Raw genomic sequence first — 249,673 nt, 5'->3', positions numbered from 1 at the left:
GTCTAAATTAGCTGTTACCATGCAATAAAGAGATCTTGGAATCATTGTGGATAGTTCTCTGAAATCATTCACTCAATGTGCAGCGGAAGTCAAAAAAGTGAACAGAATGCTGTGAATAATTAAGAAAGGGATAGATAATAGGACAGAAAATATCATGTTGCCGCTATATAAATCCATGGTATGCCCACATCTTGAATACTGTGTGCAGATGTGGTCGCCCCATCTCAAAAAAGATATGTTGGAATTGGAAAAGGTTCAGAAAAGGGCAACAAAAATGATCTGGGGTATGGAATGGCTACCGTATAAGGAGCGATTAATAAGACTGGGACTTTTCAGCTTAGAAAAGAGATGGCAAGGGGGAGATATGATTGAGGTCTATAAAATCATGACTGGTGTAGAGAAAGTAGATAAGAAAGTGTTGTTTACTACTTCTCATAACACCAGAACTAGGGGTCACCAAATGAAATTAATAGACAGCAGGTTTAAAACAAATAAAAGGAAGTATTTCTTCACACAACGCACAGTCAACTTGTGGAACTCCTTGCCAGAGGATGTTGTGAAAGCCAAGACCATAACAGGGTTAAAAAAAAAAAAACTAGTTAAAAACTTTTTTAACAGGGTTAAAAAAAAAATCATGGAGGACAGGTCTATAAATGGTTACTAGCTAGGATGGGCAGGGATGGTGTCCCTAGCCTCTGTTTGCCAGAAGCTGGGAATGAGTGACAGGTGATGGATCACTTGATGATTATCTGTTCTGTTCATTCCCTCTGGGTTACCTGGCACTGGCCACTGTCGGAAGACAGGATACTGGGCGAGATGGACTCTTGGTCTGACCCAGTAGGGCCATTCTTAAGATAATCAGGAATCAGCTCCATGCTCTGCGTGTTCCTAAACCATCCTCTCACTGCCAGATGCTGGGAGTGGACAATGGGATGGTTCACTCAGTGATTGCCTGTTCTGTTCATTCCCTGAGAAGCACCTGGCACTGGCCACTGTCAGAAGACAGGATACTGGACTAGACGGACTATTTGTCTGACCCACTCCGGCAGTTCTAAAGTTCAGCAAAAATTACAATAGATTTTTGCCTATGAGGAAGATGTTATAGGAGATAGTATACTGCCTTTATTGAATATTTGAGAATCAAGTGGTACACACAAGCAATAGCATGCGGAAAAACACTCTGGGCTGGATTGAGAGGCAAAATAACAGTTGCAAAAATGCAATCCCCATTGGTGGACTGAATGAAAACAAAGTTTTGACACTAGGCTGGAAATTCAGTCAGAGTGGAAGTCAGATGATCCAACAGAATTAACATCTACTTTAAAAATAAGAAGAAAAAAATAGAACTAAAAATTCAGGGAATTCAGGTTATCCCAGCAGCAGATAAGACAACTTGGGAAACTGCTAGGAGACTTTTTGCAATCAGATACAGTGATAAGGGATTCTTTGTTTCTGAGGGATATATGTAAAATGTTTCACTGAATTTGGGGCTTGGCTACACGTGCGAGCTAGAGCACATTAAAGTTGCCCCGGGCGCACTAGCTCACTACCTGTCCACACTGTCAAGGCACGTAGAGTGTCCTGACTCCGCGGTTAGAGTGTTTCTGGTACTCCACCTCGGCAAGTGGAATAACATTTTGTGTGTCCCTGCTGGAGCTCCGCAGCACCAGTGTGGGCGCCCTGGTCTGTTAGCGCGCTCTGATTGGCCTCCAGAAGTGTCCCACAATGCCTGTTCTATCCACTCTGGTCATCACTTTGAACTCTGCTGCCCTGCCCTCAGGTGACCACCCGTCAGACCCGCCCTTTAAATTCTCTGGGAATTTTGAAAATCGCCTTCCTGTTTGCTGAGCCAGGCATGGAGTGCTCTCAGCGCATCTTCCCAGGTGACCATGCCTCCATGCGCCAGGTGACCCCCAGTATGGAGCAATGGTGAGGTGCTGGACCTCATCATTGTTTGCGGGGAGGAAGCTGTCCAATCCCAGCTGCACTCCAGCCGCAGGAATTATGATATCTTTGGGCAGATATCAAGGGACATGATGGAAAGGGGCTATGACCGGGATGCACGGCAGTGCAGGGTTAAAGTGAAGGAGCTGCGGAATGACTACTGCAAAGCCCACGAGGCAAACTGCCGCTCCAGTGCTGCCCCCGCAACCTGGCATTTCTACAAAGAACAGGGCGTGATACTTGGGGGCAACCCCACCTCCACTCCAAGTACCAACATGGACCCTTCAGAGCTCAGTTCAATGAGGCAGGATGGGGAGGAGGAGGAGGAGGAGGAGGAAAGCAGGAGCGAGGGTGCTGAGGTGGAGGAAGACACCCCGGAATCCCTAGATGCATGCAACCAGGAGCTGTTCTCAAGCCAGGAGGAAGGTAGCCAGTCATGGCAGCAGGTGCATGGGGAAGGACAAACACCAGAGGAGGTTCCCAGTAAGCAGCTTTTATTTTGGGAAGGAAGTTATTCGGTGCAGGCTCTTGGGGTGAGGAGGGTTAGGGGTGCATGCATGCTGTGACAGGGTCGGGCCAGATGGCTATAGGAGAGTAATAGAAGGCAGATATATTAGCCTCAGGTTAAGTAGGTCCCTTTTCCCTGGGTAAGGTAACAGGGAAGGTTCCAAAACAATCAGGAACCTTCTGGAGACAATTAAGACAGACAGGCTGATTAAAACATCTGCAACCAATCAAGAAGCTGCTAGAATCAATTAAGGCAAGCTAATCAGGGCACCTGGGTTTAAAAAGGAGCTCACCTCAGTTTGTGGTGTGCGTGTGAGGAGCTGGGAGCAAGAGGCACTAGGAGCTGAGAGTGAGAATACAGACTATTGGAGGACTGAGGAGTATAAGCATTATCAGACACCAGGAGGAAGGTCCTATGGTGAGGATGAAGAAGGTGTTGGGAGGAGGCCATGGGGAAGTAGCCCAGGGAGTTGTAGCTATCGCACAGCTGTTCCAGGAGGCACTCTAGACAGCTGCATTCCACAGGGCCCTGGGCTGGAACCCGGAGTAGAGGATCTCTCCCAACTCCTGGTCAGACACAGGAGCAGTTGACCTGGACTGTGGGTTCATGAAAACGGCCAAACTGAGGGCTGCTGTGAAGCTCCAAGGCAAGCAAATCCGCCAATAAGCACAAGACCCACCAAAGTAGAGGAGGAACTTTGTCACAATGCCTAGATGCGGAATAGGGCATTGATGTGCTCTCTCATATCGCGGTAATCGGCCTCAGTGATCTCTTCAAAGGTCTCATCCAGAACTGTGCCATGATGGGCGGGGGGGACCATTGCTGCATACAGGTAAGCTGCATATGGGCCAGGGCAGAAGCTGCATTGCAGTAGAAGACCCTCCTTTGCTTCGCAGGTCACCCTCAGCAGTGAGATATCTTCCAGGACAAACTCCTGTGGAAAATGTGGGGGCAGTGTTCAGTATAGGGGCCCCCTGCTGCTGTTGGCTCTCCCCAAGGCACAGAAACCCAGAGGACAGTACAGCCATGAAACAATCAGTCACACTTGACCCTGTGCTTACTCACCATTTTGGGGCTCCCGTGGGTTATGTGCGCTCGCTTTGGGACGGGCAAATTATGCTATTGTGTAGACTATGCTTGCCCTTAAGTACTAGGGAACAATTTCTCTGTCTGGTGTGAACAATGCTGCCTCTGTTAAGTGTTGAATTTTGCCTTTACAGATGCAACTTTGAGATCTCCGCCATCTGTGCTATCACTGGCTGAGAGACTCCAAAGAATCAGAAAGAGGCCATGTAGACGCAAGGAAGACATATTGCATGAAGTAATGCAGCATTCAAGGAATGAAAATCAAAAAGTGCAGGAGTGGTGGGACAGTGAAAGGAGGATCTGCCAGCAGAATGAGGAGCGCTGGCACAAAAGCTTGGTGCTCTGGCAGCAAAGCATGGATCGGCTGATAAGCATAATGGAGCGCCAAGCGGACTCTATCCAGGTGCTCGTAGCCATGTAGGCAGAGCACTACTGCGCCCGCCACCTCCCTGCAGCCCTTGTCCCAAAACTCTTTCCCTTGTGCCCCCATGTCACCTCCAATGCACTTTCCCCAACAGCCGAGTTCTTACTGCCACCCACTGCCTTCAACACCTGTAGCTTCACCACCCAGCCCTGAAAACTATGACCCTTACCCACTGCACTCAACCCCCATCAGCATGCAGTATAGCCATTCTGAAGTACAGCACTCATTGCACAGCACTCCAGGCAGGAAGGCTGAGTATGATAACAGGACATATGCAGATCTGTGATTGTACTGTTCCCCACTCCCTTGCCCTTTCTGTTTCCCAAGCAGTTGTTTCTTTTCAATAAATGGATTTTTTGGCTTTAAAAACATTCTTTATTATTGCATAAAGTAAAAGATACCTTAGCCCAGGAAAGAAACAAGTACTGCAAGTCAGCGTAGCAAACACAGATTCCTACTAACATTGGAACCATTGCACTTCACTCCCGTGCAGGACAGCAGACATTATTGGTAGCTTTCAGCCTCAAATTGCTCCCTCAAGGCATCCCTAATCCTTGCAGCTCCGTGCTGGGCCCCTTTAATGGCCTTGGTCTCTGGCTGTTCAAATTCAGCCTCCAGGTGTTGAACCTCCGAGTTCCATGCTTAAGTGAATTGTTCACCCTTCCCTTCACAAATATTATGGAAGGTACAGCATGTGGCTATAACCATGGGGATGCTATCATCGGCCAGGTCCAGCTTCCCATACAGAGCGCCAGCGGCCCTTTAAAGGGCCAAAAGTGCCTGTGTAGTGTTTCATGAGCCACAGCATTAAAGGGAAGCGGGATCTCCAAGGGTCACAATGGGCATTTCGACTTCCCCTATGGTGATCTTCTGGTCTAGGAAAAAAGTCCTGGCTTGCAGCTTCCTGAACAGGCCAGTGTTCCAAAAGATGTGTGTGTCATGCACCTTTCTGGGCCAGCCTGTGTTAATGTCAATGAAATGCCCACAGTGATCCACAAGTGCCTAGAGAACCATAGAGAAATACCCCTCCGATTAACGTACTCGGAGGCTAGGTGGGCTGGTGCCAGAATTGGAATGTGTGTGCCATCTATCACCCCTCCGCTGTTAGGGAAACCCATTTGTGCAAAGCCATCCACAATGTCATGCATGTTACACTGAGTCATGGTTCTTCTGAGCAGGATGCGATTAATGACCCGGCAAACTTGAATCAACATGATTCCAGTGGTCAACTTTCCCACTCCAAACTGGTTAGCTACCGATTGGTAGCTGTCTGGAGTTGCCAGCTTCCAGATTGCAACTTCTCCACCGTCAGGGCAGCTCTCAATCTCATGTCCTTGCACCGCAGGGTGGGGCCGAGCTCCTCACACAAGCCCATGAAAGTGGCTTTTCTCATCTGAAAGTTCCGCAGCCACTGCTCGTTATCCCAGGCTTGCATGACGATGTAATCCCACCACTCGGTGCTTGTTTCCCGAGCCCAAAAGTGGCATTCATGGTGGTGAGCATGTCTGTGAATGCCACAAGCAAACTCATGTCATATGCGTTACTCGAGTTGATATCATCGCCAGAACCCTCAAATGCATCCGATGAAGTGAGCTGTAGCTCACGAAAGCTTATGCTCTAATAAATTTGTTAGTCTCTAAGGTGCCACAAGTACTCCTTTTCTTTTTGCGAATACAGACTAACACGGCTGCTACTCCAGAACCCTCACTGTCACTTTGGATCATAAGGAATAACTTGACTGCCAAATGTGTCGAGATGGCGAGACTCATCAGCATACTCCTCAGCAGTTCGGGTTCCATTCCCGCAGACTGAAAGGGAAGACAGAGTGCGCAGTACAAAAAAGACTCCAAAGATGGTGCCAAATGTGGACGGAAGCACAGGGATGCTGGGATGCGAACCGATGCATCACTGGGCGTTGGGACAGGACCCAGAATTCCCCACCCCTCCCTGCCCCCTTCCCACAAGCCACAGTGCCAGAATGGGAAGAGGTGCTCTGTGGGATAGCTGTCCATAATGCACTGCTCCCAGTGCCGCTGCAAGTGCCGCAAATGGGGCCACGCCAGTGCGCTTGCAGCTGTCAGTGTGGACAGACTGCAGCACTTTTCCTACTGCACTCTCCGAAGGCGGGTTTAACTCAAAGCGCTCTACATCTGCAAGTGTAGCATTGCCCTAAATCTCAGGGATTATTTACACTGGCAAGTTAAAGTGCTCTAATTTGCTGGCTCAGGGGGGTGAAAACCACCCCTCCCCCTCAGCACAACAAGTTTGAGCACTTTAAAGGACTAATATGGACAGGCTCGGCTTCCAGCGCTCGCACGTCGAGGTGGATTACCAGGAGTACTGGCTCCCGCCACAGCGCTTTGAACTTTGTAGTGTAGACATAGCCTCAATAGGTTAGATCGGACAAAGAAAAGGAGTACCCGTGGCACCTTAGAGACTAACAAATTTATTAGAGCATAAGTTTTCGTGAGCTACAGCTCACTAAAGAGGAGCTGCATTGATTAGGCATTGGGATGTCTGTGCCTTTAAGAACCCAGCCCTGAGAAGCCCATATTGATTGGTGCTGTCTGTGAGTGGGGAAATAAAAAAGCCCCTTTGCCCCCCCACCATTTTTGCAAACACCGGTGTTTCAGTCCCACTGGGGTAACTGTTACCCCCTCTGTCCCTGCCTGGACCGGGTTTTGCCCTCTGCCCCCCTCTGCCAGCACCTCACTCCTGGGCTTAACTCCTGCTCCCCCCCCTCCCTGATTTTGCCCTTTAGCCCCTCTCCTAATCCTGCCTCCAGCTGCTTGACCCCCTGACCAGTCAATTTCCGCCCCCTGCTGAGACCCTGGCCACCCCCCTTGCTCCGATTTGCCCACTTTGCCCCTTTTAAGCCCCTGTCAAAAGCAGTCCGCAGAACTTTACCGCTGACAAGGGCAGGGTGAAGGGCAGCGGCTTCAGCAGATGTAGCTGAGCATGCTCACCCCGCCTAGGTGGCGCATTCCGACGGGGGAGCAATTTAATACCCTGCAGGGGCGGGGTCCCCGGCGCTGCCCACGCGGGGCGGTGGAATAAAGCCCCGGCTCTGGAGCGACCCCCGGCGGCCGAGGCAGCACCCGAGCTCCGCGCCGCTCGGGGCCCGGCCCTGCTCGCGGCTCCCCGAGACCCCGCCGCTGCCAGGGGGTCGCTCCTGGCCCGTCCGGCCCCGTAGGAAGCTCCGCCCAGCGCGGCTCAGCCCCGCCCCCCCGTGAGCCGCCGCCACCCCCCTCCAGTCCGGGGGCGGGGCCGGGCACTGAGCGCCTCCCAGGCCACGCCCTAATTCGGAAGGGGCGGGGTCTCATGCCGGCCGTGACGTGGCGATGGCGGAACTCTACGTGAAACCGGGTGAGGGGCCGGGCCGGGCCGTTCCGCGACCCTGGCCTGGGGGAGGGGAAGTCCTGGGCCCTCTTGTCTGAGGCGGGGGAGCCCTGGCTCCTCCTCTTGTCATGGGGCCTGGGGGAAGCCCCGCCCCCCCTTCCTGTCCTGGGGCTCTGAGGGGGAGCCCCGGCCCCCCCTTCTGTTTTGGGGCTCGGGGGAGGAGGGGGAGCCCCGGCCCCCCCTTCTGTTTTGGGGCTCGGGGGAGGAGGGGGAGCCCCGGCCCCCCCTTCCTGTCCTGGGGCTCGGGGGAGGAGGGGGAGCCCCGGCCCCCCCTTCCTGTCCTGGGGCTCGGGGGAGGAGGGGGAGCCCCGGCCCCCCCCTTCCTGTCCTGGGGCTCTGAGGAGGAGGGGGAGCCCCGGCCCCCCCCTTCCTGTCCTGGGGCTCTGAGGAGGAGGGGGAGCCCCGGCCCCCCCTTCTGTCCTGGGGCTCTGAGGAGGAGGGGGAGCCCCGGCCCCCCCCTTCTGTCCTGGGGCTCTGAGGAGGAGGGGGAGCCCCGGCCCCCCCTTCCTGTCCTGGGGCTCTGAGGAGGAGGGGGAGCCCCGGCCCCCCCCTTCTGTCCTGGGGCTCTGAGGAGGAGGGGGAGCCCCGGCCCCCCCCTTCTGTCCTGGGGCTCTGAGGAGGAGGGGGAGCCCCGGCCCCCCCTTCTGTCCTGGGGCTCGGGGGAGGAGGGGGAGCCCCGGCCCCCCCCTTCTGTCCTGGGGCTTGGGGGATGCCCCAGGGCTCGCCATTGTGTAGTGCCAGTAATTGGTGCCATGTATGTCTCCCCAGGAAACAAGGAGCGCGGCTGGAACGATCCCCCTCAGTTTTCCTATGGGCTGCAGATCCAGTGTGGTGGCCCGAAGCGCCCCCCCCTCGCACGCAGGGTCCCGGGCCTGGCCCATGGAGCCCCCCAAGGTTAGAATTGCCCCATACGTTGCCCTGCAGCCGGTGGGCCCATGCTGGGGGTGGCAAAGCCCACCAAGGATGCTGAATTAAGCCTAGTCTGTAGCTCAAAGTCCCCTTCAGAGGGCTCTCTGCAGAGGAGGATTTCCCCCTTCTGTGCCCCCTAAGCACCGGTGTGGGGAATCAGTGCTAGCCTGCCCCTCTCCTCTGAGGCCTCAGGCTAAGGCTCTTGGGGCTGGTCACTGTCTCATGCTTTGCTGTAGCTCCTGTGGGACCTGCCTGTCCAGGGTCATGCAGATGACAGACTCCGGTCACCAGCGGGTACGATCGAACTGGGGAGCTCTGGAGCTTAGTGCATGAGCCTCTACAGCAGGGGTGGGCAAACTTTTTGGTCCAAGGGCCACATCTGGGTATGGAAATTGTATGGTGCTCTTGCAATACAATCCGGGTGGGGGTTCAGGCTCTGGGGTGGGGCTGAGGATGAGGTATTTGTGGTCCAGGACGGTGCTTTGGGCTGGGATTGAGGGGTTTGGAGGGCGATCAGAGCAGGGGGTTGGGGCCTGGTAGGGGGGCAGGCTCTGGGCGGCGCTTACCTCAAGCAGCTCCTGGAAGCAGTGGCATGTACCCCCTCCAGCTCCTACATGGAGGCGTGACCAGGTGGCTCTAGTCTGTGTGCTGCCCTGTCTTTAGGCACCGTTCCTGCAGCTCCCACTGGCCGCATTTCCTGGCCAATGGGAGCTGCAGGGGCGGTGCTTGAGGCGGGGGCAGTGCACGGAACCCCTGGCTGCCCCTAAATTTAGGAGCCAGAGGTGGGACATACCGCTGCTTCCGGGACCTGTGGCATGTGCGCCCAGAGCAGCTCCCAACCCCGCTCCCCGGCTGGAGCGCAGGAGCAGGGAAAGCCTCAGACCCTGCTCCTGACCAGGAGTTCAAGGGCCGGATTAAATTGGCTGGCGGGCCGGATGTGGCCCATGGGCTGTAGTTTGCCCACCCCTGCTCTACAGCATGAGCTAAAATCCAACTGGCTGTTAGCTCAGGCTGTAGAGCAGGCTCATTTTATCTCTCTTTAAGTGGTCTCGGTGCCACTAGATGGGACAGAGCACCACTCCCAGAAGGTGTGTGGTGGGTACACAGAGACCAACCAGCACCTGAGGGAGGCTTTGGGGAAAACAAACAATCCTTTGCACCCTGGATTTTGTTTCAACCCAGCTGTCAGTCACATTATCTTCTGTATGAGACAGCATGAGCCAGTGCTTATGGCTCGAGTCCCAGTCCTGTGCCTTAGGGTGTAGCCTGGTCTTACTTATGTGTGGTGTGACCACTTCCCCCAGCCTCTACAGCAGGGATGGGAAGACTTTTTGGTCCTAGGGCCACATCTGGGTATGGAAATTGTATGGTGGGTCACAAATGCTCATGAAATTGGGGTTGGGGTGCAGGAGGGGGTGATGGCTCTGGGGTGAGAAATGAGGAGTTCATGGTACGGGAGGGGGCTCCAGGCTGGGACAGGAGGTCGGGGTGTTCCAGCTGAGGGTTCAGACTCTGGGGCTGGGGATGAGGGCTTCCTTCCTATCCACTGGGGATAATGAGAGGAGGCTGCAGCGTAACTCATTTGCTTTGAGAGCTGCAGACAGTGCTACTGATGTGGGTGGGTAATTCCTCCTCCTAGGAAGGAATGCCTCATAGATTTCGCTGCCCAAATCCAGCAGGAGGCCCAACCCCAGCCTGGGTGCACATTACCTCCTTTATCCTCTGGCTAACAGGCAACCCCCTAGCTTTGCTGGGTGACTTAGCATTTACAGGCATTTCCCTGAGGTCAGTTCTGCTCATGCCCTCCCAGGGAGGGACAGATTCACTCTGCACCCAGCACGCTTTCCTCTGCACCCCAAGGACAAGGTTGGGGAAGCAGGCACTTTACGCTGCCCTGCCCTCCCCTCATCTGCAGAGAAGTGACATGCTCACTGTGATGTGATCACCTGCTTCTCAGGAGTTGGGCTGAGACCCCAACCCATGCCATGTAGGGCACCAGAGCAGCTATCATGTGGGAATGCCTGCTAGTCCCTGCTGACCTGGCCAGATCTCAGCTGGGGCCCTCAAGCTGGCAGGTCCATTCCCAGTGCCCTGAGACACCCAGCCCGCAGGTATGGCCAATAGTACAAACAATGGAAGGGGTTCTTCTGAACTGCAGCTCTGGGAATGTCTGCACTGTAGGGAAAAACCCATGGCACTGAGTCTGAGCCCAGGTCAACTGACTCAGGCTCGTAGTGTGAGAGGCTAATAACAGACATTTCCACTTGGGCTGGAGCCTCTATGCTGTTATTAGCCCCACACTGACACGGGCTCTGAGACTGGCTGCTGTGGGGTTTTCTTTGCAGTGTAGACGTATCATCTGCTAACTAGGCTAGCTTGGCTTGTTGTGCTGGGCACAGCGAGTCCAGTGTTCTGCTCTGAATGCTTTCCACCTCAGGACGCCAGAGCTTGGAGCACAGCACTTTCACATGGTGGGCTGAGCAGGTGGGACTTTGAGTGGGTTGGACTGGACTATTACAGTGGCTGTTGACTGCATAATGTTTGTGTTTTCAGCCCCTACTCCAGCGAATTCTGCTTCTCCAGTGCTGCCAGTAGCCTTACCCTCAAAACCTGTGGGGCCGCCCCCTCTTGCTGTGGTCAGCCCTGCTCTGAGGCCAGATGCTGTGAAGCAGGTTGGGAGCCTGGCTAAGGAGGAGTGCGAGGTGAACGTAGAGGATGTTCTAGCCGCTCTGAATGAGACTCTGAGCATGTGCAGGAATGCTGTGCAGGTGAGGATTGCTGCTGTGCCCAGTGGCATTGCCAGTGACTCTTTCCACAAAAACAACAAGGAGTCCGGTGGCACCTTAAAGACTAACAGATTTATTTGGGCATAAGCTTTCGTGGGTAAAAAACCCACTTCTTCAGATGCATGGAATGAAAATTACAGATGCAGGGCATAAATATATATTGGCACATGAAGAGAAGGGAGTTACCTTACAAGTGGAGAACCAATGCTGAAGGCCAATTCAGTGAGGGTGGATGTGGTCCACCCTCAATGATTGATGAGGAGGTGTCAATACCAAGAGAGGGAAAATTGCTTTTGTAATGAGCCAGCCACTCCCTGTCCCTTTTCAAGCCCAAATTGATGGTGTTAAGTTTGCAAATGAATTGTAGACCTGCAGTTTCCTCTTTCCACAGACACTGATGTCGAGCCCTGTACCCTGCTCTCTCTGCTGCTGATCGTCCCCCTCACGGTGCAGCAGGGAAGGACCCATTGAATGGGGGTGTTTGTTCTCTGTGGCATTACAGGGGCCCACCATAGCCAAGCCTTTCCCAAGTTGTCCCTCTGCACCCTGCTGCCTAAGAGGAGGATGTGAAGGCTCAGCTCACTGGGTGCGGGTGGCTCTGACAGGGGTCCCCTTCCCAGAGCTGTTCCCTACTTTAGCGCTAGCAGGGGGTGTGTGCTGGGGGCTCTGGCTCCAGCCTTTATGGTGGCAGCTCTTCACTAAGGCTCCTCTCTGGACTTCCAGAAGCAGGTTTGTGATGACATCAGCAGACGCCTCGCTGTGTTTCGGGAGCTGTGGCTCCAGGGAAAGCTGTCTGCCCCTGTGAGGAAGAGGATGAATATCCTGGTGCAGGGTGAGAGGGGCAAAGGGGTGCCAGGGAGCTGTGACCCACTCTAGGGAGGGGGCCAACTTTGCATCTCCCAGGGGTTCTGCATTGTGGTCTACATGCATTCCTTTCCTAGCTCCCCATCTCCTCTCAGCACTCAAGAGGCGCTGCTTCCATGTCCCTCACCTGTCAGCATGAGGCCCATTTCTGCCCTGTCAAGTCCCCCTCTGTCCGACTGTAGTGCTCCCATCCCTGTGGTATCTAGGCGTGACTCTTCTCCCAGCTGGAATCCCAGTGGGTCCAGCAGCTGTGGATGGAGCTCATGCTCAGCTCAGAGCCTTTTTTACTCCGCCCATCCACCTGAGAGGCTCATGGGCCACTAACGGGGGCTGCTCTCTCCTTGTCTCCTAGAGCTCCAGCGGCGGCACTGGGATGTGGCTGATGAAATCCATCGCTCGCTCATGGTGGACCATGTCAATGAAGTCAGTCAATGGCTGGTGGGAATCAAACGGTTAATTGCTGAGGCAAGGAACTTACCTCCTGGAGACTTGGTTGCAAATGATGAGCAGGGAGCTGGAGCTCAGCCAGCCAAAGAGGCCCTGTGAGCCATGGCAAAGCTGGGGGGACCTGAACTGCCCCCAGACCCCACTGTGTCCCCCAAAGGTGATGGAGCTCTTGGCCACTACGAGCATTTCTCTTGCTGTTTTCCCGCTACAGCAATGACTCCTCCATCCCTGAGGAGTTTCTGGCTTCTCCCATGTTTCCCTGTCCTGCCTCTGAGTGTCCGATTCAGGATTGGCTCCGCACCAAGGAGACACTTTTTTTTTACCACCAATCGATCTTGGGGCAACTTGCTGCATATAATGATACTGAATTAAAATTACTAATCTTCCACTGTCCCAAGCCTGTGTGCAAGCCCAGTGCCAGCCCTCATCTGGAACCTGCTGTGAGCAGGCTCCAGGGCAGAACAAGACAGGGGAGAGAGCTGCAGTTGGTGTGAACGTGTGGTAGACGGTGCTATTCTTTCCCAGGCCCATCAAGAGTGGGGATGGTGGAGCCCTGGGCTGTAATGACAGGTCAGTCAGATGCTGGGCCTGGAGATCAGTGCTCAGCCCTTCCCATGCCCAGAAGAGGAGCTGGATGATGTTTTTTGGCCTAAGATTGATCAAAAATGCAGTTTTTGTCAACCCAAACAAAAGATTCCCTCCCCCCCCAGCCCAGTAGTTATGGCATCAGCTGGGATGTGGGAGACCCAAGTTCAAATCCCTGCTCTGGAAAAGACCCAAAACAGCCATTTTCAATTCACAGTAAGTGTCAGTATTGGTTCAACCCAAACCTGATGTTTTCGAACCAGCAGTGCACTGGCAATTCTGTTACTTGCCCAGCCCTGGTTGCAGTACACTTCCCCTGGCACCAGTCACCTTAGTGCCCAGGGGAGTTGTAGAAAATTTGGGGGCAGGCCTGGCCCTATTTCCCCTTTAGAACATAAGAACAGCCACAGTGGGTCAACCAATAGTTCAGTATCCTGTCTTCTGACAGTAGCCAATGCCAGGTGCTTCAAGGAGAATGAACAGAACAGGGCAGTTATCAAGTGATCCATCCCCTGTTGTCTACTCCCAGGATCTGGCAGTCAGAGGTTTATGGACTCTCAGACAGGGGTTGCATCCCTAATCATCCTGGCTAATAGCTATTGATGGCCCTGTCCTCCAGGAACGTAGCTAATTCTTTTTGAACCCCGTTATGTTTGGCCTTCACAGCATTCCCTGGCAACAAGTGCCACAAGTTGACTGGGTGTTGTGCAAAGTGAAGGGGTAAACAACACTTACTTATTTACTTTCTCCATACCAGTCATGATTTTATAGACATCTATCATATCCACCGTCGTATCTTTTTAAGATGAAATGTCCCAATCTTACTAATCTCGCCTCATACAAAAACTGTTCCATACCCCTAATCATTTTGTTGCCCTTCTCTGTATGTTTTCCAATTCTAATATAGCCTTTTTAACATGGGACAACCAGATCTGCACGCACTATTCAAGATGTGGGCATAATATGGATTTATACAGGGGCATTATATTTTCTGTCTTATTATCTATCCCATTTCTAATAGCTCCTAACATTGTTTGCTTTTTTGACTGCCACTGCATATGGAGTGGATGTTTTCAGCGAACTAGCCACAATGGCTCCCAAGATCTCTTTCTTGAATGGAAATAGCTAATCTATACCAGGGGTTTTCAAACTGAGGGTTGTGACCCAGGTCAGCACTACCAACCAGGCCGTTAAAAGTCCCATCGGTGGTGCTGCCCAGCTAAGGCAGGCTAGTCCCTACCTGTTCTGACACCACGCTGCTCCCGGGAAGCAGTCACCAGCAGGTCTGACTCCTAGGTTGGGGGGGGGGGGGGCATGGGGCTCCACACTCCCATTGACTGGGAACAGACCAATGGGAGCTGGGGGGGGCAGGGAGAAGGCAGTTCCTGTTGGGGAGAGCCACCCCCAGCCCCGAGCCCCCTCTCACACTCTGAACCCCTCATTCCCAGCCCCACCCTGCACTCCAACCCTCTGTCCCAGCCCCAAATCCCTCGTCACCAGCACCGTTGGATCATGGGCATCAACAGTTTTCTTTAACTGGGTTGCCAGAAAAAAAAGTTGGAAAACCACTGATCTAGACCCCACTGTTTTATATGTATAGTTGGGATTATGTTTACCAATGTGCATTACTTTGCATTTATCAACATTGAATTTCATCTGCCATTTTGTTGCCCTGTCACCCAGTTTTGTGAGATCCCTTTGTAGCTCTTCACAGTCTCCCTGGGACTTAATGATCTTTAGAAGTAAGGTGCGTCTCCATGCATTGCAATTGCAGCACATTCTCCAGCATTCCCTTCTGCCAGCCCCACACTCTGCAGGACTAGTCCTTCCCTAGACAGTCAACATGTCTTTCCTAGAAACCCACCCCTCACTGACCGGCTCATGCTTTTACCACCTGGGGTTCAAAACCAGCATTTGCCCCAATCACTATCAACCACCTGCCACCTTTCCTCACTGTAGTTCTCCCTCCTCTTGTACCCGAATCTGCAGTTGGGCTCAATTGCTGCTGCCCGAAATTGGCATGGCAGGGGCAAGTGTGTGTGTGTGTGTGTGTGTGTGTATAAAAAAATCAAAGCACCATGCTTGGATCCTGTCACAGCAGCAGGAAAACGTATCTGGCTCTGCAGGGGCCGGATGGCTGCTTGCCCTACGGGTGCAGTAGGGTGAGCAGCACGATGAGCTGGCCTGGCTGCCCTCAGCATCACCCCAGTGCCTGCCATTAGCTGGCCCTTCCCTCCCACCCCACGAGAGGTCTAGGCCAGGCCCTGCCTCAGTTACCAACCAGCTCTGAGTTTGGGAAGGCAGCTTTGCTGTTTCAGCTGGCAAACTGCAGCTCCCCGACATGGTCAGTCCCCACCAGGAGGTGACCTAGCACTGCCCTCTTGTGGACATTAAGGGACATGCATCGGCAAGGCTGCCACATTGACAGCAACCAGCACTAAGGAATCCAGCTGGATTCTCTGAGCACAGAGACAATCTCACTCGACACCTGCTCAATCCCACCCTGTCCCGGCCCAGGCTGTGGGGCAGGAATTGCCCCCCGAGCCTCCCTGTAACGCAGTCACTGCAGCTCAGCATGGGCACGAGGGGAGAGAGAGTAACAACTCCCTTGCACTCTAAAGGGGACAGTGAGACAATGGAACGGGCTGGCCAGAGGCATCAAAACTCCCTCGCAGCCAGGAGCAGTGCTGGCTTGGGCATGAAGCCTGGGCATTCGGTCCTTGGCCCCTCTCTCCTGGAATCTAGGCGGCCAGACAGATCTGTAGCTGGCATCATTCAGGAGTATGCTGTGACTCCCAGCACTGCAAGTTTCGCAGGAGAGATCTTCCAGCAGCTGAAGGCAGGTGCAGAGGGATAATGGGAGATTTGGGTTGGGCTGACAGTCTGTAGAATGATATGGCTACAGGCTGTTCCCTCTCACGCAGGACCGAGTACCATGGATACAGGCAGGGTTTGCTGGCAGTTCCTGGAACTCATTGAGTCCTGGAGCACTTGCTCCCACACTGGATTCTGGCACCAGCCCGGGCTCATGACGAGTAGCTCACAGCTGGTGGGCCAGTGCAGGTTTGTAATTGCTGCTGCAGCTGTTAGAGGAGACAGTGGAGAAAGCCTCTTCTCCCTGTCCTACTCTAAGCTAGCACTGGGGTCTCTGGGCATACAGCTCATGGAGCTCAGATTGCACCCTCCCAGGGCAGCTGTCCTGACAGCCAGCGTCTCCCGCCCAGCCCCAGCACTGCAACCACTCCTGGAGAGGCTGAGAGCCATGAGACACAATTGGGGCTGCTTGGCCCATCACCCCTCCACTCTGGGGAGCACACAACTCACCCTGTCCTGGGGGGTTCTCCAACAGTTGATTACGCTGAAGAGCTTGGTTCTGTGCTAAGCTACAAATAAGCAGGAGCCTGGAATCAGTCTCCTCCTGACTGGACTCCAGCCAAGGAAAGCTCCCCCCTGCCCCAGGCACCATCCAGTTTGCACCGCAGCTTTTGACCAAGTCGGATAGGCTCCCCTGACTGCTGGGGACACAGGCCCCCTTTCCCCGGTACCCTTTGGCCAGTTCTAACCAAAGTCTCAGATCACCTGCATCTCTCACTCCTCTGGAGGTGAGGGAGGGCCAGCGACACCTGAACACTAGCTCCCCCCAGCTCCAGCTACAAGGGAAAAGGGCTTCGGGGCAGAGGCTTTACCCATGGACTTGGCAGGCTCTTGCCTCTCTCCAGCTGTGGGTTGGGAGCACAGAGGACATGCAGGGCGGAAGGAGATACAGGTTGTTTATTGCACAGCCTCAGAGCAAGCCCGTGGCGTAGCCACTAGACACACTCAGTGCAGCGAGCCCAGCCAGGCACCACAGGGTTAGGGGACAGAGCAGCTGCTCATGCCAGCCCCCCCCCACAGCCCCCAAACCTGGGCTTCATTTCAGTAAAAAGAACCGAGAACAAACGCAACTGCAGAGAAACAGTGTTAAAACAGCGCCACATCCACAGGCGGCAGCCGCGCCAGGGCCTCGCTCCACTCTGGGTCTTCAGAAAGGGAAGGGAGGCAGGAGCCCCAGGAAAGCAGCTTGCCGCCAGCTGGCTGCATCGCTGGGAGCTCAGATATCCATGGCAAACTGATCGTCATCTGGGTAGGGGAAAGAAACAAGGTCTGCGTTAGAAGGACGGCACGGGGCGAGGGGGGCTCTGCAGGGATCACTGTCGGGACATGATGCTGTTATCCAGGAGATCAGCTACTGCCAGTAGCAGCAGGAAGGACGGGTGGATCAGAGCGAGGATCTGTCTTCCCCCAGCTGCGTTCCTGGGTCACGGCTCTGCACAGCTGACCTGCATTGGCCTCCAGATGCGGCTTCCCATCTCCCCTCCCCTCAGCCTGTTCCGGCTGCCAGCAATGGAGGAGTTCCAGGGCTGCCATTGCTGCAGTCTGAATTGACAGTGTGTGGGGCCCATGTGATGGGGTGGCTCAAGGGGAGCTGAGCAGAGCCCCAGGGAGAGCAGAAGCAACTCCCTGGGGAAGAAGGGGAGGGGGCAGAGACAGCAATTTGCAGTTCCTCTCCCATCCACAAGGGAGATGGTCACCCACCCAATAGGAGCAGAGTTCCCGAGCGGAGTAAACTATGTTTCCAGCCCTGCCATGCAGCCGCAGGAGGCAGCTGTGGTCCTGGCACTGATGCCTGCTGAGCCCAGTGGCAGCCCAAAGAGGGAGGGGCCAGTGGCTCCACACACCCAGGACTGGTCTCCATCCCCTGGCATGGGGAACGAGCAGAGGACGGCAGGCGAGAGCTTGGCCGCCTCACTGCCCCCTGGACAGGACATGGACCAGCAAGGAGAGGCAGATGGAACCAGACAAGCTCTCCCCATCCCAGTGCTGGAAGGGGATGCTGCTCCCCCAGGGTGGGAGCTGCATTACCCCCCACTCCCTCCACTTCAAGTCCTGCTTCAGGTGCCTTGAAACAGGCAGGACAAAGTCACTTCTGATGCACCAGGGGAGCCCCAAAAGGGGCAGCCTTTCTGCTCTGGGCTCTCAGGCTCCACGCGCTGCAGCAGGAGCGAAGGTGACGGGCGGTGTTCAGGGACTAGGGGTTGGGCACATGCGTCTTACCTGGGACCTCTTCCTCGGTCTCATTTTGTTCCTTAAGATCCTCCAGCTTGGAGTGCGCCGCGTGGGGGGGAGAGGTGATGCCGGGGATGTGAGGGAGGTAGCAGGGGGGGGTCCTGGCAACTGGCGAGTTCTTACACTCCAGCAGGAACTTACGGTCATAGATTATCCTGGTACCTGTCAAACCCAGCAGGAAAATCAGTCCCCGGCACTCAGGTGCCCTCTTCCAAGAGACCTGCCCACCACAGTCTGCCCCGTAGGGAGCTTGGAAGTCTCTGCCAACCCCTCTCCAAGCCCGGAGTAGGCAAGATCAAGCCCAGACTTGTGCCAGCATCTCCTGTGTTGCTGAGCTATGTGACACCATGGCTGTCAGCCCAGGCAGAGCTGCTACTAGTAATTAACGTTAATTAGAACATAAGAGCAGCGATAGTGGGCCAGATCATGGTCCACCTTGCCCAGTATCCTGCCTCTGACAGTGGCCCATCCCAGAGCTTCAGAAGGAGTGTACAGAACAGGGCAATTATGGAGCAATCCACCCCAGCTTCTGGCAGTCAAAGGTTTAGGGTCACCTCGAGCACGGGTTTAGGGTCACTCTCTGACCAGCTTGGTAATAGCAATTGATGGAGCCATCCTCTAGGAACTAATCTAGTTCTGTTTTGAACCTAGTTAGTTTTGGCCTTCACAACATCCCCTGGCAATGAGTTCCACAGGTTAGTTGTGCCTTCTATGAAGAAGTACTGCTCTTTTTTGCATTAAACCTGCTGCCTATTAATTTCGTTGTTTAATCCCTACTTTCTGTCTTGTGTGAAGAGGTAAATAACACATTCCCATTCACTTCTTCCACCAATCCTGTTTTATAGAGCTCTATCATATCCCCCTTAATTGTCTCTTTTCTAAGTCAAACAGCCCTAATCTTCTTAGGTTTCAGAGTAGCAGCTGTGTTAGTCTGTATCAGCAAAAAGAAAAGGAGGACATGTGGCACCTTAGAGACTAACAGATTTATCTGAGCATAAGCTTTCGTGAGCTACAGCTCACTTCATCGGATGCATTCAGTGGAAAATACAGTGGGGAGATGTATATACACAGAGAACATAAAACAATGGGTGTTACCATACACACTGTAAGGAGAGTGATCAGGTAAGGTGAGCTATTACCAGCAGGAGAGCGGGGCGTTCCATCTGGACCCATGGAAAAGAAGCCCTTGAGAAATTCCACCATGATTTCAACAATTTCCAACCCACCATCAACCTCAGCCTGGACCAGTCCACACAAGAGATCCACTTCCTGGACACTACGGTGCTAATAAGCGATGGTCACATAAACACCATCCTATACCGGAAACCTACTGACCGCTATTCCTACCTACATGCCTCCGGCTTTCATCCAGATCACACCACATGATCCATTGTCTACAGCCAAGCTCTACGATACAACTGCATTTGCTCCAACTCCTCAGAGACAAATACCTACAAGATCTCTTATCAAGCATTCTTACAACTATAATACCCACCTGCTGAAGTGAAGAAACAGATTGTCAGAGCCAGAAGAGTACCCAGAAGTTACCTACTACAGAATAGGCCCAACAAAGGAAACAACAGAACGCCACTAGCCATCACCTTCAGCCCCCAACTAAAACCTCTCCAATGCTTCATCAAGAATCTACAACTATCCTGAAGGACGACCCATCACTCCCACAGATCTTGGGAGACAGGCCAGTCCTTGCTTACAGACAGCCCCCCAACCTGAAGCAAATACTCACCAGCATCCACACACCACACAACAGAACCTCTAACACAGGAACCTGTCCTTGTAACAAAGCCTGTTGCCAACTGTGTCCACATATCTATTCAGGAGACACCATCATAGGGCCTAATCACATCAGCCACGCTATCAGAGGCTTGTTCACCTGCACATCTACCAATGTGATATATGCCATCATGTGCCAGCAATGCCCCTCTGCCATGTACATTGGCCAAACTGGACAGTCTCTACGTAAAAGAATAAATGGACACAAATCAGCTGTCAAGAATTATAACATTCAAAAACCAGTCAGAGAACACTTCAATCTCTTTGGTCACTCGATTACAGACCTAAAAGTGGCAATTCTTCAACAAAAAAAACTTCAAAAACAGACTCCGACTGCTGAATTGGAATTAATTTGCAAACTGAATACTATTAACTTAGTTTTACTTTGTGTAATGACCCATCCACTCCCAGTCTTTATTCAAGCCTATTTCCCCAAGTTTATCCCCCACCCCCCAGCTGTTCCTCAGATGTTCTTGTCAACTGCTGGAAATGGCCCACCTTGATTATCACTACAAAAAAGGTTTCCTCCTCTCCCCCCCCCCCCCGCCCCGCTGGTAATAGCTCACTTTACCTGATCACTCTGGTTACAGTGTGTATGGTAACACCCATTGTTTCATGTTCTCTGTGTATATAAATCTCCCCACTGTATTTTCCACTGAATGCATCCGATGAAGTGAACCGTAGCTCTTGAAAGCTTATGCTCAAATAAATTTGTTAGTCTCTAAGGTGCCACAAGTCCTCCTTTTCTAATCTTCTTAGTTGCTCCTTGTATTGAAGTCATTCCATACCCGTGATCATCTTTTTTGCCCTTCTCTAACCTTTTCCAGTTCCACTCTATTCTTTTTGAGTTGGGGCAACCAGATCTGGATGCAGCGTTCAAGTGTGGGCAGACGATCAGTTTATATAGTGGAATTATGAAAGTTCCTAACATTCTGTTAGGCTTTTTGGCCCCTGCTATGCACTGAGCAGAAGTTTTCAGAAAATGATCTATGGTGACTCCAGATCTTTTTCTTGGGTGGTAACAACTAATTCAAACCCCTTTGTTGTGTATGTGTCTCATTGGGATTATGTAACATTTGGCTCCTTTCAACGTGAAGGACCCCAGAGCATTCCAGATACAGGGATCACTGTAGCAAGCACTGAAATACAGCTGTCTCTGGGATGTGTCACAGCAGCTGGTTAAGACCACCCAGCAATATTACACAACAGTTTAGGGCTACAAGGATCCCAATGGAAATTGCAGTGGGAAATTAGGGAGGCAGAATGGGGCTGGGTCAAGCTACCATTCCACAGAGGGCTTTTCTGTCGCAGCCTTTTTTCTACTCTCACCCCCAACCTTTCCCATTGGTGCTACTCCTGGGTCAGTTCTGCCAGAAGGTGTTACTGGCCAGCGGCGTTGTCACTGCCACCTGGTGCTGCTCTGAGCGTGGTTAGATAACCTGGTGGTTAAATGGCAGTGGCTGGTCTGTGCTAGCACCAGTGGAGCTGGGCCAGCAGTAGCAGGCTGGGGTAGACACAGCCCTTGAGCACCAGGGGATCTGTAGTCACCGTATGCAGACAGAACGCAGGTTTTACATCTCCTGCAAGGGATGGGGCCTTCAGCAGCACAGCGCCCCCTAGCATCAGCCTGGGGAGCCAATGGTCCAGGACAGAGTGGAAGTGCTGTCAGCTGTTCCCCAAAACCACTGCTAGCACCACTCCCGATTTCCCAGATGTTTCCCATCCCCACCCTGACCCTGCTGAGACCAGCCCCAGGCAGCCTGTCTGCATGCAGCAGCTGTGTTTATGGGACCTACCCATGTGTCACACAGCTTCACCTGCCAGCCCCCTCCAGCACGGGAGGGGATCCGGGTGAGCTCTGGGAGGGCACAAGAGATTCTGCTTGAATAGGGCAGTGCTGCCAGGGATCCCTTCCTCCCAGCTGGTAACATGAGCTCACCCAGCCACGTGACCCTTCAGCCACCAACTGCTGACACCCAGCCACTCCCCCTGTTCCCCCTAGTAATCCAGCCTAGCAACAGGTGGCAGGGAGAATGCTCCAGGTAACACAGGCTCTGCAAAGGGGAGGGAACAGCAGAGCAGTGGCTGGCAGGGCGAGCCCAGAAATCCCTGCACTGCTGAGCACAGACTGCAGCCTTTGGAGCAAAGCAAACATATCACATAACCCAGTGCAGGAAGCTCAGAGCAGCTGACCTTGACCTCGATGCCAGCACCTGCTGCAGCTCTCACCCCTCCTGAGATAAAACTTATCATGAGCCAGCGCTGGCAGGATGGACTCGTGCAGTTTAACTGAAAGGCACCCTGCATGTGGATAAAGGCATGCAGTCCAGTGGGCCAAGGGAAGCGCCAGACACAAGGTCAAGTGTGGATGGCTTTCTAAAAATAGAGACATGCTGGTGAGGCCAGTAGGGTCACTTTCACCAGAGTCCCAGAGAGCCGCGAGGCAGGAGTCTGCCTTGCCCACAGACATATCTGCCAGAGCACCCCTCCCAGCGGGCAGTCCAGCTCCTACCCACACCCCTCCCAGATCTCATCTGAGGATTTTGTCCTGCTGCTCATCAGGCAGGTACCTAAGAATCTCCCACAACAGAGCAGCAACAGCAAAAACCCCACTTGGCTCCCAGGAGCTTCTGGCTCTTCTCCCTTTTCAGGGTCTGAGCAGTGCTGCTCAGGGGAAGGATTTCAGAGGCGAGGTATGGGGCTGTGAGGATCCCTGTGTTTAGGTGGCAAAGCTCCATCACATCGGAAGGTTTTGCAGAGGATGCTCACGCTGTGGCAGCTCCCCAATGACAGAATCAGGGACCCACTCATCGACTCAGAGGTCACTCTGCGATAGCAACTATCAAACGGGAGCCAACAGTCCCCCAGCACCAATGGGTGACATGTGGCCATTCATTTACATTACTGAGGCTGCCTGCAGCTCCCCTCTGCTGCAGCTTGCTCTGAAGGAAACACCTTCGGCTAAGAGCGCAGCAGCAAACGAATCTCAGACCCTCTGCTCCCAGAGCTTGTGTCTACACATGGAGCCACTGGGCTAAGCCTGACAGGAACGAAACCCTCTTACTCCAACACCCGCACAGGGAGGTACTCAGGTTACTAGATCCATGTGTGGACAAACCCTGGGAGAAAGGGGAAAACCTGGAGGCAAAGATGCTCTGGCCTGTTTGAGGAGCTAGGCCATGCAGAGTGCAGCAGGGACTGCACCCGCTGAATATCCTAGATCAGTGCTTCTCAACCTATTTACCATTGTGTCCCCACACGTATGGCCCTGAGGAGGTCAGATGGGCTGCAGCTGCGTGCTGACTGGGCCACAGGTTGCTCTAGATCATCTCTGTCCAAACTCACGCTTCCAACTTTGAATTTAAATCCCTTCTGCTGCCTCTACCCCAAGCTTTTCCTTAAACTCTCCCCTGGGTCCTAGCCCCATTGGCAGGGCTAGTGGGGACAGGACACTGGTGTTTTAACCACCGCATCAGCTAAACCTGCTCAGAGCAGGGTTTGATAACAGTTATAAAGTTGCTGGCAGCCGCCCAGGCCCTGCCTGCCTTAAAACTCCCACTGCTACAACAACAGAGGGTGCAGCAGGAAGAAGTCTGGCAGGACACAGCCCTAGCACCTGAGTAGTGCAAGTAACAGACCCTGCTTTGGAAATGTGTCCACCGTAATGCTACAAATCTAACAACCTAGGAGGCAACAAGGGAACCCTTCTGGTTCTCAGGGCCTGGGCTCCCCGGGGCCTGCACAGCTGCAGGGGTGTGGCCCCGACAGAGTTTTCACCAAGCCTTTGTTTGGGGTCTCTCCTCACAGGCTCCTGTGCACTCACGTGGCATCGGTGCAGGGTTTGCAACTCCCAAGCGGGGTCTGCAGAGCTCAGCCCGCGACCCAGCCCAGCGCTTCCACAGTGCTTGTTATTATGACCCGTATTGTGGAAGCCACACAGCCCCCCTGGGCCATGGCCACTCCATGCAGGTGGTCAAGGAATCGGGCAATTTTGGATTAAACACCGTGCAGAGCCTGGTGCCTCTTATGCTAACTCCCCTGCACATCCCCGAGGGCGCCTCTTTCTCTCTGACATGAGCCATATGGGGCAGGGGGGAAGGAAGAAATCCTTTGGGTCTCAGGGGAAAACCGAGATCCCGTCCAGGCGAAGGCGAAACCCGCCCAAACGCTCCTGGGGCCCAGCCAGCCAAGGGCAGTCCCAGCTCGAAGAGGCTTTTCGGACACGGGGGACGTGTGAAGGGGCTTGAGTCGCCCCGATCCGCTCCGTATGCGCAGCGCCGGGCGCCCCAGTGAGCTCAGCGCCGTCCCGAGCCCGGCCCAGGTGCGGCCGGGCGGGTCCCCACGCCGGTACAGAAGCGGATCTGAGTCGCTAGACTGCGCCCCCCCCGCCCCCAAACCGGAGAGGCTCGGGGCAGGAGATCGGGGCCGCCCCATTCGCCCTCCCGCGGGAAGGGAAGCACCGGACCGCTGCCCGGGAGTCCGGCGGGACACGGGAGGCCGCTCCCCGGGGATCCAGGAAGGCCCGGGCCGTCTCCGCACGGGGGAGCCGGGGTTGCAGCCGCAACAGGGGGCACTGGGCGGAGGTTCACCCTGGACCGGCTGCAAGCAGAGAGTGGGGCCCGGCCTTACCTCCAGGGGTGGTGGAGTAGAGAGTCCCGCCGGGGGTGCAGCTGTAGCCGTCCGGGGAGCCCTGGTCTCGGCCGCCCGGAATGGGGCAGGAGCTCGTGGTGCTCGCGGCGGCCATGGAGCCCGATCGGTATCCGCGGGGCCCAGCGACACGTGCAGACCCGGGGCGGGGCCAGGCGGGGCGGGCTCCTTCCCTCCCCGAGGCAGGCAGGTCCGTGCCCGGCCAGCGCACAGGCTCCTGCCCAGCCTGGGAACGGGACGGCGGCGGGGCGCTGGATCTAGCCTGGCTCCGAGCCGGGGTCCCCGCTGCTTACGTGGAGCGAACAGGCGGCCCCGCGTTAGAAAGGAGCCGAACCCTGAGAGCTGCCCAGGAATCACCCCAGGAGGCGGGACTCAAACGCCAGCCGCCCCCTCTCCTACCTGCTGGGCTCCCCGCAGGAAGCGATAAGGTCCATCCCCTCCCCCAAACCGCAGAAACTGGCTGGTGCTTACTGGACCGGAACCAGGGAAACCCATTTGAACACGTTTCTGCAAAGCAGCCGAGGGCATGAGGCTGCCCCCACCTCCTGCCGGGGTGGGCAGGGCCCCAGAGAGCCTTGGTGTCAGGACAGGACCTCACCGTTGCTGTTGGCAAACGTCTCTCCAGAGGAATCAAGAAGCTAGGGATCGATTAAACTTAAGGAAATATTTCTACCTAGACCCTGGATCCCAGTGAGCCCCAGTAAAAAGCCATCCGCTCCGTGGTGCAGGGCTCCATCTTAGCTCAGCAAGCTACAGGGGAACCGGTTTGCCAAATTCTCCTCCACAAAACCGCTTTAAGCTCCTTCCAGGGGCAAATAAAGACCTCCAGACACAGTCAGTGACAGATCAACCACGCAAGGGCTAGCGGTCCGCTTTGGGGGCGGAAGACCAATGATTCAGAAATTGAGAGTTCCCAGGGGAAGCAGGCAGTGGTAGGGGAATAAAAAGGTAGCGTCTCCTAGGGACAGCAAAGCTTTGACTCAGGGGGGTCCAGTTCAGGTTTAATCCATCCTGGCCCACACACAAATATGTCAAATACATGTATTGAAATCTTGAAAAATTGCAAGGGCGTCATTTCTCTTTGCAGTCTAGGGTTTGCAGGGCCCCGTACAAAGTGCCAGCATGCAGACCCTCAGGCAGCCTTACGCAATCTCCACAGCAGAGAGAGGGTGTGCCTGGGAAATTGGCAGCCAAGCAGGCTGGGATGAGCGTTTTTGAGTTTTGGCAGTTCAGAGTGCTTGTTCCTCCCTACTTGTGTGTGTTTTGTGGCAAAAGTTGGGCAGCTCAGGCTAGGCACTTCTAGGGCTGGTGTTTTCCCATGGCCAAACAGCATTCCATTACTCCCAGTTCAGAAATAATTCTCAAGCTCCACTGAAGTGAATGGAAATTTTGGCATAGACTTGAATGGAGAGCTGGTATTTCACCATCAGAAGGCAGATATTTCTGATCCATCTTCCTCTCCCTGTGCTCTACCATCAGGGATGGATTTTCCACCTATGGGAATGACTAGTCTGTCTCCTGGGTCTGGGGGAGGGGGTCTTGGGCAAAGAAAAGTGGTAGGCCTCAGTTCCCAATCCCTGTGCATTGTACCATGCTGCTCACTTGGGTGGTGTTATATTGAACTATTACTGCTGCTGTCCCATAGCACTTTTTTTTGGGGGGGTCCCCCCAAGAGCAATCAGATTTCACACCTTGGATCTTTTTATAGATTTCCCCCATTATTAAACATTGTCCCACTGCCTTGAGTTTATATAAAAATAGCAAAGGGAGTTTAGCTATTAAACTTGTTCTATATACCACCACATGTTCATGGGACACCAGGTTTTTGGTATCTTTTCCATTGTGGGCCCGATGCAGGCTTCAAGAGCATTAGAATGACCACAGACTGAGACACCATGAAAGATCTCTACTTCAGGGCAACTCCATGACCATCACATTTTATTGACTTCCACTGTGTACCAATCAGAACATAATTTGCTTCCCAATGTTTTGTTGGAGATGTTAATAGTTACATTTGCTAAGAATTTCCAAAGTACAGGTAACTGTACCAATCTGAGTTTTGTTTCACACATTCCTCACTGAATAACTCCATAATCCTGGTTTTGTAGTTTGTCACACCTTTCCCCCCCAAGTTTATGCAGCATCCAACTTCAAACAATAAGCTCTTCAGAGCAAAGTTTCTTTACTTGTTTCTGGGAAGCATCTAGAGTGCTTTTGGAAGCTCCAGTATTCAGGAAGTATTAATACAACATTAATACAAATTTTTACCCTGTGCAAAAAATTCTGGAACTCGATATATCATATTTTAATTGGGTTAATATGCTCTTGTAAACAGAACATCTGCTCTGCTGTAAAGGGGGTAAATTGTTAGGGAAAGAAATAGCATCTACAATGAAATGTGTTCTCATGTAGGGACATTTATGATCCATTCTTAAATATTAGTAGAATACCTCAGTATGTTCAAAAGGTTACTGAGATTTGATCGCCTACTAGTTCTTGGATACTATTTCTGCACTTTGTTTTCAAAAACATTTAAAAAAAGTAACCAGGCAAAATATATGCCACCACATGGTTTGGAAGGAGTGAACTCTTGGCAAATCATCACTGAATCTTTTCTTCTGGTTGCTGCTTCCTCAGGCTTTTCCTGGAAAAACTGTATTGCTGCATATAGGGAATTGGCAGGAGGGGTTGAAAGATGGGGCAAGTCGGTCTATATTCAGACTTTTGCCTTTCAGACTGTAAAAAAGTGGTCCATGACACTGGGTATCCATTTGTGTAGTGTAGTTACTGGCTTGATAAGTGGATCAGCTCTTCACATTATAATTAGTGTCTCATTACTGAGCAAGAGTAAAGTATGATTTTAAGACAAAAGTGAGACATTTCCAACCTGGGGGAAATGCACCATTTGCATGCAGAGTGAATGTAGGTTTTAATATGGTACTCAAAGGAGCTTGCAAAACCTGTTCCGACTCTCAGAAATGTGATGATAAACTCTGATCACATTTCAAGCGACAAATAATTTAAGATCAAATATCGGCTGACGTTATGACTGATAGTGAAATATTCTCTGTTTTCCAGATATCTGTTTTCAGAAATCTACCTGTCACCAAGATATGTATTAGATCAGTGGTTTTCAATCTGTGGTCCATGGACCCCTGGAGGTCCACAGATTATGTTTAAGGGGTCCATGAAAGGTTGTTGTTACCATAGTACAGTTTTCAGAGTAGCAGCTGTGTTAGTCTGTATTCGCAAAAAAGAAAAGGAGTACTTGTGGCACCTTAGAGACTAACCAATTTATTTGAGCATAAGCTTTCGTGAGCTACAGCTTACTTCATCGGATGCAGAGTACAGTGGTTTTCAACCTGTGGTCTGCAGATCCCTGGGGGTCCACAGACTATGTCTAAGATGTTTGAAGAGGTCTGCACCTCCATTTGAAATTTTTTAGGGGTCTGCAAATGAAAACACGCTATTAGATGAAGAGACCCTTTGGTATGTAAGAGCTACCCAGTGTTTTATGTTCTCCTGCTGTCGTCTTTGGCTATTAGGATGTCAAGTTAAAGCATATTCCCAGACCCAGAGCTGTAACTGATATAGTTGACACACCAGTAAAAAAATCCAAACAATTAAAACAGGATAGCCACACTGGCTTGCATGTATTAGAGGGATAGCTGTGTTAGTCTATATTCACAAAAACGAGGAGTCTGGTGGCACCTTAAAGACTAAAATTAATTTGGCAATAAGCTTACATGGGTAAAAATCCCACTCTTCAGATCAAGAAGTGGGTTTTTTACCCACATAAGCTTATGGCCAAATAAATTTGTTAGTCTTTAAGGTGCCACCGGACTCCTCGTTTTTACTGGCTTGCATGATATTAAAAATGCAACAATATGAATGTTCACCAACCAGAAAAAGACAAAGCTAAGAGGAAGCAAAAGTATTTTCAAAGTTTTGAAAGGCTGTTACAAATGACAGTGATCCTCCCCCCACCATCCTGTTTGAGTAGCTGACTGCATCACTAAAGCAGTTCACAAAGTGACTAGCCATGCTGATAGCAAGATTTGGCCCTCCACCAAAATCCAGACCACAACCTATAAATACTGTTCGTCTTTTTATTGAATATTCAGGTAAATATTTCACATTAATACAGGCTACATAAAGTGGAGCCACTATACGACATGAAATTTACTCAACTTTTTTCCTTTTAAGTATGTAAACAATTATACATGTATTTACCACCGTAAAAGGTTGAAATCATGTAATCATCTAGTTCTCTGCTGCATACAAGTAGCATTCAGTAGTGTTTAGCCAAAAGCACTAGGTTCATCTGATTTTAAGTTCAAAATGGCTAAACTAACTGGAGAACAGAATCAGTTGAATAGGTAAATCAATTTGTTCTTACACAATGGGCAATCAAATTTTCATTGTTACAGCCCACAGAGAAAAAAATTGCTTAGTTAGGCACATTAAAAAAATCCCCAGGTTTCTTCCAAGGTCATAGGTTTCCCAACAAGGCTAAAAAGGATAGACCCTCTTAAATTAGTTGACGTATTTGAGATGCATATTTCCAATGTGAGGTGCCCAGGTGCCAGGCCAAATCTGCAGTGGGGAGAAAAAAATAATTAAGAAATATAGAATATTAAGAATATGCCCAAGTGCAAAATTCTATAAGAGATACAGTTCAAAACTCAGACTTATTGTGGCCCAATTTTTTAAACCTGGTGTCTAAAGTTGGACTCCAACATAGGAGTGGTCAGATTTTCAGAGGGGATATAGCTGTCTTCAGTGATGACCAGGTTTTTTGCATGAGTAGTAACTGGAAACATAGAACCCGTCAGTGTGTATTATTCGTTTATCTTGTTCATAGCAAAGTGCTGAGCACTGCTGAGAATCAGGCCACTTACTTAGGACCCTAACTTCAGGTAATCAGGTTTGAAAGTTTTGGCCTATAAACTGATCTTTAAAGCCCAGTCTCAAAAAAAAATTATGTAAACAGGCTCTCAGAATTTAAATATATATGACAGCTGTTAAAATCTTTTGTTTTTCTATTAAGCACAAAAATATCAATTCAGAAACATGATAGAAAGTATCATTTTAAACATGTGAGAAAGATACAAACTAATTTACCTGCTGAGCATCAGTACATTCTGTTGAATTTTGGACAACCTTTATCATAGGATTCCAAGCTGGATCTGGAGTATGAAGTCCATTAAAGAGAGGCCCTCCTGGGCCATCAGCTAGCTGAGGATGAGAAGGTATTAGAGCGCCTCCGTACATGGAAATCGGTAGACCCTAAAATAGCAGAAAGGACAATCACTGTACAGTGTAGTGGTTACAGACAATAATACCGGTACATCACATACAGAGTAGTATCTGTCATCTCAAAGAATCCCAGAGAGTTTTATGGAATTTATGGGCAGAGATCACTTCATCCATCATTGAAATTAGAAAGAGGGGCCACTGCATCAGCAGTGCTACAAAGCAGTGTTGTAAGGAGAGATGAGAATACCATACCCAATTCCAGGGATAATTTAGAGTAAAGCAGAAGTCAATTGATTTTACTAGTGCTGGAATTTTGCAAGGCTCCCCATTCCAATGTACTGCAAAGTATGGATGAAAAATGTGTTATCCAAAATGTTCAAACTTCATTTAAATCCTTATGCAACAGCAAAGTTACACTTACAATCATCTTGGCATTCTGTGAAAAAAAAATGGGAACATGGTGCTCTAAGCATCTAGTTTGGAATGCTCAGACTCCTTGGAACAGAGGTTCAAATCCCAGCAGAACTAATTCAGCCCTTCATTTTCCTGAGATACCCATATTAAGTACCATCATAGTTTGAGAGTGGTTCTTTTAGATGAGTCTGCAAAGCCAGACACTGTGTCTGTTCTACATGGATTTCATGTCACAATGTACTTGGGAAGTGTTCTCCTCTCCCATCAATATACCACTCATCATCCTAACTGAGCTGCAGAGACACTGTGTATAGTTTGAAAGCACAATGGAATCCTTTAAGATGGAAGGTACTATACAATATTTTAATGGCCTACTGGAATAATGATCCTTGAGTTCATAAAAGGCATAGTGGCTTTCTTTTTAAGGCCTCACTTCCTTGGCCTCCACCATGTGACACAGACAGTTTTCATAAACATCTCCCTACACAGGACAGAAGGGGATACAGAGCTCTTTCCATACCCGCCCCCCAACTGTTTGTTGTCTCATTGCATAAGATATGAAAAATCTTCGTCTTCGATTAAAATTACCATAGCTCACGAAAAATAAAGACTGCAACAAAGTACCTTCTCTAGATGTAACTGTAGCAATGTTCTGAGAAGACTCCAGACTACACACATGATTCTAGATATTCAAATGCTTAAACTGAATTATGACAGGGTTGTATTGTTTTTGCCTTGTGGTAGTTTCTGATAATGCCCTTTTACACACACAATTCAATATTCTCCTGACCTCCTGCCACATGTTATGAAGAAAATTACATGATATTCACATGCCTAATTTACATCTGTAACTTGTGCTAGAAGCATTAAATATTAACCAGCCTGAAGAGGCGACCTAGTTCCATGACAGGAAGGGAGGCAGGAAGGAATCCAACACAGCAGGGGAGAATGGAAAAGTGGAGGGTGTCACTAAGCAAGTCTATGTACAGGCCTGGGGTATTAGCAACTAGAAATAATTTTTAGTTTCAGTTATAATGTGTCCTCAGTTTGACTAGTGTGTCTTATATGCCCAAAAGCGTTTCTTGGGTGAAGGGGAGGCTATATGAATCCTCATATTTGCTAGAGCAGAAGTTCTCAAACTGTGGTCTGCGAGCTCCATTTAGGTGGTCTGCAGATAGTTCCCTATAAAGTACACGCCTGGGCAGCTGCACATGAGAGAATGAAGGGCCACCCACCTAATTAACAGAGCCATGTAGGCATGGCTCAACTAATTAGATGCCTGGACCCTGAAGAAGACACACATATAAGGTAAGGTGGTGGCCTTGGGGGGAATAAGGGATAGGTGGGAGGGAGCAGTGCGGTGAGAAGAGAGGGTGGGGGGAATTTGGGATGTGCAGGGCTGCGGCAGCCAGAGAAAGAAGCGACTTTTCCCAGCCCCAGCTCGGGGGCTGCCATGGCAGGGGAGAGAGGGCACACCTATTGCATTAGAAAGCTAAGACTACTGATATTAAAATGTATGAGTTGTGTGCTTTTATTTGTAGAACAAAAAAACATTAAGATTTTTTAATATAGCAGTTTTATCTAAACTGCTTTACAATAGTTAGCATATGGTACAAACAACATTTGGAAAGATCAACAAGTGGTCCGCCGAGATCCTCAGCAATTTTCAAGTGGTCCGTGAAAATGGAAGTTGGAGAAGCACTGTGCTAGAGCAAGGGTGTCCGACCTATGGCCCACCAGAGCATTTCATAAAGCCTGCAGCCTGCTTTAACGCAATATACTAACGGCCGATTCATTAGAATTTTGCCATAATGTTTACATCATTTTAGTTTGCACAAGTGCGTAAACAGACAATGCTGTACACAGAAACAACCTATCTAAATACATATGAAACAAGCTGAACTTAAAACAAAAATCAATACATGTGACTTTACATCTCATTAAAAGATGTACAATCTGTTTCGTGCACACAAGGTTGTGCTTAGGTTTATGTGGCCCTCCTGTATAATAAGGTTGGGCACTACTGCACTACAGAACATTCAGGGTTAAACAAATCTGAATGGACCAATGGCTTTGGCGAAGTTGCCCCAACTTGTTCCAGAGAAAGGGCTTTAATGAAGTCTCTCTTGACAGATCACTTCTGGACATGCACTGTCAGACAAGTCATCTGCAGCCAGGCAAAACAACCCAGCTCCTTTTAACAAATTCAACTTTCAAATATAACTTACTTTAGAAAAATCCACAAAGCTATTTGGCATAGGTTGGTGGAAAATGTTTGAGGGAGCCACGATTCCAGAATCATCTCTCTCCATTGGTTGATGCTGGGAAAATGTGCCCGGGTCTGATAATTGTTGATGCATTGGATGATTCCCCATTATAGGCTGGGACCAACCTGACAAGCCTTCTGGAAAGGAAGAGATTAAAAGTAGATGGTTATAATCAAATTGAGAACACTCTGGAATAAATCGATCAGCTATACAAACCATCTCCGCACATGTTAAGATTCTCAGAAATAAGCATAACAATGACGCAAAACAAACTGGGGCATTGCTCTGAACAAATCACTTTTCAGACCTCCCCAAAACTCACTTGATTTCTACCCTCAGACCCCAATGACCTGTTAATAACAAAATATGCACACGTGTCCTATCCTCAGCTTCATGGCTCTGCTTATATGGCCCTCTCACAAAGACAGGCTGCATAAAGTACTGCCCATGTGAGGCCCTGCTGCTTGCAGACATTTTCTTTCCCTCCCATCACACATGGAGTTAGGCACATAAGCACATTCCATATCAATGGTAATGCAGGGTGGGAGGCTCCACAGAGTCACGCTTAGGGCAGGAGCTGGTATGAGGTGAAAGGCAGAGAACTTTCTGAAGACTGAAGTGGAGAAAATGGTGAAATCTGGAGACGTGGGACTGGGCCTGATATAAGTTTTCTTTCATTCTCCTATATTCCTGCACCAAATACCAAACCAATATTTCAGATGTCCCCAACACTGAGCTAAGCTTTAATAGAACTATGATCTATGAATATTGCCAATTTGTATGACAAGTTTATAAACTTAGCCTGAAAAACAGCCATGATGAGACACCAAGGCTAATGGGATAATGTCAGACCAAATTTGGACCAAAATAAAAAAAATCTTAGCTTTACAAAATTTAAGACCATTAAAATTGTCATTTTATTTTGCTACATACACAATCTCTTAAAATTCCTAATGAAAACAATCTGCAGTTCAAACACTGCGCTTTGTGATTATCCATAAGAACTTGAAAATGGAACTACCAAAAAATGAATATAAACCTTCAGCTATTTAGAAGTGTGTGGTGGGTTGTGGTTTATTTATTTATTTATTAAGAAATTGCTGTTGCCTGGAACAGAACTTATTTCACATTATTCAAGAAGAGTTATGGAGTAGAAAAGTGTAAAAATTAAGGACCAATAACAGCACTCAATCTGAATGCCCCAGTTTTTATTTGCTTGTCATAACTGTAACCTCATTTTTAAAAACAGTTTGAATGACAAGCTACTAATTAATGAAATGCAACCACAGCTTTCAGACCGAGTTTTAAATTTGGAGACCAAATTTTGAAGAAAAGGTAAAATATTATTTGTTCTCATTCTAAAGTTACATTTCCAGATTTAACAGTATAGAAGATTTCAATCACTCTTTCAGAGATTACATATTTACTGTGTACCTTTGCAACATCTAAGTCAAGTGAAGAATTCTATATTATGAGAGAAAATTGCAATGGTTCTAGCAAAACAGATTTGGCCTGAAGAAAATCAGAGTCAGTCATTACCCAATGAGGAACATTTTGGCAAAGCCCACCCTATCTGTATCAAGAAATTCTTTAGAATCTTGTGGGTGGGTTACAAATTATTTCAGGATCAATCATGAAAAACTTGGTCTGTCAGCTATAACATCAGAGGTATTTATCTCTGAAAATCCTGCAGAGTAGCTGAGTAAATGAACAGAAAAGCAATTATAAAACAAAACCTAAAGAAATACCTCTGTTCTTCCGAGACTTGATCCCATCCCAGGTGGGATATTGAGGCTGTATTAACAGCCCATCTGTAAAGAAGAGTACGTTTCTGGATTTGTACTCACATAAAGTGTTGCAAATCAATCACTTCTTTTGCCCTAACCTTTCTTTCTAATTGTGGTCCTTATGAGTCAGTTCCTCAGTGAATGAAGAACTTAAAAGACTTCCCCAATATATTCCCTTAAAGGATCAGAATATGCACATTTCTGAACTCTTCTCTCTATCCCTGCCAGCTCTCTGTTCGTGACATCCCCTTGATGTTCCTTTTAGTTTCTGCCTTTAAAGTAATCTTACATGCAGTTAGAAAAGGAGTACTTGTGGCACCTTAGAGACTAACAAGCTTATTTGAGCATAAGCTTTCGTGAGCTACAGCTCACTTCATCGGCTGCTACTCTGAAACCTTACATGCAGTTGATAAATTATATTTTGTTCTCTGGTTTAGAAGGGAAGATTTTTACATACGACTACCATGTATTACTTTATTATTTCAAATGTGATCCTCGAAAAGCACAAGTTTGGCATTTTGTTTTCCCCCCCGATTCTGAGAACTGATGTAGTGACACCCTAAAATCTGAGTTGTTTTTTTTTTTTTTTTTTTTAAACAGAAAGCTTAATTATATATGAGACTGACTTACCTGATACACTGTTAACTCCAAATGACCAGATACCACTATGTCCAACAGGAGCCGTAAAGTTAGTTCCTAAGGGGGTAGGAGTGACAGAACCTCCCTGTCGAATTCTAGCAAGCCTTTCCGTCCCAATAGGAGGTGGTACCTTTCGATCTTGATTTGTGCTACCTGCTTTTGGCTGGCCCAAGTTAGAAGGTGCAGAAGCAGCTGAAAGGGGTGAAGATGATCCTGATGAAACTGATGGAATAGGAGATTCACCTGGTGACAAAATATTTCTCTTGCTTTATTATACATGGAACACTAAAGTAATGTTAAATACCACAATTTCCCCTCTAAACTGCCAATCCGTATTCTGTAATGAAGATTATGAAAGGTGTAAAAGTTTATTGATTTATAATCTCTTGGAGCTAGTGAGAGAATTGAGTTACTTATGGCAGAATAGTCATTGTACTGATTTCTGTTGTTTGGCCCACTGGAAAGATCCTTCACCAGTGATTGTGTATCTTAAATTAGTTGCATCAATGGTTTACAACCACAGAATAGTCTCACATTTTCTAGATCTTCTTGTAAATATTTTAGCTTTACTAGACAAGGACAAAAAACTGGAAGACTTTATGACGAGATCTGTAAATCTTGGCCCAAATTTTCCAGGCACTCAACTGGCCTTATTTTCAGAGGTGCGGAGCATGCCCAACTCCCTGTGGGATATAGACTCAGGGTGCGATTTTCCAAAAAAGCTCAAATCACTTAGAAGCATAAGTTCCATTGACTTTCAGTGGGACCTGTCACAGGTGTTTTTGAAAACCCCACCCTTAGTTTTGGCACCCAAGTTTATTTTAGCCTTTGTACTCGGAATTGCCATCACGAAGATTCTGAATTGCAAAGACCCAAACTTCTCATGTGGCCACTCTCCCCCAGATTTGCTCCATAAAAGGAGAACTTCTCACTGTCGTTTCAGACAATTTAAAAATGTCAGTGAATTTTAACATAGACCTCTACCTCTATATAATGTGGTCCGCGGGAGGCAAAAAATCTTATGTGAAACTGTGTTATATCAAACTTGCTTTGGCCCCCCTGCTCCTTGTCACCTGACCACCCCCCCTCCAGAGACCTCCCCAATCCCTAATCACCCCCAGAACCCCACCCCCACCTAACCCCCCTGCTCCCTGACTGCCCCGACCCCTATCCACACCCCTGCCCCCAGACAGGCACTCACCAGCAGCAGCAGGAGGCGGAGCAACATGGCCCCAGCCCACTCCACTCCGCCAGCTCCCAGCTGCAGCGCTCTGCTTCCCACTGCCAGTGAGTGCGGGGAGGTTGGGGAAAGGATGCCCCCCCGCACTCACCGGCGACAGAAAGCGGAGCGCCGTGGGCTGGGGCCCAGCTGCTCTGCTTCCGCCGCTGCCGGTGAGTGCGGGTGGGGATCCCTTCCCCTAAGCAACACAGCTGGGGCCGGGGTGAGGGAAGTGGAGCGGGCTGCTCTTGGCCCCTCACTAATCCCCTGGGCCACTCTGGGCCTGCAGGGCCCCCAAAAGTGCCCCCCACAGCTCCTGCCTCCCAGACCCTGGGGGGGGTGAGGGAGGGAAGAGAGAGGCCTGCTTTATGGCATTGTATTCAAACCCATGTTATATCTGGTTGCGTTATATCGGGTAGAGGTGTATATAAAATATTAATTGTAGAAGTGTCATTTTTAAAACCTTTAAAATAAAGCATAATTCAATCTGAGAAAGTCACGCCAATTTCATCTGATGCAGTTTTACACTATAAGAAAGCTCCCCGTGTTATGAGGACACACAAATTAAGCTTCTCTTCACAGAGTTTAAGAGTACATCTTCACTGCAAAAAAAACAAAACAAAAACAAAACAAAACAAAAAAACCCCAAAAAACTCCTGCAGCAGTGAGCCTCAGAGCCTGTGTCAACTGAATTGGGCTGGTGGGGCTTGGGTTACGGGCCTAAAAATTGCAGCTTAGAAGTTCTTGCTCACGTTGGGGCAAGAATGTCTAGCCCCACTCTTCCCTTGCTACTTTTCAGAGACGAGATCCAGGCCGAGCCGGAATGTCTATATTGTTACTTTCAGCCCCATGGCGCAAGCTGGAATCAGTTCACCTGGGCTCTGAAACTTGCTGCCGCTTGTCTTTTGATGCAGTGTAGACATACCCCTAAGCCTCCTGAAGCTGTGTCAAGACAGGTAATACTAATGGAATCTATGGCATTTCACATAAGAAATCCATAACATTTTTTGTGATGCCATTTCACACATTTCCAATCTTTACTGAGGCTAAAAGCAAAGTTAATAGTTTCTAAATCCACTGGTTGCTTTCCCTTCAAAGTTACAAGTCAACTGGTAGCTAAAGACAAAACTAAAACACTAAAAATGTATAGATAATTAAGACAGACCCATGAAGTTCCTACATGAATTTGTAGCGCTCGTCCAAGGATGTGGTGAAAAATGCTGTCTGTTAAAGCTGGGAGTCCCAACAGGTGCTGGCCCTTGAAGATAAACCCGTTGTATGTTTGCTGAAAAACCGGTCAGAGGAGCTGAAGAGGCAGCTGAAGAGCCGTTGGATGGATCTAGAGAAGGTAAGCCTGAAATAAATGTAAAACTTATGAAATATACCTATTTGGAAAAATACTTCATGGCACCATGAAGATTCACTGCTCCAAATACAATTTAAACTTAGTGTCCAGTCACCCTTTTCATGGATATTTACATGTGTAATGAGTTTTTGCAGAAAATGGAATGGAGAGGCTGAAGGGCTGCTATATTTTAATCAGCCTGAAACTTCTGAAGTGCACAAGTCCAGCACTGTCAGTTTCAGATAGGCTAACATGATAAAAGATGCCACCTTTATTAATACATTGCCCTTGCAATAGTAGAGGAAAGAAGCAACGTCTGATATCAATAAGGGCTGCTGTAGGCAACACACTAAGCAACATGTGAACTGGTTTAGGTCACCAACTTCCCACTTGTGTATTTTGCCTGATTACTGCATCATACTGTGGAGGAATAGTAACATGCTTAAATTAGTGTCAACTTATGCCATTTCAAATGTGTTTCTCTGGCTGATTAGACAAGTTTGCATAATGAGGATCAGTAGCATGAGACTGTGTCCTGATGCTACATGAAAATTATGCTCAAAGTCCAGTTTCTCAAGGCTCCAAGATACTTCTGAGAGATTCTGTTTACCAACTGCAAGGGTAACTTAACCTGGATCATTGCTACTCCAGATCTTACGGAAGACCCTCAAAATCAGATTCACACTGTGAGGGCGTCTGCTGTGTATGGTTTCAAGGCATTGTGACGGTGTTACAGCTCAAGGTATGCCAGCTTACTGTAATGCATTTTAATCTAGTAAACACAGACTGAGTCCTCTAAAATGTAGAGGAAGCATAACAAGTGATTGAAATGGATTCCTTCTGGTTTTGTCTGGAGCCTTCTAAAAGGAGCATGCAAGTCTGTCCCCAATTCTGTAAACTACTTGGACCAGCAGACATGAAAAGTGAAGGCAGGACAAAAAGACAGTTGTCCTGAATGGACCCAGAGCCACCATAAACCATGTCAGGGAATCACAAGTATCTGGAAAGAAAGTGAGCAAATTGGGAATCTCTATTTTCAATCTTAATTTTCGGTATCAGTGGACGGGGAGAAGAGTATTCAAATTCTGCTTACGACATGAAGGTGCTTGTCAAAACTCCTACTTTTAGACTCAAGCAAGTGAGGAACTTAACTGGGCTTTCTGCTGCAATCCAACTTACAAAAGTGAACTCCAAGAGACTAAGTTTGCGGAAATCCAAGTATACTTAACTGTTCCCCAAACGGACAAAAGAACTCTAGTGAAGAAGAAACTTGGAGAACAAACCATTGCGGAGTGTTACAGGTGCAATGTCATATCTAGCAGCCATTTTGATAGATTTCACCTTACTGGTGCAACATATAAAGATACTGTATACTGGCCCACCAACAAGGACTGCCAGACTGCCTAAAGCCCAGGGCTGTTGCACTCCACAGCACAGTAGTGTAAGTCAGTAACAAATGGGATTTTTTGACTTCACAGAACTATGAGAAACCTGTAATTCAACTATATATCATCAGCCAAACAAGCTCCAATTTCAATAGACAGAACACCACTCTTTCCTGTGTGGCTAACCTATCACTTCAGCCTGAGGTAAGCACCTAAGTAGTACATCCCACTTCATCTCAGGATAGATAAAAATGGATTTAAAACTGGATTTTTAAATTAAACACAGGTTTGTTATTAAAAATAAGCCTATTTAAAATTTGAAATTATGACAACCTATGCCAAGGCCTAAATTTACTGTAATCCACTAAAATAATTTAAATTAAATAAAAAAGTTAAGCAGTATCTATTTACTGCCAACATTTTAAAGAAAGTCAAACCACTGAACTGGTAAGCACCACTGGAATAAGACAGGTTTCAGAGTAGCAGCCGTGTTAGTCTGTATTTGCAAAAAGAAAAGGAGTACTTGTGGCACTGATGAAGTGAGCTGTAGCTCACAAAAGCTTATGCTCAAATAAATTTGTTAGTTTCTAAGGTGCCACAAGTACTCCTTTTCTTACTGGAATAAGAGTTCGCTTAAGTGCTAAACCAGTTTCTGTCAGCACTCGCCTCTTCCACAGGTGCAGAGAAAATATTGTCTTCACTTCAGTTCAATGATTAGTTCACTCAAAATTAAAAACCAATAGAAGATTTAAAAAAAAAAAAAGAGTAGGAAAGCTTGTTTTCCAGTTTATGAATAAAAACTAGGTATAAGAATAACATCCTTTTAAAATCCTGAAGGACATAATGCAAGAAACTATCAGTTCAATTAACTGCAGATACTTCCTTTGTTTAATAAATCTGTTACATTTAAAACTAAAACATGTTTTGATAAAACTTTTGATAAAAAAAGAGTTATTTTTGCATTTAGTTGAATTTGAGTTCCTAACCAAACAGAACTTAACACAAATCACAAATTAAAAAAAACACTAGTAAACAAGAAATGCATTATTCACCATTTTCTAATATAGTAAAGATTAAGAATCTGAATAAATGCAAATTAAGCCATACAACTGTTTAAATAAACATATACAGACGTGTATCCTGGTTTGCAAAAAGCATTATTAGTGTAAAGGCTATATTTAGTTGCAACTGAAAATGTCTTAGGGCTCGTCTTCACGTACTTTAATTAAGACACTACTACACCAATAGGAGAGCTTCTCCCGTCAGCATAGTTAATTCATCTCCTCGAGAGGTGGTAGCTGTGCAACACAGCGCTGTTGACATGGGTGGCTAGGTTGGTATAATTATGTTGTTCAGGGGTGTGCATTTTTCACACCCTGGAGCAACGCAGTTATACCAATACAGATCTGTAGCGTATACTTGGCCTTAATGGTTATCACCAATGAGAATCAACCTTTCTTTAGGAAAATAAAAAAATACAAATGCAAAACACGATTAAAATTGATGGATTTAAATCAAGATTTCCTGCTTGCTAATTTAATCACGATGTAAATCAATCCACCCTGCTTTATCCCATCTAAAAGGCTGATTGCAAGGTCTGACTATGAACAGAACCGGACAAGTAGGGTGACATCTATGGAAGTAAATGAAACTGATTGTGCTAGTTGCTCTTCTATACACACACATCTGTAAGGGGATGACACTGGAGCAGGCCAAAGACCACTGACACTTTCTAGATACCAAGACCTGGACAATCTGAATAGCTCTGAAAAACTATTGTTCTTGTTACCCAACATCAACTTAAATCCTTTTCCCTAAGAAGAGACAAGTGAATACAATCTGAAGAGCTTCAGATTCCAGGCAGGGTGGCAGATCATGTAATTGACTAAAGCCCAGAAAACTTTTACTTTGGCCTTCTGGTTCTGTGGTTAGAGGATGTAACAGACCTCTACGTATGGGACTGTCAACTATAGGACTGGGGAGAAGAGGTGGCACAACTTTGTTTTTTAAAAGCAGATAATCAATTTTTAAGTGCCCCAGTCAAATTCCAACTTGGATAATTTACAGTCTGTCAAAATCCCCTTGTTTCAATTGAAAAAATATTCCTCACTTTTCTTCCAGAAGACACTTGTGTAAGGTGTGTTGGAGCATAATTCTTACCATTTCTAACCCAGTGGTTTATGTAGAGCCTAAAGCACCCTAATATACTTGGAGTAAAATGTGTGAGGGATTTAAAGTGCTGTAGCCTTGTTAGTCCCAGAATATGACAACGACGAAGTGGGTGAGGTACTATGCTTTATTGGACCAACTTCAGTTGGTGAAAGAGACCAATTCTGTGTAAACTCGAAAGAAAGCTGATCTCTTTCACCAACTGAAGTTGGTCCAATAAAACATCTTGCCTCATGCACCGTCTCTCTCTCTCTCTCTCTCTCAGATTTTAAGTTATTTTACAGTTCTATTTTGTAGCATTTTGTATGAAAAATGGGTAACTTTAGAATTTTAATATTTACCTGCTGTGAAGGAGTTTCATTTTCCTTTACAAGCATAATTGCCTTCAGAGCCATTCTATGTACATAATCCATGGGATTTGAGTGATTTGACAGACTGTATTTACCACATCTTCCTGAACAATGGGTGGATGTCAACTTTGGCTATACATGAGAAATAGAGGAGCTGCTAAAAAGGCAGAGTTTATGGAGTCTATTGGAGCAGGACTTGACAATTCTACTACAGTAACTCCTCACTTAAAGTCGTCCTGGTTAACATTGTTTCATTGTTACATTGCTGATCAATTAGGGAACATGCTCGTTTAAAGTTGTGCAATGCCGCCTGCTTTGTCCACTGCTTGCAGGAAGAGCAGCCCGTTGCAGCTGGCTAGTGGGGGCTTGGAACCAGCGTGGAACAGCAGCCCCCTTATCAGCTCCCCTAAGTTCCCTGTGCAGCCACTGCCCAGCAGCCTATCAATTGCCTGAAGTTCGGCTGTCCCTGCCATGAGCTGCTCCCCAAGCCGCCTGCTTGTGGGGGGGGGGGGGGGAAGAGAAGAGGAGGGCTAATGTCAGGGTGTCCCACTCCCCCTTGCTCCTGCACCCTGCTTACCCCATCTCCATAGAGCAGGGGGACTCAGGACAGAGGGAGATTCCTGGCAGCAGCTGTGGTCTCAGCTTAACTTAACAAGGCAGTGTACTTAAGAGTGGGTCAGAGTACTTAAAGGGGAAATGTGCATCTCTCTCTCTCACACCCCCCCACATGGTGCGTGTGTCTGTCTGCCATGCTGTCTCCCCTCCCTCCATTCCTGCTGCCTTGTAGAGTGTGAGGCTACATTAACAATGAGTTAACCCCCTGAGGGCTCAGCCAATTGCTAGTTCATCATTTAGCATTAAGGCATTCCCTGGGAAATATCCCCTCTTCTGACTTCACCACCTCAACCAAGCTTCACAATCATCATTGCTGGGTACAGTATTAAATTGTTTGTTTAAAACTCGTGTGTGTGAGAGTAAGAAAGTTTCCCTGGAACCCAATTCCTCCCATATTTACATTAATTCTTATGGGGAAATTGGATTCGCTTAATGTCGCATTTTTCAGGAACATAACTACAATGTTACGTGAGGAGTTACTGTATTAGAGGACTGGACGAATGAGGTGAGACTATTCCAGCAATCTCAGTTCTAGATGAATTTGGTTCTATTTTTTGTACTGGGAGCATAGAGATCATAGGCAGTCTAACTGCTTGTGCTCTTCAGAGTTCAGCTACCTAGTTTAAATTTAAAATATTTTAAAAACAGACACCCTGGCAAACATTTTCTGACTTTTGATGTTAGACCCTGTTTCAGAAGTGCTGAGCACCCATAGCCATTTGAACTCAATGGGAACGTATCACTTGTGAAACTCTATTCACTTATTTAGGTGCCTAACTTCAGTATCCAAGTTTGGAAATATTGACCCAAAGTTTTAAAAGGGTTTGTGGGATGGTGTTGGGTGAAAGACTTGAAGCAAATTAACTTAGGAAAGCTTGGAAGTGAGGTGCTCTAGACACCTGTCTTCAAAATACAGTCTAATTTTCTGAAATATGAACAAATCTGGAGAGCAATGAGGTAAGGGTAACATACTTTGTGTGTCTACTAGATAAATGTCAGGGAAAAGACAGCAGCATTGTCAAGCGTTCAGTCCCTTACTAAGTCCCATATGCCGAGAATGTTAAGTGAGCAAGTTTGAAACACCAAAAGGAAAGGGATCCACCAAGATCCCCATCTTCTACTACCCTTGGCCTACCACCATGACAATCCATCCTTCCTCCAGATGGAATCAATATTAGACACCTGTCGGTGGAGTTTCGACAAGTACCACAAGGCCCTTACTTCCTTAAAGGGTCAATAGTGGTTGCTTCTGCAGCATTACCAGTACCTGACAGGTGAGAGATGGGAAAGAGAACTGGATGTGTATAATTTTAAATAAATAGTTTTTGAAATTAAACTTGGCAAGTTCAGCTCTCAGTTTGGAGTTCTATGCATATTACATTGTAAAGTATTTCTAGAGCAATTTGAGAATAGGGTCAAAGACTAATGGCAGGATAGTCTCTTTATACCAGTGTAGAAACTTTGTGGACTTACCTACAGGGCTGGTAGAAACTCTCTGGGAAGGTGGCCTGAATCCAGGAGCCTTGGAGTTATCAGGATGCACATTTTCTATGTGTCCAAGCACAGAGTTACTTAGAAAAGTAGACTGAACAGTGAAAGATGGGTCTGCTGCTGCTCGTGTGGAGAGTGGACAGTCTCCCCATCCTTGGTTGGCTGGCACCTGGCTGTTATCAAAAAGACTACTAAAGTGATTGAAAAGCGTTGCTGGCCCAAATGTAGGAGGCAATGATTTGTTTGCTGGGTTAATGTGCATCTGAGAACCGTTCATAACGTTCATGGCTGACGAAAGCTGCACTGCAGCAGGTGGACCTTGAGATGGCGTTAAAGGAACTGGATTTGTAACAAAAATAGACTGATGATCTTGATGTAGGTTTGCATTTGGTACCACTGAATAGAAAGAACCTCTAGGCTGCATTCTGTGAGAAACTCTAGGTGCTGGTACAGCTAACTGAGGTAAATTACTGTTGTCCTGATTATCTGCAGCAATTGATCTGGGTGAAGCTAAGCTTAATGGAGTGGGTTCTGAGCTAGATGAAAAAGGCATCGACACAGAAGAACTTATATCTGACATGCTGGTTGGCAGTATCTCATCTTGGACATTATTTAGAGGTGCAGGGCTGCTAGACGGGCGAGTTTCTAGGACTCCTGGATTGCTGCTAGTGGATATATTGCAACTACTTGCAACCGAAGATGGTGCACATGTGTTTCCAGTAGGTTGGTCTGGTGTTGACACCTTCTCTTTGGGTGCTGAGAAAGAGTCCGTTTTAAGTGCAGACTGCTGTGTTTGTGGAACATTAGAGGGCAGAAATGCTGTGGGAACTTGCCCGTTGTTTGCAGGTGCAGAAGAAGCAGAAGGCAGAGTGCTACAGGTGCTTGTCACAGTTGAAATTGCTGTTGCCACCGCACTTGTTTTCGGAACACAGGTGAACAACTGTTTTCTGACTGATGAGGGAGTCCGACTACTTGTTGCACACAGCGGTTGGGTGGAAGCAACTACAGAAGAGACTGTAATAGGACAACTAGCAGTAGCTAATCCAGTAGACTCTGTCTGTAAAATATTCCCATTCTGGTTACCTACACGACTTGAACTATTATGCTTTGGAGAGCTGTTTGTGCTGCTAGGGTTAACTGGTCTCACTGGGAATGGTCCCCAAGTGTTCGGCGAAGGTGAAAAAGTACCTCCAAACTGCGCCATAGGTAAGCGAGGGTGCCGAATCTGTTGCATAGTTTGGGCAGCCAGCAAGGCAAAATGAGGGTGGGAATAAGCTAAGGGCAGAGACACTGGAAAAGAAGAACGCACATTTGCTGGAACATTCTTGTTTAATTTGTTAGAGGGCTGGAAAGTAGAAAGTGTCGATGACTGTGACGTGATAAGAGGTGGTGCTCCGAGCGGGAAGGAGTTTTTGTTGGAAGCAACTGCGGTACTGACTCCAGATGAAAAGTTTGCATGAATTGATTTGGTGTTTGGAGCAGGTGTTCTTATATGAGTTTTAGGAATTAAGTCTTCCAGTTCCTTGGCAGGATCTTGAATAAGAGCACTGATGAGTTGCACTGCATACCTTGTTGATTCAGTACCACCCCTGAAATTAAAAAAAAAAACAAGTATTAATCTTCTCTCTGGAATAGAATTCTCACTTTGTTGCACCACTTCTTGAACTAAACAATTTCTTTTTGCTATATTAGTACAGTACTTGAATGGAACAGTCAAGAAGTTTTATTTCTTGATATTTGATTATTTTATGGTTTAACTTTGTGTATCAGATTTTCAGCTTGTCCAGTTGTCAGCAATTTATGCACTACACACTAGTGCCAAAGAGCCAATATGTCCAACCTTAAAGATAAGCAGACTTTGTAAGAAAAAACTTGTACCAACTCAATTTACAATTATTTTGTTTCCATGTACCGTACCTTATTGTGATCATTCTCTCTCCATTCTTATCTTTTTGTTTGTCCACATCAATATGAGCACCAGTGACATCTTGAATTGCTGTGATGTTGCACCCACCTCTTCCCATTATTCTAGATACGACAGAAGCTGGGACAGATAATTTCTTAGACCTATATCACAAAGATTGCAAATTTGTGAAATAATTTTAGAGAAATTTAAAAAGTGCCAAAATCTGTTTTGTTTGGCAACTGAACATCCCTATATTTTTACATTTCAGGTCAGTAAGTGGTTTTCTGCTGGTATTGAATTCACTCTTTGGGGCCTCTCTAAAATTTCCCCACTGACATTACTTGTTATCCTGAGCACTTCTGAAGTTTCTTCAGAACACTTATTCAGCCAAGTATATCACATCATATAGATGTACATTATACAATATACATGCTGTTTTGGACATATAGTTCTTCATCTTTTGTCCTAAGCTGTACATTTTTAAAATGTAAGTGATATGAAATCCTAAGTGACTTTCCTACTTCACATTTTAATTAGTATCAAGCATCTTTGGATCACAGGGATTAGCCACTGGATACAAATTGCTTCTACTGGTATATAGCCAGAGGGAAACTTTTCCAACATATTCACACTGATAATCTTTGAAATACCACCTGCTTGAGCAAGACTTAAAAGTCAGGGTCTTGATCCAACATCCTGGGAGAATTAATGTCTCCTAGTCCTCAAGTGAGAAACCACAAATGCACTGGAAGATTGCCAGTGACCCTACACAATGATTTATAGCAAGCAGGCCAACTGTGCAATTCAAGGGTCCAAAGGGATGCTGGAAGCCACTATGAAGACAGCACAGATTTTCGAAGTACATTTATTTTTAGGCATGACACTGCAACCCAAACATTCAATAGACTTATTAAATGAACGGCTAGGATTTTCAAATTCATATGGCATTGGTGGATCAGTGCAGGCATATGGCAATGGGAAGCCTTAGAACACCAGCTATGCTTGCATTCCAGAACCTAGCCAAGGTCCCTTTAGGCCACCCTTGCTCCCAGACTTCAAAGGCTGGACCTCTCAAGCCCATACACTACTTTCAAGCTTAACAGTGGAATATTGCAATTTGTGAACTGTACAGTTAGAGGGAATTCCAAGGGGTTTCAGGAAGCACTGTGATGAAGGTTCAAGAATCTGAACTGAATATAGACTGTACATCTCTAGGTTGCTGCCAGCTTCACCTACATTTTAAATTTAGTCATATTTAACATTTTAGATTATATTAGCAGCAAGAAATCTGGCAGGAAATGTTAACAAACATGTGCAATGTAAAATGGATAGTTTTTACACTTACCATCTGAAAATATTAGTATTCTAATAAGTCTCGTCTTTTTAAGTTAACGGTCTCCTGCCATCCACAAAATTCACACTATCATCCCAGTCTCCACAAACAATGCTCTTAGAATACACACTATGCCCTCATCCCCAGCATTTCTCATGTTCCAATCCCCTCCCCTTTGGATCTGCATTAGTATAAAGACTTCTCTCTATTGGAGCTACAATCTTCCCCTCTCCATGACTAAGCTCCCTTCCTCATGTAGCTTCCAAGAGCTTTCCATATGATTCACAGGGACCCTAGTTGCATTCCAGTCTCCCTTACCCTCTTCAATCCACTCCCCGAAGTGAACCCCTAGCCACCCACTCAGACACCTCCTTACCACTGAGGAATTCATTCTTCAGACAAGCTCTAAATAGCACCCAGAACCAGACTCCTCACCCACCCTCTAATGCCTCCCTCCCTCCCCACCCACCAAGCTCATTGTTTTTTAATTTGAAAAAAATGCCCAAAACAGTACCTTTTTGCTCCTGAACAGCAGCGCCCTCCTCTCTGCAGCTGAAATTGATCAATTGGTGTTGGCTGCAGAGAGTTGCTAGGAGCAGGGTCTTTCAAAACTCTGCCTACTTGCCTGTCAAGGGTAGAAGAGATGTTTTCATTGGTTATTTCTTTGATAGACATCCCTTCTATCCAATTGGGTGCTTTGAGAGAGTGGGAGTTAGAATAGTTCTTGGTCTTGGAATTCATAGATATTAAGGTCAGAAGGGACCCTTATGATCATCTAGTCTGACCTCCTGCACAATGCAGACCACAGAATCTCACCCACACACTTCTGCGATAAACCTCTCACCTATGTCTGAGCTATTGAAGTCCTCAAATCATGGTTTAAAGACTTCAAGGAGCAGAGAATCCTCCAGCAAGTGACTCGTGCCCCATGCTACAGAGGAAGGCGAAAAACCTCCAGGGCTTCTTCCAATCTGCCCTGGAGAAAAATTCCTTCCCGACCCCAAATATGGCGATCATCTGAACCCTGAGCATGTGGGCAAGATTCAGCAGCCAGATTGTGGGATAGGCTTTAGGAGGTAATAAACATGTGCAACACCTAGTTACTTTGAAAAGGACACGTGGGTTGTTAAAAGGCTCTTAGACTATATGCATGCTCTGCTACTGAGGGCAGGGCACAGCAAATTCTGGCCCAGGGTAGACATTTTGTGAGCACATTCCTTATTAAACAAATCTTGAGTTCTTAGGGTTATCAAAATCCACCATTTTAGGAAGAAATTTCTAGAACCCAGCAGCTCCTACAGAAACATCATACCAAACACAGTAAAAGTAAAGCAAATGACTAAACTAGGAGACTTAAGAGACCTATCTGGAGAGGTGTAGCAGCTTCAGGATCAATAGTGGGGTCTGTGCAGTGATAGCTACCAAAATCTTAACAACCGGTTCCCTATAAAATGTTCCGATTTAAGGGATGTGCCAAGAAGTGGACGGGGCGGGGGTGTAGTGGCAGGGAACAGATTGCACAGAGGCAAAAGGGGCTCGTTGCAGGGAGGGAGTAGCACAAGGGAGAAGTGGGCAGGCGGGGGTTGTTGCAAGGGGCTGGCAGGCAGGGGTGTGTATGCGCCAGGGGGTTGTTGCAGGGGGGTGAAGGTGGCAGGGAGGGGTTTGCGGCAGGGAGGAATGGACAGGAGGGAGACGGCAGGTGGGTGGGTGGGGTCCCGAGGTTGATGCAGGGGTGAAGGTGACCATGGCTGGCAGGAGGGGTTGCCGAGTGGAGGTTGCCCAGAGGCAAAAGTGGGTTGTTGGGGCAGGGGTTAGCCCTGGCTGGGGGAGGGGTGCCTGGGTTGCTCCCACATACACCATTCCCCAGGCCAGGGACTGGACCTGCCCATCCCCCCCGGTGCTCTGTGGGCCTGTCCGCTCGGGTAGGTACTTTGCAGGCGAAGTAGACACCCAGCTTCTCTGCCTGAAGAGCAGAGGGCAGCTGCGCCTTCTTCCCCGCACCGCGGGCTAAGCTGGGCTCCCTGCCACCCCTAGGGCTCTCAATGGCGGCACAGGCAGCCAGTCCCCCCACGCTGCGGGCTGAGCTGGGCTCCCCGCTAGCCCCGGGGCTCATAGCAGTAGCTGCCACTGAGAGCCCCAGGGGCAACCCGACTTGGCCTGCAGCACAGGGAAGGCAGCACAGCGGCTAGCGCTAGATCCTCCCCTTCCCTGCTCAGCCACCAGCTGCTCCCCTGGGGGGAGGGACTGGCTGCACCACCAACAGCCCCTCTGGAGCTGGGAGGCAAGGAGCAGTGGCAGCCTTGTGCTCCACTGTTTAAAAAAATTTGGGGGGCACCACTTTTTGGCACCCCCAACCACTTGGTGCCCTAGGCAGCTGACTAGTCTGCCTAGTGGTTGCACCGGCCCTGCCCAACAGACCCTCCCTCCCCCCCGGAACTCCCACACTTCCCAACCCCCCCTCATTCCCTGACCGCCCCACTAGAATCTCTGCCCCCTCCAACTACTCCCTGCCCCTTATCCAACCCTTCCTCCCAGCCCCGGCCCCCTTACCATGCTGCTCAGGGCAGCATGTACGGATGCTGCGCAGCCCGCTGGAGCTCGCAGCCCTACCCCCTTACTATGCCGCTCAAAGCGGCAGGAGCTGCAGAGCTGCCCAGGAGTGGTCCAGAGCGCTGGTGCCGGCAGTGCAGTATGCTGAGGCTCTGCGAGAGGGGGGAAGTGCTGGGGGAACCTCCCTGGCCGGAAGCTCAGGGAGCCGTAACAATTTTTACCAACCAGTTCTAAAACTGGTTCAAAATTTAACAGGTTTGTGCGAACCGGTGCGAACTGGCTCCAGCTCACCACTGGGTCCGTGTGCAGCCCTGGTAAAGGCAGCTATCTGCTTTTTAACAGTTTCATGCCTTCACAACTCAACAAATTTGGGAGGGGAAGGAAAAATCTATGACTATCATACACATCTCATAAAAGGGAACAATATTTATGAACATACACAATCACCAAAGTAGGGGAAAATCGCACATTTTAATTGGTGTGAACTGATGAGGTAAGAATTTATCTTAGATATTAATTGCATAGATTTTTCATTTGCTAAAAAAAGACAGTTTCCCCATAACTCAAACTTCAAGTCCTCTCTAAAACAGTGTTCCATGTACACAAGGTAAAAGATGCTCTAAAAAGGACATTGAGTCAAAATCCTTCATTTCAGAATGTGAGACGCTAAGTCAGGGCTAAATGCAAAAATTTAGGATTTACGTTTTCATGTTTATCTCACTTCAACAAAGTGAGTAAAAAAAAGGTAGAAAATTTAAACAATTTCCAGCTACATATAGACAGAACGAATGACTAAAATAAGGCCACAAGCCACCCAATGTAACAAAATTATGTACATTTTCGAGGAAGAGGAGGAAGATGCCATTTCAGAAACCAAAGCTCTTGAACTATATAACCAAGCTCCTAAGTCTATTTTAGGATCATGAATGAGCTGGAGCAGAATCAGCAGTCAGAATGTGGGTCAACATAATAAGCACCATGTCTCAGTCCGTTGTCCACCTCCCTGTGGATCTGCATCGACACCCACTAACCTTTGAGGGATCCCATGTGAAACTGAAGTGTGACAGAGCTTTTGCTGCTGAATTCCTTTATTACCAATGGAGCGTTGGCTTATTCCTCGCCACTTAAAGAAGAGCTAGAACAAACTCCCCCTGCCCCCAGGTGTTTCCTTCTGATTAGTATCAGGCACTGGGAAGGATCCCACTCCTACTGTAAAATACTGATTCCATGTTTGGCTTTTCGAATTGTAATTACCACCCATAATGATTGTCATTTGTTTGCAAAGCACTGCGAGCACAAAGGAAGAAGGGCTTTTATAAATCATTACAGTCAGGCTAACACTGCTGAATGTTCTGTGTAAGTACACAGTTTATAAATCAAAAAGTCTATACATAATTTGAATACACGGAATTAAAACCCATTACCTTCTAACCACTTCTTTCCAGCCTTCTTCTCTTTTCTGACCTCTTTTTGGACTAGTGAGGTTCAGCTTTATGTTTGGAGAGTTCAGAGGCAGGGACACAGATTTATAACTTGCTGATAATGAATTGGGATTAGCTTCACCTTCAAGTCTGGGAACAGAGATGTATTGATTACAGACTATAAAATAGAAGTAGTTAAAGTAGTTGCAGAGCATAAATAAGAGGTTAGACAAAACTATCAGTTAAAACAGTTCTCAATGCCCCTATTTAGACCACAGCTTCTGCAATATGAGTTTCAGAGTAGCAGCCGTGTTAGTCTGTATTCGCAAAAAGAAAAGGAGTACTTGTGGCACCTTAGAGACTAACAAATTTATTAGAGCATAAGCTTTCGTGAGCTACAGCTCACTTCATCGGATGCATCCGATGAAGTGAGCTGTAGCTCACGAAAGCTTATGCTCTAATAAATTTGTTAGTCTCTAAGGTGCCACAAGTACTCCTTGCAATATGAGTGCCAGTCAATGCCAATTAGTGTATTTTGTGTGGTTAACATGTTCACAAGAACTGGACTGAGCCTCCAACTTATTTTACACAGGCTACTGAGGAGCAATTGGATTGTTTTGACTTTCAGTCAAGTCCAACTGGTCCAGAATCAAAACTAAACAAAGCAGAATTACTGGATCCCAGCACCACAAGGTGAGGAGATTGTCCAGATTCTATAAAATCTAAGCAGCAGTAAACAGATTCACAATGGCATAGACCAAGCAGCAGTCATGAGAGGGTAGGGTAGAGAAACTGAAGACTCACCTTGTTTGTATTTTTGAAGCTGAGGTGCTTGTCTTTTCTTCCTGAGAAGGGAGCAGTAATGAGGCATATCCCCTATCACCAGAAGGGTTTGTATCCATAGTGAAGTTCAACTCCTGGCTTTTACCTCCACTGCTACTCTCGCTATTGCAATCTGTGCTATCCAGGTTATCAGAATCGCTATTCCCACCTGCACCACCACCTCTTGGCTCTCCGTTTATCTTGTTTTTATCTGCTTTTTGCTGTGCTAGAGATATATGCTGATCTGGCAAAATTATCTGCACATGTTGAGGAGTGTCCTTCGTTTTGTTCTTTTTATTTTTTCTATTCGTGCTAGGGGTTGTTACCACATTGGCTCTCTTTTTCCCGAAGACATTTGTGAAAGTAGCTGATGTTGCAGAGATTCCAATTGTAGTTGTAGTGGTTGCGCTCGGAGGCTCTATAGGAACTTCTTGCTCCACTGGGGGAAAAAAGTCAATATACAACATAAAACATTTAATATAAAAAGTCTTACTTGTTAAGAAAATTACAACCAAAGTTACATTTGTGTTAGCTGTCACTAGAGTAAGGAATTCAGCCATTCTAGTGATTTAAAAAATCCTAGATTTGAATGTGGTTGTGGGGATACGATGGTAACAACAGAACTAGTTTCACTGAGAATGATCAGAGTTGCATAGGAAACTAATGCAGAGTAGGAGCTCTGAAACACTGTAGTCACATAAAAGGCCAGACAATTAAACTCAGGAAGAGCTTTCATTTCTTCAAGGATGAAATATTTCACTCTCCCTGAGGGGAAATTAGATATTTTAAAAATCTAAGTCAAGTCACATTTTAAAAAGATCATTCCTGCTCAAATCTTTCATGATTAGCACAGAACAAGCACCAAAATCTGCACTAAAATCCCAAAATAAGTTATTTAGGGTACAAAACAATGCCTAAAAAGCCTAAAATTTTAAAAGCTATACTTCCATGATTTTTGCTTTGTACACCAACACTATTCCTGCCATAGTGAGCATTGTAGACAGAACCAATTGATATAGTCAGCCTGCCATTAAGACTTCCTCAAAAATATAAAATTTGAGACATGTACACACACTACACATACAAAAATCTCCATTCTATCATTAGTACAGATGTGCATTTTCATAGTGGAAAGCGTTTAACAATGGCAGAATATACTTTACTCTTGAGGGAATTCTGTGTAAAAAAAATTCTGTGCACAATATTGTAAAATTCTACAAATTTTATTTGTCAGTAACTAAACGTGGAGGCTCTGGCATGGCAGTGGGGAAGCACATGCCACTAGCTGCATGGAGATCGGAGATCACCCTGTAGCCACCCACCTGGGGACACAGACTTGGTGGTGAGGTTGCTCCTGATGCTGACACAGCACAAGGGCTGGGCCTGCCCCAGAAACACCCTGCGGCCCTGTCCCTCTGTGCCAGGTGCATGAGGTGTGGGCAAGTAGGCTCAGCCCAGCAGGATCCAAGTGTGGAATGGCTTAGCGTGTGGGGGATTCAGGTGTGGGGGTAAGAGGATTCTGTATGGGGCAACGTGGGTGCAAGTGGCTCAAGGCAGGAGTCTATGCGGGGGGATCTGGATGCACAGGGGCTTGTTGTGGGGTTCAGGTGAAGGTGGTTGGGGCTCGGTGGGGGGGTCTGGGTGAAGGCATTGGGGTTCTGGATGCAGAGGTTGAGGCTCAGCGGGATGGGAGTTTCTGGGTGTGTGTGAGGGTCTGGGGATGGGGGCTCGTTGGGGTGGGGGGGTCTGGGTGCTGGGGAAGTGGGGCTCGTTGGGGGTGGTCCAGGTATAGAGGGGTGGGGCTGGTCAGGGTGGGAGTCTGGGTGCAGCTAGTTGGGGTTCAGTGGGTAGGTGTCTAGGTGAAGGGGGCTCATCGGGGCGTCACCTCTGGATGCAGACGGTGAAACTTGGGGGGGGGGGGTTGAATGCACAGAGGAGAGCTGCCCACACAGTGAGCCCTGTGGCTGAGGAGTGATAGGGGCAGGACGGGTGGGGGGGGGGTCACACATGCAGAACTTCCTGCAGCTGGAGGTGGTTTCTGGAGGTGGTTTTGACTCTGCCATAAGCCTGGCCCTGGCCACTTCTTGCAGAGGAAGAGCAAGTCCCATCCTCTCCAGCCCAGCCAGGATTAACAGCGGAATCCAGCACAGATTAGGAGCCACCAGGGCATTCCCAGCCCCTGCTGGATGCTCCTAGTGCCTGAAACAATGTGCCTGCACTGCTGTGGAGGAGCACATGATCGCTCTTGGCCTTCCCTTTACTTTCCTGTCAGAAAGTCATTTTTCTGCAGGGAAGCAAAGAAATCTGCAGGGGACATAAATTCTGCACATTTGCAGTAGCGCAGAATTCCCCCAAGAATAATACTTTCTTAAACATTTTAAATGTTTATTTTCTACATTGAGTTCTTGCAGATATGTAGGAAGAATATTCAGAGTGAATAAACCTATTGACTAACTGCTCCTCCTTTCCAGTATGAAGAAAACAATGGCACCTAAAATAGCTTTTCACCAAGAAGGATTTAGAAACTTTTATACAATCCAACAAGTGCTTTCCCGCCACAGAATAGTAAAAAAATTAGATATTCTTCACCTTCATCATCATTCTCCTCTTCATCATCATCTTCTTGCAGCTCTAAAGTTTCCTTAGGTTTGTTTTCCTCATCTTCCTCTTGTTTTCTTTTTTGCTCCTCTTTCTTCTTCTTTCTCTTTTCCTTTCTCTTTTCTCTCTTAGCTGCAAGAGCCTGTTTTCTGCTCTCTTCTCTTGACTATGGGAAAAGCATGAATATGTAGTTCTACCATGCATTAATACCAAAGATTAATATTCTCTTATGTTTACAAATTCAGGGCTTCAATGGAAAAAATGTCTGAGGGGTAGATAATCAAGAAAAATTCTGTTATGACCTGAATCATTATGCAGAAAGCCATGATGATAGCAGAATGAACAGAAATTAAATAGAAGTAGCGGACTAGATGGAACTGCAGTTTTCAAAATAAGGCTTATCAAGGAAAAAAGTAAAAAAATCAGTCACCAAGCTGCATGCAACCAGAATGATAGAGGTGTGTTAAAACAAATTTAGTATATATTTTAATGTGATGTCATTGTAATCTTGCATTATCTCAGACTAAATTGCAAAAAATTGCTGAAAAACCTGAGCTAGTGAAAGAATTTCAGCAGCAACCGTAACATCTTTCACTCAGAAGGCTCACAAAGTACTTTATGTGCTACATATAGCTATCATGTTATCAGCTGCTGAAACGCAGTTACTTCTTGGGTACAATGAGGCAGTTAGTACCAACAACACTAAACTGTAAGTTAGCAGATGAAGTGAAAAATAACTAACAAATTTAATTGGTCAAAATTATCTGACAGCTCAAAGGTCTGCTTTAAGATAAGTCACAGAACAAGCTGATACTGTTTTATATATATTAACTGAAGACACTTTCCTCATGCTTTCACATTCTGCATCCAACTAAAGTACAGAGTAATGCAAAATGCTGGCAAACAGCTTAATTAACCAAAAAAGTAACAAGCCTAAAATTTCCTAAAAGGAACTAGTGGGGGTAATAATGGACACAAACGAGTTCCAACTTGTTGCCTATGGAGGTCAGAAGGGCTGGATGGTGGGTGGGGCTGTACAGCATTGGATATTCTGAAGTAGGAGTGCAAGAACATCCAGGTTGCACACTGCAGCCCCAAGAGAGACACTACTATTCAAACAGAGCTGAGCTTGTGCACTTGGGGCACATGCACCTTCTATAATGGAGATTCACACAGGCAATGAATGAAAAATGGAATATTTCATCATTGTAGTATACTCTAGCTGCAGCCAGGCAGAGATGCCAAATCCACTGAATTGTGACATGTAAATAAGACACTTTAATTTGGTTTTTACTTTTTTTTGTTAATTTAATGGGAATTTATCGGTGTATAGTCAACATTTTTTTAGAAATGGTAATAATCGTAAAAACAAGAAACAAAGGGCAACAGTGGCTTGGTGGGTGTCTGGTCCTCACAGCATGCAGAGGAACTCACTACATAGCAGCTGAAGAAGCCTTCCAGCTCCCTGCCCTTCTTACTCCCCACTGTGCAGAGGAAGCGGATGAGCCAATTGAAGGGCTGGAGGGGAGTGGGGGGTCAGGAGGAGAGTGGAAGTTCTGCACCTGTGAATACTGACCTCCCCCTGCTGGCCACAGCCCCTCCTGAGCTCAGTCCTGGAGCAGTGCTGAAGGGCAGGGATAAGGAGGGGGGCCAGCATTCAGGGTGTGCATCCTTCTGCTCCCTGCAGGCCTGCTGCCATAGAGGTCAGGTGGTCTTGGCTGCCAGGCCCCCTGGTCCCTGCCTGAAAAATTCTCGGGGCCCAAAAAAGCCAAAGTTGGGTGAAAAAAAAAAATCAGTACAACCAAAGGGGTTTCTATAAACCACCTTTTGGGTTAATTACCTATTTACTGACATATTCCCCAATCCTCCTCTTATATTTAAAAAGATCATTAATTTATATTTTGTAGCAGTTACAAATTTGAAGTAGGGAAAACCTGTAAGCTTACACACATCTGAAAGAAAAAGTTGCCATATGCAGATGCAGTGGCCAAGAACTAACCCAAGATGACAGATTTCGCCACTCACCTTCTCCAGGTCAAGCTCCTTCAGCAGGATACTTGCGTTCTTATTTGCTTCTGCAGCTTGCTGGTCTTTAGCCTTCACAATTGTCTCCACACACTGGTGACACTTCTTCAGTAGTTCCTGAAGAATAAGAGTTATTTTATTAAAACAATCCTGAAAATCTGAAGTTAATTATTGCAGCTTGCTCTTAAAGGGTATGATTAGAAGTACCAGTGAGCCAAACATACAACTAACTTGCCAGCAAGTTAAAGTAGTATGGGCTGAATGAATGGACTATAAGGAGGATAGAAAGCTGGCTAGATATTCAGGCTCAACGGGTAGCGATCAACGGCTGCATGTCTAGTTGGCAGCTGGTATCAAGCGGAGTGCCCCAACGCTCAGTCCTGGGGCCAGTTTTGTTCAATATCTTCATTAACGATCTGGAGGATGGCATGGATTGCACTCTCAGCAAGTTTGCAAATGCACTAAACTGAGAGGAGTGGTAGATATGCTGGAGGGTAGGGATAGGATACAGAGGGACCTAGACACATTAGAGGATTGGGCCAAGAGAAATCTGATGAGGTTCAACAAAGACAAGTGCAGAGTCCTGCACTTAGGACTGAAGAATCCCATCCCCAAGAATCCCTTTGCTACAGACTAGGGACCGAATGGTTAGGTAGCAGTTCTGCAGAAAAGGATCTAGGGGTTACAGTGGACGAGAAGCTGGATATGAGTCAACAGTGTGCCCTTGTTGCCAAGAAGGCTAACAGCATTTTGAGCTGTATAAGTAGGGGCATTGCCAGCAGATCGAGGGACGTGATCGTTCCCCTCTATTCGACTTTGGTGAGGCCTCATCTGGAGTACTGTGTCCAGTTTTGGGCCCCACACTACAAGAAGGATGTGGAAAAATTGGAAAGTGTCCAGCGGAGGGCAACAAAAATGATTAGGGGATTGGAACACACGACTTATGAGGAGTTTCAGAGTAGCAGCCGTGTTGGTCTGTATTCGCAAAAAGAAAAGGAGTACTTGTGGCACCTTAGAGACTAAAATTTATTAGAGCATAAGCTTTCGTGAGCTACAAGTGAGCTGTAGCTCACGAAAGCTTATGCTCTAATAAATTTGTTAGTCTCTAAGGTGCCACAAGTACTCCTTTTCTTTTTGCGACATATGAGGAGAGGCTGAGGGAACTGGGATTGTTTAGTCTGCGGAAGAGAAGAATGAGGGGGGATTTGATAGGTTCTTTCAACTATCTGAAAGGGGATTCCAAAGAGGATGGATCTAGACTGTTCTCAGTGGTACCAGATGACAGAACAAGGAGTAATGGTCTCAAGTTGCAGTGGGGGAGGTTTAGGTTGGATATTAGGAAAAACTTTTTCACTAGGAGGGTGGTGAAGCACTGGATTGCGTTACCTAGGGAGGTGGTTGAATCTCCTTCCTTTGAGGTTTTTAAGGTCAGGCTTGACAAAGCCCTGGCTGAGATGATTTAGTTGGAGATTGATCCTGCTTTGAGCAGAGGGTTGGACTAGATGATCTCCTGAGGTCCCTTCCAACCCTGATATTCTATGATTCTATGATACTCCAATATGCTAAGATACAGAGTGCTAACATTTGTAAAGTAGCTTTTTTTAAAAAGATAGTTTTGCAATAAAGGAAGCACGTTACCCAAACTGGGAGGAATAAAGTTTCATGAACATCTGAAAAGTTCCTCTAATAGGTATGAAGTGTTTTTAAAATTAGGAATAAATTCATGTTAATTTGGTCCCTGTTCCTTCATTACTTTAGTATTTAAAAAACTGTCCTAAAAACCAAGAATAAAATTGAATTAAAGAAGTTTTGCTATTGGCCTTTCCCCTTAATTCTCTACTGTTCTGAAGTAGAAGGAAGAATAACTAAGTTACATATGACTCACTTTGATACAGAATGACAGAATAGTTGGCTGTAACCTGACTTTTGAAAGTTTTTCATTTTTCTATAACTAGATTTGTTAACATTTTTTTTTTTAAATCAGATTAAAATAGTGATGAACCCATGATGGAAAGATAAGTTGCTGTATAAAAACTGAAATAATTTTGTATTTTATTCTTGTTACATTTATACATGAATTTTAAGATTCCATAAAGATATTTTTTAGCTCCAGAATTTAAAAATAGGCATTTTACATATGCTCAGAAAGAAGCAGCTGGTGGTGCTCTGGGTAAGACAAAGGCCACATAACGAATAGTGGAAAGAGAAAGTTTCACATGGTAGTAATAAAGCTCAATTATCCATTCAGTCTTTAAATGGCCTTGGATCTACCATTTGGGCACCAAACTTTTAATCTGAAACAACGTTATTAACATTCAAAACGTGTGATTTCAATTTTATATAAACTTGTTAAGACCTGGGTATGGTCACCTACATATTTTTAAATATCCTTAAAGCACTAAGTCAACTCTCAAAAAGTCAGTTAAACTCACCTTGTCAGTTATGGTTGCTATATATCGCATGCACTCGATGTCTGAAGGAAACTGGTTAACTTCTTTCACAAGGTATTGAACTACTTTCACATGACCCTGTAAAATAAAATAAAATAAAATTATAGTGTCCTATAAATACGAAAGTGAGCGGATGGCAATTTTAACTGCATGACAGTTATAAAGCTAACATCTGAAATGGTAATTTAAAATAAAATGTTGTGAAGTACCAAAACATCTATTAGTATTTGTAAAGTACTGACAATGAATGAGGTTAGTGGTGTACAAAACAGAAGCAAAGATAGTCCCTTCCCCAAATAGCTTCCAGTCTAAAAGATAAAGGACAAGACACGTTGGGAGAGATTTTTTTTTTTTTTAAATTTAATAAGCTCAATTTTTGAGAGCATGGGGGATGCGTCTGTGTCAAACTATGTATTCTGTTTTGCATCGGGGCTCTACTTTGTGTTGAAGCCTCCTTTGTGGATTAATAAATAAGAATATCACTTAACTCTTATAACACACTTCTCATTAGAAGATCTCAAAACAATTTACAAAGGAGGCAGGCACTCTTAGCCCCATTTTATGGATGGGGAAACTGCAGCACTCCATTGAAATGACTTGTCCAGGTCGATGCCTGAGTGAAAATAGAACTGGAGGTCTCCTGAGTCCCAGTTCAGTGTTCTGTCCAGAGTCACACTGCCTCCAATTTGTAAAAGGGGCTTAATACCTAGAGGAAAGATTATGCTTGAGAAGCTATGACAGAGCAATCTAGGGCCAGCAGCATTGAATGACTCTCCCATACTACAACAATGGGTTTCCCACTAACAGGGCCATTGACTTTGAATTTGTCTCTACACAGAAGCTGAAGGGGAGGGGGCTGGAGCCTGGAACTCCCGTCTGAAGCAAATGGGGAAAAAGAGGGACATAGGTGGTGACTTCGTGGGTACTCCGGAGCTGGAGTACTCATGGGGGAAAAATGGTGGGTGCTGAGCACCCACTGGTAGCCCCCCCAGCAGCTTCCCTCCATGCCCTCCCACCCCCACCCGCCGGCAGGCCCTGTGGATCAGCATCTCCCCGCACCTCCCACCTGCCGCAATCAGCTGTTTTGCGGCACGCAGAGGCTGGGCGGGGGGAGAAGTGAGGACATGGCACTCTGGGCAGAGGGTGGAACTGGGTAGGAAGAAGCTGGGCACGGGTGGAGTAGGGGCAGGAAGAGGCGGGGGTGGGGCCTTGGGGGAAGGGGTGAAGTGGAGCTGGGGCCTCGGGCAGAGTCGGGGGTTGAGCACTTTGGAAAGTTAGCGCCTGGGCACACATGGCTGACGTATAGAAAAAGGAGTGTTTCTCTGAGTCAAAGGGGTGACCACCACCACATCCAAGACCACCTGGCTAAGGAGGAGGAAAGGTATGCCTAGCCTATGGATGCTTACCAAATCCAGGACTATCAGACAGGGTGAGATCAGCCCGAGGGCAACTGCATTCAAGTTTGAGTGTTAGTTGTGAAAGACTTGCAACTCTCTACTGTGAAGTGTTAGGAGTAAATTACCTGTGCTTAAGCAATTCTTTTGCTAAGCTTGTGTTCCTCCTTGCTTTCCTGCCATGTTTTTCTGGAAGAGTTTAACAAGAAACCAGAGCTCCCATAGCCAGGTGAACTCTGGGGTAACATGTCTAAGCTACTAGGCACTTGGGAGGGCTGTGGTACTGGTACCAGGGTCTAAGGCATCTGGAATGCAGGGTCCCACTGCTCAAGAAGCATGCTGGCCACTGAGTCTGCATTGGGGAGTGTGCTCTGATGAATACACAAAACTGAAGCAGGTCACCCCTCAAAAGGCAGGTGTGTTGAGCCATATTTTAGCCCTTTATTGAAACAGCGATTTAAACTCTTCAGCATATACTTACCTTAAAAATGTGTTTTATTCCTGACACTTTCAAGACTACCCATTTCAATTTAAAATGGTTTCTGAAACTATTCAGTGCTGAAACATGAGATCAAAGTTTGCCTTATTAACTTACCTTACGAAATGCTGACATAAGAGGTGTAATTTTCCGGTTATCTGCCGCATCCACATCAGCTCCTGCCTGCACAAGTAATTGCACTACATCAAAGTGACCACCATTAGCTGCCAACCAGAGTGGTGTGTTTCCTTTCTTGTTACGAACATCAATATGTGCTCCCCTAAAAAGACAAATGTAGGTCACAGGGCACACGTCTGACTTATAGAAAAGGTTACTAAAAAAAAATATAGTGAGCTGTAGCTCACGAAAGCTTATGCTCTAATAAATTTGTTAGTCTCTAAGGTGCCACAAGTACTCCTTTTCTTTTTGCGAATACAGACTAACACGGCTGCTACTATGAAACCTAAAAAAATATGGATGTTCAAACTGCACTTAAGTTTGTATTTTCCATCACTGACAAACCTTCAGTGGCGAGCTGAAAAACTAAAAACTTATGCTGGGAAATCCTTTGCTATTTAAGTTTTAGCATAAACTAAAAAGACACTTAAATGCATAGAGTAAAACAGAGCTTTGGACTTATCTCTCCCATCTATGTTAATCTCTAAATCTGAGTCAAGCAATTATTTAAACACAGAATTTAAGCTCTATTCTTCATCTTTGAGATTCTATCCACAGAGGGACTCTATGACGGAACAAGTGCGTTACTGATGAAATAAGAAATAACCCACCGATTAATCAGGAGCTCACAGAACTTGTAATGGCCTTTGTCTGCTGCAATTGTTAAAGCTGTATCTCTTGAGGAAGGCACAGGTGGAGCATTGACATCTGCTCCTTTATCAAGGAGAACTCTTCCAACCTCTGCATACCCTCCAGAAGCAGCTTCCATCAAAGGGGTCAGACCAGTCTGTTTGAAAAAAAAAACAAACCCAAGTTATAAAATATGCAATTGATGCAAAATATAGTCTGGGTGTGCCTTCAAAGGTTTCAGCACTTAAAAAAACAGGCCTCTTATTTATGGATTTAGGAGTCTGACTCCAGGCAAACTTTTTTTAATAACTTGGCTTTAGGCTTTACAGTGGACCAGACAAATGGATGACAAAACCCCATCAGATATTAATCCTAACAGCAAAAGCTCGCAATTAACAAAAGTATCCCTTAAAATGGAGGGAAATATAGGTCCAAATGCAAACAGGGAGCATTCAGCACAGAAGGGGGTCAAACAAGTGGCTCCATGCCACCTTTGGATTCCCTTTGGCACTGGGGCTGTCCTGGTACCAGTAGAGTTCCGAGCTCAGGATGTTCTAATTTAGACCAGTTGCCAACATCCCCAAGTGGTTATTGCAGAAGCTTGGCACAAGAGAACGCTGGCGACACCCCCTTTTCCCAATCACATTTCCAGCACAAGCAGCTAGGAAAGGGGGCACAGAAGGTACTAAAGCTGCAGCTCTAGGGTTTACCAAAAATTCCCCTGTGCTGGTGAAATCCAAGTGTCAGCCTACGTTGCCTTTTGGACTGCTTTGTGACAGGAACGAGGCACAAAACTGTTCCAGTGTACCGAAGAATGGGGCCCACAGAATGTCCTAGAAACAGGAACTCTCAGTATTTAAACCATTGGTTCTATATTAAGACCACAGTTTTCACCTACAAGAGATGAAAGGCTTAATCTAAACCATTTTTGTAGAGTGCATATAATAGCAAGCTGTATCTGTGCATCATTGTCAAAATATAAAAAAATATTACATTCCTTTTCTGCTTTACGGACTATTCCCATGTGTTCAGTTAATGAACATTAGTCATGTTAACCTTGACATTTATAATCTCATGATCTTTAAAGACCAAAAGTAGTCAGGACCTATTTTGCTTCCCATTCAGAAAGTATACATTAACTGTTTTGGAAAAAGTAGATGAATGCCATTAGTAAGGAATCAAATTTGTTTTTCACATGTAATGAGTATTTCACAGTTTATGAAAAAAAGTTTGATACTCTGACAGAAGCTGGAACATAGACTGGGTATTATCTTTAGCACACTAGCTTTTTTTTATAAATGTTTTGAATGTGCTGATTTCCAGGCTAAGAATAATGAGGTCTTGGTAAAGTGTTATGCTTTTCAGTTCCTTGTGAGCAGTAGAGATTTCTTAAAGAACATTTTGAGATGCTTTGAACAAGATTGATCAAATACATTGCCATCAATTCTATGGGATTGCTTTTAAATCAGTGAAGTAGACATCAGCAAATGAGCTCAAAGATTTATATTAACAGAGAAACTTCAAGGAAGCTGACAAATCAAAGAGATCCACTTGCCCGAAATAAATCTGAAGAGAAAGCTAGTCTGTTTGCTTACCTTAGCCCTATGTTCAACATTGGCTTTCCTATCCAATAGGAGACTGACCACCTCTGCTCGGCCCTGAAAACAGGCCAGGGTGAGGGCTGTATTTCTATTGGTCTCAATTTGCGCGTTAATATCAGAACCCATATCAAGCAAGAGTTTCACTGCAGGTACATGGCCATTCATAGCAGCCAACATCAGAGGAGAAATGCCTAGCTTACTCCCAGTCCTAAAGAGAGAGAAAATAATTAACTACAGATCACAGAACTAGATGAATCCTCTTGGAACGCAAGTACATCAACATTTTACAGTAAAGTATATACATACTGAGCTAAAATATTAGTAATTCAAAACAGATTATTGAAAACCAGCAGGATATGGGAAATTTGCAGTTTAAAACCTACTAAGAGAACGTGTTCTCTTTTAGAAGAAATAGGTTTTGCTAAAGTATATATTTATACAAATTCTAAGCCATTTAAATAATAAAAAGTTAACAGGGTCTGCATCTAAATCAGAAAGAAACTACACAAGTCCACATTTCAACCTATTTTGATGATACAAAATGGGTTAACTTTCCTACAATACGTGAACACAGGTTGCTTAACAGACAACAAATCTGTGTATTTTAAGTTCTTCCTTTTATGGGCCTCAGAGCCCCTGAAATATAAAAGCTTCAAAAGAACATGTGCTCCACTGTGAGCTTTGGTTGGTTCCCTTATTTACTTCAACTGGAAACAAAGTGCTAGATCCCAATATGGAGAAAAGGAGTATGTACACAGGGTCATATGTCACACTAATGCAGGCACAAGAGCAACCTAAACACTTAGGGCTTTTTTTTTTTTTTTTTTTGGTGGCAGGAGATCACCAATAGCAGCTTCCCTAAAGGTATCCATTCAGAAAAAGCATAATATTTCAACAGTGCAAACTTAACAGGGAGATTTGAAAGCACTCCAAGCTCCAATTTATGCCTTGATAGAAAACCAATGGTGGAACATCTGTCCAACACTGCAGTTTGTCTACAACATGGAGAGTATGTTACCTTGAATTAATTTCTGCTCCAGCATTAAGCAGGATCTTAATGATGTTGACATATCCCCCAGATGCAGCAAGGCTTAGCGGTGTATAGTCAGACACGTTCCTATGCTCTTTATTTGCTCCCCGGGCCAGCAGCAAGTCAACTACCTGAAATGTACAGCATGAAAGAAGTGTGAAAGGCACACTGGGCCTTAACCATTTTCTGCTACTTTCTGGATAATGGCTAACACACGTTCAAAACTTTAAGTGTATTAACAGTTTCCATGGGCAGCAGGGAGGCTAGAGAGTGACGAGGTTACCCTGTAGGATCTTTAACTTTACTTCACTGTTTAGAGCCAGCAGTTAATCCTATTCATAAAACAGTTTGTGTGGGTTGTGTCAATGCAGCACTTTTCCTCCAAAAGGATTACTTTACTTAACTGAAGTTAAAAGCCGTTAAGGGAATCTATTTCTCTGAATGGAGGTCTGAGATTTAGGACATATCCTGTTCTTAGGAAGTCTGATATAGTTGAAGTTTGTGAAGGTTTCCCTTGTGGCGCCTCCCACAGCTTGAATGAAAAAGTGAATCCTAAACCAATTTTGATTATGTTTGTGTTGCACAATCTTTCCAACAAAAAATATAAGTATGCCCAAATCATGATGAAAGTTAAAGGAAGGTGAGGTAATGGCAGAGGAAGGGCATTTCTCCCACTCATGCCTCCCCTTTACAAGTCTCCTCATTTTCTTGCCAATAACTACATTTATCATCTCCTGCAATCATGGCATTTTTCATGTGCGCATTTGTGCTACTATAGTTTCCCATATTTTCTTCCAAATTTCTCTGCCTTTTACATCATAAGCAGGTAAGACTAAATATCTTAGAAGCAAAAGTGAAAAACTCAATTGTCTTAAAAAGTAGTTCTACCTTCTGTGCGTCAGCTCTACATTGAATCTACTTACATGTCAAAATGGAAATTACTGCTAGTCTAGTGTTAGTGTTCTGGAAGACTGTGTATGTGTAAGACAAGTTTAATTACTGGTCCTGATCTCACTCTGAGTTGGAGTACCGCAAAGAATGCCTCTTCGCTTACTATGGGAGGGGGGAAGCTGCAAGATAGGACTGACACGGTACCCTGACTTACTTAATAGCCTTCTTCCTCCCCCATCCAGTTGAGGATTTTCACAGACTATATTACAAGGGAAATTGGATAGAAGCATGGCTCCAATCTGTAGTGAAGGGCTGCAATGGTGGGGCTGTATAAACAAGGCAAAGTTAATTCCCTTGTCTTCTCCTGGGACAAGAGAGGGTCGAAAATCAGCTACCAATTCCTGAAGTTTAAAGACTCTTCTTAAGAAATGAAAATGTTAATTTAAGGGTAAAGAACAAGAAATGATTGCAGTAATTTACACATCAACTCAAAACCCATAGAAGAAATAGTAAGCAAGATATTTGTACCTCTTGGCGTCCACCAGAGCATGCCAGTGAAAGTGGAGTGTCCTTTGTGCGCTCGGACTGTGCTTCTATATCTCCACCTTTGTCTAAAAGAATTTCCACTACACCAACATGTCCAGCAGTTGCAGCCAGAATAAGTGGTGTAAAACCTAATCCAAAAAGAATCACAATTAGAACCATCTCTGAAAAACTCAAAATATAATTAATAGCAAGCAGGAAAGTATGTATGAATGAATTAATTCAACAAATACCTGGCTCAAATATCAGAATAATCATACATAGATGGGGCCCTACCAAATTCACGGCCATGAAAAACGTGTCTCAGACTGAAGTTGGTCTTTTGTGTGCTCTTCCCTTATACTATAGAGATTTCACAAGGGGGAGACAAGTTCTCAAATTGGGTGTCCTGACCCAAAAGGGAGTTGCGGGGGGGGTCGCAAGGTTATTTTAGGGGGTCACGGTATTGTCACCCTTACTTCTGTGCAGCCGCCTTCAGAGCTGGGCGGCTGGAGAGTGGTCGCTACTGGGTGAGGGCCCAGCTCTACAAGCAGCAACACAGAAGTAAGAGTGCCAATACCATACCATGCCATCCATACTTCTGTGCTGATGCTGGCTGCAGCTCTGCCTTTAGAGCTGGACTCCTGGCCAGCAGCCGCACTCTTCAGCTGCCTAGCACCACCGCCAGCAGCAGCGCAGAAGGGTAGCAATACTGCAACCCCTCCACAATCCTTTTTGGGTCAGGAACCCTACAATTACAACACTGTGAAATTTCAGATTTAAATAGCTGAAATAACGAAATTTACAATTTTTTAAATCCTATGACCATGACATGGACCAAAATGGACCATGAATTTGGTAGGGCCCTATCCACAGACAAGATGATGAATTCCAAATATATCCCAATAGAGTCTTAGGGTACTATATTATAGCACATTGCCAACGCTGCTATTATTGAGGTTGAGAAGAGCTTTGTTTGAAGGCTGACTCTTCTAAGAGCTCTAAAGTCCACATTCTTACTCAGTTTCTTATAACTTGCTGTGCCCCATGGGGATGGGTGGGCACTGCTAGTGGCCCAAATTTGGGGTCATTTAAACAAGGAGTTCCTCAGATACAGCCCCCAAGACAAAACATTTCAGTCAACATTCTTATACCTTTAGTGCATGAAACTCACTGCTGCTTTTGGGGGAGCAATACTGAAAAATGTTAAAGGAAGAGTTTGGCTCCCTATAACAGTATATGCTAAAAACATTCATGAGACAAATAAAATTGAAATGCACACATGCAGCAAGCTTCAACAAGAGGTTTTGCAGCCAGCACACTGTCACGGAAATTTGTTGGTTCAAAGAGACGTGCTGTAATCACAATCTTAGCTACCCTCATGTACTGTGAATGCAAATCCTTCCCTTGGTTGAAAGCTGAGAATGATCTGTGGCACACTGCTACTAGCCATCCCTGTTAAGAGATTGGTTTTTGTTTTTTTATTTTTGGGAAATGTGCACCTATTAATTTGTACAGCTAATTTAGAAGGAGCTTTAACTATTTTCTGAGAGATAATACATTACACACGCTCTGTGCAGATACCCATAATGGCAGCTGGGCATGTTGCTACTTTTCCACACTGGATAGCTGTGAACCAGCACTGATCAATCAATTAGCATTGATTAACCAGAGGGAAGATGAAAGACAGTTAGGATTATATAATCATGTTTCCTGAACAAGGGACCTGTGTGTGCTTATAATCAAGGCACATGTTCCCGATAAACAGCTTACTAACATGAGGCGCTCATAATATTGTTAGATTTTTGTAACTTTTTTTGGTGCACAGCTAGGGAAATATGGAACAATGGGGTCAGAGCAGTGAAGGAGAATGGGTTTGTGGGAGCAATGCTGGTGTTGTGGGGGCTGGGAGAATGAAGGAAGGGGCATAAATTAGGATAGGTTGTAAGGGAAGGGAGAAGATTTGTAGCAGAGAAAGGGGGCCTGTCAATCCTATATGCTCCTCTCTTGCACGTGTGCACAAGAATCTGGGGGCCCCAATACTTCTCAGAGGGTTTGAATGGCTCTGCAAGATCCCCACATGAAAGCTGGGATCTGAAGACTCTGAGCTGCTCTCCCAACTACTCTATGTGCATGCACCAGGATGTGAGGATGCTCTGCCCTTTGGGGAGGATAGGGCCTGAGCCCTGTTTCCGCACACACCTGTGTGTGAGCTGGCATCTAGAGAAGCCCTGCCCCTCTGGATGGGGAACACAGTAGGCATGCTCGAAGCACGGAGTACTGGGACCAGAGTGAGGAGCTGAGAATGGGCATGCTTCATGCACAGCACAGGCTCACAAGCACAGATGTGGAGGTTGGAGGGAGGAAATGAACACCCATTGAGATGAATGGAGTACTCAACCCCATTTTAATATGAACTTTGAGCTCAAATTGTATGGTTTTTTTTTGTAGCTTACCCTTCTTGTCTCTGTGTTCAATATTGGCACCTCGTGCTATCAATACAGACACAAGCTCTTCATGACCTCCTGCACATGCAAGGGTCAGTGCAGTGTCGTGATTACTCTCCGTCTTCATGGTGGGGAGAAAAAGAAGTTGACATTTGTAAATGGGAAGTGTTTTTAGCACAGAACACGGTCAACTTTTTAAAAACACATTACTGCTAGACTGACATTTTATTTTAAATTTTAAAACAAGTCAGTGTAAAGCAGATAAATCTGAAGCTGAATTACTTACATGTGCATCAATATCAACCGAAGGATACATGGGGAGCACAGACTGAGAGCCAACATTGCTTGGTGTCTGTGTACAGGGCTCGGGTGTAGGGGATTCCGTAGTGTGTGAGGAACTAGTGGAGCCAGTGGGCACTCTGCTATTCACCGCTGAAAAACATCATTAACACTGTTATTTCACTCTTGAGAATTGAGCACTTTACATGGAAAACAAATACTGTATTATAGAATCTTAATACTATAAGAATGCATTTTCTAAAAAATGTTTAGCTTTAAATGTCTCTGAAAAAACTATGCCACTTAATGTAATGTAGTTTGTAGAACATAATGCAAGTGTCACATTCAAACTGTTTGGGTGAAAAAGCTTATTTTAATAGATTAGTCTGCAAATGATTTCTCTGCATACAACAATGAAGATAATAAATTATCTAATATTGTAACCTCAGCAGTGACAGTTCAAGGTTCAAACAATAGTAAAGGATTTATGATAAAAGCATAATCTAAAAGTTAGGAAACAAGGAATAAATCAGAACTATTTCATATAAAGTTCAGTAAGCACTTGCATTAATTTTCTAGGTAAGACAACTAAAGCATGAAGAGTAAAAATGAGTTCCAAAAATAATTCTGGCTACAACAAATTAACAACAGAGGGAAAAATAGGAAGATGGCATTCTGGGCACATAGACGAGTTAAGTATTTCCTTTCCCTAAAATTGTGTGTGCTGTCACCCAGATTTTCACGACAGGGCTGCAAGATTCCATCTCCACTTAAAGACTGTTAAACACATACAAATAGTGAGATTTTATTTTCTTAATTTTTCACAATTTGAATTGAGGTTCGTAACTAAGAATTATCTATATTTACATAGAGAGCTAAAATTAAAAAGACTAGGAACAACAAGCAGAAAGGCTAGAAACACCATTATGAGTATTTTCTAGGGTCAGAGCTCAGCCTTAGCCTCACAGCACACTGATGGATCATCAGTGCATGGTATTTTTGAAGGAAAGATCCAAACAAATTAGAAGGGGTCTGACATAAATCAGATGGACAGGAAGGCTCCCTAATGGCCTTGTTTCTAGATTAAAAATTTCGATACCCTTTATTATAATATCTGTAATACAAGATCTAGAGAATAAAAAACTGGTATGAAAACCACATCTGGACATCAGTACAGAAATTTTGTACGCTAATTGCTCTGGCCAGTTAGAGTAACAATTGATTTGTTCTAACCAGTAAGAGTGCAAAATTAACCCAAAGCATGTAATGTTGCTCCAGAAATACTATGAAAGCAATTATAATGACAAAGGTTCATGATGAATTCAGGTGGGGAATAAGCAGAAGGAATATTTTTTTTTTCAGTGCCATATTCTCTGCAGTAATGGAAGAAAAACAAAAATATGATAAGAATGGTTTCTAAACTGAAACTTCAGTAGTTTTATCATGAACAGTTTTTCACTAATGGAAAGGATTTAAAATTAAGCCACTGAATGAAAATAGAGAGTATCAATTAATGATACAGAATAAAAGTTAAATTAGTGGAAAGATCTTAGTAAGATCAGAAACAAATAGGACACACCCATCATTTAGTCAGAATACATTCTGATATTTGGTTATAGGTATATGAAATACAAATGATATGTTCATAAGTGTAGCAGATTTTAGAAGAACCCAAACTGAGTTCTTAAAGCCAGGATAATTTGTTTAAAAAAAAAAAAAAATCAAGCCTTTGAGATGGAAGTTTTCAGTTACAGTCCCAAAGGCATTCAGTTTAGTGTTAGGACTTACATTCCAGTGCACACGTCAAAGGGGAGCAATGAAGTTTAGTTACAGTGTAAAAACAGCAGTGTATTCATACCTGGTCTCAAATGGAGTTCACTTTGCCTCAAAAGCTAAGCACCTTGTGAACAAACCAGGTTTGTATTATGAGTTTCCAGATACAAAGATCTTATGCTTCATCCACGTAATATGCATCAATACAGTCGTTCTCAAACTTTTGTACTGGTGACCCCTTTCACATAGCAAGCCTCCGAGTGCAACCCCGCTTATAAATTAAAAACACTTTTAAATGTATTTAACACTATTATAAATGCTGGAGGCAAAGTGGGCTTTGGGGTGGAGGCTGACAGCTCGTGACCTCCCCATGTAATAATCTCGTCACCCCCTTCAGGGGTCCCAACCCTCAGTTTGAGAACCCCTGCATTAATACTTACCTACCTCAGCAGGGTGCTGAGGATTCATTAATGTAATATACTGCTTTACATGTTCAAAGCACTATGAAGTGCTAAAGTTAAGTGGATTTAAAAAGATTCATATTTTGGAAAAAAACAGTAAGACACTAAATCATCCAGCTAAGGACTGATTTTTCCCTAATATAAGCTAATAGCATCCTTCTGAAGAGGTATTTTACAACCTTTTTTTTTTCTGGGGGGGGGGGGGGGTTGGGGGAAGGAATAAAACGAAAGCACAGAGGAATGTACTTCGGACATTTCATTTGTTTTTAAGACTCCTTAGTAATAGATTCCGTTTCACCTTAATGGAGATCCACCAAAATCTAAAATCAAATGACCAGGACTGAATCTCTTCACAGGACAAAAGCTGTTAAACTCTGTGCATTAATGGAAAAATCTGTATACTGGTTCCAAGTCAACTCTAACCACCAAGATTATTACAATATCGGATATAATTGATTTCCTCCCCAATAACTTGCTAAAAGGCAATTACTATTTGCAAAATTTTAGATTCCTATAACCTTTTGGATGCCTTTCGTGATGCCCCAATTGTTGGCTGGTTGCCTAACCTGATAGTGGACCAATGAGAACTGTTAATGTAATCTGCACTCTCAAGAATAATCTCTCTATGAAGATGGTATCCTGAAGATAATGTAGTTCACTGAATAGTAAACATATGTTAATAGGAATCAGTAGGATTGTTAAGGCCAAATTTTATATTCAGTTAGATGTTTTAAAGAAGGATCACCACACCACAAGTATTTCTCAACACATTTTAACAAAATATTTTGTATGGAACCAGATTTAACTACACTAGTACGGATATTACACCCAGAGTCAAATATGTTCAGTGTTGTAAACATTACCAAGGAAAGGAGGTCAGCTATTGGTCTCACTTGCAAAGCATGGAAACTCATTCTCAAAGACTGGCCATACCATGCTTCCAATCAGGATTTTACAGGAATAAGAGTAGTTCACCATTTTGTGTTTAAAGTCCAAAATCAACTGAACTAAAAGGAACACTTGCTTAAGGAGTCATTTATGTCCCTTATTAGGTTTCCCAAGAAATCTCTTAGCAATTTGCTACAGAAAGTTCAGGGCAATTTTCAAATGACTAAATCCTAGTGTGGTTCTAACCTATGGTATTAGGTAAACTACAGTGTTCCAGAAGAACAGCAATATGAACATGTAGCATTATATCCATTTTGGCTATCACTTGTGGCACAGCTTTTCAGTAATGGTATTTAGATCACGTGTAAAAGAACAGCACACCGTATAAAAATTTAAAAGATGGTGTGAATCTTAAACTACATTGCTATGGCAAAAGAACGGAATTGGAGGCAAAAGATCAAGTGGAATTCTGCAAAACAGATGCTCAGATGGGATAAATCAGATTTAGTGGCATTTTTTTAAAAACACATGCAGCTATAAGCAAAGGGAAATCTTTGCTACACTGTGGAACAAGAGCAGGAGGAAAAATTATTCTCTTCTTGGTGGCATTTCATAAGCAAAAAAGGTCACTTTTCTGGATCACTTCTAACCCAGTTTATAATCTCACAAAAATTTATATTTTTAACTTACTCTTGAAGGATGCAAAAGCACTTCAACTACACAGCACCACAGAAGTACATCAACTTCCAAGATGGAAGGGCAGCAAATTCAGTGGAGCACAGAATATTGAACAATGTGGGGAAGGGAGATTTTGTTCAAGGACACTGGGACAAACTCCTAGCATTACAAAAAGTAGCCCTGGTATCTTTAGTCCCTGATGAACGGAACAGGAAACTTGAAAGAGCTCTACATTGATGCACTTTAGTAAACTTGTGTGGTACTGAACCATGAGAATGAGGGTCCCTCACAAAAAAATCTGTTTTTAACAGATCTTTAACAGGCCTCTGAGAAAATATGCATGATTCAGTTGGAGTAGATATTATGTTCCATTCATGACATGGAAAGTTACAGGGTGCAGGGCAATAGCACAAACACACAAAAACTCAGTGACATGGAAGCCAAGTTTGCTACTTTACTTCCAAAACACAGACATGTAGGCACACAATTTATTTTAGAGGATTAGATACACTGTCATTTCATTAGAAAGTATATAGATTGATATAGTTATCAATATATATATATATAATTAAAAGAGTTTCACCAAATGCAATTTAGGCTCTATATAATACTTTTGTGATTGCACTGATTTTAGTGCTTCCCTACAAAACACACTGATAAGACTTTTATAGAATACAGGTTGAACCTTCCTAGTCTGGTACCCTTGGGACCTGACTGGTGCCAAACCAGAGAATTTGCCAAACCACAGGAGGTCAATATTGTAGTGAGCGGGTCTCTATTTTTATCTCACCGAGATGAAAAAATGGAACAACGCTTATGATGCCCTTAGCCAAGGGTTACTGGCTCTCTTCATAAAGTGTTAGTGTTGTTACACAATTTTACTGTATTGGCACAAGGAAATAAGTAGATAAAGCATAAAAAACAAAATAAAATCATGCTGGAGCACAGATGTTGCCGGACCAGAGTGTGCCAGACTAGAGAGGTTCAACCTGTACTGTTATTCACAACATATTCAATAAGCTTGTTGCCTGAATAAGTCTGAAGTTTATATTACTTTTCTGATTTTAGGGCTTCATATAGATCTTCGTAAGTTTATGAAGGCCCTAAATTTTTTAAAAATGCATTTTCTTTAATCTTCACTAATAAACTAACAAACAATCCTACAAGGAATTAAAGATGATATTACTGGTATTTTTTAATATGGGAAAACCGATTACAGGGAATCAGAGTAGGAACCAACTGATGTGATAACCTGGCATTTTGTTGAAGGTCCATACCAAGTTTTAAGCATTAAAACATTAAAAGGAGCTAAGGCAAATAGAGAGATTGTGGTTGATCTGACAGTTGTAGTATGAAGGTAAAATTAGACTCCAACTGCTATATTTATGAACTACTAAATATACCTCATATTACTGTAATAAAGACAGTTGGCAATAAGATTGGTATCTAAAGACAACATGACTAATAACAGGTTCATTTGCTTTGTTTTTTTCCCCAATGTAAATGTAATGTAAATTTGTGGTATTTCACTATTGTCTAGTCTCTTTTATAAGAGCTTTCTCTGGAATTAAAAAAACCCACTATTTTAAAATCCTGTTCTAGCAATCAACCACCACATTGTCATCTATTAATCTTTTAAAACTAACGACAAGCTGTCTGCTAGGTTCAGACTGAACAACATTTAACCAGTGTTATTTTAAATAGGAGTGTGTTTGTATATAATTGTTACTTTTCACATTATGCTTCAACATTTCCCATTTTGGATTACACCTGTGACCAGCATTATTCCAAATGGTTATGTATTTCATAATGTAGTAACCCAGAAGTCATCTTTAACAACAACGATTCCAGAAATAAAAATTAACACAATTTTGTGGAATCATTCACGAGCATGGATTTCAGAGCCAAAAAATTTTTTGCAGAATTACTGCACAAGCATTCAGTAAACTGAAAGTTTACATTTATAAATTCAGATTCAGTCCACCAACCAACTCTCTCTAGGGAAAGAATTCCAGACAGAAGCAAGGTGCAAAGAAGTCTGTATTTTGAATGAAAAGGGTGACTGACCAGCACAAACTGACAAGAGCAATATTAGTAAATTGGATAATATACAGAAATTCTGGCAAAAGGATACATCATTGTCCCAAGGAAATCACCAAAAAGCTTTGAATTTAATCTGGCTAATTGAGAAAGCTATCCATGTATGCATACAATATGAACTACAAAAACCTCTTGTATACCAAATTTGTACTGCAGTGGAATAATGTACAATGAAGTCTGAAATGTGTGTCCACCCATGTTCACCTATCAAGTCTCAGAAGATGCAATAAACACTAATTCAAATAGTCTACACTGAAGAACTGTAAGAATTTCATTCACCTTCATAAAATCCAATTAAACCCTACAACTAATATAGCACAACTTCAGTAAAAGGATTCAGAATTAGATGGGCGCTTTCTATAGAGCTATTAAAGAAATTCAATTTATACCTTATGATTAAGGATAATTCAGTGGCATTCACTCTGACTTTATGAGTTCATCTTAACTTTCCAAATTCTGCTTAATTACTACAGCACAGATGGTAAGCAAGATCACAGAATTCCTTAAGGTGAATACACAGAGTGGGTAGCTTTAATGATTAAATTTGTAATCAGGGAAATTTAGACCTCCAACTCCACATTACAACTCAAAACCTCCCCTAACACCAACTGCCCTATGAATCACAGTAGGGCCTCCCTTTAGTTGAGGCACTAAACGACTAGGCTGGCCAATAATGATAAGAGTTACAATGATATTTAATCTCTAAATTGCTCAATGAAGACATTCCTTGGAGAGAGAGATTCAAGGAAGTTCATGCTACAATACTTAGGCCTTGTCTAAATGGGACCTTTGAGAAGTTTGCCACTGTTTCATTACCACTGTTGACAGTAGAAACATTAGTGTAATCAGGGCACCAGTTACTGCCAGTATTTTTACCCCTGTGTCAATTAGACCTGCTTTGAGTTGGGTTACCATACAGAGCGGTAAAAATGCTGAAGCCCTTTCTACACTAATGCTCCCACAGTTGCTATCATTGATGCAGTTCTACCAGGTGTAGTGTAATCATGGCTTTTTTTTTTTTTTTTTTTTTTTTAAAAAGAGGCTTTCAAGAAACAGAACTTGGTAGCAATTGCCATTACACATAAACATCGGTTAATGTGATTTATGTATACAAGACTTCTTGATTTCCATATTTTCTACTGCAAAACCACTTCCATATAAAACAGCACGATAATCCGATCTGCAAACTTGCCATTGTGCAGTGTTCAAGAGCACCTTGAATATGGATAAAATGTGAAATTAGGGTGACCACATGTTAAGATGCTTTGCAGAGTTTTAAATAAATGTATGTAACTTCATGATGAGATGTGAGCCCATGACTTTGAGGGTTTAATCTACTAAAAGATGTGTCACAATGTTGATTCTTGACAACTAGAGCAAAGTAACTAAAATCTCTCCTGACCATCTTCAAGAAGTATAACTTACATTTATGAAAAATCAGGAGAGAATACACATTTGTGGAGCAACAATAATTTCGGATACTACCAGTAGCAACAACATATGTAGCTGGGATTTCTAAAGTCCACTCATGGTTGTATTATTGGAAATGTATTAATTATTAAGATACAGTACATACTCGTGGCACTTTACTAAATTTAACTGGCACTAAGAATATCTAAAGAAATACAAGTAAAAACTTCAATTACAGAAAAATTAATTTTCATTAAGAAAAAATCTTAATTGGTTAGACTCTGGTAAATCAGTTTTATGATATTAATGGATAATAAGTAGGATATTCATGGTCACTTCGTTAAATACTGCACATTCTGAACATGACAGGGTTTTCAGTTGGACATAAAATATCCATTAGGTCTTTGTCATAAATAAATTGAGGTTTTTAAATAGTAAACGTTCTGTACGTTTCAAATTTCACTTTCAAGCTAACTAAATTTAGGAAATATAAGGACAACATAACTCACTGTTAAAAGATTAAGCTATTTATGGTATAGGTTTTGAAAATTTAGTTACATTTTATGTACGATTCACAAAGTTAGTATAACATTAGTATAAAAACCAGCTAGATTTCATTCGGTTACTGATTTGATCACTGCAAGTTACATTCTATATAAATGAAAACCATATAGCTAGTGATTTAAAATTTGACTACTAGCTATTTAAATGTACGTTGTATGATCCATTTAGAGATTTGTGATAGACATACATACAGAACATGTTATAGCAATAATATCCAACCCCAAAATTCAGCTCTTGTAAATCACTGATTAAACACGATTTTCTTCACTGTACTCTGAAATTCCAAATTAAATTTTCAGTAAGAACATTTAAGAATAATGCAGGTTTTCTCCTGTTAAAAAGTACATTAACTCCTTTAATGCTCTACAGAAACATGACTTGGGGTGACAAGGGACGACAAAAATGTCAGAAAGCAGGACCTATATTTCTCTCTCCCTCACATACTAGAGAGTTTCTTTGAATGAAGTTATACATCACCATCTGGAGGAAGTTGATCTGGTAACACTTATCACAACTATCCCACAATATCCAATAGGGCTTGAGGGAAGACTGCAAAATTGCGGTGCATCCCGATACATGTACTCAGCTTCGGCAAGTTACTAGTTTGGAGGTTCCTGTGAGACTTAGCAAAAAGTCTTATTCAACATTTCTGAAAAGCTTGAGATGAAATTAAGAGGACAGGGCAGTGACTAACTGAAGAGAGAAAGACAGGAGAATAAAGACTAAAGGACAGACGAAAGGAGTTGAGAAGAGGTGAGAGAGATGCTGGATAAAAAACAAAACAAACAAAAACTAAAAGCAGGACAGTGAGGACTGACCTGCCTATGAATATAATTGTGGCTACATATTTAGATCTTTCACACCTCCACCAAAAAATAGAAATCTCGGCTAGATACCTGAAGCAAGCTCCACAAAGATGATACCTCTTTCCAGAATGTGGCTAGCAAGTGTAACCTTATGGGGGGGGGGGGGAACCTTGATTCATCTCTAGTTGTATCTTCATACACTTATTGGCAAGGCCAGGAATGTTTTGATTTTTGCTTTTCATCCAGACAGCCAATGTAGCATATTGATCCTGTGGGTCCACCACCATTTGATCCCTTATAGCGTGCCACATTTTAAATATTGTAAAACAGTAATCATATTACTTTAACAACTGATGTTTAGAATTTAATCTGAAAACATGAGTCAATTTTATAAATAAGCACTAAAGGGACAGATGGTCTTGCATCTGTATTTAGAGTCTAGATTGTATTAAAACTGTTTCAATGCTTCCAGCAGAAAGGATAGTGGTACATTTGTCAGTACAAGTGACAAAAAATGTTTTCATATTTCATTGGAGACAACTGCCATACTAAGTAAATCCACGTAGGGTTATATGCAAAATTCTATAGAAGACTTAAAACAAAACTAGTCATTTTCAGGTTTCCTAATGGCAACTTCTAATTGCTCACAACAAGATTTTCTTAAAAGTATCATAAAAAAAGATGAGGTCACAGGGGCTGCTATAATAGGTCTCCAATAAAAGGAAGTTTAGCACTTTGTCTTCAGCAATTTGGCAAAACAGATAGGGAAAAAAATCGCATGTTAGAATTTGGAAGTGTCTAAAGATTAATAGCACTAATAAGAAATTAAATATTCTTAAGCAAGTATTCCCAAATTGGAAAACCGCAAGATGTCTTTTTGGAGGGGAGGAGAGAAAGGGAAACTGAGCACACAAGTTAATTCAAAAATATGTATATTTCTTAACCCACCTGCTATTAGGTCATCAAGAGTGTCGGTAAGCGTCTGTGCTGGAGTGGCAACCATTAATCCGTCTGGTTCTTGAACTAACAGCCCCTGCCCATGTCCAGCAATTTGCTGCTGCTGTCCTACATTTTGCTGATTACCTAATACTTTCTGAAGGTCAAGAGAATCTGTCCCATTATAACCTAAGTTACTGGAAAAATTACATTGTGGTGTTGACAATGCTTGGATAGGGACAAATTCTATTTGTTCAGCAGGTGGTGAAGACTGTTGTTGTTCGTCATCTTTAGACAAGATTGTGTCAACCTGAGGTAACTCTGAAAAGTTTTCCTCTGGTAGACCCTCATCCCCTTCCAATTCTGGGAAGACACCTGTGTGTGGGCACTGCTGCTCCAGGGGAAGTGGTGTGTCTGTCTGACCTTTGGTCTCCAAATATTCTTTGGTAAACTGCTGCTGTGTTTTCATCTGCAACTGTCTTTCCACCTTCTGCAGTTCCTTCAATATTTTCTTCTTCTTCTGTACTTGTTCTTCTCTGTTCTTTTTAAGTTCTTCAATCTTATCCTTATTCAAAGGTTCACCTTGAATTAATTCCAATGATTTAAGTTGTGCTTTTTCAATAGCACTAATTCTTTGTCCAAGTTCATTCAGCTTGCCTTCAGTCTCTTCCACTATGCATTCCAAAGGCTGGTATGGGTGAAAAGGTGGCAGTAGGTCCTGATCTGCTACCTGCAGGGAACTTGACTTCTGCTTGGATGTACCTAAGCACATGAAAAATGTTTGAAAAATTGCCATGCTGAAGTTATCCCACACCTCCCCTCTCTCCCGACCCAAAACTTTGCAACTAAAACTGCACATCTGTCAAACCATATTAAGATGAACTAGATTATTAAAGCCTACACTCCTTATTAGGTAGATGGCACAAGACAAATATAACTGGAATTTTAAATGCTGATCCTAATTGTCCCTTGTATTACTGCTATTTTAAGCTTAAAATGCCCTCTCACACTCATGACAATGGATATCCGGGAAGTCAAATCAGAGGACACAGCACATGGCTGTTTTAGTAATTTACTGACTGAGTGGTTTGAGTAAATTTGCTCTAAGAAGAAAAAAGTTAGCAAAATAAACCCAGCAACAGGAAAACCCTTTTACACAGACCTAACTTCCAAAAGCGAAGTTAAAAATAAGGCTGTCCAAACTGAAAGGAAACTAACTTTACAATGCATTGGTATTTCATTTCTAGATCACATGTCCCAAAATGCTATAGTATTCCTCCCTTTGGTTCAGATATCAGAATCCTGGCAATGTAAACGTAAAAAAACAAAACCAAATCACCTGCACTTATTTTTAATCAAGTATGGACATTTATTTGCAAGAGTACGGAAAGAAGAAAAATTAACCTATTTCTTGCTTTATCTTCTCCCAGGAAAGAACACCACAGGTGCAGCTCTGGTCAACATTAAGAATTTAAACATCCCTCTTCAAAACCACTCTAGCAAGAAATAAATACCCCCTTCCCCTCATCCACACCTCCATGGTATGCTTACAAGCAATCACAGCCCTCAAGAAGGCAAGCCTCAGTTTGAGAAACAGCAAAAACTGCACACTGCTGCGTGATAGTTCCAACTGACCAGGCGCACAAGAATAAATCTAAGTGTTTAGATACCAAATGTAATGTTAATATGAAAAAATTAAAAGGGGAGAAAAGCTTTTAGCTTACTTTATTAGACACCAATTTTCACAGTAATAGTCATTTAATATATTGAAAAAATAAAACGTTTTAATTAAAGAGCTAAAACTTGAAAAATTACATACAGGCTAACCCAATTCTCCATCAAAAGTTGGAATTTAAAAAAAAATACAAATTATAGTTTTAGCCATGACTATTTAAGAATCAAATTACCTTGATCAGAATATAGTTGAAGAAAAACTCAGCTTCACTATACAAATCATAGCTGCATAAAGATATCGAATCATTTTAAGAAAACTAGCTAAATTGCTCAGTCATGATGAACACATGTATTTAACATCAATTGTTTTAAGCAAGGCACTTCAGCAAATCCAAGGAGAAGTTTTACTGGACATTAAAGCAGAAAGCTAGATATTAAAGTGAAAATCAAAAGCAAGCAAAATTCAGAATTAATAATGCTGATCCATGCAGAAGTGTATTAAAAGGTTGCACAAAAGAAAACACATTCAGCACTCTTTTCTGTATTTCTCTTGCTTCTGGGAGCATCAGGCTGAATCCTCACCTGCCACCTTTTAGCTTCCCCTGATCCTTGGCTGTAACTGCCCCAGATGTAACTTAGAGCAGCCTAAGGATTTCTCCATATTGCTCTGGCTGCTACTGTCCTATTAGGCAGCACCATATGGGCCAAATCGTATATAGTGCCCTTGTGCTGTACCCCCACCTCTCCTCCTAGAGTGTGGATGAGGGAGGGGAGAACAGAGCAGGATACCCTGCTTTAGCCAATCAAGGGTTTCCCTAAATCAGGAAGAACCCTCAGCAATTCAAAGTGGCTGGACCAGGGCTAAGGATTGAGACCTCTATGTTTAATAGCTAACTTCTCCTTCACTTAGCTTCCACTTCATATTGTGAGAACAGTGATGTTCAGCCCCTTTTTGACCACTAGCCCAGCTCTTTCTGCTCACTTCAGTTGCAAAGGGTTTTTACTTAAGATTTGTACACTCTGTCTTGCTTCAGAGCAGGGATTCTGGGGAAGTGTTAGGTAACTTGGACAGGCCATTTTCAAGTTATGGTACTTAGGAACCACTGACTTTTTTGGTTTCCCAAATTTTGTGTGCGCGCATCACAATGCAAAAAATGGCTTGAGCTACTGAGGTTTCACCAAGTTTTACCTATTTATCCCACTGCTATAAGGTCTTCCAAAAAACAAGACAAAAACAAAACACAAACAACCCAGAGTCATAACACATAGGGTAAATTTACTATGCAGAAGTGACGCTGCAAGTCTGGGCTGCTTCTTAGCAGAACTTCACAGTACCTACATGCTTTTCCCAGTGGTTCATCTTTGACTGCCCGTAGGATTTGGCTTCTCAAACAGTATAGCTGTTTAGTTATACTTTTAAAAAAAAAAAAGTTTGCCTATACAATAAATTTTACAATGATATCAAAAGGGATTCAAATAATTAATATATCTATGGGGTATATGCAGGTTTTTTCTTTATTCTTCTTTGAAGAACTTATTGAGGAAAACAAGTAGACATTTTTATTTTTCAACAAAGAAGATTCCTAATCAAAGCAGAATTACAGGTCAAATGAAGGGCAAAAATTAAAAGTGTTCAAACACCTGGACTACACAAGGTCAACCCATGTAAAAAATCAACACTCCTGGGCAATGTAGGTAAGCCAACTGAATCCCCCAGTGCAGACAGTGATAGGTCGATGGAAGAATTCTTCCATAAACGAAGCTACTGCCTCTTGGAGGTGGATTACCTATGCCAACTGGAGAACCTCTCTCATTGGCAGTTAGTGTCTACACTAAAGTGTTACAGCAGCACATCTGTAGAGTTTGAAGTATAAACAAACCCAAACTTTGTGTGCTCAATGCCTCCACTAGTCTGTGTTTCTAGTGCTGAATGTGTGTTTCTTTGGGAATGGAAATAAATTTTACCCAATTTGAAAAATAAAATGTTTCCTCATTTGAAATCCTTAATGCTTCCTGACTTCTTGGATATACCACACCATGCATCATTCTCAGACAGTACAACCACTAGTGAGCCTCCTACTATCTGCGATGTTCCACTCATCCTAGGGTTTTGTACCATTACCATCATATTTGTGTGCTTTCCAAATAAAATTGACAGCAATAGCAAATTCCTAGCCCAATGTTCTATTCTGTTATCTTCACTGAATCAGAAGTACCAAGAGAAATTCTAAGAAGTAGAAAAATCTTATAAAGAGTTAGAGAAAACTTAATTTGAGCTAGTTAGTGGAGACACTTGGCACAGAAATGTGTTTAACTCAATTTTTGGTTTTGCATTGCAGTATACCTTTAAGGTTGTATAGAAGGATCAATTAATTTTAAAATCTTTTTAAACTTTGGTACCTTTAAGTTTTATAGATATACTAATCCAGAAGTTATATTTATGGTCACTGCAGATATATTTAAAGTTATTTCTTGTATTGTGATAAAATACATACAGGAATAAGGAAAGTATCAAATTTGTTGTCAGTAGTCAATTTACTCTGTCAAATTAAGATGTTACCCTGACAAAGGTTTAATAAAGCTAGCCCCAGAAGAATATTTTTCCTTGAAGTCTCTTGCTGAAAAACTAAGGGCATTAGATGCTGAGCTGCCCTCATCATTCCCAAGGTTATCTGATTGTCCTCTCTGGATTTTGCTAGAAAGGGGGCTCAGACAGCCTCTCCTTGATAGCTAATGCTATCCCCTCAGGAAAGTGAAGTTGCAGTTTGACAAAACCAAATCCTAACTAACTGTTTCCAGATTTTAACATCAATATTAACTTTATCTGCCTACTTGTGGAGAAAACAAGCCTCACATGAAAAGCTTCTAATTCTCCCTTCTAAGGATACATGGATTCCAACAGCAGTAGTATGATCTTGTACAAAGACCTGACCCTTGCGGTTTATATCAGGTATAGGAGGCTCTTAGGACCATCCTGCAATGGTGTATAGAGTTCTTTAAGTCTGTGCAAGGGGAATACAGGAAAAACTGATCTGTGGCCTGAATCCAGAGCATCCAGTCTCTAACCATTACAAGGAAGATGAATCCAGCTCACAGTATGCTGTTGGACAGATCTGAGTATTGTATTGTGAATATGTGAAGGATAATGAGATGCATGTTTTCCACCAGCAATTATGAGAGCATGGAGGTGTTTAGTCATCGGCCTCTAATTAGTGGGTAGGTTCAGTTTTCAGGACATTACAAAACTTTCTCCAGGACAGTGAAGATGTGTGCCTGTAATCTCGTCGATGATAGGAGGGGGTAAGAGGGAAGAATGAAAATTAGTGTTTGAACCTTAAGTGTGTTTATCAAAACTGAAATTTACATTGTAAATCAAAATAGTGTTCTTGTTAGTAACTACAATCTTCAAATATTTAAAAATTAATATCTAAAATTTGTTTTTCTGGGATAATTAAAATTCACTTCACACTTTAAGAGGCCTAACTGCAAAGATCTACAAACTGTATCAGTTGAGCATAGCCATATGTGTTTGCTCCTAACAGTAGAGCCAAAATGGTCAAATTTATGATGGATTTCATGGTTCCCAGAATGAAGTTCTATAGGAGGCTACATTCAGTTATACTTGTGACAAGGCCATTATTTAAGACAGATATCAAACGTAACAAACACTTAACTACAGCATCAAATGAAAGGAAAAGACGGACTGAGGGAGGAAGTCTTCATTCAAAGAAATCACATTTGAAATAAGCAGATTTTCAGATATCCTTGGTATAACACTATCCTTAACACCCACTGCACCTATACATATAGTAGATGCCTAAAATCAAGGCAATGGTACATACTTTGACTCTTGAAATACAGATTCAACAGGGCTTAAAGCTCAAACGCTAGGCAATCTAGAATTAAGTCAAGCATTTAAAATGTTCTTTTCCTTTTTAAGATTAATTTTTAACAGACATCAGTGGACATCCGACAGCTTGGTACAAAGAGTAATAAAAATTCAACTGGTTAACGTCAATTTATTTGGAAAGCTTTAACATGCAGATTCATATGATGTGTTGCTGAACAAGAGTGGTTACAATTTTGAACACACACTATGTATGCTAATTCACGGCTGTAAAAACAAAACCCAAATCATAACTGTGCAATAGTTTATTCATATCACAAAAAATAAAGAACCACTTTAAGTACTCAAAGTGCCTTATTTAAGTTGCATTAATGTGCTGTATTGTTTAATTATATGAATAAAATCATTAGAATTTTAAAGGTTAGTTAGCACAGTTACTATAAGTAGGATAATTTGTTTGCATGATCCTTGACTTGTAAGTTTTATTCCCATATTATAAAAACTTGTTTATATTATATTATATTTTTCAATTTTACAATATCAGTTAAGTTATTTTAAAAATATGCATACTAAGAACACTTGTGCATCTGAAACCTGACTTTACAATCAGGCTATAATGCCATATAGATAGTAACACAAGACTGACTTTAGTACTACCAATATAATTTGTAAAGCCAGCACTGCCACATCTACTGCAAAGAGAAAGTTGGGAAAATTTAAAAAAATCTCATCTCCATAGCAACTGTTTTTGGTTGCGCTTTACAAGACTTGTTTAGCATGCAACTAAGGTTCAGGGCCACTGAAATCCCAGTTGTTGCTGGACAAAAATGTGAATGATTACTGGGTAATCTCAAGTCACATGGGAGAAAGTTGCTAAATCTACATGCTCAGAGAGTAGAAAGTGGAAGTAAGAAAAGCAACAGAAGAATAAATATTTAACAGGATGCATAACCATTTGCTAGTTTCTTCATTTGCAACTGGTAACATCATTTGCTCTACACTGCTTAGACCTCTCCCCACTATGGTTTTCTCCAGGACCCACATCCCACTCTTGACAATATTTTTTGAGAATTGAACTTTGACTACCACTTGTATGCAGAGGATACCAAAAGCCTTTACTTCAATCCTTGCTTTACCTTTTATCTGCTTCAAATACTGGATCTTATGTTATTTCCCCCAAACTCAATATATCCCAAACTGGAATTCAAACTGACAGAGTACTCCTTACCAACTCTTTGTTCCCTTTATTGAAATCTTATTCACTCATATAGGTAACCTGTTTGGTTTTACCCCCAGATCTTCCAGGTATATAAATCTGCCTTACAAGTCCAAAGCATTCAACACAATACCTTGACTGTTTTGAAACTCATTTATATCCCTCTCCTCTCATTTAGCCTAATTCTTTTACAGTCTTCCTACATCTCAACACTCCAAACAAACTGGTGCAAAACATGGCTGTTTTCTTCACAGACTTGATTTCCGTCAAGAAATTCAGGACAATCTTTCATCCCTATTGTTTGATGCCTGACTGTAATGGCAAATTCCTGGAATTCTGACTTCTGATCCGTATGCCATTCCCTACACTGAGCCCTAGTCTACACTACAAACTTATCCTTGAGTGACAGTTATACTGACCTAATTTCCATTGTAGACAGCGCTATGTGGACAGGAGAGCTTCTTTCATTGATATAGTTACCACCTCTCAGGAGGTGGAGTACCTATGCTGTCAGGAGAAGCTCTCCTGTCAATGTAGGTAGCATCTTCAATAAGCGCTACAGCAGCGTTGTGAGCTGTAAGAGTAGACAAGCCCAGAGAAACCAATTTGTCTCCTTTTACAATGGATGACAGATCTTTCCCTATACCGCTGTTTCAAAATCCAAGCTCTAGAACCATCTCAATTTTTTTGAGAAATATTTTTAGAATATTAATGACATCTCTAAGAATTGTATTTTTCTGCTTACCTAAACAGCAGCCTACTGTTTTACAGCAGTAGTAGACTCTGCAGGGACTTGGTAACATCTGCAAATTTGATCACGGTAATATTTATCCAAAAGAAACATCGGGCACAGTAAGTTTGGAAACAGCTATATAGAAAACAGCTTGCTTTTTAAAATTTTAGTTGGTCAAAAAAATGCTTTGGAGTGTAATGCTTTACTCTTCACCATTGCGTCACAAACATCTTTGAACCAGATACCCAGTTTAAAAACCACTGCTCTAGAACAAGAATTTTTGGCTTAGTGCTAAAAGGCTGGGTTCCTATTATCTGTTTAGTTTTATAAAGATCGGTCATTTTAGAGGGATAGACTGGGGTTGAAATGTAATTTCTAGCTAATCTGATCATATTCCAGCTCAGCTCTCAATTTGGCAGCCTTGTGCAACATCACTTTGCACTTAAGTGTCAGAAGTTAGAAGACCAACTGCTGAGTTTCAAAAGATTCTGGGATTTTTGTTTCTACCCATTCAATTAATAGCAGTTAAATACAGATTTCCAAAAACTCTAGCTAGTTTTCTACTGACTTACTGAAATCATTGCAAACGTCAGACCTCAACCCAGCATGAATGACAGAAGACACCCTCTAAGAAATATTTCCTCACTGGATCAGATACCTACGGACAATGTTTGCATTTATACACGGTCAATCCCTGTACCATCTAGACACTCAATATTAACTAGAACATAAGTACAAAAGGATAAAGAGTCAGATTCAGTCCATTTCTCAGCATGACCAGACTTCAGAGGGCATAAAATCATAGTTCTTTATTTTAAAAATTGATTTAATGGCTTCTTCACAAAATAGTCTCTGATATCCTTCCTCTGATTTTGCGAGATTTAAAAATCTAGTCTGATTCAAAGTCTCCAAGGTTTAGGGTTGGATTTTCAAATTCACTCAGCACTTGCCTGACTCTGTGCCCATTGACTTCAGTGATAAAATTCTCACCGACTTCAAAGGAAACAGAGCTAGGTCAAAACTGACCACTCATGAAAATCCCACATAATGCTGAGATTCAGTTTATTAAGGAACTCAGCTCAAAGTCATGGTGATAATGGAATTGGACCAATTACACTGGTGTCAAAATATACAGTACAGATTACTCAGCTACATGGACACCTTTGTTTTTCTGAAAATTTGCCAGTGAACAGAAAAATGGTTAAGAGTACACAATTTTTCCACATATAGCTAATTAATACACTACTCTCACCTATATCCTTGATCCCTTACCACCAAGGGAGACAAAACTGTCAAAAATTTTATCCTACTCGAGTATTTTGGTGGGTTTATCTTTCACTCTTAGTTGCTACTCCAGTGAACTCCCACAGAATGCATACTAGTAATTTACCCATTGCACAGATGTAATAGAATTGACTACAGAATTTAAATTACAATGTAGTTTTGCTTATAAATCTATTAAAAAAAACTTGTGTCAATCTCCTCCTTTGTTTCTTTACTCTGATTATTCTCCTAAATTAATTATTTTAATTATAAACCAGGAATCTATAAACTATAGGTTCTATTCTGTACATTAGTAACAAGTACGTGTGTTTACTTTTGGCAACCACAGATTAGCTGGGCACAAAAAATAGATATTTTTCTAACTCACTTTTAAAGTGTTAAAGCTGAATAATTCTGAACATGCATTTAAAGCCTAATGAAAGGTCCTTTAAGGTAGCAGTCATACCGTATTTTGCCTACCAAATATATTACTTCTCCAGATGCCTATGTGAACTAAACAGGCTAGACCCCTGCCAGCTTGTTTTAATATGTGAGGTACTCTGGATCTATGACCAGTATGCATAGAGTGGATGGGATTAGAGTAAATATCTAGTTTATATGTGGTTGGTGGGGTCTCAAACAAAAAGGCAACTGAGGTAAGAAGAGCAGTATTTCTAGCTCTAAGGAGTGTAAATAAAAGTGCAAGTTGTTGCCTATGTTGGTATTGAGAATTGGGTGAATGATTATGGAATATATGTAAAGTGTAAGTTGTCAAAATGGTGGTCTCGACTACACTGGGATTGTGGGATGGACTGGACAGATCTCTGTGCAATGTAAAAGAGGAGATACTAGTGTAACTCTACTGCAATGGGAGAATAAATCAGAGGAGATTCTGGCTGGGAAGGCCTGCATACAGGGTTGGATGGTTAGCACAATATGAGGATAAGAGGCTTATAAAGAACTCTTGATTTACAGTGTGTGGATGTAAAGATGTCTCCGGGGAAGGACAGCAGATAGTGGTCAAAGTATAGATATTTATGTAGTCAATTTCCTGACTTTCAAAAAAACTGCATCTGCTAGTGGCATGTAGCTTCAGGAAGAGAGAATATACAGTGGTATAACTCTTTGTAGCATTCCTCTAATTTAATACAGAAACATTGGTGGAAGACTACTTGTCTTAAACAGCATTCTGCTGTCCCCCTTCTGTACTCACTGATCAAGAGTATATGAGAACCCAGTGAAAGTTGCTAAACCATTTCCCATCTCGAAAAACAATAGAAGGATAGTGATAAAACATTAAGTTATAAGTCTGGATATTCTCAGTTAAGTTTGTCAGTATTAATATTAGTTCATTTGTAATGCAATAATTCCAAACTACATATTATGAAGTGGAACTTTTACTTAGCAAAATCTTACATAGTTGCCCATTTAAATTCAAAAACAATTTAATTTCAAATTTGTTCATAACTTCTTAAACATTATTTAGTACTAGAGAGAACTGAAATATTTTGATTTTTTTAAAGCTAAGAAATTTGCTTTTCCAAGGACTACCTACACATTTTTGGTGTATCATTTTAAAAAATTCATAGCTGACATTTTTAAATTAAATTTTGAAAACATATAAAGGGTAAGATCATAACATTCACTGACTATATTCCATGGAAAATTAACTTAGTATATTTTTGTTCTATGAATAATATTTAGAGTGCAGAAGAGAATTTAAAGTTCCCTTTCTTAAACATTGGTTGCATTTACAAATTAACAGAATAATAATCAAATTCACAGCTTTATATCTTTTTCTAAACTTTGCTATGATTTTTTGAACTATAGCATCCTCTAACAGCTTTTTATAAAGTGGCAATAATTTAACATTAAATTAACTTTTTTGCAAGTGGGAAGAGAGGAAATTGCCTTTGTTTTAAAAAAATCTACATCTAAGTGTGCACTCAAAATAACAGAAGGAGGGTTAGGTGCATACATTATAAGGTTGAGAATTACATCTGCTGGGGACTGACAGCTGCTGCAGCCTATACGATAGTACAAGTATAATGAGACTAATAGGTTACATTTGCAGGGGAATGAATGGAAAGTTCTCTGGGCTAAAACAAAGTCTAGTAGATTAATCCTGACAGCATGTCAGGAAAACAGTTGTTTATTAAAAGGTACTAAATAAATTACTGTTAAAGACTATTAAAAGATCCCCCACTATGTCAGCCTGGCCAAATTTTATCTGCCTCCTTCCTGCAGGACAGTATTTTTTGATGAGTGAAGAAACTAATTTTTTCTTCCATCAAGATCGGAATTAGAACTGATTATTTATCTGGCTGATAAACTTTCATGACAATTCTGCAAGACTATTCCAGAGAGCAGCGTATCAAGTCACTACAATTCTGCATCACCACCACACACATAGCCTGCCATTCATTGTGTAAATGATCCATGACCACCTAGGATTTCACAGTCATCACTGCACCATACACCATAGCCAGTGAGGACTTAACCTGATGCACAGATAGAGTGTGGGTCCTTCAACTCCAGATGTACAGTCCCCACCACTGTAGCTAAAGGCAAACCTTCTCTGGTTGTGTCTGGCAGACCAATGTACTAGAGCTCACAAAAACTCTTGTACTTCAACTTTTGAAACGGCTCCTTTGCACCAGGAATTAAAAACTGCAGTTTAAGTTTTGTGGGTAAATTAGATGAGTAATAGACACCCTAAGATACTAAAAGTGGTAATATGTAATTTCTCCCAAATACTTTGATTTCTAATGCTTTCTTCAAACTAAGTACAAATGATTGTCTTTCAGCCCACCACCTATAAAAATTCAGTCCAAAATATTTCCTCGTCAAAACTTAAACAAGATGAAATTAGGGCTTATAACTCATTTGTGATTGACCTTAATTCGTTTTCTCAAAAAATTGATCTAAATATTTCTAATGCACCTATCACCATATCTGTTAAAAGCTATAGTACGTACTCCTCTGAAAATTGTGGACCCTTCCTTTTTACTCCACTTGATTATTCTTTACGTTCTTGCTGATCAGGTTTCTACCCTGACAAAGCATACTTACCTGAACATTTTCCATTTCCTTTTTGCCAGTTCTCACTTTTTTCACCTGTGTTAATTTTCTCCTAAATATTGTTGTTAAAATTTGATATTTGTAATAATTTAATTATACAATGGTGATTACAAGTTAAACCTTACTTTTCTCCTACATCTCTAACCTGGTAATTTGCCATTGATACCTAAATCAAACTGCTTTTTAAAGTCCTAGTAAGAGTCTAAGCCTAAAAGACAGTGAATAATTTGATTTCACTAGTCCAAAATTTAATTTGCTAACTCCTCATTATGAAAAGTGTTATATTTTCCGCAAAAGTTTAATACATTGATTATAAAAAATGGGTAGAGCTGGAGTTAGTGGATATACAAATGAGAAAAACCACACCCCTCTCATTTTGAAGTAGCTGGTTTAGAGTTTGTGTAAACCTCGTTAGAGACCTGGTCAAAGCTTTTTGGATATAAAAGTCTATTTTCCTATTGCAAGTGAATGTTGTGACCTAAAAGCTTGACCAAGTCACTAAATTTTTCTTCACAGGAATAATGAATGCGCCTCTCATTGTACCCTCTACTACAAATGAACTGCCTGCACCCCAGCAAAAGAATCCACACAAAATTTTTAATACAACATTAACGTTACATAAATTTGTCAAAAGTTAGGGAGTGAAAATGTTACAGATTAATACACAACTCTTACTCCACCCCATGCTATACAAGAGCTAAATACTGTATATATGCAGGATAGAATATTTATATGACCACACTCTACTTATTTAACACAAAATTAATTTTTTCTACAACCTTAGATACACTTAAGAGGTTACACACACTACGTTCATTTTAAAGTATATTTTTTCCTCAAAGATATTATGTACTTTAGTTTCATCAGAACCTATGAAGAATTTCTCTAAAAATTGCATGTTTTCTTTTGGGGACCAATACACTTCTGAACAACAATACCAGCAACATGCTGCTGCTCACAGAAATACTTGAGATGTATTGACAATATGCTTCTCTCCCCCCTGCCCCATGTTTTGTACAAGCATAACTAATTTTTATTTTCTCATGTGATCTATTCTTAAATTGCATCCAAATTTTAAAATTTCCTTTAAAAATGTTGTGCAGAGAACTAAAGCCCAAATAGTATTGCTCTGAATCAGTATATCAAAGTATCTAATTTCTCAGATAATTGAAATGAAAACCAAACTCTCCATCAGATGCAAAAATGTGTTTCCATATGCCAATTAAGAGGATTGGTGATGTTTTTAGAGAAATATTTATCACTGAAGCACTACTGATCATTAATACTTTATTTAGCTGTAAGTTTATCTATGCCAGTATATACTTATACTTAGACATCGTAAATAGTAAACAATGCCTCCTAGCTCTTTTCATCATCCAATCTCAAAGTGCTTTATAAAGGAGGTCCCTATTTTACAGATGATGAAACTGAGTCACAGAGAGGGGACACAACTTGCCCAAAGTCACCTAGCAGACCAATGGCAAAGCTGGGAAGAAAGCCCAGGTCTCCTGAGTCCCAGTCTGGTCTCAATCCACTAGGCCAGATCTGCTATACATATTCTAAAGTAGTAGGGGAAAAAAAAACTACAATAAGTCGTATTTGAGAAATAATGTTATGTAAAGATAATCAATACATATCACATTTGCACAGAATGGAGAATTAGGGTTGCATATTTAATCTTAGTTTTTCAAATTTTTATTCTCGTCAGTTTCCTGTGTTGTGTCTGTCATTGAGGTACTGAGCTCCTTCCTGCCCTCAAAAATTAAGCAAGACTAATACCTAGTCAATATGGTTCCCATCTACTGCAACCTTAACACTCCTATTTTGATATATTAAAATTCTTTCCTAATCCCCCCCAAAATAACTCTAGAGCTATTAGGCCTGAATGGCCTCCATGTGGAGTTCTCCACAAGAGATGCTTTTCTCTCACTGAACTAGCTTAAACAGAAAAAAAGATTTCAATGCGGAATCCATTTCCAAAAGGATGACCCATGACATTTGCCATTTAACTATTGAAAACAATACCATTTTCTTTGTGAAAATGAGTTTAGCCTTGTTTAGAATGAAAACCCTGACATAACCATAACAAACCGGGCACAATCAGGAATCTCCTACAAGTAGCTTTGCAGTTAATTGTTTTGGCAATACGTAACTCATGTCACTAATTTAAGCAGAAAATGGGCTGATGCAATGAGTATATGGAGAAGAATTACAACCATTTTAGAATGATCAGTGTACAGTACTTAGTCTTTGTTAAGTTGCACCCACACTAATACACTGTTCAAATAGAAATTCAATAATTGATTTTCTTCAAGTAATTTTTTCAATAAGCATGATCCGTAACCAACGTTAATATTCTATACTACACAATGAAATAATAAATATGAATTACACATTACAGAGAACATTGTACTCCTGTTAGAACTACACCTGTATTACAAGTGTTTAAGGATTGATAAGCGAGGACTGACCTATACATTAGTTTCAGAAGTACTATAATAAAGCTTCCCCCAATCCTGCTAAAACAAGATACTTTCAAATGGCCACATACTGACCTTTCTGTATTCCCAAGAGTGGAGGAGAATTCTCTTGAGGAGCTCTATCAGGTTCCTGGGGAGGTACAACCATGGCAAGTGCATGCATTGGTACACGTGGAACCTAAAAAATCAACTCAGAAAGAACTTGTCTCAGTTTTAATTTTCAATGGATCAGTGTAATAACTTAATCCAGAAGCACATTTGTTCGCACACATTCCCTTCCACTCAGCCTCCAACTGTGTGCTGCATGTTATCCCTTAACATACCAACTTCCAAAAGTAACGTTTCATACTAACTGCAAAGTTAACCATACTCTTTCCCCTCTTCTACCTCCAAAGTGGTTAAGTCACTGCATTTACTGGTTCTTGTACTATCCAATATTCCATACCCAGAAAGATGGGAAATAAACTGCCTCCTGAGTTAGGGAGTCCCAAGGATTTGAGGAATATATAGGTCCCAGTAGCCACAAAATAAGTTAGTAAATTAGGCACACAGGTAACTTGGTATCTGGTACAAGACCACAGATCAGAATTCCATTAGTTACCTCCTTTTCAAATCATATGCAGGAAAGAGGGTATGTGAAAAACAGTAATGAACTGCTACACAATACTTTCTATTGGAGTTATAATTCTTCACTTGTTGATCTAAAGTAGTACTTTACTGGCTTATTAGATCCTGCCATCCAAACACTTTTGGGAAAGTGTGTTTTTTTGTTTGTTTTTGTTTTCAAATAGAAGCTATCAAATTTTAAAAAGTGACCACCTCCACTTAATATTAGAGTCATTACTGAGGGCAGACATTGCTCAGTGAAACCTCATCATACACTGTACTTGTATATGTAGTAACTAGTGCAGTCACAGCACTTGTGTGGTTTTCTTTAAATAAAAACTCTTGCCTTTTAAACTAGTTTATGTTAAACTTGCCAGTATTTGAAAGTACTTAGAACACAGTATTAGCCTAGACATTATATACGTAGCTTTTGAAACCCTGAATATTACTGCATTATATGCTTAAGCTCAAATAAATGTGTTAGTTTCTAAGGTTCCACAAGTACTCCTTTTCTTTTTGCATTTTACTGGTGTCTTTTCTTCTCTTAACTGTATTCTCTCTATCAACTAATGCTTGGTTCTCTTTGTAGGCTGGGGTTTTCCTAGAATTCTTAGGGAGTTTGGTGGCCAACTCCCACTGAATATCTAGTTCCTTTGGGCCACTTTGAAAATCCCAGGTACATGCAATAAGCTGCCTTTCACTTTACGCAAGATACCAATACTTAAGGAAAACAAGCATCAGTGTTTCCACTGCATTACCACATGGCTTTAGGAGTGCTGAGGCTAGAGGGTAAAGGCTGAGTAACTTCAATCAAGTGCAACAGTCGCCTAGAAATGCTGTATCTGGACTGGCTCATTAGGGAATAGAAATTATTAAAAGTAAGATGGATGATATATATGTGTATTTTTCAGGAACTCCTAGGTAAACAAAGCTTCATTCATGCCCCCTTTTGATAAGAGTTTCTAAATATGTAACTTATAAAAATCAATGTCACTGATCTTTTACTTCCACTAAACTTTGTTTGCATAAAAAGACAAGTTTACTAGAAAGGTGTATTTTCTGTTGTGGAAATGTATGTTTAATTACACTTTTCTTTATGTCTTACCTGAGACTGATCCTGAGAAGGTGGTGTGAGCTGAGACATGTCTGCAGTAGGAACTGACAGAACATTGTTTGGGTAATCCAGTAAATAAGAAACAACATTTGTATGTCCACCCTTTGCAGCTTCAATAAGCATTGTTGAGCCATCCTGGGGTGAAAGTTTGGAGAAAAAAATGCAACAGTAAGGTGAATCTTCTATCCTCTGTGCTATATAAAAATGGAGATTTTTCTATGAAATTAAGTTTAAAGTTGCCCAGTCTTGCCTTTTAATCAAAGTCAACTCTGCAGTACTTGAGTTTCAAATAATGTATATGGATAAGCAATTATGGAAGGTGAGTATATTAAAATCACGAGTAATTTAAATTGAATACCTTAAGTCGATGAGTAGGGTCTGCACCATGAGCCAGGAGGAGCTCAACAACCGCAAGGTGGCCCCCGGCACATGCCAACGACACCACTGTGTGGTCATTATTAGCAGTAGCCCTATTAACATTGGCACCTATGAAGAAAACAGCTCATGCAGAATTAGCAGGCATTTCTTTATGTTTAAATTCTAAACAAACCTGGTGTATTTTCTGATTTTAAGTGTGTATTGTAGAATTTCAGATCTAGGATGCAAGTTAATTACAATAAAAAAATCAGAATGAGAACAACATAATGGCAGACATTTCAGAAGTGAAAATAGGATGATTTCTTAGATAAACTGAGTTTGCAGCTAGATTCCTAATCCTTTCGTAAAAAGATGTACAGAGATGTACATTACGAAGATGTAATCCTTTCGTAAAAAGATGTAATACTGCAGTGCAAGTGAACAAAGGGAGGGTATTCATACACTTAAAATAACTGTTAGAAGATTTATTTTTACATTCCAAGGAAGAATCACAAGCCTTTCATAATAAGGGGCTATACTTATTTTTTAAACCAGGAGTACTCCCAGGCAACAGTTGACTGCAAAACATTTTTAGAATAAAATGCTAAGAAATACTATCTAACCATGTACTGACTGACATTTTTGCTTTACTAACCTGAACAATTAGTTGGAAAGTATTTTCAGTAACAAAGTATTTCTGTATTCAAAAGTGAGCAATCACCTGCATAATGTGAGTTAACTGAAATAAAAATCATCCCACCACAAATGAGCATTTACCACATACCCCCATAAACCTAATACATGACATAAGGAAAAACTCTATTCTAGTAGATATTAAAGCTATAAACACAAAAGTTTAACAGAACTGTTCAGTGTCTGAAATGTCACTTAAGTTGGTAATATTTTACCTTTGCTAATAAGAAACTGTACAGTGCATAAATGACCAGCTCTTGCAGCCTTCATTAGCGGAGTTCTTCCACCTTCAGATTCATGCTCCTGTTATAAAAAGGATATTAAAAAAAGTGTTATACATACTGGCAAAACATATCAACCAAGAGTTTTAATGGCTGAAATTTTCATCTTCGGGATTCAGACTGCTCTATTAATTTTAATGAATACTCTATATAAATCCCCACCAGTGTATTTTCAGTTAATTTCTCAAAAAGGTCCCAATGAATCTACTTGGTTAGAGAATTACATTGGAAAAGGTCACTAAGACCACACCGCCACCCTCACAATTTCATAGATCTCACTGGAAAGTTTCCTGATTTCTGGCTTCGTTCAGTTGCATTACCTCCAAACAAATCATTTGCACCAAATTTTCTCCAATACACACTGTTCAAAAAGGCTGCCATTTCTCAGAAAGGTTTCAGAGTAGCAGCCGTGTTAGTCTGTATTCGCAAAAAGAAAAAGGAGTACCTGTGGCACCTTAGAGACTAACAAATTTATTTGAGCATAAGCTTTCATGAGCTACAGCTCACTTCATCGGATGCATCCGATGAAGTGAGCTGTAGCTCACGAATGCTTATGCTCAAATAAATTTGTTAGTCTCTAAGGTGCTACAAGTACTCCTTTTCTTTTCTCAGAAAATGTTGAGAACACAATCATATGGTGATACAAGAATGGAGAAATCTCTTAGCTAAACCACCATGTGGTGAATAGCCAATATCTGAATCTTCTGAATTGTAACTTGTTGAAATGGGATTCTTATCACTCACAAATCAGACAAAAATCAATTATATGCAATAAATATTAAATCAAATAGCCTTATGAGCCATAATGAGAGGATAACTGGTCTCTGAAAAGAAGAATTAGTGAACATGGAGTTGAAAAGACAATAGAAGAACAATCTGAATGTCAATGGTAAGACATTCTCCTCAGGGCCATCACACACTGTCTCCAAAAACTGAAGTTTAACATGAGCATCCCAAGTTAAAGCATGAGTGACATGAAAGATTTTGGAAAAGAGACACTGTAGATACTCAGAAAACTGACAAGAGAGGTGAATGTGGAAGTCAGTAATCAACCCCTTCTATCCTTGAGATAATACAAGCCATGTGGGAAAAGAACCAGCCAGTTACACAGGAATGACTGACACCACATAAAGAGTGCTGGCAAGTGAAGGGGACCCACCCCACCCCACAAAGGGATTAAGTGTCCTGTCCATGATAGTGTGTACATGTGCCCTTCAAAATAAAACTCAGTAATGTGTTAGGGACTTTATTTAAATAGTTTATAGGGAAATCTTGAATTCACTGTTTAACTTCATGATTTTTTGACCATCCGATAGCAGAGATGATTAAAAACAATAGGAGTACCTTCCCATTCTTGTTCTATTTACTGAGATTGAGAAGGTTTAATGCTGGATTTATGACAGTTGAATCCAACCCTGCCTATCTCCTTCAATTGGCCAAAAATCCTGCACATCCCAATTGCTAGGTTGCAGGTGTCTACTGAAAGTTAACCATTTGGTTATGCATTTGAGAAGTGGAATCTTTAGTGATGGCAAATCCAAACCTGTTGAGAAGTTTAGTGGTCCAAATCAATCCTATGCTATTATGAAAAGTCTAAACCGAGCGTGTCTCCTCTCACCACTTGAAAAATGGCATAAGCAGTCTGGCACAGATTTTTCTTATGAGACAATAGTTTATTGTGCATTGTTTTAAGATGCATGTTTGTTCTGTGCGCTGCATCTTGATCCTCTAACTTATTTTGCATGACACTATTGCTACATACATAGAATCCATGTGCATGTGCAATACTATGCAGCAAGAGAGGAAGCCGTAGAGATTTGATCCTCAAGTCAGAAAACACTTGAACTCCCTCCAATTACCAGAGTCAATTTATAAACAGAATTACTCAGTCCTTTATTATTCAGACAGAGACACTGAGTTCCACAGAGTTTATTGTGGAAGGCTCTCTTCCATGAAACCTTAACAATCAAGGTAATACATGCTCTGCATGCATATGCAAGGACCAATAGTATACTCTAAGATTTAGGGCTTGCCCTTGCCTCAATTTTTCCCTCCTGCAACTGTTATGCTATTAGCAGCTGCCCCTCCATTCCACATACAGAACTCATTTGATTTGTACTGTGTGAAAAGATTTTAAAATGCACTTTGGGATGCAGTGCACTATGTATTAAAATACACAGAACCTGAATATATGAGCAGAAACTGTGTTGTTCAAACTCAATTCCTGATGCAAGGTCTCAAAATTCCATTACTACGAGAATCAAAGAACTCAGAAATAAATAAGTTGTTAGAAAAACCCAGTTAACTCCAAGACAGTGCAAGTTTGTGTCCTGTAGTATATTCAAGTGTTTTGTTTAGTTTTAGATGGCTAGCAATAGGACTATTAATACTTTGCTTGGGAGTCTAAGATCTCACTGCTGGGGAAACTTCTTGATGTCCATTCTAAGTTTTCCTTTACTTAAATTTCATGCAATTATTCTATATATACACAATGGTTTGATTAATCTCCACTTCCTCAAGCAATCAAATCCTGAACCTCCTTGGTGTTTACAAAATTCAAATACTTGTAGCACTGAACAAACAGATACCTTTCATCTGGCCAAACTACTTGTTTTATCTCTTGTATTTCTTCAATAGTCTCTCCTTACTCATTTCGGTCGCTCTTCCCATTTGACTCCACTTGAACATCTTTTCTATCAGAAAACCCAACACTGCATGCACTATTTTATTTTTTAACATAATGAAGTTATAAGATGCCAGCCATCTGTAGAGACTGCAGTCTTCTATTTTGCCATAGCAAAGGTATAGCAGCAGCAGAAGCGTTGCCCACGTGGTCCCCAACATATGGGTCAAGACAAAAGAGAATGGTCACTTCCAGAGGAAAGAAGGCAATCTACATTCTATGCCCATTCAGTCCCTAGTCTTACTTCTGAGACTGCCAAATGTGTGTGTCTGATTGCTGTGTTTTGTGATAGACACCCATCCAGAAATGGAAGAGCTCTGTGTACTTGGAACCCTCACCAACAGAAGTTGGTCCAATAAAAGATATTACCGCATGCACAATGATTTACTAATATCCTGGCACCAACATGGCTACAACGCTGCATTCTATTTGGAGTAAGACATGGGCTATCAGGGAGCTTACATAAACTATAACAGTTTCAGTAACAAAAGCCTGTTTATTTTGATACAAGGCTTCAAATATTGAAGTAACTGCCTAAAGAATGCCAAAGTAACTGCCTAAAGAATGAATCCTAACTTCAAAGGGAGGTGAATTTGTATAGGCTACAAATAACTATCAGATAACAGCTCCAATATGTAATTACTCCCACTGGACAAATCCATACTTTGGAGAGAAAAGAGAAAGAGGGATGCAATCAGAAGTGTCTTATTTGAACCTTAAGTAACATACAATAAAGTAAAACAAATGGGTAAAATCACATAAATATCCTACTGGAAAGGCAAAACAGGTATTTTTTAAATGAGAAAAGTAACAAGAATTCAAACAGAACAAAATAGCATGACAAGATACAGAGCATGAGGCGGCTAGGGTTCTCATATATGCTAGAAATAACAGACCTACATTAGTTTTATCCCACAAAACTAGCTCAAAGGATGTAAAAAAGTCCTCATGAAATTGATTATAACACACAGCATTTACAATAGCTTTTCCATCTTGAGGTGTCCCAGTGATGAATGCAAGACAAAGTAACGCCAAAGATGACACTCCTTAAGAGAATCTTCTCAGAAAAGTGTTGCAGAATTGTGAATGCAGCATCTAGAGTGGGCCAAAGCTTAAGAGTTGGCACACACTGATGCTTGGTAAATCTGCAGTGAGACCCCTGTAGCTGGATTTATAGATTTAAAACCGCAACACTGACTTTCATTACCAATGTCTATTAACAGAGTAGGTTTTAGCATGACCACACAAAAATAAAGAGAAATTATGAGTTATTTTTCTGTAGATTCTCAACCTACTTTTGTCAGGAAAAGTTATACAACTGAATTAGTCAGAAAATCCATCTTGTATAATTCATTTTAATATTTATGGAGCAACAAGCCATGGGGATAGACATGAAGGTAGGTAAAAATATTAACCAAGATAGAAGCCGGATAGCACCTCTGGAAGGAATTTTGGGTGCACATTCAAAAATCACCTCATTTCTTTATAATCTGTTGTAGAAAGGATCAGTAAAGAGCAGCCGAAACACACAGCTTCTACAACAAAGCTACTGCCACAAACAAGACAGTCTCTGAAAAATGCAAGGTCCTAAGAATCAATTTAGAACAGGGTAGGGATGTGGGGTTTTTTGATTATTATTTCAGCACATTGCTCCGCTATGGTCTGGGATGTGAAGTATTATCAAACCACTTCACTGGTGACTGAGCTGTCACTTCGTACTTTAGAAAAGCCAACACAGCATTTTGTGTGAACTCTACAGGAAGTTATCTACTGGCCAATAAAACCTTGTCTATACCAGATATGTTAGAGTTATCTAGATATAGGTTGAAAAACTGTGGTGTATTAGCAGTAAACTCCAAGGACTTTGAAACAATAAGCATTATTGTTGCTGATATCACCCGTATCCTTGATACTTCATCCTCAATTTCTTAGGCTCTTATGAGAGAGGTTTTATATCAGGTGTCTAAAAGGGCCAATATAAATTCGAACCAAGACTTTGCGATTTCAATAATTTGGTAAAATAATTTTGTTAGCCTTCTGAAAAAGATATCCTTGACTAGCCAATCATTAAATTAACAAAACATATCCACATTTAGACTTTAGCTATGTTATAACAGACTACACCACAAGAAGGGACCAATGTGATAAACTAGTCTGATCTCCCATGTAATAAAGGTGGTGACTTCCTTGAATTAATTCCGTTTTGAACTAGAACATTTATTTTAGAAAAACATCTAATCTTAATTCAAAAATTGCCTGATAAATTACCCTCACTTAAAAATTTGCACACTGATTTAACTTCCAGCCACTGGATCTTATTATATCTTTGCTAGACTGAAAAGGTCATTATCAAATTTTTGTTCCCCATGTAGGTACTTCTAGTCTAATTAAGTCACCCTTTCACCTTCTCTTTATTAAGCTAAATAGACCATTGTCTTACAGTGAGACTCTCTCTTGGCTCTTACTTGAGCTCTCTACAATTTAATTATTCCTGGATAAATATGAAAAATATTCTCTCAAGAGCTCAAATGGACTGCTGTGTTCAAACTTCAAAGAGATATACTATTCATCATTAGACATAATATGTTTGCTACAAGATTTGGATTTTATTCTGGGTCTGTTAAGGAATGTAACCAGATTTCTCTTGAATTCTTTTGTAACAAGACCCTTTGATTTCTGACAGTTCTAATTCCCCTGAAAATGCTAAAAACTCAAGTCCTCTGAGTGCAAATATTTCACTGCACTGTTCTGAAGAATTTCTAAGTAAAGCTATTTTGAATATTTTCTTTCCCTTCCCACCCCCTTCTGAAAATTTGGATTGAGTTTTTTTATCAAATTTTATTCCCTTTTATAATATTCTCAAGACTAAACTCTGATCACAAGACTCAAAGTTATAAAAAAGTCAGTAACATGTCCTTTACAGACAAATTTCATGAGGTGGATAGAAACAGATTAAAACCCAAATGGATTTCTGGTTAAGAGAACTGAAGACTATGAGACCCTATAGAGATATGGTGATCCTATTTGTAAAGAATTTATTTTGGCCACTATTTGTGAAAAGCTGCTTTAATAAGATGACCCTTTCCTATACAGGGCGGGAGTAGGTCAGTAATTAAGAAAGAAAGGGATTAGAAATCAATTCAAAGGACTTCAGAGAAAGAAACCAAAAAAAGTAGAGCAATGATGGAGATTCAATATGCTACATAGCAAGTCTTTGCACCTGTAATGAAATCTAGATGCCATAAGCCATGCTTGCTGTGAGCATCTATTTTTGAGGTTTTAGCTTACAAGCATCAAAGGCCAACCTCACCTGATGCTTGGCCGTCTCTATGCCCTCCAAAATAGTCTTCTTTAAGTCCTCCTGCTTGTCCTGCGGAAGGAAAAAGAAGAACTCACGGATCTTATTCTACAAATAAAATTAATACTTGGCCGTGAAGACCTGGTGATTACAATTTCAGTTGGTCAGCATCACCAGCTGAATTAGCCTGAGGAGGACAAAACTAGTCTTTAAACCAAGTAATGCAATTCTTCACCATCATAGCCTCAACCTAAGCCAACAGACTCATGTGGATAGGGGAAGTTATACACAATATCCACTGGTGCAAAATACAGATGTTTTCTTGGTCACACCCAGTGAGGAAAAGGGGGATTTCACCACATATTCCACACCATTTGAATAAGGACAGACTGACCTAGCACAACCAAAAAAATATGACTGCAATTATTCAGTTTCAGTGTTTTGGGCGCAATCTTGTAGTTCTTTTGTTAAAGAGAGACAACATGAACATTCTTACTAATAAACCTGGATCTTCTATCATCTTCCCCAGATAGTCTAGAACCAGCACCAAGAAAACACGATTACTTTTACAGTCTCACACTGAGAGCAACATATTAATCTCCCTCACAATATAACACAAAGCCTTACTTACAACCTACACAACGTTAGCAAGAATTCAGGTTGACATATATACAAAGGTTAAGTGTGCTGTGTGATGTATCTAAGGAAAACAAGATTTATATTAAGGATTTGCTTTATGGTGTGAGGGAAATTAATGTGTAGTATGTTCTCTTATCAATTCGAAGCAAAAAGAATTTCCCGGTGATGGTGCAGAATCTATCAGTGAAAACTTGTGTAAGCACTAGGGTATGATTAAGAGGTGTCCCTTAGCTTGGCATTTCCTTACCCTTTAGGGTTTGAGTTGAGTGGCTAACAGTTAACCAACTCTACTCCCTTTTAAACATGGTGTTTATAGAATTTTCTAAGTTTTTAAATTAAAAGTACCATGGTTTGGAGGAAGTGTGGGTGTTTGAGATGAAAAGGATGGATGGATGTTATGCTACTGTATATGTGGGGGACCCTTGCAGGTCTCTCTTTACCCTCCTGAACTCCAGCACAAAGTGTCCACATTCCTGGGGATCCTCCCTAGTGCTGCACCTGGTTCCCCAGGGCCAGCTGCAGCTCTTCAGAACAGTGTAGTCTCTACTGAAGGCGCAGAACTATATAGGCTACAGAGACCACAGCAATGCAGCTTGTATCTTCTCCTCCCCAGAAATCTTGGCTGCTGCTCCCTAACTCTCCTTACTAAACCATAAAGTACATTGGCCAGCATCTTCTCTGAGGGCAACCTATGACTTCAGTCCCATTAGAAATGAGAGTCAAGTTGGTGTTGGTCCTGCTTTGAGCAGGGAATTGGACTAGATGACTTCCTGAGGTCTCTTCCAACCCTAATATTCTATGAGTCAAGAGGCTGGCTCTCAAGTGTACTGCATTTCAGCTAAATCAAGCTCTGAGTTTAGGAGAAGAAGAGAGCTCAAACAAAATGCACTTTTAGCTTAGAGGAAGGTAAACTGAGTTAGGAGCCAGGAGATAAAAATCTCATTTGCCACTCACTACTGTGTGTATTTCTGCTATTTTTAGTCCTTAATTTTGAACCAGCAGGTCTCACACCCACCTCTCAGGAAATACACAATCAAGCTGTGACACTGAGTAGCTTTCCCAGACTTGAAGGAGCAGTTTTGCCTCTCTGACCAACAAATAGGTACAATAAAAGATTATCTCACCCATCCTGGAACCAACATGGCTGTAACACTGCAAGCAACAATGGAGGATATTCAATTCTGCCATTTGAAATGGAAACTTTACAACATGAAGAAAAAGGACGTAAAACTTAACAGTGACGTCTACTTCCCGAGCAAATGCAAGAAACAAAACATCTCCAGAGGACTCACCATCTATAACCCTCTAACCACGACATACAACTCCAAATATGCTGAATAGCTCTGTAGAAGGGCTCCAAAAAAACTAAGGAACCATCTCCTGCAACTCACATACTCCATAAGAGACCACCTCAAAGAAGAAATCACACACACAGATGGGGGAGGAGGAGCGAAATCAGGAAACCTACCTGTAGATCGTTCAAGAAACCAAAAACAGCTATTACAAAAATCTGATGACAGCCATCTAACACAAAAGCAAAGTGGAACCAATTGCAACAACTTCTCAAACCACAGACCACCACCTCTGGGAGAAACCACGGCACCAGGACCCATCACATGGACATCCCAACATCAATTTATTAAGACTACCTGTAACCGGAGCCGAATTATCTGTACTCTCCAAGGGTCTGAACTTCTACCCCAGCACAGAAGCTAATATCATACTAACATGTGGAGAACTAGAATTTTCACTGATTTCAGCTCAAAGAATTCTTTCACAACAATATCACCCAGAACTACCACCTCCCCATCAACAGTCATAAGAAAAAAAGAATAATCTGACACCACCCCACCACAGACAAAACCACAAAAATCCTTGATCATTACACTGATCGACTAAAATCCCCCATCACCACATCCACTATAGACTCCCACCACCACTGCCGAGAGGACAGCTATATGGTCCCTGAAATCCAACCACCAGACAGCAATTAAATTAGACAATGGGGATGCCATCACTGTCCTCAACTGTGATAACTATGCTAACAAAGCTGACAACTCTTTGACACCACCTACTATAAACAACTCGGACAACCCAGGAATCTAAGGCTATCAAATCCTTCCCTGCTCAACTCCAAGAGAAACTCTTAACAATCTTGTCCCCCACAAACTTTCTATATGCTTTCCAAGATACACAAACCAAGGGAATCCAGGAGACCCATCATATCTAGCCATGGCACTCTTAATGAAGCATTATCAGGACTCATAAGAAACCATCCTCAAGCTACTGACCACATAAAGGGTCAGCTTCCTCCAGCACACAACCAGCTTCCTCCAGAAACTCTTCAACATTAACAACCTCCCTCAGAACACCATCCTTGCTACCATGGATGTCACCACCCTATATGCTAACATCTCTTACAGTGATGGCACTGCTGCCTGGCTTGAATATCTACAAGACAATGGACAATATCCATCTCAAACACATTGCCAAAACTCATCCATTTCATCGTCACCTATAACAATTTTACATTCAACCAACATCTTGTCCAAACAACAACAACAGCCATGGATACCATAATGGCTCCCCAGCATGGCAGCCTTTCTTCATGGGCCACCTTGAGAAAAAATTCCTGGACAAATGCACCACAAAACCAATGCTATACCTGAAATACATCAATGATGCTTTTATCTTCTGGACAGATGAGCTAAACTTCCTGACACATTTTTACCACAACTCCAACCACCACTACCCATCCATTCATTCAGTTCTCTTGAAAGCACTCCCATATCAGCATCAAACTTCCTGGAAACCATGATCAGCTTCAACAATGGAACCTTAGAGAGACAGCTATTTACAGGAAACCCTCAGATCACCACACTTTACTTTCACAGATCCAGTAGCGACCCCAACACACCAATAAATTGGTTATCTACAGCCATGCACTCTGATACCACAGAATATGCACCAAGGAGCAAGTCCAGGATACACAGCTTATCACACTTAAAACACCCTCCAACAAAAAAAGGATATTCCACCAGAGTAGATTGCAGTATAGAACAGGCCATTCAAATACCTCAGAGCACCTGCTTCAATATGGAAAAAGCCCTCCAACCACAGCCCCCTAGTTGTCACCTACCACCCCATACTGGAACCCATATGGTGCATCATTAAGCAATTACAGCCCATATTCGATGCGGACCACATCTCTCTGAAGGCCAGAAGAGGTGACTTGAAACAGCCCCCCCCAACTTCTCCAGCTCCATCAGAAGCAGCAGCAAGCTCCCCAAAAACCAGGCCATACCAACTCAAAGCAGCACCAAATCCTATTGTAACAGAAGCAAAATTTGCCGACATCTCTCCTGTTACGACAACCAATATTGTGCCACAACACAGCTTTCAAGATCCATAGGTCCTACACATATCTATCACAACATGTGGTGTACCTCACCCAGTGCACTAAAAGTACATATCTATGCTGGAATAAAAGACCCGTGGCAAGGCCACAGCTGGCCTGGGTGAGCTCTCTCAGGCACGTGGGGCTAAAAACTGCTGTGCAGACATTTGGGCTTGGCCTAGAGCCCATGCTCTGGAGCCCTCCCTGCTTGTGGAGTCCCAGAGCCTGGTCGCCTACACAGCAATTTTACAGCTCAGTAAGCCCAAGTCAGCTGACATGGGCCAGCCATGGGTGTTTACTTGCTATGTAGATGTACTCTCAATTCCCCAATAATAATTATGTGGGTGAAACAGGACAATCACCATGAATTCACACTGAAAAATTATAGAAGACAATTACATCATATTACTTGTGGGTGAATATTTTCCACAAAACAATCACTCCATATCTGACTTCTCAATCCTCAGCCTCAAAGTAAATCTGCACACCTTCAAAACACTAGCCTGGGAGCTTGCTAGACACTAAAAAATCATGGACTTAAAGACACTAGATTTGTGGCTTATTCCAATAATCTGTAACCCACTAACCCCACTTTTTGTCCTGTGACTGCAGAGGTTTCAACTGGCCGCTTCACCTCGAATGGTCTCTTCCAAAATGGGTTAACTACTTATCCTAAATAGTCTGTTCCACCTTATATTTTGCTGACACTGACTACCTTTCCCAGATCTGAAGAGCTGTGTGTAAGCTTGAAAGCTAGTCTTTCACCAACAGAAGTTGGTCCAATAAAAAAATATTACCTCACACACTTGTTTCTCAAGTATCACAGGTAATTTTACAGATAAGGTAACAGAGGTTGCTAAAGGTCACTTTTAGCAGCATCAGGCACAGAACCCAATCTCATCCATAGAATTTTTCATGTGTCACATTTTGATGGCTTGTGTCACATATTTGAAGAATAAAAGAATCTTGAGGGCATGCAGACACACTGCTGCTCAGAATAAAAGCTGCCAAATCTAAGTGCTTAGCTAGGCCATCTATAACCACTACTTTAACCATTAGATCTCACTCCTCTCCTAGAGGTGGAAATAAAATCCAGGAGTCTATTTCCAGCATTCTATTACTTCTGAGCTAATAACTGTATCGTTCCCTCTCCAGTGGCTGGTACAAAGAAAACAACTACTACGGTAGCTCAAGTGGTAGAGGTCTCAACTAGTGATCTGGAAGTCCAGAGCTCAAACTCTGCTGATGATACATATGGGTTGGTTGCAAGTGACAAAATACAAGAATTAAGTTTTCTTTTAAAAAAATATTGACTCCTCAGCAAGAAAATATCTTTACAGGTGGCGTAACACTCAGCAAACAACAGGTATTACATTTTGGTCATTTGTCACATTGTGTTTGCTTATCACAAACTGGCAAGTGTGTGGTCCTGTCACTTTAGTGAAACATCTGTGGCTTCAGAAATGTAAACAGTCCCTATCTTTATTAGGGTCATCTTTCCTCCCTCCCACCATGAAGTAGTGACCTTTTTTTATTGAGGGCATAAGGAAGCTTCAACATTGGATAATTTCAGATTCACTGTAAACGATGCAAAATGTCAGCTTTTTTAGTAAGAGAAAACTGAATGCACTGGAATGATAAGCCAATTTATTATTTTTTTCCCCCTAATTACAGCCTAATCTCTTCAAAGTTACATTCAAAGTAGTGGTAATGAGTTAACTACATGGAAAACTTAAGGATAAATGGAGGTTACTTTCTTGTACCTGGAGGTTCTTTGAGATGTGTGGTCTATCTTTATTCCACATGTGGGTAGAGCATGTGTAGAGCCCTGCAAGTCTACAGCTATCTGCTTTATATCTGCAGATATTGGTGGACCATGTCTGCAGATAACAGATGGATGCAGATACAAGTTTTATATCTAGAGCCTTGCAAATCTGCAGCTATCTGCTTGATGTCTGTGGACTATAGATTCATAGGATTGGAAGGGACCTTGAGAGGTAATCTAGTCCAGTCCCCTGCATTTATGGCAGGACTAAGTATTATCTTCTAGACCATCCCTGACAGGGGTTTGTCTAACCTGCACTTAAAAATCTCTGATGGAGATTCCACAACCTCCCTAGGCAATTTACTCCAGTGCTTAACCACTCTGACAGTTAGGAAGTTTTTCCTAATGTTCAGCCTAAACCTCCCTTGCTGCAATTTAAGCCCTTTGTTTTTTGTCCTATCCTCAGAGGTTAAGAACCATTCTTCTCCCTCCTACGCGTAAACCTATTATGTAATTGAAAACTGCTATGTCCCCTCTCAGTCTTCTCTTTTCCAGAAGAGACCCAATTTTTTTCAATTTTCCCTCACAGGTCATGTTTTCTAGACCTTTAATCATTTCTGTTGCTCTTCTCTGGACTTTCTCCACATCTTTCCTGAAATGTGGCGCCCAGAACTGGACACAATACTCCCTTGAGACCTAATCAGCGCAGAGCAGAGCAGAATTACTTCTTGTATCTTGCTTACAACACTCCTGCTAATACATCCCAAAATCAGGTTTGCTTTTTCCCCCCAGTTACACTCTTGACTCATATTTAGCTTGTGGTCCACTATGACCCCCAGATCCCTTTCCGATGTACTCATTCCTAGGCAGTCACTTCCCATTTTGCATGTGTGCAACTGACTGTTCCTTCCTAAGTAGAGTACTTTGCATTTGTCCTTATTTAATTTAATCCTATTTACTTCAGACCATTTCTCCAGTTTGTCCAAATCATTTTGAATTTTAATGCTATCCGCCAAAGCACTTGCAATCCCTTCAGCTTGGTGGTATCCTCAAACTTTATAAATGTATTCTCTAGGCCATTTGCTAAATCATTAATGAAGATATTGAACGGAACTGGACCCAGACTGATCCCTGCAGGACCCTGCTCATTCTGCCCTTCCAGCATGACTGTGAACCACTGATAACTACTCTCTGGGAATGGTTTTCCAAGTACCTTACAGTAGCTCCATCTACATTGCATTTCCCTTGTTTGTTTATGAGGAGGTTATGTGAGACAGTATCAAAAGCTTTACTAAGGTCAAGATATACCACGTCTAACATTTTCCCCCTATCCACAAGGCTTGTTAGCCTGTCAAAGTAAGCTATCAGGTTGGTTTGACAGAATTTCTTAACAAATCCATGGTGACTTACTTATCACATTAACTTCTAGATGTTTGCAAATTGATTGCTTAATTATTTGCTCCATTATCCTCCCTGATACTGAAGTTAAGTTGACTGGTCTGTAATTTCCCTAGTTTTCTTTTTATATATAATTTTATAGATTGGCACTATATTTGCCCTTTTCCAATCTTCTGGAATCTCTCCCACCTTCCATGATTTTTCAAAGATAATCGCTAATGGCTCAGATATCTTCTCAGTCAGCTCCTTGAGTATTCTAGCATGCATTTTATCGGGCTCTGGTGACTTGAAAACTTCTAACTTGTCTAAGTAATTTTTAACTTGTTCTTTCCCTATTTTAGCCTCTCATCCTACCTCATTTTCACTGGCATTCACTATGTTAGACATCAAATCACCACCAACCTTCTTGGTGAAAAATGAAAGAAGTCACACTGCCATTTCCACATTTTCTGCTATTGTCGCCCCCTACCCCACATATTGAGTAACAGGCCTACCCTGTCTTTGGTCTTCCTTTTGCTTCTAATGTATTTGTAGAATGTTTTCTTGTTACCCTTTGTCTCTAGCTAATTTGATCTCATTTTGTGCCTTCGCCTTTCTAATTTTGTCCTTACATACTTGTTATTTGTTTATATTCATCCTTTGTAATTTGACCTAGTTTCCATTTTTTGTAGGACTTTTTTTAGTTTTAGATCACTGAAGATCTCTTGTTAAGCCAGGTGATCTCTTGCCAGACTTCCCATTTTTCCTACGTAATGGGATAGTTTGCTCTTGTGCCCTTAATAACGTCTCTGAAAAACTGCCTACTGTCTTCAATTGTTTTTCCCTTTAGACTTGCTTCTCATGGAATCTTACCTACCAACTCCCTGAGTTTGCTAAAATATGCCTTCTTAAAATCTATTCTCTTTATTTTGCTGTTCTCCCTCCTACCATTCCTTAAAATCATGAACTCTACCATTTCATGATCACTTTCACCCAAGCTGCCTTCCACTTTCAAATTCTCAACCAGTTGCTCCCTATCTGTCAAAAATCAAATCTAGAACAGCCTCTCCCCTTGTAGCTTTCTCCACCTTCTGACATAAAAAAATGTTTAATACTTTGCAAGAACTTGTTGGATAATCTGTGCTTTGCTGTGTTATTTTCCCCAACAGATGTTTGAGTAGCTGAAGTCCCCCATCACCACCAAATCCTACGTTTTGGATGATTTTGTTAGTTGTTTAAAGAAAGCCTCATCCACCTCTTCTTCCTGGTTAGGTGGCCTGCAGTAGACCCCTATCATGACATCACCCTTTTTTTTTTTTTTTACCCCTTTTAACCTTACCCAGATACTTTCAACAAGTCTGTCTCCTATTTCCATCTCAACTTCAATCCAAATCTATACGTTTTTAATATACAGAGGCAACACCTCCTCCCTTTTTTCCCCACCTGTCCTTCCTGAGCAAGCTGTACTCTTCTATACCAATATTTCAGTCATGTGTATTATCCCTCCAAGTCTGTGATGCCAACTATGTCATAGCTGTATTTACTAACATTTTGAGTTCTTCCTGCTTATTCACCATACTTCTTGCATTAGTATACAGACATCAGACATGGATTTGATTCCCCCCCAGTTCGGTCTTCTCTCCTTCATCCCTACTATAAGAGCACATGCTCTCCCCAAATTCCCACCATGTTTGTGGATTGGATGTGGATACAAATTTTGTATCTGCACAGGGCTCTAAAATGCAGGCCACGCGCCTGAGACCAGAGATTTGTAGCAAGTAGTGTACACTGGTCTGTGCATGCGTTGTTGCTCTCCTTGTGCTCCAAAATGAGGACATAAAGGGCAGTATGGACCAGTGCCTCTCCAGTTTTCTTACCGTGAATCAAATAGGATCCAAACCAGAGGGGAAGGAGAGTGGATAGTGGAATACAAATAAGAACCACCCATCTCAAAGAACCTCAAGTTATGGGTAAGCAACCTCCATTTTTTCCGTGCTGGTCCTTATGTGGGCTCCACATATGGGTGATTGGTAAGCAGTATTCAATTAAGAGCAGGGTGCAAAATGCAATTGGTATGGAAGTCTACAACACTGCTGTCCCAACATCTGTATATACTGAGGAAGACTGGACAAGGGTGTAATGCCTCAGCCACTTTACAAATGTCTGGTATTGGAACTTCTCAAAGAGATGCCGTTGAGATTGCTTTTGCTCTTGTCAATTGGGCCTTCACCCTGTCTGGGGAGAAATACGTGGCAAATAAGAGTGATGCAGAGATTCCACTTAGTCTCTCTGGGCCGATAACACTTGCCCTCATAATAGCTCTACTATCACTGACAAAAAGACTTAGAGTTTTCCTAATTGGCTTTGTTCTCTGCAGATAAAAGGCCAGGGCCTGTCTGACACTGAGTGAATGCAGCCTCGTTTCCTCATTGAATACGAGAGGCTTTGGGAAGAATACGGTGAATGAATAGGTTGGTTTGTGTGAAACTGAATTATCTTGGAGATGAATTTTGGATGGAGATTAAGGGAGACCTTTTTTCTAATAAATACGGAGTATGTTGGGTCTGCCATGAGTGCTCCCAGTTAGCTCACCTCTCTGGCTGATGTGATGGCAACTAAAACCTTCATGGAACATGTGGCTATTGGTTCGAAACATGGTCTGGTAACAACTGGGAGTACAAAGCAAGGTCCCATTGTGGCATGGGTTTCATCATTGGTGGGAAAGTTCTAATGAGGCCCTTCAAGAATTGAATTGTGGTAGGGTAAGTAAGTGTGGCAGGATGAGAGGATGCAAGGCACTGACTGCCGCTAGATGGAGTTTCAACAAGCTAACAGAAAGCCCTGACAGTTTGAGGCACAGAAGATACTCTAAAATGACAGGGACATTTGCTGATAACTGATTACTTTGTGACCAGGTAGAGAAATGCCTCCATTTAGCTAAATAGCATTTCTAGTGGAAATTTTTCTGCTGTAATAAAAGGATCATTCAGATGGCCTTCCAACATAAAAATTCCAGAACTGATGCCCATCCAAATACCAGGTCATGAGATGAAAAGGGTCTTGCCTGGGATGTCTGGTCCTGCACTTGCCCTGAGTGAACAGATATGGAAAAGGTTGAATATAGATGGAAGGATGGGCTGATATTTGTAGAAGGTCTGGAAACCAAAACTGTCTGGGCCAATCGGATGCAATGAGACTAACCCTGGTCCTGTCATTGTGAATTCTGCGGAGAACCTGAGGCAGAAGGGGATGGGAGTACCTCAGACAGTCCATCCAGGATAACAGAAGGCCATCGTCCCTGGAGTCTTGCCCTAATGTTCTGGAACAGCAGAGACTGAATTTCTTGTTTGGGAGGCAAATAGGTCCAAAGATGGTGCTCCCCACTGGGTGAAGATTTTGGTCAAGACAGAATTATGTATTTCCCATTTGTGGTCTATGGAGAAGTGCCTGCTGAGATAGTTCGCCAGAGTATTTTGCACACCTGGTAGGTATGTCACCGAGAGTGGTTCTTCATGAACCAGTTCCATAAGTTCACTGTCTCCATACGTACATGAAGAGATCTCGCTCCACCCTTTTAGTTTATATAAAAAAAAAAATATACTGTCATGTTGTCTGACAGAACTGCAGGAGGGTGAGGAATGTGTTGCAGGCTACGGGAACTGCCCTCAATTCCAGGAGATCAATACACGTTCTGGCCTCCCATGGGGACCATGTGCCTTGTGCAGTGATTGTCCATATGTGCTCCCCATCCTATGCATCTGTAATTATGGTTGTGTCGGAGGCGGATGGAAGAAAGAGGACTTGCACTTGGATCCAATTTCATCCACCATACCAGAGAGGCTCTGGCTTGTGGTGGAATCATTACCTATGTACTCACATTGTCCTTGTCCAGTGAGTAAACAAACTGAAGCCAGGCCTGCAGACAATGAATGTGGGGTCCGGTGAACAGCATTATGTATGTACATGGAGCTAAGTGGCCTAGCAGGGAGGTGCAAGGTCTGAGGGTGACTTGGTTTATCAGGCTGTTCATAGCTGGAAAATTATCTGTAGGGAGGTAGGCTTTTCCTGATCACTAGTCTAGGGTTGATCCTATGAAATCTATAGTCCTCATGGGAGTCCAAGTGCTCTTTGTTCAAACAGAATCTCATTGGATGCCAGAATGTGGAGTAAGATAATAGGGTTGCCAACAGGACCTCTTGGCTTGATCTGCCCATTAGTAGCAAGATACAGAAAGATGGTGTAGCCACTGTGTCTTATCTAGGCCGCCAGAGAAAAGACTAATAAGACCCTGGGTGACTCCGCCAGCCTAAATCAAAGTACTCTGAATTGGACGTGCTCTTGTCCTACAACAAATTTAAGAACTCTTCTGTGGGAATGCTGAGTATCCACATGAAAATGGTATCTTTCAAGTCGACGGCCACAAACCACGTATTAAGAATGTAAGAATGGCCATACTGGGTCAGACCAAAAGGTCCATCTAGATCAGTATCCTGTCTTCCAACAGTGGCCAGTGCTGGGTGCTTCAGAGGGAATGAACAGAACAGGTAATCAAGTGATCTATCCTGTCACCTATTCCCAGTTTCTGGCAAACAGAGGCTAGGGACACCTCCCATTCTCTTCCAGGGATGGAATTACTACAATGCAAAATTCTGATTTGCTAATAAAAATGTTTAGTTGGTGTAGATTAAGAATTAGTCTCCCTCTTTTTTTTTTAAAAACTATGAAGTATGTGAAGGGGAACCCTATCCCTTGGTGTTAGGGTGGCACTGCTCTACAACCCTTTTCTGAAAGAGTTCACTTCTTGATGAAGGATCCCCTTGTGAGAGTAGAGCCTTAGAAGGGTCCAGAAAAAAGGGTTTGTGGTGTGGAGGTGAGAAACTCAACTGTGTAACTGGAGTGGATGATGTCTAATAACCACTTGTCTGTTATTGCCCTCCAGTCGTGTGTGGAATGGGTAAGGCAGCCCCCCAATATTTCGGGGGGAAAATATGGCATGGCATCAATAGCTGTATGCAATCCTTGAACGTCTCATTAAAGAAATCCTTGGACAGAGAGAGGGGCTGGGTAGTGGTCGTAGAGGCGGAGGAAGCCAAAACCTGCGGCTTTGAACGCTCTGACGCTTGCATGGTGGTTTGTAAGGGAACTAGTGACAGAATGACCTGGGGGGAGGTCTGGGCCTCTGGGTCTGCTTGTGGTGCTTTTTTTGGGGGTTGGGGTGTAAACACCTAGAGAGCAGAGAGTTGTGTATAATGTGACTGTCTTCTCACTGAAGACATTAGACTCAAAGGGCAAAATTGTTGATGGTATTCTGGACCTCTTGGGGAACCCTGAAGACAACAGCCATGATTCATGTCTCATGGACTATAGCTGTGGCGATTGCTCTAGATGCAATGTCAGCGCATCCACTGCCACCTGAAGTCATGTCTTAGCCACCATACTGCCTTTATCGATGAGGGCTTGCAACTGAGCCCTGTCTTCCTAAGGAAGTTTGTCTCTGAATTTCAGCAATTTGGAGTAATTTAGGAAGTCATAATTTGCTAACTATACCTGGTAGTTAGCAACACTGAATTGGAGACTAGCTGATGAAAACACTTTCCTCCCCTAGAAAAGTCAAGGCATTAGCGTTCGTCTGTTGCGGTGGACTTGTGTTGCTGTAACCTGGACCTCTTTGCAGCCACCTGCACCACTAAGGAGTTGGGCACTGGGTGGGTAAATAAAAACTCTGGACCCCTTTAGTTGGCACAAAATATTGTTTAAGGATAGGGCTACAGGATGCAATAAACCCTATATTATTCATCCATAACTAAAGCAACCACACAAAAAAAAATTCAAATCCCTGAAAAAGGCCACAAAAACTCAGTCAGTCTCCCTGTGCCTCGGTTCACCATCTGTAAAATGGAGATATTTTATTTCCCTATCTCACATGGATTTTGAGAAAATACATACATTACAAGGTTACAATGTTCTCAGATACTACAGTAAGGAGGCGATATATGTAACTAAAATAGATAGCCTTTGTATTGGGTTTGAATTGATGTCAATACATTAGGATAAGCTACTAAAGATGAGTCAGTTTATTCACAAGCATATGTTATGTCCTCTGCTGGATAGAGGACACCAAGCATAGTGGCGTCCCAATTCTCATAAGAGAGTTGGGAGGGAGCAGCCTCCCCCTGCTGCTGAGAGAAAAAGCCTGGGCCTGCCTATGAAAACTGAGGTGGTCTAAAACTAAATTTTCTTTCTAAAAGAACAGTGCTTTTGTAATTCACTAGTGCAGCATCACAGCCACGACTTTAAGTTTACCTTTTTTAAACAAATGTAGTTTAAAAACTGCTGTTTCAAGTATGGGTTTCAATAAACATCTAAGTGATTGTTTAAGCAGTTTAATAAGGACACTGGTAGATTCAAGTTATTGCAATATATTCTTTACATACCTTTTAATACTGTTTTTCTACAAATAAGTCATTGTAAGTAGCTCCCACAATCAGTGTGGCTGTGTTGTGGTGAGAGACAATTTAAGAAATTCAAGTTCAAAGTTTCAACAGATTACTATAAATAAAGTTCAGAAACTGAGTGAAGTTCAGGCTTCCAATTCCCTGAGCTATTTGTAAGTTAGTGAAAGAGCTATAGCAGTGGGAGCAGTAGAAAGCTAACATCTTAAACCTATTGAAGAAATGCAAGGAAAGTAATAAGCAGTGCTTATGGACTCCAAAGACAGCTCCAGCCTAGAAGGATGTAGACTGAAAAAGGTTCAAGGGTGGAGGATCCACAAGAATGCTGTAGTGCTCCTCAGAAGGACTATTAAAAGCATAACAATTACGTTTTGAACACAATTTTAAATAATTAATAGTGAGATACCTGTAGCTGGCAAGTACATTGAAGTAGCAATTTTAAGCCCTCAGCTGACTAACAGCAGCAATCAATAAACCCAAAACAGCAACCTAACTTACTGTTTAATGGATATACTATGCAGAACACAACAAACAGAACCTGGGAGCAACATGGGAAAACCATGGAAGTGGCCTAGAAGGCAATCAGACATATACTAGGATGTGGAAGCAGGGATGTGGTATACAATTCCAATATACTCTGGCCTTTGGGAAGGCATTTGTTGCACATGTAATCTAAATTTTGAAAGCTGTGCTATAGAAAGAACACCAAAATGATAGAAAAAGTGTCCAAAGATCAATAAGATAAAAAACCCAATATAAATGCCCGTGAAGTTTAAAACAGAGAGTAGTCCCAAAAATTTCTAATCCAGTACTGGAAACTCAGGATTCTGGGACATGGATGAAGAAGAAGACTGGTAGAACTAAAAGAATAGACAAAAACTATATCTTGCAGAGTACTGAGTCCCGTGGTGCATTCTGCCAAGGGCAAGAGAGTGAACTATTACAAAATCCAAGAATTAGCTAAGTATTTAACTAATGGATGCATCAATATTTAGTGCTATTCCTCTTAAACTGGGACAGATGTTGCAGGCTTTCAATCCTCCTTTTGACTAGTACCACCAATGTAAACGTATGTTTACACTTGCAAAGCTTTCTTCTTGCTTTATATTAAGCATTTAACTTTTTTTCTGTAAGAAAGGTAAAAGTAAATGCTAAGTTTACAGTTAAAATATTTTCATGCACAAGATACACATGAAAAAAGTCTTACTAAATCAGCACCAGCTTGAAGCAATACGTCTGCAACGTCAGTATGTCCATTTTCACAAGCATAGGTCAAAGCTGTGTCTCCTGTTGCTGTTGTAGCATGGACATTCGCTCCTATAAAAGCAACATACGTTTTACTGGTTACTGTAGATGTCCTCTCACCCAAATATTTTATCTGAATGATCCCACTACTAACAGTTAAACCAAAAAGAAAAAAAAGCAACAGATCTTCCTTCCATGGCAACTGAAGCCATGTTTTACTTACTGCCAACAGCCCTGGGCCTAACAGGGAAAGAGACCTGAGACACAGAAGTAGAGTCAGGAATTTGTGGCAAAGGAACATTATGGCACACTTGACAGCAGTTAAAGTGGTGAACAAAACTGTTCAACTCACTCACTGCAGTACTGATTGGCAGCAGCATTTCCCCCCCACAATGCTGAAGATTTCAGTTCCTAAAGCCATGTCTGAATTCATGCTTTGTTTCTTTTCTGAAATCTGGTTCAACAACCTAGAGTAGGGGTGAGCAAACTAAGGCCCAGGGGCCGCATCTGGCCCTGTACTCGTTTTAATCCGGCCCTCAAGTTCCTGCTGGGGAGTGTGTTTGAGGGCTTGCCCCATTCCGTGCGTGCCATGACTCCATGCGGTTCCCAGAAGCAGCGGCATGTCCCCCCTATGCATAGGGGCAGCCAGGGAGCTCTGCATGCTGCCCCCGCTCCAAGCGCCATCCCCCGCAGCTTCCATTGGCTGGGAACTGCTGCTTCTGGGAGCTGCAGGTGCAGCGCCTGCAGACAGGGCAGCACGCAGAGCCGCCTGGCTGCACCTCTGCGTAGGAGCCAGAGGAGGGACATGCCACTGCTTCCAGGAGCTGCTTGAGGTAAGTGACACTCTGAGCCTGCACCCCAACCCCCTCCTGCACCCCAACCCTGATCCCCCTCCTGCACTGAACCCCTCGGTCCCAGCCCGGAGCACCCTCTTGCATCCCAAACCGCTTGTCTCCAGCCCCACCCCAGAGTCCACACCCCTAGCCGGAGCCCCTGCCTGAGCCTAGAGCGCCCTCCCGTACCCTGAACACCTCATTTCTGGCCCACTGCAGAGCCCGCATCCCCAAGCTGGAGCCCTCACACACCCCAACCCCCAATTTTGTGAGCATTCATGGCCCACCATACAATTTCCATACCTAAAGTTTGCCCATCCCGACCTAGAGTCTATTAACCTATGCACATTATCCCAAAACCCAGTTACTACAACACTTTCCTGCAGTGTGGGAGACCCATGTTCAAATCCTTTCGCCACATCAGACAGAGGGAAGAATTCAACCACAGTTTCCCGCATCCCAAGAGAATACCCTAACTAGTGGACTAAAGGTTATAAGAGGTCCTCCTCCTCCCCGCAGCCTTTTTATTTATTTTTTTAATTTACTTGTTTGTTTCTGTCAAAATGCTCAAAATAAAAACAGGTTGTTTTTTGTTTTATTTTTTTTTTTTTTTTTTTAAGAGTGGTCAAACTGAAATGTTTTGATTTTGTCAGTTTGGTCAAAAGCTATTCAGCAAACACCACAAATTCATAAATAGTTTCAGGTTGAACAAAACAACATTTTATAGAATAACTTATTTGCCCCAAAACACTCAGCAGTGTACAAAAGCAGAAGTAGTCACTGTTAATGTTGTATGTTAGAGTACACACTTAATGAAGACTGAGTACATATTTAATTTTTGGCCTCATTCATGGTTGGACTGCACAGCTGATACTGTTCAATTTAGGCAATATAAATATGAAAAAGAATGCAGAATGTCTTTTCTCTTAAGTTGTTTCCATTCTTTTAAGGTTTTGGGAAGATGGAGTGTGCCCTGCTGCAACTTTAATTGCCAGTAAGTGTAGTTATTTCCTAGTTTATACTTTTTTTAATTAAAAAAAGGCTAGCATTTTTAAGCTAAATCTCCTGTAAGTCAATCTATCATTTATATCAACATACCTGCTGCCAATAAATATTTCACCAATTCAAGGTGTCCCTCCTGAGCAGCTTCCATTAAAGGTGTAGAGCAACCAAGTTCTATATCAGCTCCTGCCTTAATAAGGAAATCAGCTACTTCAGAAAATCCTCCACAGCATGCCAGAGTAAGAGCTGTTTCTTGCGTTTCTTCTGTCTGTGCATTTATATTTGCTCCTACAGAACAAATTATCTGTTAATCTGTCTGGCCAGACAGACAAATCATATAGGCACTCATCTTCCCACTTTGCCCCTACTCCATAGCCCTTAGCAAGAGATTAGTGTAGGATAGTTCTACGTTATTCCTATACAGTAACTGTAAAGTCACAACCACGTGCTAAATCCTGAGCCATTACACACGAACTAGCAGGGTCAGTACTTAATCATTCAGAATAAAAGACTATAAAAGATTATGTAATTTAAACTACTAAAAAGATGTAATTTATAGTACAGTAATTTATAAGATGAAATCGTTTTCTTACCCTGTGCCAGTAACAGTGCTACCATCTCCTCATGCCCTTCACGTGCAGCTTCCATCAGTGGAGTATAACCTTCATCATTAACTTCCTCAAGATTTGCTCCCCTTTCTATCAGTAGTGCGGCTAGCTCCACATGTCCACCACAAGCAGCTAGTGTAAGTGGAGATTCAAATGAATCCGCAGGCATATTGACTTGAGCACCACTATCTAGAAGCAAACGAGCTACTTCCACATGTCCATCCTAAGAGCAAAGTAAAAGTTAAAAAGAAATGAAATCGGAAACATCCCAATTTAACAAGGACACAATTGTTACTAATGCTATCATGCAAGTCCATTTTCAGACCCTGATAAGATCTACTTTCAAGAAGACGTCTGAAAATTAAAACAGTGCATTTGTCCTACTTTGAAAAATATCATTTCTTTTTCTAAATAAAAGCCTCATACAACATTAATAATGGCAACACTTTTGCACAATAATCTGAAGACTACTATATTTCACCTCCAATCAACAAGGAATTGTGTAATTTAGAAATAAAAAGCCAGATCCTTTATTTTGTATTATTTGGGGCTAGGACCACACCTTCTGGGCACTAGGGTAATATCGCTAGTAAATAATAATCCAACACACAATTACCAGACAGAGTTTAGTCCAGTGAGTAATCCCACTGAAATCAGTAATGACTACTCCCAATAGTAAGTAATTAATCCAGTAAGAAATTTGCTTTTCCGTGATTGGCTTATGACCAGTATGGACAAAACTAACTAGCAGCTTCCATATCAAGGGAAGAAAAGTAACTATGGAGAAGTTAAGTGTTACAGCAAAGTGGCAAGAGGGGAGAAACTGGGAGAATGAAGGAAAGGAGACCAAACAGCTGTTGGGATGAGCAGACCTCTTCATGAAGGTAGAAGACGTAGGGTTGTCATAGAAGAACCCAAGAACTCACCAACTGAAGGCTACATCAGCCAATATATGCAAATATAGCTTGTAGCATCTCAAAAATGTAACTGGGCTCAGGTGGTGGCCTGGAAGAACTCAACCACCAAAGATTTTTTTATGCCCTGACTGGGGCGTGGCTTGGATAGAAAACTCAAAGCTTCTCTGAGCAGGGGAGGCCAGCAAATGAGATAAATTGGATAAAGAATCCGACTGAGCAAGATCTGGATGTTTTTTGATTTTGCAAGACCTTTAGAACAGGGACCAGCATTTGAGGAATGGTTTGGGAAAGACAGGCCTTGAGTATTTGGCAGAGCGTCCACAGAATGCCAATGGACCTGGAGTATGGCCTCAGGGTTCAGGAGCAAGATATCCTGGTTAAGGTGGAAGACAGACTACAATGGGACGACGACTGGGGCACATTTAGAGAACTTTTCTCTTTATGGAAAATGAGGCATGAGGGTTTCAAAATGGGGCTGAGAGTTCCTAAACAGTCTCTAACAAAGTTGAAGGCCACAGGAAACAGTGTAATAATGAAAGTAGGTTCAAATGCGTCTGAGCAGTGGACACTTTGTACTTAACTTGGCTCCAGCAAACAGTGAGACTTACACGGGGCCTAAGGTAAGAGACTATTTTAAGGAACCTGATTATGAGAAGGGAACCCCAGTCAGAACTCTCTTATGGAGCAGGAGGTTTGTCTCCACTAGCTGAAGTTCCTTTGGCTGACAAATGGTGTCAGCAAGGGGTGCATCTGAAATCAGTCCTGAGTGTTGGTTACACTTGCTATTAAACAGCAATTGTGTTTGACTCTGTTCAGGAACTACAGCTAACAGTGTTCAACTCAATTTATCACTGGCTACACTTGCAGTTGAACAGTATTCCAGCACTGGGAAACAGGTGCAGCTGTTTCCAATACCTGCTGATAGCAGCAAGCATTTTTTCTCCTATCAACAAGGTATCTGGATACTAGCAGAGAACACAAACTCAAACTCATTCTGGAAGAACTCCAGATGGAGATAATAATGGATCTCCGGGCTACAATCCCATGGAAACTAAGAGACTTCACTTCATAGAAAAAAAAAAAAAAGATAGTACCCTTCTCTCAGTAACAAAAGAGGACCCACCTGGTAATCCAGAACTTAGAAATGAGGGAGGTTTCATAAGCAAGGACCTGAGACTGAGGAAGATTTGGTCAGGATAAAGGAGAAGCCTTTGGAACAGATAAAGACCCATGAACTAGACCCATCTCAGATGCTCTACACCCACATGAATTGGCAGTTACATTGCCTCTAAGTTGCATGGCTGTGCAGCAGGGAGAGGTGTTTCTCTCCTGGCTGAGCTGCCACGCAGGTGCGTAACGGGGAGAGGTGCCTCTCCCCCAGCTCCAGACTGCTGCAGCGAGAGGGGGTTGGGGAGTCCTCTCTCCGTGCTGCAGCCCCAGAGCAGCCTTCACCCCAAACCCTCATCTCCGGCCCCACTCCAGAGCCTGCATTCCTAGCCAGAGCCCTCACCCCCACCCCCTAACCCTCTGCCCTAGCCCTGAACTTCCCCTACCCCGCACCTCAAAACCCTCATCCCCAGCCCCACCCCAAAGCCCACAGCCCTAGTCAGAGCCTCACCCCCCGCTGCAGCCCAAATCTCTAACCCAACCTGGAGCCCCGGCCCACACTCCAAATCCCTCAGCCCCACCCCTGCCACACATCACCTCCATATTGGTGCACATAAAATTCATTCTGCACATGAATGTAAAAAAATTAGAGGGAACATTGATCAGCAGGCATCAATCCTATTTCACTTTTCGCAGACCCTGTTATCAGTAAGAGGCGAGGAAAAGGTGTGAATTCCGTTCCCCACTAATGATAAAGAATACATGCTGTATACAGGCCTTGAGGTCCAAGTATATATGTTACAGTAGCTGGGAAAGTTGTAGCTCAAGGCAAAGAGGTCTAATGAGCGAGGCTGAGAACAAGTGACTAATTTTTTGAAGACCAACTAGTGGACGGACCATTTTCTTGCTCATCCAGACTGACATTCAGATGCCTGCATGTGCAGGGCACTGAGGGTGATTAAATTTTTCTCCACCTGTGTGGAAGAGAACATTGGATTTTGTTTGGAAGGAATGCTCTGGGCTTGAGCTTGATGAGTCACCTAAGCCAATACAGTCGTGTGGGATTCACCTGATCAGGACATGACAGACAGCAGATCTCAGGGGCCTCAAAAGCCAACCTGACGAATTCCTGCTTGTGAAGGAAACACTGAGGTTCTCTCTTCAGTTTGTAGTTCACTAATGATTTCCTCACTGAGGAAGTTAAGCCTGCCTCTCCTTAGGGGAGAAGCATATCTTTGACAATTCTTTCAAGGTACAGTGTAAACAGCTGGGTGCCCTTAAAAGTAATGGCAAGGAGACAAAGCTAGTAGTACTTGTGGCACCTTAGAGACTAACAAATTTATTTGAGCATAAGCTTTCGTGAGCTACAGCTCACTTCATCGGATGCATTTGGTGGAGCTGTAGCTCACGAAAGCTTATGCTCAAATAAATTTGTTAGTCTCCAAGGTGCCAAAGTACTCCTTTTCTTTTTGCGAATACAGACTAACACGGCTGCTACTCTGAAAGCTAGTAGGTGATCTCTCCCTCCCCAGGGATGGATCTACATTGCTCTTTGGGCCAAGGTGGATGCATTCAAGACATTGACCTCAAGTGGGTGTAATCTTGGCCATATTAACACCAGTGAAGCACATACAGCGGTTCCTGTCTACCACAAATTACAGCATGGAGTGAACGCTTTGTCTGGTTAGATCTCAATGAGCCACTGGATGGCTGTTCTAGGGGGGTTTAAGGCATATAACTGTGCACCAGCAGTTTGAATTATTGTATAGCATACCCTCTCCCCCCTTCTACCTTCCTTCTGGGAGGCAGTCTCCCAGTGGTTAGAAGGGAAGAGAATGAGTCCCATTTTGTGATAGCCAGAGGTCATGGAAGTCAGAATCCAGGCTGAAGAGCCCAAGGAGATTCTTTGGTAGGTACTCCTGGGGGAATTCTGCTCCAAAAAATTCAAAATTCTGAGCACAATATTTCCAAATTCTGCTAATTTCTGCATATTTTGTCAAAACACCACAATATAATCACACCAGTTTCAACTATTTTTGGTCATTAATTTCAGAATATCTGTCAACAAATACATTTAACAATACTGACAACCAAAAAGATTCAGGAAATGTTTTTTGACAAATAGATTCCTTATTAGGCATATTAACACAGACCTCTGAGTAATAATTCATTTAAACTACAATACTGAACTGTATTTCCCACATCCCTCAGAAGCAGTGCAATGACTTTGGAATCAGCATTAACAGAGGAGCTGAGGGAGAGGAAGTAATTGCTGGGAAGAAGCCTGGTTGTGAACTTGGAGGGTTGCTGTGTATGGTTGGGAAAAGTATGGAACAGGTTTTTTTGAGGGGGCAGGGAGGGATTGTTAGGGAGCTTCCCCCATGCAGACCCTGGCTGACGCCTAGCCTCTCCCATTCAGTCAGGCACACTTGCCCGTGTCCACATGTCCCTCCACCCCACTCCCCCATACCCCTGAAGCCCTGCACCCCTTCCCACATCCCCATGTGTCTCTGTGCCCCTACTCAGCCACACCACCCCAGTCCCCATGTGGCCCTGCACCCGCTCCCCCACCCCCCGTGGCCCTGCACCTTCACTCCCATTCAGCCCCTGCCCCAGTCTGCCCTCCCACACTAGCCCTTATGAGCCTCCGTCTATGACCCCCCCCCAGCAACCCCATGCTGTCTGTCTCCTGACCTAGCCCAAAAGGCACTGTGAAAAAGGAAGGTGCTTTCTCTCTTCCCTTGCTGGCCCGGAACTGCTGCTCTGTTCTAGTGCCATAGTGCCCCTCTGGTGAGCAAAAGGAGGAACTGCAGCAACTTTCCAGCAGAAGCTTTTTTCTGTGCAAAAAAAATTTAAAATATGTGCAACTCAATTATATACATGCACAGTGGCACAAAATTCTCCAAGGAGTGGGTAGGGAAGACACTGAATCAGATGAGGACGTGAACCACTTCATACAATATTTGCTATACAGCAATGGATAGGCAGAATCAGCACTGAGGTTCAGCCCTAGAAGAAAATAAGGCACTTGATCTCATTCGGATTTCTGTTCCTCCAAAGAGATTAAGGTTTCTTAGATAGAAGCCCAATTAACTTCACTGCTCCAAAATGACTGAGGGTTTTTGGAGGAACAAGAAAATGAAAGGAAAAAGAAACCCAGGACACAGTAAGCAAGTCAATCAAATTCTAGCTCACTCTTTTCAGAAGACACTGTACAGGAGGAAGGAAAGGATGATGTTCCTCTCCACCTCTAAGAGTAGGATAGGGTCCAAGGAGTGTGCTTGCTGTGGACTGGAGCTTTGAGTAAGTTTTCTTGAAAGGAAGGTGTGACAAAGTGGGAATTTAAAAAATATTTGTACGATGCATGTGTGTGCCTCAGTTTCTTCCTACACCTTGCCTGGTTACCCAATGGGGGGGGGAAAGGATTAAGTCTGCTCAAGGCAGAACATGAGACATAGGTGTCTCACCTAGCTGTCCGCACCATTAAGGAACAGGCTTTAAGTGATCCAAATCAGAGGATCCATGAAGACAGACACCTCAATGACTGAACAATCCACACCTATCAGGAGGAAACCCTGGTCAATGAGACACGTGAACTGAGACTGAGAACAAAGAGGAAAAGGTGTCAGGTGATGCGGAGAAGGACAGCTCTTTGAAGGGCCTCAGGAGCTCACCTGGGTGGACAAAGGGACAAGAGATGGAGTCGAGCAGGAGTCCATCACAGCTTGGCTGGCTCATCATGGCACTGGTTTGACTGGGATGGAGTATGGCTTAGCTTCTGCCTCTCACTGATAACATAAGGACTTTCTGTAGGTCACGTGACTAACAAATTGTTACCTTGTTTTGAAAAGGTTGCCTGTGTCACTGTAAATATTGAGAGCAGTGTGCCCTGAAGGGGTATAGTACAAGCTTCCAGCAAGTCTGGCATGGCTGGATTCACTGGAAGGAGTCAGAGAGACAGGGATTGCTGATGCCAAAGGCCCAATCTTGGAGGCCATAGGTCTGCCCATGGAACTATGTGGGTCCTTGGGGCCTGTCACATTAAAGCAATTGCTCCCAGGAGACTGGTTACAAGCAGGGGCATAGGCTAGATCTTGTGACTCTGTGACAGAAGGCAAAAGGTAATTTGTTAGTGAGACCAGGGAGGCTGCAAAGGCCTGATCCATCCAGGCTATAGGGCTCCTGATTAATAGAATCCCTTATTGTGACAGAGTAGGCGAAGACTTACCTTCAGCATAATGTTTTGTAAGCTCATAGTTGAGTCTAGGTCCTCCTAGAAGTTTCTTTAAAGGGGTTTTTGGGAAAAAGGGGAAACTTGAGAAGAGCCGTGGATATCCAAAGACCACAAAGGGCAGTGGAAGTAGAGTGTTCACCTGGTTCAGAATTGCTCCTACTCTTGGTTGGATCTGGTGGCTGCAGCTTCAAGACCACAGTGGAAATGGGGCCAGAACTGGCAGAATGGGGTGCTATTATTAGCACTTCCTAGGTATTACTAGAAAGAAATTTCCTTTGTCCTCTTCTGTTCTATGTTAGATCCAGAGCTTCAACAATGCCTGGAAAGATGGTGTCTCAGCAGAGGCAAGATAACTAAGGAAGCCTGTCTGCACACCAGAAGAAACTAAGTGAAAAACACCCTATATTTGGATTTGATAGCACTTGTCTGACAGATGAGGATACAACCAATTTATCAAAACTTTGGCAGTCACACAATAAAATAAAAATGTAAGGTTTGGTTTAGCAATATCCTGATATTTAAATATTGACCAATATTTCCATTCTTATATTCCTTTTGTGAATCTTCTCCATCAGCCAGTTGTCACTCTGGCACCTCGTCTTACCAGATGGTGACTAAGGCTGCTATTGTGTCACGGATTCTGTGACCTCCATGACTTCTGCAGTGGCCGCTGCAATTGGCAAGCAGCTCAGGCAGTCCCTAGGCCAGTCGCACCAGCTGCAGCTGAGGCAGTCTTGGGACACTGCCCCCCGCAGGATAAATTTGGGTGTGGGAGGTGGCTCAGGGCTGGGGTGTGGGAGGGGGTGAGGGCTCTGAGTGGTGCTTACCTTGGGGGGGCTCCCTGGAAAAGGCAACATGGCCACGGTTCCCAGCAAACGTGAGCTGTGGGCGGAGGCAGTGCGTGGAGCTAGGAGCTTAGGGAGGGACATATCGCCACTTCCGAGAAGCCAGGTAGGGAGCTGCCAGTCCTGCCAATCCCGACCCCAGCACCAGTGGGGGTCCCGGGCTGCCACCCCAATCCCTAAGAACCCCCCCCAGCACCCATGAGGGTCCCAGGCCGTCAAGCACATGCCCCCGAGCATCCAGGGCACCATCCGGGCCGCCCCCCCCACTTGAACACCCATGGCATTCCCAAGATTTAATCGGGGTATAGCACAAGTAATGGACACGTCACGGGCTGTGAATTTTAGTTGACTGCCCATGACCCGTCCATGACTTTTACTAAAAATACCTGTGACTAAAACCTTCCTTTCTCCATGCAAGTCACAACAGCTCCCATCCAGAGCAGGAAGTGACTTACCAAGGGTGCTGGGTGGCTCACATCTGGGGCAGCAACAGGATGGCTGGCTCCATCACTGAAGGAGCCCATGGCAGCTTGGAGTGAACCACGGCTCCTCACCCTCCCTCTCTCCCAGGTCCACAGCCTCTCACTCCCACAGGCTCTGGAGCATTTAAAATATAAAGAGCTGCAGCCAGCCAGGTGTCCAGGTCAGGGGAGCATGAAAGGGAGTCCCCAATGGTCAAAAAAAGAAGGTGGGTAGACAAGCTGGATGCTGTAGGGCTGGGATACACTCCTTCCGATACGCTCCTTCCTCTCCCCACCTCCCCCGGCCCTTGATCATTGGGGACTCCCTGTGTGCCCTCTTCACTGCTGCAGCCCCACTTTGCCACCCGCAGGGGCATGCCTCACACTTTGAAAGCCAATGCTCTAGAGAAACCAACTATAACTGACCCAGCAGTGATACAAAAATTATGCTTCTGCTCTTAATAAGATACACCTCCCTCAAAAACAGCCTCTCAGCATGGGAAGAGGACTCCAGTGTTGTGCTTGTGCCCAAAATTACAGAAACATTTAGCAAAAATTGTGACCAAATTGGGGCAAACGCAGACAAAAAAACCCACAAACCCATTTAGGCCTCAATTCAGAAAATTACTTGTGTGTTTAAAATTATGCACATTCATCTTGCTGAACTGGACTGTAGTGCAGATCACGTTCACAAAGACATCATACAGGTTAGGAAATGCCTAGCATCTAGAATCCAATTTACAGTTAATCTTGCGTTTCCTGACTGAGACATCTGCCATGAGGCCACAAATGCGAACTTGCCTCCTTCCTCAGTGTCTATATAAATGTCAAATGGCAGGAGAAATGGATGATTTTGGCTGCTCAGTCTTCTACTTGGTTGAAGTCTTACTCTGGCACTAAAAGACAGTTGCACCAAAAAGCACATTGTAGGGCAAACTCCATATAACAAAATAACTATTTTTTCCACACAGAGAACTAAATCTAACAGCCAGGCTGCCTTTTGACAAACCACTTTAAAAAGGTATTCTTAGCAAGACAACCCTAAAAAAAATTAGTATTTTTTCCTGATCAGTGGATTAAAAAAATCTCATTAACCAAAAAAGGATTGCTTTGTTCTACCAACCCCTTTTATGCCTCTCTCTCACCCCAATCAAAATTGATTCGCTAAATATTTACCATGCAGGCCTCCATTAGGGCTGTGTGCATCTCATCTGTTTTATGTTCTTGATCAGCTCCAGCTTCAAGCAGAAAACGAACCATATCTAAATGGCCTTCAAACACAAAAACAAAACAATTTGTTACAAACATTAAGAAAGGGTTTAGTCAAAATATTGTAATTTAGGTTTTTGTAGTTTGCTTTTACAAGCCTATCCAATTATAATGTGTAAATACACTGCTATTGTGGCAAAACACAAGATGGACATTCAACTTATAACAGTGGTCTTACCTGGAAGATTTTATCTTCTGGCTATGCAAAGTTGATAAGGTTTTATTTAACATGGATTAGTTAAAAAAAATTCTATCAAAATCCTGTCTTGAGGATCACTTCAAACTATAAACAAAATAGCATTTATGCTCTAATTGTTCACATAGCTTAAGTATTGCATGGATTGGCAAAAAAACGCTGAAAGGTAAAAATCCTTCCAGAGAAGAACAGTATGAAGTTATAAACTTATCTTGAAGTTTTTACTACAATAACTTTCACAGGAGAATTTTTTTTATGCATTGTCTAAAAAGATCAGATTGCTGTATTGTAAAGGTTTCAATCTAAAAAACCTGTAGAGTTGCCACAACTGTTCTTAAAAGCTTTGTTAACGTCACTCAAATTAGTTTTATTTCACTTTCACTTATGGAGCTTTTACATTTTTCTTCCATGCAAAAACAAGTCTATTTAGGTACTTGCACAAAGTTCACTCTAGTATCTGGATGCCTAATTTACTGATGGATTTTATCCTCTCAGCATGCAGAGAAGGCAAGGAATGTTTTCCCTATGTTACAGAAGGGGAGTAGAAGGTATAGGATAGGTTAAGTGATTTCCCAAGAAGATCACACAAGAAGTCTGTGGTTGATGTGGGAATGAACACCCAGCCCAGAGTGTATTAGATCATTCTTTCCTACACATGTTTTACTTAATTATAGGAAGTGGTAAGGATATTATCCTTTAGCTATTCCAGGGCTAAGAGTTCTTTATCATGCAACATTTCATACTATTGTAATCTACCATTTTAAAAAACCTGGTATCTGAATTTAAGTTCTTATTCAATCTGTCCAACTACCATTAAATATTGTTTGTTACCCCCGACACAAAAATATAGGGGGACACCACAACAGCACCTCCACAATTAAGAAAGAGTTTCTAAGAGATAACACCCACTCCTCTCAACTTTAAGAGGAAAGGCAGCTGAAATTTTTGCCTTAAGTGTATTATGATTTTTCTTAGGTGAGAAAAACGTTTTGGAAAGTATGTCCTATTATCCTAATACAGAGCTAGGGAACTTGTAGCTTTGAAAACTAGCAGATTTACCTTTGATAAATCTAATTTTGTAAAAAAGATTCTCAAATATAGATGGTCTAAAATTTTTAGTTTTATCAAATCCTCAATGATGCACATAAAAACTCTTAAAATTCAATTTGGGAGGAAATTTTTTGGAGTTTAAGACAAACGTTTCAATTTTCAGGAGTTGCATGAAGGTATCTGCTAAGATAATGACTGTGAGACCTTGAGTTTAAGGAAGTTAAGTGTCTGTGAAACTTGCAAACTGAAAAAAAGAAATTGCTGAAATAGAAAATTAAGCCCAAGATTTTAAAAGTGTCAGTACAACTTATTTAGGTGCCTGAACTTCCAAAGTGCTCATCCCACTTAAGTCAACAGGAGTTGCTGGATGTTGGGCAGTATGAAAATCAGGCTGCTTATTTAGAAGCTTAAATATGGACAATCAATTTATACAGTTTCTGAAAGTCCTGGCCTGAGAGTTACCACCATAAATATCACTGTTAGCTCACGTAGCCACTTCTCCCAAAAAACTTTCAATTTTTAATAGAGTCTCTAATTTTACTTTTCCCTTCACAGAATTTTTATATCATCCAATGTATTAAAAAAGTTAAGTAGACTTGGACTTCAGAAAAAGTAAAAAACTACAGTAACAGTGGCTATTGGATGCCACATAGGGTGTGCATGTGCCTCATTTGCATGAGAGCCGTATCTTTTGACCAGCAACATCCATTCAGGCTGTGTCTGTGCTCTGCCTGTGCTTTTGCACCTCCTACATCCGAGGGCACATTGGGAAGAATGGTCCTGATCAACTCTCTTGATAGTTCAGAATCCCAGCAGAGTTTGGACTCCAAATAGGGCTGGGACAGAGGGAAGGTCATGAGATCCACAGGTACAAAACATTTAGAAGATCCACAGTTACAACGTAAATAATCATTCTCTGAGTCTTTGTCCATGTAGATCTCACTTGTGATGACTCACTAGCGATTCCAAGAGCACTATGAGAGGATCCATGGAGTCCTATCTAGATTAGGACTGAAGAACGTGTCTCTCAAATTTGACATCTGATCTAGAAGCCAAATCCAGGGTATAACATTGTAAAAGTATAAACTAAACTCCATGTAGCTGCTCTGCAGATTTCAGTAAGGAATATCATTAAGCAACCTGAAGAGACTGCTTGAGCTCCAGCTGAGTGTGTCCTGATTCTTGAAAGGAGGGGCAGACTTGATAACTCGTACGATACTTTAATGCATGGGGTAACCAACCTGCATATCTGAGAAGAGATGAGTTGGCCCTTGTAACCCAAGAACATCTTTGGGCCAACTGGCAGAGGGTACGGGGGCATAGAGTTTTACAGGGATGCCCTGAGCCAAATATATGCATATTAAGTTTACCAAAACATGGCTCTTGGTAGAGACCTCACATGCCAGTAGCCCACTAGTCAGCATCATCATCTTGAAATCCATGAACAGATAACGCTTAAGGACTTAAATATTTCTTCTGAAAATTAATTTCTTAATGTATGAGTTAAGGCAGATCACCTGAAGGTGATAAACCTGCTCCCGTCAGGTCAGAGGGAAGAGACATGTCTTTCTTTCTGGCTAGTCATATGTATATTGTCCACTTCCCAGCGGAGGCCTATTTGCATTACTAAGACTGAAGCTCATGGAGATTGAGAAATCACGAGAGCAAAACTGCAGGAAAACAAAAAGTGCCACGGGTATCTTGTTTACAAGTAAAGAGCCTGTCTTATGAAAGGATCATCAAAGCCAACCTGGTTGGAAAATGCTGCAAAGACTTGGGTGAACTAAACTTCATTAGATAGAAAACTATCTTGTTAATCATGTCTAGTTCTAGAACAGGGGTTCTCAAACTCGAGGTCAGGACCCCTCAGAGAGTCACAAGGTTATTACATGAGGGGTTGCAAACAGTCAGCCTCCACCCCAAACCCCACTTTGCCTCCAGCATTTATAATGGTGCTAAATATGTAAAAAAGTGTTTTTAATTTATAAAAGTGGGGTTGCACACAGAGGTTTGCTATGTGAAAGGGGTCACCAATACTAAAGTTTGAGAACCACTGTTCTAGAATGTGTGTTCTGACTATTTTACATGTAACCATAGTTTCCAAAACTTCCACTTGCTGCTTCTCAATTCTCTATACTTTGTTAAATAAGATTTTACTTGTTTTCACTATAAACATGTCTAAGTGCTATGTCTTAAACGGTGCGGTCAGCCAAAGTCTAACCGGTAAGTTGGGGGTACTATTCCTTTGGGAGCAGTAAATCTCGAATTCTGAGAGTGTCCGGTGAACAAGGCTGATGTATACTTCAGAGAGATACTCAGGGGGCTTGAAGTATGGCTATCACTAACCCACAGAGGAAAAGTGGAGCCTGTATGAACTAAGAGGGGAATACTTATGTTGCCCATGGCTAATGGAGTCAGGGAGTTGACAAGTAGTTCACAACAAGGCTTCCTCACACTAAGGGGAAGTGGTAGCAAGATGCCGCAAAACCCTGGGAAGCTAACAGCCTTAAAGTGTTTTTCCAAGTGCCATGAACAAACAGGTGATTTTCTAAATGGCTTTGTTCTGTCTAGGTAATGAAGAAGGGCCTGGGAAACATCTAAGGTGCGCAGTTTGGCTTCCCCCAAGTTTGAGTAAGGTTTGGGGAAGAAAGCTAGGGAAGAGATGGTTTGGTTTAAGTGAAAGTCAGACACCACATTTTTCAAAGAAATTTTATCCCCATGGAATACCATACAAGGAGTATATGCCATTAGTGCTTGGACCTCACAAGCCTACCTGGCTGAGATGATAGCTACCAGAAAGGCTGTTTTAAGGGTGAGATGGTGGAGGGAGCACTTAGATAAGCATGCAAAAAGGGCTTCCAAGACCCATCAGAACTACATTAAGGTCCCATGGTGGGGTAGGCTCCCAAATGCAAGGAATAGGCCTGAACCAGTCCTTTTAGAAATTTTGAAACAGTGGAATTAGAGAACAGTTATACGTTTGAATAGGAGTGGGGCTTTCTGAAACAGCAGCTAAATGAACCTTGATAGAGCTGATCTTGAGACCTGATAGCTTGAGCTGGAGGAAAACCCAAATGTTGGGGATAGAAACTTTCAATGGATTGAGACCTTATTAGAAATCAACAGATGGAAATCTCTTCCACTTTGATGTATATACTGATTTTGTAGAGGGTTTCCTGCTCTGTATTAGGATTTCTGTGGAACAATCCTTGTCTGATGCATTCAACTAGCCAACTTCCAAGAAGACAAATATAGAAATATGGGTATTGGGGATAGAATTTGCCCCCTACAATGGCTGTTATGAACAGATGCAGCAGAAATTTGAGTCAATACTATCTTGCCTAATAAGGGGCTATATGCATCACTGTGGCCACATCCTGCCTGATGTTCCTTATGACTCTTGGCATCAGGGGAACAGAAGAAAATGCATGAAGACACTGAGGCCAAAGAATGAGGAAAGCATCATGGAGGAACACTGGTCTGGTACTTGCTCCGGGCCAGAAGAGAGGGCATTTGTCATTTTTGTTGATGGAAAACTGGAGCATGTCATCTTGTTCATTGACATAATACACTGAGGAGATGGTGTCTGTCAGGATCTGTACTGTGATTCTTTTCAGAAGTGGTACAAATTCGCTGCAGATTAGACAAATTGTGTTGAGTTTCAGCACTTTAATATGTAATGAGAACTCTTAACTAGATCAGAAATGAGTCTGTAGCTTGTCTGGGTTCCTCTCCACTAGCCACAGAGGCTTATGTAGTGTGTGTTGCTGTGGGAGAAGGGGTTCAGAATGACACCACTTTGCACACAATCTCTGGATTTGCCACTAGTCCAGGGAAGATAAAAAAAGGATTTGGGATCTTGAGGTAAGTATCCATATAGTGTTTAGTAAATTCGTAAACAGATCTCAGGCATCCTTGTAGAGGGCACAAGTGAAGTCTGGCAAGAGGTGTCACACTTAAGTGGACATCATCATATAGCCTATATTTCTTGCTGTTATTGCAGATCAGGGATGCAATGGGCTGAAACCTGTTCAGAGAGCTATGCTTTCATCAGCTTGAAATATAAAAGGTCCTTATAAGTTCTACGGACTGACTAGGAATGACAGATAACTACTTTTATTTCACCTCAAGTCCTGGAGAGTGCAACAGATTGAGGTCTCTGGACAGGCCACTGGATAATTCCTGGGGGATTTCCCTCTCCGAAGCCAATTATCCAAGTAGAGGTAAACTGGCATTCCTTATGTTAGATTGGCTGCCACTACTGCCAGACATTTTGTGAATACTTTTAGGGCTACAGACAGGCCCGGTACTAATAGAGGTCATATCCTACTGTGATCCGAAGATATTTTCTGAGGACCAGATGAATAGCAATAAGCATCCTGAAGGCCAAGAGCCACAAGCCAATCCTGAGCTTCTCCAGACAGAAAGATGGAAGCTAGCCTCACCATTGAGAGTTCGAATGAATGAAATTCATGTGTATGAATTTCTTTAATCACCTTAGGTGCTTTCCCCTCTTCTGGAACTAAGAAAATAGCAAGAATAGAAACTTTGAATTCATGGATTACTATTTCTAATGGCTCCTAGCTGAAGTAAAGAATCTATCTTCTTCCTTCAGTTGTTTCTCAGGAGATGGGTCCCCCAAACAGGGACATAAAAGGCAGATCAGCTTGGACCGAGGACTGAAATTGTAATCTCAAATACCCATTGGTCTGAAGTAATCCAAGTCTATGCCTGAGAAAAATGGGAAAGGTGGCAACCAAAAATAGGGATGAGAACAAGGAAGCTGTGATGGAACAGGTACATGGCTCTTGACTCGAAAGTCAAACTTGTTGATTGGATGGTGATGCAGGGTGGGTGGGTGGGTAGGTAGCAGTAGAGGAGGGGGCTGTCTGGTGTGTGACATGAGACTAAGGGCACATCTTCACTAGCAACGTTATTAATTAAAAACTATAGGTCTACACTGACACTTGGCAGCGCTGAAACTTGCAGCGCTCGGGGTGTGTTTTTTTACAGCCCTGAGCAAGAAAATTACAGCGCTGTAAACTGCCAATGTAGACAAGTTCTAAAAAACTGACTTGGAAACAAAGGCAGTAGGCCTCTATTGTTGATAGGGGGAAATTCTCTGTCTTAACTGGCCCTAGTACCTTAATGATACTTAGTGATGTCAGCACTGCTCTAGAATTCTTTAGGGTGTACCATGATTCATCTGTACAGGGGCTGAAAAGGTCTGATTCTTCAAAGGGAAGATATCCAGTAGTAGTTTGGATTTCTTTGGGAATCTCTCCTCATGATTGTGGCTATGGCCACAGGTGTTCAAGGCTGCTTGAAGAGAGATTCTAGCCATCAGGTAGTTCTCAGATACTACAGATCTCGACTCAGTTTTTGCTTCCCATGGGAGTTTGTCAATAAGAGATTATACAGTTCAGATAATCATACTATGCAAATAAAGCCTGATAGTCAGCTATACAAAGTTGCAGTGATGCTGAAGAACAGGATTTTCTGCCAAGGAGACTGAAGTCTTTGGGGTTCTTTGTCTTTCAGAGTGGACCTAGACAGTCTCAACAGTTTAGATTTTTCCTGAATACTATTACAGGTACAACATGACTATGGAACCTGAAGCTGGGTGAGTAGAAAAATGTATGGTCAGACCAAAGGTCCATCTAGCCCAGTATCCTGTCTTCAGATAGTGGCCAATGTCAGGTGCCCTGGAGGGAATGAACAGAACATAGGTAATCATCAACTGATCCATCCTGTTGTCCCTTCCCAGTTTCTGGCAAAACCCGAGGCTAGGGACACCATCCCTGTACATCCTGGCTAATAGGCATTGATGGACCTATCCGCCATGAACTTATCTAGTTGTTTTTTGAACCCTGTTATGCTTTTGGCCTTCACAAAATCCTCTGGCAAGGAGTTCCACAGGTTGACTTTTGTTTGTTTTAAATCTGTTGCCTATTAATTTAATTTAGTGACCCCCTAGTTCTTGTGTTATGACAAGGACTAAACACTTCCTTATTTACTTTCTCCATAAAAGAGTCATGATTTTAATAGACCTCTATCATATCCCTACTTAATCTTCTCTTTTCCAAGTTGAAAAGTCCCAGTCTTATTAATCTCTCTTCATATGGAAGCCGTTCCATATCCCTAATCATTTTTGTTCCCTTTTCTGAACCTTTTCCTATACCAATATATCTTTTTTGAGATAGAGTGATCACATCTGCATGCAGTTTTCAAGATGTGGGCCTACCATGGATTTAGATAGAGGCAATATGATATTTTTGGTCTTATTATCTATTCCTTTCTTAATGATTCCCAACATTCTGTTTGCTTTTTTGACTGCCGTTGCACATTGAGTGGATGTTTTCAGAGAACTATCCACAATGACTCCAAGATCTCTTTCTTGAGTGGTAACAGCTACTTTAGACCCCATCATTGTATATGTATAGTTGGGATTATGTTTTCCCATGTACATTACTTTGTATTTATCAACATTGGGCAACAAAATGGAAGATGAAATTCAGCCACCCAGTTTTGTGAGATCCTTTTGTAGCTCTTCACAGTCTGCTTGGAACTTCACTATCTTGAGTAGTTTTGTATCTGCAAATTTTGCCACCTCACTCTTTACCCCCTTTTCCAGATCATTCATGAATATGTTGAATAGGACTGGTCCCAGTACAGGCCCCTGGGGGACACCACTATTTACCTCTCTCCATTCTGAAAAGTGACCATTTATTCCTACTCTTTGTTTCTTCTCTTTTAACCAGTTACCGATCCATGATAGGATCTTCCCTCTTATCCCATGGGAGCTTATTTTGCTTAAGAGCCCTTGATGAGTGACCTTATCAAGGGCTTTCTGAAAATCTAACTACACTATATCCACTGGATCCCCTTGTCCACATGCTTGTTGACCCCCCTCAAAGAATTCTAGTAGATGGGAAATCATGCCTCACCATTTACAAAAACCATGTTGACTCTTCCCCAACAAATTTATGTTTATCTATGTGTCTAATAATTTTGTTGTTTACTACAGGAACGGAAGTCAGGTTTACCAGCCTGTAATTGCCAGGATCACCTCTGGATCCCTTTTTAAAAACTGACGTCACATTAGCTATCCTCCAGTCATTTGGTACAGAAGCTAATTTAAATATGTTACAAACTACAGTTAGTAGTTCTGCAATTGCACACGAGTTCCTTCAGAACTCTTGGATGAATACCATCTGATTCTGCTGACTTATTTAATTTATCAATTTGTTTCAAATCCTCCTCTAATGACACCTCAATTTGGGACAATTCCTCAGATTTGTCATCAAAAGAGAATGGCTCAGACCAATGCAAAGCATTCATTTAGTTTCTCCACAATGGCCTTATCATCCTTGAGTGCTCCTTTAGCATCTTGGTCATCCAGTGGCCTCACTGGTTGTTTAGTAGGCTTCCTGCTTCTGATGTACTCAATTTTTTTTTGCCATTACTTTTTGAGTATTTGGCTAGCTATTCTTCATTCTTTTTTGGCCTTCCTAATTACATTTTTACACTTCATTTGCCCGAGTTTATGCTCCTTTCTATTTTCCTCACTAGGATTTAACTTCCACTTTTTAAAGGATGCCTTTGTGTCTCTCACTGCTTTTTTTATTTTGTTGTTTAGCCATGGTGGCACTTTTTTGGTCCTCTTACAATGTTTTTTAATTTGGGGTATACATTTAAATTGAGCCTCTATTATGGATACTGGAAAATGCATGTACCTTCTCTTGCACTACAATATACAGAGTATTTTCTGTTCTCCCTAGCAACTCCTGAAAGGACTTGTAATTTTCAATGAGTGGTATACAATAATGTGGGATAGGGTAGGAGGTTTCCAGTGGATATTGTGGCAAGTCACCTTCTTCCATTTCCTCAATGTACTTCTTTCCTTCCTGTTTTTCTTGATCTCTATGAGGGTCTGCTTCCCTAACGGGGCTAGTAGGTAGTCTGACCGGGGAATAAAATCGGGTATGCTCAAAAGAGACATGAGGAGAATAACTCTGTAGATGTCTCAATGGAGAAGACCATGGAACCCAGGAGGCCCAAGGTGGTGGACCAAAGGGAAAAGTTCTGAGTCTTAAGGGGATGTCTGACAGAATAATACTGGATACTTCAGAGAAGTATGTCTGGATATTCTGCAGGGAGAAAATCTCAAGGTGGGCCCTAAACTGAATCTCTAGTGTCAGAGGGTGGGATATATATTTATTGGGGAATACCATGAATCTGTACATTTTATAAACTCCTTAAATCACACAAATCTAATTACAGGAATGGAAATGTTTACAAGGTCTTCAAGTTCCATGACCAATCCCCAAAGAATCCACACAATGCTTGCATAGCTGGATCTGACTTCATAATGGAGACTGAATGCAAGCTGTCTCACACTAATTATTACAATCTAAGAATTTACAATATCTGAGATTTCGTAGAATTTTGGTTCTGAGAGCCATGGAGTTCCTTTTCATTCAAGGATCTTACATACGCTACTGGCACAGTGGGTAGAGCTTTTAAAGCAGTTAAAGAAATAGGAGAGTAATAGGAGAGTTCATCTGCCACATCTCCCAGCAAGTAAAAAGGAACCCAACAGCAAATGTTTCCTGAGTCTCCTAGAGTTTGAATTAATAGCTCAGCTGCATCCATTTTGTTTAAATACATATATATACACATATATATGTACAAAAAAGTAAGATTTTACTTGACTTTTCGGAAAGTTTAGGAAAATACTTATCAAAGAAAAACCAGTGTTAAAACAGTAGAATACTTGAGAAGTTAGTGTTTTAAAAACTGACTAAAACATTCCTAAAACAAAACTTTGTAGAATTATGGTTGGAAACTTCATTTAAAACAAAGCATTTTAAGAAAGCTAAATGTCTGCAAGTCAGGAAATTGAGTTTAAATTCTACAACCAGCCTCAATTTTGAACATGTAACCTCAGTTCTACCAGTAAAGCCACAAATCTCCTTAATCCCAACTATTTTCCCCCATACTTAGATTTTCAACATGAGCCAGGAGATACTCCCATATTCTCCATCTACTGACCTGCAAACCAACACATGTTACTAGGAGAACCTAATCGCCTCCAAATCCATATTCCTGCTATGCTCCAGAGATATTACTTCTACCCTTAACATAGTATCAAATAAGCAACACCGCTCCATGATTTGCCATATAATCCAAATCAAAAACATCCAACCATTATCCCAACGTCAAGACTCCTAAAATGGTTTTGAGACCCTACCATTACAGATAAGCACTATTACTTGTCTTCCACCACATATGGCTGCAGATGCCTAAGTATCACATTCACAACTGGGGCATTAGTACTTTCTCTATAAAGGAGAGACAGATAGCATGTGTATAGGACACCATTTGAAACAAGGTTCAGAGTTTAGAAAAATGCAGTTTTTGTTGCAATAGTGATGGCCACAACAAAACATACAGTTCTTATGCTGTGTCAGTGTCATTGGATGGAGGGTAGGTGGGGTATGTTGAATATGAGAAAGTTGCAAACAACTCCAGATTTCCTGGCTTTCACATTTAGCTTACTTTAAACTCCAAATTAGGAGTTTAAACTTCCAAGAAGATATGAACATTAGAAAACTTTCAAATTAGGTTCCTGATGGTATTTTTTGAACCTTAACAAAAAGATTGCCTGGGAATTTTAGTTAGATTCCAAGCACAAAAATCTAACAATGTCATGTGTGTAATACAAGGATCATCAAAAAAATACAGCCACCTAAAGTTTCTTCGCAAATGAAGGTTTAAATACCATACCTTTATAGCATGCTAATGTAAGTGCACTTTCTTTGAACTCATTGGAATGAGTGTTGATTCCTGCACCATATTCCAGAAGTACTCTTGCAACCTCAACATGACCTGCACTGGCTGCTTCCATTAAGGGGGTATGTCCATTTTCATTATGATCTTCTATATTAGCACCTGCTTTCAATAGCACTTTCACTATGTCAACGAATCCCCCAGCGCAGGCATAAGTGAGTGCTGTGTTCCCTAAGAGAAGATAAAAAGAACATACAGTAAGTAACCCCCTCCTCTTTCACCTAACCCCAACTGTAAATAAATGAAACCAAAACCTACTTTAAATATATAGAATTTTAATCTACTTAAGTATTTATACCATAAATCAGGGGTTGGCAACCTTTCAGAAGTGGTGTGCCAAGTCTTCATTTATTCATTCTAATTTAAGGCTTCCTGTGCAAGTAATACATTTTAACGTTTTTAGAAGGTCTCTTTCTGTAAGTTTATAATATATAACTAAACTATTGTATGTAAAGTTAATAAGGTTTTAAAAACATTTAAGAAGCTTCATTTTAAATTAAATTAAAATGCAGAATCCCCCGGACTGGTGGCCAAGACCCGGGCAGCGTGAGTGCCACTGAAAATCAGCTCATGTGCTGCCTTTGGCACGTGTGCCAAAGGTTGTCTACCCTTGCCATAAATCAACCTAGCAGACTTTTGCATTTCTCTCGCTTATGATTTCAGGTGAGGTAGAAGAATCAGAAACAGATCAACAATTAGACAACTATTTTACTGAAACACTGCCCTAGTTCTAGGACTCCTTTTATCAGCCTAAACCTTCTATGGCCTATGTTATCCTCTCTAGGAGCCCCAGAGACACTCAATGACCCTTTTATCTTTCATCTCATTCAAATGCTATCATTCCTGCTTTGTTTGGCCTCTGCCTTCAGTAATTTATATGCTGGTAATCTCTCCCAGCCAATACAGTCAAATTCTGACACAACTGGCTCACACTTCCCTCAGCATTTTTCACCACACACGTTCTTTGTTTCTGTCTTTGCCCCTAACCCATCATATTCTTCCTGTGTAGAATGTGTTAATAAGAAAGCTTCCTATATTTCTCGATGCTTTTGGTATCCCTGCATCACTTGGTTTCAAAAATTGGCCACATTTTGTCTATTAGCGGTATCTCTTAATTACTGCCCAGATGAAGTTTAGCTTACTTTTAATACTACTCTTTCACCTTCCCATACCTCCCAAAATTCCACTTTTCCAAAATACCTTCAACAGAGGTTTGGGTTAAGCCCTGGTTTACTTGCTCAAACTCACTATTTCTACCAGTGACTTATAGTATCCTTGAAAACTTCTGGGTTTCATTTTCAGGAAAGCATTCTGGTTATCTCAAGCACCTGGAGTCCATTTCAGCAGACTACAGATTCAACTTCTGCTCTTCAAAACAGCTCATTTTCCCTCTTCAGAGCTCTTGCACCAGACAAGCAAATCACAGATATAAACACCTTTCTCCAATTGTTATAAATTACTCAAGGGGCCACTGAATCACCTACTACTATTTCCTTCCCATAGACCAGTGGTTCTCAAAGTCGGTCCGCCGCTTGTTCAGGGAAAGCCCCTGGCGGGCCAGACCAGTTTGCCTGCCGTGTATGCAGGTTTGGCTGATCACGACTCCCACTGGCCATGTTTCGCTGCTCCAGGCCAATGGGGGCTGCGAGAGCCCCGCAGCCGCGACTGGCCGAACCTGCGGACATGGCAGGTAAACAAACTGGTCCGGCCCACCCAGGGCTTTCCCTGAACAAGAGGTGGATTGGCTTTGAGAACCACTGCTCTAGACCACTAGTTCTCAACCAGTGTTACACAATAGGACTGTGGATACACAGAGGTCTTCCAGGGGGTACATCAACTCATCTAGACACTTGCTTAGTTTTACAAACAGGCTACAGAAAAAAAACACTAGTGAAGTCAGTACTAACTAAAATTTCATATAGACAATGACTTAAATTTGTTAGTCTCTAAGGTGCCACAAGTACTCCTTTTCTTTTTGCGAATACAGACTAACACGGCTGCTACTCTGAAACCTGTCATTTACTACAATGACCAATGAAGTATTTTATCAGCTACAATTGGTTAACAACATGGTAAAAGCATCCTGATTGGTTGTTAATTAAATCAGAATGTTTTAACATCATGTGCTTCAAAGAGCCACAAGAGACACATTAAAGAGCCACTTGCGACTCAAAGCCTCAGGCTGAGTATCACTTTTCTAGACAATAGCAACTCCTTCCTTCAGTTCTGCAATAACTGCATGCCTGAAGCTTATTTAAAATTGGCTTTCCTGTATTTATCCTTTAATGCAATGTTTATACCACCCTTGTCAGTCTTCCATCAAATAATTTGCCACAACGCCATTTGCTTTACATGTAATTCAAGTTTGGTTAATTCTCTATCATGCAAAATAGTGTTTCGCATTTCAAAAGTTGTTTAATAGTTTCCTATAATATTAACAAAAAACAAGACATGAACATTAGAAAACTTCCAAAACTACCCTAAACTGACACAAATGCAAAAACTTCTTGCAGAAAAAAGTATTTGGGATCACTACATAGGGTTTTTTTGTTTTGTTTTGTTTTGTTTTTTGCTATGGACAGGGAATGAACAATGCACTACACAAAAACCTCCTTAAACTTTTAGTTTCCAGAAACAGTATTTGATCAGTTTTCAAAATTGATCATTTTTTCACCCAGCCAAATTAAAGAGCTGTACGTATCTAACTATAAAAATAAAAATGCGAGTCTATATTTCAAAGTCATCTTTTGAAACCCTATTTCACTTTAAGCTTGCCAATAGGGATCTGAATAAAATACATTTAAAAAGGGCAAGTGCTTGAACTACAAAGTTTGAACAAAGGGTTAAACTGAAATTTGGGCTAAAAAGTATCACATAAGAACTAAACAGTTCAATCAAAATTTCTTTCTTGATATATGGAGGAAATGGTTGGCTGTATTTTTGCAAGCGTTTCCCCTTAACATAAATCTTAAGGAAACTGCAGTTCTGGTAAGTATTAGTTACTGAATTATTATATTGAATATATCTCAGGCTTAATTTGTTCCAATTTGTTTTACTGGTGATCCTACTTCACATGGGTCTTCAGTGGATAAAATGCCTTTTCATTAGAATTAACATCAAGGACTAAGGAAGAGCCATCTGTTTTCACTCAAGTGTTCAGTTTCAACTGAACAATGATGGCTCCTGTTGGTGCCATGTAAGTTATGATTGCTTTACCCTTTGAATTTAAGTAATTTGTACTGTATTTTCTATTAAATGAAAGCACCACGTACTTAAAAAAAAAATCAAATAGTTCAAAACATGCAAGGAGGAGGCTGGGACTGATTGGTACGTGCTAATCTTGTTAATTCACCCAGTTGCTGTTCCATACTTACCTGTTGAAGACTGGGCATTGACATCGGCACAATGAACAAGTAGCAGTTTTACAATGTCTACATAGCCTCCACTGGCAGCTGCCATGAGTGGAGTTATGTCTCCTTTATTCCCTCGATCTTCAACATTTGCATGCATTGCTAGTAGTACCTGAACAAACAAACAGAAGTTCATGAGGGGAGTCAGGATATGTCTATACTACAAACCTAAGTCAACCTACAGCCACCGCAGTAATTATTGTGGTAGTACATGTCTACACTACCCTCCTTGGGTTGGTGGTGCACGTCCTTACCAAGAATGCTTCCACTGACCTAAGAGGGGCAGCATGGGGAGCTGAGAGCCTGGTCTGGCAGCTCCAGTGGCAGCTCCCTTCCAGAAGTCTGGCTACCCTGCAGGCTTCTGGGTGCGCAGTGGGCTCTCTCAGCGCCCCCCCCCCCCCAAGGGAGCTGGACACCCTTGTCAATTTCACAGCTCACTGTGCCCTGAAATACACAAGACTGCCTGGCTCCTGGCAGGTGGCTCTCAGCTGAGATTGGGATCCAAAGGCACTCCGGCTTCTCGCCCTAGCTCCCAGCTGGGATCGGGGACATACTTGTCAATTTTATGGTTCCCAGCATGAAATTGACAAGAGAGCAGAGAGACACTGCATAGCTCTAATTACACTGACATAAGCCTTATGCCTCTTGTGGCGTTGGAATTATTATGTCAGAGTAGCAGGGCACTTATATCAATGGGAGGAAGGATGTAGTGTAGATATTGACATAATTAGGTCAACATAAGCTGCCTTACATCCACCTAAATATAGCATAGACCAACCCTGAAAACTATTCCTTTCTTTCTTTCTCCCTGCTCCTTTTAAAAGCTTTGTATCACAGCAATCCTACCTTCGGTAAAGAACTAGATATGGATCTGTCCAGAGCCAGTCATGATTGCTACTTGCATCTGCCCAAGTGAAAAACTTCACTGTTTTTCTTCCATATTTTTCGCATGTTACAATACTTGAAACCAAAAATATAAGCAACGACTGCAACATATAATTAACGTTTTCAAATACGTCAGATAAAGTGTAGTTCTACTCAAAGTGAGGTTGTTGCAATTGAGATGTGCTACATTTATGCATTAATGATTCCAGCACAAATTTGTTAAATTTACTTGCAAAGAGGCTTCTCCCAATAAACTCATCTTGGGATCACCGAGTCAAGCTAGGTGCTTTCTGGGTTGTGAATCAGCACCAGTAATAGCTATCAATGGAGCTGAACAAGTGTAACTGAAGACAGAATTTGAAGGTAATGCAGAAGTGAACTGGAATTAGAATTTAGTTAATGATGCTGATATATTAGCCAGAACAAAGTCCCATTTTTGGAAATGACTGAGTCATTATGCATCATAAAATATTAATGTAAGATGAATTTTTTTTTTTTTTTTTTTTTTTGCTTTGCACTCACCTTTAAAGTGGCAGAATCTTAGAATAACTATTTGGCAGCACAGCTTGATTATGTCTGGAGTGATGTGCCTGGAAGCTACTGGCAGATCATTTGAAAACATACAAGATGTAATTTTCAAACAAGATCATTCATGTTGTAGCATGTCTTGTTGCCCCCTCCTCTTTAGATTGAGGGCTTGTAAAAAGCATATTTAGTGGAAAACTGTCTGAAAGGCTGTTGAGCATGCAATAAAGTGAACTGCACTTTATTTTACTTCATATTCCTTTTAGAGTACAAAATACATTCTAATCAAAAGCACTAAAATGTTTGGGTTTTAAAGAGTTTCAGGCATATAGCACTATGTATTTAAAGTCTCAGTCATAAGTGATTGTGTATTTTCTACTTACTTGTGCCAATTCATAATACCCAGCTGAACAGGCCAAGCAAAGGAGACTCTCCCCTTCTTCTGTATGTTCATTTACACTTCTTCCTTCATCCAGCAGCTTCCGTACAGCATTCACATCCCCATCAGAGCATGCTTCTGCCAAACTGCGACTGGAAAATTATTTATCATACAATGAACACACAGGAATAATTCTACAACAGACAGGTAGTGAGCTTTCTGATAAACAGTAAAATCAAGGTATATAGCAAAAGACTTTTGCTTAATTGACATGCTAGTTTGCCTTTCGATATCACTTTCTGAAAGACACTTTCAAAGTGCTAAACAGCAAAGTGCTTTTCAAAACAAACAACACCTCAACGCCTCTGTGTAGGAGCTATTATTCCCTTTCACAGATGGTCTAATTGAGAAATAAAGGCTCTGTCTACAGCAGGAATTTGCCCCGATTTTGAAAGAAGTGGCTAGTTACTGACAGAGGTCCATTGGTGCAAATCCCAGGTCCAGACAAGGAAAACTATATTATGTACCAATATAGCCCATCCCAGTTTGAAGCAGAGATTCTCCATTAGTGCAAGTTGCAGCTTTCCTGTGTACACTTGAGGTTTATACTGGGGCAGTTTTGACAGCAGCTAACCACTGACTGCAAGAATGTGGCAAATTCCCAGTATAGACAATGCTTAAGAGATTTGCCTGAAGTCACTTTGAATACTATTGCAGAACTAGGAACAAACAGATCTCTCAACTGCCAGTCCTTTGCTTTTCTATTCCTACCACCTGAACTATTTTATTGGAAAGAAAAAAAAACTAAATAAGTAAATTTTTTTTAGACAAAACATTCATATGACAAATTATCCTTATTTGATTTTTTTGGACTGCCAAAATTTTAACTATACATTTAAAAAATACCAAAGAAATTCGAGTCACTGAAGTTTGCAGCCTATCTGGAATATTTAATTATTAAAATATGCCTATTGGATAGATTCATTATTTTTAACATTCCATCATACTGGGATACCTCGACTAACACTGCAAGAAAGGGAGATGGGTGGATACCCTGCAACTCCTTCTCATTCAAACCCCAAATCTGACAAAAAGTAGGAAGTCTAGAGAAGTTAATGTACCTCTTACATTCCAAAGTGAAAAAGCACCAGTGTAGCAGCATAAAATATATTGGAAACTGACTGACGTGCCAATTCAAGAAGGATATAAAAAAAGGGCAAAGGTCCTTACAATGTATTACTATTCTTTAACTATCAAGCAGTCAGCCCCCAGCTCTTGTCACCATAAAAGACCCAAGGCTCAGGAAAACTTAGTCATTACCTTAAACAGCTACAAGAGCCAATGGGAGCTGCAGAGCTAGTGCTCAGGACTGGAACAGTGCACAGCGCCCCCCAGGCTGCACCTCCAATAGGGATATAGGGAGCCTGCCAGCCTTGCCAAACCGCCCCAGAACACCCACGGTGCCCCCCAGGCCAACCCCGAACACCCAAAGTATATAGGGTATATAGTACAAATCATGGAGAGGTCATGGATTGATTTTTTGTTTAGTGCCCATGACCTGTCAATGACTTTTACTAAAAATACCTGTGACTAAAACGTAGCCTTAGTCATGATTACCAACACAGATAACTGTAGGATCAACTCCAGCAGAACAATCAGAGTGATGTGTTCCTGCCAGTGCATCTTATTTATAAGGCATGGAAATTCGCCTTCAAAGTGAGGACTGGTTGGCACAGAGGCATAAAATTCAGAAGAGAAATTGGGCCCATTTATTTTTTCTGACACATACACAAGCTGTCTCCAGAGCCTCTCCTCTATCGCCCTCAGTGTATAGTCTTGGCTAGAAAGAGAAAGTTCATTTGTTAATTCAGGAATATATAAGAATTTCCATTTCCAACTAAGTACCAAAGAATTCCAATTATTAAACTACACTCTGAATCCCTATAAGTAATTCTCACTTGAGAGATACACGCTTCTCCGACAATGAAAGCGTTAGTAGCTGCCAAATAAGGACCCTTTGAGCCGGGCTGGTAAGGAGGTGGAAGTCATTTGCCAGACTGAGCTTTTTGCGATTCCCTTCAGTGACTACAGCAAACATTTAAATATAGGATTAACAATGTAACGTGACAGCAACTGACATACTGGATCAGACTCTTGATCCACCTAGTCGATATCCTCTCTCCAATAAAAACCAGCACCAGATGCTGCAGAAGAAGGTGCAAGAAACCTCATAGTAAGCAGATTTGGCATAATCTACCCATCAGAAAGGTTTTATCCCAATCCTTAATATTTAGAGTGGCTTCAGCCTTAAGCCTGAAGTTCTATATCCTTTCCAAAATATTTTTTGCATTAATTCAAACAATTCTGGATGTTCTTGTTATCCAAATACATATCCAATCCCTCTCAAAATTTTATGAAGTTCTTGGTCTCTGACTTCCTGTGGCAGTGAGTTCCACAATCTAGTTACATGTGTAACGCTGTTGCAAAAAAAGCAAACATCATTCTGTGATGTATAAGCAGGAGTGTTGTAAGCCACATATGAGAAGTAATAAGCATTGGCCTGCTAAACCCAGGGTTGTGAGTTCAATCCTTGAGGGGGCCATTTAGAGATCTGGGGCAAAAAAAACTGGGGATTGTGCCAGCTTTAAGCAGGGTGTTGGACTAGATCTCCTGAGGTCCCTTCCAACTCTGATATTCTATGATTCTATGAATTCCACTTTTAATTCTTCTGCTCTACTCCGTGCTGATTAGGCCTCAACTGGAGTAGTGTGTCCAGTTCTGGGTGCCACATTTCAGGAAAGATGTGGACAAATTGGAGAGAGTCCAGAGAAGAGAAACAAAAATTATTAAAAAAGTCTAGAAAACATGACCTATGAGGGAAAAACAGAAAAAACTGGGTTTGTTTAGTCTGGAAAAAAGAAGACAGGGGGAACATAACAATTTTCAAGTACATAAAAGGTTGTTACAAGGAGGAGGGAGAATTGTTCTTCTCAACTGGAGGATAGGACAAGAAGCAATGGGTTTAAATTGCAGTAAGGGAGGTTTAGGTTGGACATCAAAGAAAAACTTCCTAACCGGAATAAATTACCTAGGGAGGTTGTGGAATCTCCATCATCGGAGATTTTTAAGTGCCGGGGACTGGACTAGACTAGACCTCTTGAGGTCCCTTCCAGTCCTATGATTCTATGATGAGTGAAAAAGTACTTCCTTTTCTCAATTTTTAATTTACCACCTACCTTCCGATTTCATTGAATACTCCCGTTGCTCTTGTGTTATGAGAAAAGGAGAGTATAAGTTCCCCATCTATCTTTTCTAGACCATTCATTTGTTTAATCTTTTTGTACATCTTCATCTCCCTTCAAAGGTAAAACAATCTCTCCCCCGTCCCCATGAAAACCCCCCAAACTCTCTTCCTACAAGAGAGTTTCCATGCCCTTAATCACTCATCATCCTTTTCTGAACCCCCTGGAACTCTGCAATATTTTTGAGATAGGGTAACTTATTGCAGACGGAGGTCATACTGTGATTTTTTTTCATTTAGAGAAATACTCTAAAATGCAACTGTGTATAGATTCAATCATATTATCCTAATCAAAGCAAATATTTTATACTAAGAATTGGCTGTATATATGGCTCTGTATTCAAGCCCACCTATTAAGGAATCACACTGAAGCTGAATCTGCTCATAGTAATGACTATGAAAAACAGAAGTTACAAAGCAATATGAATGATTATGGATATTGAACTTGCTTCTAGTTGACACAAAGAATATAACTTCTCCAAACTCTTCCTGTTTGCTATCTGCTCAAGTATTGCCCACTCCCTATGCTATTCTCAAGACTAAATGATTACCAGTATGTATATTATTTTAATGATATAATTTAAAAAAATTCACATAATCAACTCAGTGGGCTAAATGCACAAATTCTTCTATGGCTTGTGTTATACAAGGTCAAACTAGTTGATCATAACTAGCCCTTCTGGCCTTAAGCATCTACAAAAAAAGAAATATAAAAACACTCTTGCAATACACTACCCCATTTCTTCCCCCAGATCCTCATGTTATGGATTTACATGTACGTTATTTGTTTAACAAATAAACTCTGAGGGGAAAGGGACCTAGTCCTATGTTTGAAAAAAGCCAGGCACATCTATGATGCTATAACTGAAGACTAAAGATGCTATAATTAAAAACATCAGACTTTGTAGATGCTAAAGAAATAGAGTTTCTGATTTAATTAATTTTTATGTCCATTTCTAAATTCCTTGAACTGTTCTTCAGGAACAGTACCTCAAATCTTACACTTTTAGTTCTGCAGTATGTACAACACAATATTTCAACAATTATTCAGGTTTCCTCCAGGCCCACATACAGTACCACCTTAATGTCAAATATCTGAGGGGAAGCTGACAGACATCTCGCCCCTTAACTTTCAAAAGCTGAAAGTAGAAGATACTGAGGCTTCAGCAGCTTAAAGTGACACTTCTCTTTCCCACTGAAGGAGTGATGTGAAAGCATGCTTCCTTGGGACTTAAGACAACCACTTGATTCTGGAACATTGGGGGAGTCGTACTCTCCTGATTAATCAAGTTGACAGATTAATCAGATTGTTTCATGGACAAGCATTAGGAAATTAAATTTTTCCCTCCAAAACCTTAGAGCAACAGCCTCCGGCAGATTACTATCCTATCAGGACTACCCCAGACAATGAGCTATCTATCCTCTAGTTTCATAAAAAGACAACCCTCGAAGCTGCTGTGGCAGTAGTTCTGGCAAAAAAAAAAAAAAAAAAAAAAAAAAAAAACTAGCATCTCTGGGTACATCTGTACTACACTTAGAAACCAGTGGGAGGCTCATGCCTACTGCTAGCGCTCGGGCCAACGGGCTGTTTAATTGTGATGTAGACATTTGAGGTCAGGCTGGAGCCCAGGTTCTAGGAACCTGTAAGGTGGGAGGATCCCAGAGATTGGGCTGCAGCCCCTTAGCCCAGGCCCAGCCAGCTGCAGGTGTCTAACTGCAGCGTAGACATACCCTCTGTGGGAATGGTGAGGCTGGCTTTCCATTATAAGCAAAATTTTGTTTAAGAAGCTTTTTGTACAGGAGAGACTGACATCACACACCAAATGGAAAGAAGGGAAACTTTCTCAAAATGTTAAGAGAAGGAAGGATGCACAATTACACTGTCCTTGCTACAGTCCCTAGCTAACAGCTTGAGGTAAGGTGTGCAAGGCTCTGAGTTTTGAGAACATGGCTGCTGCTGCTACTACTAACAAGGGATTTATGTGACCGAGGTGGGAACTGAAAAAGTAATTAAATCCAAATGCAAAAAATTCATTTTCAAATCTACAATTTAGATACCATAATTTAAGTTATATGAAAGTGTAAGCCATTATTACATACTTGTCCACTTGTCCTGCATTGTGATTGTTCTCTGCTCTCATCCGTGTCAATGCAGCAGCAGCTTCATCCAACGCACAGCTGACAGACGAAGTCAGTCTTCGGAGCACCTCAGGATCTGCGAAGGCTTTACCATCGGCAGTGGACAATTTACCAATTCCTTCAGTGTTTGTTCGTTCATCAGTCAGGTTAGTATGAAAGTCACACAAAAAAATGCAAAGACACTATTTTAAAATTTCAGTCACATGCACTATTAGTAAAAAAAGTCATCTGCAAACATGCTGGAAAAATCAAATTAAAATAACTTAGCATTTTTTTTTTTACAATCTGAAAATTTAATTATAGCACATCAGCAGCAAAGCTATGTTTATTTGCATTTGCGGTTCTATTATATGTCCCAATTTCAAGCTTATACCTTTTGAAAAAACTCCTGGGGTGGAGAACAAGCATGGGAAACAAGTCTAAAAGTGAATGTCTAAGAAGCTTTGATGTAATGCCATTTGGCTTCTTTAAGATTATCTGAATTTGAAGAACATTTTTCCACTCCAATTTTTCAGATGCCTCCCCCTTCCCAAGTTCCCCACATTAAAAAAAAAAAAAAAAAAAAAAAAAAAAAAAAAAAGGAAAAACTTCCTGAGGATCTAGTTATCAACAAGGATAAGTACTTAACAAGCTTGAAAAAAGTTTAATTTAAACCATTTGTTTGATCTTCAAGGAGCTTAATATACTGAAGTGCAGAGAACCAGCTAAAACCAAAAAGTAAGTATCTTACTGCACAATGTAGTAAAAAGCTGATTTTTTGAAGGGACCGTGTATAGTCATTTTTAACCCCAGTAAATTTTTGAATCAGTTTCTTTAAAAAAAAAAAAAATGAAGTTTAGTACCAGTTGCGTAGTTGACCTTTATGACACAAACTGATACACTTCTGAATCTACAGACTAGCATACAACAGCACCAAAAGAAAAGGAAACTTACCTCATTAATCTCAATGCCTCTCAAATGCCAACCATGAAAACTTTTTCACTGCTGATACCACTGTGTGGTACAACTATATAAGCTTATCCTGCATAGCTGGTTGTACCCAAGGACATAGACAGAGGTCAGGCCCTGTAAACATTCTGGCACAGTTGTATTTGCAGCACAGACTTAAAACTTCAAGTACTAACATGCAACTAGTCAAATGTCTGGTAACATACGGAATTACAGTACAATAGTTCACAGCAGTGGTTCCCAAACTGTCAATCATAACCCACAGGATGGCCCTGAAAGAGTACCAGGAAGGTCATAAGACACAGGGGAAAAAAAAAAGATGCAAGTAAGCTTCTAAACAAACAGCCACCAGAGCAGTGCCATCTGCTGTTTGAGCATTAGGATATGTCTACACAGCATTTTGGACTGAACCTCCCAGCCTAGACCCAGAGACTCAGCCTAATGGAGCTCATGTTAGTGCTCCCTTCTTATATAGCTCTATAAACAGCAGTTTGAAGTTGTGATTCTGGTCGGGGTTCAAGCTCTGATCCTAGGAAAGAGGGTGAGCTTCAGAGCCTGAATCTGCTGACCCCAGCTAAAAAGCTTGCTCCAAAATGCTGCATAGACCATACCTATAAGCGCTCTCACACCAACAGCTGCAGCCAGCCAGGAAAGCTAGGAAGTGCCATCCGCTGCCAGAACAATACACTCAGCAGCAGCAGCAGCATGCCTTCCTATGGCTAGCAGCAGGTAAACTGTGATTGTGGAGGATGCAAAAGAAATGCACGAAGAATGGGAAAGGGAGGGAGACTGATGGAATCCCTTTCTTCCAGCACATGGGGCAGCAGGCCAACTAAAAGGATCTAGTGAGCTGGATGTGGCCCTCAGTTGTCCAACCCTTTTTTTTGGTTTGGTGTTCGAGGGCTCCCAGGAGACAAAGGCCCTGTGTGAGTGCACATTGGTTAATTCAGGCCTGGCTACCCACCCGAAATTTTCAAAGTAAACTGTAAAGATGGAGTGTTCCTTTATGCAAAACCAACCTGACTACTAAGGTATCAAGAGGGTTATGTGAACAGAGGTGAGTTTAAAGGGGGTCAACAGCATGAGCAATTTGGGAACCACTGGTTTACACATTGCTGAAAACTAACATACCCTGATTCAATGGTAGCAAAAGTAGGTCATCTTTAACAAGCTAAGCAACAGAGTGGCTCGAGTAGCTATTTAATCACAGATGTAACCAGGGCCACACCTGAAAGATAAAACCCCTGTGAAAATGATTCTGGACAACACATTTCAGAAATTTTAATATCTGTCACATGTACGCCTTCTGATTCTTTTGATATTCAACTATGTTTTCTATTTTTCCCTGCTCATAACCTTGAGTCTAGCATTAGTAACCATGCTTTAAGAGTAGTTTCAAGTATCATTCAACGAATCACAAATTAGAGACATAAGAAACCTATCACAGCATTCAATTCACCTCCTCACCAGTACAGGGATCCATGGTTATAAACCCCAGAGTCTTACCAAATTTCTTCAAACTGGAAAAAATTTAGGATGGCTTATGCTAGACCAAGGGTCAAATATATAACCTGATCACATTGAACTGACTTGAACAGCTCTATACTTTCTGCAATCCGGTCCTATGCTACTACTGCGACTTTGAATACTTAAGGCTGTATAGATCCAAGTCCATTGTCTTATTATGAAGCTCCAGAGTTCTTGTTAGATTTGAACATTGCCATTGTGGATACAGATAGGGGTGTGTAAAGCAACAAATCTATCCAGTCCAGAAACAGGAGTGAGCAACTAGAGCCATGTTCATAAACAGACAAGCCTAGACTTTGAGGGAAAGAAAGTTTCCTGATCAGCCATCAGGTCCTTTATCCAATCTGGGACATTTCAATGCCTGGAGGATATAGGGGGACTGACTCTCTCTCTCTCTCTCTCACCTCTTCCAGATATTAAAATCCATCCCTTTACTAATGGCTTTGCTTCTTTGAGGAGCAGCTCTAGGTTACCCAGAAAATCAGCTTGCCCTCTGTTTGGTTGGGGGGTCATTCCCTATCATGAGTCACTAGATAATCAGAACATGGGCTTTCTCAAAACATTCTCTATGAGGACACCCATTTGGACCATCCAAGTACCTCATCTCCTTATTAGAGTTTATTATGGCAGAGCTGTTGCAATTTCCTAGTTAAAGCTGGGTTCAGATATAAATTCAAAATAGGAGTTCAACCTCGATATTTTGTATGAAAATAGTGTATCATGTTTTATCATAATTTCAGTCATGCTTGAATTTTCAAGGAAATCGTTAATTAATCTGAATTTGTGAGTTTAATAGTTAACAATTGGCCTTAAAGTTCATATTCTGAGTTTCATAGTGCTTCTGGCTCCTCCAGCTTAAAAATCTAATAGAAAGTCTAATTTGTACATAGTAAGAGTTTAGGGGTCCATCTGGGGTTGTCAGAGTGTTTAGGAGTCCCATTAATAGAAGCCCTTAGGCCAAGCACTGTACAAACAGAACAAAAGACAGTCCCTGCCCCAAGAGTTTACAGTCTACATATAACAAAAGGCAACAGATGTATACAGCTTGATAGATCAAGAAAACAATGAGCATATTGGACAGCATAAATGGCAGTGGTTTCAGCCCACCAAGAGTTTTACAGTAAAGTTTTTTGTAGGCATCATAGCATAAGAGTTTTAAGAAAGGATTTGAATAAGAACAATGCAACCCTGCAGACTATTTCCTAAGCATGAGAGGGCAGCATAGGAAAAAGTACAAAGTTGCTTCTCTGAAAATTTAACAAGTGGATAATAGAGGATGGCATCGTGGGTCAAATCAGAGGCAGGAATCGATCTTTCAGTGCTGAATAAGAGATAGGTAAGGTGGACCATGAAGGTCCTTGAAAGTGAAGGCAAATAGCTTATGTTTGATATAAGGAGGGAGACAGTGGAGTGATGGAAAGAGGGGTAATATGGTCAAGGTGACCGATTAGGAAAATGATTTTTGCAGCAGCATTCTGAATGCTATATATTCATTGTTTATTAACAAAATTAAAAATTATATTAGCCTTACTTCTCAGAACTGAATCCCATGTTCCACTGTTAGTGGACAAAACATATGTATTACTTCTGTTCTCCAATGCAGTATGCAGAAAGCTTTTTTATTTTAATATAAAAAAGATTCAGATTACAAGACTGCATTTTCTTATATGCCCACAGTAATGTTCCCTACTTCCAAAACTGGCAGCTAATATGGTGCATGGGAAACAGATTTTGCTAGTCCAGAGGCTTTTGTGTTGGATCAAAGGCCAGGTCTACACTACAAACTTAGGTCAACATAAGCCGCATTAAGTCGATCTAATAATGTATGTCTACATTATTGAGTCGCTTCCACTGACTTAAGTAGCCTGTAAAATCGACTTCTCTTCTCCATCTATAGGAGAGGCGTAGCGCTTGATTCGACACTCATGTCAACCCATGGATATAGTGTTGAGACTGCGTTGTGTAACTCGAATGAATTGGCCTCTAAGAGGTGTCCCACAGTGCTCCGCTCTGACTGCTCTCGAGAACACTCAACTCCACTGCACATCAGCCAGGTACACAGGAAACAGCCACTCCCCTGTTAAAGCCCTGGGAACTTTTGAATTTTCGTTTCCTGTTTGATCAGCATGGACAGCTTGCCAGTTTAAGGCTGCAAACATGCTCCAGCATGGAGTACACAGGAGGTGATGGATCTTAATGCTGTGTTGGGAGAAGAGTCTGTGCAGGCAGAGCTCTGATCCAGCAGAAGAAATGCTGACATCTATGCCAAGATCATGCAAGGTATGGGAGGGGAGAAAGGCTACAGAGGGACACGCAGCAGTGCCGCATGAAAATAAAGGAGCTTCGGCAAGCATACCAGAAGACAAGGGAACCCCCCCTTCAGGTAGCTGAAGGCTGCGATCAAATCCCCCCTCACTCTTCTCTTCTGCAGACTAAATAACCCCAGTTCCTTCAGCCACTCCTCATAAGTCATGTGCCCCAGCCCCCTAATCACTTTCATTGCCCTCACTGGACACACTACAATTTTTCCACATCCCTTCTATAGTGGGGGACCAAAGCTGGACGCAATACTCCAGGTGTGGCCTCACTAGTGCCAAACAGAGGGAAATAATCACTTCCCTCGATCTGCTGGCAATGCTCCTACTAATACAGCCCAATATGCCGTTGGCCTTCTTGGCAACGAGGACACACTGCAGACTCTCATCCAGTTTCTCATCCACTGTAATCCCCAGGTCCTTTCTGCAGAACTGTTGCTTACCCAGTCGGTCCCCAGCCTGTAGCAGTGCATGGGATTCTTCCTTCTTAAGCGCAGGACTCTGCACTTGTCCTTGTTGAACCTCAGATTTCTTTTGGCCAAATCCTCCAATTTGTGTAGGTCACTCTGAACCCTATCTCTACCCTCCAGCAAATCTACTTCTCCCCACAGCTTAGTGTCATCTGCGAACTTGCTGAGGGTGCAATTAATCCCATCATCCAGATCACTGATAAACATGTTGAACAAAACTGGCCTCAGGACCAACCCCTGGGGCACTCCACTTGATATCGACAGCCAAGTAGACATCAAGCCATTGATCACTACCTGTTGAACCCGACAATCTAGCCAGCTTTCTATCCACTTTATAGTCCATTCATCAGCCCATACTTTAACTTGCTGGCAAGAATACTGTGGGAGACCGTATCAAAAAAAAGTCAAGATATATCACATCCATCACTTTCCCCATATCCAGAGAGCCAATTATCTAATCATAGAAGGCAATCAGGTTGGTCTGGCATGACTTGCCCTTGGTGAATCCATGTCCACTGTTCCTGATTACCTTCCTGTCCTCCAAGTGCTTCAAAATGGATTCCTTGAAGACCTGCTCCATGATTTTGCTGGGGACTGAAGTGAGGCTGACTGATCTGTAGTTTCCCAGGTTCTCTTTCTTCCCTTTTAAAAATATGAGCACTATATTTGTCTTTTTCCAATCGTCTGGGATCTCCCCTAATCACCACAAATTTTCCAAAGATAATGGCCAATGGCTCTACATTCACATCAGCCAACTCCCTCAGCACCCTTGGATGCATTAAATCTGGACCCATCGACTTGTGCACATCCAGCTTTTCTAAACAGCACGTCCAGCTGTTCTTTCACCACTGAGGGCTGCTCACCTCCTCCCCAGTGCAACAGTCTGGGAGCTAACCTTGTCTGTGAAGACCGAGGCAAAAAAAGCATTGAGTACTTCAGCTTTTTCCACATCATCTGTCACTCGGTTGCCTCCCCCATTCAGTAAGGGTCCCACACTTTCCCTGACCACCTCCTTGTTACTAACACACTTGTAGAAACCCTTCTTGTTACCCTTCACATCCCTTGCTAGCTGCAACTCCAGTTGTGCCTTGGCCTTCCTGATTACACCCTGCACGCTCTAGCAATATTTTTTATAACTCCTCCCTAGTAATCTGTCCAAATTTCCATTTCTTGTAAGCTTCCTTTCTGAGTTTAAGCTCACTGAAGATTTCACTCTTAAGCCAAGCTGGTCGCCTGCCTTATTTGCTATTCTTTCTGCACTTCGGGATAGTTTGTTCTTGAGCCCTCAATAAGGCTTCTTTAAAATACAGCCAGCTCTCCTGGACTCCTTTCCCCCTCATATTAGCTTCCCAAGGGATCCTGCCTATCAATTCCCTAAGCGAGTTTAAGTCTACTTTTCTGAAGTCCAGGGTCCGTATTTTACTACTCTCCTTTCTTCCTTTTGTGAGGATCCTGAACTCAGCCATCTCATGGTCACTCCTGCCTAGGCTGCCACCCACTTCTACTTCCCCTACCAATTCTTCCCTGTTTGTAAGCAGCAGGTAAAGAGGAGCACGGCCCCTAGTCAGTTGTCCCCAACACTTCTCCAAAAACTTCCTGGATTGTCTGTAATGTATCAAGCTGTATTACAGTTGCTAACTTTACATTGGTATTTCACAAAATACTATATCAAAAGTTTTCTTGAAGATCCAGTAAATTATTTTTACTGCTTTCACAACTCTATCAATCACTTCTTCAAAGAAACTGGGTTTTAGTATAAACTAACCAAAACTGTATTCTGCCAGTAAACTGCTGACCCCTGTTGAGTAATTCCTAGACCGTACCCCATATGATCAGATTTTCATGTATCTTATTCCCCAGGTCCAACCTTACATCAAGTTTTAAAGTGTCCTGTTAGCATCTCTTTCACTGCCAAGTAGTTAGATTTCCAGAGAATTATCAAAACTGGAAAGAAAACTCCCAATAGGAGTGGTTTATACTCTAAGAATGCTTGCTGCTTAATCGTGAAACCTGGTATGTTTAAAGTTGCATTGGTTTATTCTTTTTACCTGTTCTGGTGTTACTCTTTCATCTTCTGCCCACAGGCAACTCCTCTGTTTCTAGCATGCTCCTTAATTATCCGTGAGCTAGTTTCCTAGCTAGTTTCCTAGTAATAGCTGCCTTATCTCTTACTACATTCCTCACTATCTCTCAAGAGACCTGCAGGGTTTTCCCTCCTGTTGCCTATACACCAGATTTGAAAGGTTTTATTGGATCTACCTTTAGAATTCTCTCCATTAATTTTTGTTTTTTCAATTATTCGTACAATTGCAGGATTTGTGATGCAAGATCAGACCATTAGTCTACCTAGTCCTGCGGACAGCCATGACCTACGCTTGATGCTTCAAAGTAGCATCTGTCTAACTGTCCATTGATCACTACTGGTATGCAGGTTATTTGCTGGTAGTCTGCAGAGATCTGGCTAATCACCTGGTACTAGTTCTTGTTTACAGCTGCTAAGTCATATTGCCAAGTGCACTCAGTTGTTTCCTATTGTTACCTTCTAACGTAAGAAATTACAGTAATTGCAGAGAACTTTCAAAGTGTAAGCCACTGGAGTTGTTTTCTTCTTAAATCTGCACAGACATCTTTAATGCTACATTGCTGATTATTTCACACTGCTTCTCTCCGGCAAAACTGTCAAACTAGACTTTCTCTGCTGTTACACTGTTACCCACAAGGTTCTTGAGTAACTCAAGAATCATATCTATTCTGCTGCCTAGCAAAGCTATCAACATCAGAAGAGGCAGGCATCAAATATTTATCAGAGGCCACAAAAAATTGGGGACTGAGCACAGATTTCTTTCCTCTGTTCTTCAGCAGCCAGGAGGCATGAAGGAAGAGACAGATAGTGCTCCTCCTCCCTTTCAGCAGCTAAAGGGGTACATGCAGAGCATCAAATTTACTTTCAGCCAGAGACAGATAACAAGAGATTGAGTACAGTAGGTTGAAGGACTGAACCCTGGTACAAAATATCCATCCCCATCCCAGGCAGTTAGAGGCTAGCATCTCAACAAAATGTTGCAAATTCTACCTGCATCTTTTGTATCTAATTTTGGCTTACAGAAATCTAAGGATATTTACACCCTCCTACCAAATTTAGGTGAGATGCTGTTCAGAGATATCCTAACAATGATGCTTTTAATTTTTTTCGTTATCCACACAGGACTGTCTTCATCTCATATTCTTTTCTAATAGGTCCATGTGTAGCAAGCTCCAAGTGATAGTCTTGCTGCAGACAAAACCAAAACACCTGGAATAGCTGCTCATAGGACAATCTTCCCCTGCACTATGGTGCAGGAAAGAGTGACCCTGACAAAAATAGGATAAATCAAATTCGCCAGCCCCAACTACAGAGGGCTTTGGAACGACCAAGGAAGAAGTAGGGCTTCAAGCAATTACTACCCTCAGACTCCTCCTCTGTTGCTACACAATTCACAACTTCTACCACGCAGATGTTGTGACACCAGTGTTGAGAGTCTGACAGACCCTCTCTCCAGGATCTCCCTTCTTCCACTCTTTGCTCCACTATGTCAACTATCTCTTACTTCTGGGAAGCCTGGACTCAGATCACTTCAAACCAGGAGGTCGAGAAAATTTCTCTCAAGGGTTATTCTATCCAGTTCCAGTCCCTTCTTCCCCATCCCTTTTCAGGGACCTCTCACACAAAATACTGTTAAAACAAGAAGTGGACTCCCCCTTTCCAACCTGGAGCAGAGAAAAGGTGCCTTTAGAATTCAGGAGGCATGGGTTTTAGTTCAATTTTTTTCTCACCTCAAAGAAGAAAGGGAGTTGGTGTCCCATTCTGACCTTCTACATCTCAACAAATTTATAAATAGTTTCAGAGTTGGGATGGTGACTCAGGCCTCCATAATTCCTTCTTTAGATCCTCAAGATTGATGTATAGTTCTTGACCTCCAAAATGTCTATCTTCACATATCTTCGCATCTAGGTCACAAGATATACCTCAGATTCCTAGTAGGAGCATCTCACGACCAGAACAGGGTCATGGCCTTTGGCATTTCCGCAGCACCAACGGTATTTACCAAATGCTTGGCAGCTGTGGCCGCTCAACTAAGGAGACAAGGAATCCAGGTCTACTCCATCTCAATGACAGGTTGATCCGAGGAAGGTAACCCCCCACAGATGACCAACTCATTTCAAAACAGGTCTTTGCTACACTGGGCCTGAAAAATCAGATAAGTCCACAGTTGCTCTCTCCGCGCATAGCGTTCACAGAAGCAGAGTTAACCTGGAATCTATCTTCCACAAGAATGAATTTCACTATAATACAAAATTTAACAGAACAACTTCAAGATCATCCAAAGACATCAATGTGAACATGCTCAGGTTTTTGGGACACAATCTCATGTACCTATATGACAATTTGTCAGACTTCACCTATGCTCCATATAACTGTAGCTGAAGTCAGTGTTTCTACCTAACAAATACCACATAAACATGATAGTCAGTGTTCCACAAGAAATTCTCTACTCATTAAATTGCTGGAAAGACCCTATTCAAGTACCCTTCTCTACATTTCTAATTTACAAATGGATGTCTCCACTCAAGGATGGGAGCCCACCTACATCTTTAAAACTCAGGACCTATGGTCCCGTCAGAAAGCTCAGCTATACATACACATTCTAGAAATCAAAACCATCCACCTGGACTCACTGCCCTTTCCTTTTAGTCAAGTGTTCTTGTATTATGGGACAAGATAAAAGATGAGCTACTGATCTGTTCCCCAACATTCCAGTCCCTCTGATTTTTCTCCTTTCCAGGAAAAACTAGTCTTGACCATCTCTAGACCTATGCAAGTCCCATAATACGCCTAACCAAATTCAGTGCCTTTACTCTCTCAGCACTTTCTTCCTGTAGAGGGGATAAAAGCAGACGTGCATTAAAAAGCAGAAAAACCTCTATTGGCATCATAGTGTATAACAGTCAACCTGCTTCTGGAAAATTGTCCAGTTTTAACTACTGCCATACAATAGAAGGACATTGTCTGAGTAGGTGACAACATCTTTGGCTTTCCCCAGAGGACTCCCTGCATTTACAGTTCCCCAGCATATAACTAGATTTTATTTTGCTGGTTTACGCCTCCAACAAGTGTAAGAGAGGATTATGGAAAAAGCCCTATTTTAATTAATTTGTAAGATTTCTCTCATGGAATACTGATCCTTAAAAGGTTATTTCATTCTCTACCCATAAAAGCTCACCTTTTTTTTTCCCCTGCACTTATGGCACGAATTAATCAAAAACTTTTGATAATCCAAGTTACTGACCACCAGTGTCACCTTTCTTTTATTTAGTTTTTCCACTCAAAAGCAGGATTTTCCATTCACAAGCCAGGCTGGTTTGATCATAGCAGGTAAAGCTACAATATACTGAACTATACTATGTCCCTAAAATAGAAGTAATGCTCTTCAATCTAATTCACAGCATCTCCTTTGGCTCCTTTTCTGTGGACTGGAAATATGCTGATGAAGTAATGCTGCTTTTAAGGATGTATTACATATGCTAATCACTATCTCCATTATTTCACACACTATTCCTTCAGAACTTGTGGACACTACAGCCAATTTACTGCACTTGAGTTTTTCAAGTGGCCCCATGACTTCAATCAGTTAATGCAACACTAATTTCCCAAGGAAAATGCCCTTGGAAGAAGAATTCCCAATGCCCACCCAAAATCATCTTCCAAGATCAAGACTTTTACTGAAAAACTAAGACTCCTAGCCTAAAAGGCTCTAAGTCAAATGCAAGTATACCAGCTTCTAATGTAATTAATGTGTTTCTCAATCTGTTTGCTCAATACAGTGAACTCTGAAACAGAAGCCAAGAGGTATACCTAGTATTCCAACATAGGGAAAGCTGGTTAGACTGATCGTGTGAGAAACAAAACAAAACAATCCTATAAAAACTTTCTGAAGCAACTCACACATTATTGTCTATACCAGCTGGGGAAGGATGAAGACAGAGGCAACAAGAATATAAGTTACCCTTTAAAGGAGACAAGTACTTTCTGCAAGTATGCTGCATACTAAAGACAGCAGCAGCCTCCCCTAGTGGTAACAGTGGGCTACAAAAGCCATTAGTAAATCCAACAGAAATCTAAGGCAATATAAACCTAAATTATCTGAAGTGATAACCTGTCCTGTTTTTAGGAGAAGGTTGGTTTTTTTGTTTTTACACTCCTTCAATGTCTGCCAGTTTTCCCTGATCCTAAGGGCTCTGGGTTTAAAAGTGTGGAACCTAGAACTGAACAGATTTAGTAAGAAATTATTTTCATCGTTTTACCTCTGTTCCAATGCAATTATATAAGCCTTATTAACTGGGAGGGACTGTCACGCATGTAAGTTCAGCATAGCCTGATTTAAGGCTTCAGAACTGTTTCTTCTCAAGCAAAGAAGCAATTCAGAAGTTTAGCAGAAATGCAGCCTGCCATGAATATAATGAAAGGATCTTTCTGCCCACGAGGCTCCTGGTAATTAAAAGAATAGTGTAACACTAGGGCCAGAGAAATCTTAATTTGCAACCATGAAGAGCATAAACTGGGCTTTTCTGATGTGTAACATCTAGAAAACTAGAGGCCCACAGCTGATCTGACTCTCTCAGTTGTGTGATAGTGCACAGATCCTTAGACTTACTGTTGAGTTGAGAGACAATGGAACAATGGTTCCCAACCTATTTACTATTGTGAGCTGCATATGAAGCAGCATGCGTTACATGGGCCGCATCCACACAACATATATATTACCTGTACAGCCCTGAGGTTGTCACATAGGCCGCAGCTGTGTGCTGATTGGGCAAATGGCCTGCAGGGTGAGACGCACTGCTATGGAGCATCTGTCCAATTGCCTGAAGTACGTCATGTTAAGAGAGAAGGATAAGGTGACTGGGCTTGGCACCCACCTTAATGAGACCTTGCATGTAGGTCTATTTAGTTGTTCATCAATCACTGCCTCTGACTGGCCACTAGGCAAAGTCAGATGCCTTCTTCCAGTAAATCTGGCCAGGGAAGAAGCTGGTGAAATGAGTTCCTGTGAAATGCTAATACAAAAATATTGCCCTTGTTAGTTTGTATGCAATGCCCGTGTTATTATTTCTCCCCCCCCTTACCTATTTATCATTTGCTCTTCTACTTACATGTTCTGGATTCCACTTAGACACTAAATAAAAGCTTTATTTATTCCAACAGTCCCTGACTTTTGGTACTTCAAGTGTACCAAGCCTGAAAATACAAAGAACTTCAGGGTTCATAAACTCTGCAGCCTACATGGTGTGATGTAGTTTCGGTTTCCCTCAACCTGAAAAAAAAACCACTAAGGTTTTCTAAATGAAACACCACATACTTTAAGATATAATTATGTTTATAAAGAAAAAATCATAAAAAGGCATTTTGTCCTAAAAGAAGAGGTAACAATTCTGTAATTAAATCAGAAGAACAATAATAAGAGATCACAGTCTATTAGCTTATTAGGTCTACCAGGCTTTTGTATCGGCCTGAATACGTGATACTTGGTAAAATCACCATTTGCTTTTTCTACACCAGGCCTGTTAAGAGTTATTGCTAAACTAAACCAAATAGGCTAAACACACCACTGATGTTAAACTAACTAGACAGGAGTTCAGTTCTTAAAAATTTACAATTCTGAATTCATCTATCCTGTCTTTTGTGATTTTATTTCCACAATTCTAATACAATAAACTGACAACCTCCTTTGCAAATCTAGGATCTTCAGATTTACAGATGGGAAGGGAGGAACTCTTGATTTAATTCCATTACCCATATTTCGACCACCTCTCTGCTTGTTCTGGGCTCAGTCTGACCTTTCTATTTAGGATCAGTCATGTTGGTCAAGCAATGGAAAGGTTCCATACTTATCTAAATACTTCTTCCAATTCATTATGTGGTTTCAGTTCTTTGATGACTAGATCGAGTAAGATTTCCATTGAGACTGCAACAGTAGTGTCATCCTATATTCATACAAGTCCTTCTGAAACTCCGTCAACTGCATTTATAAGTTTAGTCCTTCTCTTGTTGTGTAAAATGTAGGCTATGATTTTCATCAAATATTCCTTCGTGCTCCAAGCAAACTCTCTTATGGTAGCTAGATACAAAGCAAAAAGTGTCTTCCTGAGAGCTGCAACAATTTTCATTGGCAAGATGGAGTATTCATTTTTTTCCAAACCAACTCCCACAAATTTGAGAGCCCTTAGAGAATGCCCTGTCAGCAGTGAGAAGAAATGAGAGCCTCTACTGATTGCAACTCTGGATAGAAGACAACTTACCACTGCCAACAGCTACTTTATTACCTCAAGTGGTATAGGTCTGATCTAAACATTCTAACTAGAGCTGGTTGAAATTTTTCACCCACAGTAGAAAAATGGTATTCTGACTAAATCAAAAGTTTCATATAAATGTTTGTTTCTTTGAAATTTCACACTTGAAGAAAATTTAAAACAAACTTTGATACCAAAAAATGTAACTTTGTGAAAAAGCCCCACATGACTTTTCAAAATTACTTTCCCACTCACACTGAAAAAAAAAAAGTGAAAAAAAAGTGTTCCCTCCCCACTGAAATGAAACTTCAATTTTTTTTTTAAAAAGAACATTTTTAACTGAAAATGGAATTAGTTTTGAAAAAAAAAATTGTTAAATGCTACCTTTTTTCAACCAGTTGTTGTTCCAACCCTGTGGAACAGTATGGTTCCCTATGACTAAGGCTACGAGTGTGTCACGGAGGTTGTGGACGTGACGGAATCCATGACTTCCAAAGACCTCCATGACTTCAGCCCCGGCAGATGGGAACTGCAGGGTCCTGCTCCCTCTTGCAGCAGCAGAGAGCTGTAAGGTACCCCCGCAGGGGCCTCCAAACTCCCCGGCTGCCACTGCAGGGGACCCCAGCAGCTCCCTGACTGCCACCGCAGGGCAGGGGCACCCTGGCAGCTACCCACTGCAGTGGCAGCAAGGGATTCCCACAGCTCCCCACCGCTGGGCAGGGGGACCCTGCAGCTCCCCTCTGCCTCTGGGGGCAGGGGGACCCCTGGAATTCTGAGTCCCCGTGGATGGTGGGGGCCCCAGAGCTCCCAGCCACCCTGCAGCTGCCCAGTCCCTTCCCATTTTATCATGGATATTTTTAGTAAAAAAGTCAAGGACAGGTCACGGACTTCAGTGAATTTTTCTTTATTCCCGTTGACCTGTTTGTGACTTTTACGGAAAATATCCATGACAAAAATCTTAGACTTACCTATGACTGAATTTGTTGGTTTTTTTTTTTTTTTTAAAGATTACTTCTTTAAAAACATTCTAGGAAATTACATACAAAGAACATTTTAAAATGTAAAAGGTTGCCAAGTCAAAACACTTAATTAAAAATATCAGAATTTAGGTTGCCTGGGTAATCTTAGTTCACTTTTGTGTATACACATTTGATACACTCTAATTACAGAAACTCCTCACTTAACTTTGTAGTTATGTTCTTGAAAAATGTGACTAAGCAAAACGACGTTAAGCAAATCCAATTTCCCCATAAGCCTTAAAGTAAATGGGGGGGGGGGGGGGGGGAGGGAGGAGAGGTTCCAGGGAAATTTTTTTTTTTTTTACTTACACACACACACACACACACACACACACACACACACAATAAGTTTTAAACAATTTAATACTGTACACAGCAGTGATGACTGTGAAGCTTGGTTGAGGTGGTAAAGTCAGAGGGATATTTCCCAGGGAATGCCTTAGTGCTAAATGATGAACTAGCAATTGGCTGAGCCCTCAAGGGGTTAACTCGTTGTTACTGTAGCCTCACACTCTACAAGGCAGCAGGAATGGAGGGAGGGGAGACAGCATGGCAGAGACACACACCCCAGGTGTGTATGTGCACTTGTGTGAGAGAGAGAGAGAGAGAGAGAGAGATGCGCATTTCCTCTTTAAGTACTCTGACCCACTCTTAAGTGCACTGCCTTGTTAAGTTAATCAGCAAGCAGAGACCACAGCTGCTGCCAGGAAGCTCCCTCCATCCTGAGCCCTGTCCTGTGTCTATGGAGATGGGGTAAGCGGGGTGCAGGAGCAAGGGGGAGGAGGACACACTGACATTAGCCCCCCCCTTCTCTCCCCCCTCCCGCCCCAGCAAGCAGGAGGCTCGGGGAGCAGCTCCAAGGCAGACGGCAGGAGCAGCTCATGGCAGGGATAGCCGAACTGCAGGCAACTGATAGCCTGCTGGGCGCTTGCTGCACAGGGGACTTAGGGGAGCAGATGCGGGGCTGCCAGTCCACCCTGGTTCCAAGCCCCCACCAGCTAGCTGCAACAGGCTGCTCTTCCTGCAAGCAGTGGACAAAGCAGGCGGCATTGCACAACTTTAAATGAGTATGTTCCCTAATTGAACAGCAATGTAACAATGAAACAATGTTAACCGGGACGATTAAGTGAGGAGTTACTGTACGTGATCACATCCTGCCCCCTCCCCATGGACCCATGTTTCATTCACTGAATGGGTAACTACTATGTATTTCCTTTTATCCTTCTCAGCATGGGGCCATTACTTATTTCTGCACATCACCTAAATCCTGCAATGGCTACAGAATCGTTAATTTCCTCAGGGGCTTTCTAATGGCACTCATCACTGCAATATCGGAATGTTTCACAAACATTAATGAATTCATCTTCATGACACCCTTTTAAGTGGTATTCCTATTTTACAAATGGGAAATTGAGGCAGAGATTATGACCAAAATTTTCATGTTTCCACTAATTTTGGGTACCCAACCTGTAAGAAAAATAAAATCAGGCCAAAGGCATTCCTGCCCCCACTTTTAAAAAACTTTTAAAAGAGTAATTAGCATTTAATAGCACTTTATAGTTCACAGCACAGCTTCCATTGACTTCATTTGTAGTTGTGAGTACTCAGCTCTTCTGCAAATCAGGCCCCAGATGTCTTCAGACACCCAGAAAACGAGAAACACACTACAGCTATTTTTTTTTTTGTTAAACACAAAGTAAAACTATTGCCCCATGTTTATTCCCCCCCCTGTCCCCGCCACTGTTCCTCGTTCTTGTCAACTGCTGGAAATGGCCCACCTTGATCATCACTACAAAAGTCCCCCCACCACTCTCCTGCTGGTAATAGCTCACCTTAAGTGATCACTCTGGTTACAGTGTGTATGGTAACACCCATTATTTCATGTTCTCTGTGTGTGTATATAAATCTCTCCACTGTATTTTCCACTGAATGCATCCGATGAAATGAGCTGTAGCTCACAAAAGCTTATGCTCAAATAAATTTGTTGGTCTCTAAAGTGCCACAAGTACTCCTTTTCTTTTTACTACAGCTATCTGAAATTTTTCCTTTAGGTGATTTGCTTAGCACTGCAAAGGACCTCTCTGGCAAAATCAGGGATAGAATACAGTTCTCCACCAGGGTTGCATTAAATTGCTTTAAACCATGTGACCATCCATTCTCTCCTTCCAGTCACCTGCCTTGTTAACTATTCCCCATTCCAACTTGTGCAACAAGTGAGGCAGGTCTCTCTCACTACACAACCCTGATTCATTCTGTGAACATCTTGTATCTTCTGCACTGAATTAGTCAGGGTCCTACGGAGAAAAGTAGTAAGCAGTCATGTAATTAAAGACTATCGCAATGCATATGCACAAAAGAGCCAAATTAAGATAACACAGAACACTAATTTTGGCATTTAACTTTGGAGTGCTTGACTTTGCAATGTTAACATTCATTTGAGTTTTATATGTAATTTTCATTTAAAATTTCTTAGCAAGAAGCAGAAGCCTGGTTGTCAGACTTGTCTCTGCATTCTTGCATGGCATCTTCTACAATATTTTAAGTTTTCTTTTCAGAATCAACAGCTAGTGTTAATTAGGAATATTTTCCCTCTGAATGGATGCTTGAATTACCCACTACTGGGTCATTCTTCATATGCCAACCATCATCCTGTATTAATTTTAACACAATCTTATCCTGAATTTTTCCTGTATTAAAGCTTTAAATACGTCTGAAGGAATGCACCTATAGCCAAGTGCTTCAATCATTTCTTTAAACTGCTCATTTCCTCCTAATTAAGGAAATGTTAGCATAAAAAAGTTGTTACTTTAACAAGTTCAATTCTTTGCCTTCCAGTTTTTATGGTCAATCTAACTGAATGTAGCCACTTTTTGGATATGAAAGGCAGATTCAGTCAGGTTTAAGTCCTTATCATTGTGGCCATGTTTTGATGCATCTCTCTCACTTGCAGGATCACCTGCTTTTCTGTCAGACAGTTTCATACAATGGCACATCTGATCCCCAATCTGAAGTAACCAATGTTCTGGACTCTGAGATGAATATGAATTCTTATTTAGCTACTTAACTCCTGTCAGCATTACATTTTATTTGAGAGTTCTGTTTATTTCAGCCCATTCAATCTAGTCTCCTCCCTATTCCTCTACTGCTAGGAATGTTGAGCTAGATAAATTTAACATAAGTGTGTGAATTTATCACCCACCTGCAGTATCGATAAGCAACTTTCAAATTTATTACAGTTAGAATGGGAAGTCTCCATTTAACAAATTCAGCAAAGAGCTAGCCAGAAGCTTCTAGCACCCTGCCCCAGTTCATAACTTTAAATCCCACTATAGACAGATGTTGGGAAATATGTTTCCATTATGATTGAATCCTAATCTCTTGTAGTTAGAGAATGGCTCAAGCCCCGAAACATGTTTTCTCTCTCTCCAAAATTCTTTGCTAGCATTAATTATAATACTGGATATCTGTTATCCATAAGTATCAAATCCCTATTTCAATCTTACTAAGCACTTGGCCTCAACAGCATCCTATGGCAAGGAGTTCCACAGTCTGTATTAAAAGGAAATACATTTTTCATCTATCAGTTTTGAGTGCTTTATCTGAGAGTTTTTCTGGGCTCCTAATCAGTCTTGAACCGTATTTTTTTTTTTTTTTGAGATGGGGTGAACAGTGCTTCACACAATATTCATAATTATCCTGCACCATTGATTTATGGCACCACTGATTTATGGCACGTTATTTCCTGTACTGTTCTCCATCCAGGGGAGGCATTTGTGCCTCAGTTCCCCATCTGTAAAATGGAGATAATGGTTCCCTGCCTCACTGGGATCCCAGAGAGGAGATGGGCACCACCAGGAAAAAAGCACCACTCACTGAAATGTCATAGAATGAGGTCCATGCAACCAAGTCAGCCACAGACATTCTCCATTCTGTTCCTCAAACATCTTAACTTGCTTGAGAGATGAATGCTGCTGAAGCAAAGGAAATAATTTGTATTTATGTAGGAGCTGCCCATGTTGCTTAGTGCATAGAGGCTACTGCAGCAATAAGGACAGGAGAGAGAATAATTTCAAGAAGCCATCGGTTCCTTTAACCAACCCAACATGCATATCTACAGTGGACATGCAGGAGTGGGGCACACAGCTGTTTCCACCAGTATTGTCTCTCTCTTTATTTAGCTCCTCCTGTAGAGAGGAAGTTGCAGCTAGACCCAATGCCATATTATTTAAAAAGTTGAGAATATGGAAACAAACTTGTCATAATCACAATTTAAACAGCAATTTATCAATGGCCACATTGTTTTCAATTTGAAGAGTATACACTACAATATACAGTGATGGTCAAGCCACTGCCCACATACTGTCCTCTGGCATTCTTAATAGACAGCCTGGAAGAACGTTCAGCACTACAAGAAAAGGTTCACGTCATCATCAGCAAAGCCAAATACATCTAAAGTTCTCATCCAATGAGATTTTTGGGAAGTACATTGAATCAAATAAACGTTGGTTCCAAAATTAGCATCATCTGCCCCCACACTTCTGAAGAACTATCCCAAAGTCAGGCAAAAATAACTGGACCTACTCAGAGCCCCAAATTTACAAACATACTCCATGCCCCCCACTCTGAACACCCAAGTTGCTAGCTGTCACATCTTTCAGCTCACAGCATCCCAGCTGGTCAGCACAATCGCTCAACTAAATATGCCTTTTTTGGAATGGAATGCTGCAATACAGGAAGCAGCAAGATGAAAAACTGAGGAAGCAGAGAAATGGAATTGCTTCCTCTGTCCTAGAGTTTTATTTTTAAACTACATCTCTCAGGACACTTAGTGTAGGCTTTCAGCTCATCGTGCCTTAGTTTTTGGGGCGACATGGGAAAAGAAGATGACAATCCAGTCACCTAGGATCTGTGTACAAAGGTTCCCATGGAAGAGTTTTTCGAAGAAGAGGACCACAAGACAGCAACAAACCTGGACACACACTAATTTGATTTGAGGTGGGGGAAGGGTGTAAAGTGGCTTCTGTTTTGTTAGGAATTAACAGTGAAAGCAAGAGACAAGCCTAGCAAAAAAAACCTGATTGTTTCACATCAATAGAGAATGCTGGATAAGAACTGTAATAGCAAAGAGTGAGGCAACATGATTACTCAGCAAGAAATTGCACCAGTCCTGGGACAGTTGCAACCCAGAGACTCAAAAATATAAGAATGGCTGTACTAGGTCATACCAATGGGCAATCTAGCCCAGGATCCTGTCGTGTGACAGTAGTCTGAGTCAGATGCTTCAGAAGGAATGAACAGAACAGGGCAATTTCTCAAGTGACCATCCAGTCTCAGCTTCTGGCAGTCAGAGCTTTAGGGACACACAGAGCACAGAATTGAGTCCCTGTTTATCTTGGCTAATAGCCATCAATGGGCCTATACTCCATGAATTTATCTAATTGTTTTTTAACCCAGTTATAGTTTTGATCTTCACAACATCCCTTGGCTAATGAGTTCCAGAGGTTGATTGCATTGTGTGAAGAAATACTTCCTTATGCTTCTTTTAAACCTGCTGCCTATTAATTTCATTGGGTGGCACCCAATTTTTGTGTTATTCAAAGGGGTAAATAACACTTCCTTATTCACTTTCTACAACCATTCATGATTTTATAAACCTTTCATATCCTTCCTTAGTCATCTCTTTTCCAAGCTGAACAGTCCTAGTGCTTGTAATCTCTCCACATATGGAAGCTGTTCCATACTCCTTACCATTTTTGTTTCCCTTCTCTGTCCTTTTTCCAATGCTAACAGAACTTTTTTGATATGGGGTGATCAGAACTGCATGCAATACTCAAGGTGTGGGCATACCATGGATTTATATAATGGCATTATATTTTTTGTCTTATTATCCATCCCTATAATGGTTCCCAACACTGTTAGCTTTTTTGACTGCCATTGCACATTGAGCAGATGTTTTCAGAGAACTATCCACAATGATTCTAAGATCTCTTTCTTAAGTGATAACCGCTAATCTAGATCCCATCATTTTGTACGTATAATTGGGATTATGGTTTTCCAGTGTGCATTACTTTGCATTTAACACTGAATTTCATCTGCCATTTTGTTGCCCAGTCACGCAGTTTTGTGAAATCCCTTTGTAACATTTGTGTATTTTGCTATTGCTCTTAATTCTTTTTTAGTCTACCCAACTATATTTTTACAATTGACTTGCCAGAGTTTATGTTCATAGTAGGATCTGACTTCCATTTTTTAAAATGTCTTTATCTAACCACCTCTCTTACTCCGTTTAGCCAAGGTTGCTTTTTATGGTCCTGTTTTTTTGTTTTTTTTTTAAACTGGGGTAGACATTTATTTTGAGCCTCTACTATGGTGGTTTTAAAGATTTCATACAGCTTGCAGGCCTTCCACTCTTGTGACTGTTCTTTTTAATTTCTATTTAACTAGCCTCCTCATTTTTATGAAGTTCCCCCTTTTGAAGACAATTGCTACTGTGGTGGATTTCTTTGGTATCTTCTCCCCTTCAAAGATGTTAAATTTAATTATCTTAGAGTTACTATTACTGAGCGGATACAGATTAACATGGCTGCTACTCTGAAACCTATTACTGAGCAGTTCAGCTACATTCACCTCTTGGACCAAATCCTGTGAGTCTCTTAAGACTAAATGCCTCTCCTTGGTAGGTTTCAGGACTAGCTGCTCCAAGAAGCAGTCATTAGTGGTATCTTGAAATTTTTATCTCTGCATTCCTTCCTGAGGCTACATACACCCAGTCAATATGGGGATATTGGGTTTTGTGTAGCCTCTCTAATCTCCCTGGAGCATTTCACAATCACCACTATCCTGGTCAGAAGTATATTCCTACTGGTCTACTCTTATTATTCAAGCATGGAATTTTCATCCATAGAGATTCTATGATGAGGTTTGATACATTTCAGATTTTTACTATATTTGACAGGTTTCAGAGTAACAGTCGTGTTAGTCTGTATTCGCAAAAAGAAAAGGAGTACTTGTGGCACCTTAGAGACTAACAAATTTATTAGAGCATAAGCTTTCGTGAGCTACAGCTCACTTCATCGGATGCATCCGATGAAGTGAGCTGTAGCTCACGAAAGCTTATGCTCTAATAAATTTGTTAGTCTCTAAGGTGCCACAAGTACTCCTTTTCTTTTTTACTATATTTGACTATGCCTTCTTTCACATACAGTGCCACTCTTCCACTAGTGTGACCTACTCTATCATTCCTATATATTTGATACTCTGCTATTACTGTGTCCCATTGATTATCATTCTTCCACCAAGTTTCTGTTATGCCTATTATTGCAATAACCTCATTTAATACCAGATTCATCCACCTGAATATTTAAACTCCTTGCACTTGTGTACAAACACTTAGAGCCCCGTGTGGATACAAAATTTATATCCATGGAGCTGCAGGGCTCTACCAGGAACCGCAGTGATGAAAGCAGCAGCACATTGGGTTGCTGCTCAGAGGAGCCAGCGCCCAGGCTGGGGAGCTCCTTCACGTGGCTGTACTGTCCCTAGCCCTGCTCACTGGGGCAGGCACCAGGCTCACCAGCAGCTGTCTCTGGTCACGTTAATGAGTGCAAACGGCTTGCACACTCCCAAACAGGAGATGCACATCGCTACAGGAAAGGGAAGCATTCAAGCTGCTTTCACACACTAGCTGCTGGTGAGTCTGGTGCTGACTCCTGCAAGTGGAGGCCCAAGATGCTGCTGCTTTCGCCATCGCAGTTCCTGGTAGAGCCCTGCAGATGTAAATGCTGCATCTGTGCAAGGCTCTACAAACACTTATAAAAATTGCCAATATTTAGATGTCTGCCTTCATGTGATATAATTGAATAGAATTCTTTCATTTGACAGTTTGTCTTCAGTTCCTATCAGTACTTTATCAATTTCTACCCTATCCTCTTTACTATGATAGAGTACCCCCTTTAGTAAACCTTTCCCTAAGGGATGTGCCTATTTGAACCATGTGCTCCGCTACATCTATCAGCTTTCCCCTAGCCCTTGGTTTAAAAACTCCTCTTGAACTCCTCTTGTGCCTTTTTAATTTCACATGCAATCAATCTGGTTCCATTTTGGTCTAAGTAGAGCCCATCCTTCCTGTACAGGCTTTAGCTTTCCCAAAAGGTTGCCAGTCCCTAATAAATCTAAATCCCTCCTCCTAACACCATCATCCCATCCACACATTGAGACCCTGCAGTTTTGCCTGTCTACATGGCCTTGTGAGTGGAACTGAAAGCATTTCAGAGAATGATACCATGGAGGTCCTCGACTTTTCTCTCTTACCTAGCAGCCCAAATTTGTCCTCCTGAACATCTCCTACTTTTCCCTACATCATTGGTACCTACATGTACCATGACCACAGGTGTAGTACTGGGGAGGAGCCAAAGTATCTAGATGTCTCAAGAGGTCCACATCCTTCTCACCCAGCAGGCAATTCACCAGGCAGTTCTCCTGGTCATCACTAACTCAACTATCTACATTTCTAATAATTGAATCCCCCAATATTATTACTTGTCTCTTCCTAATAAGAGGAGGTCTCTCCCCCAGAGAGGTATCCTCAGTGTGAGAGGATACCATGACATTATCTGGAAGAAGGGTCCGCACTATGGGATTGTTTCCCTCGGCTCCAGCTTAATATTCTCCTTCCCCAGACTTTCATCCTCCTCAGCAGGTACAGAGGCTGTCAGACTGTGGGTGAAACTGCTCTACTGTGTGTCCCAGAAAGTCTCGGCTATGTACTTCTGTCTCCCTTAGCTCCTCCGGCTCAGCCACTCTGGTCTCAAGAGTCCGTAGTTGGTCTGAGGATCATGAGCTGCTTGCACCAAAGGCATATATATGCCACCTGCCCACAAGGAAAAGTAATGCTACGTGCTGCATTCAGTGCAATAAACTGCAATTTTATTGCCCCCACACTGCTGCTATGATGCTGTCTGAGTTTTTACTCAGGTGGGATCTTTTTTGTTTGTCTGTTCTTTGTGAATAGTTTTTTTGAGGGTACAGGGGAGGTTACTGGCTGATGTTTAGAGACTGTTTATTAAATCTATTTGGCTCTCATGCTCCCTCTCTAAAGTCTCATTTGCTGCTTTTACTCACTAGCTTCTCTGGTCGCACAGAAGCTGGCTTTTTATGCCTGTTCTCCCTGAATTATTCTGGCCACCTTGTCAAGGATCCTAAATGGATTAGGAATCAAAAGAATGGCAGACTAGAGCCTTGTAAGGAAGCTCTCAGCCTTGCCTAGCAGACCCCTAAACTCCACACACAGCTACAAAACACACCATAAACATATATTAAGCAGGCACACAAACTCAATCTATAATCTTTGGGACCCACATGTCAAACAAGAGACCATTCTTGCAGTACAGGCACTAAGCCTTTACAGGTTTCATAGCCTGTAAAGTACAATTTACACTGGAACATGAAAAGGAAAAGCGTTTCTGTACCGTAAGTTTACTATGCAATATAGCATAAAAGTCTAATGTCGTGAACCAGTTTTGACTAGTGCGATGTTGCGCAACAACATACCTTGCAGGAAATGAGACTTACTTTTACAAGCCAAGTAACTGTGTAATAATTTATCCTGGCCAGCTACAAGTCGAGAGGCTTATATCGTAACTTAAGATGATTTAGCAGGAAAAACCCATTCAGCCCAACAGCAGGACTCTAGAGCAGGGGTGGGCAAACTTTTTGGCCCAAGGGCCATACCTGGGTATGGAAATTGTATGGCGTACTATGAATTGTCACAAAATTAGGGGTTGGAGTGCAGGCTCTGGCATGGGGCCAGAAATGAGGAGTTCAGGGTACAGGAGGGTGCTCCGGGCTGAGACAGAGGGGTTTGGAGGACGAGAGGGGGAATCAGGGCTGGGGCAGGAGGTTGGGGCACAGGAGGGGATCAGGGGTGCAGGCTCCGGGTGGCACTTACCTCAAGCAGCTCCCAGAAGCAGCTGCATGTCCCCCCTCCAGCTCTTGCACATCCAGGTGGTTTTGCGTGCTTCCCTGTCCACAGGCACCACCCTGCAGCTCCCCTTGGCCTCAGTTCCCGGCCAATGGGAGTTGTGGGGGCAGAGACCCCTGTCTGCCCCTACACATAGGTGCCAGAGGGAGGACATGCCGCTGCTTCCGGGAGCTTCCCAGAGTGAGGCAAGACTTGACCCCACTCCCTGGCTGGAGCACCGGAGTGGGGCAAGCTCCAGACCCTGCTCCCCGGCGGGAGCTTGATGGCTAGATTAAAACATCTGGAAGGACAGATGCGGCCCCCGGGCATAGTTTGCCCACCCCTGCTCTACAGCCTTGCTTCAGAAATGACAGGAGTATTCAAAATGACACGCTATTTTTTACTCTCAGCACAAAGAAAAAAAAGAATATATTGTATACTAAATGTATTAAATATACTAGCCAATTCATTTTGTTTTGTTTAACTGTTCAGGACAATTTTCTTCTGTATATTTCTGCAAGAGATCAAATGAAGACCATTAGCCAACTTACATACATGTTTTCTTGGTTATTTGCCCCTTTTTCATACTTTTAAAAAATACTGAATTATCCAGTCTCCCTTTTCTAGGCTAGGTAGAAAAACCGCTGTGGGAGTCACATGAAAAATTTTGGCCCAGCAGTATTATCACAACTAGAGAAAGGAGTAGATTCACTATTATCAGAGCTGTGTTTTTAAAGCACCAAAACCAACTATGCATACACAATTGGCAGACTCCGCTTATTTTCGCTGCAGACTAATTTAGTCACCTGCTAAATCACATCAAACAATAGACTATATTTGGGCATATGCATACCAGAACTCAGTGAACTGGACCACAATGACTGGGCCAGATGTAAAGTGACCAGACAGGTAGGACTCTGACATTAAGAATCAAAATCACTCAGAAGCTCAAAGATCAAACTAAAGGATTTTAAAGGCCAGATTAAGAGTGCAAATTGGAACTGAGGCCTCATTCACTGGGCGTCTGAGACAAGGTGCTGCTCTGACACACATTATGCGATGAGTTCTATTGGGTAACTGTCTTAACAAGCCTCTGAGAAAACCCAAAAGGCAGAAACCATGAACCTTATGGTTACTAATTGAGATGCTTTTTAAATACTATACTAGAAACTACCTGACCGCTACTGGGATCAAGACAAACCTTTAAATCCTCCTCTTCTGATCATCAGGACTGAAGAAAGAACCAACTAGAGATTTCAGGAAAAGATTTGCTCCCATAATACTAGGTACTGGCATGTAAACCTCCTGATGTGATATGCATAACCAGACCAATGCTAATTCAGTGATCAAAAGGTCTCCAGAAGAAAGAAGCCAATCCCTCCAGTTTCTGACCAACAAGACGACTATATTAATGTCTACAGTCAGATAAGCAAGCCTTCAAGATGGAGAGGGAGCTTCCCCTCTTGGTCATCATAAACTCCAATAAAATCATCATCCAGGGTTAAAGGCTACTCTTCTGCTCACTAGCAGCATGACTCTGCTCAGCTGAATCAATGAAGGAAAAGAATTAGGCACAGTCCTTCTCATCTGAGAGATGCTGCTGTGTATAATTCCTTTCCTTCTGCAGCAGAGCTTTAACGTGGCTGTGTAGTCACGGCACCAGCACTGGGAGAGAGCTCTCCCAGCACTATAAAAAACCCACCTCCACGAGGGGAATAGCCCCCAGCACTGGTGCACTGTCTACACTGCTGCTTAACAGCGCTGAAGCTTGCAGCACTCGGGATATTTTTTCACACCCCTGAGCGAGAAAGTTGCAGTGCTGTAAAGTGGCAGTATAGACAAGGCCAAAGAGCATGCCTCCTTCAGGTCTATCAAGACTAGAAAATCCCATCTGTAAATCATTGCTAAAGTGGTGCAGAGAAACTCCATTTAGAACTTGGCATTTCACAAATTAGCCCAACCATTTTAAGTCCAGAATCTGCCTTAGAGCTTCCGAACTTTTGGAAGCTACAATTTACCCTCCATATACCTTAATCGATCCAATCCTGGGGAGGGTGGGAAGTCAGAAGAATAGTTCTTATGATTAAGTGATGATGGGTGGAGATTACTGTGACTGTCTGGAGAATCCCATAACAGGACAAGATGCACACAGGTAGTGGGTATACGCAGGAGGGATGATGGGGATGGGGACAGTGGGACTCTGAGGAGAGCTCAAACAGCCCTCCCAAACTACTGTTTAGCTATGTTTCCGATCTAAAAATCTCTCCCCATGATTCCTAGTACTTAAGTGGAAAAATGAGTCCAAAGAGGTTATAATTAGACTTTCCTGAGCACTGAAGGCTTTTATTTGGCTTGACTTGCAAAAAAAAGTGTTGATATATCAGCTTAAATGATTGAGGCTTCCAATTTTTTGCTAGACAAGGTGACTTTGGCTTATTCAGACAAATGATGGGTACTTGAGAAATTGTGAAGCTGGATTGGGAAGACTTCTACAAAACAGCTCTGTGCCTTTGTAGCAAAGAGGCAAGAGTGAATTTAGAGGATTGTCTGATGCTGTAACCTGAAAACTCAAAGCATTAGCCCTGAGTCTAAAAGGTCCTCAATTTATGCCTCTAACTGGGTCGACACCCACCTCATGCAAGCACTCCTTTTTTCTGGGGGATATGCCTGTAATCAGTCTTTTCATAGGGTGGAACCTACCTCTTGCAAGCATGCCCCCACAGCCCATGGTTCTCTTGGCGGGTCTTCAGCAGCTCAGCTCTCAGGCCGAGCCCCACACACTATCCCCCCTTCTGGGGTATACATTCTAAATTCTTATCTGCCTTCTTCAACCACCCATCCGGGGCCCATCTCAGTACCATCGCTGGCCTGGCCAGGTTCTGTGCTCAGTCTCCCTGGGATTCAACTTGCCTGCAGTGACCTTCCGCTGGCCCTGCTGCTCTTCCAGCCAGCCAGGCATCCAGTCTTTGACAGCCTTCCCTGGGCTCGGTTCTGTCTGGTGAGCTCTCTGCAGTGAGCTGCCCACTGTCCTGCTGCTCGCCTTTTATTTGGCCCTTCTGGCCCCTTATTGGTCGCTCCAGCAGTGCCTCTGATTAGCCACTCCTCTGCAGCCACTCTAGGCTGCCTGAAGGACTCCTTGCTGCTCTATTCTGAGGCAGGGTGACACAGGGCGGCAAGGCCTCCAGACCTAGTCCACCCTGCCACAATGCCAGTGAAACTATTTGTGACAAATAAAACAAAATACTCACAACTAGCTTAGGCAGCTTCCTACACAACACCTTTTTCTTTGCAGGAACTTCCTCCTCCATATATGTAGAGAGCAAGGCTGTGTCTCAGCCTACAACATCTGCTGCTTGCTTATTCTGAGGCAAAAACAACTGGGGAATCAGCATTAGAGGGGTTGTATGTGAAAATCTCTGCTCCTAATTTAATAATTCTTGGCTGACCAATAATGGAACATCACAATACCCAGGATATGCTTTGAGTGGACTAGATTCAAGATTTAAAGACCAGAAAGCAACAAAATGATTTGCAATAAACGGTATTTTAAAAATTCAACAAGCGAAGACAGCAATAGAAATTAAGAATGCCAAAACATAAAAGTTGATGTTTTAAAGTGAAGAAAAGTAAAGTACAATTCTTTAAGGGTTTTCTGAAGAATCTGAGCAGAGATTTGTACAACGTAAACATTTTAAACTCTTATTGGTAATTTTCTATCCTTTTCAAATATTTAAAGTACTTCATATTCCTAATAAAAGTTCTTTGCTTTTGGTAAAATATTTAACACATGACTTTTGTACATTTCATATCTGTTGATCATGAAAGGCTATAAAGCCAAACTTGGGGGAAAAACAGTTTAATTTCTGTGTTAGATGCCTGGCGTATACCACGCATCTTGCAAGGGATCTTCAACTATCTTTTCAAGACTCCAATTAAAGCGACATAGCTTAAAAATGTATGGTTTAGAATTTTAAGCCTACAAGTCACATGATTCCTATAATTGAAAGATTAATGAAAATATTTATTTGTTCAGTTTGTTTACTTCATTTGTTAATAACACCATGAAGAAACAGCTTCCACCACTAATTTTAGTACTCACACCACAAAAGGGAAGGAAAAATATTCAAAGAAGAAAACAAGTGTAAAAAATCCCGCGCAAATTAGCAGGAGCCAATGTAGTACAAGATTACATTATTTGAGAGTGAAAAGATTTCAAGTTGATGTCATCCTTTAATTTATGTGCTTTTAACTAATCTCTTCAGCAGTTACTATAGGATTATGTACTTTTTGTCTAAGAAAATTAAACAGTCAGTTTTAATAATTTAAGGTGTCTAACAGGGAAGGAAATCCTCTACAGCTAATTTACTTTTCACTATTGATATTTTTCCTTCTCAGCTTAAATAATGAAAGTGGACAAACTAAAAACTGGTTAAAAACAACTGATTATGAATAATCTTTCAATTTCTGGCCCTCTTCTACAGCAGCAAAACACTGCAAATGCTTGAGTTGCTTATACTACAAAGGAAAAAAATCTGTTTCATCAGAATTTTAAAATAACAGACATGTCAGTGTTAATTTTTTAGAGTATTTAACAAGATCCACATGAGCCAAATTTGACTTGTCATATCCCTTTACATTTTCCTTTTTTTTTTTTTTGGGGGGGGGGGTGGTAATAGGATCTTATTAAATAGCAACACCAGACAACATGATTTTCCATTCGGAAGTATTTTAAAGACATTTAAGTGTGACAAAAATACAACACTCTAGATGTCAAACAGGCTTACGCTTTTTGTGATGTTATATTCAAATATTCAGCTATGGTCTGGCAAAACACTTTCCTGAACACAATTTAATAAATTAGTTTTCTAATAAGTGTTTTGTATGGGAAGTATTCATAATAGTGTTCTCATTATGAGAAAGTATAAATTATTTGTAGAAAAAGATTTAATGACAGATCAGTATAAATACTGACAATTTTCATTTTGTAATGAACTCATGTTTTGTGGAAAGACTACTTTAGATACAATTCTATAGTTTGACATCTTTACATGCAAATCCTCATGTTTTCATACAAAGTTTTGCACTAAGTACAATTGACACCTGCTCCCGGTCTCAGCTAAAATACAAAATAAATAATTGAGGTTGCATCCTTTTCATCATCAATTAAAATAAATATATTTTTTCCTGACACCTGAATAATTGTTTTCCTCCTTCACTTTATGAATAAAAATTAGGTGTGAGGATGAGATCTATTGGTTCTAAAATATTGAAGGATATGGTAACCAGAAGCAAACAGCTCAATTCATGAACTAATACAGGGGTAGGCAACCTATGGAACGCGAGCTGATTTTCAGTGGCCCTCACACTGCCCAGCTCCCCGGACCGGTGGCCAGGACCTCTGCATTTTAAATTTAATATTAAATGAAGTTTCTTAAACATTTTAAAAGCCTTATTTACTTTACATACAATAGTTTAGTATTATATTATAGACTTCTAGAAAGAGACCTTCTAAAAAGCTTCAAATGTATTACTGGTACGCAAAACCTTAAATTAGAGTGAATAAATGAAGACTCGGCACACCACTTCTGAAAGGTTGCCGACCCCTGAACTAATAGATAACACTTCCTTTGTACAATAAATCTTAGTTTTAAGTTTTAAAGCATGTTCTTATAAACTTTTTTTCCTATGTATCCAATACATTTAAGGTAGCTTTACTTAACTAGTGAAAACAAATTTAAAATGCTTTTTGTGCATTTTTAAAGTTCCAATTTCCATCCAAATGCAGCTTGACAAATCACCGGTAAAAAAATTGATGCATTTGTTTTAGTCAATTTTTAACATAAGTACAAACCAAATCTGAATAAATGTATGTTAAACGATATAATCAGTTAAATAATTATGGATATTTTACATCCTTCTGATTATTAAAAAACCAAATTTAGTGTAAAAGCTGTATTTTGTTGCAAATCAGCATGTTTGAATGTTACCAACTAATAGGAATCAACCTCTCTTTAGGAAAAGAAGTACAAATGCAAAACAAGATTAAAAATCAAGTTTACCTGCCTTAGCTGGTATACATTATTATTAAAATTGGGGGGTTATACCACTTTGATTTAAATAGTGCAATCTAATATTCTGATATCTCCAAGTTTTTTTAGTTATGTTAGGCTCTGCAAAAAGTAAATACCAAGATAAGTCATTTGGTCCATGTAAACTGTTAATAATTGGGTAAAAACTGTCATTCCAACTGGGAATATGTGCAGCTTTTGCAAAATGCATTGCATATTGCTGCAAAAATATTCAGAAAAGTGACCTTCACTTCTGTCCCAGGATGGTTGTTTGTGTGCAGTCAATCAGCTGCCACTTCTACTCCCCCAGAGATAGTTGCATTTTAATAGTAAATGAAATTATTCCCATGTATGTTCATAAGCTTTTTAAAACTGTTGGATGGATGGTGCTATGTAGTCTTTTTTCAAGCTGATATCCATTACTCTCATTAACATACATTACCTTTTAAATTTGCAGAAGTACTTATGTAACTCTTAAGAGTAATCAGGTTTCAGAGTAGCAGCTGTGTTAGTCTGTATTCGCAAAAAGAAAAGGAGTACTTGTGGCACCTTAGAGACCAAAATTTATTTGAGCATAAGCTTTCGTGAGCTACAGGATGTACATTACAGGATGTAATGCATCCGATGAAGTGAGCTGTAGCTCATGAAAGCTTATGCTCAAATAAATTTGTTAGTCTCTAAGGTGCCACAAGTACTCCTTTTCTTTTTTACGAGTATCAGTTTCCCTAGACGTGTAATAAAATGGTTGTACTGAACAATACTGTACTGTTTGGATGGCTAATATAACTTGAATAAAAATTGACATGCATTTTCAGATTCCAGAGAACAAGATATGTATGTAGAAAATACCTTTTCCTTCAAATTGAAGCTGGAAAGCTAAACTTCAAGTGTACTGAGCAGTAAAAGTATGAACTAGTTACTAGTATACCAGTGTTCATATAAACACTTTATAATAAAAGGGAAAAACCTCTTGTTCTTTCAACTTCCAGTTTCTCAACTTTGACTGAACTAATCATTGAATTGAACTAGTTGAGTAAACTGAAGTGAAAATATTCTCTGTATTTGCAGAAGAGACTACTACTGTCAAAAGCTAGTTTGGCTCTTCACAAATTCTGTCCAGGTGCTTAAAACTAATGACTTACACCAGTTCAGTGTTTTGTTCCTCTCTCAAATGTTGGAAGCAAACATGTGCAGCGTGAACATTTTAAAAACTATTTTAATATAGTAAATGTAGGCCCCATAGGGTATAGTTTCAAATTTAAATACATTTAAAAAAATAAATAAAGTCCAATTTATTTATTCTTAATAAATTTTTATCTTGGCATGTATTGAACTAGTAAAATAATCTGATATTTCATTTCAATACCAATTTAGAAAATGTGGTTTTATACATAACCAGGCATACAAATCATTCTGTGTATTTAGGTACTTTAAATGGTTCTCAGAGCATTGCCATATCTCAGTTCCATTGCCTTTTGTGATCAAACAGATCTAGAAAGCAAACTGGGGCATTAAAGACACTGTCAAGAGAAAAAAGAATTTGCATGGATTTTTATCTGTTAGGATGGCTACTCTCAGTCAAGTATTAATGTAACTGAATTTCCTTTGATCCAGTTGTATCTAAAAATTATTAATGTTGAAACACTGATGTTAAGATGCCAACATATATTCAGTCATGGGTTTTTAATGTAGTCAGCCCAAAGAGTTTGCACTGTTACTTTTCTTAACCATCTTGTTATTCCTTTCTTAAGTAGGAGAACTTGTACCCAGTCCAGATAGTCTGTTACTGATATGCACAAGGTGCCCTTGTTTCCAAAATAACTAACAATGTTGCATCTCATAACACTTCTAGCCACACCCAGAGCAGGTGGTTGTCAATTCAGGCTATAAACTAGAACTGCCTGTTTGACTACTGTAGACTAAATCATTGGTTCTAGTTATTGCCATCACCCTTTGTTATTAAGTTCCAAATGTTTGAACAAAGTCAAAGTCCAAGTAGAGTGATTTAAATCTGATTTTTCTTCATTTAAATCAGTTTTTTTAAGCCACCTAAATTGTACTACTACAATTTAAGATTAAAGTTTATAATAAACAATATTCTAAATACTTTTTAAAAACTGACTTATTTCAGTATTGCTATTCCTGATAACAAAATGTGTTTTTGACTACAGTATTTTTGTAAAGATCAAAACAAACAAACATTATGACTATTTTGTGGTAACAATTTAAATAATTTTGTATTTATCATATTAAACTAAAGTTATTTAATTAGCAGTGAAAAGTTCAGTTTCTAACATTGAAGTACAAATGTGAACTTTTTCTATACATAATCCCACAAGCATGTTATTAATGCACCATAATTCAAAATTTTAAATTATTAATTGAAGGTGCTTTTCAAAAGTAAAGTGCTTAAGGAGAACCAACTTTGGAGTCTTCCTGGTTCTCATGCAGTTTCCAATTTTTATATGCCCTAGGTCAAATGATAAAACCATTCAACACAGTGTCTTTATTTTCTCCTAGGGTACTGACTTGTTAATTTCCATCATTTAATAGGGGGGTTTTTTTTCTAATATTTCATTGGAATATGTGATTTCTGAAATGCACAAACCCATTTAGAACATAAGCCTCTTAATATTCAAACACCAATTCTTATCTTAAAAGCAGCAAAGAGACCTGTGGCACCTTTATAGACTAACAGACCATACTGGAGCATAAACTTTCGTGGGTGAATACCCACTTCGTCAGATGCATGCTGTGGAAATTTCCAGAGGCAGGTATAAATATGCAAGCAAGAATTGGGCCAGGGATAACCAGGTTAGTTCAATCAAGGAGGATGAGGCCCTCTTCTAGCAGTTGAGATGTGAACACCAAGGGAGGAGAACTGCTTTTGTAGTTGGCTAACCATTCATAGTCTTTGTTTAATCCCAAATTGGTGTCGTCAAATTTGCAAATGAACTGAAACTCAGCAGTTTCTCTTTGAAGTCTGGTCCTGAAGTTTTTTTGCTGCAGGATGGCTACCTTTAAATCTGCTATTGTGTTCCCAGGGAGGTTGAAGTGTTCTACAGGTTTTTGTATATTGCCATTCCTAATACCTAATTTGTGTCCATGTTCAATATAGCAGAAAATGCTGCTGGCTGACTGCATATATGGCACAGGGTATTTACTTATCACTTTTGTGTTGTTCTCACAAAGGATGCTAGAGGCACTGTGACTTCTCTTGACTAGATGAACATTTAGCATGAAACTTCTGAGTAGGAAAAAAACCCCTATGTATATTTGGAAGTTTGTCTAACAATTAGGAAAAACAAAGATTATATTGACTTTAGCAATTTAAGACTATACATCAAGATACCTTAATAAAATAAAAAATTGCTTTTTATTTTACTTCTTTTAAATCATGATTATTTTTCACCTTGGCCAGAGAGCAACAACTCATGTTAATCTTTGCTCTAATTTTGCCTTTAAATAAATTAGAAAAACTGAATGTGCACAGGTGCTGGGAAGAGGGGGACTGGGAGAGCTCCAGTATAAAATTACAAGATTCTCTGAAAACGTATTCTTGTCCAGAAAATGGTTCTTGTCCAGATGGTAAAAACATGTAATGGTTTACAGGCCTTCATAATTACCTCACCCTATATTCCCCACCATTGTGCTTGGCATTTTAACCACTTAGATAATGGAGAAGCTGTGTTAGAAACAACTCCAACTTGAAATGGGGTAGAGCTATTGATATTTTTCTTTTCACTTCATTATGCTGCCATTGAGGCTACTATCTAAACTGATCCTGATATCTCATGCACTCAAGTCAAAAATCAAAACAGAGTTACATATAACTACATGCTACTGTACAGTACAAACCCTTATTGGTACAGGGAAAACAAGTGAAGCAAATAAAATACATTCTATGGAAAAGGTATTTGGCTCCATAGCAAGAGTTACCAGAATTTTAGCTATACGTCTCCAAAATGAAGCAAAGATCTTAACGTGTTTTTTTCTCCCCATATTTAGCTAAACCCAGTTTCACATAGAAGTATTGCTTCCAAGACAAAACTAACAATTTACCCCCTACTGGCAATTTCCGCAACTCTGTTGTGTATGTTACAGCAACCATTTATTTAACAAGTGTACATTAAGTCTTCCAATCAAAGTAGCTGCTCTAAGGCTTTGCAGAGAATGCTTTGAGCTCCAAAGTAACACTAATAAAAAAAAAAAGGAGTACTTGTGACTAACAGCTGCTACTCTGAAATCAAAGGTTTCAGAGTAGCAGCCGTGTTAGTCTGTATTTGCAAAAAGAAAAGGAGTACTTGTGGCACCTTAGAGACTAACCAATTTATTTGAGCATAAGCTTTCGTGAGCTACAGCTCACTTAGCTGTAGCTCACGAAAGCTTATGCTCAAATAAATTGGTTAGTCTCTAAGGTGCCACAAGTACTCCTTTTCTTTTTGCGGATACAGACTAACACGGCTGCTACTCTGAAACCTGTCCTAGTAAAGCAAGTTTTAACCTTGAAGGGATATAGTGTTTTTTCATAAAAGGATTTTCTAACTACATTTTTCTTAAATAAATCTAGAAGAAATACAGATATAAAAGTGAGCATCCAAAAATGCTCAAGATATTGTCAATTGAAGATGTATCAGCTTTCCTGCAATGGTGTGCCAGAATGTGTCCCTTCAAGAGAGATCTGAACAGAAACAGTGTTAATCCTTATCAAGAAAATCTTAAAGTTATACCTGATGCATATTTACAATGGATTTTTTATTGGACATCAAGAAATATATATGTTCTGGACAATATGGTTATTCTAAAACAGTGGTCACCAACCACTTCTGGATCCTCTGCCAGTCGATCGCGATCTCCAGGCTGCTAAAAGTCGCTTCCAATCCTGACCAAACGATCCCGAGTCCCTCCAAGCTCGCCCAAGTGCTGCTCTGGGCGAATCAGTCGTGGAGCTGAGCTCAATCCAGCATAGTGGGGCTCAGGCAGAGAGCCTACCTGCCTGCCGTGGCCCCACGCTGCTCACAGAAGCGGCTGGCACATCTCTGCAGCCCCTGGCGAGGAGGGAGGGGGGTCTCAGTGCACTGCCATGCCAATGGGAGCTGCGGGGATGGTGCTGGGGCAACACACGGCACTGCCTCCCCCCCACCAGGGCTGCAGAGATATGCCGGCAGCTAGTCGCCTCTGGGAGCAGTGTTGTGCCACAACAGGCCCCGCTGCACTGCCGACTGGGAGCCACCTGTGGTAAGCAGCTCACAGCTGGACTGCACCTCACACTTCCTCCCACACCCTAACACTCTGCCCCAGCCCAGAGCCCCTTCCTGCACCCAAACTCCCACCCAGAGCTTGCACCCCTCACTCCTGTGCCCCAACCCCCGCCCCAGGCTCAACCAATGCACACCTCACAGTTGAGAATATTACACTGATTTGTGACAAACCCTGAAGGATTTTGGATCAATAAACCACAAATGACACTAATAATAAATAAAACTCATGAAATGTCCAGTGGATTCTATGAGATTAGGTGCAGTGTGACCATATGACCCCTGCACCCAAACGCCTTCCCAGAACCTGCACCCCAACCCCCTGCCCCAGGCTCAGCCCGGAGCCCCCTGCCACATTCCGAACTCCCTAGCCCAAAGCCTGCACCCCCTCCCTTGCCTCAACCCCCTGCCCAGTCCAGTGAAAGTGAGTGAGAGCAAGTGATGGAGGGAGCAGGGAATGGAGTGAATGGGGCGAGACGTCAGGGAAGGGTAGATCCTGGGTTTATCTTAAATTCAAAAAGTGATCTTGTGCGTAAAAAGGTTGAGATTACGGTTCTAAAACTTCAGAAAGTTCTGAAGTCCACTCAATCTATTGTATGTCCAGATTGTAAATTTACAGATTGAAGGGTAGTCTTGCAAAGCAGCATTTTATTTGGAAAACTATAGACAATCTGAGGGCTGCAAACCATGATCTCATTGTCCATGTTAAGAGTCACTGCTAAGACTTAGTTAACTTCTTGTTAACTGCTGGAATTAGCCTACCTTGCTTGTCACCATGAAAGGTTTTCCTCCTTTCCCCCCCCCTGCTGCTGGTGATGGCTTATCTTAACTGATCACTCTCCTTACAGTGTGTATGATAAACCCATTGTTTCATGTTCTCTCTGTGTGTGTGTGTGTGTGTGTGTGTGTGTGTGTGTGTGTGTGTGTGTGTGTATAAATCTCTCCTCTGTTTTTTCCAAATGCATCCGATGAAGTGAGCTGTAGCTCACGAAAGCTTATGCTCTAATAAATTTGTTAGTTAGTCTCTAAGGTGCCACAAGTACTCCTTTTCTTTTTGCGAATACAGACTAACACGGCTGCTACTCTGAAAACTGCTAAGACTAGTTTCAGAGTGGCAGCCGTGTTAGTCTGTATTCGCAAAAAAGAAAAGGAGTACTTGTGGAACCTTAGAGACTAAAATTTATTTGAACGTAACATTTCGTGAGCTACAGCTCACTTCATCGGATGCTAAGACTGACTTTTTCCTCAGCCCCATGACCTTTATTATATGCACAGAGAAAGGGGTGGGGAAGGAAAGGTATATACCATAATAAGAAGTTCCATTTTACAGAGATTGGAACTATTTGTCCTAAATCTTCTTCAGTACTTACTACACAAAGATTCTGAGGGGCAGAGGTTTGAGAATACTCAATATTGATGGCAGGCAAAGCACCAACACTGAACATTCACAAACCTCTTTGACCCTCAGAATCTCTCTGTAGTAGATTCTAAAGGTGGTTTAGGACAAAGTTTCATTCCCTGTAAACAATGACCAATCCAATCATTTCCACACTGAGCCAATTCACAATTACTCAGGTCTAGAACAAAGCACTCCTACGCTATGTCTACACTACACACCTTTTAGTGGCACTGCTGTGCCGCTACAGCTGTGCTGCTAAAAGGTGCACCATGTAGCCGCTCTGTCAGCAGGAGAGTGCTCTCCAGCCGACAAAATAAATCCACCCCCAATGAGAGGCGGTAGCTTTGTCAGTAAAACTTTTGTCGTTCCCCAGGGGAGGAATGTGTGTGTCACACCCCCTGAACGACAAATTTTTTCCAATGAAAGTGCAAAGCCTTAGAGACAGAACAGCTTCAGATCATTGCTGTCAAAACTCAGAGGTTTGACACTTAGGGCTTGTCTACACCACTTTTGCCAACAAAATACTTCCAGCCCTGCGAGTGGCGTTAGCTTTGTCGGCAGAGAGCGTTCCTGCTGACAAAGCATTATTCACACGGCCAGTTGCATCGGCAAAATTTTTGTCTTTTACAGGGGGGTTTTTTTAAGTACCCATGAAAGACAAAAGTTTTGTCCACAACTTCGCAATGTAGACATTCCTTAGAGAAAGGGGCACTAAGGGTGTTAGATCGGGGTCGGCAACCTTTCAGAAGTGGTGTGCCAAGTCTTCATTTATTCACTCTAATTTAAGGTTTTGCGTGCCAGTAATACATTTGAAGCTTTTTAGAAGGTCTCTTATTAGAAGTCTATAATATAACACTAAACTATTGTTGTATGTAAAGTAAGGTTTTTAAAATGTTTAAGAAACTTCATTTAAAACTAAATTAAAATGCAGAGCCCCCCGGACCGGTGGCCAGGACCCAGGAAGTGAGTGCGCCATTGAAAATCAGCTCGCATGCCACCTTTGGCACATGTGCCATAGGTTGCCTACCCCTGAATTAGATGATTATAATCAAAAACGTTTTTGTGACTATTGAGACTTATGAATACAGAAAAGCATACAATTAAAAGATGACCAGCTGTTTTAATTCTGATACAAGTTATTTCCATCTGATTTCAGGGAGCAAATAAAATAGGACTATAAATAAAGTGCTGGTCATGCTGTGCTGTGTCTCTCTGGAAAGAGAGATGAGTAGTTGCCAGGAGAACTGTTGTTTTCTGCTTATTTACAGCATCTGCAAAACAATTGTGTTTTTGTTTTGTTTTTTAAAAGGGGGGGTTGTTGAAAATCCTAACAGAACAAGTTATTAGAACCACTGAAATTTGGTATTTGTTCATTCTTCCAGAAAAAAATCATCCCTATAACTGAATACTATTAGAGGAGGACAAGGACTCAGTCTTGTAGAAACAGAGTCTGGGTTAAGTTTAACTAAAATGAAGACAACTACCTTTAACTGGAATTAGAAGGAAAAATAAAGTAGCTTGTACTTTTTAAAAACAATTTTAAACGTAATTGCACTGTTAGCCAATGGCACAGAGTTATATTGTGCTTACAAAGTTTTATAGCTACTAAACACTTATAAAATGGAGAAAAGCAGCAAGATTTATATTCTGTAGACCGTGTTTATGTAAGGAGTTTGCTAGCTTTAATAATTCAGTACAAGATATCCTAGAAACAGAGTGCATTTTAAGGTATAGCGATATTAAGAGAGATGAACAACATCTTCCAATTTCAAATAAAAAGTAGGCTGAGAAAAGCAGATTCCTTACAGAAGTAGATGACTGAAGACAGGTTTGATAAAGTTACCATAGCTAGGTTTAACATGTCAGGTTGTGGGTTTGTTTTTTTGTTTTGGAAGGAGGGGTTCTGAGGTTTGGTTTGGTTTTTTGGGGGGTAGGAGGCGTTTTTCAAAAGGTGAAAGCTTTAGGACTGTTCCAACATCTCAACACCTTAACTTTGCTGGATTACAAGAAAAGAGCATAGCATTACAGGAAAATAAACAGCTCAAATTTACTTCTGTGTATTACATAAATTCTACCAGTTTACAGTTACAGGAGAAATTTAAAATTCTCTTAAGAGTAGCAGCTTAGTAAAAGGGGCTCCCATCAAAAAAATGTAGCGTTTGGAATAGAAGCACTTTCCCAATATTGATGTTAATTTGACTTACACCAGAAAAGGCCTATCGGATTAGAAACCTATAGCATTTAATCATGCAGAAACTTGTAAACTACTTAAATTTATGATAGTATGCTTACAAAAATAAAAAAAAGATATCACATGCAAGAGACTTCAGATAGTTTGATAAAATAAGGCAAACATTTTAAAATATCACATACCATATATTCCTTCCCACTCTGAATCTTTAGATAGTGAAGAGAGAATGAACACGTCACTATAAAAGATCAAGAAAAGGAGTACTTGTGGCACCTTAGACTAACAAATTTATTTGAGCATAAGGTTTCGTGAGCTACAGCTCACTTCATCAGATGCATTCCACTGTAGCTCACGAAAGCTTATGCTCAAATACATCTGTTAGTCTCTAAGGTGCCACAAGTACTCCTTTTCTTTTTGCGAATACAGACTAACAGGGCTGCTACTCTGAAACCTATAATAGGTCAGTATCTCCAAAGGCAAAAGTATTCAAGATACAATCAACAAAAACAGAGTATCTTAATTGTATAGCCCCCCCGTATCCAACAGAACTATAATTAGAATTAGCCCTACCAGATTTTTATTGATAGGTACTGTTTCATTATTTGGGTTGCTTCAAAATATATATTTATTTTAATTCAAACTATTCCGTAACAGAACACAGGAGTACTGTATCACAGAACAAGTTATTGTAAAAAGGTATTTTTGTTAATTAATTTAAGCAGATTTCAGAGTCATTCTTGCAAACAAGATAGCTCTTCCTGGCAATTTAGAAATGCATACTACACACTTCGGCACACTGCAAATTTTATATTACAAGTTACAGCAGGGGTCTTTTAGAAGTGGTGTGCCGAGTCTTCATTTATTCACTTTAATTTAAGGTTTCGCGTGCCAATAATACATTTTAACGTTTTTTTAGAAGGTCTCGCTCTCTAAGCCTATATATTATATAACTAAACTGTTGTCGTATGTAAACAAGGTTTTCAAAATGTTTAAGACGCTTCATTTAAAATTAAATTAAAATGCTGATCTACACCGCTGGCTCGCTCAGCCCGCTGCCGGCTTGGGATTCCATTCACCTAGGCCGGCAGCAGGCCGAGCGGGGCCTGTGGCCAGGACCCCGGCTGGCAATGGGCCGGCAGCCAGAACCCCAGACCAGCAGTGGATTGAGCGGCTCAGCCCGCTGCTGCTCAGCCCGCTGCCAGTCTGGGGTTCCGTCCGCGAGCTCCTGCCACCCAGGGTCCCAGCTGCCAGCCCTGCTCAGCCTGCTGCCAGTCTGGGGTCCCGGCCCTGTCCACAGAGTAGTTGCCTACCTTCTCCCTGGTTCTAGCCATTCTCTTCCTCTCGCTGCACTGAAATGAGGGTGGGAGTGTGCTGAGAACAGGGCTGGGGATGAAGGAGCAGGCTGGGGGGTTGGGGTGCAGGGTCTGGCCAGGAGCTAGAATGAGGGAGGGGTCTCAGGGTTAGGGCAGGAGGTTTGGGTGTAGAGCGCTAATCTGGGCAGCTCCCATTTGGTCCGAAGGTTGCAGGTGGGAATGTGTGTGTGCAGGAGCTCCCATTTGGTACTCAGGGTTGGGGTGGGGATGTGTGGGGGTGCAAGAGTCAGGGCATGGGAGGGCTGGATGTGTGTGTGGGGTGCTGGAGTCAGGGCAGTGGGCTGGGATCATGGGGGCTGGAGGGGATATGCCGATTCCACCCCCTTCCCTAAGGTCCCTGGAGCAGAGAGGGCGCTGTGGCTCCGCTTTTCCCTCTCCCCTCTGTAGCAAGGGCCATCAGCTGGTCAGCCGCATAGAGGGAGGAGGAGGGGCGGCAGGAACTCGGCACACTGGGGGGAGAGGCGTGGGGAGGGGGAAGGTTGCCTGCCCTGCAAGGAAAGAACAGTGGGCGAAGAAGAGCGGGCAGGGCGGGATTTTTAATGGCATGTTGCTGTCTGCCAGGGTCGGCAGACAGCAGCGTGCCATTAAAAATTGGTTCACATGCCGTCTTTGGCACATGTGCATTAGGTTGCCGACCCCCGAGTTACAGTTTGACCGAACTTCAGTGTGCACTGGAATTATACCATCACCTAAAGCTCAATAAAAGTATTTCAACTATACTGAATTTCCCCCCCCCTCCATCATGCCACGGATTTAAAATTTGTAAAATAAATTTAGAGGGGGGTGCTAGATGAAATAGTTGGATTTTTTGCATGAGTGTGCAATACCAAGCAAAAATATGACCTTGGAAACACTGCCAAGGAGTGATGCACTTGTCCAATTACTAAGTCAATTCTCCATCCGTGAGGGCATGTGCCAATTTCTGTTCATGTTACTGCTAATATCCCTTTCATTTTAAGTATGTACACTGAGTAAATTAGAACAAATAAATATATTGTGAACTTAAAGTCATTTTCTGATAGAATTTATCGTGAGCAACATCCTTAACATCTAATTGCATTCATCACTTATGGAATTTTCAATTGCAGTGTCTTTCGCTCTTGAAAGCACAATTTTGCACCAAGTCATTAAAACAAATGCATGCAGAAACTACAGCCTTGCAAACGACTGAAATGTCATGGGCATTTAAGAGAGCTTAAGTAAGCAGGGAATCAATCCCTAGAGATCTCACTTAGTAATTCCTACCTACTTTGACCACTACTTTCAATGAAATGCCACTTCAACACATTTAGGGCCTGATTTTGAGAGGTGCTGAGCATCTATAACATCACTTTTAATCAGTGAAATCTAAAGGTACTTGTCACCTTTGAAAAGTCAAGCTCTTGTGCAATATACTATCAAATTTATCTTGCCATGATTAATACCTAGTGGCTGGCCAACTGATCACTTTCTCCAAAATATTTACTGAATTCTAGACTGCAAGTCTTCTCCTGGTCAAGAACATTACCGACCTCAAACCAGTCTGCTGACTACCCTATCTCCACCCCCCCCAAAAAAATCCCAGCAGGTTATGCTGATCTGACAGGATATTTTTGTAAAATTAAGTTGACCACTATTTACAACCATAAATATTTGCAATCCAATCTTTCAATTTGACCTTGGACAGAAATAAAACTAGCATGTTTGATTCATGCTTCCATCTATTCTTTTAAAAGATGGAACATGGGGCATTCTGTGCCCTCCCTATCCGTCAAAATATAACCAGCCCATGTGACATAACTGCTCTTCATTCCAACCAAGACTGACAGAAACACCATCAGGCATTGATTGCTCAGCCAGCTATTGAATTCATACAAGATTAATGGACAACTAGCATTAAAAAGAGATTAGTGTTCTACCATTTCTGATTACCTCAACACAGATAATAGGATTACCATATGCAGATCTGCCAATAGCTCTAGAAGCTACAGAGTTTCCCCTTACCTGTTTTTACAGATTCCCATTTACCCTGTTTTGCAGAGTTTTCTCCTCTGCTTCATTACAGATCTCTGTTGCCCGTTTGAATTCTAATCTGGATTCAACTCAAACTTGTATGTCAACAGACAGAGAACCTGTCCTTAGTTGAACAGATTCTTTGTTCCCCCTCAAAACAAAATGTCTAAGTTTCCCCACTAACTTTCTTACAATAGAGGCCTCTAGTCTCATCCTACAAGGACATGGCATAAATGGGATTTCTGAGGAAGTCAACCATGACATCCTGCTTGTCATCTTACTACTAAGGTTCCAACATAATTTTATACAAGCTTGGCTTCACACTATTTAGTGCCCACAGTACATGCATGAATACAACTGGATTACCAGCACTGGTTAAAAGGTTATCAACCAAGGAGATCATACATTATATTACCACCTAGTTGGCAACATACCATTCAGTTCTGTTTCCTTGAATATAACCAGCTATGCAGATCAATAGGATCCCATTCCATCACTTGTCTGTGTAAGTCCTCAACAAGAATTCAGGGGTCTGAGGTGCTAGAGATGAACCGATTCCTTATCCCCATTTACTCCTGCATTTGTTCAATGCTTGATTCTCAGCATATAGTTTTTACAAGCTTATTTTGAGAAAGCAAGGAATTTTTGGGAAGATCTGTCATTTAGGCCACATGCACAGAAGATTTCCCAAGCTAGAGAACAGTTTTCAGCAACTTTCTGCATATAAGAACGAGGCGTACTTGTGGCACCTTAGAGACTAACAAATTTATTTGAGCATAAGCTTTCATGGGCTGAAACCCACTTCATCGGATGCATGCAGTGGAAAATACAGTAGGAAGTTATATATGTATAATGTGTACACAGGGGGGGAGAGAGAGAGAGAGAGAGAGAGAGAGAACATGAAAAAATGGGTGTTGCCATACCCACGATAACGAAAGTGATCCATTAAGGTGAGCTATTATGAGCGGGGGGGGGGGGGGGAGAGGAAATACCTTTTGTAGTGCTAATCAGGATGGCCCATTTCCAACAGTTGACAAGAAGGTGTGAGTATTGGTAGGGGGGAAAAAAGCATGGGGAAATAGTTTTACTTTGTGTAATGACTCATCCACTCCCAGTCTTTATTCAAGCCTAAGTTAATAGTGTCCAGTTTGCAAATTAATTCCAATTCAGCAGTTTCTCGGAGTCTGTTTTTGAAGGTTTTTTGTTGTAGTATTGCCACTTTTAGGTCTGTAATCGAGTGACCAGGGAGATTGTGTGCAGGTCTGCTCTCTCATCTTTAAGAAAGATGAATTCAAACTGGAACAGGTACAGAGAAGGGCTACTAGGATGATCCGAGGAATGGAAAACTTGTCTTATGAAAGGAGACTCAAGGAGCTTGGCTTGTTTAGCCTAACCAAAAGAATGCTGAGAGGAGGTAGGATTGCTCTCTATAAATATATCAGAGGGATAAATACCAGGGAGGGAGAGGAATTATTTAAGCTCAGTACCAATGTGGACACAAGAACAAATGGATATAAACTGGCCATCGGGAAGTTTAGGCTTGAAATCAGACTTCTAACCATCAGAGAAATGAAGTTCTGGAACAGCCTTCCAAGGGAAGCAGTGAGGGCAAAAGACATATCTGGCTTCAAGACTAAGCTTGGTAAGTTTATGGAGGAGATGATATGATTGGATAACCTGATTTTGGCAATTAATTGATCTTTAAATATTCATGGTAAATAGGCCCAATGGCCTGTGATGGGATGGGATCTGAGTTACTACAGAGAATTCTTTCCTGGGTGGCTAGCTGGTGAGTCTTGCCCATATGCTCAGAGTTTAGTTGATCGCCATATTTGGAGTTGGGAAGGAATCTGCCTCCAGGGCAGACTGGCAGAGGCCATCGGGGTTTTTCCATCTTCCTCTGCAGCATGGGGCATGGGTCACTTGCTGGAGGATTCTCTGCACCTCAAATTCTTTAAACCACGATTTGAGGACTTCAATAGCTCAGACATAAGTTAGGGGTTTGTTACAGGAGTTAGTGGGTAAGATTCTGTGGCCCGCATTGTGCACGAGGTCAGACTAGACAATCATAATGGTCCCGTCTGACCTTAAAGTATTTGATTCTATGAATTTGTATTTGGTCCTAATGAAGAAGAAAGTGGAAGTTATCTGGTTTAACAGCCTTAAGTTTTTAAAATCAGTTTTTTGGGATGTGATCCAATCATTTAAGTACTATTTAACAAAAATATTGTGGAAAATGTTTGTTAACTCTGGTTAAACAGGTTAATTTGAATGACCTCAGACCACTGCCTGGAGGGGTGGGGAGAAAAATCAGCCCTGCTTTGAGATGAGTAAAAAGACATGTTTTTTTACATAGCGAACAGAAACGCTCTTGCACTGGAAATTTTATATAAGGCTTCCATAGCATTCAGAATCCAAACACACAATATTTTCAATTAAAGCTTCTAGGAAATGTGCTCCTATCTGCTTAGGAAAGATGAGCTAAAGTAAAACAGTGAAAGACTCCTGAAAATCAATCACACACACGCACACGCACACGCACACACACACACACACTCTCTCTCTCGCTCTCAAAAAAAAAAATCATTCTAGATATATGTACAAGATTCTGAAACACTGACAGATAATTTTAATTCAACTCAGATCCACCAACCAGCACAGATGGGATCCACTTGTCACTCAGATAGAATGGGAGGATTTACTCAGGGATTACGGCTCTTAGAGGACCAAACAGATTAATCACCTGACTAAACATCTCTAGCATTCGAATCATTAGCCTTTCAAAAGGACAAGGCACCAGAACATAGGTCCCAGAGTCAATAATGAAAATGCCCATATTAAGTCCTGAGAGCATCCATAGAGTTGGCAGGCAAACTAGTTCTGCAAACAACTCAACAAGACAAATCCAGGAATACAACTACAGACTTATCAGTGCATATCTTCCTCACTATTTTGTGCATGTGGGGTACATGGTGGAAAAAGGACATGAGAGATTAACATGAATTCCAGACACTACCAGTAGGCAAACATACCTGATCATTCCATTTGAGTCTCCAAATAGCTGCTTATGAATCTGGTGAGCAAACTAGTATCACAAATAGGTCTACAGCAGGTAGAATCCACGTGAACAAAGACTACAACACTGAAGGCCAACTATGCAGGAAAGGTACGCCATTTCAGGAACAGCTGAACTGTTTGTGCCTGCACCGGTTCAGTGTTCCATACTGTCCAATCTATACAGCACAAGGCATTGAAATAGACTGGTAATGCCAGCAGAAAGCATTTTCCTCCTCCAGGGTTTAAGAGAACAAAACAATACACCACTAGGCAGTACTATTTAAAATCCATGATGGACACACGGTTTGGCAGCCTCACGTGAAGCTAGAAAGATTTGTTATTTTTATCTAAATCCGCCAGAGAAATGTGAACCCAAGTAGGAATGTGTGTGGAACGTCACCAGCAATGCTAGTTCTTTTCAATCCCCCTCAAATTAAGTTTTTACCATCAAGCTACCACACTCAATATTTCCTTTAGTTTATCCTAATGATATTTAGCTTTTTCATTGTAGATTCAAATACTGAGTAGTACTTAACTGAAAAAGTTTCACACACAAAATATTCTTAGTACTTCTGGCACCTTACATCTTCAAAAGGTGGAGAGAGAATTAGCCTTCACAATAGTGCTGTGGGTGGTATATATGTTGTATACGCTATTCCCAGTTTTAGATGCGGAAAAATAGTTAACTTGCTCAAGGCTACAGTACAAGTTAGCGAGAACCGGGAACAGAAGCCATATTTTTTATATATATATATAATCTCGACTTGGTCCCACACTCAATCTACTACATTATGTCTGATGACTATCCTCTTCTTTGGTACAAAGCTTAAGTTGCTACAATCAACCAAATTTTAAGTTTTCATACCTAGATTTACAGTGTGATATTTAAGCAGAGTATTCAAGTTAAAATTCTGGACTAGACAAGTTTAAAAATCCATTCTATTATATATTTTTCAAAAGCTACTTAGTCTACTTACTACTAGAAGATTTTTCACCCAAACACTAAACTGCAGAAATAGGATAGATTTCCCCATAGTTTATGTACTATGCTCAATGGTTCCCCCCAGTGATTTCTCCAGTCCAGTTTTAAGTTTGCTAAGTAATGGAATTTCCACTTCATTAGACAACAGAATACTGAAGTCTGTATGAAAGTATTTCCCGATATTTAGCCTAGTTTTCCTTTTTTAATGCCATCTCTTTACCTCTTATTCCATAAGACTACCGCTTTTACCATTTATCTTAGCTTTATGCTGTTATTCATCACCATAGCATCTCAGCATCCTCCACCTAAAATCAATATCAACAGCAAAGTTCCTAGTGGACTTCATGGAATCTAACACCTCTCCCTTTATAGGTTAAGCTCTGCTTGGGGTAGGAGAAAATAAGAATGGCATTCAAATTGCAACTGTCACAGTAGAAAGACTCAAAGCTTTGCAATGTCTCCTAAAAGTGGGTTAGGCCCTAAATTCACCTGATCTACTTTGTGATACTGTTCGCTAGGCCAGATCCCCTTGACAGAGAATGCTCTGTCTCCAGCTTTAACATCCTCCTTTCTGGACTCAATGATGTGCATGTCCCAGAGGGGCGCAGCTTTCTCAGTGGCTCATAGATCAAAATGCAGTCTGATGTAGCTGGTGTCTAATCCACTAATTGCTTAGAAAATTAGGCCCAACTCCTTAATTTTGGCATTGGAAGCAAACTAGGAGCCAGTGGATGAATCTGAACACAGGCCTGATATGCTCATGGCAGCCTGAACCATGAAGAAATAATTAATTCCAGGATAATTATCCCTTCTTAGTGATCACATCTTTCAAATACTTTTGATTTCCTAATCACCACCTATTACAGTCCAATACTTCCCTTCATAAGACCCTGTTTTAAGTTGCTTAAAACTTTGCCACCCTAGCCATTTAGGCTGAACTTTTTCATGCCAGATGTCTACATCAGAGCTGAAATTTTTTTTTGAAAGTTTCAGCCAAAACAGGTCAGTCATTTCTGAGAACAAGGTTAAGGAAAATACACTGATTTGTTTATTCTAGTAACCTTTTCTTTGAGAAGCTATAGGGTCTCCATGGTTTAGAGTGGGGACTTGAAATGTGGCAAGGAAGCAGCCTTTGTGTCAGATGTGCTTTGCTGTTCCTGCGATACTGCCAAAATTCAGCAAGCCTTTGTAAAATTTCCATGTGCACATATTCAGAGATTTAGTTTAGCATCTAAAAGTCTCTGAAGATTCTATTCTCATTGAGCATGATCCTGCCTTTTACACTCCTAGTGTGGACCAAACTGTGCATATGTCACCCCCACAGAGTGACTGAACATACTCCAGCCCAGAGACACAGAACTAAGGCCAAACTTTCCCAGTAATTATAGCTTGGGGCAAGCTCAGCAGCAGAACAGAGCACGGAAAGAATTTGTGTTTCCTGTGCTCTCAGTGACACACCTGCTAGTGTGGAGCAGCCTGTCTCAAATGCACATAGGACAAGTGTGGAGGCAGGGGAGTAATTAGAAAACAAGGAACCTGGGACTGAAGCTGGGAGAGAAAAACTGACCATATGAATGGGGGGGCATTGACGGGGAGGCATTGTGTGTTTTGGGACTGGATGAATAAGGGGACTGGGAGCTCGAGGGGCAGGGAAATGAGGTTAAGACTGGGAGTCTGGAAGCAAGACTGGGACTAGAAAAAGCACAAAGATCAAACGGGCAGCTGGGAGAAGGGTCTGTCTGGACAAGGAGATAGATCTGCCAGCCCTGGTTGCCAGTCTGACAAGGAGCTGGGGTCTCAGGAAGAGAACAGGGACCAGAAGCCAGGAAGGGATATCATAATGTATACACACTCAAAGGGGCCAAATTAAGTTGCACAAGCATTTCCTAAGTTTTGATGCCTGATGGCATTTTTAAAAACCACATAAGAAAAGCATGAAGATTGCAAATTGAAAAACACACATGGCATCCTACTGATTCCCTACTGATGAACCATGTGGTGATGAACACTCAGAGCCACTGTGCAGACCACTGCCACTTGAACTAGTGGAGCATCTGATAGCAACAATACATTGCCATCAGATACTCCAGCACTGGAAGGGATGAGAAACTTCGCAAGTGAGTTTCACAGATATTGGCTGACAACAGAGGAAGGGTGACACTTTATAACCTGGAATACAACTCAAAGTTCCTGAGAGAGTATTCTCTAGTAGTCTGAGCCTTCTCATATTCCTCCCCAACATATCCCCTGCCCCGCTCCTCTCTTCCCCACCTCTGGCTCCTCATTCCACTCCCACTCTCCTTGCCTACCCACTCTGCACTTAGAATCATAGGACTGGAAGGAATCTCGAGAGGTTATCTAGTCCACTCCCCTGCACTCATGGCAGGACTAAGTATTATCTAGACTAGACCATCCGTGACAGGGGTTTGGTCTAACCTGCTCTTAAAAATCTCCAATGATTAAGATTCCACAACCTCCCTAGGCAATTTATTCCAATGCTTAACAATCCTGACAGTCAGGAAGCTTTTCCTAATGTCCAACCTAACCTTCCTTGATGCAATTTAAGCCCATTGCTTCTTGTCCTATCCTCAGAGATTAAGTACAATAATTGTTTTCTCTCCTCCATGTAACAACCTTTTATGTACTTGAAAATTGTTATGTCCCCTCTCAGTCTTTTCTTTTCCAGACTAAACAAACCCAATTTTTTCAACCTTCCCTCATAGGTCATGTTTTCTAGACTTCTCAGGCCTCTCATCCAAGTTGCAGTCTCCTTGTGCAGTCAGTCCAAGTTTCCATTACAGCTGCTCATTGGATTGGTCACACCACCCACCCTAAGCTCCTAGTCCCAAACTCATTGTCCAACCAGTCTCAATCATCTCCACTCCTGCACAGTCTCCCAGTCCCAGTTTCTCTTTCTATCCCTGCCCACCGCCCCAGTTCTAGTCCCCACCTGGCTCTCTGTTACAACATACTCCTTGCTCACCCAATACCTTGCTTTTGCTCCCTTTGCAATTGAATCAGATGGCTTCCTCCTACACCTTCGTGAGTGCCAGCACTGGGGTCATTGAGAGAACAACAGAGCTCTCATTTCCAGTGACCAGCCCCACATGGACCCAGAACAGCTTCAACCCTGTAGTTATGGAATGGCACATACAGAGTCTGGTCAACATTAGGAACTGAGAGGTGGAGCATGCAGAGTGAGGACAATTTTAGCTGCCATGAATTCTCGGAGCATGTGCAGAGTTCTCAAGGGCTTATAAATTGGCCAAATCTGGGGAGATTTTCACTGGAACAGCAAAAGAACATCCCTGACACAAAGGCCACCTCCCTGCCAAATTTCAAGTCCCTGCTCTCAAGTACGAGGGTGGCTGAGGCTTCTCAAAGAAAAGGTCAGACTTTTAAAATTGGCAATTCAATGTATTTTACCTTAGCCCCTTTCCCAAAAACTTCTGTGTGAGTAGACACTTGGCATGGAAATTTTCAGCCCAAACTACTGAAGTTCAGAAAAGTTTTAAGCAACTGAAAACAAGGTCTTATGGGAAGCGTCAAGCACCCTTAACAAGTGATCCTACCAGCCCTGCCAATAATTTAGTTCTTCTAATCTTGTTATAAGTCACTTTTACCCCGTAATTATTTTGTTGCTCCTCAATGAACTGCCCGTTTGTGTGGACCTGTGTAGTCCCCAGAAATGAACAGTGCTTCAAGATGAAATGTCACTGCCTGAGGGAGTACAAAACAGAGTATTTTACTTATGGCTTCAGACTGCCTTTAGCTGTCAAATTATATCCTCCTTTTAGAGTGAAGAATTCTAGGGGTTATTTTAAAAATTACACATTCCCCAATTGAGAGAAGATAAATTTCAAGTAAGAGTCATGACCCATTTTTTCCTACTATGGGTCAGGTGACTTAGCCCCTCCCCCTGTAGCAGCAACATCTTGAAACCTTATCTGGCTTTTCAGAAAGTAGCATTTGTCTACCAAAGGACAACTCTTCCTTTTTTAGAAACTGCTATCTTAAGTCTTCTTCTGTTTCCCACGTTGCTTCAGATGCGATACCCAGCTTTCATTTTTTCCACTTAACATTCCCCTTTCAAAGAGCTCTGACCATGCTTCTTCCAAGCACTATCAGAAACAAACAAGAGGGAGCACTGGTTGACTAGAACTACTTTTAAAAGATTAAGTTGTGTTTTAAATGTGTTAATTAAAATGTTAGCTGACAACCATTTTTTTAATCTTGGCAGGGCTACTAACTTGTTCTTATTTCTAATCCTGTGAAAAAACTAGATGCTACAAGTACAGGTGCAAACACAAAGCTTACGGATCAAGAAGCTTCATACAACCAGTTATTCAGACCCCCTTCCCATTCCAGAGCAACAGGATTCAGAAATCTTTAGGATGGATATAGCACACTAGTAACAATCTCTTCCCTATCCTCCTCTGGCAAAAAAAGGGCAACTCAAATATTTCAATTCCTGTAAGAGAAGCCTTAGGACAGTCTTCTCCACACAGGCCAAGGGTTTGTCCATGAGACAGCTTTACCACTTTAATTTAAATATGTTTAAGCTCTATTTTAGTTGAACTAGTACAAAATTGTGTGTTGATACTCTGATCCTGTTTAAGTATGGCTTACTTTGGTTTATCTTAAGTCAGTAATGAATAGAACTAAACTAAGCCAAAAGAAACTACTCTTAACTGAATAAATACCAACACAAGGTTTTGTAACACTAATTAAATTGGTTTTAAACGACTTCACCTTTAAACTGGTGTAACTGCGTGGATAAATTTTTATGCCCCTTTTGGATAGATTTACACTAGAATAAAAGGTGTGGACTGTTTTAAAAATATGTTAGCAAACATTTTAAAAACCAGACTATAAACAAGGCAAGATGTATTTTAGCACATTAGCTAGTCATGATATACCCTAGGCTTGCCTCAACCATCTAACTTGTGTTGGTGTTTAAAATGTACCTTGCCCCACGTACACTAAAATTTTAATATTTCAAAATGTGTTAGCTATCATTTAGACACACACACCCCACCCCCTCCAGTCCCACTCATCTTAGCCAAGTCTAGACATACTAGAGATAGTAAGGGACTGTTCTCTTCTTCCCCAAGGCCAAGAGGGTCTGTCCCTAGGAGATGGCTCACAGGAATTCATGCTTATCTACAGATCTGGTGTTTCTGCTCCCTCATGCCCCTTTCTCTGACTCTCTTTTCACTCCTAACCCATTATTCTCCTGGCAGCAGTTAATAAAGCTGCCACCAATTCCTTGATGGGACAACATGGAAAGCAGTCCCAGGGTTTGGACAGGGAGCTAAAAAGAAAGTGGGTTAACGTAGGTATGGGCAATCCACTGAAATGGAATTTTGAGATTATGCAAAATTTAGAAATACTGCCTAAAGCCTGAATGAACAACAGCCTTCCCCCAAATCTGGAGCATATTTTGGGTGGGAGGCTGCTTATGCTCTTAAAACAGGAAACAGCTTGAAGTCATTGTCCTACACAATTCTAAAAATATTTTAAACTGAAGTTTGCCTTCACAAAAATTCAATTTGACCAGAAAACTTACCAGTTTGAGCAAGTGTCTTTAAGTAACACTGAGCACCACCATGATTTCTTGAAAGGGTTATGTTTTCTTTTCATTGTTAACATTGTATACTTCCTGCATTTCTTAGCTTTCCAATTTCACTTTGAGTTTCATGCACTAGTACAATGCTGCAAATATTTGACTGCAAATACTAAAAGGTAACATTTAAATCCAATCAGTAACTGTTTTCATTGAAGTTCAATAATGTCGGGGCAGTATTTCTATTAAGAATTTGATTTATAATTTTTCAGGCTCTAAAACCTACATTTTTGTCCTAACTCATGGTGACAAAACTACAAATGAGAAAACATTTTGATTACATAAAGCTAGCACCAGGAAGTCTCTTAGAAAAACAGAGTTTAAACTATTTTGCATAGAGGTCAAAGACTGATTCAAGTGAATACAGCTGTATTTGACAGCCAAAGCAGAGCACCAACATTTCACCTACAAGTTTAGTGAAATAATGAATTCAGGATTACACATCACTACTCTATGAGGGAAGGGAAATATGGCAGTTTAGCAAACCAGTTTCCTTTCCTTGCTCCTTTAACCCTCATCCTTAAAATTACTTTTGCTCTTAGCCTGGTTGATGACAAATGCCATTTATTCACTTTACGGTTTCTTATATTATAAATTAAGTAATACTGACTCAGAAAAACTCTTAAATGAGTAACTGAACTGTCACTTCTCAGACTCTCCACCACCAAAACACATTTAAAACATGGTCAATGTTTCATGTGACGGAAAAACAACAACAAATGACAACTTGTGAAGGTAAAGCTTCCAATTACAAGAAAATACTATACAAACATAGTACCTGCTGCTTCTAGCAATGCTTCTAATCTTGCTTGTGTTTCTGGATCCACAGTTCTTAAATCGGCTCCTTCTGCAGCACTTGATAAAAATAACTCTGATGTTGTTTTAAGCACTGGGTTATCCAGGTCTTCTTGGTCCAAAATAAATGACTCAACCTGTTTTGAAGTTAGAGAAATAAAAAGCATGAGATGCCAAACTACAAAAATACTATAACTTCATTATTTTCTTTAAAGGAATATTATAGCATTTTATTTTAAACAGTTTTCCTATCAAACTTTTTTTTGTTAGAAAATGAAATAGTACTAGAACTACACCACCATCAAGCACAAGACTATGGAATTTAAAATGTTTTGAAAGGACTCTAGGTTAAAGGGATTAATAAAGGAATAGAAATTTTCAGCTCTAAATCACCTGATCAAATCTGGCCCAGATCAACAGTGCTATTTATAAACTGAGTTTGTTATCTCCATTGAATTCCTGAAACGGAGAGACATCCTCATCAAAATCAACACTTAGGCCTTTTGTACACTAAGGCCTGGTCTACACTACGAGTTTGTCGGATTTAGCAGCATTAAATCCGAATTAACGCTGCACCCATCCACACAACAAAGCTATTTTTTCGACATAAAAACGATTTCTTAAAAATCTTAAAACTGATTTCTGTACTCCTCCCCGATGAGGGGATTAGCGCTGAAATCGACATGGCCGTTTCGAATTAGGGTTAGTGTGGATGCAATTCAAAGGTATTGGCCTCCGGGAGCTATCCCACAGTGCACCATTGTGACTGCTCTGGACAACACTCTGAACTCTGATGCACTGGCCAGGTGTACAGGAAAAGCCCCGGGGACTTTTGAATCTCATTTCCTGTTTGGCCAGGCGAGCTCAACAGCACAGGTGACCATGTAGTCCCAAAATCAAAAAAGAACTCCAGCATGGACCAAACGGGAGGTACTGCATCTGATCGCTGTATGGGGAGAGGAATCCGTGCTATCAGAACTCTGTTCCAAAAGACGAAATGCCAGAACGTTTCAAAACAATCTCTGGAGCCATGAGGGACAGAAAGAAAAGGAGTACTTGTGGCACCTTAGAGACTAACAAATTTATTAGAGCATAAGCTTTCGTGAGCTACAGTTCACTTCGGCTACGTCGGGGACACAACAATGCTGTGTGAAACTTAAAGAGCTCAGACAAGCGTACCAGAAAACCAAAGAATCAAATGGATGCTCTGGGACAGAGCCCCAGACATGCCGCTTCTATGCTGAGCTGCATGCAATTCTAGGGGGGCTGCCACCACTACCCCACCCCTGTCCATGGACTCCGAGGATGGGATACTCTCCGCCCTGGCTGAGGATTTTGCAGATGGGGAAGATGAGGAGAGAACAAGCTTGGAGAGCACACAGCACACCGTTCTCCCCGACAGCCAAGATCTTTTCATCACCCTGACTGAAATACCCTCCCAATCCAATGAAGCCGGAGAAGGGACCTCTGGTGAGTGTACCTTTTTAAATACAATACATTATAAAAGCAAGCGTTTAATGATTAAGTAGCCCTGAGGACTTGGGATGCATTCATGGCCAGTACAGCTACTGGAAAAGTCTGTTAACGTGTCTGGGGATGGGGCGGAAATCTTCCAGGGACATCTCCATGAAGCTCTCCTGGAGATACTCTAAAAGCCTTTGCAGAAGGTTTCTGGGAAGAGCAGCCCTATTCTGTCCTCCATGGTAGGACACTTTACCACGCCATGCTAGTAGCAAGTAATCTGGTATCACTGCATGACAAAGCCTGGCAGCGTATGGTCCCGGTGTTTGCTAGCATTCAAACAACATCCGTTCTTTATCTCTCTGTGTTATCCTCAAGAGAGTGATATCATTCATGGTAACCTGGTTGAAATAGAGGAATTTGATTAAGGGGACATTCAGAGGTGCCTGTTCCCACTGGGCTATTTACCTGTGGCTGAAAAGAAATCCTCCCCACAGTTAGCCACGCGGTGGGAGGGGGGGCCATTGGCATGGAGCTGTTTGCATTTGGCTAGCAGGGATCTTCCCCAATACCAGCCACGCAGTGGGGGGAGGGGAAAAGCAATCATCCCAGAGAATTGGATGGGGGAGGGAGTTAATTTGGTTTCTGCTGCTGCACATTAACAGGAAAACTGCAGCAGTAAATGGCCAACTCAATGGGCTTTGCTTGGTATGGGAAAGGAGGGGGCTGCTGTTATGAAGATTGCAGAAGCCGAAAGACTATGGCTTACCATGGCCACCTGCAAGCCAAATTCTGTTGCCCGGCCCTGCGTGTGTGATCTCTAAAACCAAAGTCGCAGGCACTATATATAAGATACAAAATACGACCTTATACTAAAATCTTATGTGCTATGTAATGTGAATAGTGTTGTTCACCGTGAAAGAATATAGCCATTGTTCTCTAAAATGCATCTTTTTAAATACTTCACTCCCTTTTTTCCCCCTCCAGCAGCTGCAAATGTTTCAAGCCTCCCTCCTCCATCCCAAAGGCTCTCTCAGATAAGGCAGTGAAAAAAAAAACTGCACGCGTGATGACACATTCTCTGAGCTCATGCAGTCGTCCAGCACTGACAGAACTATGTGGAGGGACTCAATAGCAGAGTACAGGACAGTGGCCAATGAACGTGTGGAGAGGTGGCGGCAGGAAGATCAGAGGAGGAATGAGAAAACGCTGGGGATACTGCGGGATCAAATGGACATGCTCTGGCGTCCGGTGGAGGTTCATCAACGGCAGCAGGATCACAGACTGCTGCTGCAGCCCCTGCTTAACCACCCTCCCTCCTCCCCAACTTCCATAGTCTCCCCACCGAGACACCCAAGAACGCAGGTGGGAGGCTCCGGGCATCCAACCACTCCACCCCAGCAGACAGCCCAAGCAACAGAAGGCTGTCATTCAACAAGTTTTAAAGTGGCCTTTTTCTTTCCTCCTACCCTCCTTCCACACCCCACCCAGGCTACCTTGTGAGTTATCTCCCTATTTTTATAATTAATAAAGAATACATGTTTTTTAAACGATAGTGACTTTATTTCCTTTGCAAGCAAGCTGTGATCGAGGGTGGGTGGCTAACAGGGAATTAGAGTCAACTAAGGGGGCGGGTTTTCATCAGGGAGAAAAACAAAAGTGTCACACAGTACCCTGGCCAGTCATGAAACTGGTTTTCAAAGCTTCTCTGACGCGCACCATTGCCTGCTGTGCTCTAACCGCCCTGGTGTCTGGCTGCGTGTATTCAGCGGACAAGCAATTTGCATCAACCTCCCACCCTGCCATGAACATCTTCCCCTTACTCTCACAGAGATTGTGGAGCACACAACAAGCTGCAATAACAATGTGAATACTGGTTTGGCTGAGGTCTGAGCAAGTCAGTAAACTGCACCAGCGACCCTTTAAACGTCCAAATGCACATTCTACCACCATTCTACACTTGCTCAGCCTATAGTTGAACAGCTCCTGACCACTCTCCAGGCTGCCTGTGTACGGCTTCAGGAGCCAGGGCATTAAGGGGTAGGCTGGGTCCCCAAGAATAAGTACTGGCATTTCAACATCCCCAACAGTTATTTTCTGGTCTGGGAAGTAAATTCCTTCCTGCAGCCATTTAAACAGACCAGAGTTCTTGAAGACCCGAGCGTCATGAACCTTTCCCAGCCATCCCACGATGTTGGTGAAACGTCCTTTCTGATCCACCAGTGCTTGCAGCACCAATGAAAAATACCCCTTGCGGTTTATGTACTGGCTGCCCTGGTGTCTGGTCCCAAGATAGGGATACGTGTTCCATCTATAGCCCCACCACAGTTAGGGAATCCCATTGCAGCAAAGCCATCCACTATGACCTGCACATTTCCCAGAGTCACTGCCTTTGATAGCAGCAGCTCAGTGATTGCGTTGGCTATTTGCATCACAGCAACACCCACAGTAGATTTGCCCACTCCAAATTGATTCCCGACTGACTGGTAGCTGTCTGGCATTGCAAGCTTCCACAGGGCTATTGCCACTCGCTTGTGAACCGTGAGGGCTGCTCTCATCTTGATATTTTTGTGCTTCAGGGCAGGGGAAAGCAAAGTTCCATGAAAGTGCCCTTACACATGCGAAAGTTTCGGAGCCACTGGGAATCATCCCAGACCTGCAACACTACGCGGTCCCACCACTCTGTGCTTGTTTCCCGGGCCCAGAATCAGTGTTACATGGCATGAGCCTGCCCCCTTAATACCATGATGTCCAAATTGCGGGGAACACGGTTTTAGAGAAAAAAGTGTGTTCATGTCCTCATCACCGCGCTGCCGTCGCCTCCCCACCTGGTTTTTCAGGTGCTGGTTCTGCATACGCTGCATGATAATGCGTGAGGTGTTTACAATGGTCATAACTTCTGGGGCGAGCTGAACAGGCTGAATGCTTGCTGTGCTATGGCATCTGCTCCTGCTCAAGCAATCCAGGGAAAAGGGCACGAAATGATTGTTTGCCGTTGCCCTGACGGAGGGAGGAGCGACTGACGACATGGCTTACAGGGTTGGTTTACAGGGAATTAAAATCAACAAAGGGGGTGGCTTTGCGAGAAACAGAATGGCCCCCTCAAGGATAGAACTCAAAATCTCAAGGATAGAACCCAAATCTGGGTTTAGCAGGCTGTTAATTTCACGGAGGGAGGGAGGAGAAAATGAATACAAAACAAATCTGGTCTATTTCTTGTTTTGAGCCACTTCACCTATATTTATACATCTTGCTGGCAGCAGACTGCGCAGTACCACCGCTAGCCATTGTCATCACCTGGGTACTCGGCAGAAGACGGTGCAGTATGACTCCTGGCCATCGTCTTCTGCTGGCTGCAGATTAAAAGACAGCGCACTGCCGGTAGGACTCAATCGCCATGAGACGAAACTTAAAAGGAAAATGACCTGGCTGAGTCACTCCCATGTTTGCCCAGGAGCCCCTGACCTCCTCGAGGTCAGTTAAAAGAGCACCCTGGACTACGTCAACGATGGCTACCGGTCATACTGCATTGTCTGCTGCCAAAAGGCAATAAACTTGTGTAGCAATGCAGTACTGCATCTGCCAGCACCCAGGAGCCGTATGGTGACAATGCTCAAGGGCTCCATGCTTGCCATGGTATGGCATCTGCACAGGTAACTCAAGAAAAATTGTCTGCCCTTGCTTTCATGGAGGGAGGGAGGGAAGGCGGGTGAGCCAGACAATATGTACCCAGAACCAACCATGACAATGTTTTAGTCCCATCAGGCACTGGGATTTCTACCCAGAATTCAAATGGGCAGCGGAGACTGCGGGAAAGCTACCCACAGTGCAACACTCCGGAAGTCGATGGTTGCCTCGGTACTCCGCCGACTACATGCACTTAGAGCATTTGTGTGTGGGGGGGGGGGGGGAAGGGACAATCCACTGTATAAAAACGCTTTCTACAAAACCAACTTCTATAAATTTGACCTAATTTTGTAGTGTAGACAAGGCCTAAGTTTTGCAGGTATAGCTATACCAGTATAGCTAAACCTGGCAAAATCCTCATAGTGGGGATGTAGTTATATCTGTGCTACGAAATGACAAGCTATACTGGTCTACATGGCACCCTCCTTAGGGCTTATACCTGCACAATTCTGTTTGTTAGGGGTGTCACATATATTATACCCTTATCTATATTACACCCTTAACAAACACAGCTATACTTATATAACAAGTGTAGATCAGGCTTATATTCCTGTTGTGGGCTGCCTGGGAGAGGCAGAGGACTAGATAAGATGAAAAATGCTATCCTATCACTATGCATCAGTGGTTCTCAACCCACAGGCCACTTGCAGCCCAATCAGCACACAGCTGTGGCCCATGTGACATCCTGAGAGGCATGCAGTTGTGTGTGTGTGTGTGTGTGTGTGTGTGTGTGTGTGTGTGTGTGTGTGTGTGTCACACACACTGGATACAGCCCACATAATATATAGGGAGCTGCATATGCCGCCCACAATGATAAACAGGTTGAGAACCATGGCTCCAGGTGATCTCTAGGTAAGATCTGAGGGTTCTCCATTAAGCTCAAGGAGAGCTTCACAATGAAATATTGCCTTTATATAGTAACAACTTAATTATCTGTTCATTACCCTATTGGTATATTCCTACTAAGTGATGTTGAACAGATGCTCACCTTAAACACCATTGCTCTCATGGCCCTCTTTTACCCATTCTCTTTTCTCTTCCTTCTAACTCTCCCAATTCCCACTACCCCATTCCACCCTTCTAAAATGATCGGCAGTTAGATAGTTACTGCTTACATTTAAAGTGTCATCATTTGGGGATTTGTGTTAACATCCTAACGAGATTAAGGAGGATGGGAATATCCGTTATTCAAAATCATTGGTTCAGACTGTCTGCAGACTCAGTAACAATCAGAGAAACAGACTTTAACTGTAGGTCACCAGGGCTAGAATTTCTCTTTTTTAAAAAAAGAAAAAAAAAACCCTTTAGATTCCACAGAATTTGATGTGCCATTCAGGCCATAATTAGATAGGATGGATAAAATGTTTGACATCACTAGACTTGACATCTTCTGTTAAATACATTTTCCAGAAAAGCAATGTTTGCTGTATGTTAGCACAGTATTTTTAAGTGAGATAGTGTGCTACTCTTAGTGTAGATGGCAGCCAGCTGGTGTCTGTTCAAATAAAAGACTGAGCAGTTTGTCACCAGAAGAATTTTAAGAAGGGACACTTCTGGTTTAGCAAAAATACAGACCATATGCATATTATGATTCATACAGTTATGCTACTAATATTGAGGAAATATACTACTGTGAGCAAGAGAGTTGAGAGGTTAAGGAATAACAGCTTAGCAACTACATCAACATGAATGAAGTAGACAAGCCATTTATGACTCATCAAAATATATTCCTACACTAAGATTTTTCTGCTGCTCAACTCCAATTCCACGTTATGTTCACTTAAGGACTAGAATAAACAGATCCCTGTTAGCCTGAGGGAACCTTTTTCACACACTTATGAAATACACGAGTGTATTTCATTATTTTTCTTCATGATAAAAACCATTATGCCTTGGACAGGTGACTAAGCTCAGAGCTTTGGCCTGAATTAAGATTCATAATTGTTCAATTATCCCTGTAACTTGTAGGAAGAATGCAACCCTACATGCATAACGACTGGCTGCACAATAAAACCAATATATTTAACTTACTTCAATTATATCCAAGACGTTTTATATTGTATACTCATAATTTCATTACAGACAAACTGATCTTCCTTTTGAAGATACACTAAACAGGATGAACGTTTTAGCTATCACTGAAGTGACCCTGTGCAAAATGCCATGCATACTTATCAAGTCTTGAAAATGACTTTTTTTGGCAAGTTTGCCCAACCTTAACAGATAGATTGACCTCCCTAACTATAAATTACCGCAATCTATTCCATGGATTCTGCTCCATTCAAATTTTGTTTCGTGTGACTTCATTTTTGGCCCTCTCATAATGCATGACCTGGAGACAAAGGACAATTTCCTCCTTGACTATTGCCAGGAGACCAAACTCGGGGTTTTTCTGTATTACAAAATTAAGTCGATGTAACTAAAGTAGACGTACAGACACCAAAGTAATTAAAGCAGTGGTTCATGCCCATGCTTGCTCCTTCAGTTGACGGTGCATGTCCTCACCATGAGCGCTTCAATGAACTGAAGTGGGACACTGACAGCTGGAGCCTGATACCAGTCAGCTCTGTGTTTTTGGGGAATCAAGGCGCAGTATCTAGCCTGTCTGACTCATGAAAGACACCCCACCACTACCAATCTCTGCTTGAACCAAAACCGATCAGAGAAAAGACCTGCAGGAGACACACCTAGACCCCTCCTGACAAGGGTGACAAGATTAAGACTTCTCTATTAGCATACCGAAGGAGAACAGAGAACCGCACTGAACTCTGGGACCAGAGAAGCAGGGAAGCGCTGCATCATGGGAGTCTCTGCTCCAGATATTAATGAACCTATGCCTGCATACACCCAGCTCAGCAGTTATCAGACCAATTCTAGTAATAAATACTTGATTGATTTCCAAATTACTGAAGCAGCCTAGTTGCATTGTGAGCTCCCTGGAAGAAACCACCACCCATAACCAACAGTGATCAACTCCTATTATCTAGCCTAAAGAAAACCCCTGAGTCATCAGTTTACTCAAATTAATATTTTCCCTTGAACCATTGTTGTTTCTCTACAAAAATCCCTACTCACCCTCCAGTCAGTGTTCTGATGCATGGATCCAAACTCTGCATCAGTTTCACTGGGAATCTATCTTCTCCGGATTGATCATGCTGGGGGGTCTGCCTGTAACCAGAACTCAGGACCCTGAGCTACCACCATCACCTGGAAACCCCAACCAGTTCAAGCTTCGTGGAAGTGGTGAGATCCCCCCCCTTTCACTCTCTCTGTTTTCCTTTCTACCTCAATTATTAACCTTTAACAATGTAACTTATGTTGGTTTAGGCTCTCCTTGTGTAATTATCACTATTATTCAATAACTAACTTTTATGGTTAAGGTGGTTGCTTCTTTCTCTCTCTCTCTGAACTTTACTCGTGTTTTTAGCTTCCCCCGTTTACTCTGCAACACTACTACTTTTACCTAAGCTAAAGCTACCTGTAGCACCCAAAAATACTGTGGGGTTTGCTCATCAAGTGGGTTACTACCAGTACAAGTACTTTTTTTCCACCAAATGCATCCGATGAAGTGAGCTGTAGCTCACGAAAGCTTATGCTCTAATAAATTTATTAGTCTCTAAGGTGCCACAAGTACTCCTTTTCTTTTTGCGAATACAGACTAACACGGCTGCTACTATGAAACCTACCAGTACAATTGTGACATGAAAGTGGGATAGGGACGTGTTAAACCTGTGTGGCCTACGAAGTGTGGGGGGGTGTGTGGCTGAAAGTGCTGCTTAACTGAGCCCATTGAGTACAGGGACATACAAGCTTGAGAGTGCTGATTGACCCAGTCCACTCAGAAATGTGCGCTCTCTCTCTCTCTGTGTTCCTTCATCTAGTCCTAAGCCTGGAGGAACCCAGTGCTGGGGAACCCAGGTACTGTAGGATAGCTCCATTGGGAGAGGACTTGCAGAAGGAAGGAGTAGAGCTCCATATGAACACACAAGTGACATAAGCAGTACATTAATAGAATTACAGAACCCACCCCCCGAAAAGTAACCCTAATAAATGAGCATACCCCAAAGTAACGGGCACATCTGGTAACAAACCTAGCAGCCCTGGAGCTGACAGCCTCAGAGCTCTCAGCTGGCCCACCCTCACCTGTCTCATGGGCACAAGATCACAGCTGTGAGCCCCCCACCCGAACAGCAAGAGCTGTGAGCCCTCATGGGGCTTAAATTTCACAGTATGGAGCCTACCAGCAGTGAAACTGACATTCTTGTCAGTTTCATGGCTGCTATTCACATTTCAGATGAGACTCCAGCTGTCAGCCTGTTGGGAGATTGAACCCCTCTCTGCCCTAGGCACTCACCGCCAGGAGGTGGAGAGTAAATGTGAAATAATAGCACCTATTAAACTGACAAGAATGTAAACTTCACTGCTGGTAGGCTCCCTGCTGTGAATTAAGCCCCCACACAGGCTCACAGTTGAGGCTATCAGCCTCTGGGTGGGACAGGGAGGGGGAGGGGGCTCCCAGTGAGGGAGGAGGAGGAGGGGAGCCCAAGAGGCAGCAATGGTGGGCGGGGGCAGGCAGCTCACAGCTTGTGAGCCCACACCCCGCTGACTGCTCGGGTTGTTAGCACCAGGACTGGGGGCGAAGGAGGGCTCCATCCAACAACTTACTGTGTAAGTAACAGTGTCTACACAGACACTGCATCACCCTAATTACATTGCCAAAGGCACTACATCTCTCATGGAGGTGGAGTTATTATGTCAATGTAGCAGGCCACTTACTTTGGCAGTATCAGTACTGTAGTGTAGAAACTGACATAATTAGGTCAATGTAAGCTGTTTTATGTAGACCTAACTGTAGCGTAGACTAAGCCTCATTCTTATTTGCAAAGACAAGGGCCAGCAATAGCACTCCTCCCTGCTTTGGTCAATGGCACAATACTTGTTCTTTGTTAATCTAATAGTTTAAAGTTCACAGTTTTACCTCTCCACATAGAAAGCACATTTTAGTGCTGTGGACCTGTTCTGAATCAAAATAATTTCCTTCAATTAAAATTCTTCACTGAAGTTATATTCACATAAGTCTAAATTTGAACTTTCTTGCAAGACAAAAAGTTACACAGTCAGACTACGAACTACAATTTCCAACTATGAACCAGGTAAGAGACAGGAAATTTTAGACAAAAAGAAGAGATTTAATATTGCAGCAATTTCTCTTCTTACACAAAATCCTTTTGTATCCCATCTCCTTTGAGCTTGCCTTTAGGTTCAACTTACTTGTAAAAAGTATTAGAAGATAGTTACATTTAAAAAGTTTCAAAACTATATCTTATTGCATGTACATGCGGTCACTTGAAAAGTGTGCTGCCCACTAGTTCTATATCCTAGTACAACATGGGAGCTGCTTGTCACACAATTTAAGATGACAAAGTCAACTTCCCATATCACTGTATTAGCTTGAAATTTAACAATTCAGTGCCTAATTTAACAAGTTTTTTTCTTAAAATGTATCTATATTAAAGAAGGCTGAACAAAAGTTGCTGCCATAATGTAAAAAAAAAAAAAAAAAAAGTCACACCCTAGGCTGAAGCTACAATCCATCATTCAAAATAATTTCTTAAATATGCATTTACAAATTTGCTTCTCTTGTGGCAGCACTGACTACCTCCCCCCCCCCCCCCAACATACAAGCATAGCCTTAAGTATGAAAATACTAAGAATACAAATTACAGAGTGGCTAAACCAGGATTGCCAGGGCCTTTTTTCGTTTTTAAGAAAAGTTTTGCAAGATTTCACCATCCAAAAGAGACTGAAAATTGGCTAACTGACTGTTTCTCAGACACTGGGGACACAGCTATTAGAGTGAAGATTCTCTGTCCCTACAACTGTCGGGAGGAAAAACTGTATTAGCAGGATTATATTAACTCAAACTAGAAATATCTATTCATTTAAATATTAAGCATATGTACTTCTGTAGCTTTTTAAATAAAAATTAAGTTTGTGCAAGCTAGGTTCAGCCCTAAAGCCCCTGAAAAGTTACTAATATGACACTTGCAGAATTTGGGCTCTTTGATTTAACCCAATCAGAACTGTAGTGAAATGACAGAGCAACCAGTCACTGTGGTATTTTTGGACTACTTTGTGAGCTGCTTGGGGCAGCTAATAGGCATCTTATTCGATAGCTGATTAGATATGCATGTGAAAGTGTTGATTTAAGACATAGCTGCTCAATAAAATTGCAACATCCATTGTAAATGTTCAGCAATTCCCAGGAGCCAAGAATTCAAAGGTTGTGGCAAGCTACTACTACTGGACAACAAGCAACTGGACACAAGGACATGAGCAGGGACATTTAACACTGGCACACTTAACTGCATTGTTCTAGCTCACAGATCTTTGCTGAAGTACTGCCAAAGGACTGCAGCACCCACCGAGAGGTTTACAGATCCAATTACAAACGAGCTCATCTCTTATAGCAGATGCAGTCACAAATATTTGACAACTATACAGATATTCATAGGTCAATAGCAAGACTGAGTTTGTTTCAGGACAAGGGTGAGATACTGAATCAACATCACAGGTTTTAAACTCCTCCAAGACAGCTTTGCAAGAGCAACACTAGTTACTTTAAAAGAAAGGCAATAAATAAGGCTACAAGTTTGTCACCGAGGTCACGGAATCCGTGACTTTCTGTGACCGCTGCGACTTCTGCAGCAGTCTGTATGCCTAGCTCAGGGGCAGCTCAGGCATCCCCTGTGCCAGTCACACCAGCTGCTGCTGGGGCAATCTCAGGCCACTGCACCACCTCCCGCAGCGGCAGCAGAGTTTGGGTGTGGGAGGGAGCAGAGGACAAGGTGAGGCAGGCTCTTGGCAATGCTTACTTGCAGGCCTCCCCAGAAGCCGTGACATACCCCTTGCTCAGCTGCTAGCACCTCAGGTAAGCACTGCCCAGAGCCTGTCTCACCCCATCCCGTGCCCCAACCCCTTGCCCCCTCCCACACCCAAACTCTGTTGCTGCCGAGGGCTGGAGGGAGAGGCCCGGAGCCAGGTAGGAAGCCTACGGGCCCCGCCACCCACGCCAACCCAGCACCAGCAAATGTCCCAGGCTGCACACAGCCACTTGCACACCCCGGCACTCAGGCCACCCTCCTCTAACACCTGAGGGGCCTCCAAGTAGCCCCTGCCAAGTTTTAGTCACAGGTATTTTTAGTAAAAGTCATGGACAGGTCACGGGCCGTGATTTTGTGTTTACTGCCCCTGACCTGTCTGACTTTTACTAAAAATACCCAGGGATAAAACAGCTTTAGCAATAAACTAAGGGACAGAAACAAAATCAGACTAAAGCCACGTCTACACTAAACTTTTGCTGGTATATTTATGTTGGTTGGGGGCAGGGCAGGGCAGAGGAGATTTCTCACACACACACCCCATTTCCGTACCAGCAAAAGCCCGGATGTAGCTGCAATTATCCTGGCAAAAGAGTGCTTTTACCAACATGGCTTATTTTGCTCAGGGAAGCAGCCTAAACCAGGGGTTCTCAAACTGGGGGTCAGGACCACTCAGGGGGTCACGAGGTTATTACATGGGGGGTTGTGAGCTGTCAGGCTCCACCCCAAGCCCCGCTTTGCCTCCAACATTTATAATCGTGTTAAATATGTAAAAAAAGTGTTTAATTTATAAGCGGGGGGATTGCACATAGAGGCTTGCTATGTGAAAGGGCCACCAGTACAAAAGTTTGAGAACCACTAGTCTAAACTATACCAGCAAATGCACTCTTAGCTGTACCAGCAAACTTTGGTTAGATTAGACTAAGATATAGACAAGGGAGAGAGAAAACTGATCCCTAGAATCAGCACTTCGTTTTGCTAAGTAAGATGATTTTTATACAAAAAGGAATTCAGAAGTGACAAAAGCAAAAGAGAACAAATGTGTGCCCTTGTGTTGGAAAGTGAAAGCTGCAGTATTACCATTTCTTTAGGCGAGTGTCTTCTAGATGCAACCCAAAAAACCTCAACTTTTAGTGACAGGGACCATTTTCATATTGTGTGTTTGTACAGCACCAAGCACAATGGGGTCCTGGTCAATGACTGAGGCCTCCTAGTCAGCACCACAAGATTATTCTCAATCTTGGCTATCCTGTAAGTTACCAAGTTTCTTTTTAAAGCACTATTTTAAAAACAGTGTTGCTAATATCAGTAAGAGTTACCATCACTATTATTTCTGCTCTAGATAGGATTGCTAAATGAAAGTGGGTAGTTACGGAGTGGCTGCCGTGACTGTGGAAGTGAACTGGACAAGAGGTTCATGAGTTATGGCACCCTAAATACAGAGGCTCAGTCTTAAATTTTGTCACTTTGTAGCAAAAGAGAAATGAGACAAATTTACTGAATTAATTTAGTTAAGATCTAGTGTTCAAGACCAAAGTGTGATTAAACGCCTAAACAATTTTAAAATTATGTTTAAGTATTAATGTCAGAATGGTATACCAGCTCTAACAAATCAGGACTTCACATTATTGAGGATCTAATTTTCTTTTTATAAGTTTCTAGCCCTGAGACAGACCTCAAAATGGAGAATATACAGGAAGAACTGGAAATATTAGTATGTAAGATAAATTATGATTTAACTGGCATCACAGAGACTTGGTAGGATAGGTCATGACTGGAATATTGGTATAGAAGGGTAGCTTGTTCAGGAAGGACAGGCAGGAAAAAAGGGGGTGTTGCATTATACATCAAGAATATATACACTTGTTCTGAGGTAAGAAGGAGGTGAGGGGCAGAACAGTTGTAAGTCTCTGGGTAAAGAGAAGGGGGGGAAAAATAGGGGTGACATCATGGTAGGGGTCTACTATGAACCACCAAATCAGGAAGAAGGCATTCTAGAACAAATAAATATCCAATACAAGACCTGGTAGTAAAAGGGGACTTTAACTAGCCAGAGAGCCGTTGTGGTAAAGTAATATGGTGAAACAAGATTTCCAGTAAGTTCTTGGAATGTATTGGGGACAACTTTTTGATTTAAAAAGTGGAGGAAGGACAGCCATTTTAGACTTGATTCTGAACAACACAGAGGAATTGGTAGTGAATCTGGAAGGCATATTGGGTGAATATCATCATGAAATGATGATTTCATGATTCTAAGGAAAGGAAGGAGTGAGAGCAAGACAAGACAAAGCTTTAACAAACTCAGGACTGGTAAGTAAGGTCCAAAGAGAAGAAAATTAAGGGCTAAAGTCATGGGGAGCTGGTAGTTTCTCACAGGGGCAATATTAAAGGCATAACTACAAACTATCCCAATTTGATGGAAAGTTAAGAATAGTAAGAAGCCAATACAGAACTCCTGATGGAGCCATAATGACCTGAAAAATTAAAAAGGAATCCTAAAGAAGTGGAAACATGAACAAATTGCTAAGGAGGAGTACAAGAGAATAGCACAAGCATGTGGGGACAAAATCAGAAAGGCTAAAGCACAAAATGAGTTACATCTTGTAAGGGACACTAAATGCAGGTTTTTTAAATGCATTAGGAGCAAGAGAAAGATGAAGGAATGTGTAGACCTTCTACTTAGTGGGGAAAGAGCTAATAACTGATGACATCAAGGCGGCTAAGGTGTTTAACCTCTATTTTGCTTCCACCATCACTTAAGAGGTTAATAGTGACCAGATATTTAACACAATTAATATTAAACAAGGAGGAAGGAATGTAAGTCAAAATAAGGAACACAGGTTAAAGAATATTTAGATAAGTCAGACGCATTCAAGTTGATAGGGCCTGATGAAACTTATCCTTGGGTACTTAAGGACCTAGCTGAAGCAATCTCTGAATCATCAGCAACTATTTTCAAGAAATCATGGACACAGGTGCTGTCCCAGAGGACTAGTGAAGGGCAAACATAGTACCTATCTTTAAAAGGGTAACGAAGAGGACCCAGGAAACAACAGACCAGCCAATATAAATTAAATACCTGGAAAGATACTGGAAAAAATTATTAAGCAATCAATTTGTAAGTAACTAGTGGATAATAGGGTTATAAGTAATAGCCAGCAAGGATTTGTCAAGAACAAATCATGCCTAACCAACTTAATTTTCTTCTTTGACAGAGTTACTGGCCTTGTGGATGGGGGAAAGCAATAGTCATAACATATCTTTATTTTGACAGTACCACATGACATTTTCATAAGCAAACTATGGAAATGTGGTCTAGATGTAATTATTGTAAGGTAGGCGCACAACTGGCTGAAAGACACTCAAAAAGAGTAGTTATTAATGGTTTGCTGTCAAACTGGGAGGATTTATCTAGTAGGGTCCTGCAGGGCTCAATCTTGGGTCCAGTTCTATTCAAAATTTTCATTAATTACTTGGATAATAAAGTGGGGAGCATGCTTATAAAAATCTCCAGATGACATCAAAGTGGGAGGGGGTGCAAGCACTTTTGCAGGACAGGCTTTGAACTTATGACCTTGACAAATTGGAGAATTTGTTTGAAATCAAGATGAAATTCAATAAAAAAAACTGCAGAGAACTTCACTTAGGAAGGAAAATCAAATGCACAACTACAAAATGGGAAATAACTGGCTTGGTGGTGGTAACACTGAAAAGGATCTGGGGGTTACAGTGAATCACAAACTGAATAGGAGTCAACAATATGATGCAGTTGTGAAAGAGTAATACCATTCCTGGATGTACTAACAAGAGTGTTATATTGGACATGGGAGGCAACTGTCCTGCTCTGCTCAGCATTGATGAGGCCTCACCTGGAGTTCTGCATCAACTCTGGGTTCCACATTTTAGGAAATATGTGGACAAACTGGAGTGTGTCCAGAGGAAAGCAACAAAAATGAAAAAAGGTTTAGAAAACCTGATCTATGAGGACAGGTTAAAAAACTGGGCACGTTTAGTCAAGAGAAGAAAACTGAAAGGGAGTCTGATAACAGTCTTCAAATATGTTAAGGGTTGTTAGAGAGGACAGTGATTTACTGGAAGTAGGACAAGTAGTAATCAGCTTAATCTGCAGCAAGGAAGATTTAGGTTAGATATTAGGAAAAACCTCCTCACTATATAGTTAAAGTTCTAGAATAGGCTTCCAAGAGAGGTTATAGAATCCCCATCACTGGAGGCTTTTAAGAACAGGTTGGACAAATACCTGTCAGGATGGTCTACCTTTACCTTGTCCTGCCTCAGAGCAGGGGGCTAGACTTGACTTATTACGGTCCCTTGCAGCCCTTCATTTTTATGATTCTATGCAAACCAATCAATACTAGGAAGGTTTATCAATGGCAAAAAAAAGTCTTCCACCAAAAATTTTATTTACTGTTTGTAAATTTTAAAAATAAATCTGTTTGTAATTTTAAAAAGATGGTAATCACAGAATAATTTAATAGTTTGTCAGATCATAATTTAATCAGGTTTACTGGGTTCATCTATTTAGGCTATAGATAGCCTTACAGCGGAACAGCTGTACCACTGCAGATGCACTGCTATAAGGTCCCCCGTGTAGCTGCTCACCCATCAGCATAATGAAACCATCCCCAGAGTGGCGGTAGCTATGTCAGCAGGATAGAATCTCCCGCCAAAATAGTGCTATCCACACCAGTGCTTCTGTCAGTGTAACTTATATCAGTTAGTAGGGGGTGGGGGTTTCCACACCCCTAACCAACAAAAGTTTTACTGACAAAAGTGCTAGTGTAGACATAGCCTTAGCATGGAGATGGGACAATAATACCCTGCTCTGCTCTCTCATCTTATGACCACAAGAGATGCGTACAAGCATGGATACATGGAGGGAGCATAGACCTTGGGGACCACCTAAAAGTTCCAGTAGAGTATGAGGTGTCACAAGAAAGCAACAGATTTTCCAAATCACTGTACATCTTAAGAGGCTCATTAGTGCCACTACTTTTTACACACACACACACACACACACACACACACACACACACACACACCCATCTCCCCCCAACACACACAAACTCCCGCTGAAAGTCTTGGGGAGTAGGATGCACCAGAAGCCCCATTTAAGCTCCCAGTAAGCATAAATAAGGTTATCAGCCCCCCAGTAAGACTGGAGGAATTGCTGGAAGGCCAACAATCCAACTGTAGTTTGTTGAGGACAGATACTCCAGAGAGCTGTTAGCTTCCCCTCCCTTACCCCTCTACTCATTTGTTGAGCATATAAAGGTGCCCAGGAAGAGATGCTCTCTGCTGCACACCTCTTAAGTTGTGCATGAAAGGAGCTATTCTCTGTTAGATCTCAGGAGCCAGAGTGAACGTCTACTGCTGAATATCTTAAGCAGTCAGCAAGCATAAGGAGAGTACCGAGGTGAATCTGAGGTTGGAGGCATATCATTGAGTGCAAATTACCTCAACATTAAACATTTTACCACCTCAGAAAATTCAAAAATAAGGTTGCACTTGTACAAAAAACACCACAAACATCACAATCTTTACCCTGCCCCAACAGACAAAAAAGCAAAACTGCATACTTTTGGAGAGATTTTTCTCCCCTTAAGAGACCAGCATTCCATGACATTAAGCTGTCATCAGGAAGTGAAAAAACAACATGACTGTAGGAACCGGGCTGCAATATGTTTACTTTAAAATGCAGTCTATTGCAAATTCATTTTGTAGATCATACAAAATATTAGATTTACACTGTGTCACCAGGCACATAAGAAAGATTACTTCCCAAATGCAAAGCAGACATGTGCTGTGCTCTGAAGTCTGATATTCAAGCATAGGTATCCATAGTTAACATTACTTAACACTTACATATTTTCTTAAAATGGCTTTTAGTAACACAAGCTATTTACAAAACACTCTGCCTTATATTTTCAAAAGTGATCAGCAATTATGGGTGCCCAACCTGCAATACCTCAAAGTATCTCATGCTGCACACCCAAAATCACCAAGTCACTTCTCAAAATTCAGGCCAAAGTTTGCATATGAAAATACATACTTAAGTGATACATCAAGACAGAAATGCAGTATGGCAACATTCCTCCATGATAAAAGTTAGACATCCAGAGTCCTACGCTTTGAATTTTCTTATGTTAGTATTAACAAATCAATGTTAAATAACTTTTATGGGCAGACGTTAAAAAAAAAAGAAAAGTTGGACAGGTGGTCCATATAAAACACATCAGCACATTTCTCTCAACTATTTTCTCTCACTAGAACTTTCCTATACCAAAATACATATTTAAAATGAAACTATACCGCTGAACAGTTTCATGAAGACTGGTAAATACCAGGGCAGAGCTAAGGATGAAACCATTATTGGAGCAGGAACATATGATTTGTGGAAGTTCAACCACAAACAAGAAATTAAATTAACATTCTTGAAAGGCAACAAATTAAAAACAAAAATCTGCATCTAATCTTGTAGTTGTGTTGTGGTTAAATAAGGGTAACAGAAAAACAGAACAAGTGCAGAAACTCCTTTGAATTGCCTATAAGAAAGCTACAAGATTGCTAGATATTTCAGTCACTACTTCAAGAGTTGTAAACTAAAAACAAGACTGCAGCCAGGACTGATTAGCAGACCGGTAGATTGAGGAAGTTTTAGTTTCAAGTGATTCTTCGCAGTTACCAGCAAGGGACTCACCATATCTATAGAGTTGGTTGCGACTGCCATTTGCTCTATTCTCAAAGCATATTCATAATACATGAAACCTAGCGGGAGTTAAGTATACACATCAAGGAGAGAACAAACTAGTCTTGTACCTAAGGAAGGCCTTAGACAGATGACTAGGCCTTAGTGTCTAAGGCAAACAGTTATATTTGTTAAGCATTATATGTGTTCAAGTATATTTCATACACTAATCAGTTTATTCATTTTTTCATGATTTAATAACTGCTTCCAAAGGTTTCCCCACAACTCATTTATTCCCACCCCTCAGATCTTGCACCGAAGTCAATTTCTGATGTTATCTATTTCCATGGAAACATGTTTGACATCACTGTTTTCAAGGAAATAACCAACAAAAGAAATGTAATATTATGACTTAACTCCAGGATGAGACTGAAGCAGCTTAGCCAGGCTGGGATGAGGAAGGCTAGATCTAGCTCAAGTATTTCAACCCAAAAAATTAAAAAAAAAAAAAAAAAGAAAAAAAGACAAAAATATCAAAATTACCAGAAGCAGCATAAAACCACATTTTGTCTAAAACTAATGTGCTTCCTTGGGTTTGTCTTTTATGCTCTACTGGGAGAAGTTGCTTATACCACCAGGAACCCTAGGAAGGAAAACCATCTACTGTACATATTTCAGGTTGGATCTTCACAAAAAGCACAAGTTAAGGGATAACTCCCCATTCCTGCGTGTGAAAGATTCCATTCTCCTTCCTAATAGGGTATGCTTGAGCGCTGAGGCTGGGGGAGCTGTCACCTCCTTTCTACTTCACTACAAGAGGAATGTTCACATCATCCCTGTCAAACTCAAAAGAGGAAAACATGGGAAAACAGACCAAATGTCTGGTGGACTGGGAGCTCATAGTTTATTCAGTCTTCTTTATTTACTACTCTGCCCAAAATTGGTCTTGTTTATATTAGGAAAATGGTTCACTTTAAAAACAAATACATTTTACAAGTACACTTTTTCCCAGTCTAGAAAAAAAATCGAGGGGGCTGCTTTGATCAGCTAACGCCACCTGGGCTCAGGTGGAGTAAAAAATTATTTGTAAAAGTGGTCTTTTTCAAGCATGGCCCAATGTGAAAGATCCAATTTGTGAGATGTCAAGTAGTTTAGGCCCCAAAATGTGATCTCTATGTAATTGTGCCAGTTTTAAAAGAGTCCAGTCAGTTCTAGATTTCTTTGTATTAAGTTTTCTAAAAGTTAAGAGTGCTTTAAAATGTACAAACGGAACAGATGAGCATGCCATCTAGCAATTCATCAGTCTGTTCCCCACCCCACCTATATGCTTCAGGCACACCAGAGAGCCTCAATATTTAAAAATGACTACTCCCACGTAAGATGATAAAACTCACAGGATCTCCTGTAGGAAAAGGAATTGCAATGCCCTTCAACTGCCAGCAGAAGAAAGAAAAAGCGGAGCCCCTTGAAAGAAGTTCAGAGTGTTCCACATTCAAGTCACCTACTATACAGAAGTGTAAGCTTGGTGAAGACCATGCTGAGCTTTTCCAAATCGTGTGCCATTTTTAGTAAAACTTTTCAAACCTAGCACATACAAGTTTACACACGTGTTCTGCCACTGCGGAGCCAGCAAATGAAATATAGGATAACGCTTCAGGTTTAGCCTAACAAAAAAGTCTATTCCAGTGAACAAAGCAACTCCACTACAATCCCCTTGCTAAATTCTACTCCACTAGAAACTTGAGAACCGGTGGTAAAGAGGTTAGAAACCTGGGAATGTCTTTCAAAAAGTTAACAATGAAGATTAAAATACAAATAATAAATAATGTGTTTTTAAACCATGCACAGCTTGAATATCTACTTAAGGGATGGCCTCTCTCCCTGTGCTCTACTGTCATGTTTGCAATTAGCAGTATGGTCTGGAGTCCCCTTCATTTAAGAGTGGGGCCTAGTGGTAGACCTTTCTCTTTGTGATGCATTTACCTCGAAAAACTGATCTCCTCCTCTCTTTGGCCTGAAACAGGCCAGAAATGTTAATATACTTGGAAGGCTAACAAATATCATTTTACTAAGGTTTCTGGGCAAGGAGGATATTTATGGGGAGAAACGGTTTCATCAGGGAGTTTTGATTTCTGTAGTTAAGAAGCGAGTTGTTGAGGGGTTGTGTTTTATTGGAAGCAATTGGGGAGGAGTAACTTATGGGCCTAGTGGAAACTCTGGGCCGCGACATACATTAAAACAAAGTCACAAGCACATAGTCTGCATATTTTTGTGCATTTAAACAAATATTTAGGGTAAAGTGTCTTCTATTTTCAAACAGACAAAAGGATTTTTGGAGTAGGGCCAGCAAATGGACCTAGAAGAAGTGTTACATAGTCAAGTGAGGATCAAAGTTTTGGGCTCTTCTGACCAGCAAAGACTGCAACAATTAACCATCTATCAACACCTGTCTGAAAAGCTGAACTGGATGGCTCTGAAAGGAGTCACAACCAGACCTGCTTAGTCAGAATTATGGGATATTGTGAAACAGTCTTGCAAAGGAAAGATTTAAAAAGGAGGACTGTTTATAAAGTTTCTACCAGCCAAAAGTGGAATGGGGAGAGAAGAGGAAGAAAAAGTTCATGTTATCGCAGAACCACTGAAAAATGAAACCATTCGTAACTTGAATTTGTTTCTTCCCAACATAACTGCATTGTATTAACACATACTACATCCAGGAACAGGACTCTTCTAGCTACATTTTGATAGATATAATATTGAAAAAAAATTTATACAAACAACAAGTAGTTAGGAAAAATGTTAAGTCTCCAATTTATATTAAAACTGATTATTAGGAGTTATAGATGGAAAAAGGAAATGAAAACAGCCTGTTCTGTTTTAATCCCCAAAATTTCAAAGAGCCCACAGTTCCTCCAAAATTAGATTAAAAAAAAAAAAAAAGAAAACCTTTACCTTCATGACCACAAATGGACTGGTTTAACCATTAAACAAAAGTAACCCATCCCTGGGATTGTATCTACTGATGGAACAGGTTTTTGCTAGAAATGTGATTCCCCTCCTCCCCCCCCTCCCAATCACTTGATATCACCCATTTACCTCAAATTTAGGGATAGTTAGGCAAGGTGGGTGAGGTATTATCTTTTATTGGACCAACTTCTGTTAGTGAGACAAGCTTTCAAGCTTACACAGAGGTAGTGTAGTTTTAAAAGCTGGTTTGCAAATAATTGTATTAATAAGAATAATCTACCAAGAGTGTCCAACTGTTCTTATAATTTAGACTATCACAGGAGTTGAAAATCATACTGTCTCAATGGAAACGTTTCAAACAGGATGTCCTTAACTCTTAATCAGTTATCAGACAATACATAAACATGATTTTTGTAGATTTCCCATATTTACAAAGGAATTTGATTAGTACAACTCATTAATTCCTAAATTGTTATTAAGCTACACTTTCCTCATTCCACAAATGGGTACTTCCATTAGTAAGACAAAATAAAAATCACAGGAGATAAAAGGACTTTGGTGATATCTGAAGCAATATTATCACTTCTGAAAATATAGATGTCCATATTAAGACAATCTGAACTTATTCCTCAGGACACAGTATTTTTGACTTCAGCTGATACCACTGAGAACTACCAGGGAGTCCTCATAACGGATACAGAAATTACATTTACTTGCTTCAGGTGAAAATTTTGGAAGGGGAATGGGTCCAGGAGGGGTTCTTTTGGCGTCAGAAGAAAGGCTCCCCTAGAAGGCACACCTTATAATCAGTTTCTGACGTCAATCAAGGAGAAAAATTACAGCCATTTAACGTATGCAAGACTCATTTTTTGTCCAAAGCATCTTCTTGAGTGCAAACTGGATAAAAGAAATCAGGGTGGAGTGATTTAAATCACTGATTCTAATCCTAATTAGAATCAGCAAGAAACAAACATTAATTTAAATCATTAGTTCTAATCATGTTTTAGACTTGTACTTTGAATTTTGCTTTAGGACAGTACCTATTCTCATTGGTTGGTATAGCATTTAGACATGTTGATTTGCAACTAAATATTGTTTTTACACTAAATTTGATATTTATCTTCCTGATTAGCAAAAAGTGTGTGTGTAAATATAGTATAAAGAATTATACAGCCTAACATACATTTATTCATGTTCTTAATTATTGTAGGTTAAGAAATGTCATTCACTATTTTCTATTTACTAATTAATTTTACTCATGTGTAAATTTAACTGGAATCAATTAAAAATGTATAAGAACCACATCTGAAAACTGTTTTTAATAAACTACCTTAAATATACTGGATACTCAAAATATGTTTTATCAAAATATGTTTTGCATTTCAAATTAACTGATTTATTAAACAAAGGAAGTGTTATTTATAGTCTGTGTGCTGACAAATTGAAAAATCTGTCCCACAGTGACCAGAAACAAAGGTATTTTTTTTATGTGCTTCAAGATGCAGAGAAGTGCTTACTGGGATTTTCAAATGTGTGCAGGCACATAATCTGCTTTGGCATCTCTGAAAAAAATCTCACTAGACATCTATTTGTATCTGTAGGTGAATGAATACCTTTGGAAATCTGTCCCCACGTTCTTCAAAGTACTTACATATTTGTAAAATTGTAAATATTAGTATTTGCTCTGTTATAAAGACTGAAAATAGATAATACATTACATGACATTGTTACACTTACAAAGCTTGAGTTGGCCTCAAAAATTACAGATGTTTTCTCCCTGATTCATTATACAATTAAAACAGCAGCACTCTTTAGCTCATTAAACTTTTTAGAGGACTCACTGATGAAGCCTTATTTAAATTTTAATAGATTATATTAGGTTTAGGCCTTAACATGAGTTGCCATTTCAGATTTAATTTCAAAGGGTTTATTTAAGAAGAAGTTTGTATCTAAATAAAAATGCAATTTAAATTAAAAAAAATATGATCAAAACTCCCATTTGATTTTTTAAAATAATTTATTTTATCCATCTTACAAGAAATCCTTGCGTATTAAGGAGGATATGGGGTGCCTACCACAGGGACTCTAAAGGTAGCTTGTGTCTGATTTTTAATTGTGTTTCATGTAAATATACCCAGAGGCTTATGAAATAGATAAATTTTATACATAAGACAATTCTGCTGTCAGGCCGCCCACTCTGAAAAAGGGATGCAAATGAACTAAATTACATTCTACAGCAGGGGTGAACTCCAATTTCCTTTTAAGAATCAGGACTACATAACTATGAACACAAGAGGCCTGCAAAACTTGTATATGATTGCAGTCAGATGCCACTGAGCCCTAAGATCCTTGAGTACCTTTATCATTATGGATGACCTCAGACTTAATTTTTAATTTTACAATAGGTCAGTGAGGCACACAATATCGCAAATACTTCAACTATCATAGTCCCTTACTCCAATTTGGTACTTCTATTTCTGCAGCCCAGTTTTCCCCTTTTAAAAGACAGACTTCAGTTAAATAATTTAATTAATGTAATATTGGTGAAAGGTAAGAGATTCACATGTTGATAGCCCTGGACCCAGTAATCTTCTATAGCCAAAGGACAGGTAGCCTAAACTTCACACACACATGCCCCTGCCAACATATCTCCTACTTAGCCTATAGGGATCACAGCTAGTATCAAGAAGATAGTACAATATCCATGCCTATTCACTCCATCAGCACGTGTTGCCAGAGCCTCAATAGAATCCAGCTTCACAGTGATGGCAGCTCACTCAGAACTAGATTAACTCATTTAAAATAGGCCACAGCAGCTTGCAACCACAAACCCAGGCCAAGTTTAAAATAATGTCAATCTTTTGACCTTTGTTATTGTTACCAAACCCATGGGCAATCTGTGATTATTCCAAAGTTAAACATGATGGGGGCAACAGCCTTTGGTGGCAATACCTTCTGTAAGTACAAGAGAATTACAGCTTCCCTCTTAATTTTTTCAGAAGTACTAGCCAAAAGATTTTCTACTTCATATGATTCCCATGGATCATGGTTGAATCATCCATAATTATTGACCAATTTGCATTAGATGTATTTTTTACTGGTGATCACAGGTGTCAGTTTCCCAAATCTCCTCTCTCTCCCCCCACCTCCTTCTCCCACACACACCTTATTAGCCTCCTCATAGTTCATCTGCACCACTAGATTCAGAAGTATTTTCCCTTTAAACTGTTCTTTAGAACTCAAACAGACAAATGTGTTCATAAGGGGAATGTCAGCTGGCATGGGCCAGCCATGAGCATCTAACTGCAGTGAAGACATACCCAAGGTTTCCTAATCTTTCCCCATATGTACTGTTTCTTGGCCTATGCTGACTCAAAACTAATTCATTTTCATTATTCTCCTTCCTTGTGTTTTTTTTTTTTTCTATATCTGATGCCCATCTCCTCTGCCTCCATCCACACAATAATCCTTTAAAATAACTTAGAAAGATATTGCTCAAAAGTTATATCCAATTACTGTTTCTACATTAGAGGCTTCCCGATCCCCACCCCAGCTGGTTTTTTCCATTAAGTGTCTCATAGAATGCAGAATAATCATAGAATCATAGAATATCAGGGTTGGAAGGGACCTCAGGAGATCATCTAGTCCAACCCCCTGCTCAAAGCAGGACCAATCCCCAATTTTTGCCCCAGATCCCTAAGTGGCCCCCTCAAGGATTGAACTCACAACCCTGGGTTTAGCACGTCAATGCTCAAACAACTGAGATATCCAGGATATAGGGCAATGGACTGGGAGTCAGGAGGTGTGGGTTCTATTCCCAGCTCTGCCACTGACTGGCTGGGTGACTGTGGGCAAATCAATCCCCTCTGTGCCTCAGTTTCCTCATATACAATGTGGGGATAATATTTCCATTTTAATGCACTTTGAAACCTCAGATAAGAAATAATATAAGTATTATTTAGCTCGCTTTTGTGAAAATTTTATTCATTTTTGAATCCTGTATTTGTTTTACATTTGTGTTGTATTTTATTTTCTGCACCTCCATGATGATTTTATTTGGTTATTTTCTCCACCTGCCATTGACTAATCCTAGTGCAGTTATTTTACCATATTAAAAATCACATCAATGCAATATATTAAGAATACTGCACACGTACATACACTTGTTATTGATGTCATTTCAGCATGGTTTTTTTTAGAACTATAGAAGCCAACCGCAGAAAAAGCCCAGATTAAAGGGACATGGCAAACCTTCATTTCATATACAGTATAATTCCAGCTATCTGAAAATCCTAGTTACCCGAAGCCAGTGTGTTCCCTATGTAACCCTATGTCACTTACAAAAACACTTCCATTTATCCAGAACTTTTGGATGTCATCCAAGCCATTTGGATAAACAGAAGCATACTATTTATTTATTTTTAAGTCTCCCTTCAAGTGCTCCCTAATTCCAAGCATTGATAGTACCTCAAAGCATACACCCGAGTCACTGACTCATGACTTGAGACCACAGTTCAGACACTTGCTAAGTTTTCAAAGCTGTCTAATTCAAGAGCTGCAGTTTTCCATCCCAAGAGCTTACAGTTGCTTCTTTGGAACAGAGGACAATAGCAGCAGGTGCCTCTAATATTCTCCCACAGAGAAGGAGGCTAAAAGATAGCTCCTCCTGAATTGTGTCAACCTTGTTCCATAACAACCTAGCAAGGAATCAGTCACAAGACTCATCCTTCTCTGTCATGTTTCCTCATAGAGTCATCTCTGCCAAATACTGAGCACAGGTAATGAGCACATTCAGGATCAAACTCAGGTAGAAACACTAAGCCAATTTATCTATGCATGTATTTTGGAAGCCTCTGAATATTTATTTGGCAACACCTATTAAAATGTTTTAAACAAGAAAGCTCTTCTTGCAGAAAGACCTTTCTTGTTTATTTGCTAAACCAGCCTTGAGCAAGTGTTTGTACAAAGTTCCTAATCTTTTTGCCCTCAATGGTTTATAATGAATCTACAGACTACTTGCATCAACTATAAATAGTACTTTGCCATTATATAGCCTCATTCACCAGAGGATCTCCACAAGGGTGCTTCACAGACACCAATTAGACATCCACATCTCCTGAGATAGAGAAGTAGGTAACTAAAGGTACATCACAAATTAAGGGATGACGGTAACATGGGTAGGCATACCCATGCTAGCTTTAACCTAGCTAGCGGGGATAATATTAGTGAATACATAGTGGCATGGACTTCAGCACAGCTTACCCATCCCAGTACAAGCCTGCCAATGACCCTAACCATGTACCCTGGTTGCTGGCCCACACTGAAAACCCTACCACCACATCTTCACACTATTGTTACCCACACCAGATTAAAGCTAGTGCAGGTATGCCTACCCATGTTACCGTCATCCCTTAATCTGCATAATAGACATACCTAAAGAGGATAAATTTCCAAAGAAGAATCTTTATCAATATGATGTCATCAATATCAGATGAAAGATACTATTTCAGAATCTCTGTAGGTATGTTTTAGATCTTTCTTGATTTCATAATTAGCTGACAGATTCTCAGAGTGGTTCTCACTTAGACCTGTGTTTTGTAAACACTGCTGTAAAACAGAGATACACTGACATGTGAAGGAACAGAGATAGAAGGCTTGATACATGCTAGATACCAACAGAGAAGCAATTGGTATTTTTTCCTTAGCTAGTTGGTGGAGGGGATTCAAGTATTTTACAAATATATTCCAGTGGGGTTGGGGGTTATTTCAGTTTGAATATTTACAGGAACATGGATATTTATGGGCCATAACCTCAAATTGAGGCCATGTTCACACACAAAAGTTCCACCAATTTAATTTAGAATTTAAAAAACAGTTTAGTCCTGGTATGGACACAAACTGACATATCAATTCAGCTTATTCAGAAAGCTGTAAGTAGTGTGCCCACACAGGGGTTTACACAAGTTTAACTAAATCAATTGGACTAAAAATATGTATTTTTATTAAATTAGTGCAACTTTCTTAGTCAGACAAGGCCTAACAGTTCAGAATTCACCAGGTCTGGGGGTGAGTAGACACATGCAAAATGGAGTGCCTAGACACCAGAATAAGTGCTGGGCCCCTCCTTCCATCCTTTCAGGTGAGATTGTAAAGTGGAGACATTCAAGTATCAATCCACTCCAAGCATCCAATTCTGATGGGGGGAGGGGGAAGGGGGAAATCAGTATTATGTTAATTGTATCTTTTCCCTCTTGCAAAGATGTGCATAGGTTGGAGAACTTTAGACACTAGGACCAATCTGCTTAGGTGGAGGCAGTAGTGGTGGGTAAGACCCTGAAACTCTCCCCTTCAATTAGGTGACATGAGAAACTGAATTCACTCCCCCACCATAGCACCAGCAGGTGCTGATAGCGGATGAAAACGTAGATTTGTCTTCCCTCCCTAGACCAGATGAAGTAGTGTTCACTGAGAGTTTAGAACCCCCACAGACCCCTAATAGGTTATTGATGGATATACAGCCCACCACTACACACACCTCCTTCAAGTTATACGTGTGTTTGGGAGATAAGAGACTGGGATTCCCTCCATCCTTCTGGGGGGGGAACCCCTCCTCTCACCACAAGACTAAGTGATGGGAACCCCCACACCTCCTCCTGAGTCTGGGGTAGCAATAAGTGGGTGCTGGGAACTTCAGACACTCCTTAAGACTAAGCACAGAGTAGGTTCAGGGTGGTCAGGTACCGGAAGCCCTCCTATACTATATGAGATAGAAAGAGAGAGAATATACTAAACCCCTCCCCCACCCATACCATCAGTCTGAACAAACAAAAGTGGGTGCTGGGACCCCATCTGCCGGAGACTGGGTGCAGATGAGGTGCTCAAATCACCCCCTCCCAGCCGGGGGGGACTAGGCGGCTGAGACCCACCTCCCGCCCCTCAGACTGGCTATGGAGAGGAGAATGTGGGGGTGCTGAGCCCCACAGACTAGGGGCACAATGGAGGAGTTTGGGTGCGGTGCCCCGCCCCCATTCCGCGGGCACAGGACTGGTGCTGGGACCTTCCCCCGCTCACGACGATTGAAAGCGCATAACAAGATGAACGGTTGGATGCTGGGAGGCCCCCGCTCCTGGGTGCACAGCGGGCCTAGCACTAGGACCCCCGGGCTCGTTGTTAGGTTTTGGGCCCCGTTTTACAGAGCAGAGAAGATCAGGCCCCAGGTCGCCGCTGCCGGTAGGAGCCGGCCTAGGCCGGTCAGGAAGCGGCTGAGCGCGGAGAAGCCGGGCCCGACCCGGCCATCGGTCTCTCACCTCGGACACTTCGTCTTCATCGCTGCCGGAACCGCCACCACCCCCACTCCTCAGCACGGCGGCCGCCAGCTTGAAGTCGAGAGCGGCCTCTCCAGCGTCGGGCGCTCCGGGGCCTCCTGGCCCGCCGGGCCCGGCCTCCCCGAAGAGGCGCACGGCCCGCAGCCCCAGCGGGGCGGGCCCGGCCGCGGCGGGGGCCTCGGCGGTGGGGGGAGCACGAGGAGTGACCGAGTCTATCTCCTCGTCGCCGACAGGGGCGGCGGTGCCGTCCGTGAGCATCGCACTGATCCGGGGCCGCCGCTGCTCTCACAGCCCAGCCGTCTCCGTCCCCTCACAGCACCAGCAGCAGCGCCACTAACTTCTCACAACCTAATCGGGCTAGGAGCGCCGCACCGCCTACCCCGCCCGCTTCCGCCACTCTCATTGGCCATGCTCGGTCTGCGCCTCAGCTCTATTGGACAAAACTCCCGCCACTCATCTCTTCGTCACGCGCTCCCATCATGCTGCCTTGAGAGCACACGCCGAGGCGGTTTGTTCTCGCCGCCCCGCCCCGTTCTCTTTCGGTCTCTTCCTGAATTTGCGGAAATTTGACTGGGCAGCCAGCATGTCAGTCAAGCCCCTCCCGGGACTGCTGGAGACTGATTGGATAAAATATCCGTCGGTCAACTTTAATTCGAGATTTCCGGACTCTGATTGTTCAGATAGTACATCAGTCATACCGCACAGCGCTTGGCGCCGGCTGATTGGGCTGTCTACCAATCCGTCACATACTTCCCTTTGACTCCTTCTGAAGGTCTCACTCACTGAGACCAGGCTCCGCCCCTACTATGATTGGAAGATAGCCGTGTCTGTCAATGATAAAGACCGTGCCCTCCCTTCCCAGCCGCCTGCCCCAGCCTAACCTGCAGCGGAGATATAATTGGATGAGTACGGTGTCAATCACTTAGTCCGCAATTCCGTCTGCTTTCGTTCACCGCGTCCAAGCTGAGGCCAACAGCGGCTGCTGCTGACACCCGCATGAGCCCCAACCCCAACCCTAACTCTGCGGGTCCCGCCCAATGCGATGCCCCCTTCTTGTCCCAGATGTGGCTGGGTTCTCCTCCTCGCCTGCCACCCCGCCGTGCGATCCCCGCGGGGCTCGTGCTTCCCCCGGCCCGGACCCTCCCGCGCGCGGCGCCTGCCCTGCCCGGCGAGCTCGTCCCCTTGGCGCCCTGGCTGTGTCCGGAGCCTCCATGCGGCTGGGACGCAGCAAGGTCCGGGCAGGGGCGCTCAGTCCGCCGGACGCGAGGCTGTTGGTGGGGGGCCGGTTCAGCTGGGGAAGTTCCCCAAGGACCTACTGCAGCCAGGCTCTCTGAGACCCGGAACCAGTCCGGCACCGGGAGCTGGCACGTGCAGGGAGCGGAGCTGCTCCGGGGCCGGGAGCCAAGCTCTGCGCGCATAATAGCCATTGTTGCCCTCTAGTTACTTGGAGTTTACCCTGCTCTGCCGGGGCGGGGGAGGTGCCCAGTTGTGAGAAATGGCTGGCGGGCCACCTAGCTTCTCCTTCCACTGCAAAATCCTTGGGTGGTTTTTTTTGCTTAAGTGCCATCTGTGGACCTTCCTAGTCCACGGGGTCATCTCAGTGTGGCATTGACTCTGCAACCTAATAATGACTCTGTACCCAGCAGCAACCTTATGCTCTGTTTTGTTACTGATCACGGGGGGCATCCATTCAGTGTTCTTTTCCATTGCTGGAGGGTGGGTGAGGTAATATATTTTATTGGACCAACTTTTCCCTTGTTGGGCATAAGGGTGAGGACAGCGAGGCAATGGAGGAAACAATTGTGCTCTCTCTCTATCCATCAGTTTAAAAACCAGGCTGCCCTTTCATCCAGGCCTCAGAGCCTGTTCTCTGACTGGATTTCCCACCTGTGATGGAGGGGACAGAAATGAGTTGGGGCTGGGCTTTCCCCTGGCCCAGAAGTTAGAGAAAAAGGATGAAAGAAATGACAGGCACTTGACTTTACTTTGTCCAGAAGCATATTTGCCAGCAGTTCTAGTTTAGCAGGATCTCATCCAAATTTCTGTTCTTGGTCCTACTTAGTTGTCTTGTTCTTCCCAAGGGATTCTGATAGGTTGGAGCTATCCGGTTCTCACTGCCTGCTGCCAGCTTGTTTGTTGTGTGGGTCTCCCTGCTGCAGCATAGTGGTGAGAAGTAGCAGGGGAGTCATCCAAACAACCCTAGCCAGCAGGAACCACCCCATCCAGGGCTTAGGGGGAAGGAGATGAGAAAGCTGTGGGCAAGGGGCAGAAGGAAAACACATCTACCATCGATCACAGGAGCCTGCGGAAGTAAGGATTGAAGAGAGGGTTTACCTAGTGGTTGGAGCACAGCTGTGCCCCAAAAGGTTGGGCTACATCAGGTTGCAGTTTGGTCGCTGTCAAAAGGCTGAGTTCCTGCTGAGGGCACATCTGTCATTTGTTTTTCTTTGTATAAGAGACTGAATAATTGGATTTACTGTCAACTGCCCCTGGCAGAAAAGGTTTCAGAGTAGCAGCCGTGTTAGTCTGTATTCGCAAAAAGAAAAGGAGTACTTGTGGCACCTTAGAGACTAACAAATTTATTAGAGCATCGGATGCATCCGATGAAGTGAGCTGTAGCTCACGAAAGCTTATGCTCTAATAAATTTGTTAGTCTCTAAGGTGCCACAAGTACTCCTTTTCTTTTGGCAGAAAAGGAACTTGCTTAAAAGGGACACACTCTGGTTAAAAGCCACCTGTTACGAATACGGTATATCTATATACCTGTGCTACTAACAACACCTTTGGTGACCAAAATTGCAGTGATTTTACAAATCTCATGTACTTGTTGCTGCTTAGACCACTTAATCATCTGTTAAAAATGCCATCACCTTAGACAACAGCAAATAGATAAATCAGGTTCACTTTTCTTTCTAGTCAGTTTCCCTTTGGTTCCAGTCCCCAAGCACTATGCAGTTGTATTTGGAGAGCAAGCACTGCAGGAAATCTTGAAAGAGAGGGAGAAAAACTACGAGAACACATTGCCACATCCATGACATTTCCCAGTGTGGGATTTTGTAAAATCTCTTTTTCAAAACCCGAATGTTTCAGTTTATGCTACTTTAAGAGTATTCCAGTCTTGCAACAGAGTGACATTCTGCCTCTTGCAGGCACAGACAATGAGCTGGGCAGCTAGAGACATCTGCAGGAACTCAATGAGCATTCCTCATAGGGATCCTGAACATGCATGTCAGAGTGACAGTTCCATCACCATAGGAGAGAGCACCTATAACAGATGACAGCCACATCCAGCCCCTTGCCAAACTATGGCCATGCCCTCATCTCCATGTGGCACCAGGGTGGACTGATTTCAACCAAAGTGATTTAAATCAGCAAGCAGGAAACCTTGATTTACATCTGTTGTTATGTTTTTCATTTGTATTTTTAGTTACTTTCCTAAGGAAACATTGATTCTCGTTAGTCTGTAACCATTAAAACAGGCTGACTTTCAACTAAATACAGCCGTTCCACTAAATATGGTCCTTCTTTGTGCTAAGCAGGAGGACATGCTACATCTATACCCATTTATTTATGCAATTATATAATTCAACATACATTTATTCAGATTCTTACTTTTTAAATATTATTTTAGAAAATGGTGAACCATACCTTTCTTATTTACTGGATGATTTTTTTTTTCTTACTTGTGATTTGTGTCAAGCTTTATTTGGATGGAAATTCAAATTAAATTAAAATGCACAAAACAGCATTTATTATTAAAATAAAACTACCTTACAAGTGCAGGATACCTGAGGAAAAAAAGCATATCAAAATTAAAAACTTTTTACAATGTGGTGTTGCAGACATGGCTGATCCAAGGATATGAGAGGGACAAGGTGAGTGAGGTGATATCTTTTATTGGACCAACTGCTGGTGGTAGAGGTACAAGCTTTCAAGCTACACAGAGCTCCGGTCTGGGGAAGGACACTGGTTTCCTTCCCCAGATCTAAAGAAGAAATCTGTGAAGCTCAAAAGTGCACCTGCCACCAACAGAAGTTGGTCCAATAAAGGATATTATCTCAACTACCTTGTCAGTAGACAGAAGGTGGAGCCACAGTGCCATGCTTCAAGCTAGGCTGGAGGTAGGAGAAGGGGTTAGTTAATGTCACATCTACCAAAAACATCTCCTTATAGAGGGGAATCAGGGCTGGTTCTTTGGCTGCCAGGGTGGGTTTGCATGCATGAAGTAAGGCCCTGTGCAGACACAACAGCTGCTGTTGCTTCTACTGGCAACAAAAGAGTTCTGACAAGAACAGAGGTTTCTTCTATGCATCTGCCCAAGGAAACCTTCTGTCATGGCCCATGCTCTGAGGCACTGGAGTGCAGGGAACTTTGCTGGCCCATACCTTCCCCACATGGCTGAGGTGTTCCCACAGTCTGCACCATGGCTGGAGCTATGAAGAGTGCAGGAGAGATTCCCTATTGTGGGGCACTGGGCATTGATCCATAGGAAAGCATTAGCTCTAGCTGGGCCAATACACTGTCTACATGGAGGATTCCCCTTGTGCAATGCCTGAAGCATCCTGGCCAGCAGTGCAGCACTCTGCAGAGTCCCATTAGTTCCTGCCCTTGCTTCCCATTTGGAATCACAGGAGGGCTGCCACTTGTCCAGGTTTTCTCAGGATTGTCTCTTTTTTGAAGTAGTTGTCCTGGGAAATCTGTGAGACAGCTCAGTGCATGCTGCCTGCTGTCCAGATCTAGGGGCTCATGATCATCTTGGATGTCACACTCCTCCCTCAGACCACCCTGACAGAGAGCATCGAGCAACCCCAGCTCCTCTCCCAGCCATAGAAGAGAGGCATTTGTCTCTCCTAAACACAGACTACAGGCAGATGCTGCTAAGCCGTTGGCTAATCCCTTGGGAAATATAATAGCTGAGACGATGGGGCAAACACCAGCTTGCACAATCAGAAAGGTTTGACAATGGACTACAGCTGAGGCTGCTTCTGGGCCCTGCCACATCCAGCTACTGTCTGAATTTAATAATCCTTAGACTAGCAAACCTCAAACTATGCAGCTGCATCCAGCTCACCAGGATACTGGACACTGCTCTCAGGATCTGATCAGAGCCATGCAGTGTAGGTCCAGCATGTGCGACATATTGCTGCATGGGGCTTGTCATGCCATGTAAATAGTGATGAGTTGTCCTTGTAACACAAACCCTGTGATGCAGCATTAGGGTGTCATGGGCTGATTATTTTGTGAGGTGCCCAAAAGCCCCAGGAACAGAACTTACTACATTCTAATAATGATACAGATGGTAATAATAATGAGGCTTTCTCCAGTGCCATTTGGTAATGAACTGGCTATTTTGCAGCTCCTAACCCCTGGCACACTCATGCAGGCTCTCCCCCCCGCTGCCCACCTCCAACGGTTCAGGGACCAGTTTGGAAAGCTCCTCTAAGCAGAGCAGATAGTATCAGCAGGGATCACAGCAGGAGAAACAAGGACTCCTACACAGAGAGCAATTACATTGAAAACCTGCCCCTGTGCATGTGAAATGAATAGTTCATGTGACTAATTTAGTGACTGCTGCACTGAGTTCTCCCCATGCCGGGACCATCCCTGTAAAAGCTCCAGTCCTGCCTGCTGGTGGGAAGTGCCAGCAGAGCCTAGTCCAGGAGCAAGTGCTACACTCAGGAGATTGTTTGAGGGTTGGAATCCTCCTCAGAAGTTTGTTACCAAAGTGTAGCAAGGTGCTTCTGGCTAGAGGACTATTTTGAGGTGGATAATGTGTGTGTTGGGATTTATCCACAGTGCAGCTTCCTAGGGCTCTTGCTTTCAGCTGGGAGAAAAAAAAACCACTGAACTTCAGAGGTGTGAGGCAGCCAATCCTGGAGAAAGGCTGACTAGAGTGAAGAAATGGGTGGATTTGGGGGTAATTACCAGGTGTTGGGGCACTTTGAGGGGTCTGGCGCTTGGGACCTTTAGGGCTGGATTTTGTTAGTGAATTTTTCATAATGACACTGAGGCTGGTGAATCTGTGCTAGTGAAAACATTTTTAAGAGGGGCTTGCTAATCCTAGGAAGTAGAGTACAATGGGGCTAATGGCACACAGCTACTTCATGCTATTCCAGTGAGACAGAGGTTGGTTTAACTAAGACTCACAACAGAGACGTGAGCCAAGTTAGTAAATGAGCTGCTGCCTTATTATTGATACAAGGCCTGAGTGGGTGGAGAATCCACAGGAGTGTCTCAGCACTACCTAGCACTGGAACTTTACTCTGCACACCTGTCTGCAAGGCAGTGCCAGCGCTAGGCATAATCAGACTAAGCAATTGTTTAGGGCCCTGAGCAGCTCGAGGGGGCCCCCATTCACTTTTATAGTATGTGTTGTGTGTGGCTTATGGCCCCCAATGGGGTAGCACTGCCTCTGCTGCAGGGAAACTGATGATACGGTTAAAGCATAGAACTGGGACACAGGCTAGGTCTGTCTGATCTAAGCTGTTCCACGGACTCACTGTGTGGCCTTGGGAAGATTACTTAACCTCTGAGAATGAGGACAATGTTCCTTTACAGTGGTGTCTTGCTTGTGGCATGCTTTGTGAGTCTTGGACAGAAAGTGCTGTTTAAATGCACAGTGTTCTTTTGTACACACCCAGTGCCTCTAGCATTGTTGCATGTACCTTGTGCTGTGTAATGACAGGAGAAGACTCAGTGTTTCTCGTACTAAACCATCTCTATATTAAGAAACACTTTACAGAGGTGCTGCAACTGCAACTAGCATTCAAGCCACGTGCTCACAGGCTGACTTCCTGCTGCCTCCTCCAAACATTTCCCTCCGATAACTTGTGCTCCTTCATCCAGGTTCCAGGCAGGTTGCTACAATCATCACCTACAAAAGTTCACTTGAATAAGGGTCCTATTTAGGGGGACATTTATAGTTTAGGCTTTGTCCCCCTCAGACTTGCACTAATCTAGTTAAAATGGTGCAAACCCCTATATGAACACTCTTGAAATGGTTGAAAATCAGCTTATCCATGTAGCATATCTGTGCAAGTTTGTGTGTGGACAGCTGCAGACATCTAATGTTTCCGCTGAAGCGGACCAACAGCGAGTATGTGGATGCCTTTCTATCTCGGCAGGAAGCAGAGAATGATACACGGTTTCAGTTCTCTATCCCCTCTATTCATTGTTGTATTGATTTAAGTTTCTCCCTGTTTCTGTTGTAATACTGGTAAATGGCAGAAGATTTTGGTGGCTCCTAAATCACCACAGAGGCCAATTAAAGGTCATATAATGCTATAACATTAGATGTTTCTCTATGTTATCCCAGAATGTCCTTTAAAAGACAAACTCAAGGCCCAATCTTGCAAGCCCTTCCCCATACAAACTGTCATTCACAGGAGCATTTCATTCATGTCAAAGGCACTGATTACATGAGTAAGATTAGTCACTTGAGTAAGAATTTGTAGTGTCATATGCGGCTTGTGGTACAAATGAGACAAAGGAGTCACTTTGCCCATAACTGAAATGCAGCTACTTCTGTGGTGGGACTCATCAGCTGTTTCACAGCACAGAGCAATACCACATAACAATTTAGGTTGGGAAGTGAAGAATATTGTATCCAACTGAAACTACTATGGGGGATGGTTGTGGGTGAGGGGGTTAGGCAGGTGGAATGTTATTTATCAGAGTTGGAATTTGGCCTGACTCTATTAACTAGTTATTTGAAAAGTACCTCAGCAGTTTTGATCCCTGCGATTTTCAATCTCAGGCTGGTGGATGAAGCATCACAGCTCCTGGGCTCAAATACTTGTCAAGTTGTTTTTGTTCAAATTTCTATTAACTTGTAACTTTCCTCCCTCTGTCATTATTACATACTAATTATTAACAATTTTCTCTGTATAAAAATAGCCTTGATCCTGCACATTTCATGTGTCAGGAATCCGAGCCAGATAAAGAACAGATCAGCCATGCAGATGTGCTTTCTGTAGAGGGAGCTGGTGAGAATTCACTGAGCCAAACTCAACAAGGAAGCAGAGGTAGATTCATAGATACTAAGGTCAGAAGGGACCATTATGATCATCTAGTCTGACCTCCTGCACAACACAGGCCACAGAATCTCACCCACCCACTCCTGCGAAAAACCTCATCTATATCTGAGCTACTGAAGTCCTCAAATCATGGTTTAAAGACTTCAAGGAGCAGAGAATCATCCAGCAAGTGACCGGTGTCCCATGCTACAGAGGAAGGCGAAAAACCTCCAGGGCCTCTCCCAATCTACCCTGGAGGAAAAATCCTTCCTGTCCCCAAATATGGCGATCAGCTAAACCCTGAGCATATGGGCAAGATTCACCAGCCAGATACTACAGAAAATTCTTTCCTGGGTAACTCAGATCCCACCCCATCTAACATCCCATCACAGGCCATTAGGCCTATTTACCATGAATATTTAAAGATCAATTAATTACCAAAATCATGTTATCCCATCATACCATGTCCTCCATAAACTTATCGAGTTTAATCTTAAAGCCAGATAGATCTTTTCCCCCCACTGCTTCCCTTAGAAGGCTATTCCAAAACTTCACTCCTTTGATGGTTAGAAACCTTTGTCTAATTTCAAGTCAAAACTTCCTGGTGGCCAGTTTATATCCATTTGTTCTTGTGTCCACATTGGTACTGAGCTGAAATAATTCCTCTCCCTCTCCAGTATTTATCCCTCTGATATATTTATAGAGAGCAATCATATCTCCCCTCAACCTTCTTTTAGTTAGGCTAAACAAGCCAAGCTCCTTGAGTCTCCTTTCATAAGACAAGTTTTCCATTCCTCAGATCATCCTAGTAGCCCTTCTCTGTATCTGTTCCAGTTTGAATTCGTCCTTCTTAAACATGGGAGATCAGAAGTGCACACAGTATTCCAGGTGAGGTCTCACCAGTGCCTTGTATAACGGTACTAAAACCTCCTTATCCCTACTGGAAATACCTCTCCTGATGCATCCCAAGACCACATTAGCTTTTTTTTCATAGCCATATCACATTGGCAGCTCATAGTCATTCTATGATCAACCAATACTCCAAGGTCCTTCTCCTCTTCTGTTACTTCTAATTGATGCGTCCCCAGCTTATAACTAAAATTCTTGTTATTAATCCCTAAATGCATAACCTTACACTTCTCACTATTAAATTTCATCCTATTACTATTACTCCAGTTTACAAGGTCATCCAGTTCCTCCTGTATGATACTGGCAATACCTCCCAGCTTTGTATCATCCGCAAACTATTAGCACACTCCCTCTTTTTGTGCTGAGGTCAGTAATAAAAAGATTAAATAAGATTGGTCCCAAAACTGATCCTTGAGGAACTCCACTGGTAACCTCCCTCCAGCCTGACAGTTCACCTTTCAGTAGGACCCGTTGTAGTATCCCCTTTAACCAATTCCTTATCCACCTTTCAATGTTCATATTGATCCCCATCTTTTCCAATTTAACTAATAATTCCCCATGTGGCACGGTATCAAACGGCTTACTGAAAATCTAGGTAAATTAGATCCACTGCGTTTCCTTTGTCTAAAAAAAAATCTGTTACTTTCTCAAAGAGGGAGATCAGGTTGGTTTGGCACGATCTACCATTTGTAAAATCATGTTGTATTTTGTCCCATTTACCAATGTCAATTCAATGTCCTTAACAACTTTCTCCTTCAACATTTTTTCCAAGACCTTGCATACTACAGATGTCAATCTAACAGGCCTGTAGTTACCCGGATCACTTTTTTTCCCCTTTCTTAAAAATAGGAACTATGTTAGCAATTCTCCAGTCATACGGTACAACCCCTGAGTTTACAGATTCATTAAAAAGTCTTGCTAATGGGCTTGCAATTTCGGGTGCCAATTCCTTTAATATTCTTGGATGAAGATTATCTGGGCCCCCCAATTTAGTCCCATTAAGCTGTTTGAGTTTCGCTTCTACCTTAGATATGGTAATATCTATCTCCATATCCTTATTCCCATTTGTCATGCTACCATTATCCCTAAGATCCTCTTTAGCCTTAAAGACTGAGGCAAAGTATTTGTTTAGATATTGGGCCATGCCTAGATTATCTTTAACCTCCACTCCATCCTCAGTGTTTAGCGGCCCCACTTCTTCTTTCTTAGTTTTCTTCTTATTTATATGGCTATAGAACCTTTTACTATTGGTTTTAATTCCCTTTGCAAGGTCCAACTCTACTCGACTTTTAGCCTGTCTCACTTTATCCCTACATGTTCTGACCTCAATAAGGTAGCTTTCCTTGCTGATCCCTCCCATCTTCCACTCCCTGTATGTTTTCTGCTTTTTCTTAATCACCTCTCTGAGATGCTTGCTCATCCAGCTTAGTCTACAACTCCTGCCTATGATTTTTTCCCCCTTTCTTGGGATGCAGGCTTCCGATATCTTCTGCAGCTTTGATTTAAAGTAATCCCTGGCCTCCTCTACCTTTAGATCCATAAATTCTTCAGTCCAATCCACTTCCCTAACTAATTTTCTTAATTTTTGAAAGTCAGCCCTTTTGAAATCAAAAACCCTAGTTGCAGATTTATTTTTGTTTATCCTTCTGTTCAGTTTGAACTGAATTAGCTCATGATCACTTGAACCAAGATTATCCCCTACAACCATTTCTTCTATGAGGTCCTCACTACTCACCAAAACCAAATCTAAAATGGCATCCCCTCTAGTCGATTCAGCAACTACTTGATGAAGGAATCCATCAGATATCGCATCTAGGAAAATCTGAGCCCTATTGTTATTATTACTAGCACTCGTCCTCCTGTCTATATCTGGGAAGTTAGTCTCCCATGATCACGCAGTTTCCATTAGTATTTACTTTATTAAAAACATTAAAAAGGGCTCTATCCATATCCAAATTAGATCCTGGCGGTCTATAGCACACCCCAAGCACTATCCCAGGGGAGGCTCTAATAGTTTTCTTCTCCAATGTAATTTTTGCCCAGACGGACTCTGCCTTATCCATTCCATCGCTTCTTGTTTCTTTACATTCTACCTCATCATTGATATACAATGCTACTCCACCACCTTTACCTTTATTTCGGTCTTTCCTAAACAGCACATACCCTTCAATACCTGTAGTCCAGTCATGACTATTATTCCACCATGTTTCTGTTATCCCTATAATATCTGGTTTCACTTCCTGCACCAGTAGCTCTAGTTCCTCCATTTTGTTACCTAGGCTCCTCGCATTGGTGTACAAACATCTAAATTTTTGCTGTTTGGCCTTGCTCACATTCTGTACCCTATTAGGCACGGTCATTCTACAACTGGTATAACCTATTAGACTGGTACCCACACAGCCCTTCCTCCTTATGTACATTCTCCTACCCACGTCTGTATCCTTTCTTACTTCGTTTTCTGCCCTCTCAATGCTAAAATCTGGCGTGGAGATTACCTGGACACTCCCAACCATCTCCCCCAAATTCCTAGTTTACAGCTCTCTTAATCAGTTGTGCCAGCCTCCATCCTAGAAGTCTGTTTCCTTCCCTACTCAGATGAAGTCCATCCCGAGAGAACTGTCCTCTGTCCATGAATGCCTCCCAGTGGCCATACATCCCAAAACCATCCTTATAGCACCACTGCCTAAGCCATCGGTTGATAGTCATAATCTTGTTACACCTTTGTTGCCCTTCTCTAGGAACAGGCAGAAACCCACTAAAGATCATCTGAGCCTCGATTTCCTTAAGCGTCTTCCCCAGCCTAGCATAGTCTCCCTTAATACTTTCCAACGAGAATCTAGCTGTATCATTTGTTCCCACATGAAGGATAATTAGGGGATTCTTTCCTGCTCCCTTTAGGATCCTTTTCAACCTCAGGTCTACATCCCGTATCTTAGCATCTGGAAGACAGCACATCCTTCTGTTCTCTGGATCAGCTCTGGTTACAGGCCTGTCTATTCTTCTCAGTAAAGAGTCCCCCATCACATAGACCTGTCTTTTTCTAGTGATGGTGCTATTCTCCAGTCCATCCCCTGTTCCCTCTGGCTGCAAGTTCTTTCCATTCCTATTCTCCCTTGTAATCCTCTTCAGCCCATCCTGTATCCTCCTGGGGCTCATATTTGGTGTAGTCTCCATTGACTCTTCCCCTTTTCCTATAGGACTAGATGCTCTTCTCTTCTTCCATGCCCTTCCACCTTCAGCGACTACCTGCTGAGCCCCTTCTTCATTTTCCAACTCTGCAAACCTGTTCTTGAGCTCTATTTCTCCTTCACTAGCCCGTCTTTTCCTCTGCCTGGTTCTTTTAGTCACTTACTTCCACTGACCACTTTCCTCACCTAGTCTCCCCTCAGAATTCTCCAGCTCTGCTTCCATCTGCAAGTCTGAGCTTTTCCCTTCAGATACCTCATGTCTTTGCTCCATAATCTGCTCAAACCCCTTCCTAAACTCAAACAGACTTTCCACCTGCATCTTTTCCTCCATCAGCTCTATCAGACAGCATTTCATGAAGACAAAACTCTTACCAGGTCCCCCCTCCAGGATCATGTACATATTGCAGCTTCCACATCCAATCATCCTCATTGTGTCTTCCATTACATGGGTCACTCCCACAGCTGCCTCCGTATCCGTCATAGCCTTCCCACTTAAATCCTGTTAATCTGGGAAACACAAACCACACCACAACACCACCACCCACAGCAAAACCAAATCCCAAACAAGCACCACAATACAAACTCCCCCTCAAACTGCCCTGTTTACAGCTCCGTTTGCTGGCTCCTGTGCTGCTGCAGCTGTCTGTGCCGCTGCCTGGCTGGCTGGCTACCCCTATACGACCCCTAGTCAGAGAAGGTAAAATGCTCCCTTCAGACTCTGCTGGGATTTTAGTTTTATTCTCCCCTCCCAGGTGTGGGAATCTTGCCCCAGGAACATTCCATAGATGCCATTCATATTACATATCCTCCAGTGCATGCCCACTCTGCTAGCTGACTGGCTCGTAACCAGTGCAATTCCTCACCCAGGCTGCCTGGCTGATGACTGGCACAAGTCCCCTACTGGCCACCCAGCTAGCAACTAGAATAATTCCACTGTTGGGTGCCATCTGAAGACCAGCAAACTCCCCGTTGGGTGCCCGGCATGATTTCTCATCTCCTGGCCACCAGGAGAGGAGCAAGCCCTGGCCAGGAATGAATGGTGATGCTGTACTGCTCCTCGTGTCTGCAAAGATGCTCTACGATGCAGAGAAGGTGGCAGCCACTGGCTACCTGCACAGTGAGTAGTGCAGCTCACCTCAGGAGTGGGGCATGGGGGGGCACATGCCCCCATACTGGCTGGTATGATCGCTACCTCCCCAAACACCCACATATTACCACCCTGCTGTACTATTGCCTGACTTGGATGTGCTTCTGAAACCAGGAAAACGTAAACCCAGGGCAGGAGAGTCACAAATACACATGCAGCGTGAGGGGCAAAATGACACATCAGCTCCAAGGCAAACATGCTGGACAGTATACCCAGGACTGCCTACAGAGAGCAGTACCAGGGACAATGGCAATCCTGCAACATAACATGACTGCACTTCCCCAGAGGCAGGAGAGCAGCTTTATTTTTTGCTATGTATTATTAGCATCTCACAGATATCTTTTTGTAATCTGGTACCTACCTAGCAGGCCTCACCTAACAAAGGGATACACACAAAAGCCATGTCTGCCTACAGGAGCTGGGCCAGGGGGCCCCGAGAGCACTCGACCTGAGGTCTCCGACTACCAGAGGGAAGTAGACAGTGTCTTTATTTTGTATTTTAAAATGTTTATAATCATGGGGCCACACCGCATAAATCAGGAGCAGATCCACTGGGGGTCCCCACAACAAGAAATCGAGGAAAGTGAGAGAAGAACCAGACGCATGGTAGCTCTAGGCCTCGTACTGCACCACTGAGGTCAATGGCAGTTTTGCCACTGGCAACAGGAATCATGGGATGAAGATTTAAGTGCTTTCCTATCTGACTGGAAACACATCTGCGGCATGGGGCAAGCACAGCGCTAATACCATGAGAAAGAAATGAACTACAAAGACAGCATGAACCCAACTGGGAGCCTGATCAACTCCTGCTTTTGGGGCCCACCCAATGCCTCACTGTGGTCCTGTTTGCACTGCTCCTACAGTGCAAAAGAGACTTAAAGCTGCCTTAAGGAAGCCTAGGATAGGGAAAACTCAGATGACATAGGACTGGTTACATTAGCCCTTCCTGACCCCACAGGGGTAGAGGATCTTTTGGGCTCAGCTGGGGCATGTCGGGGGGGGGGGAAGGAAGCAATTCCAGTTTATGTGGCAGCCCCAGGGGACCTTTATGTGCCAGAATGAGTCAGTGCAGCATCTAACTAGTGCTGCAGCCTGGTATGGATTCTCCAGGTGAGGAGATCATAGAGAGAGAATAAAAGACTGATGCACCATCCCCTTCTTGGGAGGCGCCGAGCACAGTTCTGGAGACAGGGCATGCACCAGGGAATCTACCTCATTTTGGCCTGGGGAACTAGCTTTTCCTCACAGCGTTTTTAAAACCTGGGATGGGGATAACTTGCTTTGGCTGGCTAAAGCTAAAGCCCTTTTTACACTCTCAGCAATAAGAACATAAGAACAGCCATACTGAGTCAGACCAAAGGTCCATCAAGCCCAGTATCCTGTCCTCTGACAGTGGCCAATGGCATGTGCCCCAAAGGGAATGAACAGACAGGTTATCATCAAGTGATCCATGCCCTGTCACCCAATCCCAGCTTCTGGCAAACAGAGGATAGGGGCACCATTCCTGCCCATCCTGGCTAATAGATTCATGGAAGATAGGTCCATCAATGGCTATCTAGCTCCCTTTTGAATCCCATTATAGTATTGGCTTTCACAACACCCTCTGGCAAGGAGTTCCAGGGGTTGACAGTGCGTTGCATGAAAAAATACTTTCTTGTGTTTGTTTTAAACTTGCTACTATTAATTTCATTTGGCGGCCCCTTGCTCTTGTAATATGAGAAGGAGTACATAACACTTCCTTATTTACTTTCTCTATACCACTCATGATTTTATAGACCTCTATCATATCCCCCCTTAGTCGCCTCTTTTCCAAGCTGAAAAGTCTCAGTCTTATTAATCTCTCCTCATATGGAAGCCGTTCTGTATCCCTAATCATTTTTGTTGCCCTTTTCTGAACCTTTTCCAATTCCAATATATCTTTTTTGAGATGGGGCAGCCACATCTGCATGCAGTATTCAAGGTGTGGGCATACCATGGATTTATATAGAGGCTATAATATTTTCTGTCCTATTATCTATCATTTTCTTGATGACTCCCAACATTCTGTTCACTTTTTTGACTGCCGCTGCACATTGCATGGATAATTTCAGAGAACTATCCCCAATGACTCCAAGATCTCTTTCTTGAGTGGTAACAGCTACTTTAGACCCCATCATTCTATATGTATAGTTTGGATTATGTTTTCCAATATGCATTACTTTGCATTTATTAACATTAAATTTCATCTGCCATTTTGTTGCCCAGCCACCTAGTTTTGTGAAATCCTTTTTTAGCTCTTCACAGTCTGCCTTAACTATCTGGACTTAAGTCTGGACTTAACTATCTTGAGTAGTTTGGTATCATCTGCAAATTTTGCCTCCTCACTGTTTACTCCTTTTTCCAGATTGTTTATGAATATGTTAAATAGGACTGTGCCCAGTACAGATCCCTGGGGGACACCACTATTTACCTCTCTCCATTCTGAAAACTGACCATTTATTCCTACCCTTTGTTTCCTATCTTTTAACCAGTTACCAATCCATGAGAGAACCTTCCCTCTTACCCCATGACTACTTATTTTGCTTAAGAGCCTTTGATGAGGGACCTTGTCAAAGGCTTTCTGAAAATCTAAATACACTATATCCACTGGATCTCTTTTGTCTGCATGCTTGCTAACCCCCTCAAAGAATTCTAGTAGATTGGTGAGGCATGATTTCCCTTTACAAAACCCATGTTGATTATTTCTCAACAAAATTATGTTCATCTATGTGTCCGACAATTTACAGAGAGAAAAAAGATAAATATGTCTCTAAGAAACATGTTGGAGATGGCTGGGGAGAGCGTAGAATAAAGGTACTTTCCTCTGGATCTGTTGAAACATCCCAGCACACAGGCATGCTGGGCATGGATTTAAAACCCCATCATGGTTGTAGCAAAGATGACATCACTTGGTTATGCTCTGGGGGCCCCAGGTATAAAGACTGCATGATAGAATATCACTTACACCCCCTGAGATCAGGATTTAGGCTGGCAGGACCAGATTAAGGCATAGTCTCTATAGGGTTGCACTGAGAGTCCCAATCCCTAGTCACAGAACAGCAGCATCCAGCTCTCAAGCACCCTCCCCACAGCCAGACTATTTTTCCCCCTTCAGTGCCCTTTAAATTCACAGGTCAAAGGTAGCTCAAACAATCCGCACAAGGTGTCCCACTTATTGAGTCTTGTGTATTAGCTCCCTAGGCCCCAAGCCCTGCTCAGTGTCTCTCTTCCAATAGCCCAAAAGACCACAGAGGCTTGGAAAATAGAACACAAACTCTCCTAGCCATTACCTGAGTTTCAGGTGGGCACAGCCCCCACTCTCTGAGGTCAGTGTGTCTGCTTCCTGGCACCTCCTCCCTGGAGTTTGCCCTTCTCAGCTAGTGCTCTCTCCCTGCCAACTCAGGGCCCTACAGTATCTGTAGGCTTGGCTGCACTTTCTCCTCTTTGCTGCACTTTCCTGCTCCTTTTGAACTGGAAGTCCCATATTCCTCTCAGGTGAGGCTCATCCTGGAATCAGGGCTGCCTAAGCCTCAGGCTCTCCATCCTTGGGGCAAAGCACCCCATTCCAGGTCACAGGAGGACTACAGGATAACAGCTTTCTTTAAAACATAAACATAGCCCATCTGGGTATGAAGAAAAGCTTGAAAATGTGACTAGAGTGTTGTGGAAGCAGCAATGTCTGCCTGAGTTAAAATGTGGCTGAAATACCAGCTCTGGGAGGTGTGACTTACCCCATTCCTCCTCCTGTGGAGTACTAAGCTCTGAAACTTGCTCTGGAGGCCCTGCCTACACCAACACAGAGGACACTCTGTGGTGTGGGCCCTCACTGCTGGATGGTGTCAGCAGGGACACCCTTCTCCCAGAATCCTTTGCTTGGCTGGGTGGGTGGGTGGGAGCTGAGTCCTTCCTCCTCCAGGATGGATCCAAGCCTGCCTGAAGATAGGGTGTGGGGAGTCACATCCTGCCGAAATAGGGGGGACCTATTTTGACAGCTCTAGTGTGGATGGCCTCTGTCATGACCACCCATAGGGGCGGGGCCACTGGGCACGGGCTTGGCTATGGCACACACGTGTGGCCAGGAGGGTGCCTCTGAGTGGGTGTCCCTAGCTCCTGAGCTTGCTTTAGTGTGGCTCTGTAAACTGCCAACATTTTGGAACAGAAGGGAGCCCTTTGACCATATGCCATTGTTTGGACAGTCTGGGGTCTTCTGCTAATGGAAAAGCTGATGGATGGTTGGAGCCAGGCGAGGGCAGTTCCATACAGAGCTGACCACCATGTCTAGACTATGAGGAGGACAAGCCAGAGGAAACAAATTAACCTGGGAAATAGAGGGATTTTCTTTTGCTGTAAAACATTTACAGCCTTTGAGCTGCATTCTAGTAGTAATACATGAGGAAAACAATGGCTGCTATCCATCAGCTCCTGTGTCAGCTCCTACTCCAGGGGTGACCAATGTGTGACTCTGGAGCCATATGCGGCTCTTCAGAGGTTAATATGCAGCTCCTTGCATAGGCGCTGACTCCGGGGTTGGAGCTACAGGTACCAACTTTCCAATGTGCTGGGGGGTGCTCACTGCTCAACCCCCTGCTCTGCCCCAGGACCTGCCCCCACTCCACGCCTTCTCCCAAGGCCTCTGCCTCTTCCCCTGAGCCTCCATGCCCTCACTCCTCCCCCACAGAGCCTCCTGTGCATGCAAAACAGCTGATTGCAGCAGGCAGAGGGTGCTGACTGGTGCGGCTGCCGGCAGGCAGGAGGCACTGTGGGGCGAGAGCAGATGGGGGGCTGCTGATATATTACTGTGGCTCTTTGGCAATGTACACTGGTAAATTCTGGCTCCTTCTCACGCTCAGGTTGGCCACCCCTGTCCTACTCTAAAGATCCTGACAGTGCTATAATCTGACCTGAAAAGCTACAATTTTTTTCTGGTATCTGTTTGAAATTATAAAATACAAAGCAAAAGCATCATCTCAGGAAATCAGACATGATTTACCCACAATGCAACACTATCTTATGTTACTTTCAGTGGCCCTATACAGCTCTCCAGGTACTGAAACCTATCTCAGGTGTAGACTAAAGTGAAGAAGTCTCATTCCCTAGGAGGTTAAGAAATAATTAAAACCTAGTGGCCAACACATGGCAACTGTTCTTACAAATAATTAGGAAACCTGGAGCTCCGGCAACGGGAAATCAAAATGCAGACTCTAATTTGAACACAGATATTTACAGTCTCCCCAGACAAGTCC

The 249,673-nt window shown here is 42.5% G+C and overlaps 3 protein-coding genes and 1 long non-coding RNA gene across 16 annotated transcripts; 1 reads left to right on the top strand and 3 right to left on the bottom strand.

Annotated features, from left to right (window-relative positions):
* The first annotated feature begins 6,963 nt into the window (after nt 1-6,963).
* SRA1 (steroid receptor RNA activator 1) lies at nt 6,964-12,753 on the top strand. Of its 2 annotated transcripts, none has more exons than XM_043520458.1 (5): nt 6,964-7,328; nt 8,130-8,255; nt 10,824-10,972; nt 11,780-11,888; nt 12,273-12,753. In XM_043520458.1, the coding sequence occupies exons 1-5, from the start codon at nt 7,304-7,306 to the stop codon at nt 12,464-12,466; spliced, it is 603 nt and encodes a 200-aa protein (XP_043376393.1). In that variant the 5' UTR covers nt 6,964-7,303; the 3' UTR covers nt 12,467-12,753. The 2 variants fall into 2 exon arrangements, with proteins under 2 accessions (XP_043376393.1, XP_038270465.1); XM_038414537.2 differs by having other exon boundaries at nt 6,970-7,328; nt 10,824-11,038.
* Nucleotides 12,754-16,704: 3,951 nt separating this feature from the next.
* EIF4EBP3 (eukaryotic translation initiation factor 4E binding protein 3) lies at nt 16,705-24,926 on the bottom strand. Its single transcript, XM_038414540.2, has 3 exons — nt 24,479-24,926; nt 18,047-18,220; nt 16,705-17,071 (listed from the first exon to the last, which is right to left on the bottom strand). The coding sequence occupies exons 1-3, from the start codon at nt 24,591-24,593 to the stop codon at nt 17,043-17,045; spliced, it is 318 nt and encodes a 105-aa protein (XP_038270468.1). The 5' UTR covers nt 24,594-24,926; the 3' UTR covers nt 16,705-17,042.
* Nucleotides 24,927-28,591: 3,665 nt separating this feature from the next.
* LOC119860605 (ankyrin repeat and KH domain-containing protein 1) lies at nt 28,592-231,521 on the bottom strand. Of its 12 annotated transcripts, none has more exons than XM_038414521.2 (37): nt 231,136-231,521; nt 202,110-202,263; nt 148,782-148,938; nt 143,385-143,532; nt 141,556-141,703; nt 138,119-138,352; nt 126,991-127,085; nt 118,236-118,473; nt 117,739-117,930; nt 115,770-115,879; nt 100,945-101,004; nt 94,886-94,973; nt 93,979-94,106; nt 93,612-93,755; nt 91,976-92,078; nt 77,619-78,368; nt 67,998-68,143; nt 67,721-67,832; nt 65,271-65,416; nt 63,840-63,982; nt 62,816-63,029; nt 61,202-61,377; nt 60,531-60,693; nt 58,524-58,619; nt 56,092-56,208; nt 54,058-54,232; nt 51,451-51,907; nt 50,650-50,796; nt 47,190-47,300; nt 45,354-45,503; nt 43,419-45,025; nt 37,247-37,435; nt 34,854-35,084; nt 34,185-34,247; nt 32,398-32,573; nt 29,621-29,785; nt 28,592-29,092 (listed from the first exon to the last, which is right to left on the bottom strand). In XM_038414521.2, exons 1-37 carry the CDS (start codon nt 231,409-231,411, stop codon nt 29,033-29,035), a joined length of 7,869 nt encoding a protein of 2,622 aa, XP_038270449.1. In that variant the 5' UTR covers nt 231,412-231,521; the 3' UTR covers nt 28,592-29,032. The 12 variants fall into 12 exon arrangements, with proteins under 12 accessions (XP_038270449.1, XP_038270450.1, XP_038270446.1 ...); XM_038414522.2 differs by having other exon boundaries at nt 37,262-37,435; XM_038414518.2 differs by having other exon boundaries at nt 34,854-35,105; nt 231,136-231,520.
* Nucleotides 169,739-170,389, bottom strand: LOC122461289. The gene is made up of 2 exons (XR_006283183.1): nt 170,026-170,389; nt 169,739-169,980 (listed from the first exon to the last, which is right to left on the bottom strand). It is a non-coding gene; the product is annotated as an uncharacterized LOC122461289 (long non-coding RNA).
* Nucleotides 231,522-249,673: the final 18,152 nt, after the last annotated feature.

Source organism: Dermochelys coriacea, chromosome 8 (assembly GCF_009764565.3).
Source record: "Dermochelys coriacea isolate rDerCor1 chromosome 8, rDerCor1.pri.v4, whole genome shotgun sequence".
Lineage (NCBI taxonomy): Eukaryota > Metazoa > Chordata > Testudines > Dermochelyidae > Dermochelys > Dermochelys coriacea.
Note: the sequence above shows the minus strand (reverse complement) of the source record. Positions and strands in the feature narration are given on the sequence as shown.

Bases quoted from the DNA above. Each gene is read 5' to 3' on its own strand.
- LOC119860605 (XM_038414518.2), bottom strand. From the start codon at position 231,411: ATGCTCACGGACGGCACCGCCGCCCCTGTCGGCGACGAGGAGATAGAC. The intron at 67,833-67,997 runs GTAAGTAATTCA...CCCACCATGAAG, and splicing joins CGGTTGATATTGATGCACAT to ACGGAGAGTAATCACGACAC. The intron at 63,030-63,839 runs GTAACATACTCT...CTCTCTCTTTAG, and splicing joins GGAGCAGAAATTAATTCAAG to GACTGGGAGTAAGCTAGGCA.
- SRA1 (XM_038414537.2), top strand. From the start codon at position 7,304: ATGGCGGAACTCTACGTGAAACCGG. The intron at 7,329-8,129 runs GTGAGGGGCCGG...ATGTCTCCCCAG, and splicing joins GGAACTCTACGTGAAACCGG to GAAACAAGGAGCGCGGCTGG. The intron at 8,256-10,823 runs GTTAGAATTGCC...TTGTGTTTTCAG, and splicing joins GGCCCATGGAGCCCCCCAAG to CCCCTACTCCAGCGAATTCT.
- EIF4EBP3 (XM_038414540.2), bottom strand. From the start codon at position 24,593: ATGGCCGCCGCGAGCACCACGAGCTCCTGCCCCATTCCGGGCGGCCGA. The intron at 18,221-24,478 runs GTAAGGCCGGGC...TGGGTTTGACAG, and splicing joins CTACTCCACCACCCCTGGAG to GTACCAGGATAATCTATGAC. The intron at 17,072-18,046 runs GTAAGACGCATG...TCCCCTACCCAG, and splicing joins GACCGAGGAAGAGGTCCCAG to ATGACGATCAGTTTGCCATG.